General features: G+C 49.9%; 4 protein-coding genes across 9 annotated transcripts; 3 read left to right on the top strand and 1 right to left on the bottom strand.

Annotated features, from left to right (window-relative positions):
• The first annotated feature begins 6,266 nt into the window (after window positions 1-6,266).
• RGS11 (regulator of G protein signaling 11) lies at window positions 6,267-35,841 on the top strand. Of its 4 annotated transcripts, XM_050968337.1 has the most exons (18): window positions 6,277-6,347; window positions 9,306-9,485; window positions 11,169-11,265; window positions 13,704-13,754; window positions 15,935-16,041; window positions 17,483-17,534; window positions 19,338-19,396; window positions 19,919-19,995; window positions 21,295-21,376; window positions 24,888-24,956; window positions 27,805-27,834; window positions 29,048-29,109; window positions 30,562-30,675; window positions 31,190-31,305; window positions 31,754-31,841; window positions 33,642-33,780; window positions 34,193-34,275; window positions 34,668-35,841. In XM_050968337.1, exons 3-18 carry the CDS (start codon window positions 11,169-11,171, stop codon window positions 34,792-34,794), a joined length of 1,353 nt encoding a protein of 450 aa, XP_050824294.1. In that variant the 5' UTR covers window positions 6,277-6,347; window positions 9,306-9,485; the 3' UTR covers window positions 34,795-35,841. The 4 variants fall into 4 exon arrangements, with proteins under 4 accessions (XP_050824293.1, XP_050824292.1, XP_050824294.1 ...); XM_050968336.1 differs by lacking the exon at window positions 9,306-9,485 and having other exon boundaries at window positions 6,267-6,347; window positions 27,811-27,834; XM_050968335.1 differs by lacking the exon at window positions 9,306-9,485 and having other exon boundaries at window positions 6,267-6,347.
• Window positions 35,842-48,048: 12,207 nt separating this feature from the next.
• Window positions 48,049-71,953, top strand: ARHGDIG (Rho GDP dissociation inhibitor gamma). Its single transcript, XM_050968472.1, has 6 exons — window positions 48,049-48,215; window positions 58,481-58,660; window positions 69,301-69,384; window positions 69,667-69,743; window positions 70,258-70,321; window positions 70,590-71,953. Exons 1-6 carry the CDS (start codon window positions 48,143-48,145, stop codon window positions 70,787-70,789), a joined length of 678 nt encoding a protein of 225 aa, XP_050824429.1. The 5' UTR covers window positions 48,049-48,142; the 3' UTR covers window positions 70,790-71,953.
• Window positions 71,954-73,377: 1,424 nt separating this feature from the next.
• PDIA2 (protein disulfide isomerase family A member 2) lies at window positions 73,378-85,118 on the top strand. The gene is made up of 11 exons (XM_050968271.1): window positions 73,378-73,655; window positions 75,831-76,037; window positions 76,551-76,684; window positions 77,302-77,439; window positions 77,997-78,113; window positions 79,055-79,180; window positions 80,155-80,349; window positions 82,024-82,144; window positions 82,932-83,113; window positions 83,972-84,064; window positions 84,492-85,118. Exons 1-11 carry the CDS (start codon window positions 73,427-73,429, stop codon window positions 84,570-84,572), a joined length of 1,623 nt encoding a protein of 540 aa, XP_050824228.1. The 5' UTR covers window positions 73,378-73,426; the 3' UTR covers window positions 84,573-85,118.
• A 14,878-nt stretch (window positions 85,119-99,996) lies between these two features.
• AXIN1 (axin 1) lies at window positions 99,997-266,119 on the bottom strand. 3 transcript variants are annotated; one of them, XM_050968156.1, is made up of 10 exons: window positions 266,065-266,119; window positions 262,859-263,827; window positions 174,881-175,021; window positions 152,427-152,523; window positions 145,708-145,845; window positions 129,439-129,983; window positions 124,986-125,162; window positions 120,878-121,123; window positions 106,670-106,837; window positions 99,997-100,462 (listed from the first exon to the last, which is right to left on the bottom strand). In XM_050968156.1, exons 2-10 carry the CDS (start codon window positions 263,734-263,736, stop codon window positions 100,336-100,338), a joined length of 2,517 nt encoding a protein of 838 aa, XP_050824113.1. In that variant the 5' UTR covers window positions 263,737-263,827; window positions 266,065-266,119; the 3' UTR covers window positions 99,997-100,335. The 3 variants fall into 3 exon arrangements, with proteins under 3 accessions (XP_050824113.1, XP_050824114.1, XP_050824115.1); XM_050968157.1 differs by having other exon boundaries at window positions 262,859-263,830; window positions 266,065-266,080; XM_050968158.1 differs by lacking the exon at window positions 174,881-175,021.
• Between the last annotated feature and the right edge of the window lie 2,991 nt (window positions 266,120-269,110).

The raw sequence follows: 269,110 nt of genomic DNA, 5'->3' as shown, positions 1-269,110 counted from the left end.
CAGTGCACTGAAATGAAGTGATGCCTAGGACCATGTCAGCTGTTAAGCCACTGCTATTGGGAAAGGAGAGGAACGCTCTTTTTCCAATTATAGTCACACAGACATGCTCTTAAATGGGTTTAACTGATCTGGGGCAATTTCAGTGAGTAGACACAGCCTTAGATATCTCAGGCACCCTGGAGGGCCCATTGGACACCTCAGTGGATCTACATTAGCATTCACTGCTCACTGAAGGGGCCTGGAGTGTTGTCAGTAACAAGGGCTTCCTGTCTCCAGAATGTTAATTAGTCATGAAGCTCAATAGATGCTAAATTGAAAGTCCCAAAGGGGCATAAGCACATTTTTTTCCCTTTGCAGGTCCCATTTTATGCTGCTAATAAAGGAGTCACTTTTCGGTTTTTCTCAGTTCATTATTGAATCCTTGGTTGCTTTTATTTCTACTCATTGTGATGTGAAAATGAATGATTTGTTGTTGGTTTTGTGAGGGAGCTCGTGAACCCAGCTGATCTCAGCTGTGCCTAACACATGGGTAAGCAGCAAATACCCAGGAAAAGATTAAACCTGCCCCAGGGGCTGGACACTGAGGGTTTTGCACTGATGTTAAATATTAAGTGGGAGATGATGCACTTGAGCAAATGGAATCCGCAGCTGGGTGCCTAGCAGGCAGTCACAGATACAGGGAGACAGGGGCAAGTGTAATAACCAGCATCACGCTGGATCTACCATTGCAGTAAAAGGCCATTTCAGTCCAAGCTGTGCTGGGGCAGAGGGGCCTGGGGCAGGGGCTGAGTTTAAGGCAGGCTGTGTAAATAGCACAGTGTCCGAGGAGCACTGGGTGCAGCTCTAGTTTCCCCACTTAAACAATGGACAGAAGAGTGGGGAGCTCAAATAATATTAGAGGGGTAGCCGTGTTAGTCTGGATCTGTAAAAGCAGCAAAGAGTCCTGTGGCACCTTATAGACTAACAGATGTATCGGAGCATGAGCTTTTGTGGGTGAATACCCACTTCGTCGGATACTCAAATAAGTCTGCCCAGTGAGTGACGTGGCTTCATCCCTGGCAGCAGGTGCCTGTCTCAGCACCACAGTACTTCACTCCTGCCACCAAACTCAGCCTATGACCACTGAAGCAGCGACTCTGAAAAAGCCGTGGGGCTTGTAGTGAATAATCAGCTGCACTTGTGCTGCTTCACACTGGGAGCTCATTACCCAAGTTCTACCCTCCCAGCCAAGACTGATGCCAGAAGCACCCCACAGCATTGGCTCTGTAAGCCAAGCAGTCCTGAGACTCCAACCCCTTCCTCCCTGTACCTCCAGTGACTCAGCATCAGGATTCTTGGGCCTAGAGCAGGGGTCGGCAGCCTTTCAGAAGTGCTGTGCCGCGTTTTCATTTATTCGCTCTAACTTAAGATTTCACGTGCCAGTAATACATTTTAACGTTTTTAGAAGGTCTCTTTCTAGAAGTCTATAATATAGAACTAAACTATTGTTGTATGTAAAGTAAATAAGGTTTTTAAAATGTTTAAGAAGCTTCATTTAAAATTAAATTTAAAATGCAGAGCCCCCCGGACTGGTGGTCAGGACCTGGCAGTGTGAGTGCCACTGAAAATCAGCTCGTGTGCCGCCTTCGGCACCTGTGTCATAGGTTGCCTACTCCTGGGCTAGAGCAATCAGAAGGGTAATCGCACGGAAAGACTGCCCTCTCCCTGTTCTACCTGCAGCTGCTCCCTCTGCCCATGGACTGGCTCCACACTTCCACTCGCTCCCTCCCAGCCCCTGCCTTAGCCCGATCCGCTTCCTTATGTTCTGTGGCCCTGTCTCCTAAGCCCCTAGCTCAACTCACCGTTTCTCCAAGGCCCTTCTGCAGTGACACTTCCTCCAGGTTGCTACCTGAACTTAGAGCCCCGTGGTGGGACTGAGGTCCTGCAGGAGCCGCTGCCACAATATGAGTGGGTAAAATGTACTTTGTTGTGGGTGACAAAAAAACTAGACTGCGGTAATTTGCGAGAAAACATTAAATCTCTCATCAGTTTACCAAAAGTCGCCTCTTTGACAAATTGCTAATTATTTTGTCTGAGCTGCTCTTTCCCGTACGTGTTTATCTCCCTCACTGTGAATCTGTACCATACACCAGCTCAGGTCAGAGAATCACCCTCAGGTTTTGTTCTGTGTCGTCACATACATGCAGACTGTCACTGCCGCAGCAGCTTCCTGTCAGTGCTGAGAGTAGTTTTTCTGTTAAATGTTTTTCAAAAAGCAATAATCTGACATATAAATAACTTGACTGGGATGTTCCAGAGTTCTAAAAATAGTGCTCAAGCAGTTTAAAAAAAATCCAGTTTTTTAAAACCATTTATAGTCATTAAAAAACCAGCACCTTTTAAGGCAAAATCGTGATGCAATTTGTTTGGACATTCTGTGTGATGTACACATGACAGTAGTTTGGCATAGACAGAATTTCAGCAACGTAAAGCAAGTTTATTGGGGAAAAAATGGTTTTAGTACTTAAATTTAAGAGAGGGATAGAAAGAGTTTTGATGTCTATTATAACAGGAGTTAGTGTTTTTACATGGGTGAAGCAAGATTTGTTTTATTCTTTTAGTGGTAAAAATTGTATCTGAATTCCATTTATATATTTAATATATTAACCAACCGTGGGGTTATTGGTTTGGTATTTTTTTAGTGGCAGGGGAGAATCTCTCTCTCATTCGATTTGCAGGATCTAAGGGTTTTGCAGGTGGGAGTGGAATAAAAATGCAAGAACCAATGCGGGAGTGAGTATTGCGCCGTGGGACTGGAGCGGGATTAATAAAATCCTGGGCAGGGCTCTACCTGCGCTTGCCACAGGCCTGCTGAAAAAAAGACATGGCAAGAGGGCTAGAGGAAGCTTGGGTAGAACACCTGCCCCTTGGGCTGGGCCTGCAGCTCCATGTGGATGGCTCCATGGGCAGGGCTCTCCATATGTAGATGTTCTATCACCTGCTGCTGCTTCCTGTTACTGACCTCGGGGGGGGGGGAATCTGAGCCCCGTGTTCACACTACCAAGGGGGCAGGGGGAGGAACAAGGCCAAAGGTGCAGAGTCCCCTCTCCCCAACTCTGCTGCGGGATGCAGGGCTCCCCTGCAGCCAGGAATTAGGGGCTCCCGCCATCTCACAGCGCTGTCGGTCCAACTATCCTGTGTAATGGGCCAGCGAGGCCTCCTAGCCCCAGGCTCTGCTGGCACCAGCTGCACAGCCTGTGGCTCCCCCACCTGACCTGCATGGCACAGGCCAGAGAACCCCCTACCCCATCGAGGGTGTATCCTCCCCTGTAACATCTCAGCTTAGTGGCACTCTGGGCTAGTTGACTGCCACCATCCTGGCAACCCCCTTGGTAGACTGGTTATCACCAAGTCCCATTCATTGACCGTTGGCCGGATGTTTACATGGGGGTGAGTGTTTCATGGGTGCAAATTGACATGCTGTTGCTTACCATGGCAGTAGCTGGGTCCATGGCTATGGGAGGGGGCTGCCACTGGTGCTTTCCAGGTGCTGGGGGTTAATGTCTGTCTGTTTCACTCTGTGGGGTTAGGCTGGGAGTAGCCACAGGAGAGGAGGGGGCTGGCCAGCACTTTTGGGGTTGGTCTGGCACCCCTCCAGCAGATCAGCCCAGCTCGTTGGGAGTCTGGTGGTGAGGCTTCCCATAATGGGGGCTGCCTCCGATCCCCACTAGCGATACTGGCCCCAAGATCCCACGGCCCTGCAGCACAGATGCTGTGATGTGGAGTCGCTTTGGGGCTGGAGCGTCCAATGGGCTCGCTCAATACTGGGATCCCCGTGGGCTGGAACTGGGACCCCAGCCCCCTGGCTCCACCAGCTGGGTGCGTGCTGTGCAGGGTTAACCTACAGCATTACAGGGAAGACCAAGGAACAAGCCCTGCTCTGCTGCTTACGTAAGTGCTGTAATCGTCCTGCAGCTGGGCCCTGTCTCTGGGCTGCAAAATAATCCTGCTGTGAACTCCCCAACACTGGTTCAGCTTAAAGCGGACTGGAGTGGGGCCAAGGCCCCTGCTGTTGACATTATACCACAAAGCTGCTTCGGCCGGGCCCCATCTGTGCCCCAGCCGGGATCTCTTGGCTTCACCGCAGCTCATTACAAGGCACCACAGATCACAGCCTATCCTCCCCGCCCTGGGTGCAGCACGACCAGGGCTTGCTGCAGTTCCACTGTGCTGGGACAGCCTGGTTTGATGCACACAGACAGACCCACCGGCATCCTACGCCGCTCTTACACAGCCTCTTGGCCTGAGCCCTGTGAGCCTAAGTCAGCTGGCACAGGCCCTCCATGCGTTTTTAATTGCAGCACAAATGTACGCCGAGTGCTCCTCCACTACAATGAGCAAGTGAGCGAGCCTGGCCTGTAAGAGTCCAGAGAGGGGATTGGGCCTTTATCCACAACACCCCAACGCACCTTGGCAAACCCAGGGTTCAGCTCAGCAGTGCTAGTGCCCCCATGACCACGCTGGCCCTGTGCTCTGCTAGCAGGGGTGCAGGCTGGGGTCTGGAGTGATCACTTTCCCAAAGCGGGCTCACAATTAACAGTACTGGTGGACGTAGACCTGCCAACCTAGGCCCTGCTTCGAGAAGCAGAGGAAGACATGACCTTCTTCCAAGAAAAGCTAGATGAGATGGGGCCAAGAGGTCAGGTACAGGAGAGAATGGGGGTGAGCGCTGGGGAGGACAGAATGGTAGGATAGAGACCTGGCAAATGGGCTTGATGATGCCCATTTCAGGGAGGCAGAGCCATCTTCTGAACATAGGGACCCTCCTGCCAACTTCAGGCTCGGTCAAGTCCCCACAGCAGGTGCCTTGGGGTCGCGTAGGGCTGTGCCGGATGGTAATCCTGGCATCTCCACAGCACAAAGCAATTCCCCTGGAGAAGAACAGCACCTTGGGGATGCTCCAAGAGAGGGGAACAGCTCTTCCCTCCATTAACGTGCTCTGGGCTAGTCCTGCTTCTCTCAGCCTCACGTTAGTGCACCAAGGGGATCGGTTGCTTTTAACAAGATCGTTTCCTAGCGGGTGCAGTCCTGGTGTGCCATGGGCAGCCCAAAGCAGCCAGCAAGCACCATTCCAGCATTGGTGAAGCAAGAAGAAGGTTGGGATGGATGCTTTTCTTCCTGCCAGTTATCTCCAGGAAAAATCTGTTTAACATAAGTACTGATTGTCAGAAAAACCCAGCTTTCCGCCAACAGCTGGTGAGTGCCTCACCTGCTGCAGAAGGAGCCTATTGATCAGCTGCTTTGTAGCTGGCTTGCCATACTGCCCAGCTAATGCCCAAAGCCAGGTACCAGAGCCAGGCAATGTGGGATTAAGGACCATCCCTCCCTCACTGAGAGAAGCTTCTGCAGCCAACTGGGCTCTACCACGGGGTGTGGGTCAGAGCCCCCTCACTGCCCTGCCAGCTGGGATATGGGGCAAGCCTGCCAAGGTGCAGGGGTGTGTAGCAGCCTGCTGGGAGCAGGGCTGGAGGCCCACCCCCTGCATCTCTGGGGCAATGGCTAGGCTCAAGGATCCCAGTGGAAATAGGCTCCCTGGGCTCAGAGCAGAGGATCCTGTGAGTAGACCAGCAATGCTCCAGCTCAGCCAGACCTCCATGCATGGAGGGGGGATTGGCTGACTCCCTGCCTGGGCCCTTTGCCCAGAGATGGCACCATCTGGGGAAGACGGCTGTGGGGGTGGATGTGCCCCAGTGCACAGTGCCTACTTTGCTGGCTGCATCCTCCATGCCCCAGCAGCCCTGTCTGGGTGGCAGCCCCCTGGCAGGGTTGGATTGTGCCACTTCCAGGCAGCTTATTTCACTCCCTGCAGGGGACCTAACCCCGGGGCAGGCCGGACTCGCTCATGCAGAGGGTAAATAAACGCTCTGGACAGGATGTGAGTGAGGGGGGGCAGCGGGGCGGGACTGAGCGGTACCGGCAGGGTGGGAGAGGGAGGCAGCCAGGGGTGCTGGGGGGGTCCAGGGCAGTAGGAAGGGGAGGGGTGTGGGGGCTCGGGGGCGGGGCCGGCGGGGGGTGGTGGAGCGGAGGTGGGAGGGGATGGGGTAGGGGCTGGGGCCTGGGGGGCACTAGGAAGGGGAGAGGCGCGAGGGGCGGGGGGGATGAGGGGCTCGGGGGGGGGCGCGGAGGAGCTCGAGGGCGGGGCCGGCCAGCGGGGTCGAGGGGGTTAAGCGCGGCGGGCTCCGGGCGGGCTGGCGGCCGGCGGGGGCAGCAGAGAGGCCCGAGGCCGCTGCCGGCAGAGCCGCCCCGGAGCCCGCCCGGCCATGACCATCGCCGCCCTGCGCCGCCTGCAGATGCCCGGCCTGGCCAAGGTGAGCGGGGCTCAGGCTCGGGCCCCCGGGGCCGCCCCGCCCCCTCTGCAGCCGGGCAGCCCCGCGGTGCCCAGGCCCGGCCCCCGGACTGCGGCGGGTGGCGGCGTGTGCCCGAGTCTGCGGACAGCCGGGCGGGGGCGGGTACCCGGGTACCGTCCTGCCCTCCCGCCGCCTGGGCAGTGGGGCTCAGTGTCCCGCATCCCCGGCCGGTGCCCTCGGGCTGGCACTGCCTCTGTCCTGCCCCCCCCCCCCGGGCTGCCAGGGCAGCGCCCTGCCTCGGTCCTGCCCCCCCCCGGGCTGCCAGGGCAGCGCCCTGCCTCGGTCCTGCCCCCCCCCCCGGGCTGCCAGGGCAGCGCCCTGCCTCGGTCCTGCCCCCCCCCCGGGCTGCCAGGGCAGCGCCTTGCCTCGGTCCTGCCCCCCCCCCCCCGGGCTGCCAGGGCAGCGCCCTGCCTCGGTCCTGCCCCCCCCCCCGGGCTGCCAGGGCAGCGCCCTGCCTCGGTCCTGCCCCCCCCCCCGGGCTGCCAGGGCAGCGCCCTGCCTCGGTCCTGCCCCCCCCCCCGGGCTGCCAGGGCAGCGCCCTGCCTCGGTCCTGCCCCCCCCCCCCCGGGCTGCCAGGGCAGCGCCCTGCCTCGGTCCTGCCCCCCCCCCCCCGGGCTGCCAGGGCAGCGCCCTGCCTCGGTCCTGCCCCCCCCCCCGGGCTGCCAGGGCAGCGCCCTGCCTCGGTCCTGCCCCCCCCCCCCGGGCTGCCAGGGCAGCGCCCTGCCTCGGTCCTGCCCCCCCCCCCGGGCTGCCAGGGCAGCGCCCTGCCTCGGTCCTGCTCCCCTCGCGATACCAGGGCAGCGCCCTGCCTCTGTCCTGTATCCCCCCCCCCCGGATGCCAGGGCAGCGCCCTGCATCCCCCCCCGCGATGCCAGGGCAGCACCCTGCCTCTGTCCTGCATCCCCCCCCACGATGCCAGGACAGTGCCCTGCCTCTGTCCTGCATCCCCCCCCCCCGGGACGCCAGGGCAGCGCCCTGCCTCTGTCCTGCATCCCCCCCCCCCGGGACGCCAGGGCAGCGCCCTGCCTCTGTCCTGCATCTTCCCCCCCTCCGGGACGCCAGGGCAGCGCCCTGCCTCTGTCCTGCATCCCCCCCCCCGGGACGCCAGGGCAGCGCCCTGCCTCTGTCCTGCATCTTCCCCCCCCCCGGGACGCCAGGGCAGCGCCCTGCCTCTGTCCTGCATCTTCCCCCCCCCCGGGACGCCAGGGCAGCGCCCTGCCTCTGTCCTGCATCTTCCCCCCCCCCGGGACGCCAGGGCAGCGCCCTGCCTCTGTCCTGCATCTTCCCCCCCCCCGGGACGCCAGGGCAGCGCCCTGCCTCTGTCCTGCATCTTCCCCCCCCCCGGGACGCCAGGGCAGCGCCCTGCCTCTGTCCTGCATCTTCCCCCCCTCCGGGACGCCAGGGCAGCGCCCTGCCTCTGTCCTGCATCCCCCCCCCCCGGGACGCCAGGGTAGCGCCCTGCCTCTGTCCTGTATCCCCCCCCCCGGGATGCCAGGGCAGCGCCCTGCATCCCCCCCCGCGATGCCAGGGCAGCACCCTGCCTCTGTCCTGCATCCCCCCCCACGATGCCAGGGCAGCGCCCTGCCTCTGTCCTGCATCTTCCCCCCCCCCCCGGGACGCCAGGGCAGCGCCCTGCCTCTGTCCTGCATCCCCCCCCCGGGACGCCAGGGCAGCGCCCTGCCTCTGTCCTGCATCCCCCCCCCCCGGGACGCCAGGGCAGCGCCCTGCCTCTGTCCTGCATCCCCCCCCCCCGGGACGCCAGGGCAGCGCCCTGCCTCTGTCCTGCATCCCCCCTCCCCCCCGGGACGCCAGGGCAGCGCCCTGCCTCTGTCCTGCATCCCCCCCTCCCCCCCGGGACGCCAGGGCAGCGCCCTGCCTCTGTCCTGCATCCCCCCCCCCGGGACGCCAGGGCAGCGCCCTGCCTCTGTCCTGCATCCCTCCTCCCCCCCGGGACGCCAGGGCAGCGCCCTGCCTCTGTCCTGCATCCCCCCTCCCCCCCGGGACGCCAGGGCAGCGCCCTGCCTCTGTCCTGCATCCCCCCCTCCCCCCCGGGACGCCAGGGCAGCGCCCTGCCTCTGTCCTGCATCCCCCCCTCCCCCCCGGGACGCCAGGGCAGCGCCCTGCCTCTGTCCTGCATCCCCCCCTCCCCCCCGGGACGCCAGGGCAGCGCCCTGCCTCTGTCCTGCATCCCCCCCTCCCCCCCGGGACGCCAGGGCAGCGCCCTGCCTCTGTCCTGCATCCCCCCTCCCCGGGACGCCAGGGCGGCGCCCTGCCTCTGTCCTGCCCCTCCCCCCGGGATGCCAGGGCGGCGCCCTGCCTCTGTCCTGCACCACCCCCGGGATGCCAGGGCGGCTCCCTGCCTCTGTCCTCCTCCCCCTGGGATGCCAGGGCAATGTCCTGCCTCTGTCCTGCCCCCCCTCCCCGAGATGCCAGGGCAGCGCCCTGCCTCTCAGCTCGAGGTCCATGAGCTGGTAAGAAGCTGGGATTGAGGCCCAGGCACTATAGCCCTGGCTGGAGTCCTGCTCTTGGAACCTTGGTATCCCACCAGCTCTCAGCAAAAAATGAGATCTTCAGCCCTTGTGGATGCAAGGAAAGCTTGAAAAGATGAGCCAAGTGCTGCCTGTCTGAGTCTGCAGAGAGCCTGAAATAACAGCTGTAAGAGCTGGGACCTGCCCATTCATCTGAGCTCTGACCTCGGCTGCCATCCCAAGGGAGAGTGGGGCCAGAGCATGGTTGCGGGGAGGCACCCCAGGACTGTGCCCAGGGCCCTGCATTGCCTTAATGAGGATTTGTTCAGTCCAATTCAAAACCAGATTGCATCCCATATGCTCCTCTGTTCCCATGGGCTGGGGTAGGGCTGCCTGTCCCCATGTACTCTGCAGCCCGGGTTGTGTGTTTATTTTGTCCCCCTCAAAGCAGGACAGGAATTATTTCCGGGGAGGGAGATTGTTATTTCTGCTGGCTAGCTTCACAGTGGAGCAGGGACACTCGAAAAGTGCCACCCCCGCACACTCCCCCAGCCTGTGCTGGTGGCAGCCGGAAATCCAATGGGAGCTGGATTGCTGCTGAAAACAAATCCTGCGTGGGGCTTGGCCAAAGGTCAGTGTCCGCGCAGCACAGACTGAGCGGATCCCTAGGCGTCAGGCAGTGTCCACACAGCACAGCCCAAGGGCCAGTCTCTGCCTGCCCGAGGTTAGGGGCCCCTGGGGTTCGGGCAGTGTCTGCACAGGCTCTGAGCTGGTCGGTGTGATGCTTCCTGGGGGTACCCAGGACTGTGAGGCACCTTGCTGTCACTTGTCCTGAGCATGAAAAAGTCTTGTCTGTGCAAGCCAGGGCTCAGCTCCCTGACTCCACCAGCCACAGACAACACACATCCTCCTCTCCCAGCCTACATAGTGCCCACTGGCCCTGGGCAGGTTCGCGATAGACACGTTCCAGCCCTCCGAGCGTCCCCTGGCATGAGCAGCCCCTGAAGGCAGCGCTGCCACCAGCAGCAGCGCAGAAGTAAGGGTGGCATGGTGTGGAGTGGGGTTATCACAGCCTGAAATATTTTCCAAGAGGGTTGCAGCAATCCCCGCTTTAGAGGTCAGTGGGTTCTTGGTAGAGACTTCCATGCCACCCTGTGACCTATTTTACATATATCAACCCCTGGGATCTCTGTAAACCCCTATGTTCCCCTGGTGCCATCTGCCAAGGGTCCCTGGGTCACCTACCTGAGGTCAGCTAGTCTGTATTCACTTGGCATCACTGGAGTTTTTTGCCTGACTTGTGGAAGGAGCAGCCTGGCTGCATCGAGCAGGACCCCTCCCATGCAGTCTCCTTGGGCAGTGTCAGCCGCTCCCAAGAGGCGCAAGAACCCCCAGCAGGGAATTCTGGGCTAGCCCGCCCCTGGGAAAGTCTCCTCCTGAGTGACCCGATCCTCGAGTGGCCCCTGCCAAGAAGCAGGAGGGCTTGTAGCTCTGCCAAAACTCTGAGTTATTTTAGTCTGTCTTGTTATAACCCTGGAGGGTCCTGTTATCCAGAGAAACACCCAGTCCCTGTTGGAATGCTACAGAGCTCTTGGCCTCAATAGCATCTTATGGCAGTGAGTTACACAGGCTGTGTTGTGTGAAGGACATTTCCTTTGATCATTGTTGGATTTGTTCCCTTTCAGTGACACTGGATTTCCCTTCTGTTACGAGGCAGGGAGAAGAGACGCTCCCAATCTACCACCTCTAGAGCAGTCAGTATCTGATAGAGGACAGGATAACAGACTCTTACCCATCCCCTCTCCAGTGGAACAGTCCCAATTGTTTCAATTGCTCCTCGTTTTCCCCTGCCTCTGATCCTTTTCATTGCCCTTCTCTGCACCCCTGGAGCTCTGCCGTATCCTGTGTTAAACTGTGGGACCGGTGCTGCACACAGTGTCCGGACGAGGCTGCATCACTGATTTATGTACAGACGTTACAATGCTCCTTGCATCCTTCCCCATCCCATGCCCCGTGCCCCTGGTTTGGCTTTTTCTCCATGGAGCCACCCTCAGCGATGCCTAGGATTATTTCCATGAGCCAATGCACGGGCTGGGGTCTGCAGGTCACAGGGAGCAGCTCAGGTTATTCCCTCCGTTGTGCATCCCCCGGTATTTGTCCGATCTGAATTGTGCTGCTCACAAGGCCCCACGTTCCCTTCTTGTCTCTGCCCTGCACTGCCCCACCGGCAGAGGGTCTAGAATGCTCGTGGTTGTGTGTGGAGGGGAGTAGTCTGCTGTCCCCAACCCAGCGTTTCCGCTGCTCTCTCCCCCAGATGGAACGCGTGATCGTGAGCATGCAGGATCCGGACATGGGCATCAAGATGAGAAACCAGCGCCTGCTGATAACAGTTATCCCACACGCCATGACCGGTGAGTGCTGCCAGGCTTGCCACTTGCCCCCTCCCTGCATGTGGCTCTTGTGCCCCTGGAGCTGTCAGTCACCTGCCCCTCCAGTTGTGCCATCCCCTCCACTCGCCCCAGCCCGGCCTGAGCCGGTCAGATCCAGGCAGTGGTGACTCGGTGGGGAGACCCTGCCATTGTTCACCGCGTATGCGCCATGCCCTGGATCTGAGAGCATGCAGGAGTGCTAGTGTAATGAGTGTGCCTTGCACTGCAGCTTCCTCCTCCACTGCCATCCTCTGGGCAAGGGCTCTGAGTGCGTGTGAGGTGGAGGGGGGTTGAAGTGCTTGCACACTGTTTGAGGCATGGGTGGTTGGGGAGGGGAGGCTGTGTGATGTGTGTGGAGTGTGCAAGCACTATGGCATGTGCTTGTCACTGTAAGTGTACAGTGTGTGTGTGTTCACTGTCTTGGGGCTGCCCATGGGTGTGTACACCATGTATATGGGGTGTGTGTGTGTGTGGTGATCGCTGTGAGCTCACACGGCGTGCATGGTGGGAGGCGCGCACTGTGTGTGTGGTGATCGCTGTGAGCTCACACGGCGTACATGGTGGGAGGCGCGCACTGTGTGTGTGGTGATCGCTGTGAGCTCACACGGCGTGCATGGTGGGAGGCGCGCACTGTGTGTGTGGTGATCGCTGTGAGCTCACACGGCGTGCATGGTGGGAGGCGCGCACTTTGTGTGTGGTGATCGCTGTGAGCTCACACGGCGTGCATGGTGGGAGGCGCGCACTGTGTGTGTGGTGATCGCTGTGAGCTCACACGGCGTGCATGGTGGGAGGCGCGCACTGTGTGTGTGGTGATGGCTGTGAGCGCACACTGGTGCCTGGGTCTGTGTGTGCGCACTGTGTGTGTGGTGATCGCTGTGAGCTCACACGGCGTGCATGGTGGGAGGCGCGCACTGTGTGTGTGGTGATCGCTGTGAGCTCACACGGCGTGCATGGTGGGAGGCGCGCACTGTGTGTGTGGTGATCGCTGTGAGCTCACATGGCGTGCATGGTGGGAGGCGCGCACTGTGTGTGTGGTGATCGCTGTGAGCTCACACGGCGTGCATGGTGGGAGGCGCGCACTATGTGTGTGGTGATCGCTGTGAGCTCACACGGCGTGCATGGTGGGAGGCGCGCACTGTGTGTGTGGTGATGGCTGTGAGCGCACACTGGTGCCTGGGTCTGTGTGTGCGCACTGTGTGTGTGCTGATCGCTGTGAGCTCACACGGCGTGCATGGTGGGAGGCGCACACTGTGTGTGTGGTGATCGCTGTGAGCTCACACGGCGTGCATGGTGGAAGGTGTGCACTGTGTGTGTGGTGATGGCTGTGAGCGCACACTGGTGCCTGGGTCTTTGTGTGCGCACTGTGTGTGTGCTGATCGCTGTGAGCTCACACGGCGTGCATGGTGGGGGTGTGCACTGTGTGTGTAGTGATCGCTGTGAGCGCACACTGGTGCCTGGGTCTTTGTGTGCGCACTGTGTGTGTGCTGATCGCTGTGAGTACACACGCCGTGCATGGTGGGGGTGTGCACAGTGTGTTGCTGCTCCCAGCCCCCCAAGCTGCACTGTGGACCTGAGAGCCCAGGCCCCAAGGAGCAGCCCTTGGGAAGGCTGGGGGTTGGAGGCTCCCAGGCAGCCTGGTGTGGGCAGAGAGCTGACTGGGGAGCTGGCTCTGTTGCTGGGCTGGGCCCTGGTGCACTCACTGCTGCTGGCCTGGCAGGCACAGAGCAGAGCGGCTGGGACTGCGTGGGGTCCCGCACAGGCAGGGACAAGGAAGCCAGCAGCCCTTCCCCTCCCCTATCTGGCCCTGACTGCCCCACCCCCACATCAGCCCCTGGCCCCAACCCCCTTCCTCACGCACCTGTCACTCCCTTGGCCCTGACCTCCCGTCAGTCCCCATCACCCCCGGCCCTGACTGCCTCATCCCTGTGTTACTCCCCTGTCCCCACCCCACCCATGTGTCAGCCCTGCAGCTATGACCCTGCCCTGCCCCCATGTCACCCCCTTGGTCTGCCCCCCCCACTCTCGCATTACTCTCTCAGCTGTGCCCTCACCTACCCTCTTTGCCACCCCCCTACCCCAATCCCTGCCCCACTACTGCATCACCGCCGCTGCCCCACCCCCACCTCACCCCCTGGGCTTGCCCCCTCGTAGCCTCCTTGCCCCTGCCCCACACCCGTGTCACCTTTATACGCAGATATGGGGATTGTGTCAATGCCCCTCACTTCTGACTCGCTGTCCCCTGTGTTCGCAGCTCCCCCCACCCCCCAGGCTGGGCACCCCTTACCTCCTGCATGATAGTGCCTGGCTGTGCCTGCACTGGTGCCCGCCCAGCTCAGCTGGCCCAGGACAGGGACGCCAGCCGGCCTAGTCTCCTGTCTGAGACAGCTCGCCCCCTAATGCCGGGCGCTCCTGTCCCCCAGGTAACGACATCGTGGAGTGGCTCATCCAGAAGTACGCCATCTCTGAGGAGGGTGAGTGTCCCCCGCCCTGACAGGCTCTGTGCCGTGGGTGTCAGGCCCCTCGCCACCACAGGACAGGTATTCGGAGACCATAGCCCTGCAGGGGACAGGGGGCAGATGAGACCAGCTCACTTGGTTTGCAGGACCTGTAAACGTGAGCTCTGCCAACTCCCCTGCTGGGCCAAGGCAATTCCAGGCCCCAGTCTGGCCCCTGTATCACCACGCTGCCTCGTCAGGATGCTTGCCCGAGCCGCTCCCCTCTTCTCCCCAGGGAGCCCGGTCTGCTGCCAGGCGCACAGCGAGGGGCATGGGAATGAACCTCGCTAGTGTAGCGTTAGCCTGCCCCAGGGCTGGCCCAGCCAGGCCTCTCCTGGAGCCTGTGGGGTGGGCAGCTCTCCGCCTGCTGCTGCCGGGTCTGAGCCCCAGAGCACAGGGAAGGGGCTGCAATGCAAAGGGTGCAGAGGTGCAATTCACCCAGCGTGAAGACCAAGAATGAGCCACCAAAGTCAGGGTGCCGTGGGGTGATATGGCTCCCATAGTCTGCCTGCAGGACCATCTTCCTGGTGGTGCCCATCCTCAGAACCTCCAGGACTGCTTAGCTGTGGGCACATTGACCTAAAAGTGGACTGAGAGAGAGAGATGCCCAGTAACACTCATTGGACTTAAACTGCAGCCACTTCAGGAGTCGGGTAAGGTGGCTGCCTGCCGTGTGCAGCAGTGAGGCAGGCATGTCCACCCCACTGGGATATGAATCTCTGTCTCCAGCCTGGTGCTGAGGGCACAGAATCGTCCCCGCCAGCGCAGTGTGTGGGGCCCGTTTTACTGCCGCCGTGGGCAGCGACTCCCCCTCAGTGTTGCCCTGGCCTGACAGTCAGCCCCCCTCCAAGAGAGCTGTGGCTGGGGGCTGCCGATTGGGGTCTGAGGCTGGCTCCAGCTCTGAGGGGGAAGCGAGTGCTACGAATCCCCGTCTGCAGTCCTAGGGCCGCAGCAGCAGGGAGAGATTTCCCAGCAAAGAAAGGATCTGGCCCAAGCAATTTGAACACCTCAGACCACGTGGCTGCTAGACCAGCAGTTGTACCCAGAGTCAGCTGCCTACTGAAGGCAGCTGGCTTAGCAGCAGGGTGGGGGCACAGCAGGCCCAGTGGAGTTTGATGTCCCCTGACCTCTCTGTGCTGCCTGGCTTTGCCTGCTCAGTGGGGTTTGTGTTCCCTCCTTCCCCACGGCGCAAGAGCAGAGGGCGAGCCCACACGGCGGTGAGCTGGGCTCTGGGCCCGGAGGCAGGGAGGGAGGGTAGACAGTGCTGGAGTCCTGGTGCCCAGAGGGATACCCCTTTTGTCCCCAACCAGGCATATGCTGTCCCTGGGACAGGGATAGGAGCCAATGGAAATGGGCTACTCAGCACCTCAGCCCCCAGCTGAGAGCCGCCAGCACTGACAGTTTCCGGCCAGCTCCCTGGTAGGCTGTATCTGACCTCCCAGCATTCGGAGGGCCCCACTCTCCCCTATAGCCAACCCTGCCCTCTAAGGGAAGTCCTGTTCTACGTTCCTGGTCCCCGCCCCCCTGTACTCCAGCCTTCCCACCCCTGCCAGAGCAGCACGGCCAGCAGGAGATGGTTCTGGGTTGGTCTGGCTCTCAGGGGGCCGGGCACGCCCCATGTCAGCAGGCAGGGTTCACCCTCCCAGCAGCTCCTCATGGCTGCACCACCAGGCAGCTGCCCAGCCAGCTGGGGTCAGAGCTCCCAGCTGCCCTACGTTGGGGCTGGGCCAGGTGCAGTGATATGCAGAGAGCTAAGTGGGGGACAACATGCGGCCTGGGCAGTGGCCTGGGCACAGCTCGCCGCGGGGGAGAGCCAGCAGTTGCAGAGCCCCCATCTGGGCTGCCCTGTGAGTGTTCTGTGAGCAGCTGAGAGGTCAGGGAGGAGGCTATGCCTGCAACCCCCACCTGGGGTGCGGGGCTCCTCCCTGCAATGGCTGTGAGGAGCCCCGCAGAGCAATGCTGGCTCAATACTGCTGAGCTCTGGTGACATGGGGGCACTTGAGCCAGCGGCATGCCCGGGTTTCACTACACACCTGAAGGGGGATTTCAGGGAAACTGAGGCACCACATGGGGATGGAAGAGGCTCTAGTGCAGGTGGGAGGCGCAGGCCCAGTGTGGGGCAGAAGGGAGCTGCCTTCTTACGCTCTCTCCTGCAGAGTCCCTGCATCTTGGCAACCTCCTTGTGAAGCATGGCTACATCTACCCCCTGAAGGACCCCCGCAGCCTGGTGCTCCGGGCCGACGACTCCCCCTACAGGTTCCAGGTAGGCCTGGCGCTGGAGCGGGGCTGGCACTACCCCCGAGGGGCCTGGGGCCGGGCCTCTGAGCCTGATCCTCCTATGGGCTCCAGGTAGGCCTGGTGCTGGAGTGGGGCTGGCACTACCCCCGAGGGGCCTGGGGCCAGGCCTCTGAGTCTGATCCACCTGCAGGTTGCAGGTAGGCCTGTCGCTGTGAAGCGCTCGCTCTAGGTTTCTTGATGCCCCCAACATACTGAGCTGTGCCAAGGACGGGCCCTGCAGACACTGGGGCTGGCAGGCAGTACGTGCCCATTGCACCGTCCCTTCAGGGCACGATGTCAGGCTAATGTTACCCACCTAAAGGGTCCTGCCCGGAGCCTGGGGCCCAGCGCAGCATGGGCACTCTGCTCTATGACTGAATCCAGCACCCGCCCAGCCTGCCTGGCCCTTCTCCTTTGTCACGCTAGCGGGTCAATGCTCGCTGGACAGGGCCATGTACAGGGTGAGTGAGCCACCCAGCTGTGGGTTCCCTGCCACCCTCGTGTGGGACGTGCCACCTGCCGCCTAGGCTCTGTCCTTGCCCCGGGGAGGACTGCCCGAGCCCTGTCCAGCAGCAACCTCTTGCTGGCCAATGAGGACCATCGCACCCCAGCACCCAGGAGGGCACGCTCCCTGCAGGGCTGAAGACAGGGAGTTTAAAGGGGCCCAGCCCAGGTGAGTGCCCTTTGGAGAGGCCCAGCCTGAGCGGCATGATGTGTGGCAGCCCCATGCTCATCGGCTGCAGAGCCCTTGTCATGTAGTTTGACAGAACCCAGCCTGGCTCCCCGTGGCACTAAAACCCCTCAATGTGGGTACCAAGGGAGCGAGACCCCAGCTTTAGGGCCAGTTCTGGCCTTGTGGGCACTGGACAGGCAGCATCCTGCACTGCTCCACTGTACCCCTGCAGATGCCCAGGGCTGGGGAGACTGCAGGAACAGCTGTGGAGGGAGAATCTTGCAGCATGGCAGAGACCCCTTTGGCAAAGTGAAGAGGCATGTTGCTGGGGTGCCCAAGTGAATGTGAACAGGCACCTTCTGAAATCTCCCAGGATGCACTGCTTCCGAGCGCTGTGGGATGGGTCCCCAGAGGCAGGTTTGCGGGCGTGCAGGGAAGTCTGCAGCACTTTACCCGCAAGCAGACAGGCTGTGTGGCTGGGGCTCACCAGGCTCCGCCCGGCTGGCTGGGTTGTGTTCTGCAGCTGTGGCCAGAGAAGCCCAGCCCGTGGAGAGGGGCTGTGCTGAGGGCATCTGCTCTGGCATCTCTGGCCTGGAGCTTTCCTGCAGTTTCCCCAGGAGTGGTGGTGTTGATCTGGCCCATTACCAGACCCACCCCAGCCCAGTGAGTCCTGGCATAGCTCCTTCCCCAGTGGGGCCAGGGCCAGTGACCCACCCTCACAGCTCTCTCAGAGTCTGTCCCTGTCTCTCCGCAGACTCCTTATTTCTGGACAAGCTCCAAGTGGCCGGCCACAGAGCTGGATTACGGTGGGTGCCCTCTCTTGCTCACCTCCTATCTGCAGGAAACATGGCTCTGGGGTGCAGGCTGCCAGCTGCCATGTGAGCGGGAAAGACCCCAACCCAGTGTGGTGTCCCTGGGCCCTGCAGTTCCCCGAGCCAGTGCCTCCCTCTCCCCCCATTGGTACATGCTGTGTTTGGCTTCCCTTCCCCAGAGCCCCAGCTGAGGGAGACGCAGCCAGAGCTGGAGGCCTGGTGTTCTGCCTTCTGATCCTGGCCCTGAGGGCATGGGCAAGCCCCTGACCCTCCCTGATGTCATCCTCCTAGTGCAGAGAGGAAAGGGTCTCCCCTGGGGGGGCATGAGCAAAGGGGAATGGGTGTGTGAAGGTGCTGCCCGTGAGAGCCAACTGAGCTCACTCAATTAAGGTGAACTGCAAACCAAACGGGGCAGACAAACCCCAAACGCTGGTGGCTATTCCAATACTTAGATTTACCAACTAGCACAAAACAGCTTCTATAGTACCTCACTGGTTACTAAGACCTTGGCTACACTGGTATTTTACAGCGCTGCAACTTTCGTGCTCAGGGGTGTGAAAAAACACCCCCCTGAGCGCTGCAAGATACAGCGCTGTAAAGCCTCAGTGTAATCAGTGCCGCAGCTCTGGGAGTGTGGCTCCCAGCGCTGCAAGCTACACCCGTAGAGGATGTGGAGTACGTGCAGCGCTGAGAGAGCTCTCTCCCAGCGCTGGCACTCCGACAACACTCACACTTTCAAGTGTAGCCATATCCTTAGAAGTCCAAACAATGCAGTTCGCTTAAAGTGCCCGGCCTCAGGCCTCCATCCAGACACACCTGTCAGATATGATGATGATTACTGAAAATCTTACTTCATCATATAAAAGAAAAGGTTCTTCCAATCCCAAAGGATCAGCCACATGCCCAGGTCCAATTATAACTTAGATCTTACCCAAAGTACACACTACAGCCAATTCTTATTAACTAAGCTAAAATTTATTAAAAAAGAAAAGAGAGAGTTTGTTGGTTAAAAGATCAGTATACAGACAGACTTGAATTCAATTCTTGAGGTTCAGATACATGGCAGAGGTGAGCTTGTAGTTGCCAAAAGTCCTTTCAGAAATAGTCCATAGGATATAGTCCAATTTCCATATTCAGGGTGGCTCCAATCAGTGACTGGGGATCTTGAAACCCAAAGCAGATCTGAGGTGAAGAAGGATCATGTTCCAGAGTTCTTATACATTTCCAGCAGCCTTTCGGCCTGAGAAAACAATAGGCTTAACTCCTTCTCCCAAACATTCTGGCAATTAGCACAGGGCAATTTATCCATTAAACAGTTCAGATACAGGTTACCACAACCTTCAAAGAGACACATAGACAGTAATACTATTTCACTCAAGTATCATCATAAATGTTAATATTTCTTTTTGATCTTTGAATTAAAACTATAGCAATAGACAAGACTTGTTTGCTTACATCACAAGACCTGAGCAAACATCTACCCTTCTACCTTTAACAATGCAGACTTGCATTTCAAAGCTCTATTCATTTACATATCTTCCTAACCAGTCCTTAAGGTTCACCCATGGGTCAGGTCAGTCTGTGAGTTGATTAACTCTTTTTGGCCCTGTCACCTTTCAGTGAAATATTATATTACACTTATAACGTCACAGGGTACCCGTTAGCATGACTCCTTCTGAGAGATCAAAGCTGAGGCAGTGCCAGGCCCAGGCTGCCAAGGCTGCCCAGCTTCATGGCTTTGGGCTCCCCCTCCCCTAGGGCTCCCCACCCTGACACAGCCCCTCTTCCTCACTGCAGCAATCTACCTGGCAAAGAAGAACATCCGCAAGCAGGGTGACCTGATAGAGCACGAGAAGGTATGAGCTTTGCCCATTACAGCCCATCACTGCCTTGCAGGGCACGGGGATGCGGGGGCAGGACACGGTGCTGGGAGTGGGGGGCAGGGCACTGAGCGTCCGCCCAGGAGAGATGGCTGCAAATCCAAACCCTCTTTAGGTCAAAAGTGCCATGAGTTTGAAGGATCTTAGCTTAGCCCGTATTGGACATTTGTCTCATCTGAGCCACTTCTGAGACTCTGCTTAGTGCATGCCCATGTCTGAAATACAGGGGCTTGGGATTAAGGCAGGGGCATTGGTGGAGCTGAGGGGAGAAACCCAGGATGGGACAGCAGGGACTGTGGACAGGGTCAGGGAGCAGATGCGGGGAGTCAATGGATCAGGAGTCCTGGCGAGCTTAGGAAGCTGTAGGCAGAGGCAGCACTGGAGAGCCCTTTGAATTTGGGGTGGGGGGCCCCACACCTCTGCTTGGTATGGGTCAGGTCTGGGAGAACCCTGTAGGCGAAGGGCCACCCTACTGACTGCCTTTTACACTCACTTTAGGATAACTACAACTTGCTGCACAAGAGGATCAACCACACCTGGGATTTTGTGGTGATGCAGGCGCGGGAGCAGCTCCGGTGAGTCCCCTCCAGTGGGCTGAACCCCAGCACTGCAGCATGGCTGGGGGGACAGGCCCAAGCAGTGCTTTGCCCATCCATGTTGGCACAGCTGGCATCAGTATGCCCAGGGCTGTGGCAATTCGATGACCCATGGCCACAAGCTGGGCCACAAATTTGCCCTCTCCGGCAGAGTCAGGCTGAAAAGTGACCAGTAGGGGGCGCTGTATGGGTCAGAGGCTCAGCACTCACTGACACACAGGCCTATCCCAGCGTGGCTTCCCAAAATCATGGGCTGCTCCCTAGCCCATACAGTCTCATGAGCGCCAATGCCAAGCTGTGTGCCTGTGCCTGCTGGCAGCCTGAGCTCACGGGCCAGTCACCCAGTACCTTGGGCAGTCATTGATACCAGTTCCCACATACCTCTGAGCGGATCGTCTTACACCCGCTTTGCCCTAGCGTGAATGGCTGAGCAGGGTGTAGGCCCAAGGGAATCCGGCCCGGGTGAACTGCATCGCTGTGAAGCTCTGATGATCTGAAATTCAGTGGTTGCATTTTTAACGGTTTCCCTGTTGATCCACCCTTACAAACTACCTCCCACCCTTCCCAGCTGCCCTCACCCCCAGCTTCCCTGGGGCACTTCCGCCAGGGAGCCCGTGGGTCTGGACACTAAGCCATTGCTGAGTGCTGAGAATGAGCCCAGCACAGTGGGGTGGGAGATCCAGGTCCTTCCGGACGGGCACTGGCGAGTGTCCACCTCAGGGACTGCCCGACAGACTGGAAGGGCCTCAGTCCCAGCTCATGGCTGCTCACAGCCTGGCCCGCTCTCTCCCACTGCCTCCTGGGGCGGGCGCTGGGAGTGAGTGCTCCCAGAGGCTGCTGGTTTTTCTGCTCTGGTGCCTGGGGGCAGGGCCAGCTGTAGCGGGTTGTCGCCCAGGTCAGTGCCTGACCCACCCAGCCAACCACAACCACAGCTTGGTTGAGCGAAGCAGGGACTGGGGTGTCCAAGCACTGGAGCCCAAGGTGGCTCTGCCTGAGCGTGGCATTTGGGAAGAAGGCCGAGGGAGCTGCCAATCTTGGCAGGACAATTATGGAGCCAGGCAGGTGCATTCAAACACTGGATGTGAATGCAGGCACTGTGGGCACTCCTCTGCGCGAGGCAGGGCCTGGACCTTCCATTGCCCCAAGTGGAGGAAGGCCTAGGCCTGGCATGATCCCCTCTCCTGGGAGGTGCCAGGAGCCGTCTGCGCCGGCTGAGGGATTGGTGTGAGTGGCTTCCCCCAGCAATGCTTTGCTCTGATGCTACCCTTCTATTGACAGGGCAGCCAAGCAGCGACGGAAGGGGGATCGTATCGTCATAGACTGCCAGGAGCAGGCCTACTGGCTGGTCAACAGGCCCCCGGTAAGGGCATGCTGGGAGCCTGCCACCGGCCCAGAGCCCTGGGGCCCCTCACAGCGGGAGGGTACTGCAAGGGGAGGGGGAACACCTTGGTGGGGCTGCTGGGGAGTCCTGAGGGTGGCAGGAGGACCCATGAGGTGGGACGAGGAGCACTCACAGAGTGGGATTTCCCAGTGGGAGGGGCAAGGTGCTCGAGGTAGGATGGTGGGCAGGACCCCTGGGGTGGGGTGGGGTAAGGCATGCCAGCAGGGCGGGACCCTTGGTGTGAGGTGTGTGGGGTGGGGTGGGGTGAGGCTTGCCAGCGGGGCAGGACCCTTGGGGCAGGGCCGTAGGGCTAGGTCCATGAGGTAGGGTTGCAGGGCAAGACAACCCAGGGTATGGCAGGGTAAGGCGTGCCAGCAGGGCAGTATCCCTGATGTGTGGTGGGATGGGGTGGGGCAGGACCCTCAGAGCAGAGCAGGGCGGTGGAGCAGGGCCCGCAGGGTGGGACCCCCTGGGATGGGGAGGGGCAGGGCACATGGACAGGGCCCCCAGGGTAGAGTGGCAGGGCAGGACTCCTGGGGTAGGGTGGGGCAGAGTGGGATCTCCAGGGCAGAACAGGGGTGGGGTTGGACCCCAGGGCACAGCAGAAGACGGGGCGGGTCATGCTGGTGGGGCAAACCCACTGGGGTGGAGCAGGGCAGGGGCAGGGTGCACTGGCAGGGTGGGACCTCAGGAATGGGGCGGGACCTCCAAGGCAGAGCAGGGAGTGAGGCGGGACCCCCGAGGTCATGCAGGAGCCTAGCGTGGGTCAGGGGGTGGGGTGGGGTGGGGCACGCTGGTTGGGCAGAGCCCCTGGGGCGGAGCGGGGTGAGATGTGCTAGCTGGGCAACACCTCGGAGGTGGGGCATAACCAGCCTTCTGTGATGGGGTGTAGGCTGCATTCCAGCCCCTTCGCCAGCTATGGAACAGGCGCACCACACCTGCCTCGCTGGCACTGCAGCCCTGAGCTCCGTTCGTGCTGGGCATGAGCCCCGTGTGTCCCCTACAGGGAAAGGAGCTGGGCCATAGCAGAGCTGAGGGCAGACATCTGCAGAGACTGGGCGGGGAGGGGGAATTCACAGGTACCCTGGCACCCGGCCCCTGGGACTCAGCTCCCCAGCCTGTCAGAGTGGGCCTGGCTGAGACACAGACCCTGCGGAGCCCTCCTCAAGGGGCAGTGGACTGTCACATCATTGCCTGCGTTGGCAGCTCAAGGGCCCACTGAGGCCTCCGTGGCAGGGCCTCCAACCGAGGGGCTGCTAAGCTGTGGGGCTGGTCAGTGTGACGGCTGCGACTGACTCCTGCCAGCACAGCCCCTCCCCAAACTGCTGCTAGCTTTCCCCTGGTGTGAGCCGCCTGCAGCCCCACAGTCCCAGCCTGGGGCCAGCTGGAAAGTCCAGGTCCTATTGGTCTGAAGGCACCTCTCTCCTGGTCAGGCCAAGGCCCCTGGACACCGTGGGCAACACCCCTGCTGAGGCACGCCAGCTGGATGCATGAGTGGGGATGTGCCTCCTCCATCCACCCCCACAGGGTCAGGCGCTGGCTCTAGGCAGCGAGTGATGAGCCTGGAGGCCACCCGCCTGCCCTGGTGCCGCCTGCTGGCAGCGACTACCCCCGCTAGGAGTGCATCAGCCCCTCCCCTCTCTGCCCACTGGCTTTCTGGGCAGCCCTCCAATGCTCTGAGGGGCACTCAGCCTGGTACCACGGAGCCCTGGAAGGGAGTGGCTGTGGCTCAACCCCTGTGTCTTAGTGTGATGAGGCTGCAACTCATCAGGGCATAGGCAGCGGCTGGGGGCTGGCGCAGGGAAGAGAGCCCTCAGTGGCCAAGAAGCTGGGGCTGCTCCCCCTACTCCATGCCAGGTGGCTCCCAGGGCTAATCCCACACCCCTCGCAGAGCTCAGCTCCACGGGGGTGGGTCTCTCCCCCCCCCCCCCAGCCCTGCTGCATAGCGGGGCACACACAGCCCTGTGCCAGCTCCCAGCAGCTCCACCCTGGAGTGCAGCTCCCGTCTCAACCCCCCAGGCCAGCTGCCCCCATGCCCGGCCTGGCGTGCTCTCCCAGAGGACGGGTGCAGGCAGCACTCAGCGCATTAGTGCCAGCTCACAGGAGCAGGCCATAACAGCTGGTGTTAAATCCCCTGCCTTCCCTTTAGCCTAATGCCAGTCGCTGCCTGCTGCTGTGGGGCTGGGCAGGCAGACTGGGCCTTGCTGTCCCTGGGGGATCTCCCAGCTCAGGGGCAGGGCACTGCGGCTGGATTGCTGTTCTGCCCTGCACCCAGGTCTTCCCTGCTGGAAGGGCCTGGTGAGGGAAAGTAAGTGGTGCACATGGCCATTTGGAGCACGTTGGGGCAGAGTCCAGCGTCGGGGCAGCAGCACCCCAAGGCCACCAGTTGTCCAAACACATCCCATATGCAGGGAGCGCTAACTCTGCAATAGTTAGTGCCCTCGAGACTGTGGGACCAAGACCAGGCTGCAGCCCACCAGGGTTCCATGGAGCCCAGGCTGCAGCTGGCACCCTGAGGGGCTCTTTCTGTGGTGGACAGCTACCACCCTTGGGAACTGGGCTGAACCAGAGCGTGATGGGCCTGCTGCCATGTGTGTCTGGCTATGCCCTGCTCCCCGCTCTGCCCTCTATGGCTGCGCCTGCTGGGGGAGCCAGGGCCCCAGACTCGGGAGCCCTGCTCAAGACACCCGTCCGGCCCCAGGGGGCGCCTCAGCCTGGGGGCACTGTTGAAAATCGGGCTGTGTGTTTGCTGGCTGGTGCGGACCTGACTGGACACGACCTGGAGCTTTCCAATCTCTTTCCCAGCGGGGCACCCTGGGACCATGGCAGGATTATCGCAGCATGCTTAGCCTGGGCTACCGCCTCTCCAGACAAAGGCTGGCCCTGGTTCCCTGCTTGGCAGCACAAAGACCTTGCTCTGTGGTGATTCTGGTACCCAGGCCCATGGGGAGCAGGTGGAGAAGAGAGCTGCCTGTAGTGCAGGGGGCATGTGTAGCCACATGTGCCTGGGCTGGGGCCCTCTGCCCCGGGAGCCCTGAGGCTGGCACGGAAAGTGCTAAGGGGTGACCAAGAGGGGCCTATTCTTCAGGCCACACCCAGAATGGTGGGAACTGTCCCCCAAGCGGGAGCTCCCAGTCGTCTCCCCAGTAGACCATTCGAAGCCTGCTGGGCTCTCCAGCCAACCCCGTCGCTCAGCATCCCCCAGCTCTAGAGCCCCTCGGGCCTCGCCAGCCTCTGCCACAGCTCCCTGAGGTGCAGGTTAGGTTGGTGTCAGTGCGCTGACCCCCAGGCGCTGTACTGGTCCCACGAGGTCAGGTCTAGGTGGATTGGCTCTCCCCGTGCCAGGGTCTCATAGCCGAGGTAGGCTGTGTGCACAAGCGTCCTGGTGGCCAGTGCCCAGCTGGCACGGCTTTGGGCCAGGAGGCATGGGGAAGGGTGATGCCGGGGGGCAGTCAGTGGGGCCCTGACCTCATTTTCTCTCCTCTGCCAGCCGGGAGCCCTGAATGTGATGGAGCATGGGCCAGAGCGGAGGAATTGCCACATCAGCCGGGTGCAGCTGGTGAGTGTCATGCTAGGGTGTGCACCTCTCTCCCTTCTGCTGGGACAGGAGCTCTGTACCAGCCACACCCTGCCCTGGGGCTGTTCTCCACATCCCATTTGCTGGGGCCCTTGTTCAGGGGCACAGGGCTCCCAGCAGACTGCCACAGGCTGCTGTTGGGCCTGTCTGAGAGGCTGCTTAGCTCTTCCCAGTCTGACTAGGTACAGACCGACCCAGCCAGGGCTGCTTCCCTTGGGCTCTCATGTGCCCCCTTAGCCTGGCCCAGCGGAGTCACACAGCCATGTGGGACAGACGTGGAGCCAGGTCTTGGAGCCTCCTGGAGCCCACGGGCTGCTCCTCACACTCAGAGGTTCACACAGCTCAAGGCCAGAAGGGCCCATTAGATCACCTAGTTCAGACCTTTCACCCAGCTACCCCAGCCAGGAACTTCAGCTCTCGTTGGCGGGACCACGGTGCACCAGTGCCTGAGAACTGGTTACGTGAGACGTGTCCAGATGGGCCTCATGCTGGAAACCCCCCAAAGTCCCTCCCAAGCTGTGCTGGGGGAAATTCCTTCCCGCCCCCTCTCCCCCCATCTGCAGGTCAGCCGGACCCAGAGCACAGCGGCCAGGTGTCAAGGACGGAGGGTTTTCCGTCCCACCCCGAGCCTGCTGGCCCATCCCCAGCTGGGACCCATCTCTGATGCTTCAGAGAAAGCAAAGAAACCCAGATTACAATTGTGCCTGGGGGGACAACTCTCCCCGCTGACTGGTGCGGCAGCTGGCTGCAGCCCCAGAGCACAAGAGCAGTGCGCAGCTGTTCTCCTAACCCAGAGTGGGAGGAGGCGATGCCGGCTCTCCTGTCCTCAGCATGGCCCCCAGTGTCGCCTCAGCCTGCTGGCAGCTGTGGGTGCACCTGAGCCCCCAGGGCATGATCCTCTCTGTGCCCAGCCCCAGTCACTGCAGACTCCAGTTGGGTCACTGTTGCTCTCACCCTGGCCCACTCGGCATCGCTGGGTCTGCTAGGGATTAGTCCCCAGGCGTATTAACATCTCTTTCCCAGCTGTTCCCCACCCCGTCTCTGACCTCTCCCCTCCCTGTGTGTGGAGTCCGTCCTCCCAGCTGTGTGCGCCACCTGCTCGCTAATCCCTCAGCGTTGCTAACCATTGAGAATCCTCAGTGGGCTGGGCCCTGCAGATCTGCTGGGGAGACAAGAGCCCTGAGGGCCAGGCCTTTCCCAACCCCCATAGCTCACACCCAGTGTCCGCCTTGCCACCCCTCTGGCCCTGACACTCCTTGCACACTGTTGAGACAGGTCCGTGGCTCTTGGGTCCCTCCCCACCACTGCCAGGCTGTCCAGTGGATACAAATCTGCTCTGCCAGTGCCTGCCCCAGCCAGCCACTCCCTGGCCATGCCAGCTGCATTGGGTGACAGGCTGGGCCTGATGCCCCTGGGCTGTCTGTCCTAGCGGGACCTGCCCGACTCCTGCCAGCTCTGGGCACCCTCCCCTCACCACCGCAGAGAGCTGCCACTGTAATGGGACAGGGCCCTGTGGATCAGCCCCCGGTCAGAGCCCTTGCTGCAGTGAGCCGTGGGCCTGGCCTTTAGCCAAGCCAGCCCTGGGATGGGGGCCGAGCGCTGTTGGAGCTACAGCTGGCCTCAGGGGGCCATTCTGTGTGTCATGGTGTCACTAATGCAGCCCCCGGGGGCTCTTCTCCTCTCCTCTCCTCTCCTGTCCGTCTGTCGTGCTGGCTCCTTACTAACTGCTGGGCTTTGTTTCTCTTCTCTTCTCCTGTCTCGGTCCACGTCTTCTGTCCAAGTAAGTGTCCCTAACCCAGAGCTGCCCACGATGGGACCTGTGCGATGTGCTGGGGGGCACACGGTTAGAGCAGGGCACTGGGAGCCAGGACTCCTGGGTTCTATTCCAGACTCCTCCATTTACGGACATGTGAACGCGGATTGGGCTGGTGACTGTGCCTCTTGGGTGGGGTGGAAGGGGGCCGTGGGGGAGGGGGCAGTGCTGTCCAGTGGCTGGAACTGGGTTCTGGGCCATATCGGATCCCCATCCCCCACCCCAGGCTTGGGGCTGGGCAGCGCCAGGGGCTGCAGCTCTTGGGTTTGTGCTGGCAGTCACACTGCAGGGCGCAGCGCCCTCTCAGTGTGCACCATGCAGTCACACCATCCTTTCTGGCCCAGCTGGTGGCTACCTGGCCTGGCATGCCAGGGTGTCCCCCTCCACAGGCCCTGCATCCTGCAGACACACTGTTCCCTGGCTGCCTGGCTCCTCGCTCTCCTGGACACCTGCCTGGGATGATGCCAGGCAGTTCTGTGCCAGTGCTAGCACCTGACCTCTCCTTTCCTGTGCAGTGAGGCACTGCCTGCTGGGGGATGGGTACCCATTGTGTGCTGGGGGCATTTGCAGGTGCCCGTCACCCTGGCTTTGGGTTCATGGCTGAGCAGCTCGCTGCTTTCCCTTCTCCTCCTGGGAGCACGGGGGGCAGGAATTCTGCTGCTGTTCCCCCAGGGCTCTGGCCCGTGCCCTGCTCTGGCCCTGGCTCAGCTGAGTGGGGGCCACATGCAGGGTGGCTGCCCCAGTGGGCAGAGCAAAGTGCCCTCCAGAGCCTGCCCAGCACCCATGGCCCAGTCTGGCTGGGCTGTTGGACACAGCTGTGAGTCCCAGGGCTGGGCTGCAGCTGGGAGCGCCATGGGTGTGAGGCTGGCATGGCTCGAGGCGGGCTAGCAGCCAAGTCCTGAGACACTGGGGTGAACCTCCTCTGCGCAGGGCTGGCACAGCCGAGCTCGCCACTCACAGCAGGGGCTGTCCGGGGGCTCCGCTGGGCGCTCACACTCTTCTGTTGGTCTCTTTCAGCCCAAGAACACGGATTACTACAAGCGGGAGGTAAGTGTGGGGCTGGTGCCGGCCCATCTGCGCCCTGGGCAGTGGGTGGACAGGCTGCTCCCCAGGGCTTTGGCTCGGGGACTGCAGGGCCCAACACTGAGCTAAGGGAGCTGGGTAGAGGGGAGGCTGTTGATGGCCTGTGGCTCGCCCAGCCAGGCCTGCGGGGAGCTGGGTAGAGGGGAGGCTGTTGATGGCCTGCGGCTCGCCCAGCCAGGCCTGCGGGGAGCCGGGTGGAGGGGAGGCTGTTGATGGCCTATGGCTCGCCCAGCCAGGCCTCCGGGGATCCGGGTGGAGGGGAGGCTGTTGATGGCCTGTGGCTCGCCCAGCCAGGCCTCTGGGGATCCGGGTGGAGGGGAGGCTGTTGATGGCCTGTGGCTTGCCCAGCCAGGCCTCTGGGGATCTGGGTGGAGGGGAGGCTGTTGATGGCCTGTGGCTCGCCCAGCCAGGCCTGCGGGGAGCCGGGTGGAGGGGAGGCTGCTGATGGCCCATGGCTCGCCCAGCCAGGCCTCTGGGGTTCCGGGTGGAGGGGAGGCTGCTGATGGCCTGTGGCTCACCCAGCCAGGCCTGTGGGGAGCTGGGTGGAGGGGAAGCTGCTGATGGCCCGTGGCTCGCCTAGCCATGCCTGCTGGGAGCCGGGTGGAGGAGAAGCTGCTGATGGCCTGTGGCTCGCCCAGCCAGGCCTGCGGGGAGCCGGGTGGAGGGGAAGCTGCTGATGGCCTGTGGCTCACCCAGCGAGGCCTGTGGGGAGCTGGGTGCAGGGGAGGTTGCTGATGGCCTGTGGCTCGCCGAGGTTTCCAGTGGGTTTTCTGACATGATTGTGACCCTGCTGGAAACCCCACAGCAATGGCAGAGCCAGTGCTACTGTATGGGACTGTGTCTGCTGTGCCAGGGCTGAGGGGCATGGACAGAGTGGACAGGCCATGCTCGTGGCTGTGCCCTGTATCACACCCTGCCAGGAGCAGAGGAAGCTGCTAAATCTGTCCAGAAAGAGCTGAGGCGTGGGGTGGTTTGGGCCTTGGGCACCCAGGCCTTGGCTCAGGCTCTCGCTGTTTCTCCATCGCCTGGGGGTTTGGGGTAGGTAACAGCTGGAGCAGCCCCTGTGCCTCTGGGGTCTGTGCCTCTGGGGTCTGTGCCCTGTGTCTCGGGCTGGCCGGGCACTGCCATTCTCCCCTGAATCCCACTCCTCTCTTCTCCCTCCTGTGCCCGCACCTAGATCGAGTGCTGCCAAAAGGCCATGGGCAGGACCCGCGTGAAGTCCTCCATTTGCCTGGAGGGGTAAGTTGCCATTCCCAGGTAGGGGTTGGGGAAGGCCCCAGGGAGCCTCACTGGCATTACCATCCTGGTCCCTGGGCACAGGGCTAATGCCCTGCAGCTGCCCCTGGCTCTGGGGGAGGGGGTGCAGACAGCTCCACTCACACCTAATAGTGCCAGGCCCCTACTCAGCTGCTGGTTCCATGTGCCAGTCGCACCTACCCTGTGTGACGCCCTTTTCGAGCAGGGGACACTACTAGGATATTAGCATCCCAGGCCCAGAACCCCACTGGATTTAGCTAGTGGGATTTTTATTCCAGAGCTGGAGCCACATCTGACTCTGTTGGTGGCCCTCAATCCTGACCAGCAGCCCCTGCTGTCCCAGCCCTGGGTCTCCCCCGACCTCCTGCTCTCCCGGTGCCCCTCAATCCTGACCCGCAGCCCCTGCTTGACCAGCCCTGGGGCTCTCCCCACGCCCAGCTCTGCCAGTGCCCCTCAATCCTGACCCACAGCCCCTGCTAAACCAGCCCTGGGGCTCCCCACACCCCTAGCTCTGCCAGTGCCCCTCAATCCTGACCCACAGCCCCTGCTAAACCAGCCCTGGGGCTCCCCACACCCCTAGCTCTGCCGGTTCCCCTCAATCCTGACCCACAGCCCCTGCTAAACCAGCCCTGGGGTTCCCCCAACCCCTAGCTCTGCCGGTTCCCCTCAATCCTGACCCACAGCCCCTGCTAAACCAGCCCTGGGGCTCCTCCGACCCCCTGCTCTGCCAGTGCCCCTCAATCCTGACCCACAGCTCCTGCTCGACCAGCCCTGGGCCCCCAAAGGTGGCAGCGTCCTTATTTCAGCACTGCACTGCAGCCTCCTGTGGCCTGGTGGCATCTCTACCCCAAGCTGGTGCTTGTGTGACCCTCGCAAACACAAGCTGGCTCTGCACTGGCCCTTGGCTCTGCCTCACCCTGCTGCTTGTGGGGGTGACATGGTGCCTGCAGAAACAGGGAGCCCCTCTAGGAATCACCTTGGGGCCAGGCCATATGGCCAGGGCTGATGCAGAGCGGTGCAATGGGCCGTGGGGCTGGGAAGGACTTTGAGAGAATCTGTGCAGCATGACACGCACCCCGAGGCCTGGCTGGAGCCCTGGCCCTGAGCCCTGCCCCATCCTTAGGACTTGCTGGGAACCAGCAGCAGACTGGGCATCCGGGAGTGCTTCCCAGAGAGCCCCTGGGCAGCAAGGGAGAGCGTTCCCGTGCCCTCGGCAGGCCCAGGAAGGGCCGCACTCCAAGGCTCCGGGCTCTGTCCATCCATCTCTCTCTAGGGGGGTGCTGGCAGGGTGTGTGGGACAGAGCAGCAGCACTGCCTGCTCCCCAGTGCTGCTTGGCACAGCTCCCAGGCCCCCCACCCCACGCTGAACCTGCCTGCTGGGTGGAGGCCAGGCGGAGAGCCCAGCCGTGCTCACCATCGCTCCTCCCTCGGCAGGTACATCAAATTCAACGAGCAGTACATGCCTCATGATCCCATCATGTCCGGCTGCCTGCCCAGTAACCCCTGGATCACGGACGACACCACGTACTGGGCCATGAATGCCCCTACGTAAGTGCCCAGGGCAGGGGGCAGCACAGGCTGCAGCGTGGGGCTCCGGCCTGCTGCTGGTTCCTCCCCAGCATGGGCTGGCAGGGGCAGGAAGGACGCCAGTGCACTGCAGGCAGTGGGTACTGGGTTTCCAGGCCCTTCAGTCATTGCCCCAGTGCCATGTGCTGTGGGGAGGGTCACTTATCGGTGCTGGCCCAGTGAGCCTGCTTGGAGACCTTGCCATGCCCCTGGGGTCACTGCTGTGGGCATGAGGGGAACCCAGCCGCCATGTCAGGCAGAGACCAAACTGCATGGCCCAGCCTGGTGCTGCCATGTGCAGGCAGGGGTCTGGGGGCGCTGCCAGACCTGGGCTAGTGGGGACTCTCCAGATGGGGAGGTGTGAGCCTGGTTCAGGATGATGGGCTGGGGCTCCAGCTCAGGGCTGAGCTCCTTGGGGCTCCCCGCAGCCTGTCTGGGGGTAGGGGGGATCAGTGACAGCAGGAGCCCCCCTGTGACCTCTGCTCCCTCGCTGTAGGGTGACGACACCAACCAAGCTGCGCGTGGAGCGCTGGGGCTTCAGCTTCAGCGAGCTGCTGGGTGACACGCTGGGCCGCAGGCAGCTGTTGGAGTTCCTCAAGAAGGAGTTCAGCGGTGAGTGGCCCCCCTGCCCAGTCAGCCCCGGCCCCTGGTGCCAGGCTGTACCTGGCTCCTCCCTCCTGCCCAACGGGGCCCTGCTGGCAGGAGGAGCCATTTGCCGGGGTTGGCTGGCAAAGGGCTGGTGCGTGCAGGATGCCAGGGATCACGGCCCCTGCTGCAGGGCAGTTCCAGAGAGAGCCCCTCCAGCACCACAGGTGCAGGACCCCCACCACAGCTCAAGTGCCTGCTGGGCTTAGAGGGGTCTAAGGGCTGGCACAGCTGGCAGCAGAGCGCCTGGCAGGGATCCTCCCTCACATGGCTCTCCCATGAGTCATAACTGCCCCGTCCTTTGCTCACCAGCGATGCACGGGCCCCCGTGCCCTGTGGGGCCTGGCTGGAGTGAGCCCCGTGGCTGGGCGGCTCACTGCTCCGCGCTGCCAACAGTGTCTCTCTCTCCCGCCAGCTGAAAACTTGAGCTTCTGGGAGGCATGTGAGGAGCTGCGCTACGGGGAGCAGGCCCACATCGCCGACATCGTGGATTCCATCTATCAGTGAGTGCCCGGCCATGCCCCCACCAGACCGTGCCCCCTGCCCCCACCGGTGCTCCCTGCTGTACCCGCATTGCCCACATCATACACTCCATCTATCAGTGAGTGCCTGGCCATGCCCCCAGTGCCCCATACCCCCACCGGTGCTCCCTGCTGTATACACATTGCCCACATCATACACTCCATCTATCAGTGAGTGCCCGGCTGTGCCCCCACCAGGCCGTGCCCCAGTGCCCCCTGCCCCCATCGGTGCTCCCTGCTGTACCCACATTGCCTGCATCATACACTCCATCAGTGAGTGCCCGGCCGTGCCCCCAGTGCCCCATACCCCCACCGGTGCTCCCTGCTGTACCCACATTGCCCACATCATACACTCCATCTATCAGTGAGTGCCCGGCTGTGCCCCCACCAGGCCGTGCCCCAGTGCCACCTGCCCCCATCGGTGCTCCCTGCTGTACCCACATTGCCCACATCATACACTCCATCAGTGAGTGCCTGGCTGTGCCCCCACTGGGCCGTGCCCCAGTGCCCCCTGCCCCCATCGGTGCTCCCTGCTGTACCCACATTGCCCGCATCATACACTCCATCAGTGAGTGCCCGGCCGTGCCCCCAGTGCCCCATACCCCCACCGGTGCTCCCTGCTGTACCCACATTGCCCACATCATACACTCCATCTATCAGTGAGTGCCCGGCTGTGCCGCCACTAGGCCGTGCCCCAGTGCCACCTGCCCCCATCAGTGCTCCCTGCTGTACCAACATTGCCCACATCATACACTCCATCAGTGAGTGCCCGGCTGTGCCCCCACCAGGCCGTGCTCCCAGTGCCCCATACCCCTATCGGTGCTCCCTGCTGTACCCACATTGCCCACATCATACACTCCATCTATCAGTGAGTGCCTGGCTGTGCCCCCACTGCACCCCGCCCCCTCTATGTTGAGTCCCCAGTGCACCAAGCCCCCACCACATTCCCAATGTGCTATGTCCCAACTGCACCCTCGCCAAGCCCCCACCACACCCCTGACGCGCCGTGCCTTCACCACACCCCCGACGCGCTCCACCCCCTTGCCCCCAGCCTCCACTACACCCCTGCCGTGCCGATCCCCCACTATCCTCCCGCTGCGCCCCCACCACACCCTCACTATCCCAAGCCCCCACCACAACCTCACCACACAGAGCCCCCACACATGCTCCCACTGTGCTTGTATTGCGGGCTCCATCTATCTGAGTGCTCTGCCCCCTGACCACGTCTCCCACTGGACCCCACACGTGGGTCCCAGCTGGGGAGGCAGGGGGGCAGTGTGTGGTCCCCTCTGCAAGGCATTACAGCCCAATGGGGCCCATACGTTGAGGTCCCCCGGGGAAACTCTTTCCTGTGGCTCTGAGCACAGTGGGGAGCATGGTTTGGAGAGCTGGCATGGCTCTCCCCTCCTGGGGGAGGGGTCATACCAGTCCCAGATGCGCAGGAGAGCCTGGGGGGAGGTGCCAGTCCCAGATGCGCAGGAGGGGCCCAGGGCATGTCGGGAGGCGAGGGGGCCTTGGCTGATTTGGGGACCTGGGAAGCCACAGAGGGCTTGTCCAACTTCTAACTGCCGATCCCCAACCTGAGCTGCCCTGGCCGGTGCCCTAGACACGGTTGTGTAGATGGGGCCCTGGTGGCGTCTGAGCCCCTGGCCTCTGCCCCTTGAACCTGCAGGGGGAGCCCCCGGCCATTGCCCCTGTGGTGCCCTTGCTGGGAGCCCAGGAGCCCCACCGCATGGCCCCGAGCCAGCCCTGTTCAGTCTGGGCATGTGCCCTGCTCCCCAGGCAGTTCCTGGCCCCCGGCGCCACCCGCTGGGTGAACATCGACAGCAAGACCATGGAGAGGACCCTGGAGGGCATCAAGACGCCGCATCGCTATGTGATGGACGATGCCCAGATGCACATCTACATGCTGATGAAGAAGGTGGGGGCCTGGGCCCTACCCCCCACATTGGCCCCTCCCCTGCAGCTGGCCTGGGCACTGGCGCCTCCTCCTCGCCCTCAGCTTCAGCTGCCCCAGGTTACCCACGGGGCTGGAGAGCCCTGGGCACTCAGCTGCAGCTTTACCACCCGCAGCGGGCAGCATGGGCAGAAGGGGGGTGTCCTGCTTAGAGGATGTGGGAAGGGCATTCTCCCAGGGCAAGGAGCCGGCGAGGGGCTGGTCTCTTTGAGAAGTGGGGGATGGGCCATGGGGCAAGCTGGTCACTGAGGAGTGGAGGAGGGGTCCTGGGGAGGGCTGATCACTGGGAGGGAGAAGAGCAGTGAGGAGGCCATGGGGGCAGGGTGTGGGGCCTGCTGGGGGCTCATCCCCCCCTCACGCTTTGCACTGCCCCCAGGACTCATACCCGCGCTTCCTCAAGTCGGAGCTGTACCGCAGCCTGTTGGCAGAGGCCGTCGTGCCCCCGGAGACCAAGAAACGGTGAGTGGGACCCGGGCAGCCAGCGGGCACAGATTGCCCAGCCTAGGCCTGTGGGATGGGCAAGTGTGCAAGGGAGCGGCCAGGGGCTTGCTGGGGGAGAGCTGGTCCAGGCCCCCTAACAGTGCCCCGCCCCTGTGTCTACCCTACTTGGCTCTGCCCGCTCCCCCCTGTGCCAAGCTCATTCAGCGCTGCCCCATCCCAGGCACTAACCCACTCCTGGCTGCTAATCTCACCCCAGACACTAACCCCACCCCACGCTGTCCCCACTCCTGGCACTAAACCCACCCCACATAGCCCCTGTTCAGGGGCTAACCCCACTCTGGATGCTCACTCTGCCCCTGCCCTGGGTGCTGCCCCTGCCCTGGGCACTAACCTCTGGCTCTCTCTGGCAGGGTTTTCCCATTCATGAGGAAGCAGCGTCACTCCAGCCCAAGCCCAGCACTGCTGCTGCCCACGGGGGAGCCCGAGGCGAAAGCTGAGGATCAGAGCAAGGCATTCGCTGTCCCCGTGGAGAGCTAGGATCCCCTCACCTGCCCTCTACCCCCACTCGTCCCAGGCTGAGCATTCTGCACTGACAGGGGGCAGGGACTGGATGAGGTGGAGCAGCAACTGCTGGGCCCCATGGGGCACCTGCTTCTCCCCCAGCCTGGCCCACCATTGTGGCATTGGGCCCCCCAGACAGGGTGTTCTGGAGACGATGACACATTTCTGCCCTGCCCCACCCAGGCAGTGCCAGGGCAGCATGGGCCAGCCAGGGGGTCTGTTCTCATCCAACGGCTGCAGGTGGTTAGTTGGGTAAGGAGGGCGACTGCCCTGGGCTGGGCCCTGTGGGAGAGTGGCAGAGATGGGGCGGCCAGCTGCCCTTGCAGGGCGGGCTCTCACCCACTGGCATGAATGCAATCCCAGGCTCGCTGGCAGGGGCAGACCCAGCCTGCAGCACCCCCTGGGCCCCACACACGTCATCAGGCACAGGGACATGGGCGCTCAGACACCAGGGCAGAGCAGCTCAGCCTCCAGGTCGCCCTCACACCCCCTCCCACAGGGCAGCTGCAGCCCTTGACAGTAAAGGATAAAGCCATATGCCCCAGGAGGCCATGTGCCCAGCCCTATGGGGCACCCCACGTGGCACCACGGGGGCAGCTCCTGCTCCCTTTGCCTTAGCTCTTAGAGTGACCCCCAGCTCCCCGCCCCCGGCAGTTCTGTGGGGCGAGTGGCTGCAATGGGCCAAGACATACGTGGTCTGATTCCCCTCACTGAGCTGCACACTCTGGGCCAGGCTCGCGGAGGGGCAGGGGCGGGGGGGAGCGTGCTCGCTGGCACACGAATACTAGAGGCTTGGGGCAATGATGGGCAGGGGCAGAGCCTGCCCCATGGCACATCCCAAGGTCTCTGTACCAGCCCTGGGTTTGTGGCTGAGCACAGCCCCTCCCTGAGGGTCACCCCTTCTCTGCACCCTGACCCCCCTAGGAGCACCCACTCTGGTGCTGCCCTCCCTCCGCCCAGCAGTCCTGCACTGAGCAAAGACACTAATAAAGGACAGCTCATGGGCAACTCTTGCATCTCTCATTGGGGGCTGACAGTGGAGGGGTGCTGCCGGGGGAGGGGATGAGCAAAGCCCTGCCCCATATGGAAATCGGCCCCGGGGGTGTGATGGGTGGGGCCCTGAGCTGGGGGGGCTGGGCACAGCCTGGCCAGGGGTCACAGAGCAATCGTGTTGGCCAGCGCCATCCTGCCCCATCCTGGTGCCACCTGCAAAGGACCGTGAGGGCCCCTGGTGAGTGGTTGCTCCCCTGTATGCCCCTCCCCCCGGCAGCATTCCCGCTGCAGTTCAGGGCATAGGGGGTGGGCCTGGTATTAGAGTCCAGGCCCTGGCAGTTTGAACCTTGCTGCCCTGTCCCTGGGAGGGGATGGGAGAGAGTTGGTGCCTGGAGCCAGACGTGGCCTGGGCTGCTTTGGGGGCTGATGGATTGGGGACGATCTCCCCTGGCCCGTTTGGCCCAGTGGCCCTTTGGCATCCTCTGGCCTAGCCCTGGGCGCATGGGCTACTGTGCCAGCCTGGTCCGGCCCAGGGAGGGGCCCAGCCCAGCAGCAGTGTCGCTCCTGAGAGCAGACTGGGCTGCCATGGATGTGAAGTGAGAGGGGGGTGTGACTGGAGTTCCTGCCCACCCCCCAGGGGGCCCTGAGTGAACCCATGTGCCCTGCCAGGGGCAGTGCCTGCCCACGGCACCCTGTGCTGGGGAGTGACAGGGCAGTTACAGCAGGGCAGGGGCACCACAGCGAGGCTGTGGGAAACAGCACTGTGAGCTCCGGGGGGGGGGGGGGGGGGGGAATGAGGGGCTGCAGCCCAGCAGTGATGCTGAGCCGCTCTGCCAGTCCTGTATGCCCCTCCCTGGGAGCTCACAGGTCAGGGCTGCTCCCCAGCCTTGGCCACCTGCCCCCACTGGCTGAATTCAGCTGCCACTGCTGATGGGGAGGCCAGCGCCACAGTGGTGGACTGCAGCCTCAGCCCAACTCACGGCCAGGCAGCACCATCCGCCCCGTTCCCTACTACAGCCCCTCGGTGCAGCTATTCCCAGGGATCAGCAGCTGCACCCTAACCGAGCCCTCCAGCCCCCCTGCTGGGGCTGGCCAGGGCTCAGACCAAGCCACCCCGGACACCTTTGCTCTACAGTTTTGGGGCGTTTCCCAGCATGTCTCACCGCCCCCAGTGCCAAACCTGGCCCAGCCCAGTTCCTGGAATGCAAATAGGGCCTGGCCCGGCCAGGCAGCTCCCCAGCAGAGGTCACAACAAGCTCCCTCCCCTGGCCTGCCTCTGCCCAGCTGGAGGTCCCAAGCAGCTAGGGTGACCAGATGTCCCGATTTTATGGGAACAGTCCCAATTTTTGGGTCTTTTTCTTATATAGGCTCCTATTACCCCCCACCCCTTGTCCTGATTTTTCACATTTGCTGTCTGGTCACCTGTCATGGAGGGTGGGGGAGACAAGGCCCTGCGCCCCCGGCTCCCTGTGATTCACCATGACTCTCAGCCGGCCAGTAAAACAGGTTTATTTAGACGACAGGAACACCGTCCAAAACAGGTCTTGCCAGTACCCACAACAGGACCCCCTCAGGTCCATCTGGGGGCCCCAGGGAGGCCACAGCCCCGTTGGGAAGCCCAAGCCCTGTCGGGGCGCGCCTCGCCATTTCCCAGCCACCTCCAAACTCCCTCCAGCCTACTCACTCATCCTTCCCCGGGCTCCTCCCCCAGCCTTTGTGTCCTTTGTCCAGTTTCGGGGAAGATGTGTCACCTGGCCTCCAACCCCCCTCCTGGGTTCTCATGTTACATGCTGAGGTATCCTCCCTTCCCCGATGCAGATGGTCCCAGCAAAACTCCCCTGCAACCTTCCCAGGTCAACACTCCCCACTCAGCATTCAAAGAACACATCAAGAACTTCATCACATCCTACAAGCAGCTACCCCTGTGCCCAGCAATCCCAGCTAATTGCACCCACCTTGGATCTTGGGCAAAGGGCACCTAGCTCAGAGCAGCACACTGGGGCTGAGGTCCTGAGACCCCCAGGTGCTGCAGCCCACGTGCCTGCCTATAGTGACCAGTGCCTGGAAGATCCCTGCCTGTCTTGCCTGCATTCTTGGCAGATGGGCTGTGCAAAGATCTAGCCACCCTGTTTAAACTCTCAGCTTTGAGATCGGCAGATCTGGGCCCAGGCTCCAGTGCTAAATGGAGCGGGCAGATGCTGGCTGGCAAGGGGGAGGGGCTGAGGCCAAGCTCCAGGCCAAGGCTGAACATCTGCATGATGTTCATTTAGTGCTGGACCACGTCTGTCAGCCGCTTGGCGATGCCCATGTCCTGGCTCTGGTGCCCCGGCTGCGATCCCAGCCCACCCTTGCCTGGGATTGTGTGATTGTTCAGACACCTGGCCGGGGCAGGACAAGGAGCCCAAAGGGCTCAGCCAGACGCTCACCTCTGCTGTGCTGCCCCCCACTGGACTAAGCCTGGGCCGCTGGGCTTCGGGGACTGACAGAAGCGCCTGCCCCTGCAGCAGAGCCCCCACTACCAGCAGCGAGGGGACTGGGTACCTGGGCAGGGTCCCCACCAATAAACCTTATTTATTGCCTCTGCTTAGCGCCAGGCACTTGCTTTTGCTCCCAAACGCAGCTGCTACCCCAGGATCCAATGGGCCTAAAATCTCCCTCTGACTAGGAGCCTCCCAGTCCTGGCTACTGGCCTGTGCTGCCTGCCAGGCTGAAGGGAGAGGCGCTGGGCAAGGGGAGATTTTCAGTCTGGGGCTTGGTGGTTGCCCTAAGGCCGCGGTCTTTGTGAGGCTGGTGTGGAACAATCAGCAAATAGCTCCAATGCACTGTTTCCGTCTCCCCCGGCTCGTGAGTGATGTACTAACCGTGTCCAGAGTCGGGGCTGGCTCCAGGGAGCACTTTCCAACCATGGGCTGCACGCAGGCCGCTTCCGGGCATGGTGTTAGGCGCTACACCAACTGCTTCAGCAGAAGCTGTGCGTCTCTGTGCCCTGCTGCGTCGTCTGCTCGTGCTGGAATTCCACCAGAAACGGCAGGTGGGCTTGTCTGGCAGGGTTTGTTTGCCATAAAACTTGGGCTGCTTATTCCACAAGACGCTGCTGGCCTCCAAACATTGACAGCTGGGTTCCTGTCAGCACTGCTGTTTGATTTCAAAGTGAGGTCTCTAGCCAGCGAGTGCTGTGCGCACCTTTCTTACTGGGCTGAAGGTAGTGGCACACTGGCGTTTTTTCTCCAGGCTCCTGGTCTTTCCCTGCTCCCCAGGCATTTTCACAAAGAACTGGCAACGGCTCCCTGTACCCTTCTGGGCAGCCCACCTGGGTCACTGTGTTTTTATCCTTGGCCTTCCTACACGTCCTTCCCTTTCCAGCCATCCTCCCCTCGGGAGACCAGGGTCAGGTGCATCTGGGGACACTGGAGTGTCGAGTGGGCACTGCTCTCATTAAGGCCAGGGGAGAGGGAGGCGGGCAGGAGGGTCAGTGTGGCAGTGCTATGGAGGTGGAGAGAGGCTGATGAGCAGGAGGCGGAGGAGGCTCGGGTTCAAGGACACTTGGGCCAAGAGCAATGGCGACCAAAGGCAGGGAGCTGGGTATTGACCTGCCATGTGCCCTAGGGAAGCACGTCCGTCCTCCAGACATTCTGCTGAATAAAGAGATCAGGCCGTGCAGCTTCCTGCACAAGGGCAGCTGAGTGGAAGGTGCCGTGACGAGCTGAGTCTCTCTGGGGTACAAGGAGTGTCTAGGGGTGCAGGTGGCAAGGGGAGGGATTGGGTCCCTGCTCCAGCTCTGACATGCTGCTGGAGTGCAGGGACCAGAGAGAGCCTTCAAGGGGCTAGGAAAATTGCCCTGGTGCAGGCAGAGGGCTGGGCAGCTCTAGACAGCTGTGTGGGACCCTCCATGAGCCCAGAATCATGAGGGTTTAAAGCCCTGTCTCTGGGCTGCCCGGCCTGCACTGTGCCCCAGGCGGAGCGCAGCCCCTGCCGGGGAGGGCTGAGAATGAGCAAAGCCTCGAGGTGGAAAGCTGATGCTACCCCCTCTGCCCCTTCCAGGGGTCCAGGCTGGCTTCCCATCAGGGCATCTCTGTATACTGGCCCCCTCAAGTCACCATATGACCTCTGTGAGGAGCCCTCCTTCCCCTCACCACTCTCTGCTGCCCTTCCCTGTCCCACACCATCTTCTTGTGTCTGACAGTCTCTCTCGTCTAGCTGGCGCACCCCTCTGCCTTGCGGCTGGTCCATCGACGCTCCCTCTGGGCAGTGCTCAGCCGCTCCCTCCAGGTGGGTGCCCTACAGAGCCTCTCTGCTGAACTCCCCAGGCACTCAGCTATTCCCCACCCCCCAATAGAGGGGAATGCAGCACAGCTGAGTGCGCCAGCCTGCAGAGCCCCCTTCTCCACAGCGCCTACCTATGGGCATGCAGGGCATGCAGCTGGGAACAGCAGGGAGAGAGTGGCGAGGCGTAGACTCAGCTAGCTGTGCTCTCAGGCCCAGCCTGTGCTGCAGTGCAGGGAGATGCTAGTTGGCAGCCAGTAAGTGCTGCCCTTCAGCAGATCCCACCCTGCTCACTGCCCAGGAACTGGGGTGTGCTGGGTGAACAGAGCTCCTTGCCAAAGCACACTGAGGCTTGCAATGCTGCTGGCACCTCAGGCTGGGCACTTGCTAATGCACACCAGGGACGTAGGCCTGCGCTGGGCCATGGACTGGAAACACCAAGCCAAAGAGAATGTGATGCTGGTGGGGGACACTTTTCCCTTGTGCTAGTGTCCCATAGTGGGGCTGTGTTTCATGGGGTGCCATCTAGGCAGAAAGCTGAGACTTTAAGTATGTGCTGCCCCATGGCCCTTTCTGCAAGTGTCTGTCCTGGCGTCCCAGCCAAACTCCCACCTGGGCGATGACATTCTGCCACTTGCACCTCTTGCCCTGTCGCTGCTAAGCCTGCCCTGCGTGAGGTTAGTTGTGACTGCAGTAGCCCAGGGGCACTTCCAGTGCCATCCAACAGCCGAACTAGCACTCCTCCAACCCACTCTGCTGAACGCTGCCCCCCAGCACCAGCCCTGCCCCACGACAGTGAGGAGACACTTGGAAGGCTTTGTAATTCGTTAGTATTCATTATAACTGATCAGTGATGAGGCAGCAGCTAGAGCACAGGTGAGAGAATTAGGAAGCCTGGGGTCTATCCCCAGCACCCTGCCACGTGTGCAAGTGCATGACACTTATATGGCTCAGTCTCACTGTGTGTGAAATGGGGATGCTAATGTGCCCCTATCTTTGTAAAGAGGGGAGGGCTGGCAGGGGGCTGGCTTGTTTTATCACCTCATTGTAGAATGGGGAGGTCTGCCCGCCAGGGCTGCCCTGGCGTTTGGACACCCCGTCACTGCAGGCTGCTCAGCCCTGGGCTTTGGCACAACCCATGGTAACTATAGTGGCAATCCACAAAGTGTGGCTCCCGCCCAGGGCTGGGTTTTGAATGTGGCCCTGCCCCAGCATTGGGCTGGGGCCTAGGGGTGGATTGAGAAGCAAACTGGGCTCCCTAGTGAGATGTGCGCTCAGGGATTTCAGGGCTGTTTGGATCCCTGATGCCGTGTGCCCAGGCCAGCGGACTGTTGGGGGGAGGCTGCTGCTGGTGCCAGCCGACATGCACAGCCTGGCTTCTCACAGACTGCCTCCTGACACACCGGTATTGGACTGGCCATGCCTGCCTCCGGCCCTAACAATCCCAGGTCCTAGGGACACAGCTGTGCTGCTGAAAGGGCACTTTTGTGCCCAGGGGTGACCTGGCTTTGACAGCACACAGCCCAGCTGACGATATTTGCTGTGAGTCAGACAGGCACTTGGCCCACCTCGGCAGCCCTCATCTCGATGCATGAAGGGCTCTCTGGGCTGCCAAACCTCAGGCCAGGCAGGTTTGGAAAATGTCTGTCTTTGACAGAAGCTGGACCAAAGCGTGTGTTTCAGAATGTCCCAGCAGCTTCCTAGTGCACTCAGAGAGCTCTGAACTGGCATCTTCGCCATGCAGCAGTGTGCCCTGGGGCCAAATACAACCCTCCTTGGCCATGGGAGTCAGACTCTTCCGCATCGAGGGCTGCAGCGGGCCGACGGTTACTGAGACTGGCAAAGGAGATGGAGCATTTCTGCAGCCAGGATCCCCAGCGTGCAGAAGGGAGCAAGGAGTTGGCAGGCCCTGTGCTGGCCACTTCTCCCTCATGGCTGGAGGGAGCAGGAAGGAGGGTGTCCTTTGTGGCAGAGGGGCATGAGCAGTCCCAGAGTCTGTGCCAAGTCCCTCCCCCAATAACCCTGGTGGGAATTTTCTACCACACTTTCAGCTGGCACGTTCATTTGGGAGACCTCTGCCAAGCTGTGTGGCATGGGCTGCTCAGACTCCTCCAGGAATTTACTCCACCCACCCACGCTGGGGCTCCCTGGGCATGCTCCCATGGCCCCCTGGCTGACACACTGGGAAAGCCTGTTAATGGCAGAGCCATGGTTGCTGTGGGGCAATACACAGTTGCGCTTGTCTTGGGTGGTGGCTGGGCATTTGAAGTATCAGCTGTAATTTTATATTAATGCAAACTCATGCATTTATGCTACGAAAGTTCAGTGAAGATCTGCTGCTTCCGTTCCCAGTATGTCCCTACCTGGGGGTGGAGGTAGAGCCAGAGACAAAACGAGGACCACTTCTTACCTTTAATTTCCTTCCCCCATAGCTTTGGTGCCAAAGTTGCCGTTACCAGTGATAACTCATTGCTCTGTCTGCTGTGCATGTGTATGCTAGATGGTCCTTCCCTCAAAACTCAACCCCACCTTAAAATGATCTTAGGGATGCAGAATGAGCCACTCCAAAGTTGGAGAGAGTCTGGAGGAGAGCTGCAAAAAGAAGAGGTTTAGTAAACATGAGCTCTGAGGAAAGGTTGAAAGAACTGGACATATTTAATCTAGAGGACAGACAGCTGGGGGAGAGGAGACAAGATGCAGAAGGACTAGTCTATAAGAAGTTGTTATAAGGAGGACTGTGATGAATTGTTCTCCATGTCCACTGAGGACAGGACAAGACAGCTGAATCTGCAGCACGGGGGTTTAGTTTAGATATTAGAAGCTTTCAGATGATCTGGGTAGTTAAGCTCTGGAGCAGATTTCCAAGGGAGGTTGTGGAATCCCCATCCTTTTAAGAACAGATTGGACAATCACCTATTGGGGACAGGCTAGGCTTATTTGCTCCTGCCTCCATGTAGGGGGCTGGACTGGATGATTTCTGGAGGATCCTTCCAGCCCTACCTTGCTATGATTCTGTGATTTCAGGGAACGTTAGAGGCTGCCCAAAGAACGGTTGTCTGTTATAGAATCATAGAAGATTAGGGTTGGAAGAGACCTCAAGAGATCATCTAGTCCAATCCCCTGCTCAAAGCAGGAACAACCCCAACTAAATCATCCCAGCCTGTCCCCTTGCAGGTATGTACAGTCTTTAATGAAGGGCTCCTCCAGTGCCCCTCCTTCTGCCAGTGCTTGGGGCTGTGCAGCGGAGGGGGAGGCTGTTGTCTGTACACATCCTCTCAGTCACTGCAGAGGTTGGAAGGTGGCGGTGGGTGATGACTGAGGCAGGGGGCTGCTGGAACAAAGTGGCTGGGGCAGTGGTTGAGGCACTAGGCTAGCAAGTAAGAGAACTGGGCTCTGTCTCTGGGTTTTTGTCTAGTGGGTGAGTTTGTGAAGCATTCAGACTATGGTTACAGCAGCAGAGATCCAAGATTCCTGGGTTCTAGGCCCATCTCTGGGAGGACAGTGACACCTAGTGATTAGAGCAGGACTCTGAGTGCTAGCTGTTTGTTAGTGACTGTGAAGCTGGACCTGTGTAACTGAAAAGGGACTTGATGCTGAACTTCCCCTTTAGGCATCACTGACATTCTCAAAACTGCTACTCAGCTGCTGGTCTCGCTCAGTCTTCCCTTTTGCAGCTGCTCCACTTTGTAGGAATTAAATACTCATTGGGGAGAAAGACTGACTCTATAGCCTCTGGATTTGGCACTGCTGCGACCGCTGCTGGAAACTGGCATCCCGTTGTGGTGTCACAGTTCAAGAAGGATGTTGATAAACTGAGGAGGGTTCAGAGAAGAGCCACAAGAATGATTAAAGGATTAGAAAACCTGCTTTATAGTTAAGGCTACATGTTAGTCACAGGTATTTTTAGTAAAAGTCATAGACAGGTCACAAGCAGTAAACAAAAATTCACAGCCTGTGACCTGTCCATGACTTGTACTATATGCCCCTTACTAAAACGGGTTGGAGTGGCTGCAGGTGCTCAGAGGGGGAGCAGTCTTGGGGTGTCATGAGTGATGAGAGGGGGTTGCCTGGGACCCCTGCTGGTGCTGGGAGGGAGGCCAGGCAGGGGCACATGGCCCAGGACCCTGCTGGTGCTGGGGCAGGGAAGGGTTGGCGGGGCTGGCAGGCTCCCTACCAGCCTCTGCACAGCTCCCCGGAAGCAGCTGGCATGTCCCTGCAGCTCCTAGGGGGAGGGAAGGCGAGGGGGCTCAGAGCACTGCCCCCACCGCAAGCTCTGACTCTGCAGCTTCCATTGGCCAGGAACCCTTTTCCCATGCCTGAGGTAAGGACAACCCTGCATCCCAAACCCCAGCCCTGAGCCCACTCCCACACCCAAACTGCCCCGGCAGCGGCCAGTGCTGGCCCAGGGGCGGCCAGATCTGCTCAAGCAGCCCCAGAGCCAGCTGCACTGGCTGCTGGAGAAGTCACAGAGGTCGTGGAAAGTCACAGAATCCGTGACTTCCATAATCTCCGTGACAGACACAGAGTCTTACTTACAGTGATAGAGTGAGCTCCTTTAGTCTCTTTAGCGTAACAAAGAGAAGCAGAAGGCAGAGGCAGATTTACAATGAAACACACAGTGCCCTGGCATGGGGCCTCCCAGCTACAGGGGGCCCCAGGGCTGGGCAGCCCAGCACCATCCGGCACCCCCTGTGGGGGCAGAAGCTGTGGAAGAGAGCAGGGAGGGAGCCATTTAAGAGCCGTGTTGGAGGCGCAGCATGCGGTGCATTTTCCCAGCCAGTGAGTCGGGCTCCTGCTGCTGGCTGGTGCTGGCAGCCAGGTGAGGGGCCGGCTTGGGGCGTGCTGTAGGGGAGGGGGGCACACTCCCCTGTTGGGGCATCTGCCCACGCCTGTCCTGCTGCCCTGCTTCTCTGGATGCTGGGCAGCGCAGGTGCAGTCCCTGGCATGCACTGCTGCTGGTGGCCTCTGGAAAAAGGCCAAGGGAAGGAAGCGGCAGGCCAGGGGATCTCAGCTCTCACAGCTCCCTCTAGCAGCAAACAGGAGCAGCAGTGAGGTAGGGACGCGTCCACCAGCCAGCCAGGTAAGATAACCCAGCAGCCACGACTGGTACTGCCCCAGCCTTGAGCCCCCTGCGCACTGCTCCCTAAACACACCCACACACCCACACCTGAGTCACTCAGGGTAGGAGGTTGGGGGTGGGGACTGTGACAAAGTGGGACTCTTCTTAATGTTTCCTCTGAATACTGTGTGGGTGCCTCAGTTTCTGGCTGACACTCTGTCTCCTGGCAACTAATGGCCGAGGCCCTTCCCCCCTGCAAGGTGATAGCTAAAGGTGTTGGAGAACAAAGAGGTGACCTCCTGGCCCGGGAAAGGAACTCAGCAGAGAAGGAGGGGCTGGAGGGGGTTTCAGTTTGGAGCTGGCTGGGGGCGAGGGGTGAGTGCAGATGTGGGTGTCTGGCTAGCTGCCTCCCAGGATGGACCCTGCTGAGGAGTCCTGATCTCTGTACCTACAAGCTCTGTTTTAGACTATGTTCCTGTCCTCTAATAAATCTCTGTTTTATTGGCTGGCTAAGAGGCATGTCTGACTATAAAGTGGGGGTGCAGAACCCTTGGGCTTTCCCAGGACCCCACCAGGGCTGACTCGCTGTGGGAAGCGCACTGAGGGGCAGAGGATGGTGAATGCTCCAAGATCAGACCCAAGGGAGGTGGAAGCCATGTGAGCTTCTTGCTCACAGAGACTTCACCAGAGTCCTGACTAGCTTCGTAGGGAGCAGTTCCAGAGCATTGCCCGAACTCTGTGACAGGGACCACCTCAGCCCCCTTTCCTCATTTCTGCACCCCCACATCTCCACCCCCACCCTGAGCACCAAACAGGAGTTCCTGCACCTCCCATCCCCACCTGCACCCCTCGCACCAAACAGGAGCTACCCCAGGTAAGCACTCCATACCCCAACCCTCTGCCCCAGCCCTGAGCCCCCTCCCACATCCTAACTCCTGGCCAGACCCTGCACCCCAACCCCCAGCCCGCTCTTGCACCCTAACTCTCCCCCAGACCCCACACACCAACCCTGAGCCCCTTCCCTCATCCTAACTCTCCCCCAGACCCCACACACCAACCCTGAGCCCCTTCCCTCATCTTAACTCTCCCCTAGACCCCACACCCCAACCCTGAGCCCCTTCCCTCATCCTAACTCCTGGCCAGACCCTGCACCCCAACCCCCAGCCCGCTCTTGCGCCCTAACTCTCCCTCAGACCCCACACACCAACCCTGAGCCCCTTCCCTCATCCTAACTCTCCCCCAGACTGCACACACCAACCCTGAGCCCCTTCCCTCATCTTAACTCTCCCCTAGACCCCACACCCCAACCCTGAGCCCCTTCCCTCATCCTAACTCTCTCCCAGATCCCACACCCCAACCCTGAGCCTTCTCCCACATCCTAACTCCTGGCCAGACCCAGCACCCCAATGTTTTTTTTACATTTTTTAAAATAAAGAACTCTTATTCAAAGCACTTTACAATACTCAGCTATCAAGTACAAACAATATTTGGAAAGATCATTAAGTGGTCTGCCGAGACCCTTAACCATTTTTAAGTCGTCTGTGAAAAAAAAGTTAGACTACAAAAACAATCAAGGTACCTCACTTTACTTTTATTTACTTGCTATAACTTATAGGAGGAGGGTGAAGAAAAAAAATGAAAAAAGGGGGCAGGGGAGAAAAGAGAGAATGTTCTTTTTCTTGGCTTGTCCCAGTGGGGGGGGGGGGGGGCAAAAATGAAGCTGAGCACAGGGCCCCACTAACTCTAAATCTGCCACTGGTGAAGGGGTAACTTGGTTACAGTCTAAGTACCTACACAGGGAATAAATATTTAATAGTGGGTTCTTCAGTCTAGCAGGCAAGGGTAGAACACGAGCCAATGGCTGGAAGTTGAAGCTAGATATATTCTCACTGGAGATAAGACATATGTTTTTAACACTGATGGTCATTAACCACTGGAGAATCTACCACCACCCAGGGCCAGCGCTACCATTTAGGCAGCCTAGGCAATCGCCTAGGGTGCCAGAATAAATGGTGGGCGCCGTTTTGCCAGAGGGGGCGGCAGGCGGCTCCGGTGGAGCTGCCGCAGTGGTGCCTGCGGAGGATCCGTTGGTCTGTGGCTCTGGTGAAGCCGCTGCAGTCATGCCTGCGGGCGGACGGCTGCTCGCGTGGCTCAGGTGAACCTCCCGCAGGCATGACTGCGGCAGCTCCACCGAAGCCACGGAGCACCGGACCTTCCGCAGGCACCACTGCGTCAGCTCCAGCGGAGCCGTGGGATCAGCACGCGGGGCGGCGAAATTGCCGTCCGCCTAGGATGCTCAAACCCCTAGCATCGGTCCTGCCACCACCATGCGCCACCACTGACCATTTTTAAATCACTAGTGGATGCTTTTCTAAGAGTCCTACTATAGGAAGGATTCCAGGCAGGTCTCTAGCCTGTGTCAGACAGGGGTCAGACCAGATGATCACAATGGTCCCCTCTTGCCTTAGACTCCCCAGCTAACCAATAGGCTGGTGGGCAGGGCGCTCACCTGGCAAGTGGGTGCCAGTCCCTGCGCCAAGCCAGGCAGAGTCGAGACCTGAACCCGTTAGCTATCTGTTTATGACACCCGTCTCCCCCCCGTGCCCCAGGCGATTGGCGGGGCAGCCGGACCTAGTGGGCAGCACCAGAGCCCGCAGTCACAAGTCAGGAGACCAGCTGGACTCGAGCGTGCCCCTCCCGGCTGGCTGCCTGCCCCCGCCCCCGCCATCCCCGGGGAGGGGCCGCCAGGCCGCAGGGGAGCGGGTGTGCGCGGCGAGCTGGCGATGAGCTCATCGCGGTCTGGCGGCTGCTGGGGCTGGCGCGGGGGGGCGGCCGCACGTCTCCGGCCGGCGCGGCACTGCACGGCTCGGCTCGGCTCGGCTCGCACTCCGGCTGTGCGCGGCTCGCCACCGGCCGCTCCCCCGCAGCAGGCTCGGGCTGCCGGCCTGGGGCTCGCATGGCCCCGTGACCCCCCGGCGGCGATCCCCTTCGGCTGGCTCGGGCGGCACCATGCTGGGCTCGGACGCGTGCGAGTTCGGCGGGCAGTTGCTGGAGCTGCTGCGGCTGGCAGTGTGCGCCCGAGGTGAGCGGGGCGGGCCGGGCCGGGCCGGGGGCAGCAGGGTGGGGCCGGCGGGCCAGGGTGTGGGGCTGTGGGCCCGGGGCGGCAGGGCGGGGTGCGCAGAGGCGGGGCGTGTGCAGGGGCTGCCGGGGTGTGTGTGCACGGGTGGAGGGCAGTGCAGCTGTGTGTAGGGACAGTGGGTGTGTACAGGCGGAGGGGGGGAGTGAGTGTATGGAGGGGCCAGGCCGCCAGGGTGTGTGTGCATGGGCGGAGGGGAGTGCATGGGTGTGTATGTGTGTGCAGGGGGCGTGCACAGGCAGAGGGGAGTGTGGGTGTGTGCAGGGGCCAGGGTGGGGAGTGTGTGCACGTGTTCGGTTGTGTGCAGGAGCCAGGACTGAGGTGTGCGTGCATGGGCGGAGGGGGGTGCAGGTGTGTGTGTGCGGGCGGCACAGGCCGAGAGGAATGTGGTTGTGTGCGAGAGCCGGGGTTGTGTGTGTGTGGGTATGTGTGCAGGGCCTGGGGGGTGCACCTGCCTTGTGGGTAACTACGTATCCGGTCGGCTGCTCCTAAAGCTGCCCCTGGCCAGTGCGCCACCCTGAGGTGTGAGGGGTTTTTCATGCCCAGCAGAGCTCCCCCTCCCCCCCCCCCCCCCCGTCTGCACCTCCCGCTAACTCCCTGCAATCTGGGCACAAGGGCTGGGGGCATGTGTGGGCTCAGCTGCAGCCAGGCTGCCTTTGCTCTGTCCAAGGCCTGGTAGGTGCACTGGGGGTTCGCTGCCCTCTTGGTCTCACAGTTGTATAGATTTGTCCAGTTTTTCCATTGTCCTTTCGGGGTATCAAGTGTGGGCACAGCAGGGCTGGAGCAAGCGCTGGGCGAGCCTTTGTTGTGCTGGGAGGAGCAGATGGGAGGTGGCAGGGAGAGGAAGGGCAAATTGGTGCCCACGGTGAGCACTGGGACCTTCCCCGTGTGAGAGCTGGTGGGGGATTTGATGCCGAGGAGGGGTCCTCACGCGTTGAGCCCTTGAGGCAGGGGGCCGAGGAGTTGCTGCCAGCTGGCATGCCAGCCTGTGCCAGGCAGAGCCGCTATGGCCTTGGGCTGGGGCGTGGGCTCATTTGCTGTCCCTGGTGTGGCTCCAGCCTCCTGCAGAACAAAAGTCCCCTGCGTCCTGCTGGGAGGACGGCTCTGCAGGCCCAGATGAGTGCTGCTCAGCGCTGATGGTGGAGGGCTGGCAGGGTCCCCTGAGGGCGTGTGAGCTGGGACCTGTGTTCAGCTCTGCCAGTGTCAATCCAGAGAGACAAGCCAGGCTCCGAAGAGCTGGGCGTGACTGGCTGCAGCCGGCAAGGCCATTCCAAACCCTCTGGAGCAAGGCTGGCTCGCTGACCCGCAGCACCTGCTCTGGCTCGAACCACTGGGAGCAGAGAGCCGGGACCCCAGTCCCAACCGCTCTCTCAGCACAGCCCCGGCTTGTTCCCCTGCTCCAGGGCTCTGGTAGGGAGCAGCTTCCCCAACTCCTGCCCCAGAGGCCTGTGATGACACCTCCCTCCCATGAGAAGCCTGGCTCAGGGTGGGGAGCAGGGCACTGTGTGCAAGGGGCGGGCCACCAGGCACAGAGCTGTCTCTGAGCAGAACTATCCCACCTTCCCTCAGTCTGTTGCTGGGACTGGCCCCTAAGTCCTCTCAGTGGAGCCAGGTGATCTCTGCCTTGGGAGCACGCCACAGATGCCACTATGACCATCCCCCTAGACCCCCTCTCTGGGATTAACCACTCCTCTCATATCTATAACCCCTCCTCCGGGTTCCCACCAGGCCACCCCCATCCTGGGCCCACCACCCTCCCCTCAGGGATTTGAGACATCACAACCATTTCCATGGCAACAGGCTGTGATGTCACAAGCCCAGCATTATGACTTCACTGAGGAGGTTGGGGTGGGCGGGTGAAGCTCAGACCAGTTTCTCCCTCCCTCCTCCCCAAGCAAGGAACTGGAGAGACTTGCTGTGGGGCACCAGGGGCTCAGAGGATCCCCCCCTGTCTCCGAGCCATGGGCTGTTCCCCTCTGGGAGAGGCCCCTAGCAAGGAGCCGGCAGAGGGGAGAGGAGGCAGCTGCTGGCAAACTCTCTCTCCATGCCTGAGGTGGGGCTGTGCTGGGCTGCTCTCTGCCTGGGGTCTCTGAGCCTGGCGCGTGCCTTGTAATGGAGTCTGGGTGCTGACTGCTTTATAAGGGGGGCAGGACCCAATCCAGGGCACTGGGGGCTGCATCCTGCACCCTGGTGCTGAGCAGCACCCCCAGCAGGGGGCACTTGTTCAGCACGGTGCTGTTTGCAGTGGCCCCACTAGCCCAGTGAGCTCGTCTGAGGGCATGGAGGTCTACTGGCCTGGAGGGGAGCAGGGGCTTTCCCGTGAGCTGTACCTTGCAGCTGTCACAAACTGGGCCCTGCTTCTGCTGGAGCGCTCTCAGGTGCAGATGGGAATTGGGGCAGGGGTGCATCTGCGGAGCCCTCGCTCTCCCTCCCAACTGCCTGTCGGGCATTGGTGCTGCAGAGGAGCTTACCTAGGCTTCAGGAAGAAGCTCCAGGCTTGGTGCAGTGCTTTGTGTGGGGAGTGGGGCTCATTCTAGCTCCCAGCAGTGCCCAAGGCAAACAGGACAGCCCCGGTGATGTCCACGGAGACCTAACGTGCTTTGTGAAAGAGGCGTGAGCCACAGTGGGCGGTCGTTAGGGCACTGGCTCTGTGGTGATGCCCATCGCTTGCTCTCCCTTGCTTCAGCCAGGGCTGCTTACTGACAACGCCCTTTGCCAGACAGCCCACCACATGCTGTGCCCACCCAGGAGCCAGTCCCCCACCTCACTCCTTCTGTGTCATTTACACCTGGGCAGAGTGGGTGTGAAATGCCAGATGGTCAGGCTCAACATTGGCTCTGCCCAACTGTACAGTGGGCTGGGTGCTAGGTGCCTGGTGGGGGCAGAGCCCAGGGCCTGCTGGCTGCAGAGGGCTCTGGTTTTGGGCCCTAGAGGGGTTCCCATGAGGTGTTACTGTTCCTGCCAGGTGATGCCTAGTTACACTGTTCCAATGAGCTGAGCCCCTAGCGCATTCAGCTCGCCAGGTCCCCACGGAGTCAGTCTCCTGCAGGGGCCAAGCCCAGCTCCATGTGTTGCTCAGCCTGAGTGTGCACCACCCACGAGCGGCCAGGCCCACTGCAAAGTATGGAGCTGTCCTCATTCCCTGGGAGCCCCAACGCTGAGCATTGTCAGCTCATTAACAACAGCCACTTCTGGAGCAGAGCCTGCTCCTGGCCCCGTGGCTCTGGGGAGCCAGCTGGGGTTCTTTCAGGGACCTCACGGCTCCTTTTCCTGCTAGGGCCCAAGGGGCTGGGAAGGGACCTAGCCCAAAGTCCCCGGACTCTCCCTGCAAGCCCCAAGGCTGGGCTGAGTCTCTGGTTAGGGTGGGGGCAGTGAAGAGGTGCCCTTCCTGCTGTTGGTCGGAGGCTGCTCATAGAAGGGGGCCGGAGCCTGGAGGGTGAATGGGGCCTAGCTGTAGGCCGAGGGAAGAGGCTGGTGAAATAGGTGTTAATGGAAAGCTAGTGCCCCCCACCCAGCGCCCATCACCTGGAGCTGTGCCCAGAATGCTGCTCGCCCACACATCCATGGCAGGTCTGCCAGGCCTTGGGAAAGCTCTAGAGTGCTTGCACCCACAGGCAGCTGGGCTTGTGTGCCAACATTTCAGTGTGCCAGTGGGTGCGAGTGCTCTTTGGGGCGGAGACAAGTGTGCCAGGCTGGGTCATAATGTGAGGGAACCAGGTGTTAGCATCAAACCTGGGGCTGGTTGGCTCCAGCTGCCAGGATCACATTTACTTGCTACCTGGCCTGCTCTAAACCCTGTTCTCCTGGCTTAGGGACCTGCATGCTGGGGAGTTCTCCTGGGGCTTGATTCTCCAGTGCCTTCACCTTGCATGTGGGAGCAGTGGCCTGCATTTCCACGGAGGTGCTCCTGATTTACACCAGGCTGAGTGAGAGGAGCATCCTCCCTGGGGAGGGGGCTGCATGTGACATGTGCAGCCAGGAACCCCGGGGTTTCTATTGTGGGCTTTCTGCAGCATCCCTCCCTCCCAGCGTAGCAGCTGTTTCTCCTGGGGGCTGCTCTCGCCTCCTGTGCAATGGCCAATCCGCAGGTTCCTCAGAGCAGAGGAGCTCATCTGTGCCTTCTGCTCACCAGTGCTGCTAGCCATGGGGAGGGGTTGGGACCAGGCCTGAGAGCCTCGCCCAAGCCCCCAACCCTTCCCACATCCATGTTGGAGCGAGAGCAAACAGTGGTTTTCCTTTCTTGGATCTGCAGGTAACTGAGCCCTGGATTTAAGTGGCAAAGTGTGCACAGCAAGCGGCGCCCTGTGTGCTCTCCCCTCCAGCGGTGGGCCCCAGAGCGCCCATGCCAGGCCTGCTGGCGGGGGCTGGTGCAGGGAATCGAATGATCCATTGGCCGTTTCTGCAGCCGGAGCGTGCCGCTTGCTGCCTGGCCCTCGTTCTGTGCCTGCGGCATCACAGACATGCCTGGTGTTGGGGCTCGAGCTGGCGATGGCTGAGAGCCTTGCCCTGCCCATGGCTGCTTGGAAGCTGCATCTCTGCAGCCCAGAAGCCACCAGCATCAGCAGCGCAAAGGGGCCACTTGTCATCCTGCTCCTGACCCAGACAGCCCCTCCCACCCTGTGACCTCCGAGCACTCCCCCAAGAACTTCAAGGGGGAACAGAGTCCAGGGGCAGCGCGGCTCTGGTGTGACACCACCATGCCCACAGAGTAGCACTTTCTTGAGGCACGGTAGGTTAGTGACTCCCGGGTGGGGAACAGAACTCCCGGCTCCCTGCTCTAACCAATAGACACCCTGCCCCAGAAAGGCCCTAGGTCATGCACTGCAGGACTGCAGCATGGGCTCTCGTGGCTAGCAGCAGCCCCTGGGAAGAGCTCCGTCCAGCCTCCGTGGAGGCAAGCAGAGGCCTTTGCTGCCCACTCATGCCATGTTGAGAGGGGTTAGAGGGTAAAGCAGCTGTGCGTGGTAAATTCCCTTGCATGACATGACCCCCCAGAGCTGCCCACGGCCTACCTGAGCAAGGATTCCAGCCCACAGCACAGGCATGATCTGGAGCAATTCTCCTGCAACTGGGGAGCACGTGCCCCGCCCTGAGGCCCAGATGCTCCCCTCCTTCCCCCACAGGGAGCGCTCCACAGAGCTCCCTACAGGTACGGTTACCAAGCAACCACCCACCTGGCTGCAATAGCAACCTGCAGGTGCTGCACTATTAACTCTTTGGCTGCCTGACTGTATTTTACCAGAGCAGGAGGGAGGGGCCTCCCCCACTGAGACAGATGGTCACAGCAGCTGTGGGGGCACTGGGTGTGTGTGTGCTGGGGCTTGCAGGGCACTGGGCGGTGAGCAGCTCTGGTGTTTGGGCTCAGACCTCAATCCAGAGATTTTGTCCCCCACTCCCACATTCTGAGTCCTAGCAGCACCCCAGACTCCTGGCCGAGCCCTTAGACCAGAAGCTGCAGAAATGGGCCTCACCCAGCCAGGCAGCAGGGCCAGCTCCAGGCATCAGCGGAGGAAGCATGTGCCAGGGGCGGCACATGCTAAGGGGCGGCACAGTCCGGGTGGCTTTTTTTTTTTTTTGCTTGGGGTGACAAAAATGGTAGAGCCGGCCCTAGCCAGCAGCTTTCCTGTGTAACTGAGGAAGTGGGAGTGGGCAGACTGTAGCCCAGCTGTGCATGCAGGTGGGTCTGAGGTCGCAGGGGAGGGAGGAGCTGCCTGTGAGATGGTCTCATTTGGAAACCAGGCTCACCCTTTGTCATAAGGAACTAAATCGGCAGCGCCCCACAGCAGGGGTCATCCCACACGCGCTAGCCCCAGCTCCACCAACCGCCAGCCCAGGAGCACTCAGTGTCGTTGTTGCCTGTCGGTCCCAGGATACTAGATAGGCAAGGGGGGTGAGGAGCCCCAGAGCTCCGTGGAAGCCTAACGGCTTCCCTCTCACCAGCAGAACTTGGTCCAATAAAGATATTCCCTCACCCACCTCGTCTCTCCACGAGTGGACAGGCTCAGGTTTGTCTTGGGCACAGCGCTGCCCCTAGCTCTGCGTCGGACACTTCCCTAAGTAAATACGGCTCCAAGCTGCTGGCCTAAGGCTAAAGCCAGCCAGAGTTCCCAGGTGCTGGTAATCCTCCCATTCTCCCAGGCCTGCTAGTGCAATGGGCTCCTACTCCTGGCTGAAATAAGTAGAAGGGATTTTGCTTTCTCCTGTGTGTTACTGAGTCCCTGGCCAGGCAGGCTCCCTGTCACTGATGTCTGTGTCTCTGCAGGAGCCTCTCTTTGTCCTCAGGAGTAGGGGAAAGGGGAGAGCAGTGTTCACTCTTCATCTGTCCAAGTCCTTCCCCACAGGGCTGGTGCCCCAGGCGTGGCTGCAGGCAGTGTCTGACTGGGTATGACTAGTGAGCTAGCGCAGTCACCAGTCCAATGGGGTTTTGAACTGTCAGAGTCTAGCAGGGCATGTGACCAGCACCGTGACATATACAGGAGTGAAGCCTCTAGAGGAGAATGCTGAGCCAATTTCACTTTCCTTTCCAAGCGGCTGTACAATGTAGGCATCTCCCATGCATCTGTCCTGGGTTTTTCTTCTTTAACGACATACGTGCTCCCAGCTCTTGGCATGGAGTGGCTGTTGGGTGGCGCTAGGTACTTGCTTCACTTATGGGAAATTTGGGGGAAAAACAAACAAGAACCAGATTCTAATTAGTAGAATTAATTCAGGTTTTAAATACCTTCTGTGTCTGCCAAAAGCTGTTAATTGATGCAGATTGAAGACTCAGATTTTCGATTGCACAGACGTCGGGAAATTCAGTGTTCAGGTTCTGGCAACCTTAAGTGTTTGTGTGTGTGTGAACGAGAACTACTGAAGGGTGGGAGGGTCAGTGAGCAGCTCACAGCTTGTTGATGAAACCTCTTGAGTCTGTAAAATCAGACAGATGCCCAGGGCTAGGGCTGTCATGTCGCAGCTGGTAGAGCTTGAATTAAAGTCGACCTGCAAAGGCAATGTGACAGATGTGGTGCTTTGTGCTTGGTAAGCGTGGGTGGGCTGGGTGGGAACTGTGATGGCTTGAACTGTTCACTTCCCTGCTTCCAAGCAGATGGGTTGTTAATGAGGGGATTGGTCAGTACGTTGTCGCTGCTCAGCCTTCCTAGCGTTTCTGCTGGAATGGCTCGATGTCGGTGCTATACAGGCAAAGGCCAGGCCTGGCTGCCCGGCCCTCGCTGCACAATTGCACTGGGTGTTTGAGCTGGTAGTGGGACCCCACACACACACACTTCACCCTGGGATTCTTCTACAAATCACTGGCAAGGAAGTGTGTAGCAAATGGGGCACGTTGAGAAGAGCACTGGTCCCGCAAACTGACTCTTGAGTGGAATGGGAACATCAGGTGACCTCATGGGGCCGGTCAAAGCTGACCAGTGCAGCTGGAGTTGTGAAGGTGGGACACTTGCAGCAAATCACTCCCCTGTGCTGTGCAGTCTGGGGACTATTTGCGGAACTTGCTGAGTACCTGGAAAGAGGGGATCAATTCAAAGAAGTGCTAAACTCGGATGATTCAGGAACACGGGAGACTAGATCTGTTTGTACAGCACCTTGCACAGTGGGCTCCTGGATGCTACCATAATACTTGTAATAGATAATGCACAGTGCTTAGCACTGTGGGCTCCTGGTCCATGGCTGGACACTATGGTAATACAAATAATAGATCAGGGTAGATTGTCAAACCTGGTGCTTGGGCGCTGCTTGCTGCAAACTCGCCTCACTGCATGACCCAGAGCCAGGAACACCAGTGTCAGGCTGGAGCCAGTTCCCCATCTACTTTCCTGCTGTTTTACCATTCTGAAGAGGAGATTGAATGTTTGCTATTTAAACAGGATGGCAAACGTGTAGGGTGGGCACCTGGAGCTGCTGGTGTCTCAAACAAGGCTGCTCCAGTGTGCCTGGGCTGGGTACCTGTCCTGCTGAGAAGTACCCCTGGGGCCCCCAGTGCAGGGCACAGCGCCCCTGAGATGCTCTCTAGCCTGGGAATGCTGCCTACTGGGTTGGGGGAGAGTGACTCCTCCCCACTTCTTAGGCTTCACAGCAGCATGGATGGCTAGGTCCCCTTGGAGTGCCGCGCCTGATCCTGATGGGTCTGTCCAGCAGCCTGAATTCTGCCTACTTGGAGGTGCGGCAATCTCACAGCATGATAGCCTGAGGCACCGACTCTGCACAAGGCTGGGAATTGGGTGACATTAGGCAGTCCTGTGCGGCTCTTCAGGTTCTGGGTGATCAGATCCCTTCCAGCTGGAGTCTCTCATGGCTCTTTCCACCCCAGCAGCATTCATGCTGGAGCTCTGTGGTCCCTGTCAGCCCCCTCACACTGCAGTGACCCTGTGCTGCCACCTGAGGCCACAGAGCAGCCTGGGTGTCATTGGAGGCATTGCTTACCCTGTGGACCCCCTTGCTGGTGGTACTGAGTTGGCGAGAGCCTGGTGTGATGCGGAGCCCAGAGGCGGCAAGACCAGCAGCTGGAGAGAGACTTCACCTGTAGGCTGCCAAACCAGCTGCAGGGCTGAGCTGTGGGGAGTGTGGCCCCTTCCCATCACTTCCGAGGAGAGCAGCCAAGTGGGCACTCAGGGCCCTGTCTCCCATGCACACTTGGCCCTTGGACGTGGGACTGGGGTGAGGAAATGCCTTCATCTCCATCTGCAGTGACTAGATCCTAGCTCATGGCCCAGCCCGGGCCCCTCCCAAGGGGGACTGCAGCTTGCTCTTGGAGCATCACTAGGAACTGCACTTGGTCTTTCCCAGGGGCTGATCAGTGACTGGCCTGGATCTCTTCTATTTGGCACTGGTGAGGCCACACCTGGAGTATTGTGTCCAGTTTTGGTCATATTCCCCTCCCCTGCCCCCCACACACACTACAGAAACGATGTGGACAAATTGGAGAGAGTCCAGTGGAGGACAACAAAAATGATCGGGACTGGGGCACATGACTTACGAGGGGAGGCTGAGGGAACTGGGGTTCTTTAATCTGCAGAAGAGAAGAGTGAGGGGGGATTTGATAGCAGCCTTCAACTACCTGAAGGGGATGGAGGATGGCTGTTTTTAGTGGTGGCAGATGACAGAACAAGAAGCAATGGTCTCAAGTTGCAATGGTCTAGGTTGGATATTAGGAAACACTATTTCACTAGGAGGGTGGTGAAGCACTGGAATGGGTTACCTAGGGAGGTGGTGGAATCTCCATCCTTAGAGGTTTTTAAGGCCTGGCTTGACAAAGCCCTGGCTGGGATGATTTAGTTGGGGTTGGTCCTGCTTTGAGCAGGGGGTTGGACTACGTGATCTCCTGAGGTCTCTTCCAACCCTAATCTTCTATGATTCTGTGCCTGTGTGGTTCTTCCTGTGGGACCATCTCTGCTCTGTTCTGGCAGCTGAGGCTGGTGGCTGCATTTTATCCCTTGGTCTGAGGGATGTGCTTTGTCTGGGGCATGTGGGACTGTTGGAGGGGGAAGAGGGGCTGGCCCCTGGCTAGGTGGCTGTGCAGGGCAGTGTGGGGGTCTGCGCTCCGCTCGGTGGCCATGGGGGTGTGTGGGGCTGCGCCCCGCTCGGCGGCCCTGCTCAGGGGAGTTACTGTGATTAGGCAGGGTGCTGATGGGCTGATCAGCTGCTAGTGCAGCTAAAAGCAAACAAATGAACTTGGGATTGATCTCTGGCTGCTTGGAGTCTGGCTGCCCTGCCCGGCACTTCCATTAACTGGGGGTGAGGCCAGTGCTTGCTGGGAAGGGTGGAGAATGGCTCTGCAGCTGCAATACACAGACCTGCCGATGGCTGCAATGCATGGAGGGGTGGCTGGGGCTGAGGTGGGGGGTGCAGAGTGGAGCTCTGAGGACTAGGCTGTCCCCTCCACCCAGGCTGCTCTTGGGGTGATGGCTTTGTTCCTATGGGGCAGGGTGTGAGCAGAGAATTGCCATGGGGAGGGCAAACCTGGGCCCTTGCTTCCTCGAGACTCCTGTCCCATCCACCCCACCCCACTCCACCCCGCTCCTGTTCTCCCTGGCACTGCTCCTCTCCCCAACAGGCTGCAGGTGCCCTGGGAAGGGTAACTTTCCCACCCCCAGCTCACACCAGTGTGTCCAGCCCCAGGGATTGGCACCAGGTTGGTGAGTGAGGGGCCATGGGGCTCCCCCATAGGAGGCTGTGGGTCCCTCCTTGCTCTGACTGGCTTCTCCTCCTCTCAGATATCATGGTGGACAAGGATGGTGTGACGCCTCCCCTGGAGGAGGAGATGGATGATGTGGACTTGGCGTACAGGGCCCCTGAGAAGAAGACCCTCCAGGAGATCCAGCAGCTGGACGAGGATGATGACAGCTTGAACAAATACAAGCGGGTGCTGCTGGGGCCCATCCCAGTGGGTGTCGGTAAGGCCCTGGCCCATTCTGCGGGAGCATGGGAGGGGCGTTCTCAGTGGGGGAGGGCATCTCTGTTTAATCCTCACCCAGGGGCAGTACCAGTGGAGGAGAAGCCATGTGGAAAGCTCCTTACCTGGCTCCTTTCAGTTCCAAACTTGGAAGAGCAACTGAGTCCTGTGGGTGGAAGCAGAACGTCTCCTGCGGGGGTTGTGCTGCGGGGGAAGCAGAACGTCTACTCTTGGTCTGGTGTCTGTCCCCATTGGGGAGCTGCCATGTGGCACGTAGGGCTGTGAGCTGTGCCCATGTGGGCATGGGGAGGGACAGGTGCATCACTGCACCTCCCTCTGTTGGGAATGGTGCTGCCTCAGTCCATTCCTTCCCTCAGGGCCAATCTGTGCCCCCCAGATTTATGAAGGGGACGGTGGTAGCTTTCCACCCACCTTTGAATTGTAACAGCTGTCCAGGGTTGGGTCTGTACTGCAGTCTCCTTGGTTACGTTATTGCCGTGGTAGTTTCCATAGTAACAGTTATGGAGCGACCTTGTACCTTTCATTCGTAGGTGACCAAGATGGAGACACCCTCCTGCTGGGAGTACCTAAGGCAGGGTGGGCAAACTACGGCTCGCAGGCTGGATCTGGCCCACCAGCCATTTTAATCTAACCCTTAAGCTCCTGCTGGGGAGTGGGGTCTGGGGCTTGCCCTGCTTCAGCTGGGGAGCAGGATCAGGGACCGCTTCATGCGGCGCCTGGAAGCAGTGACACAGCCCCTCTCTGACTCCTATGCAGAGGGGCAGTCAGGAGGCTACGCTCTGCACACTGCCCCCACCCCAAGCGCAGCCCCTGCAGCTCCCATTGGCTGGGAACTGCAGCCAATGGGAGCTGCAGGGGTGGTACCTGCGGATGGGGCAGTGTGCAGAACTGCCTGGCCACACTTCTGCACAGGAGCCAGAGAAGGGACATACTGCTGCTTCTGAGAGCCGCTTGAGGTAAGCACTGCCCAGATCCTGCACCCCTGAGCCTCCCCTTGCCCCAGCCCTGATCCCCCTCCTGCCCTCCGAACCCCACAGTCCCAGCCTGGAGCACCCTCCTGCACCCCAAACTCCTCAGCCGCAGCCCCACCCCAGAGCCTTCATCCCCAGCTGAAGCCCTCACCCCCAAACCCCTAGCCCCCTCCCGCACCCTGAATGCCTCATTTCTGGCCCCACCTCAGAGCCTGCACCCCCAACCAGAGCCCTCCCACACCCCAACCCCAATTTTGTGAGTTTTCGTGACCCACCATACAATTTCTATCCCAGATGTGGCCCTCAGGCCAAAGAGTTTGCCCACCCCTGCCCTAAGGCGTAGACCCACATGCAGTGCCCCGAGTGGGGACTGCAGTGTGGTGCTGCATTGTCACCAATATACGGGGTCTTGGTGTCCTGTCCCTTTCCCAGGCTACTGGCTATTCCCCACCCCCTGCTTCCTGTGCCCTATCTTGGCAGTTGACATCAGCTCCTCTCCTTTGCCATGAGGGTAAGTGGAGAGCTTGATTCACTGAGTTGGCCAGCCGGGAGTCCTGCACGTCTGAATGCTTCTGAGGCTGTAGCATTTCTCCATTTGCATGGGGCGGCTTTCTAACCCGTGAGCGACAGGCCTGGGTCTGTGCCACTGCATGGCCCGAGTGGTGACATATCCAGGCGTCCCCTTTAGTTGTAGGCAATAACACAGACCAAGAAGAGCGCAAATAAATGCCCTGGTGATGGGCAGCGAGCAGCTGTGCACCACTGACCTCCTCAGTAACCCCACAGGGAGTTCTCTTCATGCTGCTCAGCACCGGTAGAGCATGGATACTAGTGGCGGAGAAGCGCTGTTAGATCCCAACTATTAGTTTGTTCCCTACAACATTTTCTCCAGGGCTTCGTCCAGTCTAGTCTTAACTGTCCCAGGCCCTGGGAGTGCCACCTGGTCTCTCGGGAGAACCCTTTGTTCTGAGATGAGCGTTGCATGTGTCTGGGCCCACCCAGAGGGGAGGCATTTGTTTCCAAGCAGAATGCCTTGTGTGTTTAGACTTTCCTATGCACACACGCATCACTCCCTAATTTCCCTGCAAACCCTGGTCACCTCACACCTAATAAAGGGCTCCATTTGGGTACACTTTGATGGAAAATTCTCCAGTCATTGACTTCAACATGGGAAACACTTGTGATGGTACAGAGCTGGCACAGGGTGATGCTCCTATGCTGTATGACACTCCAACAGGAGCAGCTATAATGCAGGCTGAAGCAGAGCTAAAATATTGCACAGATGTGGCTGTAACTCAGTTAAGCTCTCCCCTGCATCACATTGGCCCCCATCGCTCACAGGGCACGTGTTTGCAGGCTCTTCTCATTTTCCACTTAGCTGCTGCTTAGCCAAGTGAAGAACTTGATTCTTTGGTCTTCTGAGCCAATCAGTCTGTCTCTCTCTGCAGTATGTTTCTCTTCAAAGAAAAGTTAATTTGCTAAATTCTCCATTTTGTTTTATTAAAGGAACAACTGGATTTGTGGCCATTCTTTTGTCTATAAAGGCCATGCTTGGACTCCTTAACTATCAAATGCTTGTACCTTAAAACAGGATATTCTTGATATTTCTGTCTGAAGATCTCCTTGGAAGACTCGAACTGGTCTGATAGAAATCTCATTTGCTCTCAGTTCTGATCCATTTCCTGTGATGCTGCTGGCAGACTGGGCTTCAAGGGGAAAAATGGGTATTTTTACCATATGTTAGGATGTGTTACACGCCTAGTGTAGACTAGGGAAGTTGTAGTTATCTCCACCAGCTAACACGTGTTATGTCCTGGGGAAAACTAGGGTTCAGCTTGCCCAGTCTACACTAGGACTGTAATACAAGCGTTAGTGCACCTTTGTGTAGTGAAGGCAAGGCTGTGATCTTCAGGAAAAACAGGGTAGACAAGGCCTGAATTTCTAATGTCAAAACCAGTGAGGAGAGGGCCCTTCCCAGCCAGACCTTCTCTATTTGTCACAGAGGCAGGAAAGGGCAGGTGCGCAGTTTCTCTGAATTCACCCAAGTTATGCCATTCCCATGTGAAGCCTTCCCCAGCTGCTCTAGCACTCGCTGAGCGAGATCAGCAGCAATCCAAAACACTCCAGCCATTGCAATGGGGAAGTTCCTATGGGAACCAGCCTCCATGTCATAGAATCATAGACTTTAAGGTCAGAAGGGGCCATTATGATCATCTAGTCTGACCTCCTGCGCAATGCGGGCCACAGAATCTCACCCACCCACTCCTGTATCAGATCTGTATCTGAGCCATTGAAGTCCTCAAATCATGGTTTAAAGACTTTAAGGTGCAGAGAATCTTCCAGCAAGTGACCCGTGCCCAAGGCTGCAGAGGAAGGCGAAACCCCCCAGGGCTACTGCCAATCTGCCCTGGAGGAAGATTCCTTCCCAACCCCAAATATGGCCATCAGCTAAACCCTGAGCATGTGGGCAAGACTCACCAGCCAGACACCCAGGAAAGAATTCTCTGTAGTAACTCAGATCCCACCCCATCTAATATCTCATCACAGACCACTGGGCATATTTACCTGCTAATAATCAAAGATCAATTAATTGACAAAATTAGGCTATCCCATTATACCATCCCCTCCATAAACTTATCAAGCTTAGTTTTGATTCCAGATATGTCCTTTGCCCCCACTACTCCCCTTGGAAGGCTGTTCCAGAACTTCACTCCTCTGATGATTAGAAATCTTCGTCTAATTTCAAGTCTAAACTTCCTGATAGCCAGTTTATATCCATTTGTTCTTGTGTCCACATTGGTACTGAGCTTAAATAATTCCTCTCCCTCCCTGGTATTTATCCCTCCGATATATTTATAGAGAGCAATCATATCTCCCCTCAGCCTTCTTTTGGTTAGGCTAAACAAGCCAAGCTCTTTGAGTCTCCTTTCATATGACAGGTTTTCCATTCCTCGGATCATCAAGTAGCCCTTCTCTGAACCTGTTCCAGTTTGAAGTCATCCTTCTTAAACGTGGGAGACCAGAACTGCACACAGTATTCCAGATGAGGTCTCACCAGTGCCTTGTATAACGGTACTAACACCTCCTTATCTCTACTGGAAATACCTCGCCTGATGCATCCCAAGACTGCTTTAGCTTTTTTAACGGCCATATCACATTGGGGGCTCATTTTTGCCCAGACAGACTGTGTCTTATCCATTCCATCCCTTCTTATTTCTTTACAGTCTACCTCATCATTGATATACAATGCTACTCCACCAGCTTTGCCTTTATTTCTGTCTTTCCTAAGCAGCACATAGCCTTCAATAGCTGTACTCCAGTCATGACTGCTATTCCACCATGTTTCTGTTATCCCTATAATATCCGGTTTCACTTCCTGCACCAGTAAGTCTAGTTCCTCCATTTTGTTACCTAGGCTCCTCGCATTGGTGTACGAACATTTTAATTCTTGCTGTTTGACTTCACTCACGTTCTTTACCCGATTAGGCCCAGACGTTCTACCACCAGTATCACCTGTTAGAATTGTATCTACAGTGCCCTTCCTCCGTATGTCCATTCTCCTGCCCATGACAGTATCCTTTCTTGCTTCGTTTTCTTCCCTCTCAGTGTTAAATTCCGGTGTGGAGAATACCTGGACATCTCCCCCAATTCCTAGTTTAAAGCTTTCTTGGCCTGCTAAACCCAGTGTTGTCAGTTCAATCCTTGAGGGGGCTATTTAGGTATCTGGGGCAAAAATCTGTCTGAGGATTGGTCCTGCTTTGAGCAGGGGGTTGGACTAGATGACCTCCTGAGGTCTCTTCTAACCCTGATATTCTATGACTCTAATCATTTGTGCCAGCCTCTATCCTAGAAGTCTGTTCCCCTCCCTACTCAGGTGAAGTCCATCCCGAGAGAACAGTCCTCTGTCCATGAATGCCTCCCAGTGGCCATACATCCCAAAGCCCTCCGTATAGCACCACTGCCTGAGCCATCTGTTGATCACCATAATCTTGTCACACCTTTGTTGCCCTTCTCTAGGAACAGGCAGAATCCCACTGAAGAGCACCTGAGCCTCGATTTCCTTAAGTGTCTTCCCCAGCCTGGCATAGTCTCCCTTGATACGGTCCAGCAAGAATCTAGCCGTATCATTCATTCCCACATGCAGGACAATCAGCAGATTCTTTCCTGCTCTCATTAGGATCCTCTTCAGCCTCAGGTCCACATCCCGTACCTGACGCTTGCCCTGAGTGCACCACTAGTGGAGCTGTGGCTGGAGTCCACCTCTTCTCCTGGGCCTGTTCACCTGGCCTTGGCCCCCTCTGCGTTAATAGCAGCAACGAAGACCAGATCTGAGTGTGGCAGGGCACTGTTGGCAAAGAGAGCTTAGCAAGAGAAGCTGCAGCCCCTGTGGTCACATGTGCCCAGTCTGTCTTGGAAGCAGCTCCAGGCCTGGGCGCTGGCGAATTACAGCATTAGGGGAGGGCAGAGCAGCCAGCCAGCGCTGCTAGGTGAGACTGTAGGCTGAGTCATCAGTACAGGGAGGGCCAGTGATAAACAGCAGTCCACAGCTATGCTTTAAATAACACAAAGGAGGTGAGGGCCAAAGCAGCCAGGAGCCTGGTTAGCTCCAGCTCCTCTTGGCTGGGTTAGAGGGAGAGGGGAGAAGTGAGCCCCCTGGTGCAATGTCAACACTGGGAAATAGGGGCCGACAGGGCAGCACTCCCAGCTCGCGGTAGCTGCATTTGTCCTCTGCCTCTGGAGGCAACAGTGGGCACGTGAGCATCTCCCTTGGCCATGTGCTGGGTTCGTTGGAATGTGCTGGATCCAGCCAGGGCTCATCCCCTGAAGATTAGGGCACCTCCTGCCTGCCCCACAAGGCAACCCACAGCCCCTGGGCTTAGTGTGCTGGGCGGCGGGAGGGATGCTTCTAGGTCCCCGCTAGGCCAGGAAGGGGATGGTTGCAATTCTAGGGACTGATCTGCTTGGGGAGGGATCTGGCACGGCTGCTGTTGTGTGGGTCTTCTCACTGCCTCCAGGGTCATTGCGGGGATAGGAAGGGGCTGAGGCCTGGGCCACGTAGGCGTTGCACAGTTCCCTTGTTACAGCAGTCAGCTGGTAAGAATAAGGATTAAGAGGTGGGGCCGGCAATACCTTGGCACAGATTTGTTCCATGTCTGTACGCACCTAGCACAAGGTGCCCTGATCCTGACTGCAGATCCTCAGCATGGCTGCATCCCTAACCCCAGCTGAATAATAATGTTGGCCACGGCAGAGCCAATCACTGTATAGAAGGTGAAGGATGCCCACTGGAATGCCCTTGCCAGCTGCTGCATCTTCCCTTCTTTGGGACTTCTCTTGTCATCTGCATGGGCACCATCAACCCTGTGTAGGCACCCGCCCTCTTCTGACGTCAGCCTGTGATCCATGGTATCAACCCCAGCCTGGAACCTGACTGAGAATTCCTCGGCTGCTCCCAGCTTCAGGTTTGCCCTTGCTCTGACCCTTGGTCCTGACTGCCTTTGTCAGGCTCCTGACGCCCGTATCTCTGCCCTGTGCACGATGCCACTTGGCTCTGCCTACAGCCAGATAGCTGGAGACGGCTTGCAAATGAGGCAGTGCCCTAATCAGCATATCTGATGGTGAGGCACTTCCTCATTTGCATAATAATCCTTTTCCCATTCCCCCCTGTGCTCTGCACCCCAAGTGCCCCCCTCTCTGGCTGGATTCCCCACATGGTCTCTGTGATGGGTTAACCCCCCACTCCCCCCAGGGTGCCACCTGATGTACTGGGGTACCATTGAGCCCGCCTGTTCCACTAGCCTGTGCTCCCTTACACTGTCCTGCTGAGCCAGGCTCTCCAGCCTCCTCCAGCACACATAGGTAGGGCCATACCCAGCTGCAGAGAGACACAAACACTGAGATCAGCTCTGCCTGGGAAGACTCAGCTCAGGGGTTGCCCAGCACTCAAGTGCACACCCCCTCTGGAGTGTAAACCAAAAATGATATTGTCTTGCACTGCACAGAGAATTGTACAGCGTAAGCTCATGAAATTTGCTCCCTCCCTCAATGTGGAGGAAGATCTGCGCAGCCCCCCCATTATGAATTCCACAAACTGGTTTTAGAGAAAACAAAACCACGTTTATTAACTACAAAAGATAGATTTTAAGTGACTATAAGGATTAGCAAATGGATCAAAGTGGATTACCCTGCAGATAAAACAAAAACCGCAGTGTGAGCTTAATACACTAAAGAAACTGGTTACAAGCAGTAATTTCTCACCCTAAATGTTGTTTTAGGCATTTCTTTCACAGGCCAGACACCTTTTCCAGCCTGGGTTCAGCTCTTATCTCCCCTCCACCGTGTTTCTTTTAGATGTTTCCAGCAGTCATCCTGGGTGGGGATTTAGTGAAGAATGAGCCCTGATTAAGTCAGTCCCTGGCCTTATATACGTTTTACATAGGGCAGGAACCCTGGTTCCCACCCCCCAGTGTAAAAATACTGGTATTCTATCATCTAGTACCAAGTGACGTGATCACATGACCTTGCAGTGCCAAAGCAGCCATGAGTCAGAGGCATTTGTAGCATCCCAGAAAAGCTTCTCAGGAAGATGGGAGATTAGCATCTTCAAAGACCTATTGTTCTTCCTAATGGCCCATCCACACTGATTGCATTCTGTTTGGTGGGCGTTCCCCAGGTGTAAACACACTTGTAGTTGATACATAGTCAATATTCCTAACTTCAGATACAGAAATGATACATGCATACAAATAGGATAATCTTATTCAGTAAACCATAACCTTTCCACTGATATCTCACATGACCCATCTTGCATAAACTACATCTTAGATATGCTATAATCATAACAATATTTCTATGAAGAATCTGGGGTGTAATGTCACAGTCTCCCTGACCTTAGAGACACTGCCTAGACCAGTGGTCTTCAACCTTTTTATGCCCAAGATCACTTTTTGAATCTAAGAGCAACCCAGGGTCTACCCTGCCCCTTCCCCAAGGCCCCGCCCTTTCCTCAAAGCTCTGCCCCACTCACTCCATTCCCCTGTCACTCGCTCTCCCTCACCCTCACTCTCTTTCACCAGGCAGGGGGTTGGGTTGGGGAGGGGTGCAGGCTCTGGGCTGGGGCCAAGGGGTTCACAGTGTGGGAGAGGGCTCTGGGCTGAGCCTGGGGCAGTATTGGGGTACAGGAGAGAGTTTGGGTGTGGGCTCTGGGAGGGAGTTTGGGTGCAGGAGGGGGCTCTGAGTTGGGGCAGAGTGTTGGGGTGCAGGAGGGCATACATTGTGCTGGCTCTGGGAGCGGGATCAGTGCTGGTGCAGAGTGTTGGGGTGCAGGAGCGGGTACAGAGTGCTGGCTCTGGGAGGGGGTCAGGGCTGGAACAGAGTGTTGGGGTACAGGAGGGGGTATAGGGTGCTGGCTCTGGGAGGCTGTTCAGGGCTGTGGCTTTGGGTGCAGAAAGGGGTTCAGGGTGCAGAAGGGTATGGAGTGCTGGCTCAGAGAGGGGGCTCAGGGCTGGGGGTTGGGTTGCGGCCTCCTGCCGGGCAGCACCTACCTCTGGTGGCTCCCGGTTGGCAGAGGGCGCAGCAAGGCTAAGGCAGGCTCCCTGCCTACCCTAGCCTCACACCACTCCCGGAAGGGGCCAACGCACCCCGCGGTGGAGGGCGGGGGACACGTGGCTCCACGTGCTGCTCCTCTCTGCAAGCACCGCCCCTTCAGCTCTCCCATGGCTGGTGGAGGGTTTGGGCTGAAACTCTAGGTAGCATCTCTCTGGTTAGCTATAGAATAGTCCTCCAGGGGCTGTGTAGCCTGTCTCAGCCCTGGGAGAGGGAGCTGGTGCCCCGCTGTGGGGCATGCCCTGAGCGGGCCACGTATCCCATGGCTAAATGTGACAGGGGCTGGGGCAGTAACTTGGCCACTTGCCTGGCCAAGTCGGGCTGAGGGTGGCGGGGTGCTGCCAGCCCAGCACTGCAGTAGAATGCAGTTTGGTCCATTTTGACGAGCGCCCCAGGCTCGGCATGTCCTGGGAAGGAGGCTGTCTGGGCCGTCAGCAGGAGCTGCTGATGCAGGGCCAATGTGTATCCAAATGTGCAGCATGTTGCCAGGGGGCGAGCTAGGGGCTGGGCCACAAGCACGCCATAGCTGGGCACGAGGGTCTGCTCTCAGGAGCCCCTGCTACAACAGGCCATCAGGGGAAATGGGAGGCTCCCCAAGGAGGGGCCGTGCCCAGTTTATCTCTCTCCTACCCTCCCTCACTACAGGCCTGGGTGAATTCTCCCGGCCCACATTACCATCCTCCTCTCAATTCCATGGCAATGCTCACTGTGCCCCCTCCATGCCGTGCCAGCCCCAGGCTTGCCTTGTGCTCTCTGGGGAGCGGTGCCATGGTAGCCTGACACGTTCTGCCTTGGTTGGTCAGAGAGCCCCTGGGCTGGTAGGGAGCCCCCACCTTCAGCAGGCTCTGCAGTGCCAGGGCTTCTGTAAGCCTGTTTACAAGATGGGCCTGCGGCTGCATTTCCCCTCCTCGCAGGGTTTGTGCCAGGCCCCGTGGCCTTTCAGGCAGGAGAGGTGTGATGCCTCTGGGGGCTCTGTTTCTCCTCCACCTTCCAGCGTGAAAAACAGTTTCAGATTACAAGTAATGGCGGTGGCGGGACAACAGATTCTGTGAATGAGATGGAGGCTGCAACTGGGAAAGTTTGGCAACCGCTGATCTAGAACCAGCTTGCCCAGCAGCCAGCTAGGCTCTTGTGGCTCGCTTGTGGCTTGTGGCTCACCCATGGAGCCTCCCTATAAATCCATGAGACAGCACAGGCCTATCCCCTAACTAGGTCTGGCTATGCCGCTGAACAAACCCTTCTGCCTAGTGGCCACCTCCACACAGCCCCCTAGCTGCAACCCCAGAGACCTGGGCAGCCAACATTTCCACTGCCCCACAGTCACATGGGCTGGGCTACCGCTGAAGCAGCCATTTAGCCGAGGGTGCACTAACCTTGCCTGTCTGAGGACCACCCCTGCCTGGCACTGGATGGAGCAGACAGCAGCTGCCCTTCTGGTCATGGGCCTGCAGGTCGTGGCCTGGCTGATCAGCTGGTAAGTAGCACTACAGGAGGGTACCTATGGGCTCTGTAGCCTGGGCAGGTACTGGCTGCCCCCTGCCATCCCTGCTTAGTTTGAGCTTTCTGAGCAGAGGTTTCTGGCAGGGCAGCCCTCGTCCCGGGACAGGGAGGTGGCCTCTAGTTCTTGGGGTTGTTGGCAGTCGTGCCCTCCCCGGGGGCCAAGCTATGCAGAGGCGTAGGGGACTCTAGTGTAAGATCCCTGGAATAGATGTGTTGGATTCATGTTGTTTGTGATGTTCACAATGATTGATACAGATGAGTTTGTGGTATTGGCTTATTCTAGCGATAGGAATAATGCCAGAGCCACAGGAGCTGCTCCGTTAGGAATAGGGCGGCGGCACGGTGAGCTACTACTGGGCTAGGGTGTGCACAGCGGGCAGCAGCTGCAAGGGGAGCCTGGCCTGGAGCTCTGTCTGCAAGAAGCTGCTAAAGCAACAGGTTTGGATGGCAGAAGAAGCCGTGTTCTCTTGGAAAAGTGGGGGGGAGGGGGAATCGGGTGACAACCGTGCCCAGCTACCGACTCTGCCCCTCCTGCCGCCTCTAGATCCCAGCATGGCTAACGTCACCTTGACGAGGCTGACTCTGCTGTGTGACCAGGCTCCAGGGCCCATCACCATGGACTTAACAGGTGAGCAGGGCCAGCCCAGCACACCCCCTGGCAGGGGCAAGGATGTGGGGGGAGCAGCTAAATAACCCGGCAGCCACTCACAGGCTAACCCCTGCTCCTCGGGAGGTGTACAGGGAGGCGGGAGACAGGCCCCATTTGCCCTCAGTCCATCCCTGCTCCTAGGTGTTGGGATCCCAAGGGGACGCTGTCCATGCCCATGTATCTGGGGAGGGGTGAGCTCTGGGTCCTGGCGGAAGGGGGACAGGGACAGGCAGGCTGACGGCTCTCCTCTCACTGGTGCAGGGGATCTGGAGGCGCTGAAGAGCCAGTCGTTTGTGCTGAAGGAAGGGGTGGATTACAGAGTGAAGATTTCATTCAAGGTGAGCTGCTCCTGCAGCGTGGACCCTGGCTAGGCCTGGGGCACTCGCTTGCAGTATGTGGGTCAGTGGGCGCCGTCTCCTCTGGCAGAACAACTGGTCATGGCTGACACTGCCTAGCACTTGGCTGGTGGCACTCTCTGGAACGTGCCCTGCTGCCTGTGCTCCATGGTGATGCAGGTCGGTGCAGTGACGCTGCTGGGTGCGCGCCCTTCCCACTGCACTGCGGGCTGCGTACCGCTCTCCTGCATGAGAGCCAGGCTGAGCTGGAGGCTCGCACGCTGGGATGGGAAATGGGGGGCAGGGCAGTGAACGAGCAGGACCTGAGGGCAGATAGAGCCCCTGTGTATCAGATGCCTCCCTGGTGAGTGCTAAAGGAGGGTCACCGCCATCTGCCCTGCAGCTCTCCCAAAGCTGCTCTCCATGGGGTCTCCAGAGGGAGGTCTCCTCCAGCAGGTGCAGGGAGCGAGGCGCTGGCAGGAGGTGTCCCCCTGACCTTGACCCTTCTGCTCTGCAGGTGAACAAGGAGATTGTCTGTGGCCTGAAGTATTTGCATCACACCTACAGGAAAGGCTTAAGAGGTGAGTCTGCACCTCAGCCCGGCTGGTCTCCAGGTCTTGCTTGGGGCTCTGTGGGGGGCAACCCAACTGGCCATATGGAGCTCGGCAGTCTGATATGGGGTATGGGTACTCCTGATGCTGGTCAAGCTCTCTAGCCCCACCCTCGGCCCCAAGTCACCACAGGCATTCGGTGCCCACCCACGCACACACATTGTTGCCACCTGGTGTCTGCTCCAGAGCATTCGCCCCTGTTCATGCTGACGGCTCCCCCTTCTCTCTCTGTGCCCAGTGGATAAAGACGTCTACATGATGGGCAGCTATGGACCCCGTGCCGAGGAGTACGAGTTCCTGACCCCCCTGGACGAGACCCCCAAGGGCGTGCTGGTGCGGGGCACCTACCACATCAAATCCTTCTTCACTGACGACGACAGAACGGACCATCTCTCCTGGGAGTGGCACCTCTGTATAAAAAAGGACTGGAAGGATTGAAGCCCTCCCCCCTCCCCACCCTCCCCTGTCCAGACTAACTTTAACATGAATTAGGGGCAGACGAGCCGTACTACAAACACAAGGGCTCTGGCGCTGCTTCCCGGGCCTAGCCACGTCAGGCAGCTGAACAGGGAACCATGCCCCCTGCTCTAGTGCTTCTCTCTCTCTGCCATCTGCAGCCATTTCCCCCCATAGTACATTACCCCAAGCAGGCTGCTGAGCCCTAGTCTGAGCCAGTCCCTCCCCTGCCCACTCTCTGCTCTGTGTCTGTCTTTACTTTGCCAAGGACTAGGGAATGCAGGACTCCCCCTCCCTAGACTCTGCTGCTGCCCAGCGGTCCCCTCTCGGTGTTGAGCCCAGCTCCCCTCAGCATGGCACAGGGCTCACTGTGCCCCCAGCTGCGGGTATTAGGGCCTCCTACCACTTTCACAAGGTTCTTCCAAACAGCCACTCCCAAAGATAACCACCACGCCTCTGCTGTTGCTCTTGTCTCAGCGTAGCGTTGCACTGCTGGCAGGGTGCCTTGCATCAGCCTTGCGGTGCCCTGGGGGAGCTCCCTGAGCCTGTCCTATGCTGAGAAGCAGCCGGAGCGTTTACTGGCTTAGCCCAGCCCCCCCATTGATGGCTGTGTATGTGAAGTCCCTGTCTGTCTGCCTCTCGAGATACCCCGGCGGGAGCTGCTGTGCCACCCTCAGTGTGGAGCTCTGTGCTGGCCGTGCCAGCTTGTGTCACTCCACTCATTGCAAGCCCTCCCCTTGCCACACAACCAGACCCAGCCTCTAACAAAGCCCAGGACCATTCACATTTGATTCACACAAAGGTGGACTCACCTTTTGGGGACTGGACTCCCAGGGCGGAGTCAGGATTAGTTTTCATTGCTGGGGGGGATTTTGAATACTGACTCTGTCCAGCATTTCCACCGCTGGCTCTGTAGTGAGTGAATGGGTCATAGCTCTGGGTGAGGGTGTCCCGTTGTGTAAGGGGCTGTGCCAGCTCACAACTCTGTGCCTGCTGGCCCCATGGCCTCCACTCTGTGCTGGGCCAGTATGGTCCTGAAGGGTGCCCCGAATGCGGCTGCACTGGCCCTTCCTCACATGTCCTGCTGATACCCCTGGCTGTGCTCTTGGTCATTGCCATTAAACGTTACCGCCTTTCTTTGACTTACACCCGTGTAAGCCTGTGCTTCGTTCACATGCCAGATGGGTGGACAGGGGTGCTATTGACAATGCAGAATGCTGCCTCCCTTCCCCTCAGTTACCAACAGCACCTGTGCTGGCGGTGCCAGGGAGTGCAAGGTTCACAGTCAATCTAGAGAAAAGGGAGCCTGCGGCTCCGGTCCCTGCCTTTGGGATGGAGCAGCCTGGAGAGCTACAGGTCTCAGCAGGCAATGCGGCCTGAGGGCTGTACCCCTCTGTTCCTTAATGAAGCTCCAAAATGGCTGCTGTTAAGGACAATCTGGACCCCAAGCTGCATTTTACCCCACCCCAGAGCAGACTCTTGGGTGATTGCACCCCACAGAGCAGTTACTGGGGGGATTGTTCCACACGCACACAGCCAAGGATCTGTTCTTAGCGTGGGGTCTGCTGGGGTTTGGTCATGACCTGCCCAGCTGCTGGTCAAGTGTGTGGGTGCCAGCTGGCCATGGCTGGCCTCAGCTGACCCAAGCAGTGTTCCCAAATCCTGGGACTGGCCCCGCACCTGGGGCCAGGGATTTTGAATAAATGTTGGGCTTTCTCTTGGCCGTCTGCCTTGGAGCCTTCAGGCTGCGGGCTCAGCTGTGGTGGCTCCCAGCAGCTCAGGGAGCCTGCTTACGTCCCTGCAGGGCCCCCGAATCACACCCATAACACCGCAGGAGTGAATGGCTGGGAGCATTGCCCTGAGCTGTCAGCCAGCTCCAGCTCCGCTGTACCCTGGGCGTAGATGCCAGCTGCAACTGGCGCCCCAGGGCCTCTGCTGCCCAGAGCAACCCAGGCACATGGGCACGGTGAGGCTGAATGTTCCACCTGTGCTCTCCTGTGAGGGTACCCGTCTTTTAACCCTGACAGCTGCCCATCTTGCTGTCAGCCCACCGCAATGTACCCCTGCCTTAGGCCCTGGCCATTGCTACCATAGGTTAAAGCCCTCTGCCTGAACCACAGCTGACACTATATTGGGAAAGTCTCTTTGTCCAGGCCTGGGACATGCCGCCCCTCCCCACCACCCAGGCCCAGGGCAAGTGTGGTAGGAGCTGCGCCCAAGGGAGGGTGCCAGGGGATCTGCACCCAGGGAAGGGTGCCAGGGGCTCTGCGCCCAAGGAATGATGCCAGGGGATCTGCACCCAGGGGAGCTGTGCCCAAGGAAGGGTGCCAGGGGAGCTGCTGCCCAGCCCCAGGGCAGAATGCAGTGGGAGCTGGCCTTTGCCATTCACAATCCCCAGCCAGGGCCTGAGAACTGGGCTGGAAAACAGCTCGTGCAGCCACCTGCACGTTCCTGGCTGGACGCCTTATCTGAGGCCGATCAGCCAGTAACAAAGGGACACGAGCGCCATGGGCCAGGCGCCACCCGCTCCTCTATGCCCTTATCTGCCCCCCTCGCCTCAAGAACACCTTCTCCTGCTGGTGGCTGGTGCACTGCTCGTCTGTTCCCCACGCTGTCGCCATGGGCTGCTCCAAGTCCCAGCTGCTCCTGGTCCTGCTGCTGTCGCTGGCCTGGCTGGTACCTGCTTGGGGGGAAGACAAGGAAGCCCAGGTCGAGGAGGGGGTGGTGGAGGAGAAAGAGGAGGAGGTCTTCTCTGATGAGCTCCTGGAGGAAGAGGGTGTCTTGGTGCTCCATCAGCGCAACTTTGAGCGAGCCCTGCATGAGCACCGCCTGCTGCTGGTGGAGTTCTGTAAGTTGGGGGAGGTGGGGTGAGGGAAGCAGCTCAGACCAGGCAGCGGGTACCAGCAGCAGCATGGGCCGTATCCCCAGCCAGCCACCCAGCTGGGCTCACAGCAAACCCTGTGCACTGCCACTGAGTAGCTGTGGAGCCCTGGGGCAGGGGCCCCAAGAATGTCTGCTCCATTCGGGGGTTAGCCCTGTGCATACCCTGCTGGTCACTGGCTCTTGGGAGCACTCGCTAAGGGGTTGGGGAGGCCACAGCTGTCAGCACAGGTGCTTGGCCCTGTCAGCTACCAGTGGGACCCTGAGCATCTGTGCGCTGAGCTCCAGGGAGAGCAAACAGTGGCTGCCCTTCAGTGCAGGGCTCAGGTGGTGGCTTTCCCACAGGAAGAGTGTCCTGGCCTGAGAGCAGAGACACTGGCTGTTTAAACATTAATGTGCAGGCAAAGCTGTGCCCAAGGCCCAATGACTCCCCTAGGCAAGCATCATGAGCCTGCCCTGAGCACGGAGCCTGCCCTCCTCTCCCCTGCCCCATGGTGCAGATCCTGCCAGGGTCCCCCCGGGCACAGATTCCAATGTGTGTTCCCAAGGCCTGGGCGCAGACCCGGCACCGCTGTCCCTGGGGCCTAGATGCAGAGCCCTCCTCCTCACCATTTATTCTGAGGGGGCTCCACGACAGTCACTGCCTCAAGCAGCTCCGCTGGGAGCTCCTTACCCAAGTGCATGTGGGCAGGTGGGTTATGGTTGCTCTGCAGGTGGGACGGTCTGTGGCTCTGCTCTGGCTGGATGTGGGCATCCCCACAGGGCCAAGTTTCAGAGCCAGAGGCTGTGATGGAGTAGGGGCTGTCTGTGTGGGGAATGGGAGAGCAGGGGAGAACTTTAGGGGATGGACGATACCGGAGCCTGTAACCTGAGCTAGGTAAGGGAGGGGAAAGGTCAACACCTTTGCCCGGGAAGGGGGTCAAAGGAAGGGAGTGGCAGGAGGGAAGCAGTTTGAGTTTGGGCTTGGGGCTGCGTGGGCAGTATTCAGGGTATCCTAGCTAGGATCCAAGCACCCTGAAAGCCCAGAAGGACTCGATGGAGGGGTCCTGACTTGTGCCTGCAAGCTCTGCTGTAACCTGTGTTCCTGTCCCCAGTATGGCTCCATGGCCAGGGCCCAGCATACTGGCTGTGTGTGAAGAGGCCGGGCTGCCCAGCTGGGCACTGCTGCCTCTGGTGCCAGGCCCAGGCTGTTCTTTAGGCCAAGCAATTGGGAGATGTGTGTCACCCTTGCTGGGAGTCTGTGACCTCACAGGGAAGCCCCGTAGCCCTGAGTGGGGGGCCTGTCCCAAGTCACAGGCCAGGTGCAGTGAATGGGCCCAGCTGCAGTGTCCCCAGGCCTTGCTAAGAAGTGGGGCCAGAGCACGGCCATGCGGGAGGGAGTAGGTGTGTGGCACAGGCTGCGTGTCCCCATGGAAAGGAGCCAAAGCACCCCAGGGAAGCAGAGTGAGCACATTCTAGGGGGGCGTGGAGGGACCAGCCAAGGAAGCCTTGGAGGCGCAGTCATGTCCCCCCACCTCAGGACTGGCCCACAGCGTGTGCTAACAGCAGGAAGAGACCAGCAAACACATCACCCAATGGCACGGGATCTCCCTGACAGCCCTGCCGAGCGGCACTGTCCCACCTTGTTGGGTGGCATAGGGGGGCCAGCAGAGAGGGCAGAGCACATGGGAATGAGAGGCAGGACAGAGTGGGTTATGCTTCCAAGACCTAAAGCAGGCTGCGTAGCTCCTACTCTGCCCCAGGGGGAACCCTGCCCTCCAGAGGGCTGTCAGATGGACACTGCCATCCTGGCAGAGCCAACCACAACCATTAACCTGCTAAGGGTGACAGCTGGGCCAGGCTGGGCAAACCTGGGCTGTGCTGGGGGAGGGGGGGGGAGTCTGTGTGAAGCCCCCTGCCCCACTCTGGGTGCTCATGCCATCCTTCTCCCAGCCCCCAGCAGGCCTCAGGCTGTGACAGTTACCCCTGCTGGACTCTGCGCTGCTCTACCCAGGATTGGGAGTGGTGGGGCAACAGAGCTTGAGGTGGTGGAGCCTCTGGGAAGAGTTCAGCTGGGGGGAGGCAGGGTAGGATGCTGGGGGCTGCTCCAGGCAGAGCTTGGGGGGGGCTGTTCTCACCTGCTCAGCCTGTCCCTTTCTCACAGATGCCCCCTGGTGTGGACACTGCCAAGCCCTGGCCCCCGAGTTCACACGTGCTGCTGGGATCCTGAAGAATGACTCCATGGGTCTGCGGCTGGCCAAGGTGGATGCGATAGAGGAGACAGACCTGAGCGCCGAGTTCGGCGTCACAGGGTACCCAGTGCTGAAGCTCTTCCGAGACGGGAATCGCACTCACCCCATAGACTTCACAGGTACAGCCTGACACTGCTCGGGGGTCCCTGCTCTGGAGCATGGTGGGGCTGGAAAGGAGCCTCACCCAGCACAGTGTTGAGGTGGTGGCGTGGAGAAGGGACTGTGGGGTTGCAGTACAGGAAACAGGCTGTATGGGGCGGTGGGTGAAGGTGCGCGGAAGGGGCTGTGGGGGGGGGTAGGATAGGGGTTTGCAATGTGTGTGTGGGGGGTATAGGTTTGCAGTGCAGGGCAGGGGTGTGTTGGGGCTGTAGCTAAGGGTGCAGGGGAAGGACTGTGTGGGTTTGTGGTGCACAGGAGGGACTGTGAAGGATTTGCAATCTGGGGGGGTGTTGGTGTGGGAGAGGGGCTTTGGGGCTGTAGGTTGGGGTGCTGGGGGGGTTGTGGTGCAGAGGAAGGGCTGGGGGGGTTGTTTGCAGTGTAGGGGGCGCTGTGGAGTGCCGTGTGGGAAGGGCTGTGGGGGCCGGGGTGTGGGAATGCCTCGGGTCAGTGATGTGCTGTGGTGCTGTGCACAGGGCAGCGGGACGCCGAGGGCATTGTGCGGTGGATGCGGCGGAAGGCCGGCCCCAGCACAGAGCTGCTGCAGGATGAGGTCAGCGCCCAGGAGTTCATCGCCTCCCAGGATGTTGTTGTCGTCGGGTTCTTCAAGGTGTGGAGCCTGGTGGGCAGGAGCGGAGGCCGTTGGGTCTGGCGGAGCTTCCGGGTGTGGCGCCGGGACAGACTGGGTTCACCATGCCCCTGGGCTGGGTTGGGCGGTGGCTGCCCAGAATGTCTAGGTGGGGCCTTTCCCCACTGGCTGGCAGGGACGGTGCCCACACCACAATGCCCCCTGTAGGCCCTGAGCTTGGCCAGGAGGTGCCATGATCCAATGCCAGCCCTGTGTGCATGCTGTAGGAGGGCCCTCCAGCAACCCCCGCCCCGCCCCAGTACCCACCTCGCAAAGGCAACACCTTCCCTTCCCTGGTGCCCCAGTAGTGCCACATGCCCTGTGCGCCCAGCCCAGCCCCATCCTCTGCCTGCTGGGGAGCAGCTCAAGGGCGAGGGATCAGGGCACAGTTCCCATGGTGCCAGCCCCCTGAGCACCATGGCATTGCGGCTGCAGGTGCCATGTTGCATGCTGAGGCCTGTAGGCGCCACAGGCTGCAGCACCATGTTAGATGACGAGTGCGCTTCACCATGGGGCTGCCAGGGAGCAGGTCTGGGTGGGCAGCGCAATGCCCCTCCCCCCAGCCCAGCTCAGCTCAGGGCCTCGAGGGGTGTTTACAGGACCTGCAGAGCAAAGCTGCGCAGGGCTTTTATGAAATTGCCAGTGATGCTGTGGACGTGACCTTCGGGGTCTCCAACAGGACGGAGCTCTTCCAAAAATACAGCGTCACCCCCGACACCGTCTGCCTCTTCAAGAAGGTGAGAGGGGGCGGGGCAAGGCACCTGGCACTGGCCCTACCCCAGCTACAGTCCAACAGGGACATGGGGCTTCATGGAGGATAGGTCCATCAATGGCTATTAGCCAGGATGGGCAGGGATGGTGTCTTTAACCTCTGTTTCCAGGAGCTGGGAATGGGTGACAGTAGCTGGATCACGTGATGATTACCTGTTCTGTTCATTCCCTCTGGGGCATCTGGCATTGGCTACTGTTGGCAGACAGGATGCTGAGCTAGATGGACCTTTGGGCTGACCCAGTACAGCCGGTCTTATGGGCCACCCAGAGATGGGCAGGAGCACTAGCCCCAGCAGGTGACAAGGCGGGATGGGATGGGATGGGAAAGGCCTGGGAAGATGGGCAGGAGGGGCTAATGCAATGGCCAGGGCAGGGCATTTTCCCAAGGCTGTTGTCCCAGCAGGACATGGCCCCATGGGCTGCCCTGCTAGTGCAGGAGGCAGCCTGGGGCCCTGCCCAGCCACTCCCACCTTCAGTGCCAAGCTTTCAGTGTGTGGCACTGGCCTGCCTTGGTGTGTTGCAGTTTGATGAGAAGCGGGCAGATTTCCCGCTGGACGCAGAGCTGGGCCTGAACAAGGAGGAGCTCTCCCGCTTCATTGTCCTGCACAGCCTGGAGCTGGTGATGGAGTTCACCAGTCAGGTGAGATCCCCCACCTTCCCCCCTCATGAGAGCAGCCCCAGAGAGACTGGTGGCTGTACCCCAGAGAGCTTTACACAGCCAGTGCACTGCAGGGTAGGGCCGGAGGAGGGATTGCAGCTGGGGTGCCAGGCAGGGCTGGTGGAGGCATTGCAGCCGGGGCACCGGGCAGGCCTGGCGGAGGGTTTGCAGCCAGTGGACTGCAGAGCAGGGCTGGCGGAGGGATTACAGTCGGGACGCCGGGCAGGGTTGGCGGAGGGATTACAGCCAGAGTACCAGGCAAGGTTGGCGGAGGGATTACAGCTGGGGCGCTGAGCAGGGCTGGCGGAGGGCACATGGCTCACGGCACAGCGCCCTCTCGTGTGACAGGTTTCAGTGGTAGCTGTGTTAGTCTGTATCAGCAAAAAAACCCGAGAAGTCCTTGTGGCACCTTAGAGACTAGCACATTTATTTGGACATAAGCTGTCATGGGTGAGCAGGGCTGGCCTAGGGCACATGGCTCTCTGAACAGTGTGTGTGTGTGTGTGTGTGTGTGTGTGTGTGGGGTGGGGATTATAGCTGGGGCACTGGGCAGGGCTGGCATAGAGCACACGGCTTGCTGCACAGTCGGGTGTGGAGGAGGATCACAGCTGGGGGCGGGGGTGTGTGGTGGGAAATGAGGGGCTCACGTCTGGAGGTTTCTGTGTGGATGGCAGCCAAGGCACTGGACAGGGCTGGCATAGGGCGCACTGCTCACCGGACAGCCGGGGGTGTGTGTGGGGGGGCACTGGCATGGGCAGACAAATGCGCATGGAGAGTGTCCAGACACACTAGGTCTTTCCCTCCGGCCCTTCCCAAGCCCCTGGGGCTGCAGCCGGTGCCCAGCTCCGTGTGGTAGTTGCTGCAGGAGCAGGGGTGGCTTCTCACCAGCATCACTGGGCAACAAACCCTCTTTCTCTCCCTAGAACTCACCAAAGATATTCGGGGCAAAAATCCTCAATCACCTGCTGCTGTTTATTAACAAGACCCTGGAGGCCCACCTGGAGATCCTGGGCAGCTTCCAGGCTGCTGCACCCCCATTCAGGGGCCAGGTAACCAGCTAGTCACGTCCCTGGCAGTGGGGCGCTGACCTGCGAGCTGCAGCCGTTGAGCCCAGCATGCCCCACTCACTTGGCATGGCCAGGCCAGGCATGCTGCTCCCAGGGCTCTTGCCAGGGCTGTGGGACACCAAGGCGTGACTGGCATGCACGCACCATGGGCTGGCCTGGCTGGGCATGTGGTCGAGTCCCTTAAGCCTGAGAGCCTCATCCCAGCACTGGTGTCACCGCTGGCTCTTAGCCCTAGCGCTGGGAATGGGAGTGGTTCACTTTCTGGGCCTGGCTGGCTCGGGAGGGGCCCTGCTCCAGTTCCACTCCTGGCCCAGGGTGGCCGACAGGGGGAGTGGGGTGTCAGGGAAAGGACAGACTCAGATGTGCACAGTCCCAGCGCAGGCTCTGTCGGGCAGTGAGGGTCATTTGGGGGGGTGGATCTCTCAGTTGCAGTGCAGGATCTGTGGGGCAGCGAGGGGTGGGGCGGGGGCTCTCAGCCCCAGCGCAGGCTCTGTGGGGCAGCAATGGGGCCTGCTGGGGGCTCCTAGTTCCAGCACAAGCTCTGTGGGGCAGCAAGGGTGCGTGGGGGGGCTCTCAGTCCCAATGTAGAGGAGGGCATGGTGGGACTGGTGTGAGCGGGGGCTCAGTCCCAGCACAGGCACTGCAGGGCAGGGATCGGGGGGGGGGGGGGTCTCTCAGTCCCAGCGCAGGCTCTGTGGGGCAGCAATGGGGCCTGAGGGAGCTCCCAGTCCCAGCACAGGCACTGGGGGGCAGTGAGGAGGTCTGCAGGGGGGCTTCTAGTCCTAGCACAGGCTCTGTGGGGCAGGAAGTGGGTGTGTGGGAGCTCTCACTCCCAGCATGGGTCTGTGGGGCAGTGAGGGAGCCTGCGGGGTGGGGGGTTCTCAGTCCCGGGGCTGGGGAGGGCACGGTCAGGCCAGTCTGGGCTGCGGCTGCCCCATGTCTGTGCCCTGCTGTAGGTTCTCTTTGTTCTCATCGATGTGAATGGGGAAGGCGCCCAAGTGCTGCAGTACTTCGGTCTCAAGAGCCACGAGGCCCCCACCATGCGCTTCATCAACATCGAGACCAACAGGAAGTACCGCATGGCCACGGACGAGTTCACCTCCCAGGCCGTGGGCTCCTTTACCCAGGCTGTGCTCGATGGCAAGGTCCAGGTGCGCACAGCAGCCATGCCCAGGGCTCAGGCCCAGCCCATCCCTCCTGACAGCAGGGAGGGGAGCGCTGCCATTTGCAGGAGTGAGGAGAGCTGAAGACCATGTGCCACCACCAGATTAAGTGAGGGCAACTTGGGTCCCTTGGCCACATTCCTTCTGTGCCCTGAACCTGCTGCCATCCCAGGCCTAGCTCCTTTAATGCAGAGCACTTCCCAGCTACTGTGTAGTGCCTCACTGAGATACAGCCACCTCTGGGGGCAGACCCTATCCCACCCCTTACAGAGAGTCCTTGCTGGGCTCTCACCCAGCCCCGCAGAGCAGTTCTTGGTTTCCCAGCCAGCAAACACCAGGGGACTCCCCGACTTCCCGGCCACAGCAGGACAAGAGCTGAGTTGCCCATGCCAAGATCTGAATCTTTGGCTCCAGGGGGTTCATTCTTAGACCCCCCCTTGTGCGATGTTTTTCTTCCACACATACCGGCCCTCTCTCATCAAGCACTCACTGAAAGTAGAGTTCTTTATGGCTACACTAGAAATGCTGTAGTGGTGTCACTGTAGCATAAACTCTTCAGGGATGGAAAGGGGTCTTTCATCAACCTAGTGATGTCTATATTGGGCCTTAGGGTGGCATAACTACGCTGCATAAGGTATGAAATTTTTCACAGCCTGAGAAATGTAGTGAAGCTGACCGCAGGGCATGTCTTCACTAGCCACGTTAAAGCGCTCTGTGTAGTTATGGCAGAGCGCTGGGAGAGAGCGCTTCCAGCGCTATTAAAAACCCACCGCCACAAGGGAACTAGCTACCAGCGCTGGAAGCATGGCTACCAGCACTGTCTGCACTGTCTGCACTGGCACTTTACAGCGCTGAAACTTGCAGCACTCAGGGGTGTATTTTTTTCACACTCCCGGGTGAGAAGGTTGCAGTGCTGTAAAGTGGCAGTGTAGACAAGGCATAACTTTGTAGTGTAGATCAAGCCTAAGTTTCTAGACATAATCATACTATCATTTCCCTCTTGAGAAGCCTGTTACAGCCATCATTTCCCAAGGCTAATAATTTTTTCAGTAGCAACAATAGCTAGTCTGTTCTCAGTGGTACCTGATGACAGAACAAGGAGTAATGGTCTCAAGTTGCAGTGGAGGAGGTTTAGGTTGAATATTAGGAAAAACTTTCACTAAGAGGGTGGTGAAGCACTGGAATGGGTTACCTGGGGAGGTGGTGGAATCTCCTTCCTTAAAGGTTTTTAAGGTCAGGCTTGACAAAGCCCTGGCTGGGATGATTTAGTTGGGAATTGGTCCTGCTTTGAGTAGGGGGTTGGACTAGATGACCTCCTGGGGGCCTTTCCAATCCTGATAGTCTATGATTCTGTGATGCAGCTGGGTCACTCAAAAGGGCCCTTCTTGACCACTCATGCAGACATTCCCCTTCATGTGAAGTGCTCCCAGAAATGCTCAGCCTGGAAGGCAGTGAGCGTCTACTGTATTAGGAATGCCGAGCACCCTCCTCTGAGCTCTGTGCTAGCACTGCAGGGCCAGGTGTGGGGAACAGGGCATGAGGCGCGTGCAAGCCCGTATGGCACACACACAGCTCAGAAGTTTGCAGCCATAGCATCTCTTCGCAGCACTCTCCGGAAGTGAGTCAGCAAACAGCACACACAGCCCCTCCCTCTCTCCGCAGCCCCATTTCATGAGTGAAGAGGTCCCTGAGGACTGGGATAAGCATCCAGTTAAAATCCTTGTGGGCAAGAACTTTGAACAAGTGGCTTACGACGAGACCAAGAATGTTTTTGTGAAGTTCTGTAAGTATCAGCCCTGTGAGAGTGAGGTTGGGCCTCCTCCTGCCCCAGGCCTGCCTGACGCCCTCGGCCAGGGCCTGGTGCAGACACAAGCACCAACTCCATACACTACCAGGCAAAGCTGTTCCAGCAAGAGACTGCCTAGACATGGGAGCTGGAGGATGCGGGCAACTCAGTCCAGCTACTCGGGGCAGAGGGGACATTCCTAGCGTGTGTCTGGCGTAGAGCTCATTGTCTCAGGTGACCTTCCCTTCCCTGGGGAGGTGATTCCCTGTCTGCAGTGTCTCACCTCCAGGGAGCCCAGCAATTCCTGCCACACTGACCAATCCCCTCACCCCGGGGGTGGGGGGGTGGGGAATGGGAGAGTGGCACCTGGTAGGTGTTTGTCCCACCCTGCCCAGGCCAAGCTCCCTCACTCAGCCTGTTCAGCTCCTTCATTGGTCTCCTCCAAGCCCTTCCATCCCTGAGGAGCCCTGACCCCACGCACCAAAGGGACCTGGGGAGCCCTGACCCCACACACTGAGGGGACCTGGGGAGCCCTGACCCCACGCACTGAGTGGAATCATTTTAAGTGCCTGGGTCACTCCTAAGCATCTAAAGCATTGCCGTGCATGATGGGCAAAGGCTCCTGCCAGTCCAGCTTGATTGTGCTGTGTGCCGCTGCCCTGCTGACTTTGCCAGCTCCTGCAGTCTCCTGGCTCAGGTGCTGGAGCTAATATTCCAGCCCCAGTGCTCTGCCCCCACTACGCTCCCTGCAGAGCAGACAAGCAACCCCTCTCTGTCATGGCAGATGCCCCCTGGTGCACACATTGCAAGGAGATGGCACCTGTCTGGGAGGCACTGGGTGAGAAGTATAAAGATCATGAGAACATCATCATCGCCAAGCTGGATGCAACAGCCAATGAGATCATGAATCTCACCATCCGTGGCTACCCTACACTCCACTATTTCCCTGCCGGGCCAGACAGGAAGGTACTGCTGCGGTTGCCTGGATGGGATGGGAAGGGCCCATTGGGATGGGGGTGCACTTGGGTGCAGAATGTAGGTCACTCCTGGAGCTGTGCTGGGTGACAGCAAGGAGCCATTCTAGGCCCTCATCTGGACACTGCGTGCAGCACTGTCTCCCAGCTCACACAGGATGCAGAGCTCAAGGGGTTCAGAGAAGGGTGACGAGAAGGATCAGAGGTTGGAGAAAGCAAGGAGCAATTGAAAAGACTGGGATTGTTCCCTTAGAGAGAGGGTGGGTAAGAGGGGACAGAGTAACAGACTATCAGATACTAACTGCTCTAAAGATGGTAGGTTGGGAGCGTCTGTGCTCCCTTCTTGTAACACGAGAAGAAAGAGACAATCAATGGGAACAAATCCAACAGTGATCAAAGGAAATATTCTTTCACACAACACAGCCTGTGGAACTCACTGCCACAAGATGCTATTGAGGCCAAGAGCTCTGCAGGATTCCACCAGGGACCGGATGTTTCTCTGGGTAACAGGACTCTCCAGGGTTATAACAAGACAAACTAAAATAACCAGGTGCTTTAGCAGAGCTACAGCTCCGCCTGCTTCTGGGCAGGAGCCACTCACCAGTAGGGTCAGGAGGAGACTTTCCTGGGGTGGGCTAGCCCAAAATTCTCTGCTCAGGGTTCTTGCACCTCTCAGGAGAAGCTGGTGCTGGCAATGTCAGAAGCAGGAGATTGGGCTGGCCTAGACCTAGCATGGAGGGTGGTGGGTGGAAGCAGGCTATGCTGCTCGCAGTGAGGTCCTAGGAGTTCAGCCTGCAAAGAGGCAATCCTGCAGCACCAACGTCTCATGTTTCTCCTCTGCCTGCACCAGATGATTGAGTACAAGAGCGCCAGAGACCTGGAGACCTTCTCCAAGTTCCTGGAGAATGGCGGGATGCTGCCTGCGGAGGAGACACCGCCTGTGGTTAGTAGAGTCCCAGGCCTCCAGCCTGCCATCGCTTGAAGCTGGAAGCCTGCTGACTCAGGCTGTTGCTTTAGCAAGGAGGTCATTTGGACCAACTCGTCCCCACCAACCTTCCGCTAGCACATCAGCCTGCAGCAGCCGGCTCCGCCCAGCCCCAGTAACTCTCCACCATGGAGAGAGAGGTGTCCCTCATGTCCCTCGGCCATGGTCCTTTGCACCCCTTCCCTATGGGGCAGATGGCTGGGTCCCTCACCAGGGAGAGCAGGGGCCCTCACACCCTCTCCCCCACTGTCCCTAATGCCCCTCCCCACTTTGGAGAGAGACGTGTCTCTCCTGCCTTCTCCATGGGGTCCTGGACTTGCCCCTGATGCATGCTGGGCCTGCTTGGGGCAGCGGTTTCCATGGTAACCACCTTGCTGTTCCCCAGGTTCCTGAGAGCCCAGAAGAGCCCAAGGACACAAATGGGGCACACCCAGCGGATGCCCCTGAAAGCAGAGACGAGTTATGAGCCCTGCCCTGCACCCATCTCTGGGACCCCTGAGAGCATGAACCTGGGGCACGGACTGACCCTGCATTGGGCTGGCCTGGTCTCTCGGGCCCTGTCCCTGGGCCCTGCTTTGGGCAGCAGCTGCTCTCCAAACAGTGGCAAGGCCTATGGTGGGCATGGCCTGGCACCTCCTCCTTTTGCAGAGCATCCTCAGCCGGGAACAGGGCCATCTGCCATGCCCCCCACATGCTCCCAGCCTCCACCCCATCCTGCAGCACTGATGGCCCAGAAGCCAGGCCTAGCGCGCTGAGCATCACCCACAGCTCCCCCAGGCAGTGACGCCAGCACCAAACACCTGTGCCCCAAAATCATGAGATTGACATAAATGTCATGAGACCTGACACCCAGCTGTAGTGGTTCTTTGTCTCCGCTGCCAGGTGCAGGTGTGGGGGTCCCAGCCCTGCAGCCGGGAGGGTAGCACTAGGTGGTGCTATTGAAAGCTGAGGCCTATGGCAACACCTGCCTCTCGGAGTTGGGGCTTGAAGAACCCCTCCGATACCATGAGCCTCCCGACAAATCTCGAGCGAGGGCAACAGCAGGGCGTGGGCGAGTGGGGGATGGGCACTGGCAGAACCAGGATCATAAAGACCTGTGTGAGTCTCCAGCTTCAACCTCAGCAGCTCACTTTCCCAGCATGTCCCCCACAGGGGGAGCAAGTGGGACGATGCATAGATGGCATGCTGGCACTGTGAGAGATGTGGCTGCTGTCCTGTGGCCCACAGGGCCTTCCTCAGCCTTACAGCAGGGAGGGCCCCTGGGCTAAGGGTGAGCCTCCATCAGCTGCAGTAAGATTGGGGCTTATCCCCCTGTAGCCTGTAGCATGAGCTCTCCCTTGGGCACCATGCTGGGCTCCCAGCAGGTCCCCACAGCCCCATGAAAATCATGAGATTTTAAAAAAAAGATTCTATTGTGTGTTTTAGGTCAGTCTCTTGCTGTTTGAACCCCCGCTGCCTGTTGGCAGGGCGTGTGCATGTGACATTAGTGTTACCCATTCTCCCAGTGTGCTGGATACAGTGATAACAGTGTGCTGGATACAGGATACAGTGGCCCCTGCAGCAGGAGCCCTCACCCCCACATTTGCCCCTCTCCTGCCCAGCAATTAATGCTGTCCCTCAGCACCCCATCAGTTCTGTCCCCACCCAACCCCCCTCAATTCACCCCCCCTCAGCTCAGTTCCCCAGCCCCCATCACCACCCCAACAGTTTGCCCCCCTACCCTATCGATCCCCACCACCCTCAGTTCACCTTCCCAGCACACACCCCATCTGCTCAGAACCCACCATCAGTACAGCCCTCTCCCTCCTCATGTCAGTCCCCCAGCCATAGTTCAGCCCTCCCAGCCTCACCTCTGCTCCTCTTAGGGTTCTTCACCCTCCCCAGGCCTAGGGGGCTGCACTGGGGGTCCCTCTCCCACATCCCATGCTGGCAGTGGAGTCCCACCACAAGCAGGGCTAGCAGTGGGACCCCCACTACCCAGGGCTCACAGCGACTTCTAAGTCAAATTAAGCCCCACTCTTGACCTTGGTGTAGAACTCCCAGGTGGCAGGATTTTTTTTTTCAGTGGCAGCCAGCGTGGCCTTTCTGCTGATGTCCCCAGGTGCTGTAACCACATATGTCCTCTGTCCCGTCCTCATGGCACTCCAGGGCCAGTTAGTTTAAAGATGCCTAGCTGTTTCTCTGGCCCCACGCCCTCCTTCTCCCTCCATGGAGGCAGTGCCTTTGCAGCCCAGCTCAGTAGTGCAAGCAGAGGGCCTGGTGGGGGCACGCCCTGCAGGAAGAGCTGAGCTGGGGTAGGCAGCTGATTTCCCTAAGGGCTTGGCATCAAGCTGAGGGGGACCCCAAGGGTAGGTGGAGCATGGGGAGTCAGCAAGGCAGGAAAAAGTCAAGGGACAGCTCAGGCTAGAGGGAGTCGGGCAGAGGGGAAGTCAGGAGCCCCACATCTATCTGAACAGCAACCATGGTTCCTGGAGCAAGCCCTGCCCATGTCTTGTGGGAAGAACTTTCAGCCCCAGGTGGGCCACGAGATCACAGGGACAGCGCCAGACCAGTGCCCAGCACCACCACAGCAAAGGCCAGAGAGATGCTGCCACGAGGCCAAGCCCAGGCTAGGGGATGCGGAATGGGCTGAGTGGAGCACTGATTGCACAGCAATGGGCTGTACCGGCCCTGGGGAGGCACAACTGGCTTGGAGACACTCCCAGAATATGTGCTTCTCAGCAGGGGGCATCAAGGAGGCTGAACCCCATTACATGGCATAGCCCTTTGGCACAAGGCTGGAAGGGACAGCCTGGGTGCTGGGTACAAAGGAGAGTGGGATGCCAAGCAGTGGGTGTGGAACCAAGAGGCAGCGAGAGAAGTGCAGCTCTCAGCGATTCTCCAGGCCTCTGCTTCCAGCTCCCCACATAGCCATGTCCTCCTGGCTATGCAGGCTGCTGATGCGGTCCACAGTGCAGGCCCTGCCCTCTCAGGGGCCCCCCAAGCCCAGCTGAGCTGCACCCTTGCGGAGCCCTGAGAAGAGCTGGTCTGGGCTCCTAGAACATAAAAACGGCCATACTGGTCCATCTAGTCCTGTATCCTGTCTTCCAAAAGTGGCCAGTGCCAGATGCTTCAAAAGGAATGAATAGAACAGAGCAATTATTGAGTGATCCAGCCCCTGTCCTCCAGGCCCAGCTTCTGGCAGTCAGAGGCTAGGGACACCCAGAGCATGGGGTTGCATCCCAGGCCATCCTGGCTAATAGCCATTGATGGATTGCCATGAACTTATCTATTTCTGTTCTGAACTCAGTTATACTTTTGGCCTTCACAACATCCCCGGCAACAAGTTCCACAGGTTCACTGTGTGTTATGTGAAGATGGACTTCCTTTTGTTTTAATTTAATTTGCTTCTTAATTTCATTGGGTGACCCCTGGTTCTTGTGTTATGTGAAGGAGCAAATAACACTTCCTTATTCACTTTCTCCACCCAAATCATGATTTTATAGACCTCTATCATAGCCCCCTCTCTTTGTCATCTCTTTTCCAAGCTGAACAGTCCCAAGACTTTTTAATCTCCCGTACAGAAGCTGTTCTATACCCCTATCACTTTTGTTGCCCTTCTCTGTACGTTTTCTATTTCTAATATATCTGTTTGGAGCTGGGGCAACCAGAACTGCATGTAGTATTCAAGGTGTGGGTGTACCATGGATTTCAATAGTGGCATTATGATATTTACTGTCTTATCTGTCCTTTTCTTTATAGTTTCTAACATAGTTAGCTTTTTTGACTGCAGCTGCACATTGAGTGGATGTTTTCAGAGAACTATGCACAATATCATCAAGATCTCTTTCCGGACTGTATGTGTATTTGGGATTATGTTTTCCAATGTGCATTAACTTTGCATTTATCAACATTGAATTTTATCTGCCATTTTGTTGCCCAGTCACCCAGTTTTTTGAGATCCTTTTGTAACTCTTTGCAGTGTGCTTTGAACTTAACAATCAAGTAATTCTGTATCATCTGCAAACTTTGCCACCTCACTGTTTACCCCTTTTCCCAGATCATTTATGAATATGTTGAATAGGACTGGGCTCAGACCCCTGGGGGACACCACTATTTACCTCTCTTCATTTGGAAAACCGACCATTTATTCACAGACTTTAAGGTCAGAAGGGACCATTGTGATCATCTCATCTGACCTCTTGCATATTGCAGACCACAGAATCTCACCCACCCACTCCTATAATAGACCCCTAACGAGGGCCGGTGCAAGGATGTTTCACACCCTAGGCAAAACTTCCACCTTGCGCCCTCCCCAATCCCCGAACCCCCGCCCTGAGGTGCCACCCCACAGCAGCTCCCCACCCTCCACCCTGAGGCACCCCCCTGCCCCAGCTCACCCCTGCTCCACCTCCTCCCCGAGCACACCATTGCAGCCTGGGAGACGGGAGAAGTGAAGGAGCAACGGCGTGCTCGGGGAGGAGGAGCAGCAGGGGTGAGCTGGGGCAGGGAGTTCCCCTGCATGCCGCGGCCCCCCTTACTTGCTGCAGGTGGCCCTCCCTGCGCTCCCCTGCCCCAGCTCCCTCTGCCTAAATGCTGGCAGTGACCGGGCGGCCGAAGATCCGGCAGCCACGGTTGCTGCCGAAGAAAATGGAGCCCCCCAAATCCTAGTGGTCGCCTAAATGGTTGCACCGGCCCTGCCCCTAACCCGTGGCTGAGTTACTGAACTCCTCAAATCATGGCTTAAAGACTTCAAGTTACAAAGAATCAACCATTTATACTAGTTTAAACCTGCAAGTGATCTGTGCGCCATGATGCAGAAGAAAGCAAAACCCCCTCCAGGATCTCTGCCAGTCTGACCTGGATGAAAATTCCTTCCTGACCCAAAATATGGTGATCATTTAGACTCTGAACAACTGGGGCAAGACTCACTAGCCAGATACTACAGAGAATTCTCTCTCAGGTAACTCAGAGCCCTCCCCATCTAATGACCCATCACTGCCCATTGGAGATATTTGCTGCTAGCTGTCACAGATCAGTTAAATGCCATTGTAGGCAGCCTTATCATACCATCCTCTCCATAAACTTACCAAGTTCAGTCTTGAAGTCAGTTAGGGTTTTTTTGCCCCCACTGCTTCCCTTGGAAGGTTGTTCCAGAACTTCACTCCTCTGATGGTTAGAAACCTTCATCTAATTTCAAGACTAAACTTATTGATAGCCAGTTCATATGCATTTGTTCTGGGATCCACCTTGGCACTTAATTTAAATAACTCCTCTCCCTCCCTGGTATTTATCGCTCTGATGTATTTATTTATAGAGAGCTAAAATATCTCCTCCTCAGCCTTCTTTTGGCTAGGCTAAACAAGCCAAGCTCTTTGAGTCTCCTTTCATAAGGCAGGTTTTCCATTCCTTGGATCACCCTAATAGCCCTTCTCTGCACCTGTTCCAGTTTGAATTCACCTTTCCTAAACATGGGAGACCAGAATTGCACCCAGTATTCCTGGTGAGGTCTCACTAGTGCCTTTTGTAATGGTACTAACACTTCCCTGTCTCTCCAGGAAATACCTCACCTGATCCATCTTAGGACTAGATTGGCCTTTTTCACAGTCACATCAGTGGCAGTCCCTGGGCATCCTGTGATCAGTCAAGACACCCAGGTCTTTCTCCTCCTCTGTCACTTCCAACTAAGTTCCCAGCTTATAGCAAAAATTCTTGTTAGTCCCTAAGTGCATCACCTTGCACTTTGCACTATTAAATTTCATCCAATTTCTATTACTTCAGTTTTCAAGGTCATCCTACCTTTTATTTCCTGTCTTTTAATCAGTTACTGATCCACAAGAGGCCCTTATCCCATGACTGCTTATGAGCCTTTGGTGAGGGACCTTGTCAAAGGCTTTCAGAAAAAGTCCAGGTACCAGCGGTGGCTCCAGGCACCAGCGCTCCAAGTGCGTGCCTGGGACGGCAAGCCGCAGGGGTGGGAGGGGCGCCCTGCCGGTCGCTGTGAGGGCGGCAGTCAGGCAGCCTTTGGCGGCTTGCCTGCGGGAGGTCCGCTGGTCCCGTGGATGCAGCAGCAATTTGGCAGCAGGTACGCCAAATCCGTGGGACCGGGAACCTCCTGCAGGCATGCCACCGAATCCGCAGGACCAGAGACCTCCCACAGGCAAGCCGCCGAATCTGCAGGACCAGGGACCTCCCGCAGGCAAGCCGCCAAATCTGCAGGACCAGGGACCTCCCGCAGGCATGCCGCCAAATGCTGCCTGACTGCCGTGCTTGGGGCGGCAAAAAAGCTAGAGCTGCCCCTGCCAAGTACACCATATCCACTGGATCACCCTTGTCCACATGTTTGTTGACACATCCCTCCCCACAGAATTTTATTAGATGGGTGAGGTCTGATTTCCCTTTACAAAAGCTGTGTTGACTTTTCCCCAACAACTTGTGTCCATTTCTGTGTCTGCTAAGTCTGTTCTGTACTATAGTTTCAACTAGGGCTGTCAATTAATCGCAGGTAACTCAAAGAAATTAACTGTGATTAAAAAAATTAATCATGATTAATCACACTGTTAAACAATAGAATATCAATTGAAATGTATTAAATATTTTGGATGTTTTTCTACATTTTCAAAAATATTTATTTCTATTACAACACAGAATACAAAGTGTACAGTGCTCACTTTATATTTTTTATTAGAAATATTTGCACTGTAAAAATGATAAAAGAAATAGTATTTTTCAATTCACCTCATACAAGTACTGTAGTGCAATCTCTATCGTGAAAATGTAACTTACAAATGTAGACGTTTTTTATTACCTAACCACACTCAAAAACAACGTAAAACTTTAGATCCGACAAGTCTACTCAGTCCTATTTCTTGTTCAGCCAATTGTTAAGACAAACAAGTTTGTTTACATTTACGGGAGATACTGCTGACTGCTTCTTATTTACAATGTCACCTGAAAGTGAGAACAGGCATTTGCATGGCACTTTTGTAGCCTGCAGTGCGAGGTATTTATGTGCCAGATGTGCTAAACATTCATATGCCCCTTCATGCTTCGGCCATCATTCCAGAGGACATGCTTCCATGCTCAATAAAAAAATAATGCATTAATTAAATCTGTGACTGAACTCCTTGGGGGAGAATTTTATGTCTCCTACTCTGTTTTACCTTCATTCTGCCATATATTTCATGTTGTAGCAGTCTCAAATGATGACCCAGCACATGTTTGTTTTAAGAACACTTTCACAGCAGATTTGACAAAATGTAAAGAAGGTACCAATGTGAGATTTCTAAAGATAGACACAGCATTCAACCCAAGGTTTAAGAATCTGAAGTGCCTTACAAAATCTGAGAGAGACGAGGAGTGGAGACTGCTTTCAGATGTCTTAAAAAAGCAACACTCTGATGCGGAAACTACAGAACTTTAACCAGCAAAAAAGAAAATCAACTTTTTGCTGGTGGCATAAATGACTCAGATATTGAAAATGAACAAGCATCGGTCTGCTCTGCTTTGGATCATTATCGAGCAGAACCCATCATCAGCATGGACGCATGTATTGTTGAAGCATGAAGGGACATGAGAGTCTTTAGCGCATCTGGAACGTGAAAAACTTGTGATACTGGCTACAACAGTGCCATGCAAATGCCTGTTCTCACTTTCAGGTGACACTGTAAACAAGACGTGGGCAGCATGATCTCTGGCAAGTTGTTACCACACTTGTTTGAGCGATTGGCTGAAGTAGGAATGAGTGGACTTGCAGGGGTTCTAAAGTTTTACGTTGTTTTATTTTGGAATGCAGTTATTTTTTGTACATAATTCTACATTTGTAAGTTCAACTTTCATTATAAAGAGATTGAACTACAGTACTTGTATTAGGTGAATTGAAATATACTATTTTACAGTGCAAATATTTGTAATAAAAATAAATACAAAGTGAGCATTGTACCCTTTGTATTCTGTATTGTAATTGAAATCAATATATTTAAAAATGTGGAAAACATCCAAAATATTTAAATAAATGGTATTCTCTTATTGTTTAACAGTGTGATTAATTGCAATTAATTTTTTTAATCGCTTGACAGCCCTAGTTTCAACCAATTTGCCTGATACTGAAGTTAGGCTTACTGACCTGTAATTGCCAGGATCACCTCTGAAGCCTTTTTAAAAAATTTGCATCACATTAGCTATCCTCCAGTCATCTGGTACAGAGGCTGTTTTAAACAATAGGATACATACCAGAGTTTGTAGTTCTGAAAATTCATATTGGAGTTCCTCCAGAATTCTTGGGTGAATGCCATCTGGTCCTGGTAACTTATTACTCTTTAATTTATCAATTTGTTCCAAAATCTCTTATTGACACCTTTTTTGCCTGTAATTGCCTCATCTACTCTGTTGTTTAGCCATAGTGGCACTTTTTCATCCTCTTACTATTTTTTTTAATTTGGGGTATATATTTAACTTGAGCCTCTGTTATGATGTTTAAAAAGTTTCCATGCAGCTTGCAGACATTTCATTCTTGTGACTGTTCCTTTTAATTTCCATTTAACTAGCCTCCTCATTTTTGTGTAGTTCCCCTTTTTGGAAGTACATGGTACTGTGGTGGATTTCTTTGATATATGTCCCTGTGATGTCAATAACATCACAACCTCCCCCCTCCCCCGCAGAAGGGCATTAAATTCAATTACATTATCATCACTATTACTTAGCAGTTTCGCTATATGCACCTCTTGGACCAGATCCTGTGCTCCACATAAGCCTAAAACAAGAATTGCCTCTCCCCTAGTGGGTGCCAGGACTAGCTACTCCAAGAAGCAGTCATTAATGGTGTCTAGAAATTTTCTCACTGAATCCTACCCTGATGAGGTGACACGTCGGTATGAGGATAGATGAAATCCCCCATTATTACTGAGTTTTCTGTATTTATAGTTGAGCCTAAGAGCTCAACATGGGACTGAAACTCCTTCCATCTTATCCCCCAAATCAACATGGGTACCAGAAGCCCTTGCAGTGACCAGGCTCCCTGTGGAGGAGCCTGGGGAGAGATCAGATTTCCAATGCAGAAAGGCACTTGCCGCTCCGGGCACTAGATGGGGCTCCGTTTCCAGAAACACAGGTAGTCTGGCAGGACCCAGGCAGTTCAGCCCTGGCTAGTGCTTTCTGGTGGGGCAGCTTGCAGGGCGGAGGAGGGTTACAAGGAGGCCTCCTGTTCTGCCAGCAATAAGAGGAATTTCTCACCTGTGTGGGGTGCTCTCATTGCTTGTTCCCCTCATGCCAGCTTGCTCCATGACTCAATCCTTTCTGGGCTGCTGAGGTCTCCCGCTACCCCAAGCCCCCTCAGGGATCACAGTCCCTCAGAGAGGAGCAGCCTTTGCTTCAGCAGATGCTCTAAAGCCAGCAGGAATTCAAGTGGCAGGGTCTTAGGGAAGGAGCATGAGCCCCTGCAGACAGCAGGGATGGAGCCAGCCAGTCAGGCAGGCCCCTGGCTTCAGTCTCTGTGACAAGCAACAGCTTAAATCATGGTTCACGAGAGGCCCTAAGTGCTGCAGCTTTCACCTGCAGAGCCATGTGTCCCACCCCAGACCGGCTAGATGTAATCTATTCAGTGACCAGCTCAGGGAGCAAAGCAGCTGACTCCAGCCCAGCTCCCAGCTGTCCAGTTCCTAAGCACACACCCGAGCTCTGTGCTAGCCAGGCTTCAGGCTCAGCTATTGCCTGGAAGGGGTAGGTGGGTCCCCATCTCCCCAGTTAGCAACCTCCTCGCAGCTTGGTCCAGCAGCCCACGCCTGGAAGCCCAGGGATGCTGCAGCTCAGTCTGCAGTGCTCTGAACAGACTGGGAATGTTCCCTCTCCAATGCCCTAATGCTCGTCTTTCCTAACCATTTCCCAAAGGGGGCAGAGCCTGGCACAGGCTGCGCCCAAAAACTTCAGCCCAGAGCTTGTCCTCAAGGCATGGTCCCAGGCACGACGCTTGCTAAGGAGTCATTTTAGAGGGATGGAGGTCCTTGCCATCAGCTTGTGAGCTAGCCAGCTCTCATGCTAGGCAGGGCTGCACTGGTCACTGGCTAAGGACGTGTGAGGATTTTGATGGTTCAGGAGGGTTCTAGCTAAGCAAGTGCCCTAAGTCTAATCATGGCATTACATGGGCAGGCTGGACAAGCCAACTTTGGGTCATGGCTCTTCTGTGCAGAGGTGCTTGCTCCACGCCAGCTGCTGACTCAGACCCATGCTGTCCCCACCCCCATGTGGCTGGCCTCCCACCCCAAGCTCAGCTGGCACAGCTGGCAGCTCGAGGGCTAATGCCAGCACTGGTTAATCACCAACTGCAAACCTGAACCTGCTCAGGGGCTGCAGAACTTGGGCTCCTCAAATTCATCCTTATCCTTGGCACCTGCCCTCTGCTTGTGCCAAAACAAACCCGAGACTTTGGGCTAGAGCCACAAAGGGACTTAGGTGCTCTGCTTGATTAGTAATGAGAGTTTCCGGGGCTCCAGCAATGTTTTTACTTTTGAAATGAATGCGGCAAGCCCAGAGGCACCAGAGCTCAGCCTTAGCACTGCTCAGGTGCCTGAGTCCAACATGTGGGCACCACTGACATTCACAACCCCTCTCAGCTGACACCGGCACCCAGAAGGGTCTGTCCATGCCAGCCGGCAGGTGTGAAGCTGCTGAAGACCTAGTGACCTCGGCTAACAAGCTGCCCGGTGCCCTTGCTCACATCTGAGCCCTGGTAGGATTCCCAAACAAACTGTTCCCCTGCCCATCTCGTCCCCAGCAAGCACCTGGATGTGTGTACAGCTAACTACCACCCGAGTGGCCAGTAGTCCAGGGGTCAGCTGTGATGTGGGAGATCGGGCATCAAGTCCTTGCTCTGAAACAGGCAGAGCAGGGATTCAAACCCAGGTCTCCTGCACCCTAGTCGAGTGCTCTAACCACTGGGCCATTGGGCAGAAAGGGTGGTGGGGTGTACCTCTGCTTTTTCATGAAAGCCAGCTGAGCTGGCTCAGGCCCCCAGCTCGAAGAAGGGTCATGACTGAGAATCCAAGTGGAGAGGCACCGGACTCTCTCTCCGGGGTCCCTCTCCTCAGCATTTCCCGCTGGCTAGCTTTGGCAGCAACCTGTGCCGCCTGCTGGTTTCTGTGACCCCCGTTCCTAGACCCCTCTCCCCCCACCCCCGAGCACGGTACAGGGAACCTGGACATCCAGCTCATGCTGTGAATCTCCTAGGTGACAGGGCCTCTGAGGGGAGGGGCTGCAATGCTGCACCCAACTCCCTTTGCGGCTCTAGCCCTCTGGAAATGCGCTCATCCCCTACCCACAGGAAGCCTGGCAGAGTGCGGCATCTCAGGATCGAAATGTCTTGTCATCCCAGCCTCAGTCTAGAAACAGCCTGAGCCCAGCTGATGGCTCTGCAGAGAAGCTGCATCTCCAGCTCCGAGTAGAGAAAAGTGCTTGCAAGGCTCCTGCCTGGTGAATTCCACCCAGGCACTTTCCACCAGGGGGACCCTGGACTGGGACAAGGATGTCCCAGAGCCACTGGGGCCCAGCTTGCCTGGATGTACCCCCCCACACCCCAGCTCCCGTAACAGAGTAACATCAGCCTAGGGACTGGGGAGGGGCAAGGCCCCAGCCTGTTCCTCTTCTAGCCTTGGCAAGTCAAGAGGGGCACCACTCCTGAGTCAGGACTGCAGGAGAAACTGCTCCCCATACGCCCAGGCAGGTCCTGGCCAGCACACGCTGCAGCGTGGATCCCTTGCTTTGGTTGAGTAGCTGGCCCAAGGCAAGGGCTTTGGGCCAGAGCTCAGGAACAAGGCCACTCCCAGGTGTTTGCTGCAAATGAGCCTCTGGGGATGAGCCCTGGGGGCTGCAGCTGACTTGGCCGCACCCCAGCCAGCCACTCCCCTCTCCCGATTGCCTCTGGTGAGACCTCCAGCCCCTTCTGCCTAGTCATGGCTACTCTCACCTGGGGGCAGATGAGGGAGGGGCCAAGGGTCTGTTCTCTTCCAGGTTCCACCCAGAAAATAAACTCCACCCACCCGGGACACCACTCATCGCAGATTGTGCAGCTGCCCCTGCTATGAGCACTTAGTCTGAGCACCACTGGGCTCTCCTTGCTGGGGCTTCGTTGTGCCTGTGGGCTCAGCTCCTTGATTGGGGGGAGGTAAGTGGTGGCATCATCTGAGATGCTGCTCTCGGTGAGTTATGCAGACCTGTGTAGCTCCCTCCCTCCCACGGCTCTTCCTTAGTTAGGGAATGAAACAGTTAATGTTTAAATCATCACTAAGCAACCGAGTTACTATTGCAGTGAGGTGAGTGGAGCTGGTCACACCTTGCCAAGCTATCATTCCAGACTCTCTTCAGACTCAGGCAGTCGTCTCTGCAAGTCACACTCAGTTGTAAAGGTTTCTTTGTACCTGCCATTTGCTGCTTTTCCCACTTAGCATGGACCATCTCCCCAGCAGCCCAGGACAAGGGGTCCTAGGGAGCTGCCTGCATGAGCCATGTTTGCTCTTAACAGGTTTAATCCTGCTGTGCGTCCACCCTCCCTCTCTGTCCTGATGGCGCTATGCTTCTCCCCTCCGCGACCACTGCAGCCCCAGATCCCATCTCGCCTCCCTCCAGCCCACAGAGGAGAAAAGCCTCTTACCTGGGCATGTCATTGCCTCCTCTCATCCTCCGGCCCAGCTTTGAGTTGGTCTTTGTTTTCAACATGTGGCTTGGCTTGCATCTCTGGTGTCCTTTCCCACCATTCCTCCCCTTTGCCCTGCTCCCAGCACCACCAGCCTCACTTCTCTCCAGCACCCCAAACAACTGCGCCATCCCAGCAGGGCTCAGTCTCTCCTTTCAAACCCCTTGTTAAAACTCATTAGCTTTTCACTGCCCCAGGAGCAACAATGCTCCCTCCTCGCTGCGACCTGTAATCCCGAGCCGCCCCCCCCGAGAGAGAGCTCTGACTGCACCCACCCTGTCACCCCGGGGGTGGGATTATAAACTCCACAGGTCAGGAAGGGGCCTTTCTGGGAATGGAGCGCGCTGCTGAGCACAAGATCAGGGCAATAGGAACCCAGGTAGGGCAGCAACTGGCACTTGCTTTGTAATCCATTTGCAGTGAGACTTTGTGCTCATTTTCTTTTCCTAAAAAAAGTCCTTCATGCTCTGCATAAATGGCAGGCTGCCAACCCTGGGCTCTTGGCCGAATTCCAATTCTGCCTGCTTTAAACTCCCTCCACCATTTGAACTGACGAAGGTATTTATGCACCTGGACCAAGCGCCTGTGAAGGGCTGTTCTCTGTGGCTGAACTCCAGCAGAGATGGCTGCATACCAGGGAGGGGTAAAAAAGTAGCTTGCAAAAAGGGCCCCTCCTGGATTAGACAGCTTGCACTTCACACATAGGTCCTGAGGCACACACCCTCTCTGAGTCCTGTTCATTTGCTGCTCCCTTCACTGACTCTTTCCAGCACGGCCACCATCCCAGCTACCTAACTTCAGCTTGTGTCCCTTGGGGCAGATCTTGCTGAGCCTCGCATACCTCGGCTCTCCAGAGAAGGAAGGAAAACAGCAGCCAATTGGACGTTGGTTTTTTTATTTCATTATTATCCAAGTACCTTTTAAAAGATAATTGTACAAGTCAGCACATGAAAATGCTCAGGAGACGCCGTTTGTAGGCATGCCGCTGGCGGCTGACGCTGCGGTTAGAAAATGTACATATTTACAATGGAACCCTTCAGAAACAAGGGCAAATGGAAAACCTGTGGCTGTCGGGTACATTAACAATCTCACCAGACACAGAATTACAATCTGAACTTAAAAAAAGAAGAAAAATGTTTGTAATGCAGTTCCCTGGATGAAAACAATTTCTCATTTGCTGGACTTCACATAGTGATAGGCAAGTTACAGAACTGTGTTCAAAAGGCACTCTGTGACATATACAATATACTGAGAGGCAAACCTACCTGTGCGGATACACAATCACGCAGGCCTATCCCACTATATCACCTCTGACTGTCATCACCACGCCTGCGCCTAGCAAAGCTGCAGCCAACAGAAAGAGTAGAGCTGAGAACACACAACAGAAGAACAACCGTGGCGAGTCAGTGCTGATGTGAAAGCCTTCACACACTTACTGGGGCAGAAATGGACCAGCCCAGAGGCCCACTGATCCGCAGGTGGGGCATGGCCTGGTATCTGAAGGGGGTCTGTGTCACTGGATGATTTGACAAAATATTTACACTTGACTCAGGACCAGTGATGATCTTCAGGTCGGTGAAGAGAGGCCTGCAGAATGGTGCAGGGACAAGACAGCTGCTGGCAGAAGCAACATGCTCAGGGCTGCGTTGTGGACTGTCTGGCACACTCAGTGGGGAGCACATTTAAACAACAATCGCTTTGGATTCTTGCTTCTGAATAAACACTGACCCTTTGGGAACCTTTCCTGAGGATCCTGTCTTCTCTGCAGCCAGGGTGACTGCTCTCCTTAGGGAATATATCCTCCCAGGAGATTCCTGGGCAGCTCTGCTGATGATAAATGGTCCTAGATGTGCCCACCGAGGGGGAAACAGACAGAAACAACTCTATTTACCACGCGGCCACAAACACAACATGCCTTCAGCTCCTGGGGATTAGCACCTTCATCACAGTCTCTCAGAGCGCCCTTTCTCAGAGGATTCAGGTATTAGCAGCGGTGCTACCAGAAGAGATCGACCTGCAGAGCCCATGGTGAGATTTCCTGGCCGCATGGAACAGAAACTGCAAGTTTCCAAGTGGTTTTCCCTCTGCGCTACATTTGCTCTGGCTAAGATTCCCGTGACCACGTCAGGTCTCAGCATTGGCAGGGCTGACATGCCATGACACAGCACGACAAATTATTACCATCTGCAGCCTAGCAACCTCCCTCACAGGATGTTACATTCTAAGTCTTAAGAAGCAAGAGGCTTGAATGGAGGGCTCTCTTTGATTGCTAATTATGTACAATGAGAGCCCTCTGGCGAAGCACACGCTTGGGAAAGGCTTAGGGCTGGGAGCAGGTGTCACCAGACTTCTCCAACTATCACTTCTTATCTGCAGAGAAAAGAGCAGGAGACAGCACTTCACAAAGAAAGCTCTCATCAAAATGGTACCTGCTGATCCCAACCCTAATCCTGGTGCACCATGCTCCGGGTGCCCCCTCCTGGCCGGACCGTAGCTAACACCCACTGGGATGCACCTGAGTTGCAGGAATCAGACACATATGGACTCCAGTGACAACCAGCCGCAGTATGTGCTCTAACAAAAGACCACTGTGTTAGGAGCTCCTAAATACAAACCCTCTCCTCCAGTGTTTATTCAGTCACAAGAATGCTTGGAGAAAAAGCTACTAGGAGAACTGGTGGCTTAAAACAGTGGTCTCCAAACCTTTTTGATTGCATGCCCCTATCAGTAAAAAATTTTTGAGCATGCATCCCCTGCTGCGCCAGCTCTACCATTTTTGCCAAATTGGAAGGGAAAAAAAAGAGCGCTCCTCCTGCCGCGCACCCCCAAGGATCCTCTTGCGCACCCCCTGGGGGGCACGCACCCTGCTTTGGAGACCACTGGCTTAGAACATGGGCAAGGTTAACAGATTAAAAGTGGTTTGTTAAAATATCATATACCCAGATTTTCACCCCTGCACTACTGTGGCCTTTGTACTGTCAGCATGAGCCAGCCAAAGTGTGGGCTTCCATATCAGCATCTGAGAGATAGCAGCTTGTGTGGACTCCCCTGAGGGAGTTCTCCACCTCAACACACACACAGTAGCATCAACTAAAAGTCATCCACTGTCAGGACACGGGGAGGGTCAGATGAAGGCAAGGCTCCATGCCGGGCTGGACAGATGGCTGTACACGCTGGGTGAGCTCTGAAGTACCTGTATGTCTTACATTTACATAAGAGCACTGTGACATTGGAAAGATTTTCCTTTTATTACAATATATCAAAAATATGCAGCTTTAGTAAACAAGGTCATATTACACTTTCTAATGCAACTGTACAATGCTACAATACACGTAATATTCTGTCTGGACAGGGAGCCTGGCGGGCATCCCGCCGGCAAGTCTGTGTGATGGAACTCCTCCCACTGGCAATGCGTAGCTCCTGGAAGTCCTCGGGAGGGATCGAGGTGCCTCCCTCAGCCTGGGTCAGCCCAGTACCGAGGGATCTGTGCCTCCCAGAGCACCGACTCTGGATCTGCTCTAGACTGTTGAGATTTCCAAAATCTTTCCCAGGCCTCTTGGCTCTCCTGTTAGTCAATCTTCTCAACCTTTCCAATGATCTTCTCCTCAAAGATGGGCAGGGTGGCCTCGTCCTCGCGTACCTCCTCAAACACCACTCCGCAGTCAAACTCATGGCTCACTTTTTTAAAGTAATACCTGTAGAGCAGAAGGGGCCATGTGAACGGATAGCCCAGCTGGCAACAGCCCAGAACCCTGCAGGGTCCCATGCAACAGCCCCAGCCATGGGCTCTAATAGGCTTCAGAAGCCACACGCTGACTCAAACCCAAGCATGCCGTACCCCTGATTCCTATGTGATAATGCCTGGGGGGTGGATGTGATAAACAGGAATAAATATCCATAACACCCAAATTGGCTTCAGGGCCAGAACTAAAACCCCTCTCCTGCCCTCCACCAAACCCTCCCCTTCGGAAGCAGCACAGCAGAAGAGATACCAGGTGCCTGCGATAGCAGGGGACTGGACTCAAGGACCAGCCTTATGTTCCTGCTGATAAGCTTTGCAGGTGATGGTTGGCTCACCAAGGCAGATGCTGCCAATCCTAGTACAAATACAGCGGAAGTGGCCCTTCCCTCAACTATACTCGCAGCACTCCTCGCACCAGGGGCTGACCAGTTGGGTCCTGCAGCCCATCCCCCAAACAATCCCACAGTATGGACCAAAGTTGCTCTCCATTTGAGGCTAGAGCTATGGCTTGGAGAGGCTACAAGTCCTAGAATGAAACTGGCCTCTATGCAGCGCAGGCAGCTCTCCATTGGGCAGAGTTCGGGGGCTGCTGGCTTGGTACACAACCAGGTTTTTGCTTGCAGCAATTGCTGTTGTAACATTCTTCAAAGCCAGACCCTGCTCTTGGAAAAACACGCTCAGGCCAAACTGCCTTGTCTGCCCTGATCGTTTGGCTGCAAAGAGTTCAGCTGCTGAACTGTCTCATCTGGACTGCAGCATGGCACAGGCGTAGCTTGGAACCAAATCCCTAAAATACCCATAACTTGCCACTTCAACACCACACAGTGTACACACGTTCAGGGCCAAGGCCGAACTCCTGCCTGATCCACCCTTCTTTAAATTAGCTCCTGGCAGGCCATTTTACCTGCCTCTTAAAGAATACACACACAAGAAACCTCCTTAGCCACTGGGTATTCTCACTCGTCTTCACGGCTAATGACAGCTGCAGCACTGTAGGAGGAAGTGCAACAGAACGGAGCCCCAGGGAAAACACCTCTGACCACATCACCTGCATTGGCTCATTAATCTGTCTCTGCCGGGAGAGACTCATGGGCAAAGCACTCACACCACTGCCTGCTCACAGGTAACATGGATGGCGTCAGATCTCTCTGGATCCTGCTAGCACATCTCTGCCAGGGATGCTATATTCCTAGGACTCAACGAGCCTTCGGCCCCTGCCCTGGCTTAGCCTACACTGCCGAGGCACTCGCTTGCCTCTCCAACAGCCCTGCGCTGGACTAGCCGTATGCGTCTCAGGGTCTGAGCTGCTCATTTCTCTGAACCCCAGGCTCTCTGCCCGTGTGGTGCTGCCTCCCTCCTTGCTTAAGGGTTGAGAAAGCCGTTCTTTTAAAACTGGGAAAGATTTCCCAGCTCCTCCTTGCCCCCTGCAGGCCCTGCCTTGTTGGAACATGGGGTTCAGCATAGGCTCAGAGAAAAAACAGTTACCTTTTCCGTAATTGGCATTCTTCGAGATGTGTTGCTCATGTCCATTCCACAGTAGGTGTGTGTGCTCACCATGTGTACCGGTGCCAGAAGTTTTTCCCCTAGCAGTACCCATAGGGAAGCGCCCCTAGCGACCCCTGGAGTGGCACCTCCATGATGCGGTATAAGGGGCGCTGCGCGCTTCCCCCACCCTCAGTTCCTTCTTGCCAGACAACTCCGACAGAGGGGAAGGAGGGCGGGATGTGGAATGGACATGAGCAACACATCTCGAAGAACAGCAGTTATGGAAAAGGTAACTGTCTTTTCTTCTTCTTCTTCTTCTTCGAGTGATTGCTCATGTGTATTCCACAATAGATGATTCCAAGCATATCTGCTGGAAGTGGGAAGGAGTCCACAAACTCTCAGGATGGAGGACGGCCCTGCTGAACCCGGCATCCTCCCTGGTCTGGGAGACGATCGCATAATGCAAGGTGAACGTGTGAACTGAAGACCATGTGGCGGCCCTACAAATGTCCTGAATGGTGAGATGGGCTAAAAAGGCAGCCGATGAGGCCTGCACCCTAGTTGAGCATAGCCTCAGAATTGATGGTGGGGGGATACCCACCAAGTCGCAACAGGTACGGATGCACGAGGTTATCCAGTTGGAGTCGCCGAGTGGAGATCATCCGACCTTTCATGTGCTTGGCCAAGGCGATGAACAGTTATGAGGACTTGCTGAATGGTTTAGTCTGCTCCAGGTAAAAAGCCAGAGCCTGTCTGCCTTGGAGCAGAGGACTGGCAGAAAAATGTGATAGGCAGAGACCATCTTTGGGCGAAACAAAGGGTGTGGGCAGAGCTGGATCTTATCTTTATCAAACACCATGTACAGGGGTCAGAGGTCAGGGCCCTGAGTTCAGAGACCTGCCTAGCTGACGTGACTGCCACCAGGAAGGCCACCTTCCACGAGATGTGTGACCAGGAGCATGTAGCTAGTGGCTCAAACGGGGGCCCACCAGGTTTAGGTCCCACTGCGGGACTGAGGGCAATCCAGCCCCTTAAGGAATCGGCCAGTCATAGCATGGGAGAATACCGTGTGGCCCTGCACCAGTGGGTGGAAGGCCAATATGGCCACCAGGTGCACCTTGACTGACGAGGGTGCCACACCCTGGGCTCTAAGGTGAAGGAGGTAGTCCCGAATCAGCTGGATCGGAGCAGCCACCGGGGAAACGCCCTGCTTGTCCGCCCATCTGGAAAACCGAGACCACTTTGCCAAGTAGGCTCGGTGCGTGGAGGGTCGCCTGCTTTCTAAGAGGATGCGCTGAACCCCTTCCGAGCACATCCTTTCCTCCCGGCCTAACCACTGAGCAGCCATGCCGTGAGGTGGAGTGCTGCTAGGCTGAGGTGGAGGAGGCAGCCCTGGTCGTGGGAGAGTAAGTCCGGGCGGGACAGCAACTGCCACTGTGGGGCGACAGCCAGGCCCATGAGGGTCCCATACCAATGCTGCCTGGGCCATGCCAGGGCAATCAAAAGGACCTGGGCCTTGTCCGTCTTTATCTTTTCCAGGACCTTGCCGATCAGTGGGAATGGGGGAAAGGCACAGAGGAACTGGCCTGACCAGGACAGGAGGAAGGCATCAGAGATAGTGCCCTGTCCCAGCACCCCACAGAGCAGAACCGGGGACAGCGACAGTTCTGCCGAGTCACGGACAGGTCCACCTGGGTAGTTCCCCACACTTGGAAAAGTCTGTACACCACCCCTGGGTGGAGAGACCACTTGTGCTGAGAGGAGAAGTCCCTGCTCAAGTGATCTGCCTGTGAGTTCCAGGTGCCTGGTAAATGGAAGGCCTGTAGGCAGATGTCGTGAGCAATATGAAAGTCCCACAGCCTGAGGGCTTCGTGGCAGAGGATCAGGCCCTGCCTTGCCTGTTGATGTAAAACATCGAGGCCGTGTTGTCCGTGAAAACCCTGATCACCCGGCCCTCCAGGTGTGAGCGGAAGGCCATGCATGCCAGCCGTACCGCCCTGAGCAACTTGATGCTTATGTGCAGCGTCAGATCCTGAGCCGACCATAGACCTTGGGTCTGAACGTTCCTCACATATGCCCACCATCCCAGGTCCAATGCGTTGGACATCAGTTCCAGCTACGGAGCCCTGCTCCTGAATGGGACTCCCTGGAGCATGTTTCTCGGGCAGGACCACCATTGTAGGGAAATGATCACTGGCTTGGGGACCGTGAGGACTTTGTCCATTCTGTCCCTGGCCTGGGAGAACTCTTAGGCCAACCAGAGCTGGAGGGGCCTCATCCTGAGTCTGGCGTGATGGACCACATATGTGCACCCTGACATGTGACCCAAGAACTGGAGGCACGCTCTGGCTGTTGTCACTGGAAACCTTGTGACCGTGTCGATGAGCCCCTTCAGGGTCTTGAACCTGTCCGTTAGGAGGGAGCCTCTAGCCAATGAGGCGTTCAGGACTGCCCCGATAAGCTCTATACGTTGTACTGAGACTAACGTGGCCCAAAGTGGCGCACGTGGGCAGAAGAAGCGCCACGTGATCCCGCACCTGCGACCGGGAGCTGCCCTTGGCCAATCAGTTGTCAGATAGGGGAAGATCTGGACCCCCGGAGCCTGAGGTAGGTCGCTACCATGAACATACATTTCTGATGAGAACTGGCAGTGCGCCCTGGGCATCCCTTCAAAATCACCTTTTTCCTGCCTGCTTGCCCTTGGAGGACCCAGGCTGGGAGGCAGGCCGAGACTGCCTCTGCAGGTACCTCTTTTAGTCCCGTGACTTTTTATAAGTGGTCTTGTATTTTGAATGGGTGGCCTGGGTGGGAGTCTGCTGTGGCTTGAACTTCGGTTTAGCTGGAGCCGGAGCATAGAGATCCAGAGTCTGGAGTGTCGTGCAGGAGTCTCTCAGGCCATGCAGCTTTGTATCCGTTTGTTCTGCAAACGGAGCTTTGCCATCAAATGGGAGGCCCTGCAGGGAGCTCTGCACCTTGCTGGACAGCCCAGAGAGCAGGAGCCATGATACCCTTCTCATGGATATTGTGGAGGCCATGGACCGCACGGCCATGTCCGCTGCATCTGAAGCTGCCTGTAGGGTTGCCCTGGCAGTCACTGTACCCTCCTCCACCAGCATGTTGAACTCCTTTCTGTCACGCTCCTGGAGGAAGTCCTCGAACTTGGGCAGGAAGCCCCACTGATTGAACTCATACCGGTCCAGGAGAGAGCCTGGTGGTTCACCACGTGTAACTGGAAGCTCGAGGACAAATAATTTTTTCTTCCAAATGAGTCCAGCCTCCTCAAATCTTTATTTTTCGGGGTAGGGGCTAGTTGGCCCTGCTATTCCCTGTGGTTGACTGACTCGACCACCAGAAAGTTAGGAGCAGGGTGGGTGTACAAGTATTCATGCCCCTTGGCAGGCACAAAATACTTGCGTTCCGCTCTTTTAGAGATGGGGACCAATGAGGCCGGGGTTTGCCACAGGATATTTGAAATTTTCGCCACCCCTTCGTGGAGAGGCAAGGCCACCCTGCCCAGTGCCGAGGAGGACAGTACATTAAACAGGGAATCCAAGGGCTCCTCCCTCTCCTCTACAGTGCCGAAGAGTTGATGGCGCCGAAGGGTCGCCATGCTCTGACACCGTGGTGCCCGGTGCCAACTTGGAGTGGCGCGCCGGAGCCAGGGTCAGCGCTGACTCCATCAGAATAGCCTAGAGCCTAATGTCCCTTCCTCTCTTGTTCCTAGGCTTCAACGACTAGCAAATCTTGCAGCAATTGCTGAGATGGTTTCCCCCAAACAGCGTAAACAGTCCACGTGCGGATCACTCACTGGCATAGGTCGCCTACAAGTGTCACACGACTTAAAATCTGGGGCACAGGGCATGCCCCAGCCCTGGTGCTCTAGCTAAACTAAACTAACTAATCAACTAACTAACTACAGGTACCACACACTGAACGAACAAGCAGTTCTTGGGACGAGCCACAGCAAAGCTGTAGCAGAGCAGTTCCGAAGCACCATCACTGGTGGCAAGAAGGAACTGAGGGTGGGGGGAATGCGCAGCGCCCCTTTACTGCGCCCTGGAGGCGCCACTCCAGGGGTCGCTAAGGGGGCTCCCCTATGGGTACTGCTAGGGAAAAAAAGTCTGGCACCGTCGCATGTGGCGAGCATGCACACCTATTGTGGAATACACATAAGCAATCACTCGAAGAAGAAGGGCCCTGCTCGAAATACTGGGAGCACATACCTGAGAACCTGCCATGTGCAGAAGGCCGGGGCAGTGGCGGTGTTGCTCTGGGATAGGAGGGGCCTTGTCTCCTTAGTTTCCTGCGCACCCCCATGATTCCCACTCCCTTTGACACTTGCTGCTTTGGGTTTAGCATCCTGGCATTGTACTGAGACAGTGTCCCCAGCTGACTCAGGAACAACACCTCCCCAGGGCAGTCCCTTGCCTTGTCTACCTTGTATGGCCCCGTCTCCAGAGAATCACTGCAAGACAAGATACCATGACATCCATGGTACTTGGGAACATACACAGTAAGGAGCTAGTGCTGCCGGCTCAGAGGGAGGCCCCGACACCCGCCTTAGGGGCAAAGAGGAGGAAGAGCCAAAAGGTGAACATGGCCACCCGTGGAAAGCAGAGACCTAGGGGCAGGCTGTGCTGAATGGACTTCACCGTAGGTCTCTCCTCTGCCTTACCTGTAGTTCCCTTTCTTGGTGAGCAGCTCCTTAAACTGTCCCAGCGTGACCACACGCCCCTTGACCAAGGTGCGGTAAGGGATGGGCTCTCCACAGAAGTAGTACGCGACCACAATATTCTCACATGGCTGGGAAGCACCATTGCCTGGTCTCTTCTGGGGCTTCAACCTGACATGAAAAACAAGAACATTCCCACTAAGTAATGATGCCAGGCCTGTTGGCTCGTTCTGGCGGAGGCTGCCGGAGTTTCCAAGGAGTTGGGCTGCCACTGGGAAACAAGAGATGTGGGTTAATGGTAGACGTCCGTGTGCCCTAGTTAACGCGCACTGCAGGCTCCTGGGGACCAGCTGACATGGGACTGGTGGGCTCCTGGAGTCCCATGGTCAGGGAATTGGTTCCCAGCTCCCCAGTGAAATGGGAGACCCGTCCCATTAGGAGTCACATGTGGCAAGGAACTGAGGAAGGCTGCAGGGGGACTCTGCTGGCTGCTGGCCTGCTAGGGGAATGCCTCTCCCCCACTGGACTGATTTCTTCATTTCCAGTGTCAGCCAGGGCCAAAAGGCACATCCTGGGCCCCACCTCTGCCTCCTGGACTGCCCTGGAGGAAGCAGAAACTCAGTTGCTCGGCCCATGACAGTTAGCCAGGGACGAACCGATGCCCAGGGGCGGAAAGTTATATGAGCCTGTGGTGCCCATGCTCCAGCAATATTCAGGGGCTGGGGGTTCGGCACCATCAAGCTTCGGGGCCTGGTCTCTCCCACAGCCCCACCTGCTGTCCCCATGTGCGTCCCCTGAGCATCCCTCCCTGCTTAGGCAGCAGACCCCTACCTGCAGCTCCGTGCTGCACTCCGCTCTGCCGGCTCCTGGTTCTAGCCCCCCCAGCCACGGGTGTCAGGGCAGGCTGACCCAGGCTGACCTTGACCCTGCCCTTCTGCCTTTGACGGATGGACCTTCCCTTTTCCAGCAGGACCCTCCACCAGCATAGGGAGCACCCTTGCCTGCAGTCACTGCTCCTGCCCCCCCACAGGCAAGGGGCAGCCCCATCCCCCACCCTCAGTGAGGGGCAGCAGCACGGGAGGTGGTGCCCACGTGATGGCAGCTCCGCCCCGCATGCCCCACAGGGTAGGTGAGGGGACTCCCTGGACCTGAGAGGGGCCCTAGGAGCACATGCAGTGACAGTGCTGTGAGGTGAGTGTGCTGCCAAAGGGAAAGGGGGTCGCTCCCCTGGAGCTTGCTGCTGCCAGTGGGGAGAGGGCTGGCAGAGGGAGTCCTCTCTGGCCTACCTGCACCCCAAACTCCTCATTCCTGGCCCCGCTCCATCCCGGAGCCTGCACCCCCAGCCAGAGCCCCCACATCCCTGCACTCCAACCCTTTGCCCCAGCCCCTCCCACACCCCAACCTCCTCATCCCTGGCCCCGCCTCACCCCAGAGCCCACACCCCCAGTCAGAGCCCCCACCTTCCCGCACTCCAACCCTCTGCCATAGCCCCCTCCTGCACCATGAACCCCTCATCTCTGGCCCCACCCGCAGCCCTTACCCCTACACCCAAACCCTCTGCCCGAGCCCCTCCCATACCGCAAACCCCTCATCCTCAGTCCCCCCCCGAGCTCTCACATTTTTACATTATTTTAAAAAATATATATCATCTTACAAGGCAGATATGTGTGTGCGGTGGGGACTTGGGCCCATTCTGGGCATCACCAAAATTATACAAACCTGCCACTCCTGTGTCCACACAAGCCTGGACAGCATGGAGAAGGCCCTGGAGGGAACGCCCTCTCTCAGAACCATTCTGTCTTGTGGGAAAGATGGCGTTTGGTTTTTTAAATTGGAGTCCATCTTCAGGGCACTCCATCAGCTGATCCTGTCCCTCTCAGAGCTGGGGGGGGGTCCTCCAAGGGCCTGGGGGTGGGCTGTGGAGGAGTTTGACACTGGCTACCTGAGAGGATGCAGTAACAAGCAGCTGGAGAGCACGTGTCCCAGCTCTCCCAGCAACGAGGCCTCTTGCTGGGCCCATGGAGCTGTTTTATGAGGTTCACGAGAACCAGTTACTGGGGACCAGGGCTGGCTCTACTGTTTTTGCCCCCAAGTAGCGCGCCGAATTGCCGCCGCGGATGGCAGGTGCAGTCCATATGCCATTAGGGCGGCACGCGCGTTTCTGCAGCAGCGGCAATTCGGTGGCAGCTTCTGTCTTCAGCCAGAAGACAGAAGCTGCGCCGCCAGGGACAGATGAACATAGAGCTCTCCACTTCTCAGCCCCTGGCTCTCTAGACAGTGGGAGATAATGCTTGCCTGCCAGGACGGGGTGCTGAGGTTTAATACTGATTCATGTTTGTAAAGCCCTGTTGACCCCTGGATGACAAGGGCTAGTCAACAGCGAAGTATTAGGAGCATCCTCTCCAAAGGCGAGCTTGAGCTCACCTGTGCCAGCATGCTTAGCCCATCAGGACAGTATGGGGTTGCTAGCACAGCGTGCTAATTCCCAATACAGGGTACAGAGGGTCATGCTGATAGACCCGATGGGGCTGCTGCTAGGCAGAGAGGATGTGGGTTCTAATTCAGCTGTGGCACATTTCAGTTGCTCCCCTCCTCTTCCTGCAGCATCACTCAGTTTGAGGAAGAGGGCTCATGGGCCCACAAGCATGAGAGGGAAGGGGCTGTGCTAACAAGCCCTCCTCGGCTTTCAGGGTAGGAGCTCAGTGTCCCTTTGCAGGAGCCAACGGGAGCGCTACTAGCATGGGACACCTGTACAAACAGACAGGCGTGTGATTCCTGCTGACTGCGCCGCCTCCAGAGACAATCTGTGTCTGCAGAGCGCAGGCAGCATGTTTCTACACCCTCCTACAAACCACAGACTGGGCACATGTAGCATCAGCACAGCAGGGAATCTAGTTTGTAATCTGCTGTGCATTCCCTCTCCAGCGCAATAAAAAGCAGGAAGAGAAATTTCCTTTCCACATGAGAGTTAGCAATGATTTCTGAACAATTTGCAGAATCCCTCTCTCCTGGGTCCCAGAGCTAGCCATGTAAGCCAGCGGGGAACGCTCCCTGGGCAGCCGTGCATCCACAATTACAGTGTAAACACACGGCCACTGCCAGCCTGTCTGCACTAGAGCAGGATGGTGTTTCACTAGTCTACGCAAACTGGATCATTTCTCTTACTCCTACATACAGGAATGCATAAGGCAGCCTGACTTATTAAGGGCAAGACTCGTTTTCTTATTGCCAAGACAACTTTCTGGAGGTTTTAACATCCTCAAAAGAAGCAAATCAAAGAGATAACTGAGGCCACTATTATAGAGGGGACCCCCTTGCTATCAGCAGCTAATTTAACAGGTGGTTTTGAATCGACAATCTGGGAACCGGTAAAAGGTTTTGGGAGGGTGATGGGGGAGGAGGAGCATAGGCGCCAACTCCGTGGGTGCTCCATGGCTAAAGCATCCAAGAGGAAAAATTGGTGGGTGCTCTGCACCCACTGCAGCCAAGCTCCCTACCCCACCCCAGCTCACCTCCGCCTCCCCCCCGGAGCACGCCATCCCTGCTTCTCCTCCCAGCGCTTGCCACCGTGAAACAGCAGTTTCGCGGTGTAACAAGCTGCGGGAGGGAAGGGGGAGGAGCGTGAACGCAGCGTGCTATGGGGAGGAGGCGGGAATTTGGGGAAGGAGTCCAATAGGGGCAGGGAGGGGGTGGAGACTTTGGGGAAGGGATTGGAATGGGGATGGGGCAGGGATGGAGTTGGAGTGGGGCAGCGTGAGCACCCACCAGTGCCAGGAGAAGTTGGTGCCTATGGGGAGGAGCACATACTCCCCTGAATCCGCAGAGCAGCTGTGTGTGTGAACGCACTTCTGGAGGTTTGGAGGCTACACAATCAGGGCAAGTCCCCTTGGAGCTGTGACACAAATCTGGGTAGCATTTTGTTAACAATCCCCCCAAAAGTCCATGTGCCAGATGCTGGGCATGCTCCTGGTGTGGGGGGGCACATTTTCAATCTCATTATTTTTGGAACCTCTTAAAGTGTTGGTGCATTCGCTATGCACAACCCAGGGTACTGAGTTAGCTGGTGCTATGGTGACGGGTGTCACACCACATCTCAAAGAACCCTATTTTCAAAGGTGGATACACTGAGCAATAATAGCATTTTGCACTTCTATAATGCCGTTCGCCTGTTTTCTTCTCATTCATAAAGGTTAGACAAATTCACCACTTGGCATGTGTGAGTTTAGCCAGAGGTGGCTTTTGCTCTGAAATCCACATAAGTTTGGCAGCTTTGAAAATTACAAAACAGTGGACTGGATTAAAGGATGGTTTTATATTTATATAACTGGAAACTCACTATAAAAACAGAATTTGCCAAGCACATAAGCTAACCCCAGTTTTGCTATTTTGGAAATAACCTTTAAATATTGGCTCACAGCGTGAGTGACTTTTTTATTACATGCCTATGTAAATATCGACACGGAAAATGTGGGCAGGGGAAAATCTTTTTGCCTCCTTTCAAAGCCGTGACAGGTAAAGTGTAACTCAACTGTTGTTGGTGCATGTTCTGCTCAGAAGAGCCTGTGAAAAAGAGTGCAGGGTTTCTAAGCTGCCACTAAGGGCCCCCCACTGCCAGCACAGCTTCAGAGCCTCTCCAAGCTGCATCACAAAGCACAGGCTGGCCATTAGCTAGGAGAGCATTCAAAAATTGAACCATCCTTGGAAAAAACACGCATTCCAATGAAAGTAAAATCAGTTCATAAAATCAGGCGAATTCTGAGCCAAAAGTTAATAAAGAGGTGTGGAAAACCTCCCACTTCCCAGGTGTCTCTCAACTCTCCTAGCCCAGGGACGGCTGAGATGTGTACCTCAGAGGCCTGGGCTGTGCATTTGTGTGGCATAGAATATGCAAGTTACACATGGCATCCACAGGCTTAATCCATGTTGCCCACAATACTGATGGGTAAAGAAGCCCTTGTTCCTCCTGTGAGATGGAGACCGCTCAGTCTGTTCTGGGAACGAGAATGCTGAGGAACACAGACAAACGCTGGCAGCCTTGCCAGCTGCACCAGGGCCCTGTTCCACCAGGGCAGTGTGAGTAAGGGAGAGTTGGCAGCAGCTTAGTGCAGGCGGCCACGGCTCTCTCACAAACAGTTGTTAACTGAACATGCTAAGAGTGGGGAAAATCAAGAGATCCTATGTCCCCCTTCTTCCTAGGGTGAGAAAGATGCTGCTGCAGTTCTGCTGGGCGGAGAGCAGGGGAAGGGAATGAGCACTGGCCCATCTGAGTCACCTGTAAAGCACATTCCCACTTGGAGAAGCAGCAGAATCTGACAGTTATGCTGAGCCCTGCTGGAGCACGTCTTTGGTGCCTCCTTTACTTCAAGGGCCTCTCAAAATGGAAGGGAGGGAGAAATGCCACCACCATGGAAAACGGGCTTGGGTTGTAGGCGTGTCCAGGAGAGCGCCTGTTCCTTTTCAAAGCACAGGCACGGGTTGCTAATGCCTAGGAACGCTAACTCTGGTACTTTTTATGGGGCTGGGAAACCCTCCCTCCCCCACGTTTTTAGACACCGCCCACTTTTGCCATAAATCAAAGCAGTGTAGGCTGCTGGAACTGGGACAGACAGATGACAGTGTACAGAGAACACATGAAGAGAAGCGACACATACTCAGACTTAGTGAGATACAGATATCGCATTCAGCATTGGAATACAAGCCAGCCTGACAGAAGTGCGACCACTCTGGACCTAAAGAACAATCTCAAACTAGAAACGTGTGGCTACCCTCCATCGCTGCTAAAGATTACAGCACAGTATGGCACCGTCACAGGGGGCTGCAGCAGCTCACTCAATGGGGTATTCTAGGGAACGGGCAAGGAGCATTTTCCCCAACTCCTTGGTGATGCGAAGGTCAGGAACTCACATCACTCTTCGCATCAGGAGATCCCAGCACACATTGCCAAAGCACTCACCCAGCCCTCAGTCACAGCCAGGTATTTAGAGAGATTGCCGGAGTAGCCAATCATTCCGTACGTATATTCCCCCTCCTCACAAGAACACTCCTACACTTCACATGAGATCTACCTCTGCTACACACAGCAAGAGATCTGCCTGTGCAATGCGTCTCCCCTGCTCTCTGACCTGGCTTCCAAGAGAAAAATGCATTCGTGTTGGAATGCTGGGAACACTGCTGGAATTGCTGAAGTCAGCTGTGCACACCTCCTCTCTGTACCCTTTAACAAGACAGGGTTTGGTCCACCTATGCAGAATCTCTCTGCCTCAACATGAATTGATTTTAGCTGTAAACAAGCCTTAAATACAGACCTTATGAAAAAAACAGATTGGTGTCCTGATCAGCTTACAAAAAGAGAAGATGGCTTGACCAAACCAACTGGGCACAGAAGGCGCTCTCATCTCTGGGGCAGCAACCCTGATAGAGAAGCAGCTCGTGACATGCCTGCTCCAGCACCACAAAGAGCTGGCAACAAACCAGAATGACCACAGCATGAAGTGCTTCTTCGCAAACACCCCAGGAGCCATGATCAGAACATCTAGCACACGAGGAACCCTATTGATTGTGGAACAAGATCAAAAGTCTCAGAGCTGCTGCTTTTTGGAGCAGAACATTTTATTGTGGTGATCAATGTCCCCAACATATGCTTTCATCTGGAAACTGCAGCTCAGGGAGGGCTGTTTGTAAGTAATCTCTGACCCCTATAATAAACAAGCCGCCTTCTCACGAACAGGACACGACCACATTGCTGCCTATTGCGCCAGCCCTTTGCCATTCCAAGGAAGGCTCGAGCCCCACCTTTGTCCAATGTGCCATTACTGACTGTCCTACTGGCTGTCCTGTTCAAAAGGACAATGTATAAATATGACATCACAACTCCCCATCCTCCCCTGCATCTATAGGGTTCCCAGTCCCACTGAACTAGTGGTTTTTCAGTACTGTCAGCTTTGGAAATGTGACGCTGAGTTACACTCCATGTATACAGCTCCAAAGTAATCGAGTGTTATTTCTGTTCTGAACATGCAATGCTATTTGAGAGCAAAGAGGATGCCTTAATGCTGCACTAAGATGACTCATTGCAGTTGCACTTCATTATTATCCTTGTGACTATCTAACAGGCTATTAGGATGACCAGAGTAGTTGCATCACGCTGGAGCCACAAGTGGAAGAGGGGCAGTTTCAACATGGAAGGAAGGTTCATGGCACCAAGGCTGTTGGTACCCTGAGCTGGACGTGGTGTCCGGGTAGCTTTATAAGGGCTGTGTTACTCCTGGTCAGAGGCAGAGCAAATGGACTAGCCTGAGGTCTGAGTGTCTGCCCCTGCCATGGCCATGTTCATTACACATCAAATGCACGTTAGAACGTCTGCTGGATGGGGAGTTGGGCTGAGCATAAACTAGTGTGCCACTTGCAGAAGCTGTCAGTCTGAACAGCTAATACACACCACCACCTGCCTAAGTGCTCCCTACATCTCACTGGGACCTAGCTAAAGAAACTGGCTGTGCACCTGAGGTGAGGGAAATGGTTCAGAGACACCAGTACAGGCAGAAGCAGAAGAGCACTCCAGGGGCTGGGGCCTTTAAGAATTGGGGGGGGAGTTGTTGTGCACCCAACACGTAGCAGCTCCAGAACAGCTCCCAAGGAAGCCTGCGCCTCCTGCAGCAGGTCCCTGCCTGCACAGGGAGAGCAGGACCTGTCCAGTGAAGGTTTGGCTGTCTTTACAGTTGGGTACAGACACACGCTTTGCATCCAGAGCCAGAATAGGGTGGTGGCTGGAGTGCTGCTGAGTGACACCGCTCACCTTTGTCTAGAACAGCCAGGTATTTTTTAGGAGACGGTATAAGAGATTGTGGGGCTTCTGGAGGGTCCCTTCGGAAGGAGGGGACAGCTTACAGAGAAGGTAAACGTGTGAGCAACATGGTCAATTTGACAGGAACGTTAACCCTTCCTAGAAGGGGTCAAAGAGCTTAGCTCTCTTAGAACAGTCAGGGCCAGCTGGTGCCTCGTGCTCTCCTCCTCTGTCCGAAAGGAGGCCCTGGAGCACCCCGGAGGCAGAGTCTCTGTAGGGAAGCTCTCTCTGCTTTCTGAAAGCAAAGAACCAGCCTCTACCAAACCCTGCTGTTTTGCTGGGCTTTTGGTTCCATTGCAGCAGCTCCCTGCTGAAGTGAATGGCATTTTAAAGGGCGTAGCCTACAGGTACAGGCAGGTGTGAGATAGCCATGGATTAAGGCAGTAATAGGAAAGCCTACAAGCCTCAGGCCGGTAAGCTATTTAGCATAGCCAAACAAGGCCTCAGGGCCAAAGAATAATTTGATGTAAGCAGCTAACCAGTAAAGTGACCCCAGATCATGTTATCACAAGATGGCCATGGCCCAATACCCCAGGATATAAGAAGTGCGATAAAAGTCCTGATATTTAGAAAATAGATACTGCAATGTACCAGTTAAAGCTGGTTCAAGCATTCTGGGGATTTTGCAGACATCAGATGTCAGCAGATGTCCAACCACAAGAATACCATGATAACTAATTTACATATGTGCTAATAAGCCTGAGATGAAAGGCACCCCAACATTAGTGGGGTGTGGGAGTTCAAATGAGGAAGAGGGGCTGAAACATTAGACTTAGTGGAGTCTGTACAACACATTATCAAAGCTGTATCACAGCCTGCATGCCTGGGACAGGCCAAGACAAGAACCACTGGTGATGGTGACATGGAAAATAACGATTAACACTTCAGGTTGTTCTGCAAGGGATGGAGTGAGTATATGGCTGCTCAGACACTCATTTTATGTTTTTCTATCTTGTTGAGTTGGAGTGTTTGTAACTTTGCTATCTGTGTTAATAAAACTACTGCAAATTCAGAATGTTTTTGTTAAGTGAAAATGTTGAAATCGTGGATGCCAGGGTTCACAAGTGATTCTAATAATACTGGGCCTGATCTTGGGACAAGAACCTACCAAACCTTAGACCAGTGGTCCCCAACCTTTTTGTGGCCAGTAGCACATTCATGTTTTCAGAAGAGTGTGGCGGGAGCCAACAATTTTTCAAGGCTTATTTTGTATTTTTACATTAAATAATACGAAAAACATCATATTTAATATAACATAATATATGAATCCAGAGAGAAGCTGGAGAGAAGCCGTAAGTACAGAGAACACTGGCGCCCACAGCCTGCAGCCCCGGAGTTCTCTGTCCCCGTCAGGCACAGGGCAGCGGCTTGTCTCCCCTGCTAGGCACTAGGCGGGTTCCGCGCCTGCTGGGAACAGAGAACACCATGCTCGCAGCCTGAGTTCTATGTCCCCGTCAGGTGCAGGGCTGTGGCTTCATTTTTATGCGGCTGCACATAAAAATGCCCCAGCGGGCGCCATGATGCCTGCGGGCACCACTTTTGGGACCATTGCCAAAGTGTTAGTTGGGAATTCTTAGGTAATCAATATAGTTAATACATAATTGTTTCTGTCATTGGAGGTTTTTAAGAACAGGTTACACAAACATGTGCCAGGAATGATCTAGTTATTATGTAGTCCTGCCTTGAGTGCAGGGGACTGGACTAGGGCCTGGTCTACACTATGCGTTTAAACAGAATTTAGCAGCATTAAACCGATTTAACTTTGCACCTGTCCACACAACGAGGCCCTTTATATCGCTATAAAGGGCTCTTTAAACTGGTTTCTGTACTCCTCCTCGACAAGAGGAGTAGCGCTGAAATTGGTACTGCCATGTCAGATTAGGGTTAGTGTGGCCGCAATTTGACGGTATTGGCCTCCGGGGGGTATCCCACAGTGCACCATTGTCACCGCTCTGAAAAGCAATCTGAACTCGGATGCACTGGCCAGGTAGACAGGAAAAGCCCCGCGAACTTTTGAATTTCATTTCCTGTTGCCCAGCATGGAGCTCTGATCAGCACGGGTGGCGATGCAGTCACAAATCCAAAAAGAGCTCCAGCATGGACCGTACGGGAGATACTGGATCTGATCGCTGTATGGGGAGACAAATCTGTTCTATCAGAGTTCTGTTACAGAAGACGAAATGCCAAAGCGTTTGAAAAAATCTCCAGACTATGACAGAAAGAGGCCACAGCAGGGACTCAGGACAGTGACAAGCGTAATGGAAAGCCAAAAAATCAAATGGACGCTCATGGAGGGAGGGAGCAGGGACTGAGGACTCCAGCTATCCCACAGTCCCCACAGTCTCCAAAAAGCATTTGCATTCTTGGCTGAGCTCCCAATTCCATGAAGGGTCAAAAACATTGTCCGGGGTGGTTCAGTGTATATCTCGTCAATTTACCCCCCTCTCCCCCCTGTGAAAGAAAAGGGGAAAACAATCATTTCTTGCCATTTTTCAGTGTCACTGTATGTCTACTGCATGCTGCTGGTAGACGCGGTGCTGCGACGCTGAACAGCAGCATCCCCGCCTCTTCTTTTCCTGATGGCAGACGGTACAAAATGGTGGAAAACCGTCATCATCCCGTGAGTGCTCCTGGCTGGCCTCGGTGAGGTTGGCCGGGGGCGCCTAGGTAAAAATGGGAATGACTCCCAGTCATTTCCGGCAGATGGTACAGAACGGCTGGTAATCGTCCTCATCATAGCAACTGGAGGTTGAGCTCTATCAGCCCCCCCTTTTCATGTTTAAAGAAAAGATTTTGTACTGCCTGGACTATCATAGCAGTGGGAGGCTTCCTCTCCCTCATTTTATCTCACTAAAAAGTCAGTGTTTCTTATTCCTGCATTCTTTATTACTTCATCACACAAATGGGGGGACATTGCCATGGTAGCCCAGGAGGGTTGGGGGAGGAGGGAAGCAACGGGTGGGTTTGTTGCAGGGGCACCCCCTAGAATGGCATGCAGCTCATCATTTCTGCGGGATCTCTGGGGCTCTGACCAGGAGCGGCTGTGCTCTCTGGCTCTCTAGTAGACGTGCCCCATATTCTAGGCAGGACTGACTATTTTTAGACAAAACATAAAGAAGGGAATGACTCCGGGAGTCATTCCCATTTTTGTCCATGCGCCCCCGGCCGACCTCAGCGAGGCCAGTCAGGAGCACCCATGACAGCAGCAGATGGTACAAAATGATTGATAACCGTCATCTCATCACCAATTTACAATGGCAGATGGTGCAATACAGATGGTAACCGTCTCTGCTACCTTGCAAAGGCAAATGAATGCTGCTGTGTAGCACTGCAGTACCGCCTCTGTCAGCTGCATCCAGTTCACATACGGTGACAGTGAAAAACGGCAAAACAGGCTCCAGGGTTGCCATGCTATGGCGTCTGCCAGGGCAATCCAGGGAAAAAGGGCGTGAAATGATTGTCTGCCGTTGCTTTCACGGAGGAAGGATTGAGTGACGACATTTACTGAGAATCACCCGCGACACTGTTTTTGCACCATTATGCATTGGGATCTCAACCCAGAATTCCAATGGGTGGGGGAGACTGCGGGAACTATGGGATAGCTACCCATAGTGCAACGCTCCAGAAATCGACGCTAGCCTCAGTACATGGATGCACACCACCGAATTAATGTGCTTAGTGTGGCCGCGTGCACTTGACTTTATAAAATCTGTTTTACAAAACCGGTTTTTGTAAAATCGGAATAATCCTGTAGTGTAGACATGCCCTATATGACCTCTCAAGGTCCCTTCCAGTCCTACACGTGTATGATTCTTTGCTATGAGGCTGGCCAGCATCCCTGAAGGGGTGCAACAATGCTGCATGGAAACAGTCTCCTGTTAGAGCTAGGTGTCCCTCGGCAACAGGTATTGTCTACTAACTTGATTTCTGGGGAGCTTTTTCCATATGCCTGAATCTCAGCCTTTGTATCTCACTGGGACATCCCATTACCCAGAGATCTTATTTTCAAGTTCCCTGGATTGCTAGTCCTACAAGGGCATAGACTCTAAAGAGACACTAGCCCAAACATATTTCCATGTGAGCATCAGGGTTTCTCCAGGCAATACAATTCAGCATGGACATTTCTACTGATAGGAACTCTTAGCTTCCCAGAGGACTTCTGTGTGTGTTCTCGTGGGTCACTAAACAGGCTACTCACAAAGGATACAGGCACCTCTGCCTTTTATAACAGCTATATTATTCTCTCCAGTTTGCAAGGTTCTCTCAGAAATCAGAAATGAAACCATCCTTCTCGGCACATTCCATGTAACAGACAGGTTTATTTCATTCCTGTGTTCTCAATGGAGGGGCAATATGCCCACCCATTTGGGGAGGTTGCTTGTTGTGTGTGTGAGCAGCTTCTCGACTAAGCACAGCAGCACAGCCCTGAGAATGCAGCTGGTTATGCAGCTTGTTCTCTTGTCCTTGGCTAGATGCTAAGTACCACAATAACAAACACTGCACACCACCACATAGGTCCTACAGAGAACGTTGTTTACTACACTTGCTATATTATTTTAATTCTGCAGGTAGCATAGGCCTCTGTATATAGGCCATGTGTCTGCGTCTATACATTTCTGAGAGGGTGGGCGGTTCTTTGAAATGCTCTTCAGAGCCAAGAGGACAATCCCTAACTGATCTCACCAGTTTATATGCAGGCTGGATATCTGGATATTAAAGGGAGTGCCCTTTAATTACACACACTTGCCAATCTAAACCTCATGTAAACATTGCTCTGAGTGTCACAGGGCAGTTGCATGAGAAAATAATTAAAGCCAGGCAATTAAAGGGTGCCTTTGAAAAACTATGTCTATGTTTCTAAGTAGGCAGACACTGAAGTTTTGTGTCTCTGGAACACTGCATGAGCGGCTGTTTGCAATCGCCATTAAAAAAAGTATTTCATGGCTAATGTTAATTATCTTGTACTTCCCAAATGCCTTTCATCTGAGGAGCTCAACATGTTTATGTAAACACTGATTAATCCCACACCTCTTCTACAAAGTACGTTAGGGACAGGACTATTACCCCTGCTAGATAGATGAGGAAACTGAGTCACAGAGCGATGAAGTGACTTGAACATGGCTGCACAGTGAATCAATGCCAGAACAGAACTACAGTGGAACCTCAGAGTTACCAGTCACCCACACACCTCATTTCGAACCAGAAGTATGCAATCTGACAGCAGCAGAGACAAAAAAAAAAAAAGCGGGGGAGGGGGCAAACAGAGTACAGTATAGTACTGTGTTAAACATAAATAACTAAAAACATAAAGGGAAATTTAAAAAAAAAGATCTGATCAGGTAAGGACCCTGAGCTGGTTTCACTTAAATTCAGATGGTTAAAAGCAGCATTTTTCTTCTGCATAGTAAAGTTTCAAAGCTGCATTAAATCAATGTTCAGTTGTAAACTTTTGAAAGAACCATAACGTTTTGTTCAGAGTTACGAACACCCTCCATTCCCAAGATGTTCGGAACTCTGAGGCTCTACTGTAGAACCAAGTGTTTCTGTCTCTCCCTTCTCTGTTCCTGCCACCAGAACCATCTGCCACTTTGACTTTTAAGGACACCAGCAAAAAGTGATCATTTAAAAGTTGTCAACTTCAGGAAATTCGCTGCACCACAGAAAATAAAGGCCATTAAAAATCACATCCCCACTTAAATCATCTAAGCACCATACACCTGATGAAAACAAGTGAGCTCTTCCCTGCCAGAAGCCACAAGCACACTGCTGGGGCAGTGAGAGAGAGCAACCCCATAGAGCCCTCGCTCCAGGCAGCGCTCTAGGAACTGCTCACACAGTTCTTTTCCAGGAACTGAAACGGGACTTTGCCTCGTTCCTACAGCAAAGGGATTCCTTCCGGCCCCGCCATCTAAAGGCCCTGCTCCCCATTCTCAAGGCAGTTTTTGGCTTTTGCTCCCAGGCCCCTGGGATGCTCCCTGCTGTTGAATGGATGAGGTGTTACAGAGCATGCAGCATCCTACGGCTTCCAAAACATGCTCTTTTCTAACCACCTGTCACTCGCCTTTGTCTGGTAGATCCTGATAACCAGGGCCGCTGAGAGTGGGCTCTGGCCCCAGTGAAAATTTTTTTCGGGCCCCCCAGCAAGGGTGAACTGGCTAAACAGGGCCCAGGAAGCTGGGCCCTGGGCCCTCGTCTGGACCGCCGGGCCCCAGTAATTTGTAACGGCTTCCCCCTCTCTCGTCAGCCCTGCTGATAACTGCAGCAGGACCAGCTGAGTGGGTCACTCTGTCCTTCCCTCCTCGCCTCTAGGTTCTGCTTCAGAACAGCCTTCCCTCCCCTCTCCCTCTGACCAGACTAAACCAACTCACCTCTGTTTGGGGGGCAGTTTGCCAGCCCTCTTCTCCTCTTCCTCCAGTCGCCTGCGTGCTTCTTCCAGCTGTGTCAGAGGGTTGGGGGCTGGGTTGGGCGGCATGGTAGGATCTTGAATGAACGGGTGAGAAGGTTGGACGATGTTCCTGAGCTGAGCACTGACCCAGGGGTGCACAGCGACGGGGCGCTCGATGGAGAGAGGTCTGGGCATCTCATGCGCCAGCTGCTTCTTGGCACCTGAGGAGCTTCACACACAAACACAACAATATTTGACCCATGCAGCCATGTCCCCTGACGCACACAGAGCCTCTCAGTGCTTCATTGACCAGACACAGCGATTGCCCAGCCACCCCGGGCCACTCTCTGCACTGTCACCCAGCTAGAAGGGAACAGAAAATACCATACACCCAGCTGCAGCACTAGGGAGGATTTAGGGGGTACTGAGGAACCGTCTGAGATGGAATTTTGCAAGGCCACTGGTGAGAGCAACCAGCTTCCTACAAACTGAGCCCTGGGGTCACACGTGGTTGGGACCTATTTTATGAGTCATAGGAGACGTCCAATAAGCGTAAATAAAACTAACAGGAGTTAGTAAAAGAATGGTCACTCCCCCTGTGCAGTAAGGTGTTCGAGATGTGTCCCTATGGGTGCCCCACGAGCTCTCAACTGGAGGTTGTTATTAGCAGGGTCCATTTGGCCCATGCACATGCTGGAGATATCCTCACGCCCCTCACTGCGTGGGCGAACTGCCCTCAGCTCCTTCTCCACTGCTGAGCCTCCGAAGGAAACTCCGAAGCAGAGGGGAAGGAGGGTGGGCAGTGGAGCCCCTATGGTTGCTTCAATTCAGGTGACTCCCGAGCAGCATCCCCATAAGATGGAGGCAGCTTCAGAATTGAGTCCAGCACAGAACTGCATTGCCAACTGCTGCATCAGACCTAGAGGCATGGACTCAGGCTTAGTGCCTGGACCACCACGGAGCAGCTCTTCAGATTTCAGATTCTGGGACATTCTGAAGTAAAACCTACATCTAGACTGAGACCTCGCAGGGTGAGCTGCCACACCAGAATATACCCAGAAATCCATTTTGATAGTCTTTGGGCAGAAAGAGCACAACCTTTAGATTTATCTGCAAATGAAACAAACAGTCTAGAGATTTACTAAATGATTTAGTCTTATCCAGACTGATGGCTAATATGCTCCTGACATCTAAGGTATGGAAAGCAGTCTCCAGATTGGAATTCTGGGGTTTTGGAAAGAAAACCAGTAGGTAAATGATCTGATTGAGATGAAACTCAGAAGACATTTTAGGAAGAAACCTGGGGTGCGGCCACAAGGAAACCCTGTCTTTGTAGAATACTGTTAAAGGAGGGTCTGCCATTAAGGCTCAATCTCTCCGACTCTGCGGGCTGCTGTAATAACCACTAAAAAGACAGTCTTGATAGACAAATGCAGTAAAGAGCAGGCCACCAGCAGCTCAAAAGGGGGTTTCATGACATTATTAAGAACAAAATTAAGGTCCCAAACTGGGGTGGGGACTTTCACTTGTGGAGAAAGATTTCCCAGACGTTTCATGAACCTTACAGTTGTAGGGTGAGCAAACAGCGAGAACTCCTCAATAGTGGTATGAAAAGCTGTTTGCCATCCACTGGATTTTCTTTTGTTTGCAGCAGTGTACATACAAATGTAATGTGGCCCTGGAGTCTTTCAGGGTATACAGCGATTCGTTGGTATTCTCTGTGAACAACTTCAGACCAACAGATGGGAAATCCTCTACCATATTCTGGAATTTTCTGGAGAAACCAGACAACTCAGGGAAAGGAGGTTCTTATACGGGTACCCAGGAGAACCCTGGAGACATATCAATAATACTGAAGGTAGGTTTCCATCATTGGTCTCTTCTTCCTCTAATGGGGGAGCATTGAGTGAAAGGGGAAGTGATGGTACTAGGACGTATAAGGGCCTGGAGACCAAGAGGTTCTAGGTACCGAGAGATGCTCGTTACCTGTAACAAACAGAGACTCTCATTCAGCAGTCACCGAGATTTGTGGCACCGAGTGGCATTGCAGTAGTGACGGTCCAGTATGCTTGTCCCTGCAGGATGGTTCCAAGTAGGGTGACCAGATGTCCCAATTTTATAGGGACAGTCAGGATTTTTGGGTCTTTTTCTTATATAGGCTCCAATTACCCCACACCCTATCCTGATTTTTCACATTTGTTGTCCCGTCTCCCTAGTTTCAAGGGTTTTGAGTACTTCACAGGCGGTGCTGCCATAGACAGAGGCTTAGTTTTACATGGGACTTGATTTCCCGGTTCTTCCATGCCCTGGATTTGAAGGCTAAACAGAAGTTACACTTCTGCAAGATGTGAGATTCTCCTAGGCAGCGAATGCACGTAGAGTGTCCATCGTTGACTGGGATAGCCTCTCTATGTGAGAGGCAATGTTTAAACCTTGGAGAAGGGGCATGCCCCTTGTATGGAGGATTTCCCTGGAGGAAATAAAACACTCTATCAAATAACTAGTAACTAACTAGCAAACTAAGCAGCTAAACTAAAACAAACTCAGAACCAATCAGCAAGTGGCCGAGGCACGCACAATGAACACATGCTCAGCTCTGTCTCAGGTTGAGGTTTGTCAGAAGGAACTGGGGACCGTTTGCTGGTGCAGCTTGAGATAGCCTGGGGCGGGAGGAGAGGGCACGAGGATATCAGCAACGAGTGTGTGGGATGAACGGACACCACTAACGAAAAACTCCGATGGCAGGCGATTGGGGCACATGTGCCCTTGAAGTGGAGCACCCACAGGGACACTATTCGAAGAAGAATACTCTCTTGCAAAATTCCCCTAATAGACTTTCACAGAGCATGCACTGGTAAGTGATGGCTCCATTTCGAGGCTATGAATCCCATTTGCTCACTATATTTTGCAATGTTGTTGTAGCTGTGTCGGTCCCAGGATATTAGAGAGACATGGCGGGTGAGGTAATAGCTTTTATTGGACCAACTTCTGTTGGTGAGAGACGAGCTTTTGAGCTTACACAGAGCTCTCTGTAGCTCGAAAGTTTGTCTCCTTCACTGGCAGAAATTGGTCCAATAAAAGATATAACCTTCCCTGCCTTGTGTCTGTCACTATTTTTTGGCATATCCATGTGCAGTCAGCATTGCAGTACAGTGAGGGTCCTTCTCAAGCAGAAGCGGTGGCACAGGGTGACTTATAATCAGTAACTCAAACTTTCCATGGCCCTGGCACTCAGAGTCTCATTATGCTATGCAGTCAGATAATTGTGGCCACCATTGCAGGGGGAGAGAGGAAAACAAAAGACTATCACTGAGCAAAAAGGAGACCAGCACGGTAAAGCCAAGTGCTGGAATTTCTCCAGGTACAGGAGACGGCCAGAACATCCAATCCTGCACTGCAGGGTGCAGCTTAAGTTGGTCACATGTGCAGTCAGCATTTAGTTAATAATTCTGTTGATGATGTGCAGTTGGACTAATGTCCAGCTCCTGTAACTGCTGGCTCTCGGGGCTGGCCGGAGAAGTCAAGGCTGTGCTGCCAGCAAGCCAAGCAGCCACGATTCCGAATCCAGGCCAGACAGGGAGCAGATCTGCTGAGTCAGAAAAGGCCTTCTGGGAAAGTCTATTTTCCGCCCACACATTAAAGGGCTGAATATATTCCAGAGCTAGTGCATCCTGGTAAGCCAGAGGTCTTGGGACTCTGGAAGGCATGGAACTGAACACAGCCACCCACTGGCACTGCCAGGGCACCTGCTTCCAGACCTCCATGCTTGAGGAGTGGTTCTTGAGAATCCCTGTAACCAGGCTCAGCTAAGGCTGGGGGCGCTTCGACATAGCTATGCACATGAGAATGTGCATTTGATAATTTTATTAGAAGTCAAAACACCCTGTCTGTAAAACCAAACTCCACATACCTGTCATGAACTTGTGGAACCTCAACACAGACTCCGGCCATCTCCACGTGGGGCACTTGAGCAAGATGAGGGGCTCCCAAAGAGCTGAGCCCTCACAACTGTGCTCTCACACATCTCCCCGCTGCCCCCAGGAATGCTGCTGTACAATGGCATGCAGGCACCACACACGGCCAGCTCTTACCCATGGCTTGTTTTCTTATGCCTGCTGATCTCCTTCTCTCCTTCGATGATCCACTGAAGGATTTTCTGGTTCCTCTCCACGTCCTCAGGAGATCCAGGCATCTCATAGTTGGCACCATCACTTTTCCCTGAATCAGTCTTCTTGACATTTCTTTTTGAGAGCAGACTCGCTTTCCCACTGCAAGAAGAAGGCTTGAGACGTTAGTTATTCATCTGAACCCACACATAGCAGAGAAGTGGCGGACCTGGGATGCTTCTGCTTTCTAGCTACACTCAGATGGCAGCTCAATGCCCCTGAATGACAGCCCCACAATCTGAACTGGTTTACAGAAGCTCAGCAACACAGCTTGGAGATATTCCAGTGACACATGGAATTACAGCTGCACTGCGATCCAACCCACCAGTTTTCAGTAGTTTAAATCAAAGACTAGGCTGTGCTTTGAGCTGAAAGCTGCCTGGGGCCTGGATCACCCGGATATATCCCACCTTACCAATTCACTACCACTGCAGGAGCCTGGGGCATTGGTGGCATCTTGGTCTCGCCCGTCATCTGCCTGTGCAACACAACAGTTTAGTCTCCCAAGGACTGAAATGCTTTAGTCTACCCAAGTTATTGGCTCAAAGCAGGGGTGGGTAACTTGGTGAAATTGGCTGAAATTGGCTGGCCTGGATCATCAGTCTAGATAATCTAATGGTCCCTTCTGGTCTTAAATGCCATGAAACTAGGAAGGGCTAAGGCAGTGTGTATGCCTGTTTAAATCGCAAGGATGCCAGGTCTCTCACCCGTGTTACACTGTGACGATTATCCTGTCACATAAGGAAGACTGGGCATGGCAGCTGTCCGGAACCCGGGGACTTCTCCACTGCCGAAGGGGTCACAGTAATGTTACACAATTACTGCTGTTGATTAGTCATAGTTAACTCACATGATTAATTAAATTAATCACAGTTAATTGCATTGTTAAACAATAGAATACCAATTGAAATTTATTAAATATTTTGGATGTTTTTCTACATTTTCAAATATACTGTACTGATTTCAATTACAACACAGAATACAAAGTGCAGAGTGCTCACTCATTATTATTTTTTATTACAAATATTTGCACTGTAAAAATGATAAAGAAATAATATTTTTCAATTCACCTCATACAGGTACCACAGTGCAATCTCTATTGTGAAAGCGCATCTTACAAATTTAGATTTTTTTTGGTTACATAACTGTGCTCAAAAAACCAAACCATGTAAAACTTCAGAGCCCACAAGTCCACTCAGTCCTACTTCTTGTTCAGACAATCGCTAAGAGAAACAAGTATGTTTATATTTATGGGACATGATGCTGCCTGCTTCTTATTTACGGCCACCTGAAAGTGAGAACAGGTGTTCACATGGCACATTTGTAGCCGGCATTACAAGGTATTTACATGACAGATATGCTAAACATTCATATGCCCCTTCATACTCATTAAAAAAGTGTTAATTACATTTTTGACTGAACTTTTTGGAGGAGAACCGTAGGTCTCCTGCTGTGTTTTACCTGCATTCTGCCATATATTTCTTGTTATAGCAGTCTTGGATGATGACCCAGCACATGCTGTTAGTTTTAAGAACACTTTCACTGCAGATTTGACAAAACACAAAGAAGGGACCAATGTGAGATTTCTAAAGATAGCTACAGCACCCCTGGCTGAACAAGAAGCAGGACTGAGTGGACTTGTAGGCTCTTCTGTAACTTCGGTTTAGCCTTCAAATCCAAGGCACAGAAGAATTGGACTGAGTGGACTTGTAGGCTCTAAAGTTTTACATTGTTTTATTTTTATTTTTGAATGCAGTTTTTTTTTTACATAATTCTACATTTGTAAGTTCTACTTTCATGATAAAGTGATTGCATTACATTATTTTTATTAGGTGAATTGAAAAATACTATTTCTTTTGTTTTTTACTGTGAAAATATTTGTAATAAAAATAATAATATAAAATGAACACTGTTCATGAAGGAAGGCTGAAGGAATTGGGTTTGTTTAGTTTGGAAAAGAGAAGACAGAGGGGACATGATAGCAGTTTTCAGGTATCTAAAAGGGTGTCATCAGGAGGAGGGAGAAAACTTGTTCACCTTAGCCTCCAATGATAGAACAAGAAGCAATAGGCTTAAACTGCAGCAAGGGAGATTTAGGTTGGACATTAGGAAAAAGTTCCTAACTGTCAGGGTAGTTAAACACTGGAATAGATTGCCTAGGGAAGTTGTGGAATCTCCATCTCTGGAGGTATTTAAGAGTAGGTTAGATAATGTCTATTAGGGATGGTCTAGACAATATTTGGTCCTGTCATGAGGGCAGGGGACTGGACTCGATGACCTCTCGAGGTCCCTTCCAGTCCTAGAGTCTATGAGTCTATGTGTGGTAATTTAAATCAATATATTTGAAAACTGAGAAAACGTCCAAAATATTTAAATAAATGGTATTCTATTATTATTTAACAGCGCGATTAATCATGATTAAAATCGTTTGACAGCCCTAGATCCTGGTGAGAGAATGAAAGAGTGGGCTTAATGCCAAACTCTTAGCTTCAGCATGGCAACACAGCCCAGTCTTAGACCATCTGGCCAGCTCTGGAGCTGAAATTTACCACCCAGAAAAGGATTTGCCATTCCAGATCGGAGATTGCTCCAAGTCTGCGTCTCTTCTTCCTGCCACACAAGATCAGACTGTAAGCTCATTGAGGGTCCGATACCCCAGGCCTGCCAAGTCCAATGTTCTCCTCTTGCCATGGCCATCAGCTGATGCTTTAGAATAGGGCAAATGACTGAGTAATTCCTTCCTGGTCTCCCTGTAGGCTCTTAGCTTATGTCTTGAGTACACTGTGAAGCCTCTCTGCAACCAAAAGAGCTCACTGTTTAGTTTACATCAGGGCTAGATTCCAGGAAATGCAGCAATCCCTGAGAGCCTGCGCCCACAGGATGCTGCCAGGCTGCAATGTGAACTGCCCCAATGCAGGGCTTTTAGATTCTTCGACACCTGCTCCCCACAAGGACTATATACCAACTTGCCCTGGAGGAGTATTCGATCAACCCTCTTCCAGAGCCCTGCAGAAGTAGCTCATGCAGGCCCATCATCAACGCCCCCCACCCCCCGGCAAAAAAAAACACAAACAAAAACATCAATTATAATCTTCCTCTCACTTCTACTTTGTGGGCTCCTCTGCACATACCACATCCCTCCCAGGTGCTTCCGCCCTGGATCCCTCTGCTTTCTGGTCCCTACTACCCTACTCTTAAAGGGGAAGCACCACTGCTCTCCTCCCCTTCCTCCTGGGGAAAATGTAGCAGCTTCAGCCTCTCTGCTCCCTCTATTCTGTGCCCCACATCTCCCATCCTAGGGATGAGTCAGTGACTTTCCAGCCCCATTCAGCCAGTTTGCCCATCAAAACTTCTACTACCTGGGGCTTGCAGCTGGATAGATTTGCCATGCCTGGCTCCAACTGATCAACATTCATTCTAGGGTTCTTGCAGTGAGCCCTCTCAATTAGTTCCACAATGAGACATTTATAAGTATAGGTGATTTACTGAGCACCCATCAGCCGGGTCAGAACGATATCTGCATGATGCCTACAAGAATAATGCAATAATGTAACTAACAAACTGGCCCAATGGAACACAACTAACTCTCATCACTGCCTTCTCCCCTGCACCTGAGCAGAAAGAGAGGTGGGAACATGGGAAGTGAAGATGGAACAGGAAGGAATTTTAGATCCTCTAGTGATCGTCCTCAGGCAGATGGTCCCAAGAAACGGCTCCATCACTGAGAAGAGGCGGCCCTGACCCTATCAGACTGAACGCTGGGATGGAGGGCTAGGTCAATCCAGCTAATCTTGGTTACTTTCACGAGACAGGGAAAGGAAGTTCCGGCAAGTCCCTTTGATCCTGAATTATGAAGGGCTCTTACGCACTTGCGTTGACACTCTCCATTAACAAGGCCCTGAAACAAAGCTGTTAGTTTAGGGGCTGTGAATGCAGCATGTGAGAAGCAGCCAACTTTTAGGCACGTAAAGTACAGCGAGCACGTGCCTGGGTACGTGGCACAGTGAGCGTGCCTGGGTGCAACATTAATATCACCACTAGTAAAGGAGCAAAACAGCCCTCGGCTCTATAGCTGCTGCAGTTCCAGGGCAACTTTTAAGGGAGCCTTTGCAGCAACATAGCCTAGAACTGATAAGGGATGGCATGCATGACTGTGGAGCGATCTACTGCTGAAGGAAAAGGACAGACTGCCGAGGAGAAGAGCGGCACTGGACTGCCATGCTCGGAGAACAGCCCAGAATGACTCCTGAATTCCACACTTCTGCTACAAGTGGGGACCCAAGCCCATTTTGCACATTTATTTGCATGATGCGGTCTGTTCCCAAATGACCTTGCTACAAAGCAATGGCTATAGTACTCCCACTGGTCCTGCACTCACCTGTAGCCCAAGGAATCCGCAGGGTTGGGAGCCAGGCCCATGCTTTCAGTGTAGTTCCGGGATTTTGTTGCATAGTTATGTGAATCTACATTCCAAGCAAAGCTGTTCTGCACTCTCTGAGAGGCTTCAGCCTCAATCTGCTCCTTCGGTTTCATCACGCTGTGGTGATGAATATGGTGGTAGATATGTTTATGGTGATATAAGTTAGCTGCATCCAGTTTCATTCCTGATTTTGTTGCATGCTTGCCATGCCCTGGAGGTATTGTCCCTTGCATCTTTCCAGCCTGACCACTTTCTGGTGACCGGGGCTTAGGTGAATGGCGGCCAGGTCCAGGGGATTGACAACCTGGAGTTTTCATTACTCGCTGTACATGTTCATCGAGAATGCTCTCCGGGTTTTCTTCATGAGCATCTCGCAGCTGCATCCCAGCACAACCCATCTCGGAGTAACGAGGAGTGAAGTGATGCAAGGCCTGGGCGGAAGGCAGCTTGTGGCTAATGACTGAAGGACCAGAAGAGATGTCTGCATCCTCACCTTCTTCTTCCTGCAGGAAAATGGAAAAAGTGGAGAAAACTTATGTCGTCTAAAGTATATGTCATCTACCATATTAGGGGCAGACAGCAAGATAGGCTTGTTTCAAACAACGATCAGTATGTGTCTCTCTCTCTGACCATATCATAAACAAACAGCTGAGATGTACAGATGGAAATCCTTGAAAACCATCATTTGACTGTATTTAGCAGAAAATAGTTCTTGCTTAAACTGGTGCATTCCTTGGAGAAATGACTATAATGACCAACAAAGGAAAATCAGCTACATGTTGTACATATAGTTTCCAAAGAGCATTTAATAAAGTATCACATCAGAGCATATTGGATAAAATAGAAGAGTTACAAGATAGACAATAAAACAGTTTGTTGAATAGGAAAAAAAATTATAGGAAACAAGTGATGGATAATGGAAAGAATGGCAGGGCTATCCACAGGAGAGGTTCGGGACTTATCATTCAGATGATTATTTCAAAACGTAAGGAAAGCAGTGCTGAGCACACGAAAGCAGAGGATACAGGAGTTAATTTAATGATGACAGCAGCGTGCGCGGTTTCAGAAACCAAGGCTCTACCTTCCAATGCATGACCTCTGAGGCCTAAGGCAAAATACTTCACACATCTGAAGAAATCGGATTATAACTCAAATACTCACTGTGCCAGTTTGCGAGTGGATCACAGAGAGTGGCTGATAAGTGTATTTTAAAACACCGAATTCCATTCGAACCCATGGGCATGCCAGTAAGAAAGAAAAAACCTTTCCAGTGCTGGCAGCCAGGAATTTTGAAGCTGACAAATCGTTTGATTCTCCAGGATGCACTGAGATGCTTATGAAGTTGTTTTATAGGGAAGTCAGGATCTTGCCTTTATTTTATAACTTACCCAGGAAAATCAAATCATTTCTTTAGTTTGCCGCTCCCCTCTCCTATCAGAGACAGTAAGCCATGAGTTGCAGTGCACGACGCTCTGTGAGGCTGTCTGGCCTGCCAATATAACATGAGCTTTATCTGCCAGTGCACACTGGCTCACATATCTGCTTTAACTGCCCACTTGCAGATGGCATCCACCTCCACCAATTAATTAGCTTCTAAAGTCACAAGTGCTAGGCATAGATCAAGGGAAGAAATAGGAGATTTCTTTGCCACGCTGTACCTGAGAGTATAAAACCTAACCGACGTCACTAGGGTCAGGCGTTTATGTCACACAGGCGCCCTTCACAATGGAGGCGAGGAAGCAAATCCCAGAAATTAGAGATAGAAAAGGTCTGGTAAGCCACCTACTCCAGCCCAGTGCCTGCACCATCCTTGCCTCTGCTGCACCTTCTCTTGAATACCTGGGAGTTCATTCCACCCCACACTAAGTCCTCCCCCACAACTCCCTTCACACATACTGCAATCATCACTAACAAGCAACCTAGGAAAATAGGTCCCCACTGACTGTGGAGTCTGTACCGATGTGCGAGATAAGCAGAGTGTGTGTGTGTGGGGGGGGGGGGGGGAAGTTGCCAGCACAAGAGAGCCCCTTGAGCTCCCCTCGAGCTGCAGGTCCCTGGCTCCTTCTCCAAGACAGTCCCAGCCTGCACTCTGCAGCTCTGTCGGGAAGGGCCATTTCAATACAGACACACCCACTGTAGGGCTTGGCAAGACCGAATGCCAAACAAGCCTAATTTGTAAGGTCATAGAACAAGGCCCAGCCAGTGAGGACAGTGACCACATGCAGAACATTAACACACCAAATACCATGCCCGATCTTGCAGGTGGCACAATGGGACGTATATGTCCTGATGGTCTACGCTATGTTCACACTGGTAGTTCACAGGAAGAACAGAGGTCCTTCCTCTACATCTACAATAACCCTAACAGTGAAGTGCAATGCTTGGGGTAACTAATGCAGGTTATTAAAATGACATCCTATGAGAGAGAGAGAATGCATAAAGCACTAGCATGGGGATACCACAGCTGTTACTGGCTTACGGAAATCTCACAACTTGTGAGCTGCTTCTCTGACATTCACAATGGGATGGTTCCTTCCCAAAGGAGCTCAGCTGCAAGAGGCAGCACTGCACGGCTAACAGCAATAGCCGTTTAGGACACTTACACTCAAGCACGTTCCCAGGGAGCGACTCCACAGTTATGGCTGAAGCAGCATACGTGCGGCCATGCCACACCATGAGCAGCACGAGAGCATGCAGTGCAAATCTCAGCTCATTCAGCCAAGAACCTGCTTTTAAAAAATGCCAGGTTCTCATAACCTTTCATGCCCACATTGAGATCAGAGGGGAGAATCCAAGAGATGCTGCTCTTCCTGAGCTCTCCTGTAGTCAGTGTACACCACCCAGCCCTGGCTCCAAACACAACCAGACAAGATTATTAACTGGTCTGTTTGGTTCTGTGGAGCAAGTGGTGATTGGCCTGATGGTGGCCTGTGCAGGCTCAGGCTGGCAGATGGCACTGTGCCAGCCAGTGCGTGCTTAGGCTAGTCCCAGTTAGGAGCAGACTCATCACAGATATGAGCAAATACCAGCTCTGCCATTGAAATAACGTGAATGGCTCACAAATTATTCTGTGGCACCCAAAGACAATGAATTCAAGTCTCCTCTTCTGCTGACAGCTGTTAATATTCTTCTGCACCTCACAGCTCTTGGTGTTCGTTTGCAGCTAAACTGACTGAGGTTGCACAAGGCCAACAGGACCCCTGTGTATAATACACCAGACTAAATCTCATTCACTGGGCCACTCTGCCTCTGGCAATGCATCTGCCAAGTGAAATGGTCACATGATGGTACACCAATGTAGTGTGCGAGGAGGGGCTGCATAAGGAAGGACAAGGGGGCTCTGGTTACTGGAATGGACTAGGGTTCAGGAGACTCAGCTTCTGCCCAGGACTCGAGTGCAGATTTCAGAGATTCACAGATTCCAAGGCCAGAAGGGAACATTGTGACGATCTAATCCGACCTCCTGCATAACACAGGCCAGAGAACTGACCCAAAATCATTCCTAGAGCAGATCTTTAAGAAAAACATCCAAGAGTGATTTAAAAATTGCCAGTGATGGAGATTCTATCCCTCTCCACCTCTGGTAAGTTGTTCCAATGGTTAATTACTCTAGCCATTAAAAAATTACACCTTATTTTCAACCTGAATTTGTCTAGCTTCCATTTCCAGCAACTGGATCATTATTATTAAATATTTGTTCCTTGTGTATGTACTTACACATTGTAATCAACGTACCCCTTACTCTTCTCTTTGTTAAGATAAACAGACTGAGATGCTCGAGTCTATCACTATAAGGCATGTTTTCTAATCCTTTAATCATTCTTGTGGATCTTCCCTGAACCCTCTCCAGTTTATTAACATCCTTCTTGACTTGTAGACACCAGAACTGGACACAGAATTCCAGCAGCAGTCACGCAAGTGCCAAATACAAAGGTACAATAACCTCTCTACTCCTACTTGAGATTCCCATGTTTATGGATCCAGGGATTGTATATTAGTCCTTTTGGCCACAGTGTTGCACTGGGGGGCAAGTTCAACTGATTATCTATTCCTGGACCCACAACAAATCTTTTTCAGAGTCACTGCTTCCCAGGACAGAGTCCCCCGTCCCATAAGGTTGGCCAACATTCTTTGTTCCTTGATGTGTACATTCACATTTAGATGTATTAAAACACATTTGTTTTCTTGTGCCCAGATTTCCAAGTGATCCAGATCAGTTTGTACCAGTGACCTGTCCTCTTAATTATTTACCACTCCCTCAATCTTTGTGTCATTGGCAAATTTTACCAATGATGTTTTTTTCTTCCAGGTCATTGATAAAAATGTTAAATAGAGTAGGGCCAAGAACCAGTCCCTGCAGGATCCCATTTGAAACACACTAGTTCAATCAGGATTCCCCTTTAACAGTTACATTTTGAGATCAGTTAGTCAGTTTTTAATCCATGTAACATGTGCCATGATAATTTTATAACTTTCTAGATGTTTAATCAAAATGTCATGCGGTACCAACTCAAATGTTTTACAGAAGTCTAAGTATATTACATCAATACTATTATTTTTATCAGCCAAACTTGCAATCCCATTAAAAAAAAAATCAAGTTAGTTTGACAGCATCTATATTTCATCAATCCATGCTGACTGGCATTAATTATATTAACCTCTTTTGATTCGTTATCAGTTGAGTCCTGTATCACTTGCTCCACTATCTTGCCTGGGACTGATGTCAGACTCACAGGCCTATAATTACTTGGGTCATCCTGTTTACCCTTCTTCTCCTTGCTCTGCATCTCTTGGCTCGAGCTGCTTGATCTTTCTCTCTGTGCTTCAGTTTACTCATCTGTACTATATCTGGCATCTCCAGGGACCTGATCTACTCCTTTGCCTTCTAAGATCTATGGGGATGCCATATTCACAATCGCACCCTGCTTGGGATGAGGAGGCATCAGGAGGGGGACGTAGGGGTTGTGAAGGCAAGTGCAGTGTTTGGTGCTACATATTTGTAGACTGTAGTTCTGAGCCTGCTGAGCAGCAGGGGTGGGGCAGGAGAAGGGGAGCCCAATCTCTTCCCCTCCCCATCAGGAATTTCCCTGAGAAAGGCATGGGGAAGCTGAGAACAGGCGGGCTCGGTGCATATAATGGGCATACAGGGAAGCTGAGAAGAAGAGATTACTCACTTTGTGCAGTAACTGCAGTGCTTCAAGATGCGTGTCCTTATGGATGCTCCACTTCAGGCATGCATGCACCTCTCGAGCAGAGATGTTCAGTTAGCAGTGTTGGTTCAGACCACACATGCTCCCTGTGCCGTACATCAAAGCTACATAAGAGCGTGTGGGCAAACCACCCTCAGGTTCCTTCTCCAGCCAAACATCCACAGAGGACAGTCTGATGCAAAGGGGAAGGAGGGCAGGTAGTGAAGCACCCAAAGGGACACACATCTCCAAGAGCCATAATTACTGCACAAAGGGAGTAACCTCTTTTTCTTCTTCATGTGTCTCTTGGGTGCTCCACTTCAGGTGACTTCCAAGCAGTATCCCCCGAGGGAGGAGGGAGCTTCGGAACTGAGACTAGAACTGAAGACAGTTCAGCAGAACCAAGTGCCACATTGGATCACGCAGCATGGATTAAAGTGTAATGTTTTAAAAACATATGTACTGAGGCTCACGTAGCACCCTACATATCTGAGATAGCAGCACATTCTTACATAATGCTGTGAGTGTTACTTGTAATCTGACGAACGTGCTATCATCCTTTGGGAGGATGAATGCCTTTTATCATAACATGTGATAATACATCCAGATATTCATCTTGACAGCCTGAGCAGAGATCATGGACCCCTTGGATCTATATGCAAAGAAGATGAAGAGCCTCGATGACTTTCTAAATGACTTGGTACGATCTACATAATAAAAAGCCAACACCCTTCTCACATGCAGGGTATGGAAACAGGACTCCTACGGAGAGCTGTACAGCTTTGGAAAGAACACAGGTAGATGAACAGATTGGTCAAGGTGGAACTGCCACAGAACCTTAGGCACAAATTTAGGGTGTGGATGTAAAGACACTTTGCCCTTGAAGAATACCATCAAGAAGGGGATCTGCCATCAGGGTTCCAATCTCCCGACCCTCTGAGCCAATGTGATGACTACTAAAAACACCGTCTTCGCAGATAAATGGGAGCAGAGAACAGGACAATGTTGTCTGTCTCCTGTCTGATTTTGTTCATCACCCTTGGTATCAACGGTATTAGGTTAAATGCATAGAATAGACCCTTCTGCAAAAAAGAGGACATTTCCTGTTTCTGGAGATGGCCAACAGACCTACCTCTGCCAGTCCTCATCTTTGGAATATGCTGTGGAGAGCTCGAGCATCTAGCTTCTATTTGTAGTCCTGAGAGAAGTGCTGCTGAGGACATTGGCTGTGGTGTTTTGAATATCTGGAAGCAGACTGCAGAAATTTGGGTCTGATGAACTACAAACGAGTTCCCTAGTTTCATGGGTTCGGCACACATGGAGGGGGATCTTGCTTCTCCCTGTTTACTGATCTAAAACATAGAGGATACGTTGTATGTCATGACCCTGATTGATCTCCCCTGGCGAGGGACTGGAAATGAAGGCAAGCATTCCTGACAGCCCTGAGCTCCAACAGATAGATGTAGAGACTGGTTTCCTGAGTTGTCCATCTACTCTGAGTCTAGGGAGTTTCTCCCTCCGTCACCTGTCTGTTCAAGGTGCCTCTGACAGAAGACTAGATTGTTCTGAGCCCTGGAAGCAGCGGAGGCATAGCCTTGCGTGATTGGTCAAAAAAGTTGTAAACTGCCATGTGTCCCAGGAGCTGTAGACAGTTTCTTATTGTGGTCCCAGGGCTTCCCTGAATTCCCCGTACTAGACTGGAAGTTACAAATCTGTCTAAGGGAAGTCATGCTCTGACTGTCAATGAGCCCAAATGTGCCCCTATAAACTTAACCATTTGTACAGACGTTTATATAGATTTTTTTACAATTCGACTGCAGACCCAACCTCTATAACAGAGCGAGTGCCATATGGGTGGAAGATAGCAATGCTTGGTAGGATCAGCCCATGAGTAGCAAGTCATCAAGGCACAGGAAGATTAGGATCACTTCCTCTCAGAGGTAAGCCACCACTATTACCAGGACCTTTGAGAACAATCTGGGGTCCAAGGAAAGGCAAAAGGGAAGCACTTGGAATTGGAAATGATCCTGGCCTATAGTTACGCACAGGAATTTCCTGTGCAATTGGTGTATCATAAGAACATAAGAACGGGCATACTGGGTCAGACCAAAAGTCCATCTAGCCCAATATCCTGTCTTCCGACAGTGGCCAGTGCCAGGTGCCCCAGAGGGAATGAACAGAACAGGTAATTATTAAGTGATTCATCCCGTCGCCCACTTCCAGCTTCTGGCAAACAGAGGCTAGGGACACCATCCCTGCCCATCCTGGCTAATAGCCATTGATGGACCTATCCTCTAAGACTTTATCTAGTTCTTTTTTGAAGCCTGTTATAGTCTTGGCCTTCACAACATCCTCTGGCAACGAGTTTCACAGTGCTTGGAACATGGGGAGCTGAGAACAAGCAGGCTTGGTGCGTGTCACATGGAAAAAAGCACAAAGACTGGGGGGAGCTGATGATGGGTAATGCTCCCGGAACATGGTGTGAGCCTCCATAGGTTCCAATGTGGGGAAAAGATTATAGGGTCCCCTCTGTTCCATCACTCTTGCTGCTCATGGTGAGGCTGGAATTCTGAGGGGAAACCCGCTTCCCCTATACGGGACCTTAGCAAGTGGCAGGCAGATTGGGTTTCCCCTTATGCTCTGGTGTTGACTTTAGCTGGGAGATGAGGAGCTGGGAGGAGTACCCACGAACACATCCACACCTGTCCCTGAATCATGGCCCCCACACCACTGCCATTTTTCAAAACAACAAGAAGTCACACACAAGAAAGCTACATTGACATGGAGTGAAAATGACTGGTGCTCAGTCCTGCCCTGTGTGCCTCACCTCCTTCCACTGCAAGAGAGAGTCATTCTCAAAGTTCAAATGCTGAGTGAGAGGGACCCTTCCCACCCAACACAGCCACAACACTGTCCCTGTGGAGATGGCTATAGACACTGGGAGTGTAACAGCACCTGACCCTGCCTCAGCAAACCTGCCATTGTATCTGTGCCTAGCACAGCTCCCGGCAGCACTCCCATTCACCCCCTCCCCCACCTCAGCTCTGGATGGCACCAGTGACCTCGCTGGGACTTGTTGCTGTTTGGCAGACACTGAGGGAGTGGTGAGGAGTTTTTAGGGCAAGATGACAGGGGCAGAGTTAAGGTTATGGCTGTGGTTGGTTGGAAGTGTTCTCTGGCTGCATTTCCTGGTTTGCCAGCACTTGAGTTTTGGAAAGGGGCAAGGAACACAGGACAGGGCTGAGTGCCTGTGACCTTCACTCCATGGTAAAAACAAACAAAAAAATGTCATGCATGTGAATGTACACACACAATAGTTTATGCATCAAAACCTCTATAAACTAAGAGCCACATTTTCAACAGCAGGCACAAAAAGCAAGTACTGTATATACTCGTTCATAAGCCGAATATTTTTGGTAAAAAAAAAGACGCATCAAAGAGTGGGGGGTCGGCTTATAAATGGGTCTACACCAAAATGTGATTATTTTAAACTCTATGGACTCATTGAATTGAACATCTAATCCATTGTCGTTTTGTCTACCTGGAGCGTCTGCAGGCATGGAGCTCCTCAGCTCCCTGTGGCTGTGCCCCTTCCTGCAGTTCCCATTAGCTGGGAACAGCAAACTGCTGCCACAGGGAGCCATGGTGCTCCATGCCTGCAGACGCTCCAAGTAAACAAAACGTCCCGCCAGCAGCTTACCCTGACAGGCCGGGAGCCAAAGTTTACCGACCCATTTAGTGATGTCAATACTGCAGCCTTTTAAAGTTGTAAAGGCTTTGTTTAGTGGACTAGACTGGCTCGAAATGGACCTCATAAGTCTGGAGCCAATATGAAAATATAACGTGCAGCATCGATGGAATCTCTAATAAAATTGAAATAGCCTGTTATCCCTCCAGACATGCCAATCTACAGGGCTGCTTTGAAATAAACAAAGAATAATAATAATTTGACAGTGATAAAGCAGGTGACATTCCTATATAAAGTCCTACAAAATCTATAACTACAATAATAATAATAATCTATTTTCATACACGTATTTAAAATGAACGGTGAAATCGAAAGAAAAAGGTCTGCTTATCATGCAGCGTTCAAACTTAAAGTTGTTGAATACGCAGAAGCAAACAATAATTGCGCTGCTGCGTGAATTCTGTATCAATGAGAAGCAAGTAAGAGAATGGTGAAAAAATAAAACACACTAAAAGACAAGCCAAGAAGCAAGAAAAAATGTCCAGTGAGGTGCGCTTCATTTCCTGAGCTAGAGAAAGATCTCAATGATTGGGTTGTTGAATGTCAACAAAATGGGTACATTGTCACTAGAACTGGAATTCGTCTGCATGCTCTGCAAATGTCGAAAGACGACAAATATAAGTCAGTAAAGCCATCAATGTTTGTTGCATCAGTGGGTTGGAGTACTCGCTTCATGAACTGTCATGGTTTCTGTCTTTGTCGGCGAACAAAGATAGCGCAAAAGCTGCCTAGAGAACTGGAAGAACAAAATCAAATCTTTCCAAAGGTTTATTATAAAATATTGAAAGGAATACGCATTTGAACTGTCACAGATAGGAAATGTGGATGAAACACCAATGACATTCGACTTCCTGAGCAATGGAATGGTAACTGGTGTTGATGAAAAAAAAAGAGTTTTAATTAAAATCACTGGCCATGAAAAAATCCATTTTAGGGCGATTTTATGATGTTTGGCAAATGGATCAAAGCTCCCTCCTGTTGTTATTTTTAAAAGAAAAACCTTGCCTAAAACTATGACATTTCCTGCTGGTGTCATCGTACGTGCACACGAAAAGGGATAGATGGATGAAAGTGGGACTACTGAATGGCTGGAAAAAGCGTGGAATAAGAGACCAGGAACACTTTTCAAGAAACCTGCTATGCTCGTTTGGGACATGTTCAGGGCACACAAGACGGATGAGGTGAAAAATGTGGCCAAAAATATGAAAACTTCGGCTGTAATACCTAGAGGCTTAACTTCAGTTCTACAACTGCTTGATGTCTGCCTGAACAAACCCTTTAAAGACAGGCTACGCAAAAATGTGGTCTGAACGGACGTGCTCAGGCATGGCGAAGTTGACAAAAGGCAGGAATCTTATTAAGCCCAAAATCAATCTGGTTGCCCAGTGGATCAAGGTGTCCATTCCCTCGGAAATGGTAGAAAAATCATTTAGGAAATCCTGTATCAGCAATGCACTCGATGAGTCAGAAGATGATGCCATATTTGATGATGACACAACAGAGGCTGCTGATGAGAAGGAATCTGAGTCTGAAGGCGACACTGCCAACATCTATGATGACAATGCAGGTGCAGCTGTGACTGAAGCTGGAGTTTAATGAACTATTTGGTGAATCAGAGACTGATTCAGACTTCGAAGGATTTTTAGACTTTTTAAAGTCTCATATTGTTCTAAGTTACTTGTTTTAAATATCCATTTACTGATTTTAAATATTGACTAATTTTGAAGGCGAATACATATTTGTTCAGTTATTATTATAACAAGTTTTTCGTTAGATGACATTAAAATAATTTTAGCAACACTTCTGAGTGTTTCTTGTGATGCCAGCTTTTAAAATATAGCAAGGGTTGGAAAACTTTGGCTCCCGGCCCTTCAGGGTAAGCCGCTGGCGGGTCGGGACATTTTGTTTACTTGCAGCGTCTGCAGGCATGGTGCCCCTCAGCTCACAGCCAATGGGAGCTGCACTTGGCTGGGAACGGCAAACCGTGGACACTGGGAGCTGAGGGGCTCCATGCCTGCAGATGCTACAAGTAAACAAAACGTCCCGACCCACCAATGGCTTATCCTGATGGGCCAGGAGCCAAAGTTTTGCCAGCCCCTGAAATAAAGGGTCAGCTTATGAAAGGGTCATGCAGTTTCTGCTATTTTTACCTAACCATCGTGGGGAGGGGGTCGGCTTATAAACGAATGGGCTAATGAACAAATATATTAGTTAAATACATCCTCAAAATACATAGCCAGATGCCAACACTGAATGATTTTCTATGGTTTTGTCTACATAATTTAAGTGCCTACTTTTGAAATATTATCCCTACATTTTATTTGGGGTATTTTTACTTCCAAGTTAATTTTGACTTCACTAGCTGCAAGATAAAATTATAAAAACCTGCCTTCTTATCTGCATAAAATAACAGCTGAATTTTGCACAGAAACAATATAGGGTTCAGCAAGCAGCTGATCTGATGGAGTCTTTGTGCATGAAAGGAAAGCAATTCCAGGAGGCATACGCCTGAGCCCTTTCTTTGTGCGAGCTCTAAAGCAGGTATTTCAGTACTGCTGGGAATGAAGCTTGGAGACAGCACGGCCTCTGCAGACTACACTTTCCGAAACACAGAATAATGAAAATCAGGTCTGCTGTGCCCACTAGATGGGGCCTGGTGGTTACAATATTGTCAGAAACTCCTTTACTCAGATTTAGAATGCTACAAGTCATTTAAAAAACACATCTACAGTGACATTATACCCAGGGAAGTCTGAACAGCTCTTTCCATTGAGCTAGGAACACACACTGACAATTTGTAGAACCAGCAACTTCTCATTTTCTCTCCTTTTTACCTACCAAATGGCCACCGATTGAGCTGAAAGGATTCCTCTGATATATGTGTGCCTTTTGTTTTAATCGGGGATGCCACCGAGCAAAAATGATGCTGAAAGGAGTTCCCTTCCTAGCAGAACCAGCAATGCTTTACATTAACATGGAAAGAATTGTAAACACAGATGTGGTTCTCATTGGAGATGTGGCTGGTTGCTTTTCAAATTTCCCTCAGGTTCGACAGTGAAGTTAGATCAGTCTGTTAATAGCGCATTTTACTTTCTATTTGCCATTCAGCAGCACAACAGTGAAATGCTTGGGTTGGAAATACCATAGGGCAATGGTTCTCATCCAGGGATACGTGTACCCTGGGCGTATATAGAGGTCTTCCAGGAAGTACATCAGCTCATCTAGATATTTGTCTAGTTTTACAACAGGCTACATAAAAAGCACTAGCAAAGTCAGTACAAAGTAAAATTTCATTCACACTATGACTTGTTTGTACTGCTCTATATACTATACATTGAAATGTAAGTACAATATTTATACTCCAATTTATTTATTTTATAATTATATGGAAAAAATGAGAAAGTCTGCACTTTTTCAGTAACAGCATGCTGTGACACTTTTGTGATTTTTATGTCTAATTTTGTAAGCAACTAGTTCAAGTGAGGTGAAACTTGGGGTACCCGAGACAAATCAGACTCCTAAAGGAGGTACAGTGGCTCTGGAAAGGTTCAGCGCCACTGCTACATGGGAATGCACACATCCAAAGAACCCTTTCCTGGGGATTTAAAGGGATTGATGAAGATAGTCCAGTGCTTGGTTTTTCTAAATGTTAAGAAAAAACCATAAATGGTGGGTATAAATTACCTATCAGTGTTTCCTTAACAAAATCATCTGACTCTTAATTCACTTTCCTTTCTTCTGTATTCATTGACTGACGCTGCCTTGGAAAGGGAACTGCAGGTAGTTGGGTGAAGGGTATTTTTGTTTCAGTAGCATTTGCAAATGTTTCCAAGACCTGTGCTGAACCAATGACTGTGCTTGAGGCTTTGCAATATTTTTTTTTTGAATTTTGGCACCATTCAGTGAGCCATCCCAGAGATCTGCACTGAGAGGAGGCCTCCAGTCCTGACATTCGTGCCCCCAAAAGCTGTGGTGCATCAGGATTCAAGCTCTCCTTTTGCAGATACCAGCAGGTCCCGCACTTTAAGTACTAACCTAAAAAGGCTTATATTTAGTTATTCTGAATCCCTGCCGCCTCACACTGACCATCCAATGCATTGTTCTGTGTGAGTACCACAGGGTTTACTACACAGCATTACCTAGAGACCTGGGCTCAAATGTGGATTAAGTCAAAAAGAAAATGTGCTTAAACAGACTTCAGTCTGTTACCTAGCCCAACATTTCTCAAATGGGGGTCCGCAAGAATACTCCAGGGGGTTCGCGGGCTGTGCTGATCAACTCCTCTCCCTCCCACCTAGTGCCTCCTAAATGCTGGGGAACAGCCGTTCAGCAGTGCGCAGGTGGCACTGGGAGGGAGGGGGAGGAGCGGGAACGGGGCACACTCGGAGGAGGGTGGAAAGAGGTGGGGAAGAGAAGGGACAGGGTGGGGCCTTGGGGGAAGGGGTGGAGTGGGAGCAAGGCCTGGGGCGCAGTAGGGCACTTGGGGGTCCATGACAAATTTTAAATCAAAATGGGGGTCCTTGGGTTGCTCAAGTTTGAGAACCGCTGCTCTAGCAGATAGGTACCTGCTGGTTTTGATACTGCTACTAGCAGCGTCTGCTGGCAGAGGGCTGGAACAACATGTAGTAATTGAGACCACAGGTTTATCCTACTTGTGAGCCCAACTATGGAACTGTAAATAAAAATTAATAAACTGTCACAATAACCTATGGTAACAAATATGAATGGGAAAAGGTGCGAAAGGGAGACAGAATGAATGAGTCCAAACAAAACAGCCCACTCAGATAATTTCAGGACTGTGTTAAGATCATGTTTGGTGAACACCAGGGACCAGAAATTAGTGAACCAAAATTGGCATGTGGGAAATTAGGCCTAACTGGTGAACCAAATAAGGAGAAGACAGGTTATTCTGCCTGCCCATCACTCCCTTTGGCGCCCTCAGACAGAGACTTGAAGAGAAGCTGGCTACTATGACGCTGGGGGCCTGAAAGAGAAGAGGACAGGAGAAGGCACAATCTTCACCATCCTGGCTGCTGCCCCTGCTAACTTTTGGGACCTATGGTGACACTGTTTGTCCTCATGCATCCAACGAAATGGGTATTCATCCACGAAAGCTCATGCTCCAATACGTCTGTTAGTCTATAAGGTGCCACAGGACTCTTTGCTGCTTTTACAGATCCAGACTAACACAGCTACCCCTCTGATGTTTGTTCTCCTTCATCCTAATCCTGAGAGACACCCTGACCAGACTGACGCAGACAGAGGAAGCCAAATCAGCACCTTCACTGGCTTCAGCTGAATCCCAACCACCCGCTGGGAAGTGAGACCGTGTCACTCACGCACCCCCCAGGTGTTCTTCTCCTTCCCCACCTTAACTCTTCTCTGTCCTGTCCCTCTCCTTTTGCCTTCTGTTTAATAAGAGTCTGGCTCAGCTGGCCAAGACTGCATTGTTGCAGCACTGCTGTAGGCTGTGACCGGAGGCAGCCAAAAGCAATTCCCTAAACAGCCTGGGGCTGGTACAGGTTTGCCAGGTCTTGCAGTGAGACAGGGTGCGGGAGGAGCATCTTTTACTGGGCCAACATCTCTTGATATGAGAAACAACCTTTTGAGCGTCACTGAGCCCTTCTGCAGGACTGGACAAGGTAACCAAGTGTCCAGAGAGTGCACTAGCCTTGTGTTTCTCCAGCAGCGGGGTCGCAAGGGAAAGTCAACACCAGAGACAGAAGCTGCAATTTTACCCTTTGCCGTTCTTATTTTTCCCTTTTTGTAGGGGTCTTATGTTGTCTTCTAGGAAACGTGACTGGATTTTTCACAACAGCAGCAACGACAACAGCTCCAGCCCATCTCGACTAAGTGCTCTTTTTTCTAAAAAGGACAGTTATTACCATGTTTACTATCATCAAAGAGACTGTCAGACCAGGATTTCCCCCTTAAAGACTCTCCTGCTGAAGGAAAGGGGAAGATGGAATGTGATTAAAATGAAAGCCTTACGTTTCAACTGATTTAACGTTTCCTTCTTTTCTCGACCCCAATAAAGGGGTAAGGAATTTTTAATGGCATATTTGCCACGGCATGAAGCAGGCTGAGGGCACTGAATACCAAACTCTGAACCTTGCTTACCACGGGTAACGTCAGACAGCTTCAGGGTCACGCTAGCACCTTTGACTCTCTGGGCCCTTTATTCCATCTAAATTAATACCCCGGAGTGGTAAGTGAAGGCATTGGGCAATGGTGGGGATGTGGGAGAGAGGTCCAGGACTATATTAATAGGCAGCACCTCAAGCCAGGACTGAGGGGCATCGGCCGATGGTAGAGAGCTGTTGGGGGCCAGGCTGGGAAGAGCAGAAGTTATCACAAAAGTTAGCACCTAGAATCTAGGCAGAAAAGACCAGGTAGGTCACCATCATCAACTCCTCTCTGCCAACTCACAGGTACTACAAGCAAGTTATTTAAGCCATGGAATAGATGCGGGGACAGATGCTTGTGTCGACGTTCAAATCCCCTAACCCGTCTACGTCTGGATCAGTTGCAATGTACACCAGACATTCCAATCCGCTACACTAGCGTCTCAAAAAGAGATTTCTGACAAAGGCATACAATTCATTTTTATGCTGGTGAAAGGTCTTCGATTGACAGCCCTGGACACTTAACCCGAATACAGAACCACAGAGCAGGCAGTGGTACTTCAAGTTTGCCCTATGCCAGCTGGCATCATTCTTTGTCCTGATGCCAATATGCCCCCCTTAGGGGTAAAACGATAGTTTCAGATGCCATTGAGTCCTTGGACACTTAGCTGAGGCAGCCAACAGGGGAGCCCTTTGGTTTTGAGGGGTGGTGATTTTGGTATGTGGATAATTATCTGCTAGGAACTAGGACCCTAGCTATACAGTGGCAGACTGTGATGTTAAGTAACACACCAATGCACTCAGCAAAACATCCTGTACTTACAAAATAGTATTTATACTTATCTAGGAACACAGAACACCAGAAGTGTAGAGGGGCTACGTGAACTCTGAGCAAAATGTCTCACGTAGGACTGACCCGCCTTTCTCCCATTCTGAGCCTGGTATGATTTTTTGGCTAATCCAAGGCTCATCGCTGAAAAAAAAGTACCCGAGTGTCCCACCTGGTCATTTAAGCTCTCGTGAAACATCATATGGCTCAGCAGCATCATGACCTATGACAATGTAGTGTTACTCAACACAACTGCTGCTGAAAGATTCCCACAGTGCAAGTTATTCAAATAATCTGTATTTCCCAGTTTCCAGAGATGCTGAGGCTGCTACTAACCGCTCGAACGCGTTTAAGGCGCTCCTCTAATTTCTCCTCTGCTTCACGTTCCCTTTGTACTTCCTCCAGGCGATTGATCAGCTCTGCAGCAAACTTCTGTGGTTCAACATGGATATCCTTTGGCATTCGGTACGTACGCTGAAGGAAGAACACACCATTGGTTAGCAAAAGGAGCAATAAACTGAAGCCAAAACTATAAAATCTTAAAGGGAATTCTATCTCAGCCTGAAATGTCATTGCCTTTCCACAGATCAGGCAGCACTAGGAGGGTAGAATTTGGGTAGGCTGGTGAACAACCCAAAGAGATGGTTTGGTCCATGCCAACAGCATTCCACTGATGAAACTGGAGTTCTGCTCTGCTTTCTGGGACCTCCTTCCACACCCCATCTACACAGCTTCTTAATGATGAAGAGATTTTCTAGGATGACAACTCTAGGGATACGGTTATCATTGAATAACCAAACTCTGTTGCAGGCATGCCAGTGCTCAGTCCTTGCTGCTTATATAAGTTAAATGTTACAAGCTAATAATATTCTTACCAAAGGGCTGAAACATCAGGAATTTGTGGCAGAAAAGTTACCATCTTTTCGTTTAACAGACCAGGGGGATTCTAACATGCATATCCAGCTTCTGTCACAGGCCCACCAATCTAGGCTGGTGAAGGTTACCTACTTAACCGTGTAAGCGTGGCCCAATGAGGCCAAAAAGGGTGAACTCTTGTGGCCTCTCGCCTGCTGGGATCTTTCATTCAGTTACATCCCACAGAGTTTGTGCTACTTAACCCATGCACAAAAGGCAACTGTTTCCCATGAAGCATCCTCTCTAATTGGAATAATGACACAGCGCAACTGCATCTAGTTCTCTTCAAAGTCACGCAAAGGCTGCTGTTTGGTGTTCTCCGAAAAGCAATATTTTGTCATTTTATAAAGTGCAAAAAGATGGATATAATTTGATATTAACTAGAAAAAATAGCTCCAGCTTTACATTTACTGATAACTCTAAAAGGCAGCATGCTGTCCTGAGCTGGCCAGATGGTAAGATGGGGATGGGGAAGAAAGTCTAAAGGAGCATTTTGCTAAGGAAACAAGACAAGTAAAAGAATGATTTGCTGCTTATTCCATGAGGCACAGAGATGCCTGCCCACAGGGAGCAGAAGAGGCCAACTACTTTTTCCTTTTCCCCAGACCAAATTTATGTTGCACCTGGGGAGCTGACCGATGGAATAGTGACATGCCCCGTACCGAACTATCAAACTGACAATTGCATTTTCCGCATTTCTCCATTGCCCTTTGTTCTACTGCTGTGCTGACCAAGTGAAATGACTTATTCCAATCAAAGATTTCACCAATGCCAAAAACAAGACAGAAAGTACAGTCACATGGAAACAGAATATGCTGTTACATGAAAAAGGAGGAGGGAGATGTACATTTTCTACAACCAGAGAGAACACAAAGGAACATGGAAGCAAAACAGCAGGTGTGTCAGCCCGTCCGGAGCAGGAGGACTTGTGCAGTGTACTTGGCACCAGCCCTTTAACAGGTAAACTGAAAATTTGGCAGCCAGCGTCTTTAAACTCGTAAATAAACAAAGTAACCACTTGATCCTCGTGTTTAAACAAGGGCCATGACCTGGCCCAGGGCTCCAGGCTAGGATCGAGGGGCTCCTTTCCTGTCCCAGCCCCAGCGATGAAGTACTGCCTGACGGCTCCTGGTTGGTTAGTGTCTCTTTCTGGCCTTTCTAGACCCCACGAGGACTAAGTCCCGTGAAGGTTCTTCCTAGGCAGGGGAATGCTGAGGCACCAGTGTCTCCCCCAAAATGCGAGAAGGCCGGAGAGATGCTGTCATATGCAGGACAACGCATATAAAGAATGGCTATGATGCCAGAAATACACTTCTCCCTGGGAATCATACTGACTGAGGAGTAAATACCAAATCTCTGTGATGTCTTCAAGTTTCTTTCTCATGCAGAACATGAGAGATAATCTACAGTCCAATAAAGAGGACAGAAATAATGTGTTTCTGCAAGACTTAGAGGTGCAACCAAACTCCGCTTCTGCTCTGCCCCAGCACAGGCTGGGGTGGGAGTCAGGGAAGGAAGGTTATATTTAACGTAGCCTTTAAAGGAGGCCAGAGCTCCTCTCATGGAAGAAACGATTTGAGGACACCTTTTATTACATAAAAATCCACATCACAGATTGAAACAACAGGCTTTGCTCATTGACCTCAGTGACAGTGACACTGTGCTGGAAAATATAGCTGAGCTCAATGATATGGGCTACAAGTACTCTGGTCCAGGATGGCTTTCCTCACCCCTTCCCTTCTTTCGCACTGCATGTTTGCAATAGCGTGCAGACCCAAAGCTCCTGAAGGATTTCTGCAGCCAGCATGTAATTCTCACCCAAAGAGATTCCTGGAAGAAAGTGCCTGATGTACATGAACCAATGAAAGGAGTGATGCACCAATGGGGTGCTGTTCTCCAAATGCCTTTAGGAGGCAGGTCTGGACTGGTGACAACACAGGACGTAAGGTGATTGACTATGCAGACTATAGGGGCCACACCCTAACCTGAAGAAACTGTAAGTAGGAAGGGAGGTGAACACAGACTTGCTATAGGGAGCACTCTACTGGAGTCACTTCCCACAGGACCCTGGGTTGGGGGCCGGTGGAAAGGGAGGGCCCAGGTCCTCTACCACATCCCCTTAAAGGCCTAGGCCTGGAGGTGGGTGGCAAGCTGAGGTATGCTGGCTTGAATGTCAGGAGCAGGCACCCCTACCGCCTGACAGAGAGGCCAGAAGCCGGGTGCACCAACCTCTGGCCACCCAGCCCTCCAAGCTCCTATGGCAACGTCTTAAGGCTTGCACTCTGACTTATGAAAAGAATATAGCTCGATTTATTCAAACTGGGCTTCTCCCTCACCTGGGATTTCCGGTGAAGAAGTGGGACTCGTTTGGTCCTAAGGGGGAGGAGGAAGATAAAGATGATTTGGGCTGGCAGATTGAGAAAAGGGTTTATCTTCTCAGAGATCTCTGTAAGAAGTCTCACAACAATGTGGGGTCCTTAGAGAGGAGGGCAAGGAGGTCAGATGTGCCCTCTCCATCTGCAGACCCAAAGAATCCCAGGATTTTAGCACTTGCACTAATGGAATCCTGTGCCATATAGTTGAGTCTCACTGCTGTAAGGCAGTGGTGCTCAACCAGGGGTCTGGAGGCAACAAGTAGGGCAACCAAAAGACTATCAGGGGTTCTGATCAGATAGTCGTTTCTGACTGAATATCTGTAAGCAACAACAAAACACAGGAAGATTAGGTGGCTGTGGCCATCTGAATACCTTCATCTCCAGGGTTTTCCAGACTGTCTTACCTACTGGTTGAAGAGAAACTGAAGATTGACACTGGATTCCAGGGGAAGGTCTGATGGCTTGGATCATGAAGCCATGGGCGACGCTACATTAGGAGGGGACAGCTAGAGACTGTAGATGGATGTTTCTAGACCCTCTGGACATTCGGGTGGTGGGTGGGACAAGCAGGATCCAGTTCTAACACTTTGTCCCTTCTCAGGCACCAAGGCTCTGAAGGTATAGAATTCGGGGTAATGGAGAAACATTCCAAGGTGAACATTTTTGCAACTGAAGGGTGAACTGGGAGGACATGTTTTGAAAATGAGTGACCACCCTCTCAACATCCTGTATTTTCTGCTCCAAAGTGGAACTGTATGTAAGCTGTTACCTCCAATATGTACGGGCCATCCTGTGAGAATTTTCTGGGAAGTTGGCGACTGCAGGAAGGCCAGGACCAGATCCTCTCTTCCTTTGCCTGGGCGATTCCTGTCTCTCAGGGGCATGGTGTGAAGAGCTTGTGAATTTCCTGCTTGTGGGGAGCTACAAAGATGTCCCTAGAGATGACTGAGGAAGGGACTGGTGAGGGAAAAAATGGTGGGTGCTAGCAGCTCCCCTCCACGCCCCCTCGCTCCAGTTCACCTCCGCCTCCACCCCTGTGTGCGCTGCATGCCCACTCTTTCCCCCTAGCTCTCAGTGCTTGCGCCATGAAACAGCTGTTTTGCACGACAAGCGCTGGGAGGGAGGAGGAGGAACGCGGTGCGCTCGGGGAAGAGGCGGGGCAGGGAAAGGGTGGAGTCAGGGCAGGACCAGGGTGGGGAGGTGTGAGCACCCACCAGCACCAGGGAAAGTTTGTGCCTATGGGTGATGGGTCATCTAACATAGTGATGGTAGTGAAAATGAGGTAGGACCAGAAGCTTAAATAGGGAAAAAACAAGTTAAAAATTACATAGACAAGGTAGATGTCTTCAAGTCACAGGCCTGATGAAATACATCCTAGAATACTGAAGGAGCTAAGCCATTAGCAATTATCTTTGAAAAGTCATGGAAGACAGGAGGGATTCCAGAAGACTGGAAAAGGGCAAATATATAATGCCAATCTATAAAAAGAGAAATAAGGACAAAACGGGGAATTACAGATCAGTCAGCTTAGCTTCAGAAAGATAATGGAGCAAACAATTAAGCAATCAATTTGCATTCATCTAGAAGATAATAAGGTGATAAGTAACAGTCAGCATGGCTTTGTCAAGAACAAATTGTATCAAACCAACTTGACAGCTTTAAAAAATGTGCTACACATCAGGTCCAGATTGGTGCAGGGATTACTTTAACTATAAGCCATACTACGTAGCAGTGACTAATTTTGGAAAGCAACAATGGAAAAATGTATCCGCTTAGATGTTAATTGGGTAGATTTAATTCAACACACTTGCATTTAATTTTAATTTTAAAAAATGAACTTTATAAAATGCTGCACTGGTGTGTGCTAAAACATATTATCTAATTACCTTCTCCTTTCATAGTGGATGGATAAAGTGAGGGCAGAGCAGTGCCTCTCTGAAGTCTACGCCAATTCCATGCCAGTAATTGGCAGGAAGGAGGTGCCACAGTGTCTGAACTAAACTCTTATTCCCTGGAGAGAGACTAGAACTAACTTGCTTCCTCAGTCCTCTCAAATATACATATGCAATGATATACCTTTTCCCATGGGATTTAAAATTAAAGCACAAAACCTAATGGGAAAACTGTATCTTTCACTGAGAAATCCTTGTGGAGTGTCTGTGTGAAATTTACAAGGAGCAGATAATTCTCAAAGAACATGCAGATAAGCACTACAGTAGAAACGTTTACAAGCAGCAGGTGTCCAGTTTAAACTTAGCTTTAAAAAAAAAAATGTTTTCCAAAAAAAGTCAATAAAATTTCATGCTAAGTAAAGCTAATTAGGTTGCAAGTAACCACTGCTGGAATGACACTTATTCATCTCAACAAAAGAAATATCTGGCAGATGGAAGTTCGTTAAAGCAGAGTTCGCCATACATATTTTATGCGCCACACTCAGAATTTATAACCTGCGGTTCACTGAAGCATTGCCAGTACATATGATCAATAGAAAGCCACTATTATTTTTATCCAAAAGGTAAAGCTGCTGACAGGCTTTGAAGTCAGAGAATATTCACTCAGTGGTTCCCACTGTTCGGCAACTGAAAAAAAAAAAAAAGGCCAAGCCTTCAAATTTCAATTCTAACAAAGCAATGCTTACAGTAAAAACGGCAGCAGCGGGAAATAAAAAGGCACCCAGCCAGTCTTTTCGACAGCAACCACACTGTGAAAGTAACTATGTGAAAGGAGAAGAGGCTGAACAACAGCGGCTAGTAAGCTTCCACAGGGCTTTTATTTCCAACCCAATGATCAAAGCACAGGAGACCCTCTTAAATCATCAGGAAAATAATCTAATTTAAAAGGCAAAACAAAGATTTAAAACACAAGATTAAAACAAGGGTGGATTTTGCCTGCATTGCACTGCTTCTGAACAGGCAGGAGGAGAGTGGCTATGCTGAGTGAAGCCATTTCTCAGAGGACAGAGACATTTTCTCAATTTGATTTGTGCTAGAGCACAGCTGTCCAAGGAAGAAAGTAGTATCTTTATTTTCTGCTAAACATGACATGTCACTTGTAACTTCTTGCTCAGGGAAAAAAAGGCTTACAGTGATCAGCAAATGTCCAGAAGGTGCTAGAAAATCTTAAGTGTTAAGTTAAGAGTCTAATACCAAGCTCTTTTCCCTGATGAAACTGGGGAAAAACTAGAGACAAGAAAGGAGCCCACCTTTCTATTTTATATCCAGAATAGTAGTCCTCTGCATCAGGCTGGGCTGTCTGAAGAAGAAACACCAGTTGGGGACATGGCATTTGTCAAATAGCCATCAGTCCAGATCCTTAAATTGCCCCTAAGTTTACATCATTTCTCTGCTCAGCTTTACTTTGTGCTAGATGGGTAGCTACATGTTACAGAAATACATCCAAAATTAGCTCCAAAATACTTACTGTGAGGTGCCTGCCACCATTATATGTGAGCTTGCCCAGCCATCCTACCCAACAACCCAGCCCCTGTCCTGGATCCTCAAACAGGAAACTATTCACCAATTACCTTAAAGGGCTGTGCATTTTAAAATCAAGTGTTGAGTAGGCCTAACAGTTTCGAAGTGGACTATCCAACTTTGCCTCTCGATAGCCCACTAGACCACCATTTTCAAAAGTAATGCACTCCCCTGTGACTCCCATACTACAGTGAGACCACCTGGAGACCTGATCTTTTGCTGACTAAGTGTGCACCTGCAGTCTCTCATACTGGGAGATAAACTTCTCGACAGGCAGAGTATTGCTACTTACAGGAATGTGAGGTAGTGGCACACGTCCATTTGCTTTGGCACTTTCCTGCATCTCTCGGCGATGCTGCTTTCGGAGTCTGTACGGGGGGATCCCATCTCTGCCAGGACAAAATGACAATATGCGCCACTTTAGTGCCTTCCATTAGATGATCTCAAAGCACACTACGTTCATTTAAGCATCATAATTCCCTTCTGAAGCAGGTATTATCTCGGTTTCATAGATGAGGAAACTGAAGGAGAAAGGCTCCTTGTACACTCGTCAAGTGAGCTGGTTAAGGACGACAGGAGTTAGTAAGGAGTAGTCAAATGTATGAGAGTGCCATTTAAATACACCCCTACCTCGATATAACGCTGTCCTTGGGAGCCAAAAAATCTTACCACGTTATAGGTGAAACAGCGTTATATTGAATTTGCTTTGATCCACCAGAGTGAGCAGCCCTGCCCCCCAAAGCACTGCTTTACCATGTTATATCCAAATTCGTGCTATATCGGGTGGCGTTACATCGAGGTAGTGGAGTATAACATATGAAGACAAGCAACTGAATACTGACAAAATGTACACGTGCTTATATACAAATGCTAGAAGTCTAAATATTTGCCATTGTTTGCAGTGGTGTTGTAGCCATGTTGATCCCAGGATGCTGGAGAGCCAATGTGGGTGAGGTAATACCTTTCATTGGGCCTGCTTCTGTTGGTGAAAGAGACAAGTAATTTGAGCGTTCAAAAACCTGTCTCTTTCACCAACAGAAGTTGGTCCAATAAAAGTTACCACCTCTTCTCTCCAGAAGTCTAAATACCAAGATGAGTGAACTTGAGTGCATTAAAGGAGGATATAACAGGCATCATGGAAACTTGGTGGAATGAAGATAATCAATGGGACACAGTAATACCAGGGTACAACATATATAAGAATAAGAGAGTAGGTTGCACTGATGGGGGAGTGGCACTATATGTGAAAGAAAGTATTGAGTCAAATAAAATAAAAATCTTAAATGACTCACACTCTATCATAGGATCTTTATGGATAGAAATTCCATGTTTGAACAATAAGTGTACAACAGTAGCAATATACACCTCTACCCCGATATAACGCGACCCGATATAACATTAATTCGGATGTAACGCAGTAAAGCAGTGCTCCGGGGGGGTAGGGCTGTGCACTCTGGTGGATCAAAGCAAGTTCGATATAACACGGTTTCACCTATAACACAGTAAGATTTTTTGGCTCCCGAGGAAAGCGTTATAAAGGGGTAGGGACGTACTACCATCTGACACAGGATGGTGACAGTGACTGTGAAATACTCAGGGAGATTAGAGAGGCTGAAAAGGAAAAAAACACAATAATAATGGAGGATTTCAGCTATCTTCACATTGACTGGGTATTGTGGCAAGGCACCTCCTTCACATCTCCAGGCAGTACAGGGGGCCTGGAGTAAATCAGTCCCATTCCAGAGAGATTTTATTCCTCATCCAGGTTTCATTTTTCAGTGTTTACAAGGTGGGCCTCAGGGTAGGCCCAAGGAGTACTCTTGAGCCAAACAAAGAAAGAACAAGTTAATAACATAAAGAGATCTAAGAGTCATCTGCTCAATGTGCAGTGGCAGTCAAAAAAACTAACAGAATGCTAGGAACCATTAGGAAAGGAATAGAAAATAAAACAGAAAATATCATAATGCTGCTATATAAATCAATGGTACTCATATACCTTGAATACTGTGTGCAACTCTGGTTGCCCCATCTCAAAGAAGATATATTAGAATTGGAAAAGGCACAGAGCAGGGCAGCAAAAATGAATCAGGGTATGAAATAACTTCCGTGTGAGGAGAGGTTAAAAAGACTGGGACTGCTCAGCTTAGAAAAGAGACGACAGAGGTCTATAAAATCATGACTGGTGTGGAGAATGTGAATAAGGAAGTGTTATTTACCTCCTTCCACAACATAAGAACTAGGGCTCACCAATGAAATGTATAGGCAGCAGTTCAAAACAAGTAAAAGGTAGTACTTATTCACACAATGCACAGTCAACCTGTAGAACTAATTGCCATGGCATACTGTGAAGGCCAAAAGTATAGCTGGGTTCAAAAAAGGATTAGATAAGTTTGATGGAGGATACTCCATCACTGGCTGTTAGTCAAGATGGCAGGGATGAAACCCCATGCTCTGGGTTTCCCTAAACCTCCAATTGGCTGAAGCTGGGACTGGGCGACAGGAGATGGATCACTCAAAACTGCCCTGTTCTGTTCATTCCCTCTGGGGCACCTGGCACTCGCCACTATCAGAAGACAGCATATTGAGCTAGATCGACCATTGGTCTGACCCTGTATGGCCGTTCTTACAACTATATCTGTCTATATGATCACTAACTCCCACGAACAACATTTCTCTTTCTGTTCAAAAAGCTAGAAATTAAATGATAAAACTTCATTAACTGGGCGTTCAGATTCCCTGGCTGTATCTCCTGCCATTCCAGAACGTCAAGTTCAGCAAAACTCACTTCTTTCCTATCATCTTTACCAGGATCTAGAATTCCCTCATTAATAAATTCACCTCAAGAAATGTTTCCAACCAAACCATGTGCTCATCCACATTTACTGGCTTTCCCCCAGCAGTTGGTTAAAAAATTTCTCTATAACCTCTTTTAATTTTACATGCCAGCAATCTGGCTCTGTTTTGGTGTAGGTGGAGCATCCATGGAAAAAAATTAGTGGGTGCTTAGCACCCACTGACAGCCAGCTCCCCCATGCCTCCTGCCCACCGAACTCCTTCCCCTCCCTCCTAGTGCATCCCGCCCTCCGCAATCAGCTGTTCCAGTGTGTGCAGGAGGCACAGGGGGGGTGAGGAGCGCAATGGGGTGCTCTTGTGGGAAGGGGCAGGGTGGGGGATGGGATGAAGCGGAGGTGGGAGCTTGGGGGAAGGGGTGGAGTAGGGGCAGGACTTGGGGCTGAGCGGGAGTTGAGCATGAGCATCCATGGGGAAAGGAGGAAGCCGGTGCCTGTGGCGCAAGCAAACAATATGTGTTTTAATATGGCGAAATGTAAATATATACAGCCAGGGACAACGAATGTAGGCCATTCTTACATGATGGGGGACCCTATCCTGGGAAGCAGTGACTCTGAAAAGGGTCATGGTGGAAAATCAGCTGAATATAAGTTCCCAGTGCGACGCTGCAGCCAAAAGGACAAATGCGATCCTTGGATTCATAAACAAGGGAATCACAAGCAGAAATAGAGAGGTTATTTTACCTCTATATTTGGCAGTTGGTGCAACTACTGCTAGAATACTGTGTCCAGGCCTTGTGTCCTCAATTCAAGAAGGATGCTGATAAACTGGAGAGAGTTCAGAGAAAAGCTATGAGAATGACTAGAGCAGGGGGAGGGAAGGATAGTTCAGTGGTTTGAGCATTGGCCTGTTAAACCTAGGCTTGTGAGTTTAATCCTTGAGGAGGCCACTTAGGGATCTAGAGCAAAAAATCAGTACTTGGTCCTGCTAGTGAAGGCAGGGGGCTGGACTCAGTGACCTTTCAAGGTCCCTTCCAGTTCTAGGAGATAAAATAAATTAATGGAGATATCCTATTTATTTTAGAGGTTGTCAACCTCTGGCACACGGCTCACCAGGGTAAGCACCCTGGCCAGCTGGGCCAGTTTGTTTACCTGCTGCGTCTGCAGGTTCGGCCGCCACTTCCAGCAGCCCCCATTGGCCTGGAACAGCGAACTGCGGCCAGTGGGAGCCGCGATCGGCCGAACCTGCGGACGTGGCAGGTAAACAAACTGGCCCAGTTGGCCAGGGTGCTTACCCTGGTGAGCCGCGTGCCAGAGGTTGCCGACCCCTGGATTAGAGGATTAGAAAATTTGCCTATAGTGGTAGATTCAAGGAGCTCAATCTCTTTAGCTTAACAAAGAGAAGGTTAAGGGATGGCTTGATTATAGTCTATAAGTACCTATCATGGGGAACAAATATTTAATGACGAGCTCTTCAATCTAGCAGAGAAAGGTCTAACACAATCCAATGGCTGGAAACTGAAGCTAAACAATTCAGACTGGAAGTAAGATGTAATTAACTACTGGAACACACTACCATGGGGTGTGGGGGATTCTCCATCCCTGGCAATTTTAAATCAAAACAGGATTTCTTCTAAAGTTCTGCTCTAGGAATGATTTCGGGGCAGTTCTCTAGCCTGTGCTATGCAGGGGATCAGACTAGATGATCACGATGGTCCCTTCTGGCCTCGCAATCTATGAGGGAAATGTAGGGCTGACAGGCAGTCCTGCCCCTATTCTCCCTGCCCTTCTCCTGTCACTCACCCCCATGCCAACCTTTACAGTACCCCATCCCACTTCTCTAACTTCACCTACGCCCCAATCCTTTCCATCCCTTGACCCACACCTGTTCTCCTACCAACTCAACCCTATTTCTTCCCCTCTCATAATCATCCATCTCCTTGTTGCACCCCAAAGCTCTTTGGCAGCCCTGATCACCTTCCCCTCCCACAGAACATCTGCACTGGTAATTTATTCTCTTTTCAAAAAGAATGTCTGCGCCTTCTGAATATTCTGCTGTACTCATATTACATCTCCCCAAAATACAAAAAACCCTTGGACAGAGGCAGGTAGTAGCAAGAAGCCTCCTTTCTTTATTTCAGATTTCTGCCCATGGCTAGATTTGAGCTCACAGTGACTGGGCGTTGCTCAGGTTCAATGGCTGTAACATTCCTCCTTGAACTATTCAGTTCCCATGATTCACAGATAGCTTCCAACTGCCTTAGCCTCTATCTCTGCACATGCACAGTGTAATCTGTTTGGTGTGGGAGCTTTAGAACTGCTTGGTGCATGCTTAATTAGAGAACCAAACTCTTTGGCTAATAACTCTCTAATTTGATTTCCCTTGAAGGTGGCATGCATGCTTTTGGGGTAACTCTTGAGCATTTGAGTTCCTGGTGCAATTATCTCAGCCCTGGTTTGCTATCTGTGTACAACAATAGAGATTGCTAAAACAAGTGAACTTAGAGAAAAGCTGTGGTTTTTTTTGTTTTGGGTTTTTTGGGGGGGGGAAGAGGGGAGACTATAACTTGGAAATCCCTTGGTCATATGGTCCTGAATTTGGACCAGTAACCAAACCCCATGCCGCCAGGAGGCACACCAAATTTCAAGGCAATCTGAGTAACCATGCAGATTTTAGAGCACTTAGAAGAGCTGCGCTTTAAACAGCTGGTCTTAACCTTCAGTGTAGCAGAGCTGGCACTCTGCTGTAATACAGTGAGTAAACCACTGATTGGTCTGGGAGAGGAGGAGGAAGAAAAGGCAGTACAAGGATAACTAGAGTGAGGAAAACTCAGCCTGGAAATCAGGAACACATTTTTAATAGTGAGGGTAGTTAACCACCGAAGCAGCTTCCAAAGGGATGTGGTGGATTCCCTATCACTGATATCTTTCTAAAAGACATACTCTAACTCAGGGGTAGGCAACCTATGGCACACATGCTGAAGGCGGCACGTGAGCTGATTTTCAGTGGCACTCACACTGCCTGGGTCCTGGCCACCAGTCTGGGGGACTCTGCATTTTAATTTAATTTTAAATGAAGCTTCTTAAACGTTTAAAAAACCTTGTTTACTTTACATACAACAATAGTTTAGTTCTATATTATAGACTTATAGAAAAAGATCTAAAAATGTTAACATGTATTACTGGCACACGAAACCGTAAATTAGAGTGAATAAATGAAGACTCGGTACACTGCTTCTGAAAGGTTGCCGACCCCTCCTCCTCTAACTCAAGCAGAAGTTATGGACTTGACCCAGGAATCACTGGATGAAAATTTATGACCTGTGCTATGCAGGAGGTCAGACAAGATGATTGCCATGTTCCCTTTTGGCCTTAAAATCTATGTATTGTTTCTGCATGGTTGGATTCTGCTGAAAGTTCCAAAGAACAGTTTCTAATTAGTTCTGTTACCATGTATCTGAGGAACCTCATCCTCCCACATTTAGGTGCTATGGTGCATGACAGTAAGTGTGTTCCTCCTTTCACCTTGTCCAGTGACCTCTGAACCCAGCCATCTGCTCTGCGGACAACGCCACAGGTGGGTGGTGATTAGAGTTGGTCCACTCATCCACTGCAAGTAACAGCCATTGTGAATGTCTAGTGTTTCCATCAAATAATTATTTGCATATTGTGACAGACCCAGGCCAGTGGGGTGCAGGAGTCTGGTAGAGGGCAAATATACTGGTCACTGGGTGAGTGGTTTTCTGTTCCCTGAGTGACCAGAGCAGAGTCTGCACTAGAGTAGTCAGGAACCTGCTAGAACCAATTAAGGCAGACAGGCTGCTTAGAACACCTGCAGCCAATCAAGGCAGGCTAATTAGGGCACCTGGGTTTTAAAAGGAGCTCTCTCCAGTCAGATGGGGAGGAGCCAGAGGAGAGGAAGTGCGTGTGAGGAGCTGGGAGCAAGAGGCGCAAGGAGCTGAGAGTGAGAGGCTGTGCTGCTGGAGGACTGAGGAGTACAAGCGTTATCAGACACCAGGAGGAAGGTCCTGTGGTGAGGATAAAGAAGGTGTTTGGAGGAGGCAACGGGGAAGTAGTCCAGGGAGTTGTAGCTGTCATGCAGCTGTTACAGGAGGCACCATAGACAGCTGCTATCCACAGGGCCCTGGGCTGGAACCTGGAGTAGAGGGCGGGCCCGGGTTCCCCCCAAACCTCCCAACTCCTGATCAGACACAGGAGGAGTTGATCCAGACTGTGGGGGAGATCACTGAGGTGAGCAAATCTGCCAATAAGCGCAGGACCCACCAAGGTAGAGGAGGAACTTTGTCACAATATGTTTCCATTTTTGCACATACTCCATGCTAACGCTCAGGAGGTTAGCCATTTGTTCAGACAGGTGGCTATAAATTTGTTGTTCAGTGTTTAAGTGGGGACTGCTCCAGCTACTTAAAGAGTTTGTGACTTCAATGTCATTTCACTCCCTTCTGCTTTCTCTTTCAGCTCACAGATGAGCAGGGGAAATGCAGAACACAATAAAGTACGAGTTAGTGGCTGCAATTAAGTATATTTGGTTATTTTCCCAATTATTTTTGAATGGTTATAATGCTAGTGTGTATGACTCATTTATTTGATCCTAATATTTGCTAATGTTTAATAAATGTTTTGTAATTTAAGCTGTGAATAATGTAGAATACAGAGCTAGTTTATATCGAATTCAGCATGTTCCGCTCATTACACAAGATGTTTCTCCAACAAGGTGGAGACCAGCCTACCTGATACCTTGGTTGCACTGGGGCTTGCACATCTGAGGCAGAGTTAAGAGGAGCCAAGTAGATACCTTGGCTGACACGGAGAGGGAAGCACCAGCATACAGAGCACAGAGAAGTTGCTGAAAGGCAGGGCAAAGCACTGTATAACAGAGCTAGGCAGAGGCACTGATCCAGACTCGCACTGCGAGTCCCAGCGCAGGAGGGGCAATGCACAGCTAGCTCTGTGGTGGTGGACTCTGTTACAAAGTTCAGGGCAGCTGCACCTGTATTCCCCCTCTATGGGCCACCAAGGGCATCCACTTAAAGCTTTCATCTCCCAGCCATCACCTCTCTTGGGCAGAGAACCACATCTCACTCCCTCCTGACTGGGGTTTATCCAGGCTGCACAGTTCCCTGCCTACACTGTGTTACTTCCTGCAAGCCAGACTGCCTAAGCAGGCCAAAGTCTGTGTTTTGCTCTCTCCTCAGAGGCTATAAAGAGCATATTTTCCCATTGTCATAAGTTATCACCCGGTTCGTCTAAGCAAGCATATTTATTCTTAAGACAAAAGCATTAGAATCATAGGGTGAGTAGGGACCGCAAGAATCATCTAGTCCAAACCCCTCAAGATGAAGGATTTGTTGGGTCTAAACCATTCAAGACAGATGGTTATCCAGCCTCCTTTTGAAAACTTCCAGCGAAGGAGCTTCCACAAACACCCTAGGCAGTCTGTTCCATTGTCCTGCTGTTCTTACAGTTAAGAAGTTTTTCCTGAGATTTAATCTAAATCTGCTATGCTGTAGTTTGAACCCACTGCCTCTTGTTCTGGCCTCTGTAGCAGAACAGAGCAACTTTTCTCCATCTTTTTTATGGAAGCCTTTCATGTCCCCCCTGCCCTCCCAAATCTCCTCTTTTCCAAACTAAACATATCCAGTTCCTTCAGCCTTGCTCATATGGCTTGCACTCCATCCCTTTGATCATATTTGTTGCTCACCTCTGGATCCTTTCGAGTTTTTCTACCTCCTTTCTATACACTGGTGACCAAAATTGGACACAGTGCTCCAGCTGAGAGGCCTAGCCAGCGCTGAGTAGAGTGGTTCTATCACCTCCTGTGACTTGCATGCTATGCTTCTATTAATGCAACTTAAAATTGCATTTGCTTTTTTTTGCTGACTCATGTTGAGGTTCTGCTCCATCACAATTCCCAGATCCTTCTTAGCAGTGCTGCTGCCAAGCCAGTTATTCTCCATTCTGTATTTGTGTATATTTGTTTTTTCTTCCCTGAGTGTAGCACCAGACATTTGTCTTTGTTGAATTTCATTTTGGTGTCTATAGCCCAGTTTCCCAATTTATCAAGATCCCTCTGAATTTTAGCTCTATAGTCCAAAGTGTTGGCAACCTTCCCTACCCCCTGCTTTGTCTCATCTGCAAACCTGATAGGTCTCCTCTCTATTCCCACATCCAGGTAATTAATAAAGATGTTAAACAGCACCGGACCCAGAACAGATCTCTGTGGAACTTCACTTGAGACCTCCCCTCCAGTCTGGCATCATTCAATTAGTCGTTACTCTTTGTTTGTGGCCGTTTAACCAATTATGTATCCACTTAATGGCAGTCCTGCCAAGCTCACACTTCTCCAGCTTGCCTATCAGAATGTCATGTGGCACTGTGTCAAAAGTCTTGCTGAAGTCCAGGTATATTATGTCCACCACATTCCCCCTATTCACCAAACCAGTTACCCTGTCAAAGAAGGAAATCAAGATGTTTTGGCATGATGTGCTCTTAGTAAATCCATGCTTGTTTCTAGTGATTATCCCTTCATCCTCCTGGTATTCACAAACTGAGTTTTATACACTGCTTTAGTAGCTTCCCAGGTATCGAAGTCAGGCTGACTGGTCTATAATTCCCTGGCTCCTCCTTTTCACAGATGGGCACTACATTAGCCCTTCTCCAGTCTTCGGGGACCTCTCCTATCATCCATGAGTTAGCAAATATTATTGCCAGTAGCGCCAAGATATCCTCAGTAAATTACAGAGAAAACATATTAAAAACAATACAAGAACCTACATATGCATGATAATAAGCTTAACACCAAACTTCAGCAGGAACGCTAGTAGGAGTTAGTCCTTCAAACCACATCAACGAGTTTTTCTATGGTTACAAGTTCTTAACAGCCTTAGCTCAGAATGAGCACACCTATGATTAGGTTAGTCTTTTCTTTTGATCAAAGCTTGGGACTTTGATCTTCAGATTCTGGCAACATATTAATTGGTAGACAATGGCCCCCTTCTCAGGGTGTAGCTTGAAAAAGCTGGGCTTCTGTATAATCAGAGGTGGGAAGTTGCATTCACCTCTACTTGGAGGCCCCCAGGCAAACCACTTGATGCTGTCCAAAAGTCCATTCTTGTCTGGCTCATTGTTCAATATAATCCTTTGAAGTTCAGAATACTTCCCTGGGCTCACAATAATACACAAGCTTTGAATTTAATACAATGGATTCCAAAGATATTTAAATTTAATCCAATGAGGTTTTTCAAGGTCTTGGAGGAAACTGTCATATCTGCCACACACTGACTCTACTCCTACTGCTGGTATCATACTTGGGTGCATACTGAGTGCTGACACAGTATCTTTTACATTAGTTGTGGGCACCAGGTTTTGAGACCATAATAAGAACATAAGAATGACCATACTGGGTCAGATCAAAGGTCCATCTAGCCCAGTATCCTGTCTTCCGACAGTGGCCAACACCAGGTGCCCCAGAGGAAATGAACAGAACAGGTAATCATTAAGTTATCCATCCCCTATCGCCCATTCCCAGCTTCTGGCAAACAAAGGCTAGGGACACCATCCCTGCTCATCCTGGCTAACAGCCACTGATGGACCTCATAGACTCATAGACTTTAAGGTCAGAAGGGACCATTATGATAATCTAGTCTGACCTCCTGCACAACGCAGGCCACAGAATCTCACCATCCTCCATGGATTTATCTAGCTTTTTTGAACCCTGTTATAGTCTTGGCCTTCACATCATCCTCTGGCAAAGATTTCCACAGGTTGACTGTGCATTGTGTGAAAACAACCATTGCTACCACTGCCGGTGGTAAATCACTTTTGGCTTAGTACAGATGGGCCCAAGGCGGTTGCCCAACTGTAAAAAAACAAAACAAAACAAAACCCCAAAGAATTGTACTCTAATTTTCACCAAGACTCTTTAGAAAGAAATCAAGGGGAAAAGAACAAATGCCCATTTAGGAACGTTGGAGTTTTAATTTTTGCAGGTTATTATAGTTTATCCTGACACAGCAAGAACAAAGAAATTTGAAATCTTTGAAATACAAATGAAACTCGCTGAGGTAGTGTTTTTAGTTCTCAGACGCTGTTTCATTAGACACACACAACTTCTCCTTACAACTGTTATACTATGCAACCCCAACAACAAATAGCCACTGCTTCATTCTGAAAAGCAGCACAAGTAATCCAGTCACAATGCAACTCAGAATGTTTAAAGAATTCACATTGACACAGGCCAGCTCTATTTATTTTTGTGTTAAAATAAAATTGCTAAATATATTCTTTATAGTTGCTTCCAAATGTTGCATAAAACAAAACTGTTTAAAACTGTCACATTACCAATTCCTGCATTCCCTTCACACACTATTTGACAATGAGAACAGACTGCTTACTGTACACTAAGCCTGAACAACCAAAGAATTACAACTACCAAACTGTTCAAGGAACAATAAAAGAGCAGACTTGTATTATAACTTATGTTTGCTACCACACAGTTATTTCAATAGGCGCTTCATTCAGTTGCTCTCTTTTTCAAATGTTAGTGACTAAAATTCATACTGTCCTCAGAGGATAGTTCTCTTTCCTTATTACTGTGGGCATACAGGATTGCTGTAGATTTGCTAGTGTGACTCAATTACCTCATGTGAATGGAATTTTATTTAGTAACCTGAACACTCAAAATGAAATTCCATTAAATAGACATGATTAATGACAAGTGCTTTTTAATATGAAGACAACTGACAAGACAGAAACTTAGGCTAATTATGATTCTGCTTATTGGTTGCAAATAATGTAATATAAGAAAAACACATCTCAGAACACTACCTGTATTGCACCAAGTCAGTAACATCATCCAAAGAGCCAAGTGTTTTTCTGAGAGTTATAACATGGAAGTGTTGCTATAACAACAGGCTATTGTGATGCTTTTATTGTAGGACATCCTTTCCTTTAACGGTGAATGTTCACATGGAAAATAAATTTAAGTAAACCAGTTTTATCAATGACCATTCAAAATGTAGCTCTCTCCAGACAAAATGACAATAGAACTACTGACAATTTTACAGACGATGCTTTCCGTATGGAACTGTTTTATCTATTTTTGTTATAAAGTCAAGGTCTGGTAAATATGTAACAGTGGTGAGCTGATGGCTAAACACCAAACACTGTAACAGAGTACAACTCGTGTATTCTAAGCAGCTTAAACATTCATGGTAAATGCAGCATTATGTTGGCAGGTAGGGTGCTGCCTTTTTTTTTTTTTTTTTTTTTTTTTAATTCTCTGCAGCACCAGTCCCAGAGGAAAGAGCAGAGTTTTGTTCAGAGCACAGTAGCGAAAGGCTGATAATGGTCTCTAATCTATCCAGCTTCAAACATATGTTCAATCCTGCTGTGCGGCCTTTGATGTCACTTTAACTAGATTCCCCAGTGCCACCTCTGAACTCGAACATTCCTTCATTCAATGCACCATGCCAACTCAACCACAGGAAGCAAATTCAAAAGATAAAATTTAAGTGCTTATCCCAACAAACCCTCATTCAACAGACGGTGAAAGCAATGAAAACCAACACCATACTTTTGTTTTCCTTTTGTCAGGTAACTTTCTTTGAGATATTTTCAATAGCTAGAGAAGTTAAAAAGTAGTCCATGATTTTCTTTTGCAGCAACTTTGCTTTTAAGTAACTTTATAAAACTGAGTTGACATGTTTGACTGGATGATCTTTGCTGGTACCAAAAAGAACTGCTGTTCGACTAGGAGGGAGAGGTGGTAAGGTGGTTTGTGACTATCTTTTTTCTTTTTTTCCCCAATGATAATTATTTAATGATACATTTCTAATCTGCTAGTCTGGAAACACTGGGGCTTCCGCTCCTTTCAAGAGGGACAGGTAGTCACAACCGGTAACGACAGATTCTTTTGTTGGCTTGTAGCCAGGACTTCCAGGTTATTTTCCTTTTCTCCCAAGCAGACAGAGATAGCTTCCAAGCCCAATCCATTAACTATACACTTGAGATAATTATTTAAGGTTTTTAAATTAAAACTGCTAAACTTCCAGGATAAGAATTTTAGATCAATTTGGATCGTTGGCCATGAGACAGGCAGGAAGCAAATCGGCAAGTAAGATGCCATTTTCTGAACCATCACTTCTACCAATGCACAACTATGAATATTTGACTCGTCAGTCCTCATTCACAGAAGCAAGCAGCTGGGTGGGAACTTCTTAGACATTGCTGCTCCTACAAACTTTTTGGTTAAACGCCCTCAGGTGAGGAAATGGAATCTAGCATGTCATGTTTTCAAGGGTGACCGGAGGACCAAACTGCTGCCATAAACTCAGTTACTCATGTGCAACTTCTCTTCCTCTCATCCAGGAAACAATGGCTCAAGTGCAGTGACAGCTTTTACCTTGGTTGGGCAAGAACATTGCTCTCCCCTCCATATTTCAGCGGAATGATCTCTCATCCACCTTTGCAATAGTGGCCCTGAACATCCACCTGGCAACATAAGCAACATATCTGCTGGCCTAAATTCAAGTTCTTTCTGGTTAGAAACAGACCCATACTCCTGACATCTAACAAATGCCTGTCCTTTTCCCTTTCCAGGAAGAGACCTTGCAAATGAAACCACTGACTCAGGGCATATCAACACGGCACCTGGAGGCTTAACTCTAGCTTGGGAAGACATATATGCACTAGCTTTGATCAGAGGAAGTGTGCTAAAAATAGCAGTGTAGCCGTAGCACTGACATGGGCTAGCCATCCTGGCACAATCATATCTGAGCTCAAGGTCCTGAGGGTTGGAAGGGACCTCAGGAGATCATCTAGTCCAACCCCCTGCTCAAAGCAGGACCAACCCTCAACTAAATCCCCAAATGGCCCCCTCAAGGACTGAATTCACAACCCTGGGTTTAGCAGGCCAATGCTCAAAGCACTGAGCTATCCCAAATTACCGGGTAGGGTTCTCTGGCCTGTAATACACAGGCATAGGAAGGGGTCAGACTAGATTATCGGAATGGCCGCTTCTGGCCTTATTTACGGATCTATGCCAGGACAAGATGAGAAGGGAGTAGAGACTCTTAGTGCAGTACTTAGCAATGACCCACAAAGAGCTAGCAGGTCACATGGCACTGGTTCCTCCTTGTCACTACATTTTATTAGAGGAAGCTAAATACACCGCAAACCCTTTTCCAAATATAACTTTTCTGTGTAAGCAGCTGCTATAGTTGCTACAGGGTTATGTAATAATAGTATGTAGGGAAAGTAGGCCACTGATCCTGAACTAAAGGGGAGGGGCTCATGGATAAATCTATTAACACTAGGTCTACACCATGGCCTCTCTCCTGAGGTTGCCAGCAAAGGGGCTAATTGTGATAATGGGTTTCCAGTCACTTGCACACTAGGAAATGGATCAGGAAAATCAGCTTCTGTTCACCGAACTGCCACCAGATGGCAACAACTTCAGTTGCTACTAACTTCGACCAGAGTGGAACTGATGACCTAAATGTAGAAAATATGGTCTGATTATGATGATGAAGGTCAAGGCTTTGGAGGCAAGCAAAAGCTAAGAGATGATCACATGAGACTCTATTGTCCCTGAAAATTTAAATGGCGAGGGAAATATTATGTGGCACCCAGGAAACTAAACTGAGCTACAAATTATAAGAATAAAAATCACATCACATCAAAAAATTATGCTAATGTCATAGACCTCCAAGTTTACATTAGTCTTCAAGCCATAAATTACCAAATTTAAGATGAACAATTCCGGGCCTGATTTACAGAGGTGTTCAGAACCCAACATTTCAGCTGACGTCAGTGGGTGCTGTGAGTGCCCAGCACATCTGAAAGTCAGGTCCTCTGTCTTTAATCTTATGCAAAACTTCACTTACTTTGACATAAAATTTCCTGTTACGGTAACCCCTTGCTCAGTCAGGGAAGTTTATTGTATACACTTGCCCACTATATGTTTTCTAGAACCTTCTTATGAAGCATCTGATCTGTTAGTGACCACTGCTGGAGCCAAGACCCTGGAGTAGCTGAGCCATTAGCTCTCTTGTGGCAATTATCTATTTCCCTTTCTCACATATTCCTCTCTGTCAAGCCCGTGGAGCTGCTTCTTCAGCTCACGAGGCAGAGGGTATGATTTTGACCCAGAAGTCGTATTTCTGATGCCACATATATTATGACTGTTATTTAACATTTACATATATATGGGCCAGCATCTGACCATGCTTGTTATCTAACACAGTCAAAGATAATTATACCTCATGCAAGTGTCTTCATGCCCAGTTCAGACACAGTCATTATCAAGTTTACTGCTTGCTGCATGCTGCCATTGTGTTCCTAATATTCCAAAGAATATTACTTCATGAATACTTCGAGGAGGTTTATATTACTGAAGATAAATTCCAATTAGATTATATACCCTGTAGGTGACATAATTAGCACCATTACCAAAGATGTTTCACACATCAAATACCGTAAAAGCTACGAACTGTTCAGCTGAGGAAACCTGAAAAGGATGTGTATTCCGTAGGTACAAAGATATACCCTGTATGCTTCACTCCACCATTAGGGATCACTGATACAATGCATTCAGGCATTGACTTCTGGAATGGCTACTGGTGGCAGATTTCTTTTGCTAATGTGGAATCAAGGTAAATTAAACTCCAGTCTGTACAATGTAATCTCAATACAGATGTCATAAGGAGAATACAATCAAAACCTTGAGGCAAAGCAACAACAAAGTAAGGGACTGCTCCCTTCCAGAACAGATATATGAAGAAGAACAATCAACAAACAATTTCACTAAGAACAAGGCTATTGTGGAAAACCTACATGAATTCTTTACATCGGTCTTCACTGCAGAGGCTGTGAAGGAGATTCTCTCACACTATCTTTTTAGGTGACAAAACTGAGGAACTGTCCTAGATTGAGGTAATTAGAGGTTTTCGAACAAATCGATACATTAAACAGTAGTAAGTTGCTAGATCTTGACAGGATTCACCCAAGAGTTCTGGAGGAACTCAAACATGAAACTGCAGAACTGCTAACTGTTATGTGACCTACTGCTTAAATCAGCCTCTGTACCAGATGACAGGTAGGCAGCTAACATCAATTTTTTTAAAAGGGTCTCAGTGACAGGCCCGTAAGTCTAGTTTCACTATTGGGCAAATTGGTTGCAACAAGAGTAAAGAAAAGAATCATTAGACACATAGATGAACACTACATGTTGAGGAAAAGTCAACAGCTTCTATAAAGGGAAATCATGCCTCACCAATCTGTTAGAATTCTTTGAGGCAGTCTACAAGCATGTGGACAAGTGTGACCCAGTGGATATAGTGCATCTGGAATTCAGAAAGCCTTTGACAAGGTCCCTCACCAAAAGGCTGTTAAGCAAAGCAAGCAGGATAAGAGGAAAGGTCCAACAGGTGAGCTCCCCTGTTGTGGTTTATGATTCTATGAAGAGGCAAAAGGACTCTCAGAGAAGATGTGAAACTCTTAATGTGAAGTCTCTATTAAACAGGCCCAAACCAAGGCTATCATAATAACCAGGTTAGGAGCTTGCCCATCTCACAGATCAATACTGGCCATATCAAAATGCTGCTTTGAGGCAAGTCAGAGTAGTTTAAGGGGCAAGCCAAGAGAAGCAATGGGGGAGAATCTTAACTTCAACGGCTTCTGCCTATCACCAGGTCTATTGTTAGCTATTATCTCTACATGATGCCTCCTCTGCACCTACTCGCCACATCAAACAACTAAAACAACACAGCTACTGGTCAGCTTATAAAAGCAATTTTGAGTAGAAAGGTCTGAAGCTGTTTTGCCTAGAAGGACGTAGGAATTCATATGACAAAGTGAGCTAAAAAGCCAACAGCAGTGCTGCATCTATTTGGGAGCAATGCATTTACAGCCACGTGAAAAGGAACTCCCTAAAAGAAGCAAAAAGACTGCAGATTTTTGTTTAGGGTAGGCCAGAATTCAAAGTACCCATACATGGAAGTCAAGTAGCAGAAGCACCTTTTTCAGAGGCTGCTTTTGATTGAGTTTCATTTTTGGCTGTCTTTAGCAATTCAGCAGAAACTCCTTTGAAACTCAGAAGGTATATAGCTTCAGGAATTCCATATAAAAGGTAGCCATAGCCAGTAAGACTTTGAAACTACATAATGAAAAACAAATGTTAAATCTATATTGAGTATTTTGTAAGCCAAAGATCAAAATTTTGTCTCTGTAATTCACACTGTTTGGGATAATAATGCATACGGTCCAATTTGAAGAACACTAATTGAATGAAAATATTTTAAATCCATGTAGTCACGTCAATTTATTTAAAAAGAGCCAGAGAAATTATACCAGTTACTAACATGGAATGTAGCAAGGACCAAGTCTTGATAGCAATTAAATTCCTGAAACTCAGCATTAGCATGTCATACCAGAGTCACAGAAGGGATGCACAAACTGAAAGAAAGGGGGAATGGGAAGTTAAGAGAACACAAGATGGTTAAATGGGAAGAGATTACTCAAATATAAACAAAAAAAATCCATCCAGCAGATGAAACACATTTTGTCAGCTATAATAGAAATTAGAAAGGCTAATAGAAAACTTCAAGAGCAAATAGTCAAGGATATAAAACATACATGCTTTAAAACAAGCATCCTGAAAGTAGGAAACCAGTGAGAGTCGGTAGGACTGCTACACTACTGGAGAGTAAACTGAAGCAATAAGGAGGTGAGAATACTGCCAAGAATTCTTCCCTCACTCTTCTCTACTGAGCACGATGGAGCAATAGGGCACCTGCTCTTTGCAGATAGTGCAAATCAAATTAGGGTTGCAAGAGACCTTAGGAGGTCATCTAGTCCAACCCCCTGCTCAAAGCCAGGACTTTGTCAAGCTGGGCCTTAAAAACTTCTAATGATGGAGATTCTACCACCTCCCTAGGTAACCCATTCCAGTGCTTCACCACCCGCCTAGTGAAAAAGTTTTTCCTAATATCCTACCTAGACCTCCTCCCTTGCAACTTGAGACCACTGCTTCTTGTTCTGTCATCTGCCACCACTGAGAACAGCCTAGCTCCATCCTCTTTGAAACCCTCCTTCAGGTAGTTGAAGGCTGCTATCAAATCCCCCCTCATTCTTCTCTTCTGCGGACTAAATAAATCTAGTTCCCTCAACCTTTCCTCATAAGCCATGTGCCCCAGTCCCCTAATCATTTTTTATGTCCTCCACTGGACTCTCTCCAATTTGTCCATGTCCTTTCTGTAGTGGGGGGCTCAAAACTGGACGCAATACTCCAGATGTGGCCTCACCAATGCCAAATAGAGGGGAATAATCACTTCCCTTGATCTGCTGGCAATGCTCCTACTAATGCAGCCAATATGTCATTTAGCCTTCTTGGCAACAAGGGCACACTATTGACTCATATCCAACTTCTCATCCACTGTAATCCCCAGGTCCTTTTCTGCAGAACTGCTGCTTAGACAGTCAGTCCCCAGGCTGTAGCAGTGCTTGGGATTCTTCCATCTTAAGTGCAGAACTCTACACTTGTCCTTGTTGAACCTCATCAGATTTCTTTTGGTCCAATCCTCCAAATTTGTCTAGGTCCCTCTGTATCCTATTCCCTACTCTCCAGCATATCTACCACTCCTCCCAATTTAATGTCATCTGCAAGTTCACTTTAACCATTCAGAAAATAGAAGTCTGTGGTTTCGAACAATCTCTTTCAGGGGTTTTACAAGTGAGGAAAATGAGGGATTGGAATGAGCCCTGCAAGTTTTACCTATGAACATGGTGGATTCTCCTTCACCTGGAGGCTTTAAATCAATATGGGATGTCTTCTTCTAAAAAATCTGCTCTAGTTCTACCGTGAATGACAGGCTTGATGCAGGGACTGCTGGGAGCAATTCTCTGGGCTGTGGGATGCACGAAGTCAGACAGAATGATCATAATGTCTGGACTTAAAATCTATACATATTACTCAGGGACACAAGGTATAGTCCTCCCCACAATGGACTGGAAGGCTAACTTATTCTTCTTGTCGGAAATTGACCCTTCAAGCAGTCCATGCATCAGACACATGCATGTGGAGACACTTGCTTAGATACAGGTTTCCTTTCAGTCACTGTCATGAGATCCCACAGTTATGATTGGACTGCTCAAGCAGTCAGTCCTGTAAGAATGCACATCTATTTGCTCCCAGTCCCTAATGCAGATTTGTCTACTGAGCCGATACTAGTGAAGAAATACTCATGTTTCCCAGCCTGAAATTTTCTTTATTCGTGCATTTCTCCTCTCTGTTTTGTGTAGTAAAGATTACATTCAAAACTAGGACCCAGTTACCTTGCTGCTCAGCTTTTACTCGGTCTTAATCATCTGGAATTAATGTAAAGTTGAACGCTTACTCTCCTTGAGCTGACTTGGCCATACTGATATCTGTCTGACATTCCACCCACCAAAGCAGGTTGCTTAAGACATTAAGGTCTCAATCCTCCAATTCACCACCTTCCATCCATCCTCTGAACAGTGGCAGGCATTTGGTAAGAAGACGGTTGCAACTGACACCTTTCAGGGTCCCTCTATTTCATTTGAATGATGGATAAGAATGACAGCTTGCACATGCCCAATGTTCCTTCCCCCGGTCTGTTACTGTACAATCAGTTCTCTTTTGTAACCTACACTCAGGAGTGGCGCCAGGGTTTTTGGCGCCCTAGGCGGGGGTCATTCCGCGCTCCTGGTTGTTGGTGGCAATTCTGCTGCGGGGGGATCCTTCTGCACTCCCGGTCTTTGGGGCACTTCAGCGGCAGGTCCCGGAGCAAGTGAAGGATCCACTGCAGAATTGTCGCCGAAGACCCGGAGTGTGGAAGGACCCCCCGCCGCCGAATTGCCGCTGAGGGCCACAAAATGCCGCCCTCCCAAATCCTGGTGCAGGCGGTCGCCTAAATGGAAGCGCCGGCCCTGCATGGTCTGTAGCTTTATCTACATATTCTCAGTCATCATGTTTATTCAGTTTTTTTCTCTCTAGCAATTCAGGAGACATTTTCCCATTGATAGAATCCCAGAAGCCATTTATGGAAAAAGATACTTCAAAAACTTACACCAGTATTCTGGCTGCTCTACCCTCTCCTCCCTTTGCACAGCATGCCAAATCACAGCTTTTAAAGCCATTGTTTCCTGTTGGAGACTTCACACATTTTATTAGAACAAGATTTTTTTTACTTTCCTTATTAGGAGAGAAGAAAGGTAGAGGTTTTCCTTATTGGGGGTTAGGGACTTTAGTATTCCTTTGTATTACATTCCTCTTCTAGTGCACCAAACAAACCTACTCATCTCTAATCCCCCCTCTTCCTTACTCTCTTACCTTACTTCACTCAATTTAAAAAGTATATCTGAAAGTAGAGGATTTATTTGCAATTTTCCACAGACTTTTAGCCCTTGTTAACATGCTTTTCTCTAAGGCCTTGTTGACAAAAGTCTGAAAAGCTTAGTTTTATCAGTATAATAAAGTACGGCTCTTGAAATATCCAGCATGTGAAGTTTCTTTTCTCCTGCTGCAGAATGGGGTTTTGGCAAGAAAACAGGAAGCCAAGTGAACTTCAGGACCACCTTGGGGATGACTTTAGGATGAGGTCTCAGTGCCACTTTGCCTGTGTGGAATGCGATGTAGGGAAGTTCAACCATAAGTACTTGGAGCTTACTGACTCTCCTAGCTGATGACAGTTCAGAAAGCAAGAACATACAAGGAGCAGTCTAAAAGTGACTCAAAGGGAAATGCCATGAGGTTTACAAGAACAAATTTAAGGTCCCAAGTGAGCATCAGTTCTCTTGCTACCGGGTAAATATATCGTGGGCTTTTGAGAAACTTGGATACTGTCAGGCATGAGAAGACCAAGCATGACTGCACTGGCGGATGACAAGCTAAAATTGTCACCAGTGAACTGTCACACTGACAGATACTCATAGAAGAACAATTGTTAACAGTTCTATAGTATCATCTGAAGAACCCTTGGATGTGCACACTGTTTTAAGTAACACCCATTAATTGGTTAGTTTTTCTGAGTATTCCTTCGCCAGTCTCTTATGGAGTACTTGTGGTAGCTTAATTCAATTATTTTCCAAAGTGATATATCCCTTTTACTTATTAAAAATAAATGGAAGGAGCAAACCTAGAACTTGACTATTCATAATTTTCACTCCATGCATCTGACGTGGGCTTTTTACCCACAAAAGCTTATGCCCAAATAAATCTGTTAGTCTTTAAGGTGCAACCGGATTCCTCGTTGTTTTCATAATTTTCACATTGTGTCAAAAATGACTGTCTGCATATTTAGCAGATATGACATTCAGGACATGATGGGGAGGGCATGTAACACAATAAGAACAGGAGTACTTGTGGTACCTTAGAGACTAACAAATGTATTTGAGCATAAGCTTTTGTGGGCTACAGCCCACTTCACCGGATGCATAGAACGGATCATATAGTGAGGAGATATATATACATACAGAGAACATGAAAAGGCCTATCTCCGGGCCTCTCCTTTTGCCCCTCCAGACGCACAAACATGATGCAGTTCTGCGGTGACCTAGAAGTATCCTTACACCTTCTTGTCAAACTGTCTTACATAGGCTATCTTGATCATCACTATAAAAGTTTTTTTTTCTCCTGCTAACAATAGCTCATCTTAACTAATTAGCCTCTTAGAGTTGGTAGGGGAACTCCCACCTTTTCATGTTCTCTGTATGTATATATATCTCCTCACTATATGTTCCATTCTATGCATTCGATGAAGTAGGCTGTAGCCCACGAAAGCTTATGCTAAAATAAATTTGTTGGTCTCTAAGGTGCCGCAAGTACTCCTGTTCTTTTTGCGGATACAGACTAACACGGCTGTGACTCTGAAAAATGTAACACAATGTCATTTTCTACTCACAGTTTGGTGACTGGAATGAGAACACATGAATAAATATGACCCAGTATCAATCAAATGGCCTGGCTGTGGAGTAAGTACCAGCTATGCATCTACATGAGCACTTCACAATCTTTAATGTTTCTATCCTCCCAACCCTCCTGTGAGGGAGGGTAGAGCTATCACCCCTATTTTACAGATGGGGAAACTGAGGCATAAAGCAGCTAAGCGGCTTGCCCAGGAGGTCTGTGGTGGAACAGGGACTGGACCCTAGATTTCCCATGTCCCAAGCTAGTACCCTAACTGCTTTTGTATGATCCTTCCTCCTCTCATGAGTCAAAATGGAAATGAGCGTAATTAAACATGGAAGGTATGATAACAGCTAAATGAATTCCCTCCAAGCTTCAGGCAAAAAGCCCAAGAAGTTCCCTGAATTGTACTCCAACAAAGTGATCACTGGGTGACATTCTGGTGTCGTCAGCTCGGTAGTCAGATGTCTAAAAGGACTGTGTTTTTGATAAACCTGGGAACCATCACAAGATAAAACAAGTGGCAAACAGTGTAGCTGGAAGCCTGTTTGATTCAGTCCATGAGGGGAGCAGCTTACTAGAAGCTAATCTCTGTTTTTCACTTTGCAAACCCACCTGCAGTCACTGGCTGTTAAAACCAGAAACACCTGCTGGTCATTATTTGATTTAGATTACAAACATTCCCAGTCCATCAGACCAGAATAGTTCATGTCTCCACAAGTAACAACAAAGGAATACATCTAAAAAGGAAACCGTAACAGGATGGCATTGGAGCTAGACTTCACATGTCTGGTATATCCTGTGTCAGCTACTTAACAGTTAGATAGTCCTCCCCAGAATGATTCATCCCAACATCTGGGGCACTGACCTTTTTACAAAGCCAAAGCCAAAGCCACAGCCTGGAATCTGAGAAATTAAATCTGCAGTCAATTCTAGTGGCCAGGAAATAGATACACAATGTCCCCTTTACTCCATGTCAAGCTCATTTCCCTGCCCAGGTAAATTACTTACACACTGCTGTCTGTCAGCGACATGGTGTCTGCATCACTAGACATGCTCTGCTGCTCACTGTCATTGGCACTGGTGGCTGGGGCCAGAGCATACCCTGTGTTGACATAGTAAGGGTTAACTGGCTCTCTCCACGGCCCATGCCTGGAAAAAATAAAACACATACAATTCAGATGACAATCTTAATTTCTGCTACTCCTACATCTGAACCAGCAAGAAACTGCAGCTATTTTATAGGTTTTCTTCAGATTAAATACAATAAAGGATCATGCAGTAATGGTGGCAGAGACAGCAATGAAAGGTGAGCTGCAAAGAACATAGGTTAATAAGTAGAAACAAGGAACAGGCACAGACATTCTGATGGTATAATCAGACAATACTACAACACTTCACTGTAGAGCTATAGGCTAGACTGGATGTAGGGTTACTTATCACAAGAGCTTGCCTGTAACCGTGCGGCACAGCAGGTAAAGGAAAGAAAAGTCATATTTAATGCAATACTGTATATTGCCTCTTTCATCGCAAAGTCCTTCAACAACAGGAACTTCCAAGGGCACATCTTCACTGGCAATGTTAACGCGCTGCCTTGGCTTGTGTAGTTGCAGCACAGCTCTAAAAAACACCTCCATGAGGGGAATAGCTACCAGTGCTGGTGCACTGTCTACACTGGCACTTTACAGCGCTGAAACTTGCAGCTCTTGGGGGGGTGTTTTTTCACTCCCCCCAAGCAAGAAAGTTGCAACACTGTAAAGTGCCAGTGTAGACAAGACCTTAGACTGCGTCCCTTCTACAGAGAACACTACTGATGGGCAGCCATTCCCAGGGTAGATGGCAGCAGCCAGACTACACTGAAATCTTTGGAGGCGCACAAGGGCACAACCCTACTCTAATAATGTGCCACAGAACCTTTAGCATCCTCACTAGACCTCTAGGTCACCCACACATTGGGTGGAGGAAGTGTAGCATTCCCATCCATACCTCCCTGACTGTCTAGTACATCCCCTTTCCATTCAGTCCCACAGGCCAGTTCCATTGGACCTAGGCATGAACCACGGCAGCGCTTTGAAGTGCAAGTGTGGTCGCAGTGTCTCCCAGCGCTGCACGTACTCCACCTCCCCATGGGGATTAGCTTGTAGCGCTGGGAGCCGTGCTTCCAGCGCTGGGGCACTGTTTACACTGGCGCTTTGCAGCACTGTAACTTGCTGCGCTCAGGGGGGTGTTTTTTTCACACCCCGGAGCGAGAAAGTTGCAGCGCTGTAAAGCGCCAGTGTAGCCAAGGCCATACTGAAGTCTGTCAGGTGTAGATGTAACAGACCAGGCTTCTGCCCAAGACTGGGCTTCACAGAGCATTTGTCATTAACCATAGGCTCCTACATCCACATTTAGGGACCCAAACAAGTGCCCCTATTTTCCAAAGTGTAGCCCAGTGAGCCAGACTGCAGCTCATGAGCTGCGAGTATCTCTTTAATGTATCTGCTGTGGCTCCTTGCAGCACATGATATTAAATCCCTGTGTCATTTAATTAACAGCCAAAGTTATTAACCAATCAGGATGCTTTTACTATGTTATTAGCCAATTGTTACCAACTTGCACTGTTATTAACTTCTTTGCTGTGCGAATGAATATGAAACATATATAAACTCAGTATTTCCTGTCACGCTGTTTAAATATGAATAGCACTATAGTAAATGAAACAATGAATTCATATTACCATGGCTCTTTTGAGTAATATTAGTTGATAATTTGGCTCCTGAACCACTGAGGTCTGATTATCACTGGTGTAGCCAAAACTGGAAAATCTGAACTGCACCTACAGAGGACGCACATGCATAGCTTGTGTCGGTCGAGCCCACGATATGCTCCAGGGGCTCCTTGCATCACCATCCCTCCAGTTTCCTGTAGGCCACCCTTCCATTCCCCTCTATTGCAGGTATTCCCTGCAACTCCGCCTAATCTTGCCCCTGCCAGGGGTTGTGTGTGCCCCCCATTTCCTCCCACGGAGGTGGTCCCCCTCAAAATCTGTGACTATATGCTTGTGTGCCTGATTCTACACACAAAATAGCACCAAAAACCACAAAGTACTGTATCGAGAGAGATTTCATAGTTTTCTTCTCCTATGTCATATGTTTTGTTTCAGCACCCCAGTTTACTAAACTCTCTTGAGTTTTCTACAGAGTAGGGTATAACTAGTATAACCTGTATTTTCTCTTTTACTGCTGACATATATGCTGAAAGCAACGGTATTTGGCAGATAAACTGTGCACTGGTCTATCGCATACATCTAAACACGGCATCTCAGATTGTTTATACATCTCAGAACTAGAAAGCTTCCATTTCAAGTGGTAATGTATTGTTTAAAAAAGACCATTCTATTTACAGGCAACTAAAACAGAGCGATGGCGCTGCATGAATTCTAGGACTATTCTGGAATTAGTAACAAACTGCCATGCAAACTTACCAGCCAAGACACAAGATCTACTTATCTACAAAAACAATGAGGAGTCCGGTGGCACCTTAAAGACTAACAGATTTATTTGGGCATAAGTTTTCATGAGTGAAAACCCCACTTCTTGAGATGCATGGAGTTAAAATTACAGATGCAGGCATAAATATACTGGCACATGAAGGGAAGGGAGTTACCTTACAAGTGGAGAACCGTGTTGACAAGGTCAATTCAGTCAGGGTGGATTTGGTCCACTCGCAATAATTGACGAGGAGGTGTCAATACCAAGAGGGGGAAATTGTTTTTGTAATGAGCCAGCCACTCCCAGTCCCTATTCAAGTCCAAAGTAATGGTGTTAGGTTTGCAAATGAACTGTAGCTCTGCAGTTTCTCTTTGAAGTCTGTTCTTGAAGTTTTTTTGTTGAAGGATGGCTACTTTTAAATCTGTTATTGAACATCCAGGGAGATTGAAGTGTTCTCCTACTGACTTTTGTACGTTACCATTCCTGATGTCTGATGTGCGTCCATTTATTCTTTTACGTAGAGACAGTCCAGTTTGGCCAATGTACATGGCAGAGGGGCACTGCAGGCACATGATGGCATATATCACATTAACAGATGTGCAGGTGAATGAGCCCCTGATAGTGTGACTGATGTGGTTGGGTCCTCTGATGGTGTTGCTAGAGTAGATATGGGGAAAGAGTAGGCAACAGGGTTTGTTATAGGGATTGGTTCCTGGGTTAGTGTTTCAGTGGTGTTGTGTGTAGTTGCTGGTGAGCATTTGCTTCAGGTTGAGGGGCCGTCTGTAAGCAAGGACTGGCCTGTCTCCCAAAGTCTGTGAGAGCGAGGGATCATTTTTCGGCATAGGTTGTAGATCGTTGATGATGTGCTGGAGAGGTTTTAGCTGGGGGATGTACGTGATAGCCAGTGGTGATCTGTTATTTTCCTTGTTGGGCCTGTAAATGCATCTGAATAAGTGGGTTTTTTACCCACGAGGTTCCACCAGACTCCTTGTTGTTTTTGTGGATACAGACTAACAGGGCTACCCCTCTGATACTTGTCCTGTAGTAGGTGACTTCTGGGTAACCATCTTGCTCTGTCAATCTGTTTCCTCACTTCCCCAGGTGGGTATTGTAGTTTTAAGAATTCTTGATAAAGATCTATTTATCTGTTACTATTATAATGAAAAACTAATATTTCCCTCATCTGTCAAAAAACAGCCCTTCTCAAGCAAGTAGGCTGTGCAGAATTTTTAAGGCTAGTATAGAGTATCCAAAGTTTTTCAGTTCTCAGTAAGCTGTTTTATGTAGAGAGTGTCCTGTGAGTCCTCTCCAGGATCTGGGGCAGTCTGGCAATCCACAGGTATGAGTACTCTCACTCTAAGCCCTATCTTGAGATGGCAAGCCATCTTGTTCTTTTCCTAGCAAGTAAACTTTCTGGTTGTCAGTTTAAATGTGTGCTGGCAGAACCTTAGTTCTATATTCCATTAGGTCTCAGAACAGGTTTCTAGGGCAACGAAATAATTTGAACAAGTTTGCCCTACACAGCAAGGCATAGCAAGTTACAATGTCACAACTCACGTTTTCCATTTTTGCCCCCTGAATAATAGTCAGTTTTGAATAGTAAAGAAACACCATGAAGTATAATCCTCCTGTCAAGTTTGATATGACAGTTGGCACTATGGAGGCAGATATAACTTCTTACAGTGGGGTGAGAATGATGGATAGGTCAGGCCTTCCCCACGGGCAAAGAGATGGATGCTTTTTTGGGTAACCCAATTAAAATGTACCACCACCTTCTAGTGGACTGTTTGCCAGGTCCTCTCTTGGCCCTCACTAGATTTTTCCAGCAATACATTTAAATACAGCGCAGTAGTTTATAATGCATTTAAGGACTACTACAGATAGTATGTCTTATAAAAGACAATTTGACTAATCAATTCCTCTTTCACATCAGCTGATCATGTAAAATGGGCCAATGAGAAGGAAAAGAAAAAAAATCTCCCAGATTAACCCTACTGATAATGCAATATTTGCCACATACTAGTCTGCAAGAGAGAAACAAAGCCCTTAAGTTATTTTTATAGTTAAAGTGCTCAATTTTGTCCATTCCTTGCAACTGGTAAGGGCCAAATTTGTTGTAGGAACCCCACACTCTCCATACAGGCTCACACAATTCCTCTGTAGGGGAAGGATCACAGTTATCCTGCTGTTCCTGCACAGAAGATGTCCTCGGGAAAAGCAAGTCAGCAAAATTCTGCAGTTTCATCATGACACACTCTGAAATGGCTGGGTAGGCATGGTGCGGAAGTAACACAGGAATAATTCTCTGACACCACTACTTGGGGAAGAGTAGTGGGCAGAGAGAAGTTAGTCTCTCTTTCCTTCAGCTCCCATTCTCCCTATGCCACCAGAAACAGCAGCTCAGCTTGAGATACCACTCCTGCAGTGACCTAGAGGCATCATTTCATCCCATGGCTGCAGCTGGGAGAGCACTACCTGCAGGAGCTGGAGCTCAAGCAGGTTTCTGAGTGGAGGAGAAGGTTTAAGGAGGCAGAAAACAGAAAAGAGAATAAAAACTTTTAAGAAGAGAAGAGGCAAAAACAGGAGCAGGAGACTGGCAGAAGAGGGTTGCTGGACCAATAACAACACTTCACATTAATGTGGGCTCTCCATCCAGGACACTAGCAGCATTGCAGGAATTTGAGATCCAGTTCAATGTACCACCTGCAGAGCCAATAAGGACAGGGAGTGCCACTCAATCTCTCTCCATGCTCCTAGCAACCCCTCTAGCTGAGCAACGAAGCCATGTCTGCAGGCTGCAGAAGAGACAGTTCCAGTCTGCCATGGAGAGATACATCAATCATTGCATTCATTCACTCACTTGATACAAACTCTCAGCTCCCTCTCTCAGTGACAGAGTTAGTGTGAAAGTCAAAAGAAAAAAACCTAACACTTCTCTCATGGCCCATGGAGCCCCACTGTTTGAAAGCAGACATGTCCGTGTGCTGGGCAAGGAGAGAACCAACACCACTCTCCCTTCCTCCACTTCCAGTAGAGCACCCAAAGAAAAGTAAAATTAAAGAACTGCTTGGCGCTCCTCTAGAAAGACATAAGGCAGTCCCCACTTCTGCAGCACTGCAGAAGACTTTTAAGAGGCATTCTTTGGGTATCCATTTGAGATGGCGGAAGGAATTCCAAAAGGATAACACCAAACAGATGGGTGCCTTTGATTCCTCTCAGTTCCAGAGGACTGAAGAAGATAAGCACTCTCCTATTGAAATGTACACGGCTGTGAACTTTCCATTGAGAATACAGGAAAGGGGTTAGTCTCAACTGTTATGTTTAGTTAAAATTATACACTTAAGCATGTATACAGGAGGGATTACTTACAGTTTAGCTCTGGCCTCTAATACTCAAACGTGAATGTAAACTCTGGGTAAGCATAAGTAAAGAGTATAGGATTTCAAAGCAATCATAACAGGTGACGTTACTTTTGAGGAATCCATCTGCACTCCATCCTTCTCTAAATGTTCTCTTGCCCTGACAACTCTCTTCAGCTGGACCACATCACTGGCTGAATGGTTCACGCTGTGCCTCTGAAGAAGACTTGCAACAGATACTAATTAAAAAAAACCTAAAAACCCATGCAGTCTAGCAATGAGGAACTGATCATCTCCTCATTCAAGGAGATACAGCTACCTAAGAAATACAAACACACTTATGCTGGTTTTAGATTTCTGTTAAAGATACCTATGCACCAAATGCAAACTTCATATTACCCCTCTGACAGGAGAGTGAAGGAAGAGGATAAACAAACAAAAAGTTTCTTTTGATTTCTGAAATTACCTTTTTATATCCACAGCACAAGGAAAACACCGCAAGAATTTCACAAGGACATACCAAACACTTAAACCTCAATCTCTCCACTGTTCAATTTGAAAAACAGTCACATACAGAACAATTAAAACGGGATTGAAGATCCAATGAACCAAACATTGCAAAGCAGGGCAGAGAAAACCATCCTTAAATCAAGCTGTGATGACAGGGCAGGAATGAAGGTGGGAGGACTCAGCAATGGGGATGCTTCCGGCCCATATGCTCTAGGCCAGGGGTGGGCAATCTATGGCTCACGGGCCAGATCCAGACCATCAGGGATTTAGATCTGGCTCACAAGTTTGCCAACCCCATCATGCTGTAGGTCCTGCACTGCTCCCGGAAATGACTGGCACCACATCCCTGCGGCCCGAGGGAGGAGGGGGCAGAGGACTCCACGTGCTGCCCTCACCTGCAGGCACCGCCCCCTGCAGCTCTCATTGGCCAGGAATGGGGAACCGTGGCCAATGGGAGCTTCAGGGGAGGTACCCGCAGGCGAGGGCAGCGCACAGAACCCTATGTCCCCCTCTCCTGCTGAGACTGCAGGGACTTGGTGACGGCTGCTTCCAGGAGCGGTGCAGCACAGTGCAGGGTCAGGATAGGCAAGGAGCCTGCCTTAGCCCTGCTGCGCACAGCTGCCACCCCAGAGCTGCTCACGGTAAGAGGTGCTGGGCTGAAGCCCACACTCTGCATGCCTCCTGCACCCCAACCCCCTGCCACACTCTGCATCCTTCCTGCACCCCAACCCCTTGCCCTGAGCCCCCTCCCACACTCTGCACCCCTCCCTGCATCCCAACCCCTTGCCCTGAGCCCCCTCCTGCATACTGCACCCCCTCACGCACTCCCTCCTACACCCCAGCCTCCTGCCCATGCCCTACAATCATGAGCCTGCATGCAATTTCCGCACCCACATGCCGCCCTAGGGCCAAAAAGTTTGCCCACCCCTCCTCTAGGCACACACCTGATATGTAGAAAGCAGTCAGTTTTGGCCAAGTGTCTCTGCTTTGGAAGATTGCTGCAGTGGCTATTGTGACACCTGGATCAAGTCTCTCCCATCTCCAACTGCTGATGTTCACAGAATATTTGCATGTGACAAAGGTACCTTGGGAAATCAGTAAGCATCTCCCTAGGGCAGCACTCAACCTCACTTTGATTAAATGCATATGCCACTTCTAAATATTAAACTGAATTAGACAGAAAATTTATCTCTTTGGATTAAGATGATCACAAGAGAGACCTCTCATACTCTTAACCAATGCAGGACCTTGATATTATCAAATGCATTTGCTTATATGACAGTATTATTCACAGAGAAGAAAAATGTGTGTGTGTTCCTGTAGCCATTCTCCACTCTCCAAATATCACTTATTTTTCACTCCTAGAATAGAGACAAGAATAGTGCAAACTAAGTGTACAATGCTCTCACAACTTTAGTTTTGATAAACTTTGTAGCTTAAACGTGAGTGGCTAAGCCCTGGTCTATACTACATGGTCAGGTCGATGCAAGGCAGCTTACACTGACCTAGCTGTGGATGTGTCTTCACTTAAATGTGGCTCTTGGTAACATAAGTGCCCTGCTACGCTGACTTAATAACGCTACCTCCCCAAGCAGCATAGAGTCATGGTCGGTGTAGTGAGGTCGACGCAGTGACAGTGTAGACACTGCATTACTTACGCTGTTACTGGCCTCCACTCTGGTCCGTTGAGAACTCCATTGCCCAGCGGTCAGGTAGACAGGAAGGTGCCTCTCCCCTTTAAAGTAGTGTTTCTGAAACTGGGGTCATCGCTTGTGTAGGGAGAGCCCCGGCAGGCTGGGTCCATTTGTTTACCTGCCCCGTCCGCAGGTTTGGCCGATCGCGGCTCCCACTGGCCGCAGTTCACCGCTGCAGGCCAATGGGGGCTGCTGGAAGTGGCGGCCAGTAAGTCCCTCGGCCTGCACCACTTCCAGCAGCTCCCATTGGCCCGGAGCAATGAACCGCGGCCAGTGGGAGCCGTGATCGGCCGGACCTGCGGAAGGGGCAGGTAAACAAACCGACCCGGCCCACCAAGGGCTTCCCCTACACAAGCGGTGACTCCAGTTTGAGAAACACTACTTTAAAGCCTGCAAATTTTTGAAATTCTTTTTCCTGGTTGGCTGGCTTGGTGACTGCACCTAGCAGCTCTCCATTATTGAGTGTAATTGCCCAGCTGACCATGCTGGCCAAACGCTGCAGACATGATCCTGCATGGAGCACAAGGGAAGGGTGGATCTTCTGGGTCTGTAGAGTGAAGAGGCTGTGCAGGCACAGGTCCAATCCAGCTGTAGAAATGTGGACACTTATGAACAGATTGCTCAGGGGATGCAGGAGAAGGACTCTGACAGGGATCTGCAGCAGTGCCATGTGAAATCTGTGGCAGGTGAACCAGAAGGCCAAGGAGACCAACGATTGATACGGTGCTGAGCCACAGATCTGCTGCTTTTACAAAGAGCTCCAAGCCCATCCTCAGTGAAGATAACCCCCCTGCCCCCCAAGAGCTCTATATCTGGTTTTAAGACTAAGCTTGATAAGTTTATGGAGGGGATGGTATGATGGGATAGCCTAATTTTGGCAATTAATTTGGCAATTGATCTTTGATTATCAGTAGGAAGTATGCCCAGTCATCTGTGATGGCATGTTAGATGGGATGAGATCTGAGCTACTACAGAGAATTCTTTCCTGGGTGCTGGCTGGTGAGTCTCGCCCACATGCTCAGGGTTTAACTGATCGCCATATTTGGGGTCAGGAAGGAATTTTCCTCCAGGGCAGATTGGCAGAGGCCCTGGAGGTTTTTTGCCTTCCTCTGCAGCGTGGGGCATGGGTCACTTGCTGGAGGATTCTCTGCAGCTTGAGGTCTTCAAACCACAATTTGAAGACTTCAATAACTCAGACATAGGTTAGGGGTTTGTTATTGAAGTGGATGGGTGAGATTCTGTGGCCTGCATTGTGCAGGAGGTCAGACTACATGATCTTAATGGTCCCTTCTGACCTTAAAGTCTATGAGCTCTGTGGATATCTCCAAGTTACAGGCCTCTGGTGTGAACAGTGAGGAGGAGGGGTATGAGGGGCAGGCAATCACGGGATCCAGCTTCACAGCAAACCAGGACATGTTTTTGACTCCACTGCATTCCAAGCAGTCCCCCAGTCCAGCATGGGTGAGCCTGGTGCAGGGGAAGGAACCTTGGGGAAGTACATTGTTTTCTTTGAAATTACAGGGCTGAACCTCCAAAGTAGCAGGACACATCTGCTGATTTACTCTGTTTTACTTGTACTTGAAGAGGCAGTGGAACAACCAAGAGAGGCAGAGTTGCTGCCTGCTTTTCATTCCCCATTAGAGCGAGGCAGAGGGGGAGCCACGTGGAGCAATTTGTTTATGTGCACTGGGATGTCCCGTGAATCCTCCGTAGAGATCCTGATGACACTTTCATGGAGGTACTCAGCAATCCTCTGCCAAAAGGTTTCTGGGGAAGGCTGCCTGATTTCTCCTGCCACAGGAGGACACTTCCCCACGCCACTCAGTGATTACTTCAGCAGGCACCACTGCAGTATGCAGGCTAGAAGCGTACGGGACCAAGCAGCTTCGGGATGCCAGCAGCAGCTGTGCTCTCTCTGCCTCTGTTACCCTCAGAGGTGAGATATCAGCTAAAATCACCACTGTTCTGCGGAAAACTGTGCAGTACTCAGTGCCATTGGTCTATACTACTAGAATCATGCCAGCAAGCTAGTCCCCCTTCATTCCCCAACCCTCCTCGAGGGTAATCCCACAGCTGGTATGTGACTGGTGTGTGCTCTATCAATCCCAAGCAGAAGGGAGACTGTAGTGTTTACAAGTTTTGGGGAGCAAAGGGAGTGAGTTCAGTATCTTACGTTTTGATTTCTGTTGTGAATACACTGACAGAGGTACCAGTGTGTGATGTATCTGCAGATGCTGCCATTGTGGCCTTCAGGGTCTCCCCCTCCACACCCACAGAATGCCTGAGCCAGATAAGGAGGAGAAAGAAGAGGACTCGAGAGGACATGTTCCAGGAGATCCTGCAAGCCTGTGCTGCATCAGAGAATGAGCCCAGGGCCTGGAGGATCACCCCTACACACAGCATGGAGGGGGATAGTGCGGAGAGGAGAAAAGCACAGGAAACGGAGAGGGATGTGCAGCAGCAGCAGGAAACGCTTGCGCTTCTCAGAGAGCAAAGAGAGATGCTGCAGACTCTGGTAAACCTGCAGGTTCAACAATCCGAGCCTGATCTCCTTCTGCAGCCCATAGAGAACTCAGTACTGGAACCTCCCTACACCCCCTCAACATTCAACATGGCCTCAGGGGTCGGTGCACCTCCCTTACCGCTCCACCCAGGGGGGACACTAAAGACAATCGCAGCTTCTCAACATGCAATGACCCGTGAAAGCCATGGTTGGCGTACGTGTACCTGAAATGGAATGTTCTTTCCCCTTAATAAATTAAGGGAACAGAACTTAGGAAGTTTTATTTTTTTTTTTTATTGCCTGGTTCATGTTACAGAATAAGATTCTATTTCTTGGAATAAAATTCACCTTTATTAGTTCACAACATGTGCTCTCTGGTGCTGAGCTAGTCTGACATCCACCTATTACCTGCCACTTCACTTTTTCACAGAACCCATAACACCATTCACGGACAATATTTATAGGTGCACTGACAATGTCATATTCCTACATATAGTGCAAACACTACAAGATTTATACCGGGTTGCAAAAGAGCAAGGCCAGGTAGAGCATACTACACCACCACGCACTACTCTGACTTGCTATTTAAAGGGTCTTCCAAACACTTCCGGAGCCGTATAGCTGTGTGTTGAGCTCTTCTCACATCCCTGATATCTGGCTGTTCAAATTTAGCAGACAGTCACTCCACCTCCACCCTGGCAGAAACTTCTCCCGCTTTGCGTCACATATATTATACAGGACACAGCAGGCAGGTATAACCATTGGGATATTTTTCTCACTGGAGGTCCAATCTTGTAAGTAAACAGCACTAGAAAACCCTTCAAATGACCAACGACACAGTCATCTGATGAGCCTGTGGTTGAAGCGAACCTTGGGGCTGTTGAGATGGCCTGTGTATGACTTCATGAGCCACAGAAGTAAGGGATAGGCTGTGTCTCCCAAAATCACTATTAGCATTTCAATATCACCAATGGTAATCCATTGGTTAGGAAAGAAACTCCCTGTTTGCAGCTTTCTGAACAGTCCTGTGTTCTTAAAGATGTGTGCATCGCGCACCTTCCCTGATGTAGCCCTTTCTGTTGATGTATTCTGTGCTAAGGTGTGCTGGTGCTAAAATAGGGTTACGTGTGTCATCTATCGCCCCACTGCTGTTCAGGAACTCCACTGCTGCAAATCCATCCACTATGTCCTGCACTAGGAGGCGATTAATGGCCCTGCCTCTGCAGTGAATTTCTCAACCCAAATTGATTCCTGACTGACTGGTAGCTATCTGGAGTTTCAAGTTTCCACAGTGCAATTGCCACTCAGTTCTCCACTGTCAGTGTGGATCTTATTTTGGTGTCTCTGTACCGGAGGATTGGGGTGAGTTTGGCACTACAGATCCAGGAACATGGCCTTGGGCATCCAAAAATTCTGCACCCACTGCTCATCATCCCAAACCTGCATGACAACATAATCCCACCAGTCAGTGCTTGTTTCTCGGGCCCAGAACAGCACTCCAACATCTGAAACTGCTCCATGAATATCACCAACAATTCTTAATTGCTTCTTACTACGTCCCACAGCAATCTAGCCTCCAAAGAATCCCATCTGCTCCTCCTGCAAGGTTATGCACTCTGTGCTTGCAACACTCATGACGACAGCATAGCGCTGGGCACATACCGTGCTGCTGACTGAGATGGTGGAGAGTGAGGAGGGAAGCCCAAGTTTGTGGGGATTTTTAAAAGGCACAAGATATTATGGGATGCATATGAAATTATGGGATGGAGAACACTGCCTTATGGGAAGCTGACCCCATGCTCCCAGTTACCCCTGTGTGACTCGTTTTGGCCCCATCAAGCATTGCAAAAACTTCCTAAAACCCCCTGCCCTGGATGATAGTGAGTTGAACAGTGGGATATGCTGCACTCTGCACTGATACAAGCACTCCTGGGGAGAGACACATCGCTGGCACAAGGAACAAAGTGTGCCCGTGCATAAGCAATGTACTAACTGCAGCAGCTGTATTGCTTACGTAACTTAGGTCAACATAATTTTCTGGTGTAGACATGGCCGTAGAGTCCTGACTAGTCAGAGCTATCCAGGACTTCCCAACACCTCTACCACTTGATATTTAGTTGTAGGTCTTCTGCCAATTCACTTTCACTGAAGCACTGCAATCACATCCTCTACTATTCCAGTCCTGGCCTCACATAGCTCTGTCAGTGCATCTCAATGCTGACTTGCAGAATGTCCTGCTACTGAGTTCTGGACCCCTCCTGGTCCTCTGCTGATTTCTGACAAACACACTGCTACTGCTTTTCATAAAAAGAGTAAGAGAACACGATTTGGAAAAGAATTCCTTCTAGCCCCAAATGATCTACTAAGTAGGGTACTTTGGAAATATTTACATTTTCTGTAACCCAGCAAGAAATGTTTGTAAACACAGAGGCAGCCAAATACATTCTGGAACATGCTGGTAAGGCTGGCTGCATTTCAGAGGACTAGTCTCCTCTAGCATTGGCAGGCAACTCCCTGAAAGACCTTTCTAATATCACAGTCCAGGGCTGGAGATCCTGAAGGGTTGATGTACGCCACCTTCACCTGGAGACCCTGCTTCTACCCAGACAATTATGCTCTAATTGCAAAGAACCTAATATGCCTAACACAGGAGGACTTTGATGGTAAGAGAAGGCAGCAAAATAAAGACAATATTTTTCAAACAGGTGACACAGCACAACTTAGATTTCACAGCTCCTTGCTGCAATGCCACTCAAGAGCTCTATTAGCCCACATGAAATACCTGTTTATCCTCTTTGCTTGAGTTTATAACACCTCTTACTTCTAACCACGGTTTGAAACAACTCACTTGCCATAGGCAAGTCAGAAATTTTCCCTGAAGATGAGGGGCCTGTAAGCTACCAATTTCTGCAGAATTTAAGCTTTCATTTTAAAGAGGACTTTTCCCAACATTAGGCTGCAAAGAAAACGTTCCATCTATGGACCAATGCAGTATTGTCTACCCAAGCCTGCAAGCAGTCCCTGTGCCTCTGATGCTGCTCATAATTTACCCTAGAGCCAGAGGGGAAATTGACTAGCCTCTAGCCAGTTTCATGGCTACACTTGAGAAGCCTCTCTGAGCAGCTGTGAAACTATCAAGAAAAACAACCAGCTTCATGTGGAGGTCCCTGTCTTGGAAAGCGCTGAGGAGCAGCAGAGCCAGGCACTGGAGCAAGCAATAGGGATGGACACTCCAAAAATGGGAGCTGGCAAAGGTGCAAAATAACAGAGACCTTTCCTGTCCCCTTTGCTTTCAGCAGACAGGAGGTGGAGGCACAGGCAAAATAGCTCAGAGATTCCTCTTCCCTTCACAACAACCAGGAGAGCATGGGAGAATAAAGTTCCTTCTCCCTTTTAATGGTCAAAGGATAGAAGAGAGAAGTTTTCAGATTTGCTGTCACTTACTCGATAGAGATTAATACAAAAGACAGAACCTCTGAGTAGGGTCTACGAACAACACACGAGTTAGAATCCTGGAAATCTACCCTGAACCTCAGTGTTCCCTACCTGCTTTTCATATCAATCTCTGGCTAGTTGGTTAAACCTTCTGACTAGTAAATGTGTCAAGCCCTGTGCTAAAGATTTTCAACACATAATTGCCTTTTCCACATCAAAACACTAATGACGCAGTCTGTTATGTTTGTGAAACACCAATACTTCAGTCTGTTTGAAGAGCATGTTACATTTTTGCTTCATTGTTCATTATCCATTTATTTATAAAGCGCCTAGGACACCATAGTATCTACTGGTGCAGCAGACACGTCTGTAGGGATATAATCCAAAAGTCCAAATTCCCTCTAAAGGGACCAGTGGTTTACCCCTCCTTCATTCCAAGTTCTCAAGTGGATACCTGTCTTTTGGGAGAAAAGTACAACAGCTCTGCACATGGTTTGGTCCCCCTTGTCCTTGAACAGAACAGATAGATTCCACTCTCCTCCTACCATCCCCCACAAAAAGCAGCAGTTTAAAGAAACATAATGAGTGCCTTCATAGCTGGGAAGATGTGGCCCACATTGAAACAATTCTCCATCTAACCCTTCAGAGAAAGCTGTTCTAACCCCACTGATGTAGTCTTTGTGAAAAATTAGGCTTTAGATGAACACATCATCACGTACCTCCCTCCCTCCCGGGAAAGGATGCCTTTAGAAATGACAGCTTGCTGATTCTTGGGCTGCAACAAATATTAAAAACAGAGTTTTCTTGTTTACAATATTCACATCTACCAACCGCGTGGGTAACTGTCCCACGGAGTCATATTTTCACAGCAGTCTTAGTTCGGTACTGAAGTATGAAACCCAGCAAGCTCCCTGCTAGATACATTAAGAAGCCAGGAAAGCATATAATAATCCTTCATGCAGTGCTAAATTTTACTGCCATAGTCAGCCAAATAAAAACGTGGACTCATTATCCTCTGCTACATGACCTTCAGCAATTCCCTAGGCATATTTAAATATCATGTTCTGTCAATTATCTGATAATAATGCCCAAATGGTGGAGTTGCCTTTAAACAAGAGATTAGAATAAAATCTACACGGATGTTTTGGCATTAAAGAGCAAAAAAGATTACTTATCTATCAGGTGAACACAAAGGTTTAGTATTCAAATATATGATAAAACAAAGGTTGGTGTCTCATGCACTAAATGTTGTGCCTCGTTGTGTTTAGTGCTGAGAGACTAGCACTACAGAACTCACAAGAACGGCGCTAGCATCTTTTGCAGCTGAAAGTGAAACAGATTGCAAAGAAGCAAAGCTAACTAACTTTCCTCATACCTGGATTTAACCTACACTTGTGTTTCAAAGAGTCTAATGAAAAGGCTGAAATTGGGGATTGATTTGATATTTTGACAGCAAATCCTCAGAGTTGCTCAGTCCACAGTCCTTCTCAATAGACTGTGTGGTCAGATGCCAGTGTGTATGTGTCAACTTTATCACTGTGTCAGGCTAAAAGCAGCAGTTTTAGGCAGAAGTGGCTTCCATAGAAGAGCAGATCATCCTTGGACAGGTTAGTCTGTTCTCTACGGAAGTCAAAAAGTTAACTTCTAGCTGCGTCGAATGTAAGGAAAGCAATAAAATCACTCCACACAACACTAGAACGGCATCCAATCAAAATTTGATCCTCCAAAAAAATAAAACATCTAGGGAGTTTGAAAGGGAACAGCAGTCTGTCATTTGCAGGTATAAGCAGGATTCGTCACATTCTGCAGACGTCGGGGAATTTAAATTTACAGACTTTTTAATAAAGCTAATAAAAAGACACCCCCTCACCTCCATTTGCACATTTATATATTCTACTATGAAAAAAATGCAATGCACAGATGAGCGCTCTCTTCCTCCTATATTCCAATAATCTAAACAAAGCTGTCAACTCCCACTGGCGGTACACTAGTAACTGTTACACGGACCAGGTCTACACTACAAAGTTTTGCTGGCATGGCTTCATTGGCTAGGAGTGTGAAAAGCAAATCACACCCAGCCAACAGTCACGCCAGCAACATTTCCTCCCTCCTCCCCCTCCAGTGGCCTATGCACAGCTTACTCTGGTAAGAGTCCTTTTGCTAAGAAAGCTAATGTCATTTGGGGAGGTAGTTTAACTGTCCTGTCAAAAGAACTTCTTTGGTTGGTACAAATTGCATCTCCACTACGAGGCTTTGCTGGTATAGCTGTACTGGCCAAGACTTTGTAGGGTGGACTAACACATAAGGAGTGTTAGTTGCTACTGGCAGGTATTAAAATAGAGTTAAAGAATCTGGACACAGGGCTCTAGCAATCTGAGTTTCTAGATCTTTTGACTCCTGTGCACTGCTTTGAATACCGCAGTTTTGAAGACCTACAGCACAGACGATGCATCCATTCATGCAGACTAGGTTGCAAACTACAGCTGCAACGTGCATCAGAAATGCCCAGTTGTGCACAGAAGTGCACATGAAAAGAGTGGGATGGATTTTGTAAAAGAACTGGAAAGCCACTGCAGTGCAGGAGAGAAAAACTGAAAATACTTAGAAGTATGTTGTGAATTCTCCTTTGAAATGGAATCTTTGGGCTGAGTATTTCACTTTTCATCTAAACTATAATAAAATACTTCTTAAAATACAAACGGCATAATTTGACTTACACCTCTTAACATTTATTTGTCCATTAAAGTTGGCAATTTCCTTTAAAGACCCGATTATTCCAAATATTTCAGGGATGGCTGATATATCCGTAAGCTAACCTACTCAGAAATTAGCACTTTAGAAAACAGGCTATGACTACAAAGTTGCAAAGAAATTGGAAAAAAACTTTCTAGAGATTTCAACTGACTATGCCTCTATACATACTAACTCCAAGTCCTTCTGATCATCAGAAGTGAGACTGTTTCCATGTTACCTACCCAGGTGTGATCTAGACTCCGTTTCCAGATACATGTTTTAATTCAAAATTTTATAACCCTAATCTTGCTACTGCAGAACATAAATTCAAGTCTTCCTCTGAAAGATTGCACACCTTTCCCTTGTATGTTTAGGATTAAAAATCTCATATGTTTAATACTTAAGTGCAAAATAAATGAGTTAAAGTAAAAACCCAAAACAGAAAGAATACATGTATTTTTGGTCATCTATCAACTGCAACACTGGTCCTAGGAATAGGGTTCCAAATCAAAGCAGCATAACATTTTGTTCTGTATCTCTGAATTTATGGCCTCCGACAATCACAGAATCATAGAAATATAGGGCTGGAAGGGACTTTGATTGATTATCTAGTCCAGTCCCCTGAACTGAGGCAGGATTAAGTATTTTCTAGACCATTCTTGACAGGTATTTGTCTAACCTGTTCTTACAATCCTCCAAAGACAGAGATTCCACAATCTCTCTAGGTAATTTGTTCTAGCGCTTAACTATTCTTACAATTAGGAAGTTTTTCCCTAATGTCTAACCTAAATCTTGCTTGCTGCAATTTAAGTCAATTACTTCTTGTCCTGTCCTCAGTGGATAAGGAGACTAATTTATCACCCTCCTCTTTATCACAACCTTCTACAAACTGAAAACTGTTATCATGTGTCCCTCAGCCTTCTCTTCTCTAGACTAAACAAACCCAATTTTTTCAATAGTTCCTCACAGGTCATGTTTTCTAGACCTTTAATAATGTTTGTTGCTCTCCTCTGGACTTCTTCTAATTTGGCCACATCCTTCTTGAAGTGTGGTGCCCAGAACTAGACACAGTACTCCAGTTGAGGCCTTATCAGTGCTGACTAGAGTGGAAGAATTACTTCTCGGGTTTGCCTACAACAGTCCGGCTAATACATCCCAGAATGATGTTCGCTTTATTTGAAACAGTATTACATTGTTGATTTATATTTAATTTGTAATCTATACTATAACCCACAGATCCTTTTCTGCAGTACTCCTTCCTAGGCAGTCATCTCCCATTTTGTATGTGTCCAATTATTTCTTCCGAAATGTAGTACTTTGCATTTGTCCTTATTTAATTTCATCCTATTTATTTCAGACTGGTTATCCAGTTTTAAGGTCACATTGAATTCTAATTCTGTCCTCCAAAGCACTTGCAACTCCTCCCAGCTTGGTATCATCCACAAACTTTATAAGTATACTCTGTATGCCATTATCCAAATCATTTATGAAAATAGTGAGTAGAGCCGGATCCACAACAAATCCCTATGGTAGCCCACTTCATATGGCCTTCCAGCTTGGCTGTGAAACACTGTCAATTATTCTCTGAGTACTGTTTTCTAACCAGGTGTGCACCCACCTTATAGCAGGTTCACCTAGACGAGGGGTAGGCAACCTATGGCACGGGTGCCGAAGGCAGCACACAAGCTGATTTTCAGTGGCACTCACACTGCCCGGGTCCTGGTCACTGGTCCGGGGGATTCTGCATTTTAATTTAATTTTAAATGAAGCTTCTTAAACAATTTAAAAACCTTATTTACTTTATATACAACAATAGTTTAGTTATATATTATAGACTTATAGAAAGAGACCTTCTACAAACGTTAAAATGTATTACTGGCACGCGAAACCTTACATTAGAGTGAATGAATGAAGACTCGGCACACCACTTCTGAAAGGTTGCCGACCCCTGATTCCTAGACTATATTTCCTAGTTTACTTATCAGAAGGTGACGTGAGATGGTATCAGAAGCCTAACTAAAGTCGAGATATATGGTATCTAATCATGTTCATTTGGACAAGTTAGGTTGGACTTGCAAGGAAAACTTGGCCATTTTAAAAAACACAGCTTCTGTGTATTGTGAGAGATTAAAAATGTTGACATTAAATGTCTCCTGTAACATCTACCAGACAGTTAATTGAGAGCAACAGCTTAAAATGCAAACATAATGAAAAAAGGAAACGTGAGGTTTGCCAGTGTGCCCCATTCTGGAAGCAGCACTCACCATACCTACCAGCATCAGGGGAAGGTGTCACACAAAAGAACCGTCACAGTGACCTCTAAGTTTACTACACAGAGGAACTGGCCAACAGAGTCCTCACAACTGTCACAGAAGGAATTCCCAGGATCCACCACTGTGGGTTTCTTATACCAACAGTGGTATTAAAAATATCTCCTAGCCCCAATAAGGACAATTGTTTGACGAAGGCCATGCAACTGGCACAGAGACCCACTGCAACAGCAAAATATAAAGAAAGGCTGCTATGGAAAGACTTTTCAATATCTGAACACGACTGACTATTAGAAACCATAGCGATAGATACCTTAGAAAAGCTAGACAGACACATGCCATGGCTGAGGGGCAGCATATGAACCCGAGGGCAGACAGACATCACTTATGGATGTCTGCAATTGCTTCTCCTTGCCTGCAGGACACTCAGAGGCACTAGGTCAGCTTCCCTCCGACACAGATTGCAGAAAAGGGTTTTACAGTTATTACAAGTATAAAAAAGGGCAGTTGTACCAGACATCTCAGAAGGACCTTAACTATAAATTGACTACCAGTAAAAATACTGCAAACAAGATCTAAATGCAAATCAGTTCAAGCTGCAGAAAATCAAAGATTAACATTGTGTCCAGCCCTCCTGCCTCATATCAATGATGTTTGCCTTAACATAGATTGTGATATCGAGCAGAGCTTTTAAACAGATTCATCCAGGAGAAATGTTTCCCCTTTGCTTGGTAAGTAGCTTATCAAAGGGAAATTACATTTAATTAGTACGGCAGGTATTGCATTAGAATTTCAACATGCAAACTAGCCAGCCCTTTAAGGTAACACCTCCCCACAGGGCAAGTGAGACAGTACCTTCCTCCCAGTCCCCCGCCCCCTAAATTACAGCAGGCAAATAAAAAAAGCAGCTCCTGGCCACACCTTCACAAAAAGTACAGGAGTCCTTTGTATCGGGCATTTAGTTGAAAGGCTTATATTTCTGGGGGTTGGGTGTATGTATGGGGGTGGGGGTGGATTTAAGATTCAGACCCACCCAGGAACCACTCCCGGGACTAAAGATCCAAACAGAAAGGTTCCTGCCAGAAAAAGGAGTATGATATTGGAATGTCTTTATGTTCAGTTATAGTTTTTATGTTGAAAACATACAAATACAACTGAGAAAAACAAAGTGTTAAAAGCCTCCAGAAAATACGCCAAGCAAGCAAATGCTGCAATTAATCCCTTCACTCTTCTCTGTACTGATTTCAGGAAAGGCACTTGAAAAAATATAGATGAAATAAACAGCTGGAAGCAGCTCCCTGATCTCCAGCTTTGGGAAATCTTAACAGAATTTCACAGAGCACAGCTCTCAAGAAGAGACCATCCCCCTTGTCTGGTCTGCAAGCTCAGTGAGGGCTGATGGGTGAAAGAGACTCCTTGAAACAAATTAGTTCCAAATGACTGTCACTGAGGCACTACAGAGGGACAGGGAATGAAGCACAAGGCTATACATGGTCTGCTCACATTCTAAAGAAAGCAGCCACTCTGTTTACAAATACAGATGCCTGCAAACTATCAAATTGATCCTGGGATTTCAACAGCTTTTCTTGATTACTGCTCGTTTCAACCAAGCCACAGATTCATTTAATGACTAAACCAGGCAAGCAAGCACTTTGTTTTCCAGACAGCAAGGAACCTTTCTAACAGGATCCAGGTTTTCAGATAATATATCTACCTAAAGTCATGATGATGACGACAGTGTTTCTTAGCCTTGTTCCTCACTAACTTCTGAAATCACCAGCTTTCTACATTAGGAGAGGCAGACAAACCTCTACAAGCAGGCAACAAACAGTACAAAGAAGGCGAACACACACTAAGCAGTGCAAATCAGTGCCTCACTGGATTCGGGACCCAGCTCAGATACAAATCAAGTGGGATACAATAAAAAGAACACTCTCTTCCAGAAATCATTTGAAGAGTTTCCTGGATTCTAGCAAGAACATTCAATGCTATAACCTCAATCTGACACTTTGGCCTGGTCTACACTACGAGTTTCTCTCAAATTTAGCAGCGTTAAACCGAATTAACCCTGCACCCGTCCACACAACGAAGCCCTTTATTTCGATATAAAGGGCTCTTAATATCGATATCTGTACTCCTCCCCGACGAGGGGAGTAGTGCTCAAATCGGTATTGCCATTTCGAATTAGGGTTAGTGTGGCCGCAAATCGACGGTATTGGCCTTCGGGAGCTATCCCACAGTGCACCATTGTGTCCGCTCTGGACAGCAATCTGAACTCAGATGCACTGGCCAGGTAGACAGGAAAAGCCCCGCGAACTTTTGAATTTCATTTCCTGTTTGCCCAGCGTGGAGAATTGATCAGCACAGGTGACCATGCAGTCCCAGAATCAAAAAAGAGCTCCAGCATGGACCATACAGGAGTTACTGAATCTGATCTCTGTATGCGAGGATTAATCTGTTCTATAAGAACTCCGTTCCAATAGATGAAATGTCAAAACATTTGAAAAAATCTCCAAGGCCATGATGGACAGAGAGGCCACAACGGGACTCACCACAGTGCTGTGTGAAACTAAGGAGCTGAGACAAGGAGCTGAGACAAGCGCACCAGAAAGCCAAAGAATCAAATGGATGCTCACAGAGGGAGGGGCAACTGACGCCTGTAGCTATCCCACAGTTCCCGCACTCTCCGAAAATCATTTGAATTCTGAGCTGAGCTCCCAAAGCCTGAAGGGTCAAAAACATTGCCCCCTCCTGCCCCCTCGTGAAAGCAAAGGGAAAAAAAATCCTCTCTCACCTTTTTTCAGTGTCTCCATATGTTTACTGGATGCTGCTGGCAGACGCGGTGCTGCAGCGCTACACAGCAGCATCCCCTTCCCTTCCCTTCCCCTGCCTTACAGACGGCAGACGGTACAGTATGACTGATATCCATCATCGTCGTCCCATGAGTGCTCCTGGCTGGCCTCGGTGAGGTCAGCTGGGGGAGCCTGGGCAAAAATGGGTATGACTCCAGGTCATTCACTTTTTTAAGCTTTGTCTAATGGAGATTCAGTCCTACCTGGAATATCATAGCAGCTGGAGGCTGCCCTCCCCTCCCCTCCCCCCTTTGATCTCTCCTTGCAGAGGCAATAAAGTCAGTGTTGTTTCTTATTCATGCATTCTTTATTACTTCATCACACAAATGGGGGGAATAACTGCCATGGTACCCCAGGAGGGGTGGGGGAGGAGGGAAGCAACAGGTGGGGTTGTTGCAAGGGCACCCCCTAGAATGGCATGCAGCTCATCATTTCTGCAGGATGTCTGGGGCTCTGACCTGGAGCGGCAGTTTGCCTCTCTGGTTCTTTAGTAGGCTTGCCTGATATTCTAGGTAGGACTGATTCTCCCTTAGAAAAAACTTAAAGAAGAGAATGACCTGGGGAGTCATTTTCATTTTTGTCCATGAGCCCCCTTCCGACCTCACCGAGGCCGGCCAGGAGCACCCATGACAGCAGCAGACGGTACAGTAGAGCTGGTAACCGTCTTTTGCTAACTTGCAAAAGGCAAGGGGATGCTGCTGTGTAGCGCTACAGTACCGCCTCTGTCAGCAGCATCGAACAGACATATGGTGAGAGTGAAAAAAGGCTGAACGGGCTCCATGGTTGCCATGCTATGGCATCTGCCCAGGCAATCCAGGGCAAAGGGCACGAAATGATTGTCTGCCATTGCTTTCACGGAGGGAGGACTGACTGACGACATTTACCCAAAATCATCCGCGACACTGTTTTTGCCCCATCGTGCACTGGGATCTCAACCCAGAATTCCAATGGGCGGGGGAGACTGTGGGAACTATGGGATAGCTACCCACAGAACAACACTCCAGAAATCGACGCTCGCCTCAGTACATGGATGCACACTGCTGAATTAATGTGCTTAGTGTGGCCACTTGCACTCGACTTTATATAATCTGTTTCCAAAAATCAGTTTCTGTAAAATCAGAATAATCCCTTAGTGTAGACATACCCTCTGTAACACATTGCCTCCAGTATTGTTGGTTGCCCTGCCGTCTCTGAAATGGCAGAGCATTTCCCTTCCCCCATCTATTCCAAGGGAAGATATAGAGAGGCCTGGGATAGCCAGTCAATGATTGTCCAATCCTTAGTTATTGCTTGCCAATGTTCTGTTTAACAAAATAAGGGCTTAGGGAAAAATTGTTAAGTATGGCTTGGTCTACACTGCACAGTTAGGTTGACATAAGGCACCTTACGTCAACCTAATTAGGTCAGTATATACACTACTGCCTTGTTCCCACCGATATAAGTACCCCTCTACGCCGACCTAATAACTCCATCTCCAGGAGAGGCATAGGTCCCCACTCCCAGCCGGGGCTGCTCCCTGTGCTCCCTTAAAAATTCTCACTTCAAAACTACTTGCTTACAAAAATCAGACATAAAAATAGAAGTGTCACAGCCACTACTACTGACAAATTGCTGACTCTCTCATTTTTACCATATAATTATAAAACAAATAAACTGAAATGAAAATATTGTACTTACATTTCATTGTATAGAATATAGAGCACTATAAACAAGTCTGTATGAAATTTTAGTTTGTATTGACTTCACTAGTGCTTTTTATATTGCCTGTTGTATAACAAGACAAATATCTAGATGAGTTGATGTATCCTCGGAAGGCCTCTGTGTACCTGCAGGAGTACACCTAGCGCTGGTTGAGAACCACTGGACTAGATGACCACACTGTTCCTTCTGGTCTTGGAATAAATTAATCTGTTCTCTCTGGAAAATGGTGGATACACTGAATCAGTCTGCCTCAACATTCAACTTGGCGAGGGTCCAGATGACCTTGAGTCCAAGGGATAAGCCCCTGGCTCCCATGTCAATATGTACACATCACAGCTGTCCACTTGTTGCACACTGTGTGTGTGGCTGCAAGTGCTGTACTGAATGCCAGGTCGATAGAGCTTAGCTCCTGGAAAACGATTATTCTGATGGGAACCACAGTCCCTGACATGTCTTGGGACCCATGTGAATGTAGAGTCAATTGTGCACCTGAGGACATGACAGCAGGATGCTCTCAGAGTGCTGTGGATTAACGAGCCACTTCTGAAGTCATGGATGGGATTGCTTGGTGATCCTACCCTGACAGAATAAATGACTGAAAGGCCTCATATCACTGTATGATGTCTGCTACTGAGATGCTGAGGCCTAGAAGATGCAGAGCATGTTTGATTGGCTGCACTGCACGACTTCTTTGCCTTCACTTCAAGTAAGAGAACTTAGCTGTTGAAGAAATGGGTCCCCAGATGGATAAGGTCTTGGGAAGAGACAAGAAAGCTCCTAGCCCAATTCATGATGAAATCAGGAGCAGTGAGGATTGTTGGGACTTGCCCAGGATCCAGCTGGGTGAGTCTGAAGGACCTTACCTTCATCAACAGCTCATCCAGAGAATGAAAATCTGAATCTCGTCCCCTCTCACATGGCATTGACAATGCTCTTGACCGTCTTACACATGCCCCACAGTGCAGATGGGAGGCTAACAGGTTGGAGTCAAATGCTGAGAGCCCAGGAGAAAATGAAGGTCTCAATGCTGTGGCTAAATAGGCACATACAGGTTGTTTCAAACCCACAGGGCACAGCGAGTTGTTGGGCGATAATGGAAAGGTAAGCATCTCAATTCTGAAACTGGCATTTTGTACAAAATATTGAGAAGGGAGAAGTCCAAGATAGTAGCGCCATTCCTTCCAGGAAACAAGTTAAATTGCTCCAATACTGAATAAGATGTGCACTGCTTGGAGCAAGAACTTGTCTCTAATAAACTTGCCAACGGGAAGGAGGGAGGATTGGAGGAGCTATCTGGTAAACATTGCGAAAGAACAAAGCTCTGCTGAATATCACCAACAGATAGCTTCTAGTGCCCACCTGCCCGCAGCAAAATGAATCCAGATAGGAAGAAACTATTTCAGATATCCCTGAATGAGGCTGATGTACACCAGCACCAGCAACCCTTCATTTCAAATTGGCACCAGGAGGCCCAGAAGTGGTGGTGGTAGAAGTGGATGATCACACAGGAGCTCTAGGTCCAAACAAGAGGCCACAACCTTGGGAATAGCTCCTCATTTGGAAACATGAGCACCTCTGGCATAGAGTGGAATATATAGAAATTAAGAGGTTAACTGCTGTGTCAGAATGTCTTGGTCATAACCCATCTGTCTGTGGAGCAAAGGTAGAAGAAAGCCAGCAGAAATGAAATCGTCCAAGAACCAGGGGAGTGGTCTGTGTTGGTGCATGACATCCTGGTCACAAGTGGACAAACTAGGTTGCCTGGCTGGACCCTAGGGCAGAACCCAAAGATCCCTGGATGGGGACCCTGGAGTGGTATCCTACCCTTGGAGGAGTATGTGGGCAGGGCAGCAGAGAGCAGAGGGGAAGCAAGAGAATAATGACTTGTTTCCATGAGGAACTGCTAGGCACATAGGTATGATCCTCAAGACCATCAGGAAGCCAGGTGCTGAGGGCAAGAGAAGGGAAAAACAAAAAAGATCTGAAACTCCTCCTGCAGAGTCAGCAGAGTTGGACTAGGGTTGTCGCTCAGACTCTCAGAGTGCCAGCAACTGGATAGAAAAATATGCCTCAAGGATTGCTGATTTGCACATGAGCACTATAAAATTCAGCAGTTACAACAGTGATGGATGTTTGTTCAATGGAGAATTTGGACATTTTCTTGGGTTGCCACGTTCTGCCATTTGAGAGTAGAACTGAGGAATAATACAAACAGTGTCTACGCAGCTGCTGCGAACTAGAGAGGCAGAGAAGAAAACTGGTGGGGAGAGCTGGCACTAGTGTGAAGAGCAGTGTTGGAAGGGACTAAGGCCTGGTCTACACTAAGCGTTTAAACCGAATTTAGCAGTGTTAAACCGATTTAACTTTGCACCTGTCCACATAACGAGGCCCTTTATATCGATATAAAGGGCTCTTTAAACTGGTTTCTGTACTCCTCCCCGACGAGGGGCGTAGCGCTGAAATCGGTATTGCCATGTCGGATTAGGGTTAGTGTGGCCGCAAATCGACGGTGGCCTCCGGGCGGTATCCCACAGTGCACCACTGTGACCGCTCTGGAAAGCGATCTGAACTCGGATGCACTGGCCAGGTAGACAGGAAAAGCCTCACAAACTTTTGAATTTCATTTCCTGTTTGCCCAGCGTGGAGCTCTGATCAGCACGGGTGGCGATGCAGTCCCAAATCCAAAAAGAGCTCCAGCATGGACCATACGGGAGATATTGGATCTGATCGCTGTATGGGGAGACAAATCTGTTCTATCAGAGCTCCGTTACAGAAGACGAAATGCCGAAGCATTTGAAAAAAATCTCCAGGCTATGACAGACAGAGTCCACAGCAGGGACTTGGCACAGTGCAGCGTGACAAGCGTAACGGAAAGCCAAAGAATGAAATGGATGCTCATGGAGGGAAGGAGAGGGTACTGAGGACTCCAGCAGTCCCCGCAGTCTCTGAAAAGCATTTGCATTCTTGGCTGAGCTCCCAATGCCTGTAGGGTCAAACACATTGTCCGGGGTGGTTCAGGGCATATCTCGTCAATTTACGCCCCCCATGAAAGAAAAGGGGAAAAAATCGTTTCTTGACTTTTTTCAATGTCACCGTATGTCTACAGCATGCTATTAGTAGACACGGTGCTGCGGCACTGAACAGCAGCATCCTCTCCCCTCCCTCCCCTGGTGGGAGACGGTACAGTGCAGTAGGACTGGTAGCCGTCCTCGTCATCATCCCGTGAGTGCTCCTGGCTGGCCTCAGGTGAGGTCGGCCGGGGGCAACTGGATAAAAATAGGAATGACTCCCGGTTATTCCTGGCAGATGGTACAGAATGGCTGGTAACCGTCTTCATCATAGCAACTGGGGGCTGAGCTCCATCAGCCCCCCCCCCCCTTTCATGTCTAAAGAAAAGATTCTGTACTGCCTGAACTATCATAGCAGCTGGATGCTGGGCTCCTCTCCCTTGCACCGTTTAATGTTCTGCCTGGACTATCATAGCAGCTGGAGGCTGCCTCCCCCTCATTTTATCTCACTAAAAAGTCAGTGTTTCTTATTCCTGCATTCTTTATTACTTCATTACACAAATGGGGGGACACTGCAATGGTAGCCCAGGAGGGTTGGGGGAGGAGGGAAGCAACAGGTGGGGTTGTTGCAGGGACACCTCCTAGAATGGCATGCAGCTCATCATTTCTGCGGGATCTGACACAGAGCGGCTGTGCTCTCTGGTTCTCTGGTACAGTGGTTCTCTAGTACACTTGCCCCATATTCTAGGCAGGACTGACTCTATTTTTAGATAAAACATAAAGGAGGGAATGATCCGGGAGTCATTCCCATTTTTGTCTTTGTGCCCCCGGCCGACCTCAGTGAAGGCCAGCCAGGAGCACCCATGACAACAGCAGACGGTACAGAACAACTGATAACCGTCATCTCATTGCCAATTTACACTGGCACGGCAGACGATACAGAACGACTGATAACCGTCTCTGCTACCTTGCAAAGGCAAATGAATGCTGCTGCGTAGCGCTGCAGTACCGCCTCTGTCAGTAACATCCAGTACACATACGGTGACAGTGACAAAAGGCAAAACGGGCTCCATGCTATGGCGTCTGCCAGGGCAATCCAGGGAAAAAGGGCATGAAATGATTGTCTGCCGTTGCTTTCACGGAGGAAGGAATAAGTGACGACATTTACCTAGAATCACCCACGACACTGTTTTTGCACCATCATGCATTGGGATCTCAACCCAGAATTCCAATGGGCGGGGGAGACTGCAGGAACTACGGGATAGCTACGGGATAGCTACCCACAGTGCAAGGCTCCAGAAATCGACGCTATCCTCAGTACATGGACGCACACCGCCAAATTATTGTGCTTAGTGTGGCCATGTGCACTCGACTTTATACAATCTGTTTTACAAAACCGGTTTATGTAAAATCGGAATAATCCCGTAGTGTAGACATACCCTAATACTGCTCAAAACGAAGGATGCAGCGTTGTTGTAGCTGCGTCTATCCCAGGATATTAGCGAGACAAAGTGGGGAGGTAACATCTGTTATTGGACCAACCTCTGTGGGTGAGAGACAAACTTATGAGCTACACAGAACTCTTCACACACACTTACATCCCAGTCGCTCTTCGTTTCTAATCATTTGCAATTCCTCCACTAATCCCCAGGATTTTCACTATACATTTTTGGTTTAGTTTTAAGTTCTATCCTGTACTGGTTTCTTCTCAAGTTTTTGAAGCAGATTCCAGGGGAAGTCTGGTGCATTGCAGTTATGAAGCTGCAGAACTTGGTAAATGGTGACAAAAATTCTTGGATGACTTGCCTACAAATCTGAAAAGGTGAAGGACCTGCTCCTGAAGTCTCAGCGGATGGGCAAATGTACAGATGAAGGGCAACATTTCTTCCCATGCAAGAGCTGTGTTCCATTGGGAAAGCCTGGCATTCTTACTCCCTATTTCTTTCAGATTCACAAGCATGTCAGCAGACTTATTGCTAGTTACCTCATTACATTAGGGCCTAAGGGCACAAGCCAGGATCAGGCCCCACTTTGCTGGGTGCTGTGCAACATACAGGGAGATGAGATCCCTGCCCCAAACAGCTTTTAATGTAACCTAAGTTAAGAAAAGATGCAACAAAACATTAAAATACAAGGGGAGGGGAGAGGGAATGTAGCAATACTAAGGATGTGTAGTTACCCAGCTCTAAACCATTTAAAAATAGTTCATAAAAATTACACCTTTTATTATACTTCTCATCCCCAAGCATCCATACAGGATCACCTCACAGATCACTGAAATACAGTCTTCTCTGGGGTGAAAGGTGGCAACTGTTTAAGTGCACTCAGCAACTGCGCATGAAGTATGGGGAAAATTGCAAGGGGAATCTGAAGTAGACAGAACAGAACTGCCCAAATTTGAGTTTAGCCAGGACAGCACAATTAATATTGCTACTTCTGCATCTCTACGAGAAGTACAAAGCCTCTGAAAGGTCAGGTTCTCTATTTCACATTCCAGCCAAACCCCCCTCCCCTCCCCGCAATACTATATCTATCTCCCAGGTTAAGGTCAGAAAGGGCCATTATGATCATTGTCTTATATGCAACCAAAAAAATAAATAAATAAAAAAGCCAGATATTTTCATCCAGGTATTCTTGCATCAAGCCCAATGACTTGTGGTAGAATAAATTGAGTTTGACACAAAATTGAGATGTTGAGAACAAATGTTATTAAGGAATCAAAGGACGCAAAGAGAAGAAATTTTTGAACTGCCCATACACTAATGTTAGGAGCCTGGGTAACAAAGGAGAAATTGGAATTGCTTGTTTGTGAGTATAAATCCAATATAGTTGATATTCCTGAAACCCGGTGGGATGTTCCGATGATTCCTATGATTGCCATGTTAAAATCAATGGTTATAACCTATTTAAGGAGGACTGAGTGGGCCAAAGGCAAGGAGGAAAGGCCCTCTATGTAGGAAATGGTATTACCTGTTTCTGAGACTCTGGGAACTCAAAAGAAAATGATCTTAAATACATATGTATCAACAGATAAAGCACAAGATGGGGTACTAGTTGGTGTCTGTTACAGACCACCAAATCACACTAGGGAACAGGATCACTATAGATAGGTGCATAAGGAGCTAGTGTGTAGAAACAAAAGCTGCATGATCATGAGGAACTCCAATTTGAGTGACGTGCTGGAGGTCTCATGCTGCTAGACGAAAACATACTTGGAATTTCTGAACATTATAGACGACAATTTCCTACCTCAAAAACTGCTGCATCCAACTATTAGCCCTCATCTTGACAGAAAAACCGGAACTGATCACAGAATTAAAAACGAATGGTAAATGAATGGTGACTTCATCACATTTATAATGTGCAAGAGGAATAAAGTCGAGACCTGTAGTATACATACTTGGTGCTTTAGAAGAGCCAATTTCACAAAGCTGAAAACAATTATGAGCCAAATCAGTATGAAGGAAGAATTTAACTAGAAAAATATGAATGATAATTGGGAATTGTTTGAGAATACCTCACTAGATACGCCCCAAAAGCCATGATTAAGGAAGAAGGCAGTGTTGGTTAAAAAAACAACATAATTTAGAGGGGAAGTGAAGGCAGTTTTAAAAAAATAAAAAAATAAAATATAAAAAATGGAAGAAAGAAGTTGATAGTAATAAATATAAATCAGAAGCTATGAACTGTAGGAATTTGATCAGGGAAGCCAAGGGACAAAAGGAGAAATCTATGACCAGCAGAGTTAAGGAGGAGGAGTTTATAAATATACCAGCAACAAAAAGAATATACTAACAATGGTACTGCTCCATTACTAGATGGAAGTGGCAGAATCTTCAATAATAATGTAGAAAGGTAGAATTGTTCAATATATATTTCTGTTGTGTATTTACGAAAAAACATGGTGTTGTCTCATCATATGATGATGATAATAATATGATCTCCCTTGCAATTATATCTCAGGAGAATGTTAAACAGCAACTACTAAAGTTAGACATTTTAAAATCAGCAAGTTTGGATAACTTGTACCCAAGAGTTTTAACAGAACTGGCTGAGGAGCTTGCTGGACCATTCATATTGATTATCAATAAGTTTTGGAACACCAGGGAAGTTCCAGAAGACTGGAAGAAAGCCAACATACCAATATTCAAAAAGGGTAAATGGGATGATATGAGTAGTTACAAGCCTGTCAGTCTGACATTGATCCTGGACAAGATAAGAGAGTGGATAATACTGGACTCAACTAAAAAAGAATTAAAGAACAGTAAAATAATTTATGACAATCAACATGGGTTTATGGGAAACAAACTACCAGTAATTTGATTTTTTTAATGAGATTACAAGTTTGTTTGATAAAGAAAATAGAGTTGATGTAATATACTTAGATTTCTGAGGTGTTTGACTTAATACCAAATTACATTTTGATTAAAAAACTAAAAAAATATAAAGTTGACATGACTCATATTAAATGAATTAAAAGCTGGCTGACTGATTGGTCTCAAAATGTAGCTGTAAGCAGGGAATATCAATTGAGCAAGTATCTGTCCAGTGGGGTTCTGCAGGGATCAGTTCCTGGCCCTACTCTATTTAACACTTTTATCAATGACCTGGAAGAAAGAATAAAAGAATCACTGAGAAAGTTTGCAGATGACACAAAAATTGGGGGTGTGGTAAATAATGAAGAGGGCAGGTCGCTGATGTAGAACAAACTGGATCACTTGGTAAGCTGGGTGCAAGAAAAAAATAAGCACTTTAGTATGGCTAAATGTAAATGTCTACAGCTAGGAACAAAAAATGTAGGCTATATTTACACAATGGTGGACTCTACCCTATGAAGCAATGACTCTGAAACAGATCTGGGGGTCCTGGTGTACAATTAGCTGCACCAAGCTTCCAGTCCGACATTGTGACAAAAGGGAAATGCAATCCTCGGATGCATAAACAGGGGAATCTTAAGGAGTAGAGAGGCTATTTTACCTTTGTATTTGGCACTGGTGCAATTGCTGCTGGAAACTGCATCCAGTTCTGGTTTCCACAGTTCAAGAAGTATATTGATAAATTGGAGAAGATTCAGAGAAGAGCCATGAGAACGACTAAAGGATTAAAAAAGTCTACTCTATAATGATAAACTAAAAAGATTGAGCACTTTGAGTCTAACAAAGAGAAGCTTAAGGGGTGACTTGATTACAGCCTATAAGTACCTACTTGGCAAACAAATATTTAATAATGGGCTCTTCAATCTAGCAGAGAAAAATATAACACATCCGGTGCCTAGAAGTTATAGCTAGTCAAATCCAGACTGGAAATAAGCTGTAAATTCTTATCAGTGAGAGTAATTTACCACTGGAATAATTTAAGAAGAGTCACAGTGGATTCTTCATCATTGACCATTTCAAAATCAAGACAGGATGTTTTTCTTAGAAGATCTATCTACTCTAGGAATTATTTTGTGAAAATTCTCTGGCCTGTGTTATATAGAAGTTGGACTAGATGATCACAATGGTTCCTTCTGGCCTTGGAATCTATTAATCTACGGATATGTAAAGTAAACCTTTTAGAAAAGCATCCAGTCTTGATTTAAAGACTTCAAGTGACCATATTCCTTGGTAATCTGTTCCAATGGTTTTAGATTTAAGGTTGCGTGTGTGCACTAAGTGTGCACTTCCAAATGTTAACATATTGGATTTTTTATAAATTTAACCTGAACTCTGGTTTGTAATGCTTATTTTAGGGATAATTACAACATTCTGGTAACACATTGTTCTCTAAATTACTGACAAAATTGAGTGAAGGTTGAGAATATGTAACAGTTGTTTTTGGGAACAGAAAAATAATTACATCTCAGGCCAGGTCTACACCATAAGTTTCCATTGGTATAATTACGTTGCTCAGGGGTGTGAAAATCCACACCCCCCAAGCGATGTAATTACACTGAACTAGCCTCCAGCGTGTATGGTGTTATACTGACAGCGAGGGCTTCTCCTGTCAACATAGCTACCGCCTCTCCGGGAGGTGTATTAACTATGTCAACAGAAGAGGCTCTCCTGTCGACGTAATAGCATCTTCGTAAAAGCGTCATCACTGCAGCGTTCTAAGAGTAGACCTGCACTAAATCAATTCATCCAATAGAAGGCAGAGCACTGTGAGAATACTGTTAAAGATCAATTCTGGCAAACAGCATCAAGAAAATAGAATAATATATTGTGTTCCCTAAATAGCATGGGCAACAGAAACATTCTGCATTAAATTTAAGACACTGATTACCGACTCTCTTGTAATGGGTCAAGCACACATCACCTTGGGGTCATCTCAATGCACCTACCAGTACCATACAAGGCTGCTAGAGAATGAAGCAGTCAAAGAGGGTCAGGTAAGCGCCTTTTTAGTATCGAATGCCCACAATCTTCATTAATGCAGTTTTAAATTGCCTGGTGGTGCCTTGTGCTTTTCCAGAACGTCAGGTTCAGCTATATTCAAACCTCTGAAAACTAAGAGTTACGGTAACACAAAATTAAATTTCTGAAAACTAAGAAATACAAAGCCACGATACAGGCCATTCCTGCAGTAACTCTGCCCCTGGAGTTGGGAATAGCAACTGGAAATGGTTCAATACAGTATAAGCAGACATGAAGAAGTCCTAAGAGAATGTGCCTTTATTTGCATGTTGTGTTCCGAGGATCTGAATTCCAGTATTTATCTGCATGCACTCCCACTGCCTTTACGGTGCTAGTTTATAAGAATCTGAAATTATTATTAGCAGTTCACATTAAGGCGACCGTATGTCAGGAGCCGCTTGACCAAATGACCCAGTAACTTGCTTTCTTTCAATCACACTCAGTCCCATCGTTCAGGAAAAAGGTGAAGGACATGAATCAGGATTCCATTATCTTCACTGCTTGTTAACGTCTTTCATCATCCTGCTACGTAATTCATGCTAACTTCTTTGACAATACTTCTAAAGTAAAACCAGGTCTGCATGTGGATTTCAGAGTACTTTACATTACAGCTCTTACACCAGAAATTTTTGGTTCCACAGCAGAACAGAGGCAAGAACATTTAATATGTGCACGAAGCACTCTCTGAGGACTGCCAAGGGAAGGGCTCAAACTCTGAGTGCATGGCTGTAGCTCAGGTTCAATGATCACAGTGTGTACCCCTGAGCCACACAATTACTGTGACAAAGTGCTCACAAACCCTCTGGCCCATGTTTTGCTGCATTTGCACTCTTTGAGACACCTCCATTTAGCCTGCACATTGACTCAGAATTCCAAATGTTACCAACACTATCTTTTCCAATATTGCTTCCCCAAAAAGGCACTTGTGCTGTGCACTAGCTCAGACAAATCCTGAGGGGTGATATCAGTTTGGGGAGGATCAGAGCCATACTTTGAATCCCAGAGGCAGCAGAAGAAACTAGACCACTAATCTTATCTTGCAGCCCCATGGGGCACAATACAAGTTAAAACAATCCGTGTCAACATATGGATTTTAGGGCCCTTAAAACAGTTGCCTTTTAAAGAGTGAGCAACTCTCAGCCTTAACTGCTGTTGCTCCATTATAATATTGTAGGATTTGGGAAAACTTTAAAGGGCACTTATCCAACCTCCTTCCCCCTGCCAGATCAGCTCCATGGACCTGCAGGCTTCCATCGGAGAAGTGACATTCCTGGCACGGGCACAAGCTAGTGACCTGCAATTTTCAGGGAATATGAAAGGTAAAGAGGATAGGTCTGAAGTAAATTAAATGCTGAATGCCCTGCTTGACTTTGACCCTTGGGGAACTCAGCATAGCACGGATAGCCCTATTTACACAATCTCTTCAAAGAGAAAATGATTTTAGGAGATTTGCAGTCCAACGATTCTGATTAAGAAAGATACTGCACGGTCTTCACTTTTATTACAGTACGAACAAGGCAACATGCAGCTCACACATTCTATGAAGGACTTGCAGGAGTAATGAGAACACATGGTTAATACTTCGCTGCCACTTCCAAGTCAAAATCTTTGAAATGCTTGAAAACTAAAGAAATAAAATGGCTAGTAGACCTTTGGCACTGTTTTAAACCATCAGGTTTCTTTTAAGAGAGGCAGAATTGCTGGATGCTCTTTATATTAATTATTTATAATGAGTCCAGGTTCCAGGTCGTATGCAATAATTAAAATCTCAGTAGGTCAAATGACCTCTATCCCCCCAGCCCCCCAAATACATTCCAAACCACTGCATTAAACTGCTCTTCAAAGCCTAATTCAACCTCACTCCCAGCTCCAAAAAAGCCTAGTAAACTGATACGCTTTGCAGGATGCCTGAGGGTCACCCCAAATCCAGGCTCTGAGAGATCTGGTAAGGAAATTTCAGAGTCCAGAGAATTCCCTGCCTCCAGCCATCCACTGCTAGATCAAGCGTCTCAGCTGATTGCAACTACTGGATTTCATTCAAGGAGAGAGGCAGGGTCTCAAAGCATACATCTACACAGCTTATGGCCGCAAGCCTCCCAGCCCGGGTCAACAGACTTGGGCTAGGGGCGCTTGTGCTAGTGTTTTAAAAATAGCTGTGGGAACAGTGCTTTGAAGTTGCAACTCAGGCTCCGAAGCCTAGGGAGGGGATAGGGTCTGAGCTGCGATTTCAAAGCACCATCTATGGAGCTATTTCTAGAGCATAACCTTAGCCAGCCTGGGTCTGTTGCCCTGGGCTGGGAGGTCACTGTTGCAGGCTGTGTAAAGGTACCCTAACCCGATATCATAGAGCAGGCTTCTAGAACTCACACGCCCCCAAGACTGAATCATCTGAGGATACTGGGGTCAGGCAATTAATTAATTAGTGGTGATGGAGATCAACTGAAAACACCTTCAAGCTATATAATGCTTTTAATTGCTATGGCGTTTGGAGCCCAACTCTTAAGATATCTCAGTGCCAATAGTGAACACACACCATAGCCAAGTGTCCTTCTGGTTTCTGTGGGGCTGGGAATCTGACACTCCCTTTTCAAATTTAAACGGACTTATCCTTCGTGCTAAGGAGTAAGGATTCTCCTGTTGAAAGGGTCTATTAGGGACTGGAAACAATTACAGAACCCTGGAAAGACAGTGGAATGACGAGTAACCACAGAAGGTGCTCTGCATAGAAGCAGTATTCACTGGAGACAAATATGGCAAAAACGGATCTCCAAGAAATGTCACGGGCTGAAAATGTTTTCCAATTTCAGCTCATGTTAATGCCAGACAACCTCAAAAGAGACACCCCAAAGTAGTAACTGTGCATGTAGAAGTTATTCTGGCAAGGATATCAACAACGGATCTCCTTCCAAAAAGGAGAAAAATACAAAAATATTCTCTCTTTAGATGGTGCAAGACCTCAAGCATCAGAGTCCAAACCTTTGTCCATTTCACCCAGGCCTTTTATCCCAATACATACCCTGGCCCTACCCTCAGTTAGGTCTGCTTAAACCCTTCCATTTAGAAGTGCAAGATCGGAGAACGTTTGAGGTAGCTGCAATGTTCTTCCAGCCAGTTTGCAAATGTGCCCAAGCATTAACACAAACATCCTTGCTGGAAGAAAATGAATACACGCTTTCTGCACAGCAGTAACACTCTAAATTCAATTCATAAACGAAAATCCAAGCACTGGTCAGAATTGCAGGTCTCTTGTAGGACACTTCAGAACACAACCACCAATGCTAGCAAAAAAATCACAGTAAAATATATATGAAAAATTATAAAAATTAAACAATCCAATGGCATCAGAATATTCCACATTTATCAATGGTGCACAATGCTCCACAACTCTCTGGTAAACATGGAACATACAAATATGATCTCTGTAAAGAATTCTACACTGCAAGAGATACAATTCCTTAGCCCATCAAAGTATGAAAACAGAACACGTAACAGTTATAAACCTCTACAGAACAGGAGGAATTTTAGGAAAAATGCCGTTTTTGATCTTGACCACATCTGCACAGGCATTCATTAAGCAGTTCAAGGTACCTAGAACTAACTCACCTCATGAAATGGATATGAAAATAAACTGGAAGAAGACCAAAATAACTAAGTGAGGAAAGTAATGACTGCCCCCACAGAATTCCTTCAGCAGCTAAAACAACGGTAAAGACCGAATGCCAGTACATTACAACAGCCAGGACTCTCAGAAGGGATTTAGGGGGAAGGTTCATGTAAGGAGATGAAGTTCCTTTTATGTTTATGTCACATCATTGTGAAGCCAGCCCACTTATCTCAAATGAAGGCAGTCATACAGCTAACGTCCTCTCTGTGTTGGTCCAGCACTGGGCTTATTGTCAATAGTTCACTAACTAGGCAGGTTCTGTGTTCCCTACTGTTACTTTCTCAGGCCCTTCACACACTTTGTAGCTTCCATGCTTCAACGAAATATTTTGACAGCTACCCTCATTTCTCTCCACTGTAGGGCTTTCCTAGTTTGGTTCTCACATATTAAACCAGGTAGATATGTGAGCTTTTTCTTCCTATCTATTTTTATGTGATTAAAAGAAGTAGTTTGACGCCACAATTTAAGGAAAGATGTAACAGTGCAGAAAATATGCTATTTGTTCCAAATACATTAGCCATTGTTCTGATGGAAGGCTGCCTTTTTGTCTGGTTCTACAATCTGAAGGGCAGGGGATGTGTCATGTAATGCAGTGAATTTAAAGTGAAGCTTCACTGATCATTCTTCCTTGTGTGTTGATTGCCCCCAGTACAGACAGTTGGATTCTGAACAACAATCCCTAGACGCTGGAGGAGAGAGAGGGAGACCAAATTTTCACAGCCAGGCAGATCCATTGACACACACCGAAGTCCAACCCATGTGATCATAACTAGCAGTGAAACACTGCGGAGGGAGAAAAGGTATAGAAATAGCTATGACTAAGCAAGGCATGGAGCACAAGAACTATGGGTAACTGAATGCCACATGTGCAGAAAACAAGACATCACAACTGATTCGTGTGTGTGATACATACAGGTGTTTCTGTTGAGCGTTTTAGGGAAAAGCAGTGGTGGATGAAATACTCTTCTGTTTATTCTTTGTTTATAGTTTTGAATATTTACTTGTAAAATATCAATTTTAGATATTATATACAAAAACTATGTAAAAATAACATCACAGTTGCAAAATCAAGCAATTCAGAGGTAGGAAGTGCTGGATTTCTGGTTCCCCTTCAACCTTAATTTGGCCCCCTTGTGGATATACATTATGGTACCATATTTAATTACATGATCACATACTATTTTTTCCATAGAACCGCTGCCTCATTTAGTGCACAGAATGAATGGTGCTCCCAGAACAGGCAGTTATTCAATATTTTTAATCCATTTCATTCAGCGGGTGGCTCCATACCTTGTTCACCATACATTATCCAAAGCCTGCACTGAACACTGAATTACTCATTTCCTTTCAGGCTTTTTTAAAGCATATACTACAGTAGATCCTGAGTACATCACAAGCATTAATGCATTTTCCTTGACAACACCCCTGTAAGGCAGGGAGGTTTTATTATCCCCATTTTACACATGGGGATCCAAGGTGCACACATTGTAAGGCTAAAATTGTCAGTAGCGCCCGCTAATTTTGGGTGCCCAACTTGAGATGCTTACGGTCTAATTCTGTATAGCCTTTTATAAAACACAGCTCCCATTGACTTCAGCCATAGCTGTGAGGAACACGCAATAAGTGTCCCCCTGTGAAAAGTTTTGGTTTAAGTGGCTTGTCCTACATCATACAAGAACTCTGCAGTAGAGGCAGGGACAGAATTCAGTTCTCCAGGATGACAATCACCTACCTTAACCACAGGGTCATCCTTTCTCTTTCTGCAGCCCTCTGCCTCACACAGTACACACCTTCCAACTTCTGAAACCAAGGCTGAGGTCCTATAGACAACAGCCTCAGTCACTACACAACCCTGATTCATCATCCACCCTATATACTGATTGAGGCAGGGGTTCTGTGGAAAAAATAATACATGATTGTGTAATTAAAGACTGTATCATAATGCATAGGCACAAAGGTGGCCAAATTAAGGTTTAATGGGCAACCTTAATTCTCACATTTTTAAACCCGAGTGCTTGACTTTCCAACTTTAATGTGCTTTAAATATTTTTGTATGCAATTTCCGTTTGATAAAAATCCACAAAAACCCTAACACCACAAATTCCATGATGTGGAACTAGAGTGATTCCCACACTGGTCATCAGCAAGATTAGGACTTTCAGATCCACAGTCCAGACTTCTACCATTTAGGCTTACAGAGTAGTACTAGTAGGCTGTTATCCTCTATATGGACCAGTCATTGGAAAGGAATGACATACCCTGCACCAGGAGGTTTACTGCTATTTGCTGGACAGAAAAGGAATTTTGAAACTCAGGATGTTCTATTCCTGGTTGTGGAGGGGAATGTTCTCTTCCACTCCTATTCTCCCCATCCACCCACTCAACCTGTCTCTATTCCCCGCCTCTATTCAACTCAGGCTGCTGCTTCTGCCTCCATGCTGCATGGACACCAGTAGGGGAAGCACTGAGAGCAGAAGAGTGAATCTCCTTGCTCTCAGTGCCAGTGCTGGGTGCCAGAGGAGTACTTAGTATACGGGAAGAATATTTGCAGAGGAAGTGCTGTTCAGTCCTTGTAAGAGCATGCCAAGTGAAAGCGAACGATCAGAGATGTTGACTGCAACACACTAACAAGTCTGTAGTAAATATGTGCAAACAGCAGTTTCCAGAGGCTTATAATTTAGCTAAATTTGAGTGAATTTTCACAGGGACATCAAAAAGCACCTCTCTGAGCCCAGGGCAACTCACTTGGTAAATTACTAGTGCCTGCTTCAAAGCATGGAGGAATTGAAGTTTCTCCACAGTTGTAATTTTTATTTATTTATTTATTTATTTTTACCATTGGCAAACAATACATTTTCCCATAACTTCTGTTTTTGCTGAAATTTTCCCAAATATTTCAGCCTAGCATGAAAAACTGCAGCCTGATCAGTTACAGTTTAGTAGAGTTACAAGCAACTGAAAACAGGGTTTTTATATAATGGGAAGTGTTAGGCAACCTTAACCATAGGCATTGCCGCCAACTCTGCCTATGTAATAAATGGGTGAGATTTTAAGATTTCTTGATAACAGAAAAAAATGTGGAGTGAAAAAACAGAATTGAGCCTGTAACATGAATCACAACCTTTTCCCAGACAGAATAAGGGCAAAGGTGATGAAAATATCCATCCATAAACGTGTGTGGAAAAAGTAGTTGTGTGACTTAAGAAATGCAGCAGCCTGCAAAATTATTGTCTTGAGTCAGCCCATGGATTTATATGAGAAAACAGACAAATAAAAATCCCATGCATGAGTGTTTGACTGTGAAACATCTTGCCATGACATGACAGAAGACACTTGTATACCTCAACACACCCAGTATCTCGTGTCTCATCTCTACGACAACAAAATTCTTCCTTTTACATCCATGTTTACATCTCCAAGAAAATGTAAAATCCACACATTGAACAAGGGAACTGAAAAATATATTTATTAGTTTCATTTGTAATCATGCAACTAACAACAACAGCTCTTAAAGTCAACATTGTTTGTCAGATGACAAAACATATGTGCCCACAGAGCTTTCATTTGTCCAGTCACTATATAACTTTAAACAAACATTAATAGATAAGTGTGTTCGTGAGAAAGGCGGCCAGGGTAGCTGCGTTTCACACAACTTCTCTGTATACAGGATGCTCTCTCGAGAGAAAGGGAACTATAACTGGGCACAGAACATGTCCCCTGATGCAGGAACAGAACCTGCTTACCAGAATTTTTGACCCAAGGTCTCTAAGCCCTGGTCTACAGTACGAGTTTAGGTCAAATTTAGCAGTGTTAGGTTGATTTAACCCTGCACCTGTCCACACGACGAAGCCATTTAGGTAGACTTAAAGGGCTCTTAAAATCGACTTTTGTACTCCTCCCTGACGAGGGGATTAGCGCTAAAATCGACATCGCTGGGTCGTATTCGGGGTAGTGTGGACGCAATTTGACAGTATTGGCCTCCGGGAACTATCCCAGAGTGCTCCATTGTGACCGCTCTGGACAACACTTTCAACTCAGATGCACTAGTCAGGTACACAGGGAAAGCCCCGGGAGCTTTTGAATTTCATTTCCTGTTTGGCCAGCGTGGCGAGCTCATCAATGCAGGTGACCACTCAGTTCCAGAATCGCAAAAGAGCTCCAGCATGGACTGAACGGGAGGAACTGGATCTGATCGCTGTATGGGGAGATGAATCCTTGCTATCAGAACTCCGTTCCAAAAGATGTAATGCCAATATATATTCCAAAATCTCCAAGGGCAAATGCGAGGTGTTTACAATGCTCACAACTACAGTGGTGATCTCTGTGGACTCCTGCTTGCAGTGCTATGGCGTATGTGTGGGCAATCCAGGAAAAAGGGCGAGAACTGATTGTCTGCCGTTGCTTTCACGGAGGGAGGAAGGGAGGGGTCACTGCAAAACCACCCACAGCTACCTTGTCCGTTATCTCAATTTTTTTTAATTAATAAAGAAAGAATGCATGGTTTCAAAACAATAGTTACTTTATTTTGAAGGGGGGAGGGTGGTTGCCTTACAGGGAATTAAAATCAACAAAGGGGGCGGGCTTGCATCAAGGAGAAACACACACAACTGTCACTCCATAGCCTTGCCAGTCATGAAAATGGTTTTCAAAGTCTCTGTGATAATCGGTGTCTGGCTGCTCAAAATCGGACGCCAGATGATTTGCCCCAACCTCCCACCCCACCATAAACATCTCCCCTTTAATCTCACAGATATTGTGTAGAACACAGCAAGCAGCAATAACAACGGGAATGTTGCTTGTGTTGAGGTTGGTTGCGAGCTTTTAAATGTCCAAAGGCATATTCTACCACCATTCTGCCTATAGTTGAACTGCTCCTTACTGCTGTCTAGATTTCATGAGCCATGGGAGCAAGAGGTAGGCGCGACCGCATGGTGCTGCCGGCTGGGAGAGCAGACTGAGGCAGAAGCTTGCAACTCGCATGATATTCCAGGCAAGACTGAATCTCCATGAGATGAAACTTAAAGAAGAGAATGACCTGGAGTCATTCCCATTCGGCGCTCTAAAAGGAGGATAGCCATGTCTGTCCAGGCGCCCCTGATTGACCTCACTGAGGTCTGCCAGGAGCACCCAGGAGAGGTACGATGGCTATCAGTCCTACTGCACTGTCTGCTGCGAAGGCAAGCAGCTGCTGCTGTGTAGCAATGTAGTACTGCATCTGCCAGCAGCACCCAGGAGACGTATGGTGACGGTGAGCTGAGCGGGCTCCCGCTTGCAGTGCTATGGCGTCTGCGCAGTTAACCCAGGAAAAAAGCTGCAAAACAATTGTTTGCCGTTGCTTTCACGGAGGGAGGGGCGACTGACGACAGGTACCCAAAACCACTTGTGACAATGTTTTTGCCCCATCAGGCATTGGGAGCTCAACCCAGAATTCCAGTGGGCGGCGGAGACGGCGGGAACTGTGAGATAGCTACCCACATTGCAACGCTCCGAAAATCGATGCTAGCCTCGGTACTATGGACGCAGTCCGCCGACTTAATGCGCTTAGTTAGGACACACACAATAGACTGTATAAAATTGATTTCTAAAAAATCAACTTCTATAAAATCGTTCTAATTTCGTAGTGTAGACATACCCTAAGTTCATAATTGCTACCAGTTACCCCCAATAGAAACCTTTCTGGTACCAGTGACACATCAGTGAGGTAGATTGCACCAGGAAATGGGAGGAGACAAGCTGTGGCAGTAGCCAAGGTCAGAGGCTGCGTATGCTTTCTCCACAAAGCTGACAGCACTCCTCAGTCCTGACATGCAGCATTCCCTGCTGTTCCAGTCCTGAGCCTCCCTGATTCGGCTGCCAGTTGTGCTAGAATGGGTGGTGGTTCTGCGACGTGAGTGTCCAGAGGCTAGACCAGGGGTCGTCAACCTTTCTGAAGTACTGTGCCGAGTCTTCATTTATTCACTCTAATTTAAGGCTTCGCGTGCCAGTAATACATTAATATTTTTAGACGGTCTCTTTCTATAAGTCTATAATATATAACTAAACTATTGTTGTATGTAAAGTAAATAGGGTTTTAAAAATATTTAAGAAGCTTCATTTAAAATTAAATTAAAATGCAGAGCCCCCTGGACCGGTGGCCAGAACCCAGGCAGTGAGAGTGCCACTGAAAATCAGCTCATGTGCCGCCTTTGGCACGTGTGCCATAGGTTGCCTACCCCTGGGCTACACCGACAACCATCCATCCTCATTCACTTTGAGCATAAGCCTCAAGTTGAATCCCTGAGTCGTGTTGTTGAATTAACCCCCTAACCTGCCCCCTGTCGAACCAGTATGATTAAGCAGAACAGGGTTCTTTAAAGTGATACAACTTAGGGTATGTCTACACTACGAAATTAGGTTGATTTTACAGAAGTCTATTTTTAGAAGTCGATTTTATACAGTCGATTGTGTATGTCCCCACTAAGCGCATTAAGTCGGCGAAGTGCGTCCTCACTACTGTGGTTAGCATTGACTTATGGAGCGGTGCACTGTGGGTAGCTATCCCACAGTTCCTGCAGTCTCTGCTGCCCATTGGAATTCTGGGTTAAGCTCTCAATGTCTGATGGGGCAAAAACATTGTCGCAGGTGGTTTTGGGTACACGTCATCAGTCGCCCCTCCCTCCATGAAAGCAATGACAGACAATCGTTTCGTGCCTTTTTTCCAGGGTTACTGGTGCAGACACCATACCATGGCAAGCATGGAGCCCGCTCAGCTCACCATCATCGCTGCTGTTGTGGGTGAGTCTACTGTGGGGGTTGCTGTGATCCAAGTGGCCAATGCAATCACTGACTCTCTGTTATCAAGGAAATGACTCTGGAAAATGTGCAGGCTTTTTTAGATTTTAGGTGCATCATATTCCTGTCCTTTGTCGCTGATGAAGTCTTGCAGCCGCACATTCCAGTCCAGTCGGTGCTGTAACACCCCATAGCACTTCTGTGGCTGACACATGTAACAGCTCCAGGGCTTTTGCTCTTTTGCCTTGGCCAAGGTACCCTGCCCTAACCAGGACCTCCAAGCATTAGACGCAGAAGCACCTGCAGCAGCTGGCATTACTACACAACAGCTCCTTGCCTTCGCAGCAGACAGTGCAGTAGGACTGGTACCCGTCCTCATCGGACATGTAGCTTGGCCGGGTTCTGGGAACATCTTCCCTGTCCAGCTCCTAGCAACCTCCAGGGCATGGTGTACAACTCCACCACTTCCCCTGCAACTCTGCTCTCCTGCTCCCCAGCGATAAGCTCGGGGGATCCGTTGTGATCCTCCTGGGTGCTGCTGGCAGACGTGGTACTGCTGCTTTGGGAAGACTCCTTGGAATCCTCCTCAGTGAGGTCGATTGGGGCACCTGGACAGGCATGGCCATCCTCCTCTTAGAGAACCGAATGGGAGCCAGATACTCCAGGTCATTCTCTTCTTCAAGTTTTGTCTCATGGAGATTCGGTCCTGCCTGGAATATCATGCAAGCTGGAGGCTTCTGCCTCAGGTTGCTCCTCCAACTGGCAGTACTGAAGCCTGGACATGTAGCCTGGACAGTAGTAAGGAGCAGTTCAACTATAGGCTGAGCAAATGCAGAATGGTGGTAGAATGTGCCTTTGAATGTGTAAAAGATCGCTGGCGCTGTTGGTCAGACCTCAGTGCAGCCAGCATTCCTATTGTTATTGCTGCTTGCTGTGCGCTGCATAATATCTGAGATAGTAGGGGAGAGATGTTTATGGCGGGGTGGGAGGTTGAAGCAAATCACCTAGCGTCCAATTTTGAGCAGCCAGACAACAAGGTGATTAAAAGAGCACAGCAAGGCATGTTGCACATCAGAGAGGCTTTGAAAACCATTTTCATGACTGGGCAGGCTTTGGTGTGACAGTTGTGTGTGTTTCTTCTTGATGCAAACCTGCCCCCTTTGTTGATTTTAATTCCCTGTAAGCCAACCACCCTCTCACCTTCAAAATAAAGTAACTTGTTTTGAAATCATGCATTCATTCTTTATTAATTAAAAAAAATAATGAAATAACAGACAAGGTAGGCCGGGTGGGGTCGGGGAGGAGGGAAGGACAAGGCCACATAGCTTATTGTAGCCACACTAAAAATCAAACTGTTTGAATGACAGCCTTCTGTTTCTTGGGCCATCCTCTGGAGTGGAGAGGCTGGGTTCCCAGAGCCTCTTCCCCCACCCCACGTTCTTGGGCATCTGGGTGAGGAAGCTATGGAATATGGGGAGGAGGGTAGGCAGTTATACAGCGGATGCAGCATGGAGGTCTGTGCTCTTGTTGTGCTCTGCAGCTCCAACAGACGCTTCATCATGTCCGTTTGCTCCCCCACTAGCCTCAGCATCGCGTCCTGCCTCCGCTCTTCGTGCCCACTTAATTCTTTCCTGGTCTCTGCCACTGAATGTCTCCATGCATTAAACTGTGCCTTAGGGGTGCGGGAGGACTGCATAAGCTTGGAAAACAGGTCATCATGAGTGCGTTTATTTTGCCTTCTAATTTGCGATAACCTCAGGGACGGAGATGATAGGGGGAGCATAGAAACATTCTTGGGGGACTGCATGGTCACCTGTGCTGCTGAGTTCGCCACATTGACCAAACAGGAAATGAAATTTGAAAATTCCCAGGGCTTTTCCTGTGTACCTGGCAAGTGCATCAGAGTTCAAAGTGCTGTCCAGAGTGGCCACAATGGAGCACTCTGGGATAGCTCCCAGAGGCCAATACCGTTGATTTGCGTCTGCACTACCACAAATTCGACCCAGCGATGTTGATTTCAGCGCTACTCCTCTCACTGGATAGGAGTACAGAAGTCGATTTTAAGAGCCCTTTAGGTCGACAGAACGGGGTTGGTTGTGTGGACACAGTCATTTTTAAATCGACTGAACGCGACTAAATATGACCCAACCCCGTAGTGTAGACCAAGCCTTAGGCCCAGGAAATCATCTCTTGACACTGATAAACTTACTAATCATCACCCAGTCTCTAATCTCCCTTTTCTGGTCGAGGTGAGGGGACAAGATGCAGCAATACCTGGAATCCTCATTTCCTTAGCTTTGATCAAACTGGGTTTAGACCTGGGTGCAGTATGAAGATGGCACAACTACTGCCATGATCTCTTGAGGGCATACAAAACCCCAAGTGTCAAGCTGTTTCTTTTAGATACATGCTCATTCCCTTTGATACTACTGTCAGTTCCAGTTTTAGGAACCAGTGAAGGTAAATCGATTCATATGGCACCAAGAGCCCCCTGTATTACTGCAGTGGCAGCTGCACACAAATGTGACTAGGATTTTCTCTAGGTCTCCAAGCCCTACTTCTTTTCTCTTCTAAAACAGTCAGCCTGCAAGGGCAACATTTCCTTTGCTTGCTAGAGAGAGAAACGACAGTCTGAAGGATGGCTAGAACCTTACTGATGAAGGAATGTCACCAAAAGATTCTAAGCTGTCTATCTGCTGGCTGGGGGGAATGCTAGATCAGCTCAAAGAAAGAAAGTCAGTCTGGCTACAAGTAAACAGGGTGAAGTAGCAAACACAATGCCAACAGCAGTCCTACAGTATCAAACACCTTTGGAAAAAGCTTTTAAAGCAATGTAAAAAGTGGAGACATAGAAACAGATGGATGTTAAGGGAATCTAGCCAATTATCTGTTCACATTTATGGTGAAAACCTTGCAACAGTTAACGTAAGAAAAGTATAAAGTCCCTCTCCTGGTCTAGTTGTCATAAACAGATAGCTAAGGGTTAATGTCTCTTTCACCTGAAGCACCTGACCAGAGGACCAATCAGGAAACCGGATTTTTTCAACTTTGGGTGGAGGGAAGTTTGTGTCTAAGTCTTTGTTTTCTGCCTGCCTGCTTTCTCTGAGCTTTGGAGAAGTAGTTTCTACTTTCTAGTCTTCTGTTTCTAAGTGTAAGGACAAAGAGATCAGCTAGTAAGTTATATGGTTTCTTTTCTTTGATATTTGCATGAATATAAGTGCTGGAGTGCTTTGATTTGTATTCTTTTGAATAAGGCTGTTTATTCAATATTCTTTTAAGCAATTGACCCTGTATTGTATCATCTTAATACAGAGAGACCATTTGTATGTATTTTTCTTTCTTTTTATATAAAGCTTTCTTTTAAGACCTGTTGGAGTTTTTCTTTACTTCAGGGAAATTGAGTCTGTACTCACCAGGGAATTGGTGGGAGGAAGAAATCAGGGGGGGAGATCTGTGTGTGTTGGATTTGCTAGCCTGATTTTGCATTCCCTCTGGGGGAATAGGAAAGTACTTTTTGTTTCCAGGATTGAGAACAGAGAGGGGAAGTCACTCTGTGTAGTTTCACAGAGCTTGTGTCTGTATATCTCTCCAGGAGCACCTGGAGGGGGGAAGGGAAAAAGGATTATTTCCCTTTGTTGTGAGACTCAAGGGATTTGGGTCTTGGGGTCCCCAGGGAAGGTTTTTCAGAGGGACCAGAGTGCCCCAAAACACTCTAATTTTTTGGGTGGTGGCAGCAAGTACCAGGTCCAAGCTGGTAACTAAGCTTGGAGGTTTTCATGCTAACCCCCATATTTTGGACGCTAAGGTCCAAATCTGGGACTAAGGTTATGACACTAGTGTCCTACTCTCTGTTACCGCCATCCCCTCCCTTCTCTTCCCATTTTCCTCTCCCTTGTTGTCTGTTTGCACTGCTGGAAAGCTAAGCTAAAGAAGGCTTTACTCTGAGCACAAGGAGATCTGAGACTATTCTAACGCCTTTTGGAAGAGCTGCAAGGAAAGCACTGTCCTCAGCTCTTATGACTTTAACCCTAAAGACTGAGAGTTTCATCGTGCTTGAAGGACGTTGCTATCCCTGGAAACTGTGACCATGGAGAAGCAGTCTATTCAGTAGTTGGGCCAATATCATATAAGGTCATAGAGAAGAGAACTCTGACCTTGAATCTGAGTCAGAATTTTAAGAGGAGCCACAGTAGTGAATACACCACCTGCACAATGTGTTCTCAGCAGCTAGCTAGTCTTGCTGAGTGGGCAGACTGCTGCATTCGGGATCAAACTGAAGTTTTGTTAAGGTTGGTGTGCTTGTTCTTAACTATGATGAGTGTCACATTCAACCTGGAAGTGATGAAGGTGAGAATCACTCTAAAAAGGACAGGGTGCAGCCTTCCAACCATCCTGAGATGGAAAAAAGTCATCACAGTTTGAGAACCCAGAAGGACCCATAGGCTTGGAATCATCTTGACTATTTGAGGGCAGATCCCCCAGTACAGGGTGATATTAGGTGGTAGCTAGTGTCAGAGTTCAGAGCAACTGCAACTGTACTTCCTTTCTGTGGTCCATTAAATGCACTCGCTCTAGGTTCCCAGTTCCTCAAGCATCACCTGTCTTAGGCAGAGACCCTTATCTCTCTCACCTGACTAGAATTTTGCCAGGCTGCACAGTTCTCTGCCTACACTGCGATATCCCCAGCAAGCCAGATGGTCTAAACAGACCAGTGTCTGCACTGTGCTTTCTCTTCAAAAGCTATGAACAGCTATAATTGCTTGCAGTCACAAGTTACTACACAGCTCTTTGTAAGCAAGCATATTTATTCTTACCGTGAAAGCATTACGGAAAAGACACACACAAAAAATAAGTTTCTATATGTATGCCAAAAAGCTTACCAGATGTCACCCACAAGTTTTATGGGGCCTCAGTGAGCCAAAGTCCTTCCAACCCATCCCAGGGAGGACTGGGGCCTTGGACCTGAGATCCTGTTCATTTGCTGGATCAAAAAGAAGGTCCTGAGTCACCTTAAACTCGGGCTATGTATCCAAAAGTCCTTGCTTTGTCTGTTAGCCTCTGGAAAATCCAGTCTGAACCAGTATACGAGAGCCTCTTCAGGTGGTGGTACTTCTCTGGAGGTGTTACAACCTGAGGGAATTTGCCTAATCACCCCCCGAATGTTCTTAGTTCCTGGACGAGCTGTGGGCAGCCTCCTCCATGGAATTACATACAATCTGTGGCCCACAATGATACAAAAACTTAATACAGTGAGATCTCCCAAAGCTACTGCAGGAACTTGCCATATCTGTCACAGACAGATCCTCAAAATCTTTTTCTATTCTATCCACATGACTTGCCCAGATTTAGGTTCAGCCAGCTACACATAAAACTCAGCCTGCCACTGGGATAACTGGTTGACAGTAGATCAGGAGGAAGCCGTGACTGACTGGAAGGACTTTAGTTACACAAAATGAAATGTTAAATTATTTTTACTTATAGGGCAAAAAATTATTTTGACTCAGTTTCAGATTTCTTTTAAACCAATGTCTAAGCAAAAGCAGCTGAAGTTTAAATGATCCAATTTTGCAGGCCACTACAATGCTGTTGCACAATTCACTTGAATCCCCAAAATTCTGAAGATGTGCCAATGCAAATCCATGCACATCTCTGTGTGTCTTCAACTGGGCTTCCCACCCGTTTAATAAAAGCCTTCATTCCATTAGAACATTTTTTGGGAATGTCAAACACTAAAGCCTCCCTATATATTTATTTTTGATTTCTTTGGCTACACAACCACAAGTGTTTGAACTCTCATCCCCAGTTGGGAAGTCCTTGTCTAAGGGAAATTAAGTAATGTAAACACAGACCAGTGATCTCCAAACCTTTCATCCTGACAAATATGTTCCCAAAGGTCAAGAGGCCCCCAATCAGTATAAGGGGCACATTCTCTGCCTTGTTCTGTTTCTGTGTGCTAACAAGAACCACCCATAAAACCTCTTCTGGGGATTCCCCTCATGTGGTTAAGTCAGGTTAGTCTGTTTCAGCACTCCCCCCATTCCTTGCTAGGAGTGCCCCCAGGCTCAGGCAGAGCCAGCTGAACTGGGGGCTCTCTGTGCCAGCAGGGAAGCAGCCCAGGGAGCAGCCAGGGCACTCAGAACAACTCCTGGAGTAGTACTTCAAGGAAGACAGTCGAGGAGGCAGCTTTCCTGACCCCCCCTGCAGTGATAGGGCTGATACACACACTTCAGTTTAGCTGCAGGATGTAGCTCAAGAAACCCATCTTCAATTCATCTTCAAATGCAAATTTCCTTCTTAATTCGGGCTCCATCAAGGATCACAGTGAACTACACTGTGTAACAGTTACAAAATACAACAGGACTTGTTAAAGGAACACAGCTGCATGTTGAAATGTAGGGTTCAGGCACCCCTTGAAGCTGCCACAGCATACTCAGGTGGGCCCTGAGCCCACCCACTGAAAACTATTAGGTCCTCTCTCTATTGAAGGGTCACAACAATGGGTAGATCAGGGTTATAAATCTCTAAACTGGTTGACTAACAACAGTACATGCACCATGTACATGTTACTGACAGTGCAACCTCATTTGGGGAGAGTGGCTCATATGGAGTGAGCTGAATTAAGGGAATAGCAGAAATTAACCAAATGTCCTTAATTTTATAGGTATGTCTTCACCTTATTACTTTGTGTTTAGAGCAACACTTTCAGATTCAAATTATATTTGTTTAAAATTTTTCCTCTGTTAACATTTTAGATTAAAACCACAAGAATTTGTAAAAGTTTATGTCCAGATGGTGCTGTTTATTGATGACAGCAATAAAACGACTAAATTTAAGACATCTCAATTCCAATATCCAGCTTTAAGAAGCTTAGTGTGATCCTATAGCACTTGCCTGAATTAGCCCAAGCCTGTGCTTTCCAGTTCCTATTTGAACTTAAACAGAGACACCCTATGTGAAGCATTCATTTTTCCCACAACTTCAAGCTGCTTTTTAGGCAGTGGGGCATCCCTGTGACTGTTTATAAAGTGACCATAGCAGGAATGCATACATGTAAAAAAGACATCACTAGAGTTCTGATTCATAACTAATACAACCCTAAATCCATGACATTCAGACCAACCTATGTGACGGAGACATAGCGCACACTGCATCAGAATCTAAGGCCTTGTCTACACTGGCACTTAGCGCACTGAAACTGTCTTCGCTCAGGCGGGTGAAAAAACAATAGCTGGTAGCTATTCCCCAGTGGTTTTATTGCAGCGTTGGGAGAGCTGCGGCAGCGCTTTAACATGGCTGCGTAGACGTACCCTAACACACTTCAATTCCAGGTATGGATTCCAATCCCAAAACTAATAAAACAATACATGTAACCAAAGAAGAAAAGGGAACGCTGCTCCTTCAGGGAAACTGGCATTATCCTGCTGCTTTGCAATGCAGAGACTTAAGGTGTGTATGGGTATAAATCCTGATGCAGTTGTACCTGTAGGCTAATGTGTCCAGGCAGCTCTGCAGGAACCATGCCTGCTGCAGGAAAAAAGTCAGGCTCCTATGGCTGCTTCCCTGCCTCTTTTGAAGCCACTTTTTTTTTTCTTGTCCTTCTGTTTGCCTGCTCTGCCTCCCTTTTTAATGCCTAGCAGTCTTTGCAGTAGCTGGCTGAGGGAGCAGCACTTCTCAGAACACAGCTACCCGAAAGTGGAAGAGACGTGAGCAAAGGGACAGAGCTTCTATCAGGGACTGCATGGGGGTGGGAACTGTGGGTTAGTCGATAACACTTGGGACAGGCTGTGAGAAAGAGGGACTTCTTCCCACAGCAGGGGCTATTCCCGCACAGCCTCTTGGACTCAAGGTATATCTCTTTAAATTTGTCCTTGGCAGCCCATCTGAATATTGTTAAAGCCTGAAAGTATGGTTGGGCCATCAGAAGTGACTAAGAATGGTCCGGGAAAATAGGGAGTCCCTACTTATCATGTGTCAGAGAATTCCAGACTAAGTTTCCTCGGCTTAGAACTCTGTTTTTTCCTAATTGCCAGTTGTGCACATCCCACCTGGCATCTCTGAGAGCACTGAAATAACTAACCCAGCTATTATTCACACCTCTGATTATTCCAGTACAAGGCTGGGTAGATAGACATTTCAGAATAGCTGTCCTATTTCAATTGAACCTCCTTTTTTCTTTAACCAACTTAAGTGAAATTGAAAAAGGACATGGCTGTTCTGAAATAAGGGTGTCCACATGCAGACTTTCACCAGAATAACCAAAGGTGTTAATTACAACAGATTTAGTTGTTTTGGTGATGCTTTAAACATTGGCTGGCTGGATATATGCTAGAGTTTAAATGTTGCTTTCCTTCCAGCTGGTAACCTGCCAGAGGCCCACCAGAGAGACTGTGACACTGACAGGCCTGGGACAACACCTTGGTAGAAATTCCAGTATCCTCTCCTCCTCCCAGCAACTAAGATGGCAGGGGACAGGGCTTCTCACTAGGTTGTTACCCCAGACTTCTTTGGTGGGGTGTCCCATCTTCAGCATGTTTACCTTTAATTAGAATGTTCAGTCCTCTGCTACTGGATGTTTGGGGAAATTTGTCAAGTCCTCTTTCTGCATGTTCAATATTTCTGACTATAAATATCCACTATTAGAGAAGGTCTCCAAAGCACTTCAAAATTAAGAAGTACTCTGTGCCAATTACTATAGATAAAACTGCCATTTGTCATTTACATTGTTTAACTTGACCCTCTGGCATACTTCAGATCTCTTCTAAACAAAATGCAACATGTTTACAAAGGAGGGGATGTGCAAGGTGCCGATGTACAGTGTGCCTGCACTGCAGGGTTTTACCTTGCCAATTAACTCACGGCACTGAACACATTGGTAAAGGCTAGTCTAGTGTGGACACTCCCCAAATGCTCATTCCAGGGTACAACATTTGTGGTTTACGCTAGGGATGTGCCAAGGTAAAGAACAAACAATTGCGTCCTGGAGCAAATATCTGGGGAATTTTCACACTACCTTTTTAACACGTTTATAGAGACTATAGTGTAGACAACCAATTAGGAAGTTGGGAGCCCAAGTCCTACTGTAAATCAATGAGAGTTCTGGGTCTAATCCCCTTAGGCATTTTTGAAAATCCCACCCTAAAGATGTAATGTCAATGGTTTGAAATGTACACAATTTCTTTGTGACTGTCCAGTAGCATGCACTTTGTGTTTGCATAGATACTACTGCTAGTAAAGCAGAGGGCTTTCATTTTGTATTCAAAGCTCAGAACGTTGAAATCTCTCTCTACATAGCCTGGAAAGAATCTCAGCAATTTAAACTACGAGAATCTCCCTCCCTCCCTGCAAACTCTGGCACATTTTTAGGACAGTCCCTATACAAGGCCTAATTTCAGCTAAATGTTGCTCACAAACCAATTATTTAAATTATTCCCAGTCTATGTTAGTGCATGCCAGGTTCTGAAGAAAGTATTCATTCAGTTACCTCTGTTTTACTGCATAAATGGGATAGATTTCATCTCCCCCTACAAGTCTATTATGCATTCTATTTATACCACAAACATTTGGTGTACAATTCAGGAGCAGCAGGAACAGGTGATGTAATGCACTGTACAAACAGCATTCTATTCAAATAGTGGGAAAATAAACTGTATTCTATGGGTTTCTTTGATCAGCTTAAAACAATCAGATTAGAAGTCACAGATAACCCAGTATGTACTGGAGATGAAAGGCCTCTGGAGAAATAAATTACCCAAAGTTAGATATTAAGTAAGATTTCTCTCTCAACAATCAACTTATCTGTGGATAGAAGAGGACTGGCCATGGGGTTTCAAACTCCTGCCAGGCACTTTATTTATTTTTATAACACTGTATAGCTACTCCACCCAGAATGAACTTTGCATTGCACAACACATCAAAGGCACTTTATGGCCTAAATTAAGCAATAAAATTGTTAAGATTGTGTGTTATGCTGAAAATTGGCTGGCCTCTAGTGTGAAGTAAGACAGGAGGTGAACGGCATACGCTTTCTGGAGAAGGCTCAGGGCAGCATGGCCCGGGGTATCAAAGTGTGCGGCACTCTTATATTTAACATTTTGTGGACCAAAGTAAAATGCTCTGGGACTTGAGTCTCCATTTTAACCCTCTGTCTCCCAAGGGATTTTAGCCTTCCCCTCCTGAAGTCTACAGCCTTCTAGCTAAGCCCCAGCAATGACCAGACAGACATCAATACCGCTCCTTAAATCTTTCAATAGAGTCACTGTTGAGTGAGCTGACTCACTCCCTTCCCTGTGAGCTATTCTACACCATTCCCCAGCTACGGCGTAACAGACCAGAAATAAAATTAAAGCCAAAGCAACTGCATGTTTACATGTCTTTAGTTTAGTAAAAGCGGATTTTTTTTTTTAACTTTCAAGTTTTTGTTTAAAAAATTCCTCAAAGGGGACTTTCACTGCTCTCCATTTGCTCCCTTCCGAATTGGCATCCGCGTCATCCACACACTTCAGCAGATGCTGCCATGCGGCCGTGACTTTTAACACATGTTCTAGTGACAAAAGAAACAGACGGATGTTTAAACCTATTGACTTAGTTTAAGAAAAAATATAAGTTATAAGAAAAACCCAAGTGAAATGTCCTGGATATCCACAAGAGTGATCGCAGAGCCATTCATAAAACAGCCTTTCTTGAAACAGTTTCTAGTACTGCTTCAGCAGAGAATGAGACAGCTTTTAACTTTCACTTTTTTTTTACCTTCTCTTTTATTTACTCATTACCTCACAACATTAAGTCCTGACAGTTTACCACAGGGGCAGGCAACCTATTACATGTGTGCCGAAGGCGGCACACAAGTTGATTTTCAGTGGCGCACACACTGCCTGGGTCCTGGCCACTCTCTGGGGGGCTCTGCATTTTAATTTAATTTTAAATGAAGCTTCTTAAACATTTTAAAAACCTTATTTACTTTACATACAACAATAGTTTAGTTCAGAGATCGGCAACCTTTGGCACGCGGCCCATCAGGGTAAGCCCCCTGGCTGGGCCGGTTTGTTTACCTGCTGCGTCCACAGATTAGGCCAATCGCGGCTCCCAGTGGCCACGGTTCACTGCTCCAGGCCAATGGGGGCTGTGGGAAGCAGTGGGGCTGAGGGAAGGGCTGGCTGCTGCTTCCCGAAGCACCCATTGGCCTGGAGCAATGAACTGCGGCCAGCAATGAGCCGCGATCGGCCGAACCTGCAAACACGGCAGGTAAATAAGCTGGCCCATCCCATCAGGGAGCTTACCCTGGCAGGCCACGGGCTAAAGGTTGCCGATCCCTGGTTTAGTTATAGATTATAGACTTACAGAAAGAGACCTTCTAAAAACGTTAAAAAGTATTACTGGCACGTGAAACCTTAAGTTAGAACAGGGGTTGGGACCCCTCAGGGGGTCGCGAGGTTATTACATGGGGGGTCGCGAGCTGTCAGCCTCAACCTCAAACCCCTGCTTTGCCTCCAGCATTTATAATGGTGTTAAATATATAAAAAAGTGTTTTTAATGTATAAGGGGGGGGTCGCACTCAGAGACTTGCTATGTGAAAGAGGCCGCCCCGCAAAAAAAGTTTGAGAGACACTGAGTTAGAGTGATTAAACGAAGACTCGGCACACCACTTCTGAAAGGCTGCTGACCCCTGGTTTAGGCTGTCTACACGAGCGCATTCTTCCCTCCACCTCCTCCAAATTTCCCCCATAGTTTCTCCAGCAACAGTGCAGGTCAGATCCACTCTAGATGACCTGCAGCATAGAACGCTAGCAGCCAGTCTACAGCAGCACTTTCACCTTTGCTACCATAGGAAACCTCAAGAAAAATGTTGTGTAAGTAAGGCCAGAGTGCAACAGAAATTGCATTAAACCTTCGCAAGCAGTGGTTGATACAAAACCAGGAGGTATTCATTCCAAAAGTGTTTTAAAAGTAAAATATAGGTCTGTGAATTCAATTAAAATAACACGCACATCCCCTTCTTTAGAATATATCAGCTAATCATGGCACACATGCTCCTTACTGCAGCATGCAGGATGGGAGCAAAGCCAAAGGAAAAGTCAAGAGAGTCCACACTGAGGGGAAAGTAACTAAAGTAGGATGGTCCTGTCTGCAGAATAATACCCACGGGGCCAAAGTAGTGGACAAGGCCAGAGATAAGAGGAGCCGCCATACTGACTAGCATGCTCCTTCCACCTCAGACTTCCGGGAAGCCATAGGGAAAGTCCTGGGACGTTAGCACTGCCTCAAATAGCAGTAACTCCCAGAACACCGCTGACAGCTTTTGGTCAATAGTAGTATGGCTAATAGTGCTGCCATAGTTGTAGGGAGAGGCACAGAAGTCCCCTCTGTGCAGCTGCAGTACGGCTTTCAGATTCCTTCTCTGCACCCCATTTTCAGGCCCCACACTGTGCCCTCTCCCTACTCTGGTACCATGGACAGATGGGGGCCAGTGAGATTCCTAGACTCCCTAGCTCTCTTGAAGCTGCTGATTTCTGCATTACCTTATTTCCCTTTACAATTTTAGTGAACATCAGCAAGAGCTCTGACTAATCACACTGTAGCCTTTCTCCAGCCTGTGCCAGATCTGCTCTCTTTGCACGACACCTCACCCATTACAGGAGAAGTAAGAAAAGGAGATGCCACCATCTTGAAAGATTTCACTCGTGTCAACAGTGAATGTTTTAATCAAGTATGAGAGAGTTATCCATGCACTGACATTGATAGACATTTAAGTTATGTAAAGGACTTTGAAAGCTGCAAAGCACTATGTAACGGCCCAGTGTTAATAAAATGAGGCCCTTAATTCTTTTAAAATCACCCTGTATAAACGACCTTTCATAACTGAGTGCCTGAACTCATCCCAAGCAGACTCTCCTGGTTTCCTATCTGTGGCGCTAGCAAACAAAAAGCTATACACTACAGGTAATTATATTGTTTCCACTGAGGACAATAATTAAAAAATGACTTATTATACTTTACAAGCTCAGGATAATCAAGTGCTTCCTCAGATATCCACAGCGGCAATAAGCACTTAGAAATGGCCACTCCCAACAAATTGCAGGTAATTTAGAGTCATTTACACAAGCCTTCAAACACCGTCCTTTAGAATGCCGCATGGGAATCTTGGCATGTAACTTTGTCAGTTTCAAAATGGGGTGTTGTATTTATTCAGTCAACTCATAAACCCTGAATCATAACACCATTCTCCTGAGAGGTGAGAGTTATAGTGACTTTGTTCTCCTGGAAGTAAATTTTTGTTCCGCAATAGGGCTGCCAGATTTTATATCAGATATTTAAGATTTGAAAAGCTTTTAATTTATGCACCAAGTCAAGCCAAAAATTGCCCCCTAACATGAATCCATATTAATGGGAAACCACTCATTTCAATAGTACCCAATCTCTACATTAGCCCCAGTGATTTTAAAGGAATGGTATGCAGACAAATTTAGACCCAAAATTAGGTTTTGTTAATCAATAGCTTTTTATAAAAAAATATTTCTACGTTTTTTATAAATGCCAATATAAATAATGTTATTTAACAAATAAACATTTACGTGCTGTGTTTGCAACCCCAATACAGTAGCACCGAGCTAATGCATGAAAACTGGAAGTAAATGCACTAAAACATACTAGAAAAGCAAAACATTAAATGTCTGTTTTCACAGTCCAAGAAGTGAGAAATTCAAATTGTGAACAAAAAGCATAAACAGTAGCGTGTAAAGGACATTTATATCTTCAATTTTTTAAATAGTTTATTTGTCACAGGGAAGGAACTACTCTTAAAATATTATTTTAAAATCTGACAGTGTTCCTTTGAGATATCAGTTATTGTTTCCCAGCCCTTGCAGGCAATGGCACTCTTTCTCCTGCCTATCACTGCACCAGCTAGTGCTTCACGTGTGTCCACTTCATTGTGTGCTTTCCAACTTGCAACTTTCCACAATGCCCACAATGTCAACAATAGTGAAACACAGAGAATCTGACAGAAGCACCAAGAAGTGCACATGACAGATGAGAAGCTGCTATGTATTAATGTATGAATAGTGATATGCAATAATGCTACGAGTATTGTAACTGACCTGGTTAGTGTGGTAAAGTTACGTGGTGGGTTATTAGAATGCCCTTATAAGTGTACTGATCTAGCTTAATAAGAGGGAAAAGCAAACAGGAAAGCAACACAATAGCCCAAGATAAAGGCACCCCAATCATTACTTGAAAAACAACAGGGCAAGCTATTAGCTTAAAGGATCCTGTCTCCAACGAAGATGCAAGCTTGTTTTCTCAGGCTGAGAACTTGAGATCAAAAGAACGCTACAGAGTTAAAAAGCGCTTTCAATGAGAAAGTGAGTTCACTTATCAGACACTGTCTTCTAGGGAGACAGCTTTAAGGAGGCTGTTTGGTCACTTATAATTACCATGGTCATTGCCCTGGAGGGGACCAAACTGCAGGCTCAGGGCCTAACTCACACCTGGTGAGGCATTCAACATTAGTGTCAGGGCCCAGTCTGAAAGTGGGAGAATCGTGTGATTCCACCCCAACAGACAGGTGGCAGCTAGTGGCCTGAGACCTGACAGACAGTGTGCTCAGAGCCCAGGAGGGGTCAGAGGTGCAGTTTGCCTGGTAACCATGGCACAGAAGTGGGCTAGTACATCACAGAAGGCATAGAACACCAAGTTCCCTGTCCCAAAGGGTGGGTGGTCTAAACAGTAGATGTGAAATGATGGGTAAGTAGGGAGGGGATGGAGTGGCATAAATTGAGGCATTATCTTATCATGTTGCTATCAGCTGCTGTCCTTCCGGCACCTCATCCCCACCCTCCTTTCTCAACTTATCACATCTCAAATGTAGTCTGTGTACTCTTTTGGAGAGGGAACAAGTTGCTCTAGATCATCTATGAAGCATTAGCCCACTCTGGGGAGATATCCAGTATTTGGGCGCTGTTCCAAACTCCAATTCAAAGGCTCTCTTCACTACACTTTCTGAAGAGGAAGCCTAAGGATCAGTTGCAGAAGCCTCGAACACCAACAGTAGTAGTAGCAGTGGCTGGGAAGCTGCCAGAAAGCATCTTTAATAATATATTTTTCTATAGCTGCTTTTGCCAAGTCCTGCCTTTCGTTTCCAAATTCCCTCTCTGCATAGTTCCTATTTGGAATTTGTAAACAAAAGTTTAAGCCATCGGTAGATGAAAATCACTGGATTAACAATATAACCCAGGGGTCCCCAACGCGGTGCCCGAGGGCATGCGCCCGCGTTCTGGCCGGCGGTAGAGCATCCGCCAAAATGCCACAGAAATTTGGCGGATGCTCGACTGCCACCACGGTCCTTTGTCTGGCACTCACCAGACAAAACAGTTGGGGACCACTGATATAACTCATTGCCTGGGAATGACAGTCTGTGGGGAGGGGAGGAAGGGAGAGAAAGCAGAAGGCAAAAGGATTTTCTGTAGAGGATGAACAACTTGAGGAGACACTTGAAGACCTGAAGACAATCCTTGCAATCTAAATTTACACTGTGGATCCAGTACTCTATACACGGACCCCTCCAAAGGAGGGAAATGATACTTTACAAATTCTGTTCCCACAGCCACTGTATATATAAGTAACTTCCTAGAAACAGCCTTCCTTCCTACAACTTTAAGTAGAATGATGTCTGACTTCAGTGTTACTGGTCTTCTATGCCGAAGGCTCGATGTCTTGATGGGGGTATAAAAGAACTTTGGGCTTGAACAAAGTCTCTATCTGGATACAATTTAATGTCATATGATAAAACAGGTTAGCTGACCTGTAGTTAGCAAGCTAACTACAGGTGGATGATGATTTCAGGTGCTCGCTCTTGTTCTCCTGTTTTTGCCTACTCATAGTGTCCCAAAAAAATACATATAACATTCAGATTTTAGAAGAGGCAAATTTTCCTTCCCTGTTAATTAGTTTCTGTGGGTTGGCAACACCAATGTGGACAATAGGGTGTTCCTGCTTCTGCTGTCCCATCAGGAAAAAGTGGTTTGGCTCCAGTCCCACCTGCTTTCCTCACCTCACTCCTTAGACTCAGCTCCCAGGATGACTTCCAAAGCTGTGAAATCAAAGGATTAGCCTACTCTGCACTACCTGAGGCTACATGCTACACCCAAATCTACACCCAGGATGGGCTACTCAAGAGGGCTTGGCTGTTGCCAAGCCACAAAAGGCAAACAACAGGGAAGTCAGGTTTGCCTGTAGCTTGGCTGATGGCTCTGTCTAGCAGAACCACCAGAGGATGAGAAAGCAAGCCATTACAAGGTAGGTCTTCACTGCAGGTCACTTGGGTGATCAGCACATGGGTCAGCCTAGCTTAGGTGTGAGCAGCCACACAGCAAAGCCATACCTGAGCTACTGTGCACTCTTATTGGTGCTGCACTCACTCATTGTCTGCAGGACTGCTGGGGTATATCCCACAACTCTTTGTGCGTCAGAAGCTGAGCTGCTCTGGTTTTTTCCCAGCAAGTTGTGGGAGAACTTGTCTGTCCTTCTGGGCACGTAGGAGAACTGTGGGAAAGCACTGGAGGCCTATCAGCACTCGATAGCTTTAGTCTGCAACCTCACTGCAAAGCTGGCAGGGTACTCGTCCGAATGGAAGTCTCATTCGGGTTTTAGCCTATAGACCCAATAAGGCAGCTAGCTTGGGTTGAAAGCACCAGCAAACTTGGGTCACAGATTTGTGTGTGGAGTCAGAGGCAATACCTGAGTAAGTACATAGGTTAACTCTGCAGCAGACCCATGGTAGACTGGGGAGGAGAGAGTATGTTTCAAATTGAGGGGATCCTGGCTTTTCCCCAAAGATTGCTCCAAAGCTAAGACAGAAGACCTGCCCTCAACTCTGCAATCTTAGCCAAAGGGGTCAAGTCTAGACAGTAGTGCCTAGCCAAAGCGTGGATGGAGCATCATCAAGTGGCTTCCCTCAGAGTTCACTCACAGGGTATGTCTATACTGCAATTAGACACCCCCAGCTGGCCCATGATATGCTAATTTGGGCTTGTGGGGTCCAGGATAAGGGGCTGTTTAATTGCAGGGTAGATGTTTGGGTTTGGGCTGCAGCCTGAACTCTGGGACCCTCCCACCTCGCACAGTCCTAGAGCCTGGGTTCTAGCCCAAGCCCAAAAATCTAACCACAATTTAACAGCCTGAGCCCTGTGAGTCCGAGTCAGCTGGCACAGACCAGCCACGGATGTCTGATTGCACTGTAGACACACCCTCCGAAGCTTCACTTCATTCAGCCTAGAAGCATCAACTGTTCCAGTGAAGCAAGCCCCAAATTCTGACTGGGCAATCGAGATTGGATGATGGCTTATACTGGTCCCCAGTAGGACACTATTGGAAAGAACCAAGGCATTGTCAAAACATAGGCCGATGCCTGGATTGGAGAAGGTCACTGCAGCAGGCACACCACTCCAATTTCTTGGCCAGAAGTTACTGGTGCTACTGTGGCTCCTTAGGCTGTTACTGTTGTTCCAGGCCAACTCTCTGCACTTCTTGGTCCTGAAGAAAAGTTGGAACCTACACAAGCCGAGAATTAAATGGTGCCTGAGGCAAGAGTTGACACCTGCTTCTTCCTGAACAAGCAGGAAATAACTGGGAGAGAAATGGAGCCAGAATTTTTTTCCTAGTGAGATACCACCTGCTTGATGCGCAGCAGAGAAAAGCACAACTCATCTCCACACTGATGTTGACAGGACAGAGAAATGTAAAACCCACCTGACTGATCCAAACTGAACCACTTCCCTCATCAGCTGCCTGCTCTCAAAGAAAGTAGATAAGCTTTGCCATGTGCCGTGAAGGACAACGGATTTGTGACATATGTTCCCAAGCCCAGACCTTTACTGGCTACTCCCTCTTACACTGGGAGCAGATAGCTCAAGCAGGTCAGCTTATGAGAACTTCTGCAGAATCACTGGGAAAGAGGCAGATCCTAACCATTCAGAGCTTTTCAGGTCAACACCTAACCCAATGAACTGGGAACCGAAAGTGCCAGCAGGCTATATGGCACACATACAATATGTCCTCTATGGGAAACCCCACGAAGAGGGGAGGCAGCTGCATTCTGCAGCACCAGCTGAAGCTGCTGAGTGTTGCGTCAGGTGCAGCCGCATACAGAGCGGCACTGTTGTAACTCAGTCTGGAGGCAACAGGCACATCGGTCCCTGCCCCAAAGAAAAAGCTGCCAATTGCAGATGGATAAAAACATTTGCAAAAGGCTTGCAGGATGAATGAAAACCAATTTTGAAATACAAAATTGGATTTTTTATTTAAATTAAATACAGGAAACCTATTTCAAATCAAATTTAAAATTTACAACCTATGTTAAGGCTTCAACATCTTTTAGTCTATTATAATGATTTAAATTAAACACAAAATACTACTAAAGAGCACACACCGGTATTTCTTGACAAGTTTTAAAAAATGTCCAACCCCTGAGCTGGCTGTGTACCGGTAATCAGAGTTTGGTGCAGCGCTAGGCCAGAAGAGGCTACTGCTGCCAAAAGTTGAAGGTCCAAATAGAATATTTTCTTCATTTCCGTTTATTCAATTCATTCATTTCAATGATTAATTCATACAAAGGTAAGAAAACAGTTGGGAGTTGAAAAAGCAGAAAAGCTTGTTTTCCTGTTCCAGTCTATGAATAAAAATAGGCATCAGAGGGTGAGATCTACTAGTTCTAAAATCTTGAAGAATACATCATGAACAGAAATGAGCTGAATTCACTAACTGCAGCTAATACTTCCTATGTTTAATAAATCAGTCTTAAATGCAAAGCATTTTTGTTAAACATTTTTCCTTCCATAGCCAGCATATTTAAGATTGTTTTATTTAATTAAAAAAATTAAAATGTTGGTTTGGGGCATTTTAACTGAATTCCAATTTCCATCCAAATACAGCCTGACACAAACCACAAGAAATAAAAAGAATCAGCCAGTAAATAAGAAATGCATCATTCACTGTTTTCTAACATAATACAAAATGTAAAAATGAAGACTCTGAATAAATGTATATTAAGCTATATAATTGTTTAAATAAATGTGTATAGACATAGCATAGCCTCCTGATTAACAAAAAGCACCAAATTTAGTGTACAGGCTATATTTATTTTTGATACTGTCTAACATGATTTTCTCATAAATAAACTAGGGAAACGCAATCTAGATGGAGCTACTATAAGGTGGGAGCAAAATTGGTTGGAAAACCGTTCTCAGAGAATAATCATAATGGTTCACAGTCATGCTCGAAGGGAATAATGAGTGGGGTCCTGCAGGGATTGGTTCTGGGTCCAGTTCTGTTCAATATCTTCACCAATGATTTAGAGAATGGCATCGAGAGTACACTTATAAAGTTTGTGGACGATACCATGCTGGGAGTGGTTGCAAGTGCTTTGGAAGATAGGATTATAATTCAAAATGATCTGGACAAACTGGAGGAATGGTCAGAAGTAAATAAGATGACATTCAGTAAGGACAAATGCAAAGTACTCCACTTAGGAAGGAACAATCAGTTGCACACATACAAAATGGGAAATGACTGCCTAGGAAGGAGTACTGCGGAAAGGGATGTGGGGGTCATAGTGGACCACAAGCTAAATATGAGTTAACAGTGTAATACTGTTGCAAAAAAAAGCGAACCTTATTCTGGGATGTATTAGCAGGAGTGTTGCAAGAAAGACATGAGAAGTAATTCTTCTGCTCTACTCTGCACTGATTAGGTCTCGACTAGAGTATTGTGTCCAGTTCTGGGTGCCACATTTCAGGAAAGATGTGGACAAACTGGAGAAAGTCCAGAGAAGAGCAATAAAAATTATTAAAGGTCTAGAAAACATGATCTATGATGGAAGACTGAAAAAACTGGGTTTAGTCTGGAAAAGAGAAGGCAGAGAGGGGACATGATAACAGTTTTCAAGTACATAGAAGGCTTTACAAGGAGGAGGGAGAAAAATTGTTCTTCTTAACCTCTGAGGATAGGACAAGAAGCAATGGGCTTAAATAGAAGCAAGGGAGGTTTAGATTGGACATTAGGAAAAACTTCCTAACTGTCAGGGTGGTTAAGCACTGGAATTAATTGCCTACGGAGGTTGTGGAATCTCCATCATTGGGGATTTTTAAGACCTGGTTGGACAAACACCTGTCAGGAATGGTCTAGATAATACGTAGTCCTGCCATGAGTGGAGGGGACTGGAATAGATGAACTCTCGAAGTCCCTTCCAGTCCTATGATTTGCAAATAAGCATGTTTCACTGGTTACCAACCAGTGAGAATCAACCTTTCTTTAGTAAAATAACTAAAAACTGCCAGTGCAAAACACAATCAGAAATTGATGATTTAAATCAAGGCTGCCTGATTGTTGATTTAAATTATGATTAAAAACAGTGATTTAAGTCACTTTGACTTAACTCTGTATCAGGGTGGACTATGTGGATTAGTGCCTCTGAGTATGTTAGAGAATTAAAAATCAAAATACTGAATCTCACTCTGTTAGGTGTTGGATAATACTCCAGCGCCTGGATAAATGAGAGGTAAGATGTTGCAACGCTCTCCATACCCTTGAAAGGAGCAGGAAGGCTGGGTGGGACGGAGTTCTGAAACTGCCCATTTGTCAGGTTCTAAGTAGACTCCTCTAATATCCTTAATACTCTTCCCTTGCCCGCTCCCACTGCCCCTATAGCCCATACAAAGACAGATCCTGGTGTAGTCTCAGAAAACAGGAATGAAATAAAACTAGGAGATCAAAATGCAACAGGTAACTCAGCCACAGTGCACTATGGCTACACTAGGCTTGTCTCCCCACATCTGCAGTTCTCCAGCAGTATGAACAAGATCACTTGTGTAGGTCAACTGACGGCATGTTTACCAACACGTTGCCTAACTCTACACAGAGCTGGCTTAGATGAAACATTGGTTAAAATGCTGGCAGATCCCCCGTCTGCTATAGCGCTTCCACCGTTGCTCTGACTGGTGGAGCCGCACCAGTGGAAATTTTAAAGAAAAAAGCTAGTGCAGAGAAAGGTGTGTAAGATTTACCTTAGAAGGGATTTATATCTAGAGCACTCAACCTTAAGAAACTGCCGAGACAGTTTTCTCAGGTGTATAAACATCCCAAGCGGTAAGTGCCAGGCTTGCAAGAATTTCCCTCCCAAAGCTTAAGAATAAATGCAAATGTTTTAAAATAATTATGGATGAATCATTCTGAAAACTTTCTAAACTTTACCTTCAGTTACTGACACCAACTGTGCAGCTGTTACTAAATTACCCGTGCCCACCTACACACACACTATGGAGAGGACACCCTCAAAGCTGTAACTAGCTAAGTACTTCAGGCAGCAGGAAGCCCAGTTTCTGAGCTACAGACTGTGTGTGTAAAATTCACTGTAGTGTATAAGAGTGTGAGCACAGCGGTTAGCACAGTAGAGTTTATTATTATGGAAAAAGAGCAGAGGTCACAACTAAATTTCCATTACAAGCCCAACTTTTGACTCTGCACTGAAATCTACAAAAAAAGAATACTGGCATCAAAATTGGTAGGTTAGGTCAGGGGACAAGGTAAGAATTGTTCTGAGAAAGGAAGTCTACCAGGCCCTGGGAAACTGCTACTGAAAACTGCACCCTGATGAAGTTGGCACTAAGGCCCATCTCCAAGCATTTAAGAGAATTCAAGAGTTTCTTTGACTGCACTCGACAGTTAATCTGTAACAAGCAGAGAATTTTCTTGATTTCCCCCAAAATGGTATAGTCATTGAGGCCTTTTCAGAATGTAGCATAATCAGCATCATCTGAAATGCTCCAAGTCTTTGCAGGACACGGGAACCTGTCACAGTTGGTCCCCTATTGCCAGAAGCTGATTAGACTAGCAATGGTCATGGTCACTAGTTCTGGGAACCACAGCCTCCATTGCCAGTCCAAGGCTACAAGGAAGAAGATTCAAGGAGATTGGGCAATCTTCTGCAATACTGTCTAGCATGGGCCAGGGAGGAAAGATGATATATCGGCCCAAAATTGCAAGAGAATGCAAATGCATCTGTTATTCTTGATCTGGGCTCCTTGAACCTGCTGGAGGATTTTGTTACTGTTTTGTTTCTCCTGGAAACCTGCCTGTATCTTGGGACATGCTCATCCAGTCTTTCATACACTTCTGCTTTCTTCTCATTGGAATAGCCATCAGGCTGAGAGATTTCACTCTGTCCAAGAAACGAGTAGCTGTATTTCCCTTGGTCGTATCTTGGTTCCCAGACTCCGTTCCCTTGTAGCAATGTCTGACTGCACTCTTGCAGATTTTGTTGCTGTCACAAACAGATAGTTAAGGGTTAATGTCTCTTTTACCAGTAAAGGGTTAACAAACAGTGAACGTGAAACACCTGACCAGAGGACCAATCAGGAGACAAGATACTTTCAAATCTCGGTGGAGGGAAGCCTTTGTTTGTGTTTTTTGGGTTTTGCTTTGTTCTCTCTGGGTCCTGAAAGGGACCAGATGTGCAACCAGGTTTCTTGCCAATTTCCCTGCTACAGTCTCTTATATATTCAAAATAGTGAGTATTAAGTAGAAAAGGTGGTTATAGTCTTTTGATTGTTTCTGTATTTGCAAATGTGTATTTTGCTGGACGGATTTTGATTGGTATTTGTGCTGGGGAGAGACTTCTTTCTAGTGTTTATTAGCTGAAAGACCCTGTAATATTCCATCTTGATTTTACAGAGATTTCTTACTTTTTTCTTTCTTTTATTAAAAGCTTTTCTTTTTAAAAGACTTGATTAATTTTTTCCCTTGTTAAGGCTCAGAGGAACGGACTCTGTACTCACCAGGGAATTGGTGGGAGAAGGGAAAGAGGAGTGGGGGAGGAAAGGTGAATTTCCTCTGTGTTTTAGATTCACGGAGCTTGAATCTGTCTCTCTCGCCAGGATAGCCCAGGGAGGGAAAGCCTAGGAGGGGGAGAGAAGGGGGAGAAAAAACTTGATTTCTCTGTGTTGTGATTCAAGGAGTTTGAATCACGGTGATCTCCTAGTGTACCCAGGGTGGGAAATATCTGGGAGGAAGAAAGGAGGGGGAGGGGAAATGGTTTATTCCTCTTTGTTGTGAGACTCAAGGAATTTGGGTCTTGGGGTCCCCATTGAAGGTTTTTGGGGGGACCAGAGTGCCCCAAAACACTGTATTTTTGAGTGGTGGCAGCCTATCAGATCTAAGCTGGTAATTAAGCTTAGAGGAATTCATGCTGGTACCCCATCTTTTGAACTCTAAAGTTCAGACTGGGGAATTATGCGAAAGTGCAATAGTACAGATCTGAGGACTTTGGTATCCATTCTGTTTATGGATCACTTTCTCTCTGCCAGAGACCACCTGACTTGCCTTAGTGGGCACCCCAACTCTATAAGCCAAATCTGGGATAAACACTTTCCATTCTCAATGCCTCAGGGGATACCTCCTTCCCCAGGTTTCCTGTGATCAGACATCATCACACTTTTCTTAAGAAAAGTAGTCATTTGCAACAGTTTCTGATTCTGCTTTCTACTGCACTAACAGAAACAGCTGCAACCGTCTTGTGAAACCTGGGGATAAAGAACAACTTCAAGGCTTGGTGCCACTGAGCACAGGACTTGAAGACAGCTGCAAACAATGCACATCTTATGGTGTGACAAAGCTTGCATGCAGTGTAACAACTTGATCAGTTTCTCGTAAGTAAGAGATTCATGCCCTTTCCTGGTGTTGAACCTTACTTCCAGGATTAGTGGATCTTGGAAGACTGCTCTTCATCCTCTTTATTATCCCTCCATGTGATTCAAAGATGTTACAGATTTCCATGACTGCAGGCTGATTTGCCTATTCCAATCTGGCTCTGATGAGTCAGTCATTCAAGAACAGGTGGGCACATCTCTTCATATACTCAGCTGCAAGCAAAAGCAAGAGTCCTCATGGCTGCAGCCAGCCCTAGGGATAGTACCTAATACTAACCTTTTAGACCACTATAGCAAACAGCAGATACCTGTGATGGGAGTGGAGGCTGGGTATGCAGAAGCATGATGAATCCTGGGGTCTCCAAGATCACAGAAATTGGCCTTAATTCAGCAACAACTGACTGACTTTAAGGGCTCCACATTGAAACTTGGGACGCTAAAAGAGGCACTGACCCTTTTCAGATGCAGTTCTCATTTTGGTCACTGGAATGGCAACAGACTGAATTCCTTAGCCCCTCTGCTGCTCCAGGACCAGTATGACAACTATAAACCGAAGTACATGGCTCAGTGTTTCCTGTACGCCTTCCTGTTTAGCCATCTTGCAGCAGGGTGACTGAAGATAAAAGTCACATCTTCTCCAAGGACGTAAGGCTCTGTAGCAACTAAACCTTCCTTTTCTGTTATACTGATCTGGGGTCATTGGAGTGGGCATTAGGACTTGGCTCTTCTGAACGTGCTGTTAAACTGTGCCTCTGGCTCATCCCATAGGCCTGTCTCATGGCAGACCCAGATTCTTTGGAACTGTTAGAACTTTTCTAGCATCTCCACAAGTAGGAGCCTGCCCAGAAAGGTAGACTAGATCATTTGACTTTAGGGCACATATCTGCTCCATCACTTATTGCTTCAGCCACAGGACCCTCCTAGCTAAGATCAACAAGGCAATACAGCACGAGCTGTTTTTGATCACACTGAATATGACCTTGCAGATGAAAGGGCATGCCTAACCAAGCAGCCAGCGTGCCCTGGATAGTTCAAACTGCTTGTCCTCACATTCCTGGGGACTCCAGAAACTCTGAAACCATCTTACTGCCACTCTGGATGCATAGGCACCCTAAACAGACATTTATGGGGGAAAGCTGGAAGATTCTAACAGTATCTTCAGGGACCCTGCAATTTTTCTCTCCAAAGGCTCCTTCAAAGCTGCTCCCCTCTGCCAGGACTGGCATTGTTCTAGCAACCATGGAGATGGGAATATCACCTCTGGGTTCCCTAGCAAAACTTCTGCATTTGCAGGTCAGGCATGGTGGGTGATGCAAAGCCTTGACTGTCTCGAGGGCGATGAATCCCTGTTTGAAATGCACTACTTATGTACCTTTTTCTCTGTGGGTGACCAAGCAACAATTGCAACAGCTCATATGAGGAAAGCAGCAAGCCTGAGCTCTTACTCTGCTGGCATTTCTACCTCCAATTACAGTGTCTAGGTCATCTAAGTTGAGAGACGGAAGAATCCTCCTTTTTTCACTACATGCAACTCACCTATCTCCTGGGACTGCCAGTCTAGGATGTCCCTTCTTTGGGCGAATTCTTCTCGTCCCACACTGCTTTCCCCTCTTCTGATGCCTGATCCCAACAGCTGGGATGGGAAACACTGCCCTTTCACTGTGTGTGCGTGTGCTGGACAGGGGGTTGTTTTCCCTTCTGCTTCTCCGTGAGGGCTTGGAAGAGTCCAGGAGCTCCGCTAAGTTGGGGATGGGCTTGGGCTGCCCCGAGGGTCCATGCAGGGGGCTTGTGAATGAATGAGGTTGAGAAGGGAGCTTGAGATGTCCCTCCACTTCTGTCTTCTTCTAGGAGATACTTCTTTCCCTGACCATATGCGCAAGGAGCCCGCGTAAAAGATGGCCATATAACAATTGGGGGCAGGGGAGACATTTTACACTTACTCTGAGCTTCCTTTCTGCACCCTGGAAATTGCTACTTCCATGCACATTGGACTCTGCCTGTCTCCTGTGCTTCCCTGGGGGGTCTATTTGTGAGCAAATGCATAGCTGTTTGGCTACCACCTCTCAAAGGGCCGCTTCAGTGGGTGATTTGGTTCAGGGATAACTGTTGGAGTTGCAGTGTTCCTCTCCTTCCAAGCCTGGGCTGTAGTGCTGCAAGTGGGAGTCTCCTGCACACAGAAACCATGCAGAGCTACAACCACTCTGCTAGGGAAGAGGGCAGCAGTTTGCTGGCACCAGGGCCAGTTCCCAAGCAGATTCCACATGCCCTGCTCTCCTTCCCCACTCTAGGGCATGCAAAGGAAGGCCATTCTTTTGATTCCCTCTGTGGCCTAACTATTGGCCTAAAGGGCAGGGCTGTGCCTGCATCGGCTCTCTTCCTCCTATTCCCTGAGCAGGAGGCATTGTGGGGCCTGTGACCTGGGAGGGTGTAGCCGAGCCAAAGCATAGTTGGAAACTCTTCAGCATATACCTCTTGGGTGCTATGCTGAAGGTTCTATCCACTGGGGGCTCTCTGCTGGTCCGTCGCCCCTAGGTGTGGGGATTCTTCAGAGTCCAAACCTTCACGTACAATTCAGGCAGAAGGGTCTGAAAGGGGTGTGGGGGGGTGCATGCATGCAAATATATTTTGCTACTTGATTCCCTAACTCTGATTTGAATACTGGCCTTCTTTCCCCCTTTGTGTGTGTGGGGGGGGAGGCGGGGGGTAGGTATGCCTAGAGGAATCAAAACATGTTTATGGCCTGGTCTTTCTTGCACTGCTCTGGCACAGTGCTGTCTGTGAGGGGGAGCAGGGGAACCAGGCACTGAGGACTACTCCATGAAGGTGAGCAGGGGAAGCAGTGGTGATTTCATTTATTCCCTCTTCCAGAGTTCGTCCCTATAACCTTGTTTCAGAATAGGGAGCACAACTGAATTCAGAGACTGCTCTGAAAATACGTCCACTGGCTAGCCATCTCCCTACCCTCAAAGATTCTGGACTTATTTGTCTCTCTTCCCACACATCAGCCCTTCTGGGTCTCAAGCCTGGGTTCCCAGACGCGCTACCCCCTCTGCTGCAAGGGATCCACATGGGCCAGGTGGGTCCATGTTTCCCCTGGAGTTCTCAGCCTGGTATATGAGTAGGGAAGGCGGAGGGGGGGGAGGGAGCTGGGCTGAAGGCACCTTTCTGCACTGGTAGTGGCAGCATCCAGAGCCCATGGGGAAGTGGAGGAGCAAGGGGAGGAGGTAACTGCTCTTCTGGCTTCATTCCTCTCATAGAGAAGGGGTGAGGGAGGCTTTTCCAATCCCCAACTGCCTAGGGAAGAGGGGCTGAAGCAACCCCACCTGTCTTGGGCTGTGAGGGAAACTGCACTCTGTCCACAGGGCCAGCCAAGCTCTGCAGCAAGAAACTTGATAAGGGGGCAACAGGAGAGACAGACTCTTTCTTCGGCCTCTGGCTTTTCTTGGCTTCGCTCACTCCCTCGAGCCTCCAAGGACACCAGCCACTGCAAACGCTTCAGAAGGGAAAGCAGAGCTGAGGGGACAATCATCCCAAAAATCAAAATGCAGACCTGGGACATGGCTGGGAATTAGACAGAGACAGGGACAGGGACTGAGCCCAATTGTTCTTCTGAACATTTGAAGTGAAGTTTGGAGATTCCCCTCTGAAAAGTTCTGCAGCAGGGAGGAACAGCAAAGAAAACTGGGATCTTCAGGGGACAGGGCATTCCCCAGCTGCCAGAGACTGCCAGGCTGAAGTACCCATTGGAAAAGTTCTGTGGACCTTACCACAAAGAATGATTCTTCCTAGCCTTGAAACTTCAGCTATTCACATGGCAAGAGGACCCAACAATTGAGCGAAATTGAGTGAGGCAGACTGCCTCTGTAACACATACGGGTGTGAGGACAGTCCTAGTCGGAAGGAGATCTAACTTTGATTCCTGGCTCAGCCACAAACTTCATGGGTGACCATGGGCAAGTCAATTAGTCCCTCTCTGCATCAGTTCTCCACTTGTAAAGTGTGGTGATATTTCTGAGGAGAACACCTATTAATGATTGTGAGGTGTCAGCGATGAAAGCCCGGTAAGTACCTAAGATAGCAAAATTTAATCTCCACATCTCTGTTTTTTGGATTTCTACCAGGGTCCTGTCTCTGGAACCTGCTTAGGGGGCTTCATATGTTGCCACTGCAACAGGTGGAAAAGCAGCTCCCTCCCCAAAAGTCTCCAACTCCAAATAAATGACTTGCTCATCATGATATATGAAATCTACAGTAAAGCGCTGGACAGAGCCCAGTCCTCCTGGGCCCCAAGCCATTGCCGAATCACACAACATCTTTGTCTTCATCTTCCTTCCAGCACTTGCACATGATAGAATTTAAATATAGTGACTATCATAAAAGAGGCGATTATTGCCTGTAGCAATTCAGCTTTGGCAGGCTCATTCAAAAGACTACGTGGATGAGGTTTGATCTTCTGCCATATCAGAGACCTAGGTTTTATCCCTAGCTTTGCTATAAGTGACCTTGCGAAACTTCTCAGTTATCTTGTCTGTAAAATTGCAGGGAATGATAGTTGCCTCCCTCTAGGATAGGGATATAAGGCTTTGGTCAATAGTAAGAGCTTATGAATTGCACAAAAATTAACAGCAGCAGTAAGAGGAGAAATCAAGCAGCAACATCACATTAGAAGGCAAAAACATCAATAAAGTAAAAAAGTTCATCTATCCAGACAGCACCAGAGTAGTCAATGGAGACCTCAAGAAAGAAGTCACATCAAGGATAGGAATGGCATCCACAGCATTCACAAAACTCAACAAGAAACGGAAATGACAGGTATTCTGCACCAGGAAAAAAAACAAGAATCTCAGTGCTAACTCACTGCTGAGCTCTGTGCCTTTATCCTCACACTCAACTATTTCAAATTTGATGACAATATATATCTCCAGATCAGTGGCACCACTATGGGCACCCGCATGGCCCCACAATATGCCAATATTTTTATGACCGACCTGGAAAAACGCTTTCTCAGCTCTCGTCCACTCACGCCCCTTCTCTACCTACACTACATTGATGACATCTTCATCATCTGGACCCATGGGAAGGAGACTCTGGAAAAATTCCACCACGATTTCAACAGCTTCCACCCCACCATCAACCTCAGCCTGGACCAATCTACACGGGAGGTCCACTTCCTAGACATCGCGGTGCAAATAAGTGATGGTCTCATTAACACCACTCTATACCGAAAACCTATCGACCGCTATGCCTACCTTCATGCCTCCAGCTTCCACCCCAGGCACATCACACGATCCATTGTCTACAGCCAAGCACTGACGTACAACCGCATCTGCTCTAACCCCTCAGACAGAGACCAACACCTACAAAATCTCCACCAAGCATTCTCAAAACTACAACACCCGCACGAGGAAATAAAGAAACAGATCAACAGAGCCAGACATGTACCCAGAAGCCTCCCACTGCAAGACAAACCCAAGACAGAAACCAACAGGACTCCACTGGCCATCACATACAGTCCCCAGCTAAAACCCCTCCAACGCATCATCAGGGACCTACAACCCATCCTGGACAATGATCCCACACTTTCACAGGCCTTGGGTGGCAGGTCAGTCCTCGCCCACAGACAACCTGCCAACCTGAAACATATTCTCACCAGTAACTGCACACACACCATAGTAACTCTAGCTCAGGAACCAATCCATGCAACAAACCTCGATGTCAACTCTGCCCACATATCTACACCAGCGACACCATCACAGGACCTAACCAGATCAGCCACACCATCACCGGTTCATTCACCTGCACGTCCACCAATGTAATATATGCCATCATATGCCAGCAATGCCCCTCTGCTATGTACAGCGGCCAAACTGGACAGTCTCTATGGAAAAGAATAAATGGACACAAATCAGATATTAGGAATGGCAGTATACAAAAACCTGCAGGAGAACACTTCAACCTCCCTGGCCACACTATAGCAGACCTTAAGGTGGCCATCCTGCAGCAAAAAAACTTCAGGACCAGATTTCAAAGAGAAACTGCTGAGCTTCAGTTCATCTGCAAATTTGACACCATCAGCTCAGGATTAAACAAAGGCTGTGAATGGCTTGCCAACTACAAAACCAGTTTCTCCTCCCTTGGTTTTCACACCTCAGCTGCTAGAACAGGGCCTCATCCTCCCTGATTGAACTAACCTCATTATCTCTAGCTTGCTTGCATATATATACCTGCCCCTGGAAATTTCCACTACATGCATCTGACGAAGTGGGGATTCACCCATGAAAGCTCATGCTCCAAAACGTCCGTTAGTCTATAAGGTGCCACAGGATTCTTTGCTGCTATTCCCATTTTGTCCATGTGCCCCCGGCCAACCTCAGCAAGGCCAGCCAGGAGCACCCATGACAGCAGCAGATGGTACAAAAGGATTGATAACCGTCATCGCCAATTTTCAAATGCAAACGGTGCAAAATGACTGATAATCATCATCTCATCGCCAATTTACAATGGCAGACGGTGCAATAGGGATGGTAACCGTCTCTGCTACCCTGCAAAGGCAAATTAATGCTGCTGTGTAGCACTGCAGTACTGCCTCTGTCAGCAGCATTCAGTACACATACGGTGACAGTGACGAAAGGCAAAATAGGCTCCATGGTTGCCATGCTATGGCGTCTGCCAGGGCAATCCAGGGAAAAAGGGAGCGAAATGATTGTCTGCTGTTGCTTTCACGGAGGAAGGACTGAGTGACGACATTTACCCAGAATCACCCGCGACACTGTTTTTGCCCTGTCACGCATTGGGATCTCAACCCAGAATTCCAATGGGCAGGGGAGACTGTGGAAACTATGGGATAGCTATGGGATAGCTACCCACAGTGCAACACTCCGGAAATCGACGCTAGCCTCGATACATGGACACACACCACCGAATTAATGTGCTTAGTGTGGCCGCCTGCACTCGACTTTATACAATCTGTTTTAAAAAACCAGTTTCTGTAAAAACGGAATAATCCCGTAGTGTAGACATACCCCAAGAGAAAATTTAAGAAGAACTCTTTGTAGGTAGGGCAGAACATTTGATCTCAACACCATGGAGCAGATGGAAGCAGGAGCGGATGACAGAGAGGAACAAAAGAGATTAATCTCCACCCTTTACACCAACACTGACATGGGGAGGATGTAAACGTAATGGAAGACGAGACAACTTGACTGCATGTCTTTTGACTCTCAGGTCTTTACACCTGCCAATATAAAGGATTTGCGGGGGGGAGGGTCTCTCCCTTTGTACTCTTTCCTCTGTGCTTCCCAGCCATATGTCTGCACAGAGTGCTGGTGTTCCATACATTGCTCACAGAAACCCAGTGCCCCACTCCGTAGATCCAGAAACAAAGTCTAATAACTTTTGAATTATTGTGTTTTGAGGCCTAACAGATTTCAGCTGAGCAGTTCAATGATAAAAGTTTTCTGAGATACTGCCTCTAGTTCCACAGGCTCCCAATCTCTGCAACAAAAAGTATTAAGAAAGCAGGTACTCTAAAGAAAGGGTTACGTCTCGGGAACCCCTTAACCAAATGATCCTAAATTTGCACCACAAACTCTACTCTGGGCTCTGCATTGAAATCAAGTCAATTTGACTACGTGTGTGTATTTTAAAGAACTCTGAAAATTCAACTTTACACAGAAACCTTTGCAGCCTCAACTACTAATTGCCTCATAATAGAGAAAGACTTTGGACAACATGGTAAGTAATAACACTGAGTTATGACATATTGCTTTATGCAGAAGATGACCTGCCTACCAATGGTAACATTTTACAGAACTTCTGAGTGGCGACTTACTGGAAAATGGACCATGCTAAGTTTCATACTGGCAGAAAGATGAATGAGGAGACAGATTTATCTCAGAACATAATTGTAACCTTGTTAAAACACACAGACTTGGCAAAGGGAGGTTCATAAATGTCCACGAGGTTTCACTGTGGTACTGAAGAGACCCTTGCTTTGCAGTGGACAAGGAAAGACTCAAAAATGATAAATAACATAGGATCTCAATTAAGAGACCTTTTTTTCCTATTGTAGTTGAGAGAGATCAAGATTCCCATGTGTCTAGTCGGACAAGGAGAAAATTCTGCTTAGAGCAGAAAGTGAGGCAGTTTATCCTCTTGAACATAAAAGCATGTTTTAAATAACATTATACGTGTTTTTTTTTAACATTTTTGGCTTTTAGGCATCTAACAAACAATTAAGTCTAAGGGCACTGACAGGCCCTTTAAATTATGGAATTTGCTGTTCTTTATTTGAAAAGATTCACTTCACCAATTTTTGGCAACTGTAGGTTTGTCATATTAATGCTAGAATAGCAATAGAAATGTGTCTTAAATTACTTATTACTACTGGGGATACAATTTTTGAAGTCATAACATAAATATTGCATTTTTAGAACAAAAATAGCTTTTTTGGTCAACAAATTGTCACTAAAATAGCTGTACACTGTTGGGGGCTCGGTTCAACAGCAGAGGTACCTATTTTGTAGATTCCCAGGCTACAGAACTGCATGTTCATGCTACGTAGACTGTAATTAGTTAATTACTGGCATTAGGGTTGATGACATTGGACTTGTTTAATATCCTATACAGACAATAGTGTAGCTGCTCCTCCAAACATGGGTTAACTGCCAAATTACGACCATTAAAATAAACTGGAAAAGTTATGACAGTCCATTGTCACTGAAGAGCTTCATAATAAGCCACTGACTGTAACTATCCCCAACCAACAGCAGAGAAGTACTTGCACACAGAGAACACACTTTATACTGTCCATCAGGGCAGGGGAAAAACTAATTGCTGTTTTAGTTTGCAGTATAGTTAGTATGTCTGCACTCGCCAAATAAGTGTCAAACCCTTTCAGAGAGATGTTCCGAATTACACACACAACCAATTTGGCTTTTTAATCATTTCAATTTCTGTGACTAAAACCCTTACAGCCGAACAAAAGGAAAAAGAAAAAACCCTCTCCATACCGAAACATTATGCCTAGGTTCACAGACCATACCAAACTGCATGGGTTCTTGTTTTATCGTCTTCACATATTCCATTTAGAACACATAATTAACCTCAGTTTCTATCTAATTTCAAATCTTTCCACATAGAGAAACCAACTAATCCAGTGCACTCAGTGGCAGATTGCAAATTAAATCATTACTACAGCTCCCACCTATAGCTTAAAAAACATGGGGTTCTTTCTTTTCAATGAATAACTGTAATTTCTTAAAAGATTTAAGGATGAACCTGGTAATCCAGAGATTATTTTTCTATAAACTAATTCAGGTGTCAGTGCCTCTGTTAAAAGTCTCCTTAAAATGTCACTTTTCTGCACAAAATGCATGGCCACTTTTCAAACCAGAATTTTCTTTTCCCACTAAATATTTAGGAGTATTTTTTTTAAATAAAATGTACAGTAATTGCTTGATACAAACAAATCACTTTCATTTTACCTCTCTTAGCTATGACGATCTACATAAACTGCAATCCAAACAGCAACAAGGAAAAAGTTTTGGGGATATTTAGCCCAAAGTTTATCTATCTGTATCTGCCCTGAAGGTGTCAAAACATGGGCAATGGCCTCTAGTCACTGCATGCCATTTATTTATGCATTCATCAGTAGTGGTGACATATATAATATAACAAAATCCAAGCAAATTAGAATTGTCCAAAATTGACTCTACCCATCCCCACTGAAATCACTGTCCCATAAGATGATCCACTCAGGCAAGCCTCTGTGCCCAGGTGGATCTCCACTGATTTTGGTGGTGCTGTGTGAGAGCAGAGCCACTGCAGGAAGGAGACTTAAGACTCTCCCAACAACCTATTCAGCCTATGAATTACGGCTTTGCAGCACAACTTATAGTTAATACATCCAGATTCCAACCGACCAATTAAGAAAGTGAGTTACAGAGGCAATAACTGCATGAACATCCTGCATTCTGAAATTACACAGGGAAAATCAGCCCCCTATAGCCACAACAAAGAACATCTCCAAACAGATAAACTGAAGTTAAGGTTGAACTGCAAGGCACGTAAATGTATCATATGGCCCACTTATTGGGTATATTCACCACAGAGTTCTGGGATTGGATCAATTTTCATTTAGCTTTTCAGTACCTATCTTTTTTGGAAATTGCACAGAATTCAAAATTACTCCAATTATATTTCCCAAATACCAAACTATGGGACTTGTGTCAACGGAACTGTGAGAAAGCTAGGGTGGACATATCACTAGAAATGTACACCTTTCAGAAATGTGAATGAAGCTAGGTATCAAATCAGGCAAAGCTTCCCCATGAACGGTAAGACATCCTTTAACAAGGAGTTTACTGTATCAATGTATTGCCAATTTATGAGCTTCAGTGTGTGACAACAAGCCCAAGGATACTAGATATGGAGAAGCCAGTCTAAAACCTCTTTGGAAGACTAAGACACCATTTAATTCTATTTAAAATACTTGTTTTTTAAAAATGTAAGTTTTGTGATCTGAATAAGATTCAATTCAATCCTTGCAAGGGGTACGCCTACACTACAGGATAAATTCGAATTAGCTTAAACCGATTTTATAAAACAGATATTATAAAGTCGATTGTGCGCGTCGACACTAGGCACATTAATTCGGTGGTGTGCGTCCGTGGTCTGAGGCTAGCGTCGATTTCTGGAGCGGTGCACTGTGGGTAGCTACTGTAAAAGAATGAGGCCAATAATGTCGACTTGCGTCCACACTAACCCTAACTCGATATAGTAATATCGATTTTAGCATTACTCCTCTCGTTCTGTAGGAGTACAGAAATCAATTTAAAGAGCCCTTTAAATCGATATAAAGAGCAGTGTAGTGTGGACGGGTGCAGCGTTAAATCGATTTAACGCTGTTAAAATCGGTTTAACAGCATAGTGTGGACCAGGCCTAGGAAAGGTACACATTCAGGGAAGGGGGAGGAGAGAGATAACATTGTCATTGCTTATCTAAACAGATGGCCAGAGGTTTGCTGTGTCTCTCTCTAAAGAGAAACACAAATATCAATCCACACCCAAACACAACCAACAGATCAACTATTTCTTCAATTCAATTAATAAACAAGACCTTGTCTACACATAAACACTGCGCAGGTTTACATAACATCAATTTTTAACTCAAACCCGAGCAAAACCTTGTAACAACACACTTTAAATTGTTAATATAAGTGTGTCCATGCAGGTGCTCACATCAGTTTAACTACATCAATTTAAAAATGGGTTTTAGTTAAACTGGTAAAAACAACGAGGAGTCTGGTGGCATCTTAAAGACTAACAGATTTATTTGGGCATAAGCTTTAGTGGGTAAAAACCTCACTTCTTCAGATGCATGGAATGAAAATTACAGATGCCGGCATTATTATACTGACACACGAAGAGAAGGGAGTTATCTTACAAGCGGACAACCAGTGTTGACAGGGCAGACTAACACCACTACCCCCTGATAGTTAAACCAGTGAAACTTGATTATACAGAAGGGCCTCTTAATTGGAAGGAGATACTCTTCTAGCCAGGTGTATATGGCACAAGTCTTTCCTGAGCACAACTCCTATCTGATTTTTTAAACCCAGCCATTGATCTAGTCAGATCTTCAAGTTATGCTTTCAGCTTAACAATGGTGGTTGAATGCTCCCAATTCTAGAGACAGACATAATCTCCACCTTCACTTCCAGTTGTTTCTTCTAAACTACCATTATCACCCTCGTCTTGTTCAATGGAGCCTCAGCCTGCTCCATGCCCCAATCACCACCACATGCTGGAGCAACTCAGATAAACACTAAGCTGGTTGTCACCAGCAGACTGAAAGCATTGCTGCCCAAGTTTCCTCATTAACCTCCCTGCTGATCCCATATATACACTGAATATGAAGGATGATAAATTAGTATCCTATGCTACCCGTGAGAGTGCCCTTGGAGTTGACAAGCAATTACCCAGTACAACCCTTTGGGGCCTTTCAGCTATCAGATAACAAAAGAAGGTAACACCATACACTCCTGCTAGAGACTGCAGACAAATCAGCAATGTCTCATGATCAGCAATATGGAGAGCAGCTAGTATATCTGCTATATCAGCTGTGACTAGGGCGACCAGACAGCAAGTGTGAAAAATAGGGACAGGGGGTGGGGGGTAACAGGAGCCTATATAAGAAAAAGACCCAAAAATCAGGACTGTCCCTATAAAATCAGGACATTTGGTCACCCTAGCTGTGACCCCTGATAGTTGTCAATTGCTAAGAGAACATCAACCAAACAACAAGAGTTGTACCAAACTCAGATCTGTACCCAGACTGTCAAGGGTCAAGATAATCCAAGACAACTAGATGCTATGAGAACCAATGTACCACAACCTTCTCAAAACCTTACTCCAAAAGGGAAAGCACCACACTGGACTGTGGCTGCCTAGACTGTCTATGTCAATGTCAAAAGTTGATTTTTTAAAGAAAGGAAGCATGCTCTCCTTAACAGAGACACTGACTATCTCCAGCAATAACCAACTGCACTGGCCTTCACCAGCCGGCAAGGACTTGACTTGATTCTGACGCACAGGTTGTGGCCTATTATTGGCTACAAGTCAAGGTTGTGATCTTCCTCAAATCAAATAATATATTTTTTTCCCTGGGACAAAAAACATTAAGGTTTTACAAAAACCACCACAAAACAGAGGGCCCCAAGTGATTCTCTTTCAAAGCATATTATTTCCCCAAGTAAAAGAAGGAACATCTTGTCCAGGAAAAAGTTTGTACTTCTGTAAATAGAACAAAACAGCTCCCCTAGTGAGGTCTAACACTTTTTTGTATCTGCCCTTACATGCAGGTATACCTTTAGTAACTATTTGTTCGTTCAGTAACCAGCCTATTATGAAGTTTCAGCCAGACCAACCCAAACATACTAAAACATGTTCAGTTCATGCTGAGCTGGCTACACAACAATGCAGGTTTTAAAAATGGACAAAATTCTCAATTAAACTGTCCTAGGTTTTTACTTCCACAATTTCCCACTACTTCAGTGCAATGAACCATGACAAACTCCTTCACCAACAGAGGTCGAGGTAGAAATTTGGGTCTCAAAATGTAAACGCTAACAGAGAAGAAACATCAAGATCACTCTCCAATAGCCATGCTTCAGCTTCTTCTTCTTGATATGGGCTCAACTTATGACATTTTTATTTGGGATCAGTTATGTTGCCTAATTGCTTCACTGAATTATTTTTCAGTGTTCCCTCCGTGCAGTTGCAGTTCTTCATTGTTGGTTAAATCAAGTCAGATTTCCACTAAAACTGCAAGAGAAGTATCAGAGTAAATTGTCATGTCCTTCTGAAACCTCTTTCAATTGTTTCTGTAAGTCTCATACCTCCCAGTAGAGTACTATGTTATGAAAGAATGGGCTATGTTTTGATCAGAGTCCACCTCATGCTTGGTGAAAATTTCAACACTGATAATATCTGAATATAAATATACAGAATCTTCTAGAAAGAGTCCTTGGGGAATCATGGCATCTATCATCCTTTTTCAACAAACCAACCAACTCTGAAGTAAATGGTGATTGAAAGCATTTTTGACCTTCCATAAAGTGCCTTAGAACCATGTTGTTTATTTCACAATGCGGTTTAAGTAATAAGCTTTGTACCCATAAATCAGAAGTTTAGGATCTTTAAATCCAAGCCGTTCTCATTTTTTAAACTTTTATTTTTATTGTCTGAGCAAATGGCTGTCATACTTTCCTCTACGTTCCTGGATGGCATCTTCACCAATTTTACATAATCTGTGGTTTTCTTTTTAGACATCAAATCAAATTTTCCTAGTGTGGATTCTTGAGAGCATTATTTCTTATGATTAACCAGCCATTTTTTCATTAATTTAAGTGCTGATTTTTGTTTTTTTATTATATAAGTATATAGTTTACTCTTTAGAACCCCTATATAAAATTAAATTTGAGATTATGACAAACTATGTTAAAGCCTACATTTACTATAATCTACTAAAATCATTTAAATTACTGTAAACAAATAACATTCAAGCAGTAGGTTTGCTGCCAAAGTCTCAAACAAAGTCAAACTATAGAACTGGTGGGAGTCACTGGCTAAGCACCTGGAACCAGAGTTGGCTGAAGTGCTAACCCAGCTTTTGACAGCAGGTGCAGGTGCAGACAGTATTTTCTTCATTTCAGTTTATTCAGCTAATTCAGTTCAACAACTAACTCATACAAAGTCGAAAAAACAATTGGGAGTTGAGAAAAAGCAGGGAAGTTTATTTGTTTCTTCCAATTTAGGACTAAAAATAAAGTGTGGAAAGAAGAGATCTACTAGTTCTAAAATCTTTAAGGACATGGGATCCAGAAACAATCCATTCATTTCACTAACTACAGATATTAAACAAAAAAAGTAACTCAGTTTTATAAGTAGAATGTGTTTTGATAACCATATAAAAGAAAAAAGTATCCAGCATATTTAAGGTCATTTTTATAAAATAAAAATTTTAAATGCTATTTTTGTGCATTTTAATTGAATTCTAAATTTCCATTCAAATGCAGCTTGAAACGTGAGAAGTAAAAATTAAAAGTCTGAATAAATGTATGTTAAGCTATATTATTGTTTAAATAGCGTGTATAGATAATATATTCTCCTAGTTAGTAAAAAGTAGTGCCAAATTATACAAAAGAGAATCAACTTTTAAAAAAAATTAGGAAAATAAAGTACAAATGCAAAACAAGATTAAAACTAATTTTTTAATCAAGCCACCTTGCAGCAGGATATAGCCAAGATTCCAAGATGAATGCTTCAGTTATTCCTTTAAGTTGATCATTTTGTGCTACAATTAAGGCAATGCTGTTAGAATGAAGAAGGTTGCAACTTTCTTATCAAGTTAACATCTATGATTTTCAGTTATTGTTATGGTATAATCACCCATTGATCTTTGCCATTTGTTGGATGTTGAAGGTGAACAGAGACCTCTCCGAATTTACCTGGAATTGAATTGCTGCTGGAAGGCCTGGAACAGGGACTTACATTATCACATATCTATTTTAAAGTCTTACTTGCAAGATCACCAAACTTCTTCAAATCATTGTACTACGCTTCAACTTCAATAGGAGTTTTATTCAATGCACATTTGTTCTTGAATAACCTAAAGAAACCAACTTTTCCCCACGTTTTGAGATGAGCACAGATCTGTCCAATTCTACCACTTAACTTCTGACAATGTTTACATTTACTTTTAAAGAGTTAAAGATAAGTACTTCCGACCATTCAAATCACTTTTCCTATTATTTCCTTCAACTTTGGTTATGCTGAGTCAGATAAATTCACATGCTAAAGTTTGATAATCAGTACACACAATTATCCGTTTTCAGTATTAAATAGCAGCATTCACATTTACTATAGCTGGAATGAAATACCACCCCCCCCCCCAGTGCATTCAACTCTGTGAAGAGTGGAAAATAAGATTAGTGAGCCAGTTTCATATAAAAACTACTTTATGTTATCACACATCATGCCCATCTTCCACAAGTTTCTCAGGACGGAGAAACCAACCACCACTTAGATTGTTTTTTCAAAAAAAAAAAAAAATAGCCAAAACAGTTGTTACACAATGCTGCCCCCTTAATTACTACTGCCAAACCAAAGCCAAGAGAATGTGTGTAAGGTATCTTCTAAAACAAAGTTAATTATTCTTTAACAAAACAGTAGCTGGGAGTTTATGATTTAGTAAAGCGAGTATGATCTCACTGTTCAACAGGAGGTTTTGTAACTCCTGGTTTATAGTGTAAGCCAAGGACACCCAGAGCTCCAGATGGGCATCCATAGATGGGGAGATCTTAGACCAAATTTAGATAAATAAAATAACTAGTAGAAGAAACCTGCACACATAAAATAAAAATGTGACATGTAACCTGATAACTTAATGACTAGCAACAGAGTTCCAAATCTTTAAAATGTGTAGGTTTTATTAGAATACTTAAAAAGAAATCTGCAAGGCAGTTCTGAGGCAAAAGTTTAATTTCTGCTCTTCATATCTCTGAAAAATCCGATCAGTGGATGTCAAAAGCAGGTTAATGAAAGATTTAGTCACAGTCACTACTACCATGTCAGTGTCAGTTTTGGAAGCTGTGTATTAATGCACGAGATCTTCTGAGGTTACCTTCTTTGAAGTTCACTGATCCATAACCAATGCCAATTAATTTGCAGTAGCCTACCTGCAATGACTATTGGCCTTTTCCTTCATATATAAAAACACAGTAGGTAATTTGAAAACACTTTTTATTTTAAACAATGCTCTCCATACTACACGAGTGAACACTCACCTTCAGGAATATATCACACTAATAACAGGCTTAATTTAAATGGTTTGAACAAATATTTATATTTGTTTTATTTTCATGAGATGAGGAATTTAACACTTTCAGCCTCTTATGCTGCAAAAATGTGAATCTGACTTAAAATGCATGTTCACAAAAAACAAACAGTTTAAGTTCTAACTGTACACATTCTTCTTTATTCAATTTCCATGGAAGTCAAGCAATATGCAGAGGTTAAATTTGGGGAAGATTAAACAGACCTATAGATGTAGGAGGTTGAAAGGAAAAAAGCTAATATCAGTGCTCTTTCAAAAATAAATCTGAAATTATCTTACATACAAAACCAGACGAGTTGTGAAAATGTTCAAGACAACCAAAGACCCTGATCTGCACAGGCTTATATATAACAAGAACATACATACATAAGTAGTCCACTTGGCTTCAAAGGCACTGTTCACATGAGAAAAGAAAGGTGGATTAATTTAAACTGAAATGATTTTAATCACGATTTAAATCATCAATTTTAATCTTGTTTTGCATTTTTACTTTTAAGTTATTTTCCTAAGGAAAAGTTGATTTCTCATTGGTTGGTACCATTAAAACATATTATTTTGCAATTGAATATAGCCTTTTCCCCTAAATTTTTTTTTGTTAATCAAGAGAATAATATATCTGTACTCATTTAAGTAATTCTATAGCTTAATTTAAAATTTATTCAGATTCTTAATTTTTACATTTTTATTATGTTAGAAAAACAGTGAATTATACTTTTTTATTTAGTAGATAATATCTTAATTTGTGTCAAGTTCTATTTGGATGGAAATTCAAATTCAATTGAAAATATACAAAAACATTTTAAAATGTTTGGGGGGAGGGGTTGTAAGTTAAATAAGAGTATCTTAAATGTGCTGGATACCTAAGAACAAAATAGTTTATCAGAAAGTTTATCAAAACAGTTTTTTTTAAAACAAATTGATTTATTAAATGTAGACAGACTCATCGGTAGTTAGTGAACTGAACTGACTGTTTCTGGTCACCCCGCCCTTCAAGAATTTAGAACTAGTAGATCTCATCCTCTCATTCCTAGTTTGTATTCATAGATTGGAAGGGGAAAACAAGCTTTCCTGCTTTTTCACAACTCCCAACTGGTTTCTTATCTCAGAATGAACTACTCACTGAACTGAACTAGTTGAATAAACTAAAATGAAGAAAATAGTCTCTCTTCATTTGCAGAAAAGGCTACTGCTGTCAAAAGCCGATTTAGCACTTTAACAAACTCTGGTCTGCTAGGCAGTAGAGCTTATCCAGTGACTTCCACCAGTTCAGTGGTTTGACTTTCTTTAAAGCTTGGCAGCAAACACATACTGCTTTTTTAAAAAAAACAAACAAACATTAATTTAAATTATATTAATGGATTATAATGAGTTTAGGCCTTAGTATAGGTTGTCATGATTATACATAGGCTTATTACTTTTTAAATTGTATTTAAATTTTTAAAAAATCCAGTTTTAATTAAAAAAATCAAAAAAAAATTTTTTTAATTTTTTTTATCCACACGGGAGAAAAGTACTCAGGCACTTGAGTGTTTTCAGGAGCAAGGTTTTAATGTTTAAAACAGTGGTTCTCAAACTGAGGCGGCCGCTTCTGTAGGGAAAGCCCCTGGCGGACCGGGCCGGTTTGTTTACCTGCCGGGTCCGCAAGTTCAGCCGATCGCGGCTCCCACTGGCCGCAGTTCGCCGCTCCAGGCCAATGGGGGCTGCGGGAGGCAGCAGTCAGCAAATCCCTTGTCCTGCACTGCTCCCTGCAGCTCCCGTTGGCCTGGAACAGAAAACTGCGGCCAGTGGAGCCGCAATTGGCCAAACCTGCGGACCTGGCAGGTAAAGAAACCAGCCCGGCCCGCCAGGGGCTTTCCCTACACAAGCAGTGGCCCCAGTTTGAGAACCATTGGTTTAAAATGCCACTCAAAACAATGGTTGGTACACTATACCCTTGGAGGACTTTGGTTAGATGACCTGTTCTACAAGGATAGATTGGCAATTAAGATGTCAAATAATTTTTAGCTTATGAGCTTTTTGGGAGGATGGATTATGTCTACATATATATCTGTACAGACCCTTTGCACAATGGGTCCTCTGGACCTACAGTAATACATATATTAATGCTTTTAAAAATGTTATTCCTATTCAGTAATTCCTGGTATGGAAACGCATCTCACTTAAGTGCCCATTGATGGCAAGAATTTCCAAGAGGCACCTGACAGTGAAAAATCTGTACCCGAAGTGACGGACTGTTGGATACAAAGTTTTACAAAAGATTAATATCCCTATTTATTTTTTCTGAGATGCACAACCTTTGTTTAATCCCATCTCATATTGCTCTGATCTAGTATGAAAGCCTCTGAACTTTATGAACCTCATTACACAGTGCCACAATTTCACGGTATTTTAAAACGGTTTTAAAATAAGTATTCAACCAATACGTTCACAGTATTTTCCTTAAATTAGATGTGAGAAGTGCAGAACTGCTAAATACTCTTTTGTTACCTGTTCTAGAAGTGAGAGGACTGCACCTCAGACAAGTAATTTCCAATCTTAAAAGCTATTTATCACAAATAAAAAGACACTTAAATCTTAAAGTTTTCTAATCTTCCCTTATAGTAGGTACTCAATTGGTCAGACAAAATGCATTTCAAGAAATGTTCAAGGTTTTTATTAACTCCACAGGAAAGTCCCAGGATGTAGGATTTTGTTTTTCAGACTCTTGATTAAACCAGCTGGGAGTCACATGAATTCTCCCTTTTTTCAAAGTTTCACATTCAACATTCCCTCCTCAAAATCTGTACGAAAACAAGGATCAAAATGAAAACGCTTCAGCATCTGCAGTGGGCTGAGGCTTTGCAGAGGGAGAGATGAATTTCCAGCTGCCAGCCTAAAGGGACTGCTGAGTGAGATTAAATCCATAAATACCTTCTCCTAAGGCTGGGGCAGCTTTGATCAGGACACTTTTTTAGCTGCTTCATTTTATAATCTTCGCAGAGAGGTCAAATTTTAGCCTAAGATGTATTTTTAAAAGGTGATTTTATTTTAAAGAAATAAGAACACATTCTGGACATGTTACTGAACCTGGAGAACTCCCTGCTAAATTAAATATTTGGCATTTTAACTGAACTTAAAAATCTGTGTTAGCTGGAAGGGCGTGGGAGGAATTACAAGAAACAGAGTAACTTATTTGTGAAAAACAATTATTTGGATGAAAGGAAAGGCCTTAAAGGGAAAATAAATAGCTAAATTTGGCAACTCCTACTTTTGGATGGCACTGGTAGAATCCACTGTCAGGAAGCCTTTAAGACCAAATCAAAAATCACTTCCAGGGATTGCTATGCACCCCATTGGGTACAGAGGAATATGATGGCTGCCGTCACTCAAGTGACAAAGAACTTGTAGTCACCAGCCACCAGTCACACTGAGTATTCCCTTCCATATTTACACAGCAAAGTCCTATTATGAGTAAGGCACTACCAATTTCATGGTCATAAAATTTTAAAAACTGCCAATTTCATGATTTCAGATATGTAAATCTGAAATTTCATGGTGTTGTAATTGTAGGGGTCCTGATCCAAAAAGGAGCTGTGGACGGGATTGCAAGGTTATTGTCGGGGGGTTATGGTACTGCTACCCTTACTTCTATGCTGCTGCTGATGGCGGCGCTGCCTTCAGAGCTGGGCAACCAGAGAGCGATGGCTGCTGGCTGGGAGCATAGTTCTGATGGCAGAGCTGCTGCCAGCAGCAGTAAGGGTGGCATGGTATGGTACTGCCACCCTTACTTCTGCGCTGCTGCCTTCAGAGCTGGGCTCTTGGTCAATAGCCGTCAATCTCCAGCCACCCAGCTCTGAAAGCAGCAGTGCAGAAGTCAGTGCAGTACCGCGACCCCTCTAAAATAACCTTGCCACCCCCCTGCAACTTCCTTTTGGGTCAGGACCCCCAATTTGAGAAACACTTGTCTCTTCCGTGAAATCTGTATAGTAGCGGGTAAAAGCGTATAAAAGACCAGATTTCACAGAGGGAGACCAGATTTCACCATCCGTGATGCATTTTTTATGGCCATGAATTTGGTAGGGCCCTAATTATGAGTATATAAATCTACAATCCAACCACTAAATACTGACATTTCTCCCCTACAGGCCAAATGCGAGCCTGGAAATGCAGCTCATTTGAATCTTTCTTCAGCGCCCATGAGAGGACCACCCTTGGCCATGATTAATGCATTAGCCCTCCATCTTTCACCAGCCCCAGCTTCAAATTACACTCTCCATTAGCTCCTTAAGATGAGAAACACGCTTTAGGTCTGATTAACAGAAATCACAGAGAAACTGACAAGCGCAGTTCTCAGTTTCCACAGATATTTCAGACTGACTCTCCTCAAAGGAAAAAAAAGCTTGCATTCCAAAATTTCCAAATGAAAAGGTAGCGTTCATCCCCAAAACTGACACTTGCATCCCCAAATTCACAACAGCCCCAAGAAGCCCAAATGGCTTTCATGAAAGTTCTACAGACACGAGAAATTTTGTTGTACCAGGCTAATGTACCTGAACTCTCTTCCCTCGCTATATCGCCTGGTTGAGGTGGCACGCTGGGTGGCTGTCTCCAAAAGCAGCTTCTGAGTAAGCCTGCTGGATGGGGCTGAATCTCGGCTGGTTTCCTCTTCGATGTCTTGGTCACACTTCCACTCCTCATCCTCATTAAGAGTAGGCAAATATCCAGGCAGTCCTTTTCCTGTCCCAGATCCTGAGCTCTGATCACTATAAATTTTAGGACTTTCCCCACCTGTCCTTGTATATTCCAAATAAATATCTGACTTAAGGAACAAAGGATAGGTATTATCTTCGATCATGCACTGAATCTCAGTTTGGGCCTGGTCAAACATGTCAGGATCAATTTGCAGTTTCATGACACAATCTTTTATGAAGCTTTTTGTGGCTGGTTTAATTTGCCGGGACACTATCCCATTATTGTCCAGAATGTATTTTTTGTAAATAGCTTTAGCCAATTTGAGCCTCTTTTCCTCATTGGAGACGCAGGGCTCTAGCTTCCTGAAGCCACTGCAAGCAAACCAGAAGTCCAGCAAATCGGCACAGTTCTCCTGCTTCAGGAAAGTCCTGAACAGATTTATCCCATCTTGATCATCCAACAAGGAGTGTAACGACTCAGCCCATTTCAGGTAGGGTGGAGTTGGAGAAGCACTCCCCTCAGGTTCATATCCCAAATCCAGATCAGAGCGCCTCGGTGTTGCTGTGGAAGTCTCATTTTTAATCACGTCACTTTTACTAGAGTAGAAGCCGTGGCTGATTGGCCTTGGATCTGTAGAAACTAGCTCACCCTCTTCACCAGGGACCGGTGGCCTTGGAGCATCTTCGGTGAAGCTTCCCGCAAGATCCAAAGGGAAGCCTTTCCCCTGGATATTCATTTTTATGGTGCCTGCTTGCACAGGAACAATGAGGGAACAGGCTTAGTCTCAAAACACCAGTATCAGTAGTCCCAGAGTGAATGCGTTTGTCCTGCTAAAACAAATGAGAACACCATTAAGAAATACTGCGGATAAAAATTCTAATACACAAAACTATTTTTTAGAATACTCCAATATTTCTAAGCTTCCTAATACTGAGGTAGCTAAACAAACTGATGACCAATCCTATAAGAGGATTTCTGAAATAGGAGGTTTACTTGAATTTTTTAATGTGTATATTTGTATACCAGACTTAAGTCATAAAACATACAGTATTTTTACATAGCTAAACACCAGGTAAAGTCACGTCTCCATAATAGTTTTGGAATTTCTTTCAGGGCATACGAAAATATTCTGAAAAAACTTCCAATTAACATTAAAATCAAGAATATAACTTAATCAAGCATGGACAACTTTCAATACAATCAACTGTCATTACAGATTACGAAATTCCCCTCCAGTCCTGGAGAGATTTGACAGTGCCTTAGCACTTTTAACAGACAAGCATTTTGCACATTCATTAGGTTAAATTAACAATATACTTCAGTGAAATTAAAATCATAATGCACAGATAATCATAATACAGTCATTCCCAGAATATTTTGCACTATTTCTCAATTACACTCCTGTAATAAATGAGCATAATGTAAAAATTGTGTGTATTGTACAGCACTACTAAATATATCATTATACTTCATGGAATGGAAGGTATTTACTGACACTTCATGTAAGTTAACAAACATCATTTGCTGCCGGCCTTGAGAACATTTCTAGTCACCATCAGATGATGAGAAACAATCAAATAATATTTTTAAAAGTAATCTGGATCAACGTGGTGCAGAAGGTGTGTGTTTATGGAGGCAGGAGTAGAAGTGTACAACCCCGGTACCTAATTTTGTAATAAATCAGTATAACTTAAATTCTTTAAAGATACTAACAAAAGTTTTGTGTTACAAAATAATACTGTGATCTCAAAAACCTGAATGCTGTAAAGCTGCAGCTGTCTTATAAATCACTTGTTTAGATGGACTAACTCAATTGCATATGAAAATATGCCAAGAAAAATAATTACAAAATAAAAGCCTCTCTCACAAAGCTCACCCCACACAAAGGACTACATCTTTCAGACCACTTTCCCACTTCTGTTGCTCCCGAGCTGAAAAAATATAGCTAGAAGGTGCCCTTGCTGGTCTTCAAGACACTAAACAGTTTGTATGTCATCACAAAACAAAACAAAACAAAGTGGGAAACAACCAGGTTAACTGATTTTAATTCCTAGATAATTGCGTGTTTCAACTGTTTTCTGAGATCATGAGGCCAAGATATACTGTTACTCATTACACCTACTGGATCAAAACACATACAACATTCCGTTGCTATTCTGAGGTTTTCCTTAACACCTGTAATTTAGTGTATTATTTCATACTATGCCCTATTTACAGTATGTTTCTCGTTCATCACTAGAACAATGAGGCCATGGAATTAATCTGATTTTCACAATGAAGATCCTAAAGTTCCCAGCACCTAAACATCCAACATAACGTTTCAACCTTTTCATTGAGTTGAACCCCACGCTCCGAAACTGACACACGAGCCATTTTGCTCCAAGTTGCAAGCAAGGCTCCATTTCTCACGCCCTAACACACCCTGAGCATTTCAACTCCGGGGAAAGCTTGAAGGCACTTCTGTAAATCACCATGCCTGGTGACGCTGGGCACAGCCCAGGTACATGGTGCGGAGACACATGCACTGTCTGAGGCCCCGATCCCGGCGGCTACGTGCTGTTCCGGCGCGGATCGAGGCCTTGGTGCCCAGACCCTGGATTTTCACCCTGTAATCCCAGATAATGATCCTCCCCCGCGCTGCCCAGGGGCTCGCGAGTGGGCTGCTCTTTCGCCCTGCTGCTGGCCAGTGCCCCGGGCTCGGAGGCTCCCGCAGCCCCGGGCCAGCCCGCCCGGCAGCGCGCTGCGGCACTGACAGGAGCCATGGCTCCGCCTGAGCGAGCGGGGCCCGGGACCCTCGCGGGCCGAGCCGGCGCTCCGCGGGGAGCCTGGCTGCCCGCACTCGCCGGGGACCCCGGGAGCCCGACCCCCCTCCTCCCGCCGGAGCCCAGCGCCCGCAGGCGGATCCCGCACGCCCGGCCCGCTCCCCTCCCAGCGCGGCGGCCTAGCGCCGGCTCGGAGCTGGCCGGTCCCGGCGGCCCCACAATGGGGCGGCCTCCCCGGCTCAGCCCCGCGGCCTCGGCGCAGCACGGCCGGGGCCTGGCTCCGGCCGCTCCCGCTCGCTCACCCGCTCGGAGCAGCCGCGGCGCGGGGCCCGGTCCATGCGGCTCAGCAGTGGCGGCGGCCGGAGGCCGCAGGCGGCGGCCGCGGGGAAGCAGCACAAGGCGGGCGGCCCGGGACCCCCATGGCCGCAGCCGCTCGGTCTGGCGGCGACACGGAGAGCAGCGAGCCCCGCACGGCTCAGCCTGCGCCGCGGCTCCAACCCAGCAGCTGCCGGGAGAGACCGGCTCCGCCGCGCCCCCCGCGCCTCCGCCCGGTACTGCGGGCGCCGCGCCGCGCCGCGCCAGGAGAGCCAGAGCCAGAGCCAGAGCCAGGGGGCGCAGGAGGGCCCCGGCGGCGTATTGCGTCGTGCTCAGGAGAGGAGAGAGCCAAACCTGGAGCCTCCAGAGCTGCTGACCGTGCCCTCCGTGCAGGCCGGGCTGCACGCCTCCTGCCCCTTTCCCACCGCAGGGAACGAAGCATTTCCAAATTTGGCAGCAGCGCTCTGCAGAGGCCAGCTCAGTTTCCCGGGTCATTTTAAAAAGAGGATATTTACCAACTTTGCAAGACAAACGCATACAGCTGCTCCTTTCAGACCCATGGTCCTGGCCAGTCTAACCTCTGGGGTTCTTCTAAACAAACACCCGCACTCTGGTAACATCGCTGCCACAAGCCACTTTAAAAATTAAATACAAAGAGCTTATCCCCTTATCCATTGTAACCTCATCAGTCTCCAGTAAGAAAAGCCATCAGAACTCTTAGCTCCATCACTATCTTCCCATTTGCCATGCTACAGGGACAGTTACCTCTGCAGCAGCTGCAAACTCTCTGTTCTAATAAGGAACTGCTTCCAAGTCCAACTCTTTTCTCCTGCCTCCAATCCTACGCCCTGTGAGTAAGAAGGGACCAGGAAATGGGGGAGAGTGAAGGTCACATCATCAGAGGCCCAAGTCTGTACCTTTGCTGCACCTCGAGGGTTTGCCAGATGAAAGCCCTTGTCTACCAGGCCAGATTAAGGCACAAAAGGCCAGTGCCTAGGGCTTTAGCTCCTGGACTCATGTGATTACATCAGAATCTCAGTTTTCATAAACACAAAAAGTTAACTTCTAGCCCTCCTGGTTGGGTAGAATAGTTTGTAAACAGGACGCAAGAGTAACTGATGTTATGTTACTTGCCTGAGTTTGCTGAGAGCCTGACCTAGTAGCTCTGATGAGGAGGAGGAACTGATCCATACACTACGTTATCTCTGAGACACACTGCTCTGAGGGGCTTGGCCCACACACCTCAGGTGCTGGGACAAGAACAGGGGAACCACTGCTGTCACCTCTGCTGCTCCCAAAGGGAAGAGGACCCTGCTACTGCTTCTAGGCAGGGAGAAGTGGGCCCCATACTGCTGCCTCTCTGGGCACAGAACTGGGGGATATCTGTCATTGCTACTACAAGTGGGGAGATGGGGCCACAGGGGCCTGATGTGGTGCCATTCCTAAAGGCCCAGATTGCTTTCATCCAGCCCAGCCCTTCTGGGGGACCTGAATAAAGTGACCACCTTTGCTGGATGGAAATAAGGGAAAACCATGTGAAAAATAAGGAACAATGCTTTATTTTAAGGGACGTTTTAGGAAAACAGCATTTCCATGAGCATATGTATTTTTCTCTCATGTACATTTCTACTGCCTTCAAGCATACCATGCAATTAGTATAAGCTTCGATGTTGTGTAAAATGGTACTTATCAGTTTTAATACATTTCAGTACATGTTAAAATAAAGGAGGGGTGGTCCCCATAGACCTGAGGAAGTCTGTTGGGTTGAGACTCAGCCATTGGGCTTCACAAATGAGAAAGAAAGAGGCTGGGGATTTGGACAGAGTGGATAGTGGGAGAGACCCTTTTCCTCATAGCAGAGCTAGTTCTATGGCCCCAGTGGACAGCCTGGTTCCTGATTCAATCAGCTCTAATCCCAACCACAATGGTTTTTCCTTTTTTCCCTTTTATTTTTATGATTGTTCCTTCAACTGAAACTACCATAAAACTCAAAAAAACCCAAAAAATCAATATGTTTAGGAACCTGCAGAAAGACCATGGAACAGGGGCGCCAGCTACCCACTGGGACTGGGGGGCTGGAATCTTCCAAGGAGATGGGAACTAGTTGGTGACAGGGGCCCGGCTGTCATCCAAGAGCACCACTACTCAGCCCTGCTCTCTAGCCCTGCCCTGCTGCCAATCTGTGTTATCCATGTCCCCCTTAAGGAGCGTTGCTGTGCCAGTGAACAGGAGGGGAAGCTGGCCTGTAAGGAGGCATGGGAGGCCCCAGAGCCCTGCAGTAATGTGAGTAACTATCACCACTGATGCCTAAAGAGTGATATTAATAAGTGAAATCAATTGTTCAGCCCTTTTATGATCCAGTGCTAGAAACAGCCCTCTCTCCATAATGACCACAACAAAAGTAGGGCAAAACAGGTGGCATGCCTTCCCACCACCACCACAACCTGCCTTATCAAGCTGCTGCTCCCAAGTGGGTCAAAATTCTCATACAGCACCTTAGCATTCAGCCTCAATGCAGTACCCTCCTCAGCATGCTGGGAATACAGGCAGAAATGAAGCAACCAGTAGCTGTGACTGACCCAGAGAGCACGTGGGTTCTGTTCCCCTACTGAAAGGGGTGCAAGTGACTCAGCTGAAATGCTAGCTTGATTGGGTGACTCAAATCCCAAGGGCAGGGGCATAAAACAGTCTGTCCTTTTTCTCCCATTTATTCTGAACAGAGTAACCCAAGCCAGAAATAATCCCTTGGAAAGGTTCTGGCCAGAACAGTGCCCAGGAAAGGCTCACTCTTCAAAGACTTCTGTCTGCAGAGCTGAATCTGGGAAAGGATGTCTTAGTTTGAAACTGAAATACTGGTGTGGTTCCCAAAGTTCAGTAGCCAACAGGTTTTAATGCTATGTATTTACCTGAAAAATATTCCAAGCCTTCCATTCGTGTCAGTGGATGAAGGGGTGTAGATACTTGCCTTAGGAGTTGCTCTTTTCAGGTCAAACAGCTAGAACTGGTTGAAAAAACACAGTAGGTATTGTCTCT

Source organism: Gopherus flavomarginatus, chromosome 9, assembly GCF_025201925.1.
Source record: "Gopherus flavomarginatus isolate rGopFla2 chromosome 9, rGopFla2.mat.asm, whole genome shotgun sequence".
NCBI lineage: Eukaryota > Metazoa > Chordata > Testudines > Testudinidae > Gopherus > Gopherus flavomarginatus.
Note: the sequence above shows the minus strand (reverse complement) of the source record. Positions and strands in the feature narration are given on the sequence as shown.

Excerpts from the sequence above, each read along its gene's own strand:
- RGS11 (XM_050968335.1), top strand. The coding sequence starts at position 6,300 with ATGACCATCGCCGCCCTGCGCCGCCTGCAGATGCCCGGCCTGGCCAAG. Across the intron at positions 17,535-19,337 it reads GGCCACAGAGCTGGATTACG|CAATCTACCTGGCAAAGAAG; the intron begins GTGGGTGCCCTC and ends TCCTCACTGCAG. Across the intron at positions 27,835-29,047 it reads CGGATTACTACAAGCGGGAG|ATCGAGTGCTGCCAAAAGGC; the intron begins GTAAGTGTGGGG and ends GCCCGCACCTAG.
- ARHGDIG (XM_050968472.1), top strand. The coding sequence starts at position 48,143 with ATGCTGGGCTCGGACGCGTGCGAGTTCGGCGGGCAGTTGCTGGAGCTG. Across the intron at positions 58,661-69,300 it reads GCCCATCCCAGTGGGTGTCG|ATCCCAGCATGGCTAACGTC; the intron begins GTAAGGCCCTGG and ends TGCCGCCTCTAG. Across the intron at positions 69,385-69,666 it reads CATCACCATGGACTTAACAG|GGGATCTGGAGGCGCTGAAG; the intron begins GTGAGCAGGGCC and ends TCACTGGTGCAG.
- PDIA2 (XM_050968271.1), top strand. The coding sequence starts at position 73,427 with ATGGGCTGCTCCAAGTCCCAGCTGCTCCTGGTCCTGCTGCTGTCGCTG. Across the intron at positions 78,114-79,054 it reads TGATGGAGTTCACCAGTCAG|AACTCACCAAAGATATTCGG; the intron begins GTGAGATCCCCC and ends TTCTCTCCCTAG. Across the intron at positions 83,114-83,971 it reads CTGCCGGGCCAGACAGGAAG|ATGATTGAGTACAAGAGCGC; the intron begins GTACTGCTGCGG and ends TGCCTGCACCAG.
- AXIN1 (XM_050968156.1), bottom strand. The coding sequence starts at position 263,736 with ATGAATATCCAGGGGAAAGGCTTCCCTTTGGATCTTGCGGGAAGCTTC. Across the intron at positions 175,022-262,858 it reads AGCGAGGGAAGAGAGTTCAG|GCATGGGCCGTGGAGAGAGC; the intron begins GTACATTAGCCT and ends TATTTTTTCCAG. Across the intron at positions 121,124-124,985 it reads CATAAGAAAACAAGCCATGG|CTCCTCAGGTGCCAAGAAGC; the intron begins GTAAGAGCTGGC and ends TTGTGTGTGAAG.